Raw genomic sequence first — 288358 nt, forward strand, 5'->3', positions numbered from 1 at the left:
CACCCCTTCTTAGAGTTGGCGTGAGGTTTAAAAGAGGGGGTGAACGAGGGATTGAAGACGCCGCGAGGTGATGTGAACTGGTGGTTGGATTGGATGGAAGAGATAAGCAAGTTCGTCTGCGAAGGGCTATAATGACTTGCTTGAGGGCCGTAAAGACTTGCTTCGCTTGCTTGGTGCCATTAGAGCTTTGGCTCACAGTAGGGGGTATTTTAATTTTCTGGTTACTCTCTTGGTACGAACTATCTCTTATAGGGCAGTAAAACGCTGCTTTGTTTCCATTTGGGCATTTAACTCGCACACGTTAATTTAGTAGCAAACTGCGAGGGCAGTGCATGCCTAAGAAAAGCAGCGCTTTAAGCTCCACTAGAACATATAGTTCACTCTCCAAACACACAGAAAGGAGCAAGTGCGAGGATTTCATTACAAGAACGGAGGCTACATTATGCATTATTCCTTTAATGCAGTCCAAGCAGCCGCTCACATCACAATATTAAAAGGTTCCAGAATAGAACAATAGCAACACATGAAAGGCATGAGCCATCAACAATCTGCCTCTTTTAAATGCGGCTCCAAGCAGATAAGTTCATTTTCCTTCATTACCATTATGCATTTTTATCTCTATTTTGAAGTTCCCTTGTGTGTGGCTTAACCCCACCCCCCTTCCTACTGCCTCTATACCGATCTCCAATTTACGGAGATCTCCCTGCACCCCCTTCCCTAGTCCCATCCTTGCGTGACTGACCAGATTAACCTGCCTTTTCTTTCAGTTTATGTACTATTTCTAATGTTTGAATATATTTAAAGATTTTTAGATGTTTAATCGATCCTTAAAATTTTGGTTTTTGTGTAAACGATTATTCTTCAATTTCATCCTTGTTCTACTTCCTCATGCCATAATTAGCTTATCTAATGTCTTTGTTTAACTCCTGTTTTTCACCTCTTTCCACCGATGTAGGCCGCGCACTCCAACGAGGCTCTGCATCGCTACCTTTTATTATTTTGGATTTCATCGGCAAGTACTTATTATTTTACAAACTTATTCATAAAAAAAAAAGGGTTTTAGCTGGAAATCCTCATTTAACTGGCCTTTTCAACATTCTATAACAAAATTAATTATAATGAGAGGAATTATTCTCTTGACATTCCTTCATCTATGTCACTATTATTAAGGGAAATCCTCCCTAATTATCTTTCATTAAAGGGCTTTACCACTTTTTACAAGTTAACATTTCCTATATACCATGTCTGACTCTGACAAGGCTCCTGCCCCTACTCCTAACAGAGACAACGAAGCCCTGCAAAAAATCCTTCATAAGGAATTGAGGTCCTGCATGTTTGAGACCTTAAGTCAGATCATGTCCACTAAAAGGTCACTCCCTGATGAGGACAAAATCTCAGAAATTCCAAACCCCTACTCTGACAAGATCACTGAATTAAGGGGTAAAAGACTTAAGAAAAGTAAAAACATTGATAAGAGCAATATAGGAGGTCCAAGCACCTCATCAATTCAGGGAGGTCTTAGCACCTCAACTTCTAATGGAGGTCCTCGCACCTCGAACTCCCAAGGTGTCCCTAGCCGCACGACTTATCTGGGTGTCCTTAGCGGCACGAACCATCTGGGTGTCCCTAGCGGCACAAAATATCATAATGCTCTTTACAATATGGGAAATAACGAATCTAATGATATAGAAACCTCAGACACACCTGATGAGTATGTCCTTGATCTTGATGAAGATGATCAAGAATTTTACAATCCATAAGAGGAACTCCCATCATTCTCTAAGGACATTATCCTTGACCCCTTAGGAGAAGAAATGTTTTCCCCATTAAATATGAAACACCCAAGAAGTTCTGAGTGGTTCCCTCAGGACCACATCGCAAAATTAATTAAAAAATGGATAAGAAACCTCTTCGAAAGTGACACTCGTAACATCCTTAGAGCTGAATGCTCTAGACCTTCTACTGAGGATAAAAGCTGCCATACCCCCAATTTGGACCCTGAACTCATTACATTCCTATTAAAACTTGGAAGTGATCCAAGAAAAGGGATGGAAAAATCCCTGAAAGGGTGCCAAGACCGTCTTCTCGATGTACTGGGACCATTAGCCAGAGTCCTAGATTCCTCAGGAGATAGCCACATCAATGACACCCCTCTCAACACCAATCTCATCAGGGGATGGAGCCAGAGAGCATTAATTCTACTGGGTAATGCCAACGCTAGCATTAATGCAGAAAGACAGAGTCGTTTTGACTAAAATAAATCCAAAACTAACTGACATGGCGGATAAAGAACCCTCGCAAAACCCAAAAGGTTTACTCTTTGGAGAAGACCTCATTAAATCCTTGGGGAAATACGTCCCCACTTTCACCGCCCTGGACAAGGCACAGCAAAATATGCACAGAGTTTTCAATCCTAACCTTTTTGGGCGGGCCAGAAGACAGGGCCTCTCTTCCGCTTCAATCAAAGGCCATTTCCAAGATTCTGTGGTTTTGGAAGAGGGTATCAGCAGTCCAACGTGCCTCAATTTTACCCCCAGAGAATTAGAGGCCAACGCATCAGAGGATTTAGATCCCGTGGAACCTTCATCTCAAACAACCCTGCAAGTGAGAACTCTCTCCTCTCTCCCTTCTCCTTCTTTCCTCCAAAAAGTGGGTGGCAGACTCAAATACTTCCTTCACAATTGGAGATTGATCACTCAAGATCCTTGGTTCTTAAACACTGTCAATGGGTTTATGATAGATTTGACTCACATACCTTTACAAACTTCTTTCCTAAGAGACATGCCTCTCTCTCCAGAGCAACTAAAATAATAGAGGAGGAGATCTCCTCTATGCTTCAGAAAGGAGCCATAATAGAGGACCCATTAGAAACTTTAAGATTTATAAGCACACTCTTTCTTGTAAAAAAGAAAGACAAACGTTGGAAACCTGTCACTAACTTAAGAGAACTCAACAAATATTTGGATTACAGACACTTCAAGATGGAGGGCATCCATCTCTTGAGGGATTTACTTCTAGAGGGAGACTGGCTAGTCAAACTGGACCTAAAGGATGCTTACTTCACCATTCCTATGGCCGAATCCCACCAACCCTTTCTTCAATTTGTCTGGAAAAGTCACCTTTACCAATTTCAGGCTCTCCCCTTCGAACTCTCCTCTGCCCCTTGGTGCTTCACCAAGGTCATGAGAGCTGTTGCCTCATCTCTAAGAATAAGGGGCATTCGTTTAATCATTTACTTAGACGACATTCGTATAATGTCTCAAGATGCTTCACAACTAGCCAAAGACCTTAAGACTGTGATGGATGTCCTAGAAAGTTTAGGATTCATCATAAACAAAGAAAAATCAATTCTGTCCCCTTCCAGATCTCTGGAGTTCCTAGGTTTCACAGTAGACACATTGAAATGTCTCCTTTTACTACCTTTCAAAAAGATTACCAAAATCAGGAAGGAAATAAGACACGTCCTGAAACAGCAAGACTTATCTCTGAGAGAGCTAGCCAGACTTCTGGGTCTCCTCTCCTCCTCCATCCAAGCCATCTTTCCCGGTCCCCTCAACTATCGGGCCCTCCAAAGGGTAAAGGCGAGTGCCCTAAGATCTGGCCTATGGTACGGAGATCGGATCTCTCTGGATCAAAAAGCCAAATCAGAACTAGCCTTGTGGCTCGAGAACCTAGATGCGTGGAACGGAAAAGCAATCTTTGGTTCAAAACCAGAGTTTGTTTTAGAATCAGATGCGAGCCTTCATGGCTGGGGAGCTTGCCTTCTCAATCAGAACACTAGTGGTATCTGGTCACAAGAGGAATCATCTCACCACATAAATTATTTAGAACTAACAGCTGGGCTTTACGCCCTCATGAGCTTCAAATACTCTCTCCAGGGGAGGTCCGTCATTCTAAAGATGGACAACATGTCAGCGGTAGCCTATATAAATCGTCTGGGAGGCAACAAATCTGCGGACCTCTCGAATCTAGCAAATAAACTTTGGATGTTCTGTCTGGAACACAAGATTGCTCTCAAAGTGGAATACCTTTCGGGGAAATCGAACATCTCTGCAGACTGGAACTCAAGATTCCTGTTAGATCACAGCAATTGGAAACTGAATGTTTCCGTGTTCAGTACCCTAAACAAGATCTGGGGCCCTCTAGAGATAGACTTATTTGCGAGCAGACTAACCTTTCAACTGGAGAACAACTTCAGCTGGATGCCCGACCCGGGTGCTCTAGCAGTCAACACCTTACTACAATCTTGGATAGGAGTCAAGGAGTACGCATTCCCTCCCTTTGCCATGATTCAGAGAGTTCTTCAGATAGTGAGACAGGATCAGTGCTTCCTTGTCCTAATAACTCCCTTTTGGCCATCCCAGGCCTGGTTCCCCACTACTCTAGAACTAGCTTGCAACCCGCCCTTCTTAATTCCTACCCTAGAGAATCTTCTTGCAAACGTAGATGGAGGAGTTCACCCCCTAATTCAGAGCAGGAGTTTAACCCTTCTTGCCTAGAGAGTGTGAGGAGATCCAATGAAATCTCAGGACTTTCGGCGACGGCTGCAACTCTCCTCGGAGAGTCTTGGGCCCCAGGCACTCACTACAGATATAACCACATATGGAGAATCTGGATACGTTGGCGCCTGGAAAGGAACCTGGATTCCTTGGAAGCACCTATTGTTGACATAGTTAACTTCCTTGTTAAACAATTTGATAAAGGCCTCAGCTATAGAACTATCAATTGCTATAGATCGGCTATTTCTGCTAGTCATGTCCTTGTCAATGGTAAAATGGTAGGTAAAAATCTCATTGTTTGTAGAGTGATGAAAAGCATTAGTTTAAGAAGACCTCCTAAACCTAAATATTTAAGTCTTTGGGATGTCAAACTAATCCTTGATCTTTTCAATAAATGGCCTGTTAATACTCTCCTCAATAGAAAAAAAACAACCTTTCCATTAAGGTGGCTACTCTAGTATGCCTAATCTCACGCAGAAGGGTCTCTGATGTCAAAGCCCTGGAGATTACGAATAGATCTTATAACATGTTCGGAATCAAATTTGAGATTTATAGAACAAAGATTATGTCTGATTCAATCTTTTACCCACGTTTTGATTTATGTCCAAAACATTGCGTTGTGGACTGCATGAGAGAGTATGATCGCAGAATGTTTGCTCTTCGCCCTCAGGATGTTAACCAATTACGTATATCCTTTGTTAAACCCCACAAAGGCATAACCTCCACCTCTATTGCTAGATGGGTTAAGACTGTTATGAGTTTAGCGGGTATTGACTTAAAGAAATTTCAAACTCACTCCCTTAGAGGGGTGCTATAGCCAGTCACTCTCTGGTCTGGAGGTAAGTTGGACAACATTCTCAAAGCTGCTGACTGGTCAAATGCTAGCATCTTTGCACGTCATTATTGCAAGCCTATTGAACATATGTCTGATGTTGTTTTACAAAGCTACCAACATGCATAATGTAGCCTCCATTCTTGTAATGAAATTGCGAATCTCATATTACCATGACTAGAGAATCTGGATTTCATTAAAGACACAGAGGCTGACATTATCCCTCCCATCCCACCCGTTGGTGGTCTTACAACGATTTAATGCTGTTTTTGTTACAGTTTATTACTGTACTTTTTATTAACAGTACTTGTTTCATCTCTTTTTCCTTTTAGCTTGATAAGCTTGACACTATTTCTTACATTCAAGAGATATTTACTTCTTTCTCTTTTCAGGTAACGCTCTTTAACTGGGTGTCGTCTGGCCTTTGGTTTTAACCTCGTTCCTCCTTCTCCTTCATCCTGCTCATCAGAAGATCGTTTTGATGTTTCAAGTTTCATGAACTTATTTTCCTCCACATTTAAAAGAGGCAGATTGTTGATGGCTCATGCCTTTCATGTGTTGATATTGTTCTATTCTGGAACCTTTTAATATTGTGATGTGAGCGGCTGTTTGGACTGCATTAAAGGAATAATGCATAATGTCAGCCTCCGTGTCTTTAATGAAATCCAGATTCTCTAGTCATGGTAATATGAGAATCGCAATTCTCTCGTGCACCTCTACATTGGCCCCCTGAGCCCAAAGTCACACGTGTCAACATTCATTGTTTAACCCCGCCCTGACGATCTACCCATTTCCTTGGGCGTCCGCAGGGGGGGCAAGGAGGGGAGCTCCACATGGGGGGGGGGGCAAGCACCCCTCCTTGCCGCCCCTGTGGACGCCCATGCCTCAGCATAACTGTTAGCACCCCATAAACCTCCTGCCCTCCTCACACCTCTTGCCGTCACACCACAATGATCCCCCGCCCCCACAACAAACAAACACCCTATTTTCTTTCCGTCCAAGGCGATGTCCCGGTCAGAGTTATTTAGGGCTGGCTCTGCCATTAATGCCTTATTTGTATTAACAACTGATAAAAGAAAGGAAACTGCTCCACTCACAGGCATCTTTGGGTTCATGTGAGTAGAGATGCACAAGTCCGTGAGGCATTATGAGGGCATTTCACTAGCAGGCGCTGCCTCTAAAAAGGCCTTCAGGATGGGGCGTGGGGTCAGGCAAACTAGTGTGTGGCACAGGCAAACCCTACCAAAAAACAGACCAAGTGACTACAAGCAACAAGCATTGGCAAAGCCAATAGGTCTCACCTATGCAAGAGATATTAGCTTTGCCAATGTGTTTCATCCAGGTTGTACAGCAGCATGGCTCAAAGTTAGTGGTGTAGAGGAGAGTGGCGAGGAGTGCAGCAGAGTGGAGTGGCATGGAGTGTCACAGAGTGGAATGGCGAAGGGTGGAGTAGAGTATGTTAGAGTGGAGTGGCAGAGCGTGTCCTGTATTCGAGTGGCATAGTGTGGAGTCATGTAGAGTGGCAGATACTGGAGTGGCATAGAATAGAGTGGACTGGTGTTGAGGGCATTGGCAAGGAGTGTTGCAGAGTATAGAGACAGAGAATACAGTGGCATAGAGTGCAGTGGTATTGAATTCTGCAGCGTACAATGCAGCATCGTACAATGCAGTGGGGTAAATTACAGTAGTGCATAGTAGAGTTGAGTGGTGCAGAGGGGGGTGGCACACAATGGAGTGGAGCAGAGTAGAGAGCAGTGGTGTAGAGTGTAGTGGCATAGAGTGCTGCGGAGTGGAGTGGCATAGAGGTGAGTAATGCAATGGCGTAGAGTCAAGTTGCATAGAGTGCAGTGGCGTAGAATGCAGAGTAGAGTCAAGTAGCATAAAGTGCAGTGGCATAGAGTGGTGCCGAGTAGAGTAGCATAGAGTGGTGCAGAGTAGAGTATAGTGCTGTACAGTGCAGTGGGGTAATAATAATAATAATAATCCACATTTGTAAAGTGCGGACAATCACCCGTAAGGGTCTCTAGGCGCTGGGGGCCATCGGGAAGATTAAGCAAGCTATTGCCCAGAGTCACATGGTGCTGGGCTAATCTGCCTCCGGCGCCGGGGATCGAACCGTGATCCCCAGATTCCGGAGTCAGTCGCCCTGGCCGCGGCGCCACACCTCTTCCTAGAAGGGTAGAGTGGAGTAATGCAGAGTAGAGGTGTAGAGTTCAGCTGCAGAGAGAGCAGTGTTGCAGAGTAGACTGTCAAAGTGTAGTGGTGTAGAGTGGAGTAGAGAGCAGTGGTGTAGAGTACAGTGATGCAGAGTAGAGTGCAGTGATGTAGAGTGAAGTGACTGAGTGCAGTTGTGTAGAGTGCATTGGCGTAGAGTGCAGTGGTTAAAGGTAGAGTGCAATGGCATAGAGTGGAGTGGTGCAGAGTGGAGTGAAGTGGCGTAAAGTGCAGTAGCGTAGATTGCTTCAGAGTTAAGTGAAGTATCATAGAGTGGAGTGGTACAGGAAAGAATGCAGTTGCCTTGAGTGGCATTGAACATAATGGTGTAAAGTGGTTTAAAGTGCAGTGGCATAGATTGCAGTGGTCTAGAGGAGATTAGAGTGGCATACAGTGGATTGGCATAGAGTGTAGGGGCATAGAGTGTAGGGGCATAGAGTTGAGTGTTACAGAGTGAAGTGCATTGGTGTAGAGTGTATTGGCATAGAGTGCAGTGGCATAAAGTGCAATGTTGCAGAGTGGCATAGAATACTGTGGCGTAGAGTGGAGTTGTGCAGAGTAGATTGGTGTGGCCTAGACTGGAGTAGTGTAGAATGCAGTGGTGTAGAGTAGAGTGGCGAAGAGTGCTTTGGCATAGAGTAGAGTGGTACAAAGTAGAGTAGAGAGGCGTAGAGTGCAGTGGCATAGAGTGCAGTGGTGTGGAGTGATGTAAAGTGGAGTGGTGTGGAGTGGTGCAGAGTAGAGTGGAGTGGCGTAGAGTGGAGTATTCGTGGTGTGATGGAACACTACCATTACAGACAACACATTTTCAATTGAAATGACCATTACATTTGCACAGACGTACAGATTTACTAATAAAACTAAACAGTGCATGAATGAAAATGTGTGGAGATTGCATCACCTAGTGTAATGACTCGTATTGATCATATTTAAAGTATTTGTTTCCAACATACTTCAGAGATAACAAAAAATGTGTTTCATTTGTTTTCCTAATTATCACATATTCTGAACTACTTACACAGTTCATTTAAATGTTGTTGTGTGCTAGAAAAACCACTCTATCCTAACCCCAGTATCCAATAAGATTGTCACATAAATCCTCTCACTTGGAAGTCAGAGAAAGAAAAGTAAATAAATGCCCTCAAAAGACAGCGCCTAAGATTTGGTCTTGGTCTTTGAATGCAAAGCAAATGTAACGAGATAAGAACAAGCTTTACAGGCTCGTTTACATAAAGGAGGACTCGGAAGGACACTGTAAATATGGTTCGGGCAACGGAAGGTACGAACTCAAGCTGGACAGCCCAAATCAAATAAAGCCAGCAAATGGAGAAAAAAAAGCATGTGCTCCCAACCACAAAGCCAATGGTAAGCAAGGGGCAGACTGAATTCCAAGGTCAACTTTCTGCATGTCCCCAAGATGTCTTTAGCAAACCAGATAGCTGCACTGTCTAGTAGGCTGCGACCTAAAAAAAAGAGACTTGTCGACACAGGTCAAACCGTGAACACAGAGAGGGTAGAATTTACCAACACAATGGCTTGTGATAAGTAAAATCTGAGCGACAATTTCTCCTACATAGTTGTGTCGAAAAAGACCGTCATGGCATTTACTTCCCAATGTCTGCATTGACAAGCATCTGTCAGTAAAACTGAAGAAGAAAAACAAAACGGTATAAGATCCTGGGAGACCTTCCAATAAACCGTGGTGAGAGCAGAAAAATGCATCTATGCATGCCACCGAAAACACTGCTGACCCTCTCCTTAGAGAGCACCCGCTCTGCCCGAGGCCCTCACAGACTAGTGAGGAGGGAATTTTAGGGTCACCCTATTTATTTTTCAGGGTGAGACATCTGGATCCTACCAACAAAGCCTGCAGGACCCTTCCTTAGGGAGGCTAGACTACGCTCAAGGCCTTTATAGACGACTGCGGTGGGGATCTATCGATTCATTTATGGGTCATTCAATTGATTTGGTAGAAGTAGAGAACATTTGGGGGTGGCGGAAAGAGAGCTCCCCGTCCTTGCTGGCTTATCTTGTTCGCCGAACTGAATTCTGCTTGGACATTGATGTTGCCTGGGAAGAGACAAGCAGTAGAGCTTGGTGATTTCAAGCATACCATTCCTACTCCATTACAGCCACTATGACTCTGGCAGGAGCTGTGGCCTCCTGCTCCATGCTCAGGGACTTGCCAGGCAGATGTTTTCTACCTCAATTCTTCCCTTGTGCGCTCTGCTAGCGAGCACATTTTTAAGAAGGAAAATTGCATAATTAGGCGATCGTTAGTATCTGTTTTTGCCACATTTTTATAAAGTCTCAATGTGAGTTCCATTTTCAAGAAAATCTGATGGTTCTGCAAATGTGCCACAAGGCCTATAGAATACCTTATTTCATTTTACACCTGTTTTTCACGGAATGGCAATATGACAATAATTACAAAGCTCACCCAATCAAAATTGAAAGTAGCCTTGCATAAGCAGGTGTTTTTCAATAGATCAGCCACCCTGCTGCACAAGGCAGAATGGTAATTTGACCTGTCACTGACATATGCAAACTCCAGCAATTTCAAATGTGTAACCTGTGAAAAAATAAACAGACTGTATTTCATCGAGAAACCACCCAATTCCAGAATTCTGCACATTTGTTAAGGAAATAGTTCAATCTGTTAAAATGCCTTTTCCAGTGAGTCGGCGGATAATTCGGTGTTAAACCTTGTTCTGTGTCGCCACTGTGCTTATAAATATCAGAAACCATCCCCTTATGAGTAATGATATGCATTCAAAATGCCTTGACATGGAAGTTACCTTAATTGTCTCCAGTGGTGGACGGATCTGTACTGCTGTGATGTGCAACATGGAATGTTGTTGCTCAAAGTTACTCGAATCACTCAAACAGCTGAGGGTTCTGGAAAATGAAGGCAATCAAGGGTTCTTCAACTTGCCAGTGAGTGTGTCAGGCCCGAGACTCAATAGTTTAACAATTCAAAATGACCACTTACAGATGCATGCGCTCAATAAGGGAGCTACATAAGAACGCCTCCGAGATCATCTGCGGCGTACCCCAAGGATCCTCCGTCAGCCCGACACTGTTCAACATTTACATGGCCCGCTCGCACACGTCGCCCGACAGCACGACCTCAACATAATCTCCTACGCCGATGACACTCAACTGATCCTCTCCCTCACCAAGTACCCCATCACCGCCAAAGCCAACCTCCAAGAAGGAATGAAGGCCGTCGCTGACTGGATGAAGACCAGCCGTCTGAAGCTGAACTCGGACAAGACGGAGGTCCTCATCCTCAGCACCAACCCTTCAGCCTGGGGCGACTCCTGGTGGCCGACGGCACTGGGAGCAGCCCCAACACCCACCAACCATGCACGCAACCTGGGAATCATCCTCGACTCAACGCTCTCAATGACCAAGCGGTCAATGCCGTCTCCTCCTCCTGCTTCAACACCCTCCGCATGCTCCGCAAGATCTACAGATGGATCCCGACAGACACAAGAAAGACAGTCACCCAGGCCCTCGTCAGCAGCAGACTCGACTACGGAAACGCTCTCTACGCGGGAGCCCCGACCAAGCTCATCAAACGACTACAACACATCCAAAACACCTCGTCCAGCGCATCCGAAGAACAACCACCGGCGGGAGATCCTACTCCCACCTCGCCACCAAGACATGGAACACACTCCCACTGAGCCTACGACAGACCCAAGACCTGCTGACCTTCAGGAGGATGCTCAAGACCTGGCTGTTCGATCAGTAGCGCCCACCCCCCAGCGCCTTGAGACCCTCCCGGGTATGTAGTGCACTTTACAAATGACTGATTGATTGATTGAACGTACAAGGAGTTCATCTGGGTAAAGAGGGAACTTCTGACTGCACATTGAAAGCTGCTCAAAAGAAACATGTACATTCTCTTAAGACCGAACACCACTTGCATTCTTTCTCTCTGTTTTCTCCAAACACTTGATATTGTCTCTGCTTTCGATGTCCAAATGTCTCATTTGCTTCCAACTGTGACAGTAGCAGGACTACACGCTGTCTATTTATGAAACCATGTTCCTGCAGTTCTGTGACGAAACTGGTGATGCTAAATGTTGGGACAAAATACGCATGCGTGGATTTGTAAATCTCTGCTCTTTGTTTGGACTTGCTTTCTGTGTGTCCTGTCTGCTCCCATCCATCGGGATGGAGTCTACTCCGCACTGGTACCAGGCCATGAGATGAACAGCAGCGGTTACACCAGCTGCATTCAGAGGGGTCAGCCTTTTTACGACAGTCCTGGTGGGGAGGCTGCCTGCTAGCCCTCCATTGTAAAGAGCCAACCTGTCCCCTGGAACTGGGGTCTCTGCCTTGGATCATGTGTGGGACACTCGTGTTTTATTTTCTTCCCTTGTGTTTGACCAGAAGCCTCTATGGAACAAGGTGGGGCCATTTGGACACTGTGTTCGTGGCTGAGCAAGGTGCTTTATCTCTTCAGTCCACGCGTTGAACACGGTGCAAGTAGGGACGGTTGTTCCCTTTTGAGGGTGTTCCTCCTTGATAGTATTTACCTGGTGGATGGAGGTACTAAGGAGGTTTTGTCATCCTTTCTATCGTAGAAGGCTTTTTCCTCGCAAGCTTGGTGAAACTCTGCCCTCCCAGTTTCTTTTGCTGTGGTGGTGGCTTTCGCCCGGTAACTCAATCTTTGTGACTCAACTAGTTTGGCTCCGATAAACAACAAGCCCATGCCCAGTTCTGACTGATTTGACCTCTGGCCAGTGACAGGAAGAGCTCACGAGATTAACAAAGACGCAAGGCACACTTCCTCTTGGCTGGGGGAAGAGTTTGGACCGTGAACAAAGCACTTGCCCTCCCCCTCCCCCCCACCCTAACCCTTCCAAGCCAGAACCCTTATTTTTAGAAGAACCTGCAAACTAGTTTTGGGAAAGACATTTACCAGTGAGAGAATCTTTGCTGGTGGCGGTTCTCTTTAAGGGAGGGGAGAACGCGTTGGCTTTGGACGCCTCCTTTCTGCTGGGACCTATCAGAGGTAGTTTAGCTGAACTACCCCACAGGAAGAAACTACACCCCTTACTGGTAGGAAGACTTGAAAAGGTCTTGCTAACTAAAGGTTAGCTGAATGAACATAGCTGGAGTCCTAAAACCCCTGACTCTCCCTTGTCACTGCTACAAGAAACAAGCATCTGCAATGCAGTAGGTCTCGTATTTACGCGAGTTTGGGCTATTGGCATTGTAAACGACAATGCCTTTTATTTATGTTTTGGTTTTTAAAACATAAATAAAAGGCATTGTCACTTACAATGTCAATAGCTTAAACCCTCGCAAATGCAATTGCATTCCAAATGCTTGTTTAAAAGCGTGTGGGGGGGGGTGTTGCAAACAGAAGGTAGCAGAAGGAACACAGGAGGGTGTGGGGAAGGAAAACTGAGGGTGCGGGTGTGGGGAAGCAAAAATGATGGTGCAGAGGGGGAAGGGGCACTGGGGACATAGGTAAGCAAACAATAGAGCAATGTGATGGGCAGGGAGAGAAAAGCAAATGAGCGAGAACAGTGTTAAGCTGGGGGTGAAAGTACACCCGTTACAGGTAATCTGAGCCGAGGAGCAAAGCGCAGCGAGCTGCCACTTTGGAACTGGAGAACTGCTAGTTCATGCTGCTGGACTTATTCAAAGGGTTCTTGACCCTAGCTACATCCACAGAGTTGTAACTGCTGTATGTGTTAAGTTTACTGTACTCACGCTGAAAGCAGTCTCTGCTCCCACTCCTAAGAAGGGAGAAGAAAACACAGGGCATAGTCTGTGAGGTATTTTCATAAGGGGCAGGACAAACCTACACTGTTAAAAAAAAAAGGAACGGACTGGATCCTCCACCCATCAGCCATACAAGTTTCAGGGTGAGATTTATGAAGATTGTACCTGTAGGCCAGGATCTCCAAAATGGACATCATCAGCCCAAACATAAGCGAAACCTCCATTTGGTGAAGCACATGGCGCAAATGGACTTCACCAATATTCAGTGCACATATGAAGCACAAATGTCATTAAATGACAAACATGCATTTTTCACATGTGTCCCTGGTGTGGTGAATTCAGGCAACCCAGGTATGAGGACCTGATGGATGTTTAATCGGGACAAAAGAGTGGGTAGTTTTTTTAGGTCTCGCCTAGCAGTGCGCATGCGCTACTCTGCGAGACTTATTGTAAGGGGGCTTCAAAAAGCTCACCACACGCTTGTGCATGTGTGGCCTATTGCTTGCGGTTACCTGCACGGGCGCCATATGTTTTGAATTATTGTGCCCAGACATGGGCGCGATAATTCAAAGCATATGGCCTGGTGCTCGCTCTCGCGCGCACTGGCTCTTAACGAACAGAAATCAAACCAGCACGAGTGCAGAAGGCCCTGAACACAAACAATATTGCCGAAAATGTCCACGAGGGCGCTGTTGGTCCTTTTATGGCCGCTTTCATAATCATTTACAGCATTTAAGACTCCCGTTGTGGTTGTGAATCTTAACATTTCTCCAGAGCAAGCATCACCATCTCACCCAGTGCCCTTTGACCACCTGGGACATATGCGCAGGGGGTAACTTAAAATGCGAAAGGCAGCCTTCTTTGCAGCAAATTAGCTCAAGTTCACTTTTTGAATCAGCGGGCAAAATAGCTGGGTGAGGTCTCGGGTGTCATCTTTCGCTGCTTCCTTGTTGGCATGTAAGGCTATCTACCAACTCACATTAATTCATACAAAATGTAAATTATACCTGGCGATACACTTGGGAGTGAATAAAAAGCAACAGAACAAGAACAGAAGCACGAGAACACAGACAGCATTGTTACTTGTATTGTAGAACATGCTTTGTAATCGCTGGACCATTCACCAACAGGCACCAGCCCCCCCACTACCTTTGTTTCAGGAGAGGAGTAAGTGTGTTGGTTGACTGGAACAACCCATGCAAACAGGCCTTGTTTTGTTTGAGGAAGCGTTGGCCTGGGGACCCTAAGTTGGTAGGCAAAACGTGGCACACGTGGGTCTAACTAATTTTTTCATTGAGACCATCCAAATTGTTTCAGGGCTTGCTATTATGCATACTTTTCAAGTGACTGTTGTTTTAACCCGTTTTGATGTCAGCGGAGGCGAGGCCTTTATGTGCTGCTGAGAACAACACTTTTTCTTATTTGAATGTGCTTGGGCACATACTACTGATGGTACCGTAATGCAACACGCTTTCTTCTGGAATCTGTCCACCTGCCCGTCTTTAGAAATTAGTTACATAATTCATCTTCTGAACACAGACCCTGCAGTTTCTATCTCACTTTGACCGACACAAATCGATTCATATATGCTTTACTAGCTAGATAAATGCCACTCCTTCGTGCATCAGTTGCATTGTTATATTGTAAAAAACAAAATTGGCCTACGCTAACACGGAATAATGTTTGGACTTGCATAAATGGATGCCCTACTATGAGGCACTCTACCTACCGCATGCCATCTCAAGAAGGAAATATCTTTCCTCAGTGAGTGGAATGTATGAGTGGCCCAGAATGGTACTTTGCAAACTGATCTCCTTCATAATCTAATACAAACCCGTACCACCCTCAAAATCTGCCAAATATGGAAGGTTTACTTGGCATTCCCAGCTCCAAGGTAAATGTCTGACTTGGTGTGTCGTTTATACATGTTACAGCCAACAGGGGCTTCCTTCGTTGACCCACCTGAAGTGTGTGCTGCAGCTGAGCTGTTGCATAATATAACAAGCATTGGAATAGCCATTAAGTCTCGCTTTTGGGACCTTATAAGTATTTAGTTATGCAGCACAATATCCTTGGTGCAACAACATCAACTGTTGCATGGCTAAACACTTATAAGGTACAAAAGGCGAGACCTATTGGCTATGCCAATGCTTGTCTTTAGAGGTGAGGGTAAAAAACCACTTGGCTGTCTGTTAGAACACTGTTAACCAGCATCTGTCTGGTGCACAGAAAACAGGGTGTAAAGCCAGTAAATGTAACTTATTGGAAAACTCCTGCTGTGCCCCCTACACTCCTTTTGCCATTGCTATTTTAGCATTGTACTGCAGGGCTGGAGGAAAAAGAGGTAGGGGGGACAGCTAATGATGTGGGTGTTTGCGGTCTTGTCGGAGAAGAATGCCACCGGCACCCACTGAGCCGAGCAGTGCCTGTGGGTGCGTAGAGCTGACAAGATGTAAGGTAACATGCAGTGTGCCACAGGAAGGGTTTGTTTTTTGTCCTGGAAAAGGATGTTTCACCCAGACTGTCATTTCCAGCTGCGGTGGTACTGGAAGGCCAAAGTGTGGGGCAGGTTTGATACAATTACATAACAAACTAAGGCAAATTATATGGTAATAGATGGTAAATAATGTGGCATCAATGTTTTAAAAAAACCTGTGGCGTTATCTATTTAGATATTTTAACGCACTGATGCAAAAGGATTCTCGGTTCCATAGTAATACATTGCTATTTTCAGCCAAAAAACTGAAAACATTCAACAGCATCTATTTAAAAACATTCAAAATCGTAATCATTTAGCCTTGCATAGAAGCACAGAACAGATTTTTATTATCACTGGTTTTTTTGCGTCCAATAGTAAAGTTGACTGTGTAAAACGTTTACAATTTTGAACTTGGGCAAAAACAGGTCTACACATGGAATTTTTTTTTTAATGCACTGTAGGTCTCCCTTATTGGGCACATCCCGGTTAGGTTTTGGGTTTAAACTGTGCCCAGCAGAACAAGTATGTAGATGTGTTATGTACATGTCTCAATAGCATGCACCTTAGTATTTTAGATATGAGACTTTAAAATGAGACCCTCAAACATCTGCTTTTAGAACAGTGTCTGTAGTGTGAACAGAAATTTGAGTGATCTGTGAAACAAAACCTTTTCGAGTTAATAGGAATATGCGTTTCCCTTCTATTTATGACATTTAAACAGTTATGTGTGTTGCTTGTATATCAAACAGGAATATGTGAACTACGCGGGCAACACAGTCTCTTCTCTAAATACAGTAACAGCTGAAAGGTGACCAGTAACGGCCTGGAAAGTGCTCAGTGCAGAATTATACACCGTATGCAGCGATTTTAATAACTTCTGACCTCGCAACATCGGTTTTGATCGAAAACTTCAAGCTGTATACTGGAAAGTGAATGACGTATTGTGAACTGCAAGTTGAAATGCTGAGCCCACAGAGTGTTGTTTCTCCAGTAGGCCAGAGAGTATCTTCCTTACATGGCACGGACTGTGCAAAAGGAGGGTCCCATGAGGCTATCCGGTCACAAACTTGGCTGACTGCTCGACTGATGTTTTCAACTGTGTCCAGTATGCATTCTGTAGTTCTGGGTGCAAGAGCTGTGGCATAGAAGTCCGGCTGCTGTCGACTAATGAAGGAAGTGGGGGCAGTGCTGACGGGGGTGGGGGGATTTGCTCTGGTCTGAGGGTCTTGTTAGGTGTTCACGCTCAGCACAGCAAGGGTGGTTTTAGGAGTGAGTGATATCTTGTGTGAGTGGCTAAAGGAGTGAATGTGTCTGAGAGTTGTGAGACTACAAATTAAAGCGTGCGGCAATGCGGGAGCCTCGCCTGAACGGGTGGGCTCTGAAGTGAGATCCGCACACAGGTCGCCAGGGCCATGGATGGCTGTCTTATGGTCTTTGGGGTGGGTTTGGGAGAGTCTGGGGTAGGAGGGGGGACGCCACACTGGTACCCCTTGGAGAACGCAACCGGCACTGTGCATCCATTAACTGGCACACAGGGAGGTTACACAGCTGTTCAAACTACCTTTTGTTGGATGTCTCAGGGGGCCCAAGGGCGGGGAGGCAGTGTGAGCAGCTGTGATTGCTGACAAAGAGCCCAGACTCACTTGGAATAGGAACGGGGTTCACAACAACTAGATCCTGGGCTGTGGTCCTCGAAATCTAGTGTTGGCATAGCAAATGAGCACCTGCCTGTGGCCTGCACATGGCATCTCATGGGAAGCGACAGCAGCCCACCATGAAAGACAGCGCACACTTCAACAGCAACAAAGTATTACAAAAAAACACAAGCCCTGCCACCCAAGTACCAGCTCCTACGCGAGGACCTGCGTCCCTGATCGGACCAGGCACATTAACCCGCTGCTGCTGCTTCCTGTCTCTTTCCCACACTAGCTTCCTTCGTCTGGGGAGGAGTTAAAAGATGGAAGGGGGAGGTACACAGAGTACAGCAGAAAGCCTTTATCAAAATCACGTAACTGTAGTTGGGGAAATAGATCTAAACACCCACTGCGGTCCTGTAGTAAAACCCAACCCTATCCTATGGCCAACCAGATCATGCAAACTGCATATTTATGCGATCATCACATAGACACTGACCTTGTGTATTCCTGAGCTCTTCCTCAAACAAGGGCCGTGTGCCACGAGGGGGGAGTGCGGCCGCGATAGTGAAAGTGAAGCGTGTATGGCGCACTGAATGTTAGCAAAACACGTTGTGCCTACAGTATGAGAAACTCAATAAAGAAAATAGTGCTTACCGACTTAAGAACACATACAGTGCAACAATCGAAGTAAAAGGGCCAGTCAACATGGGAGGTTACAAATAAAGACAAGGCGGTACTAAGGAGGGACTAACAAGCCTATTTACAAATCAGAGGCCAGCATTTACAAAGGACATTGACACAGCTAATGACAAATATGGGCGGAGCTTCTATTCCATACTCCACTATAACAAGTCTTGCAGAGTATCGCATGAGCGCTGACTCTAGGCTCGACCTAAAAAACTACTAGTCCCAGAATGCAGTGTTGTCAGTAAAAAAATATGAATAGCAGGCTGTAAGGTAATCTGGAAGCTTTGCTTTTATTTGTGTCTAAATAAAGTATATTCTTTTGGCAGTAGTTTTAATGTACACAAACTCTGTTTCAAATGTAGCTGGCAGGGGTACCTAACAATTGTGCAGCAAGTATTTTTTAACTTTCCTTTCCTGCATTAGTGCCCAACAGGCCTTTGCTGTGCCACTCCTGATTCTGTGAAGAGAAGTTTTACAGACTTCACAAGTTAATCCCTGCATGTGTTCACGCTTAAGGAAATTTACTGTAATGCTAGCCACTTCTGTAAGATTTGCACGTATGGTGGAATTATCTATTTACTGTAAGGCAGCTCAGTAGTCTTGAGCCTCTGGTGCAAACAGCTGTTCGTCAGTTAAAGGTAAAGGGTGAAAATCGTAGCACCTTTTCTTCCTTCACCACACATACCTTAAGAAGAGAAATGCTTTGATAATGAATTCCAGGATTATCTCACTGAGAATAGAATGACCCACTCACCAGCAATATTTCACCACCTTGAGGAATTGTTGTACTGGCTCCCTCATTTGGGGTAAGGTACCACACTTTAATGGACTTACTGGTCATAAAATAATGTTTGCTACCTGTATATTTTGTAACTACGTTTTAAATAGGACACATTGCAAAATGTGAAATTTCTTCTGTGTTTGAGGGCATGTGGGGGCCGCAACAGGTCCATGATGTGTGTCCCCTTGTTTTGTGTGAAAGATACATTTGACCCAGTCTTAAGTGCATTCTGGACTATTTTTAAACAGTTTCATGGCAATTGTATTGCGCAATTGGGTGTCATTTGAAAGATGTATGTAATAACTTGCATATAAATGCATTGTTAATCTTTTCCAACTCCTTTGCAAACACGTTTTAATTACTAGTTGCATTAAATAACTAACACTTCGCTATCAGTCAAACGAAATGAGGTCTGGTATACTCAGGCCTTATCCTACGGATTATTCGTAAACTGCTGGGACCCGGACGTAAAGGGGATTTAGGAGACACTGAATCAAATTCCAATGTGAAAAGTTATCCAGCTACTCACACTCCATTACATTTCGGCAGGTCAACCCTACCCTAATTTAACAAGAGACAACAGTATGGCATTTACTATTGAGTGTTAGGCATGAAAACGTGCATGTTATATCCCAAGAACTGGGAGCTGTTCTATTTATCACACCTGATCCATTCTGAATACACTGTGTCGGATTTTATGGGGTGAAATAAATAGCACCTACTTCTCCGATACACTCAGAATCAGGGCAAAACGTCAATTAAATACATTAAAATGTCACCTATATACCCACTGGAAAAATAGGAATATCGCACTAAAATAACAAAACTGGGCAGCCACGAGTTGTTAAGCCCACAACATGCCTCCTAACAAAGTAGATGAGACCTAAAAAACCAGAACAGTGTGGCACGATCCGGAGAGGATCAAGTGAAGAGGAATGGGGTGACCCAAACCTGCATGACGCACTGCTGGGGACTATAAAAGTTTCAAACATAATTTAATATTCATCTAAATTGTTTGAACACAAAAGTACATAACAAGTTAACTTTTCCTGTTATTAAAAATAAATACCAATATAACAATTGGTTAAACAAAAACTTATAGAATTGAGATTTATCCAATTTTATCGCAAATACCTGGGTAGTATATTCACATTCTATTTTTCGCTTACGTAGATGCCAGATTTCATCGGAAAGCTGTTTTATCTCTTTTCGCTATTCTAAGCATTGCGATAAACTCCGTTGTGAGTATAACTTTGTTTATATGTCCATTTTTCGCTTTGCTGCTCGTGTTTACTTTCTCTTATGTCACGAGTCTCCTTGCTATTTTCCCCACTTCTCACTTGGTACCGCTGAGCACTGACTAATTAGCACGTTTCCTTTAGTATTCACACATTATCAGGGCATTTACTCCTCATCTCCTTGTATAATCACTTCACATGCATAACGCTATGTACTGCACTTGACGATCACGTTAGCGAGAGCATGTATCTCACTTTTAGCATTCACCTAGTCTGTCTTCTATTCACCTACTCACTGAATTTCATCTCAGAGTGCAAATCCTACTTAGAATCTTTCAATGTAACAAACACACGAATACAATGTGATTTTCTGTTCTGTTGTAGCTTTCATTACGGTGGACCATTTGGAAATTGACTTCCCTCTGATCATGTGTATCCCTGAAGAAGGGTTTAAAAACCCGAAATGCATTGGGACTTTTCTTTGCAATGAAGATTATATTGTTCAGTTTCACACATGTCACTTGTGCATTAACAGGACTTTAAGTAGAGAATGTTTTTGTAAAATCTCAATTCTATAAGTTTTTGTTTAACCAATTGTTATATTGGTATTTATTTTTAATACCAGGAAAAGTTAACTTGTTATGTACTTTTGTGTTCAAACAATTTAGATGAATATTAAATTACGTTTGAAACTTTTATAGTCCCGAGCAGTGCGTAATGCAGGTTTGGGTCACTCCATTCCTCTTCACTTGATCATTGTTCACAAAGGGGTTAGGGCTAAAACCCCAGTACATGACTGCACGCTTCACAGACATCTTACTACTCAATAACTTAACTATACAGCTTGATTATTTACTCTCAATTTGGTGTGCAGGTTCATCCTTTATTGCATTAATTCACGATCCGGAGAGGCTCACGTTTAACAAGCATTTGCAATGCCTTAGGTCTCGCATTAGGAAAGTGTGAGCAGTTGGCATTGCTATTAATAATGCAATACTAGCTATTGGCATTGTAAATGATAATGGCATGACTTTATAAGTTTGTCTTATAAAATAGATTAAAAAGGCATTGTCATGAACAATGGCAATATCTTAAAATTTAGCAAAAGCGAGAACTATTGCATTGCAAATGCTTGTTTCAGTACTGCAGTTTTTTTTTAAGTTGTAGTCAGTATTCACAATGAAATCCATTTTATCAGCGTTGCCAGTGCTCCTTTATGTTTAATGCCATAACTGAAACACAATCTTCTAAGCAGATTACTAAATAGCATCTCCAGCCCCGATTACAATGTCTCACTTCATGATGGACAGTGGTCATCCTGTTTTCATGCAGCGTCAAGACGGGGTGAACTAATGCACTGACAGTGTGTGAGTGCAGTGTGTGAATGCAGTGTGTGAGTGTAGTGTGTGAGTGCAGTGTGTGTAAGAAAGAGCAGTGTGTGTAAGACAAGTGTGTGTGTGTGACAGCAGTGTATGTGTGAGACAGCAGTGTGTGTGTGAGAGACAGCAGTGTGTGTGAGAGACTGCAGTGTGTGTGTCGTTCAGAGAGCATGGTGTTTGAGAGAGAGCAGAGCTAGAACAAGCATTGGCTAAGAAAGTCATCGCGATTACAATCACTGCAAAAGCAAAAGTGATCGTGATGACGCAGTGATGCTGGCTGGCCTAGTGCATGGCGGCTGCACGCGTGCAAGCTCACGTGTAAGGAGATACTTATTGATGTTGTGCTATAAAGTGGAACATACAACAACATAGTTGTTTTTTAAAAGAAAATCTTACAAACGAAAAAAAAGTATTAATGCAAAGTTTATTTATTGCAGTACAATATTTCACAATGTTTTACATATCTTAAATAGTTACATATTGAACATTCGTTGTTTATTAATTAGATTTTTTGTCCTTGGCAATTTAGGCATGGTTAAATGTAATCATTTCCTCTGTTGTAATATCTTTTATTATTTCAATAATGTTTCCATTGTAAAAAACTGCTTCACATGTTTGTGGCAAATGGTGTATAAGAGCATCTGCTAAGTCTTCTATATCTTCATTAAGCATAAACCAATTGATGAGAACTGTATTGCTTATATCCATTGATTGGAACGTGTCCGTGTTTTTAACTTGGGTAGTAATAGTACTTATTGTTCCTTCCATTTTTTCTATGCCATAGATTTGAATTCCGATGGTTTCTGGTGGTGGTTCTGTTACCTGTGAATAGAATGTAAAGAAGTATTACTAATCTTGTTAATGTTATTTCTTTTACAGAAAGTTAGTAAAAGAGTTGTATAGGGGTAGCATAGTGTTATTGGGGTAGTAGAGTGGTAGCAGGGGAGTAGTATAGCGTTATTTGAGTGATAGTGGGGTAGTAGAGGATTTGATGTGTATTAGATATGTTGAAAAGTGTTTGATGTTTATAATAGAAGTAGCATATAATTATAGGGTTGTAATGTTCAGTGTACAAGAGTGTTAGACGTGTTGAAGAACATTAAAACAGTGTACTATTGTTAATTTTGTAACTTAGAGACAGAGATGTTGTAAGTAGTAGAGGTAGTGGTGTATAATGACGGTTGATTTGTGTATGTGAGTCAGTGTAGTGGTAAAGGGATATAAGATAGTTTGAGGACTAGAGGGTTGGTAGAGTGGTAGTGGTGCAAAAGAGGGATATAAGTTTGTTAGTAGAGGGGTATTGGATTAGCTGAGGGGTAGAGTTGTAAAACTGTGTATACGGTGGTATAAGAAGTGTAGAGGCTTCTAATTTTTTTTGAGTGGTAGTAGAGGGGTCTAAAAGTGGCTAAAAGTGTAAGTGGAGTACTATAGGTGTTGAGAGGGGGGTATTGTAGTGTTATAGTGGCAGTAAAGGGGTTAGAATATTGGTTTAATATTAGAATCTATTTGATGTGTAGAGGGCTAAAAGGTTAGAAGAGGGATCTAAAAGTCTTATTGTGATAGAGGTGTAGAAGAGGTAAAAGTGGCAGTATAAATCAAAGGGTTATAGTAAAAGTTTATAACCGGGTTAGAATGCTTTTTTGCATTGTAACTGATGTGTGGAAGAGGTGTACATGTTCTGAAGAGTGGCATAAGATGTTTAGAAGAGTGTTATTGTCGGTGTAGTAGTGTCTAATGTTATTAGAGGTGTTTAGCGTTAAAAGAGTGTTATAGGGCTTGAGGGGTAGTAGAGGTGTAGAGGGGTATTAAAAGTGTAGATGGTTGTAAAAGAGTTAGAATATGTTGTGATGGGCCTTAGCAGTGCCAATGTTTATAAGGTTAGACGAGGAATTGAATCTTGTTACAAGCACCCGAAGGTATATTTATTGAAGCACTCCTGGAAGTTGTCTTGCCACTGTTTGAAATGGTTGTACTCACTTGTATTTTGCTGTGCCTTGTTGTATTTAATATTTTCTCTCCATTCAATTCATGTACAGTGACATGTGTTAATGTAACATATTCTCCGATGTTGGTTTGAAATGTTGTAGCCTCTCTCCATAATGTCACCTTTATGAAATCCGTAGAGTCTTTAATAGTGATTGATTTAATGTTAGCTCTTTGCCCGTTGATGAAGACGGTCTTAATTTGTTCCTCCTTTGAAAAAAAACAACATAATTAAAATTGCCTTTGTATTCATGTCGAGTGTTAGTGAGAGAGTTCGTGAGTTATTAACATTAATAGTTCGTTATTTATGCAATGTACAAATTTGTTAGTAGTTGTTCCTAATGATTGATTTAATGTTAGAGTCTTAGCTGTAGAGAAGTTTTTGATTGATAGAGTTAGTTCTTGCTAGTGACCGATAGTTTGTGTATTTGAGTGAAAGATATATAGCATGTAAAGAAATTGTGGTATAGAGTGAACATTAGAGAGCAAATCTTTAAATTAGATGTATTTGTATCTAGTTAGTAGAATAGTTTTACATAGTAAGTGTTATAGTCTAACTTTTGAAGGGATTGCCTTTTGGATATCTATGATGATGATGTATGGCTTGATGATTTAGGGTTAATTGTTAGTAGAGGAATATTGAGTTAGAGGCATATTAATGTAAAGTGTGTTTTATACTTACTTCTGCAATAGTTCCGCAAACAGTCATAAGGCTTTTTAAGCGTGCTTCTTTTACCGCCTTTATAGGTGACGGTGGTGGTGCTGCTGCTTGCAAGATTTGTTCTGCTTGTTTGACTATAAAGTCTGATATAGGCATTGCATTAAATTTTGTTATTTTAGTTTGTTTGGTTATGAGTATCGAATTGATTTTTATTAAGAAATTGCATATTAGGAGTCCATTGTTTTCTTTAATTTGACTGTGCATTTCTCCTTGATAACATGTAGCTTTGATCTGTCCAGTTGCATCAGCTAATGCCAAATGAAACAGGACTTTGTTTTCTTGTTTAGCATTTTTGTAATATGTTTTTTCAGAGCACTTTATAACGTTGACTCTGATTGGTTTCTGATAAGATATGTTGTCTTCTGCTGAATTATTAATAATTTCTTGAATAGTCAGCATCTGAAATGATAGAAAAGTTAGTAGCATATCAAATTGATACCCATAAAGCCTTATGATCGCTGTAATAAGATTCTAATGTCCCATAGTCTTGCAGTATATCACTTGTGTATATGTGGTCTAATAAAGTTTGGTAGTTCGTTGTGTAACTGTCTATGACTTGTATGCATCCTAATTTTTTGTTAAAGAACTGAAGAAGTTCATTAGTGGCAGTATTGTTATTTTTCAAATCGACGTTAAAATCCCCCATAATGATGTATTTGTAGTTTTGGCAAAAGTTTGTTATGTTTATAATTGTTTGCAATAGTGATTGTATTAATACATGTGGTGGTTTGTATATGATTACCAGTAGGTAATCGTTATTATTTATATGCAATGTGAAATGTATAATGTCAATCCCTTGTTGTGTTTCATAAATAGGCAGAATAAAAATATCCCGTTTGTAGTAAAGTATCATACCATGGTTTGTATTTTGTGTATGGAACTTATCAAATATCATATGCTGATAATGTTCTATTAAAAAAATCTAAGTGTGTTGCCTTTCTTGTAGTGTTTATTTCAGTCAAACAAATGATGTCTGCTCGTAACATGTTAGTATCCGATAACATAGATCTAAACATTTTCTGAAGTGACCGTATATTGTGTGTGATAATATTAATTTGTGCATTGTATTTGTGTAATTGTGGTACAGAAATTTCTAGTGGCATCTGTGTTCTTAATCTTTCCATTTCTAAATTAACTTTGGGATGCACTATAATTTCGTCCTCCTTAAAGTTCCGAATATATATGTTTTCTATTGATTTTGCTCTGCTTAAAGCTACATAATGCAGATGATGAATTTTACTGTTATTAAAGTGTATATACAGTGGTTCTATAGTTTCTCCTTGTGTCCTATGGATAGTTCTTGCCGATGCTTGTCGTAATGGAAATTGTTTGCGTATAATAGTAAAAAACTCTTTAGTATATTGGAAATTTCTTGCTATAGGATGTACTGGTGTCCATGTATCCAATATTTGTGAATGATATAAGTGTTTATTAGCTTCACGTGTCATTTTACCAACACTGTTATTATCAAATGCTACCCATACAAGGAATGGAGTATTATTAATGACTTCAACTAACTCTACTAAACCTGAAGCTCCATTTGTTAAGCTATCATTAACATCAACATTTCAAGTTAAATCATAGTGTAGCTTTAAAGCTATATGTAATGTGTGTGCAAGTCCCATTGTTTTGCTGGGATCTTTTGGTAATTGTTTAAGTATAGTTTCTTTCACTTTCTCTGCAAGATCTGAACTGACGGTATCTTTAGCTATTGTTGTGAAAACTGGATATAGCTGGCTATGTTGTTCTAAAATGTTTTTGTTGATCTCATTCACTTCTAGATTAGTTGACATTATATATGGTATTATTTTGCTAAGGCTGGGATTTGGTTGTATTTCTCGCAGCTTTATATCAGAAATATCTTTTTCAGTATGTTTCCCCTCTCTTAATCTGTTTAGTATTTCTGCAAATTGAATGTCATTCTTCTGCCGCATTATTTTTGTAAGTTCAAATAATTTAAAATGTTCTACCCATAAGTTAGTACTTAAAGGACCATATGAATGTTTCCCTTCCTCAAAAATATAGCTGTGGAAAACTGGTTTTAGTTGATAAAAGTCTCCAATAGCTAAAACTGAAATAACCCCAAACGGTTGATTTGAAGATTTTATTTCTTGTAGCCTGTTATGCACAAATTGAACATATTTCTTCAGACCATAGTAATTTCATCTATAATTAGTACTTTAACATGCATCATTTGATTTTGCAGAGCAGATCTATGTTCACGAGTTAGTGGTTTATAATTCATACTTTGTGAGACAGGTATTTTAAAAGTGCTATGTAGTGTTTTCCCATTAATATTATGGGCTGCTTTGCCTGTTGGAGCTGTAAGCAATATATAAATATTGTCTGGATTCTCACCAGCTTTTGTATTATAATAACGTACTAATGTTTGATATAATGCAGTGATTAAAAAGCTTTTCCCAACTCCTGCTCCTCCTGTGCAAAAAGTATAGCATGGAGTGTCACTAGTTTTCAACAAGTGCAAATGATGGTAAACAAAATGTAATTGTTCCTCGGGTAAATTATGCATAAGATCATAGTAATTTTCATCTGGTAAAATAGAATTTGTTAGGCTTTGTTCTTCAATAATGCTTCTAATACCTAAATCTAATGACATGTCATATATGATTGCCTGTTCGTTAATGTTAGCATCATTGTAATCTTTGGGCGAAGGTTTTGTAACTGGTGAGAGAGGAGGTGTTAATAGTATTTCATTAGCGCTTTCAGCATTAATGTTTGTAATCTCCCCATGATTACTTGTATAATTTCTTAGTTGCATATCTACAATGTGTTTAACTTGTACATATCTTTCATAGTATGTGTTGCTATTTAATATTATTTTACTTTCGTCCCTCCAGGGATAGTGAAGCATTAATATTTCTCTATAATAATTTTCAGGGTCATTGTTTTTGTTAAATCTGCAGTAACGTATAATTTTACTACGTGGGCGCTTATTCAAGGTATATTTTGTGTCTATGTGAATATTTTCATCTTCATATTTTCTGCTTTCTATTTCTATTTCTTCTTCATCTGAACTGTAAAAAATTGTCTCCATGAGCAAATTTTCACTGTCATTTTTCTCTCTTATAAATTTCCTTGTAGGAGTATAATTATAATGTGACGCATAGTCAGCTACTGTACATTTCTCTAAAATGTTAGGCCGTTTGCAGTATTTCACTATAATATTCTCACATTGGATGTCAATGGATGTATCTGGCAAAGCATTGATAGTCTCGATATCTCTCATTAAATAAGTTCTTTTCTCAGGAGGGCTAGTATTAATAAATACAAATGAGCGTGAACATTTCCTTAATGGTATTTGAAGAATGAGGTAAGCGGATTCCTGCACACTTATTTCTGTACAGTTTAGAAATTTGTTCCCTATGTGTTTATGTTGTTCCTTCACATTAGTATTGTAATTTACTTCTTTTGCAGCTTGTGCAATGAGTTTGCTTAGTCCTCTTTGTGATTTACTGATATATGAAATAATGTAGACAGCACAAGCATAAGCATCTAATATAAACTGTAAGTCAATGTTTGCTCTCCAAGACTCCAAAATAGTACAATTATAGTTATTTATAAAACATTCTCCTAGTGTTCTCTTTAAAAAAATTGTTGTCTTTTCCAGTATTGACCTTATACTATTAATATATTGCTTATTATCCATTTTTATCACGTCTAAGAAATCATTAAAAGTTAACGCATTAAAATTAGGACTAATCATAGCTTCATGGATAACTTTGATATTTTCTTCCCATTGTTGTAAAGATTCTAGTACTATTGTGTCTGACATTGGATATTTAGGATATTGATATTTGCATGTTCTATTGTTTTTCCTTCAACAGTTTTTGGTGTGCCCATGCATTTGAAGAGAAATCAAATCCTGTAATTGTGGCTCTTGTGACTTACTACATGTGACATGCTGATCAATAAAGCTAATTACTTCCTCTACGTTTGCCACACCGTATATTGGAGCATTTTCAATCCATAATAATGCATGTATATGTGGTGAACCTCTTTGTTGAAATTGTACTCTGTAGAAGTAGTCAACTACTTTCCCAATGGGATTGCTTTTATGCATTAAAACACAATTAAATACTTTCCGAACTTGATAGTCAAAATGCCTTGCACATGTAATTGGATCTTGTTGTATTAATTTACACTTTGTTTCCCAAGGCATCTTTATAAACTTTTCTTCTGTGCATTCTTGTAGTTTTTCAACTCGTAATAGTATATTTATTAAATGGTGCCATTTAGTTTCTGCTGCAGATAACGTTAGAAAAAAAGTTGGTATCCCAAGTTGCCTGACCATGGCAAACAGATCCTTTTTGCAACTTTCCCAATATGGTGGAGAACTGCGTATAGTCTTTAATATTTTGTAACCTTCATTATACTGTAGGATATCCCCCAAATTATATTTAATGTCTTTTGCAGTAATCCTTTTTCCACCAGTAAAATGTTTCCGTAATGAAATGTTAATTTTACCTTGGATTTGTTTAATATGTAATTTTTTTAGTTTAAAGAAAACATTCGTTATTGATTTAGCTACTCTTCTATCACAACTATTCCCATTGACAAATGGTACTATAATGTACAGGTACATGTCTATCTTTATTGCTAGGTCTTTGTTCACCACAAAAAACTGATGGAAAAGCTAAAAATTCTGAAACTTTGTCTTCATATAAACCTCTTGGTGTGTTATGTTCTGGTGGTGCTAAACTTAAGATATTAACATGATCAGTGGTAATTGCTTCGTTTTCTAACATAGTATCTAAATTTTCTGCTTCTCTGTTGTCTGAAGTATCTGAACAATTATCTGTTTCAGATGTTTCACTATCCGCATTTGTTTTTGGTGGTATATACTCCCAATCTGGATTAATAATGACTCCATATTAATTAAACATGGCATTATTGTTTGCTAGCCATATAGCTGCTTGTTTTACAATATTTGGTCTAATATTTTCAAAATGTGTGTATGATTTGTAAGCTAACTTCCTTTTTAATTTCACCGGAATTGTCATGGTGTCATTAATTTGCCTTGGTAAAACAGTAATGGTTGTCATAACATCGGCAGGGACATTCACAACTGCACCTGATAATGATTTTTGGAATCCCCTTGCTAAAGATCGAATTTGAAGGAAAAGAATTCTAGGAGAAACTAATCTTTCTTCTAAATTATGAAAGTGTAATTGCGTTGGTACATTTGGGAACTTCATCCCGTTTAGGAAAGAACTTGGTGGTATTTTATCTTTAAGAATGTAAGTATAGCAAGTTCTACAAATATAGTTTGTTTTGTTGCTACTAACATTACATTGTACAAATATTTCCCGTGTGCAAATAGTTTGTGTATTTAATAAAGACTGTTTATGCCATAATTGATTGCAAATTGTACAAATGTACTCTGGTCCATCGACTATAACTTTATGGAAATTAGTAATTATTCTCCTAATAGTTTGTGGTTTTTTTTTCCTTGTTTTATCGATCCTGACTACATTGTGTATGTTAGGTTCCACACACCTTCTTTTGCTTGTCCCGAAATGTTGTGCAGAATTAATAGGACCTCTTTTATTTGCTTTTTTTTACACTAATTGTACCTCTATATTTGTAACATGTTCAGTTTGGTGATTTGCTTGTACTGTGGAAACTGAAAACTGAATTAGCCGAAAGATGTGAATAATCAATGCAATTGGCATTACTTTCATTTTGCATTATTGCTATATCTGGCGAAGAAGTGATTAATGTATCTTTACTTTGGTGTCAAGTTTTTTCTGTTTTATGTACATAAAGGTTTTTTTTTTTGTCTAAATCGGTCTTTTTGCTGTTTTTCCTAACTGCCTTTTGTAGTGATCTCTTCATAATGGAACATATATCTATTGGAGTTAATTCAAATGCAACAAATTCCTCAGATGGAACTTTAATGTAGTGTGCAAGTTTTATAATGTAGTCAATTACACCTTCCAAGCTTTGTATTTCAAGTGTAATGCACGCCCCATTCGGTTGAGGCATGCTTTGGTTGTCCCTGCTATGTGAATCAAATACAAAGTATGTTTGCATATATTTAAAAATTGTAACAACATATTCACTCATACAAAGTAGTATGCCACAATGCCTATTGATTGTTAATCCTAATGCTGTTCTAAAATCAGGATATAAACTATCAAAACGTTGAAGAATGTTAGCATAATAAGGTTTCCTTAGCGTGATTGAATAGATGTTGTTATTGTGTTCTATATATTTAGGTAAATCATCAGGATGCTTAAGGGTTTCTTTGTTAATGGAATGCATTTCTCTATATAAAGCATCTCCAAGGTCCATAATATAATGTAGATCATTTGAATTCCATGTAATAACTGGTTTATAAACACTATGTAAAATTGCAAAAGTACTATTTGGTAGACATTGTTTGCCTTGTGACTTGCTATCAAATTTCTCATTACCTTGATTATAACCAGCCTGTAAACTCTTATGCATATTATATGTATTGGTGTTATGTAGTAAGTGGTATAGATCAAATCTGGTTATTACCCCTGTGATGAAATAGATGTGTTCCACGCAAATACTAAAAAAAATGTTAAGCGTTTGATAAGTATTAATGAATTTGCCTACCTTTTTGTTTGGTTGCGTATTCTCACACTAAAGACTCTGTAAAGAAATGTGAAGAAAAACATTAATAAGATGCAACTTTGTTGTTGATACCTAATAAAAAACCATTAGTTATGAATTGCATTTTTTTGGGGGGGTGTTGCTACATTTAAGTGTTTTTGTATAAAAAAAGCTTTAGTTTTTGTGTGAACTGTTCATGCTGTTGAGTGATGCTGTGTTGGTGCGGACTTATGCTGTGGCGTCGCTGGGTGATGTTGTGGTAGCCCTTAGTGATGCTGTGGTAGTGCTGAGTAATGCTGTGGTGGTGCAGAGTGAGTGTTGTGACATACTGTGTTTGCTAGTTACAGTGGCAGAAGAGGGGTAAAGGTGTAGAAGAGTGGTAGAGAGAAGTAGAGGAGTAGTAGAGGTTCATAAGAGGTTTAGAAGAGGTGTAGAATAGTAGTGGTAGAGGAGTGCTATAGTGTTAGAGTGGTAGAAGAGGGCTACTACAGGGGTTGTAGTAGTGTAGAGGGGTAGTAGAGTGGTAGAGGTGTAGAAGACGGGTAGTATAAGGATAGTCGAGGGGTCTAGTGTTATTAGAGGTGCTACTGGATAGTAGAGCGGTAGAAGGTGAGAAGAGAGTTGGTGTAGTGATAGTAGAGTTTTTGAGGGCTAAAAGAGTAGTAGTGTGTTAGAAGAGGGCTAGTAAATGTGTACAGGGGTAGTCTATTGTTTTTCATTTTTGGACCTTATAAGTAGTTGTCTATTGAGCACAATATCCTTGGTGCAACCCCATCAACATTAGCGTTAAAAAACGCTAGTAAGTTCCCCCTAACAAGGCATTTTCCCTCAGTGAATGCTTTTGATGCCCAGAATAATATGGTGCTAATTGTTGGGACCGAAATGTAGGAGAGGCATAGAGGAGAGCCAAACAGCCAACCAAAGGCAGCCACAGCACAATATTAGAAGTAATGAAGGGGCGCAAAAGAATGTTGTAAACATGCCAAGCGATGACGGTAGTGGGCTTCAGGAATTATTGTGTTTGCTTGTTGACAATATGTAGACCACATTAAGAATCCTAGGGCAATTTTGTTCCAAAGTAGAAAGTCCACAATGCACTGTGACAGTTAAGTTTGAATAGGAACAGCCCATTATTCACCTATATTACACTTGTGAATTCCATAGCTGTAAATAGCATGTTATTGAGAATTATCTTAAACATTATCCCTAGGGAGAAGCCAGCTTTCAGACCACTTGTGCTGAGATTATCAGTGGTGATATGTTGTGTACTGCAAGTGTGACAGCTTTGAACCCTTCTGAGTTACAGGACATATATATGTCCAATAAATGTAATGTTATTGTGAGGTAAGGAAATGTCTGTAATGCCAAAAATCTAAATGGTGTTTTTAAATGTGAGAGAATTCTCCCCTTTCCCCTGTTATAAAATGTGTTAATGGTGCGCGATTTCTATTCAAAGTAAGAAGTAACTTTTTGCTAACAACGAAATATCACGCGTTATTGCAATTTTCAGAGGATCGGCCCTGCTGCACGTGTTAGTTGAAAGACAATTGAACGCGAGTTGAATTCTACATTGCACTAACGGGCTTTCCCCAGTTTGGCTCTTAGCGACAGGCGTGAAAAAATGAACCACGCTTGAAGAGGCACGCACGCGCCACGTTACGGACGTTTGTAGTAGGGAATGGGGAACGCCCACTGTTGTATCTCTTGCCGGATTGTGCTGTGTTGTAAAAACGTCTAACGACGGAGGAGAATGGTGTGGACTTCGCAACGGGAGAGGTATGTGTGGAGTATATTTTACGGCACGGAGATTTTTTTATTTTCTCAGAAATTGAATTTATATTGGTAAAGGGGAGCTGTGTGCGTGTGTTTATGCGATGTGAATAGTGTTAAATTATTTCCGGCCCGAAAAGTTTTGTGCACTTTGGAGGAGTGTAAGGTCTGTTTGTTTTATTGCTGCGTAGGTGTGGTTTTTGGTTCTGTACGCAGCATTTGGAGTCTAGTGGTATGTGCAATGTGTGAGGAGCTTGGTAAGTAAATGTTGTACTGCTAACTTGCAATAAATTATTTGTAGTGGCGAATTGGATGAAGTAAGAGCCTGAAGGTTGAAAGAGCGTGTAAGCAGGGAGGGTGAGCTTTTAGCGTGTATAGGTGTGTCTAAAGCGGTTTGTGTAAGTGTTTAGGTCGCGGACCGTTGTAGGCTAAGCAGCTGTGGCCCTTGCATTGTTGCCTAAACATAACTAAAGTAATGGAGGTGCGTTGGAGTGAATGAAGTAAGTGAAGTTGTATCAAATACGCCTTGGAGCGAGTTAACTGTGTCCCTTGAACTAGCGCATTGAGAGTGGACAGTTGTGAAGAGTATATTTAAAGTGTGAAATTTGGAGAATATTTTGATATTTCAGATGAGGTAAGGGAGTGAATGTTTTAACGGAGGGTAAGCATGGAGGGTGATCAATTTCCGTATTGTAGGTATAGTAAGCGGTTTGTGAAAGTGTTTTACGACGCGTTGAAAGCGAGTTAACTGTGTCTTAAAGTAGTGCGTTGAGGGAGGACAGTTGTCTCAAGTTTATCGGGCGATTGTGGCGAAAAGTGTAAAGACTTCGAAGTGGAGTTGTGCAAGGTAGGTTGGGTAAAACGCGATGTACAACAGACGTAAAGGTGAGGATTGTTATTTGCGAGCCAGCGTCTCCGAACAGTTAATGTGTTATGTGAAATGTGTTTTTGAAATGTATAATGTGTACTTGATGAGGGTAGAAGGTAAGTGTCTAAATTTTGAATGTGATTGTAAAACATAGTTTGTGTATCGTCCTGTGCAACGTTGGGGGATTGTAAAACTTTGAGTACTGTGAGCTAAGTAAGTAAATGTTGCACCTCGATCCTCTAATGTATCATGTTTTTCGTGTTAGTGAATGAGGTAAGGTTCTTATTTTGGCAATGGGGTGTAAGCATTGAGGGTGAGCCTTTTTATTTTTTTGTTTGTGTGTAGTCTGCGAGTGAACGGCATGCATTTAAGTTGGCCATGGCGCGATGTTAGGGGCATATTATCAAGGCAGGCGATAACATTTTCGCCGATTTAGCGGCAGAAAACTGCCGCTAAAACGGCGATAATGGGCTTGATGATATGCTCAATGGAATTCCAATTGAAGCCCATGTTAGATGTCCTTTACATCTAACATGGGCACCAATTGGAATTCCATACAGCATATTATCAAGCCTATTATCGCCGTTTTAGCGGCCGTTTTCTGCCGCTAAAGTGTGTGAGAAAGTGGGTTTCTGTTGCAGTAACCCCCCCCTTTTTTGCCTAATAGCTGATGCACTTTTCCTTGTTGTGCCCTGGGCTCCTGCCAATCAGGTGCCCAAGACCTGTGTTCCTTCCCTAAAATACAAACTCCCAATTGGCAAACCCTGGCCACATGTCAGCCCCTAGTAAATGGTACCCTAGGTACCCAGGGCCTTGTGACCAAGGAAGGCCTCTAAGGGCTGCAGCACTCATTGTACCACCCTTAGAGGCCCTGTACCCTTACACACACACACTGCCTTTGCAGGCTGAGTGTCTGGGTGCAGGACAAAACAAAGAGTCGACATGGCACACATCTCTGTGTGCCATGCCCATCTCCTACACTGCCAAGGCATATGTCAGCCACCCCTCTGGCTGGGTGCCTTATGCCTATGGTGTGGGCACAGGAGCAGGAGCCCTGTGCTCCTACAGTACCCAGGTCCATTCATGGGCACTGTAAGTACAGTGCTGCCATTTACAAGTACATGGTGCTGAGAGCTCGTCAAACACGAGCTCCACAGCACCATAATGGCAACACTGAAGACTGGGAAGTTTGGTATCAAACTTCTCAGCACATTAAACCCACACTGATGCCAGTGTGGGATTTAATGTACTAAGCACCCCAGAGGGCATCTTAGAGATGCCCCCTTACAGCTAACCTACAATCCACGTCTGCTCTGAGGCTGCCCAGGCTGCCACACAGCAGACACGTTGCTGGACCCCTGGGTGGGAGAGCCCCTGCTCTCCTGGGCCTGCAACAATGCACATCCTGGGTGAGGTGAGAAATCTCCTCCCCCAGGATGAGCAAAGGGAAGCTTCAAAGGCATGCCGCCAGTTGGAGTTTCCCCAGGCCACCGCAACCCCCCACTCTGGCGGGAAGCTTGGCCGGAAACCCCATACAAGGACAGGGGATGTGCCAGCCTGCCCACCCCACCCCTCAGGTGGGGGAGGCGAGGTGAAGCACATCTCCGGGCTCTCGCCATCTTGAAGATGGGAGGCCCTACCCTATCAGGATTAGGCTACTGCCCCCCTCCCACAGGAGAGAGGCAGGATAGGGGGTGTACCCACCCCAGGACAAGGACCCATTGGTGCCTGGCCTTCACCTACCTGTAACGCCCCTAAATCTAGTATTTAGGGGCCCCCTGAACCTTCCTTCCCCAGATTCCAGATAGAAACCTACAAGAAGAGCAAGAAGAAAAAAGACCTGCCCTGCAGCTGCTAAAAAGAGGAAGACACCAACTGCTTTGGCCCCAGCCCTACCGGCCTGTCGACCCTCGAACCTGCTCCTGCTCCAGCGCGGCATCTCTTGTGCCAGCAACCTCAAAAACCCCGGAGGACCTGGCTACCTTTGAACTCTGATTCCCTGGGACTCCCATGAGTAGAGGCTCTACTCAAGAAACCTACTTTTAACCCCTGGCAGCAGCCCGGGACCGCGGACCCAACACACTCTGCACCAGCCAAGCCTGGCCAGTGCCGGAGTGGACAAAGACCCTGAGGACGACCCCACGGCGACTGTGACCTCGAGTCCGGCACCCAAGGACCCCCCTCGACATCCCGGAAGAAGCCTGCAGCCTCAGAACAGAGTGCCACCCCAACCGCGATCAACAAGAGGGTAAGATTCCCGACGTCAAAAGGCACCCCTGCACCCGGCGCCCTGCGGCCCCCTGTGCCCAATCCCGGGGTACCCACCTAACCTACAACTACCCAACTTACCTCTCGAAGTGGTGGTGGCATCTGAAGCATCCTCGTCCCCGAGCTTGCAGCCTTTTTCCAAACCGGAACATTCCCATTGATTTCCATTGAGCGCCCGACGGCTCAAAAGCACCCTGCACTTAGCCGCCCGAGTGGCCCTGGCAGTGCACTCTCTACACTAACTTACTTCCCCACTTGCCCCGAGTAAGTGACCAGGAGCCCAGCTCCCACAGCCGCGTGGCTTGCCCGACTGCAGCCACCAACCAAGGCCCCCCTATCCCTCATAGGATAACATTGGGCCTAACTCTCTCTGCACCCGGCCGTCCTGAAACCGCTGAGGGTGAACCAACTGTACCTACCTGACACTGGGGGACCCCTGAGTCTATGCCCGGAATTTCAACTCTGCCAGTCGAGTACTTACCCTTAAAACCGCTAACTTCATTTTCCTCATAGGGTAACATTGACTGGCTTTTTCTTCAAAAATCTTCTAAGTGTGAACTTTTCAAAACTGCAAAAATTCACCAAAAATCAGCCAAGTGACAAAAACGAATTTACTCACCTGCTCCTAGGTGAGCTCCCAGTGCTGGATCTTGGTGCCCAGCCCTGACTCTGAAAAGTGTCCACAACTATACTTACCTCTAACTCATTTTTCTCCCATAGGAAACCATTGTCTGCTTTTCTGTGAAATTTCTTCTAAGTGTCTACTTTTGCAAATTTGAAATATTCTTTTAAAATCGTACCATTTCTGCAAACGAAATTACTTACCTGTTTTTGATAAGGACCCCAGTCCTGGGTCTAGGTGCCCAGTCCTGGATTACTAAAGTAACGATAAAGTACTCTACCTGCAATTTGAATTTCTTGCCATAGAGATCCATTGAATGTTTTCTTTGAAATATTTTCCAAGTGCTAACTTTTGAAATAGCTAAATATTATTTAAAAATCACTACAGTTATTAAGTCGACTTTCATCACTTGATTCTGAATACTGACCCAGAGCTGGATCTAGGAGCCAGACCTGGAATTCCAAAAGTAATCTGAAAAGTAATTTATTACAAATAACCTGAATGTACCATTGAGCTCAATGCATTGTGATGTTTAGGAAATAGGATTGTTTATTGCAACCAACTGTGACTGTTTACAAAAATTCATTGCTTAAGACAAAAAGTATTTATATGCAACCTCTCATTCTGAGAAAGTATATTTTTATCCCCTTTGTGGTTCTAAAAATAAAACAAGCATATATTTTATATATATAAACCATTGGCCTAGAGTTCAATTATTGAGTGTGTGAGACCATTTGCTGACTGAGTGTGTACAATAAATGCTTTACACTGTCCTCTGGTACTGCCTTACTGCTCGACCAAGCTACCACTTTTGAGAGTAAGGTCATACCTAACTTTGACCTCTATCAGCCTCTGGGGGACTGGGGACTCTGTACACCCTGTACCTATTAGGGAACAGTATATACAGAGCCACTTTCTCACATTGGTGGATCAGCGGTGGGATACAAACTTGCATTTGTTGGACTACTTGGTTACCATCGGATCACACAACAGAACTCTTAAAAATTGCCTTTAGAATTCTGATTGGTTTTTCCAAAATTACTAAAAGTCTTGCTAGGGCCTTGCTTAAGTCCCATTAGAATTTTAGAAAAATAAAAGTCACTATAGTCAGGGTAGAGGGTTAGAACTGTCAGGTTAGAATGTCTCAAACAAACCCAGCTATTAGTGATAATAATAACATGGACCTGGTGGAGGAGCTTGACCTCACACCTTACTTACACTTGTCTTTCAAGGAATTGAGGTCCTTATGTAAACTCAAAAATTTACAAATGGGTCTGCATCCAACCAAACAAGGGCTCCAGGAGCTCCTGGCTGAGAATGCTAAAGACCACCCATCTGAACATGGTGATGGCCAGTCAGATGAGGAAAGGGAAACAGGGGAGGTGGACAACAACCTCCCCATACTATTTCCTAGGGAGGAGATGGCACCCATACCCTCCAACTCAAGAATTAGCATCTGGGCACCTAGAGACCACACAGGTGGCTCTGGTCCCAGAGACAACACTGGGGGACCCCCCAGTGAAGAGGACAGCCTTGTGAGGCTGGCCAAAAGATTAGATCTAGAGTCCAGGCTCCTGGCTCTAGAAAAGGAAAGGAGAGAGATGGGTTTAGCACCCATCAATGGTGGCAGCAATAATAAAAACAAGGATAGGGAGGAAACTTCTGACCCTAAAATCCCCAAAGGGATTGTCCCTAAATTTGAGGAAGGTGATGATATCACCAAATGGTTCACAGCCTTTGAGAGGGCTTGTGATATCAGGAAAGTAAAGAAACCTCTCTGGGGGGCACTCCTGTGGGAACTGTTCTCTGGTAACTGCAGGGACAGGCTTCTGACTCTCTCTGGGCCAGAAGCAGGATCCTATGACCTCATGAAGAACGCTCTGATTGAGGGATTTGGATTCACCACTGAGGAGTATAGAATTAGATTCAGGGGGGCTCACAAAACCCAGACCCAGTCCTGGATTGATTTTGTAGATTTCTCAGTGAAGACACTGGATGGTTGGTTAGCTGGACATGGTGTGCAGGATTTTACTGCATTGTACAATTTATTAATGAAGGAACATATTTTGAGTAACTGCACAAATGAAAAGTTGCATCAGCGTTTGGTAGACCTAGGTCTAAAATCCCCCCAAGAATTGGGAAAAAAGGCAGACCACTGGGTCAAGACTAGGGTGACTAGGACGTCCACTGGGAGGGACCAGAACCAAGGGGTCCCAAAGCCTCCCCAGAAGAAAGAGAGTGAACCCCTTGTGGATAAAAGAAAGGAGTCCCAGGTAGCCCCCCAAAAACCTGACCAGGAGGGTGGGCCCAAAGACACCTCACAAACTAAGCCAGGGTACCAAGGTAAGAATTGGGATCCCAACAGAATATGGTGCTTCAACTGTCAGAAGGCTGGACACCACACCCAGGACTCTAGCTGTCCTAAAAATAAGGTTCCTAGTACAGCTCCAGGGGTGACTAGTGTAGCCCCAGGGGTTGCCAGTGTAGCTTGGGAGGGAGGGTCCTCAGATGAGGAAGTCCTCCTAGCTTTCAACTGGGGAATGGGCCCAAGAAGCAAGCTGGAGATCCCAGAAGGAAGTAGACACTTCCACCACCTACTGGTGAATGGAATCCCAGCCACTGCCCTGAGAGATACCTGTGCCAGTCACACTGTGGTACATGACAGGTTGGTATTCCCACACCAATATGTCCCAGGGGAAACAAGAAGGGTAAGAACTGTCCCAGGGGGAGTCACTGTTAGGCCTGTGGCTATAGTGCCCCTAGCCACAGCTGGGTCCCTTAGATGGAGAAAAGTGATAGTCAGTAAAAACCTCCCCCTTGATTGTCTCTTGGGGAATGATCACTTAGATGTGGAACTGAGCCAAAGAGAGGTGCTGGCCCAGTGCCAGGCCTCGCCCAAAGAACCTGTGAGGGCTCAACCTGCAGTCAGTGCAGCTGAGTCCCAAAAGAGTGAGAAGAAACAGGGTAGGAAAGGTGGGCAACCGTTAGCCACAGTTCCAGAGAGCCAGGGAGATTCTATCCCAGTAAGGGAAAACTCCCACAATGGCACTGGTAAAGCCCCCCCTAGCCAACAACAAGACCTGACTAGTCAGGCAACTGTCCAGCCTGAATTAGTGGCTCCTCAGGTGGCAGAACAAAGGGTGGAGAAGGGGTGTTCCCTACCCAGAGTAGGGACCCCCTATCCTCAAACAGACCAACAGCCAGGACCCAAAGAGAACTATAAAATAGCTCCCTCACTTGCCAGTCAGGAGCTAAAGGTGTGGTTCTGGGCACTGACAGCTGTCAGCAGCCTCTGCTGGGTGTTAGCCTTCATGGCAGCCCTATCCTTGGCATGGTGGCCTAACCCCCTGCCAAATAGCAAGTCAGGCCCCCTGACCTTATTGGTCATGGTGGGGTTGCTCAAGCTGTGGGTAGCCTCTGTGGGTAAGCTGGGCCTAGCCCTGGCTAAGTTAGAAACTACCGACGTATACACCTCTAAACCCAAAATAGAAAGATGGGACAAGGACAGTAAAAGACAAGGAGAGGAGCCTTGGGAGTTAGGTCCTGAAACTAATAAGACAGGCCAGCTCCCCAAAGGGACTGACCTAGGCAGAAGGATGTAAGGCAGAGTAGGCCCTGCAACTTTCAAACCACTTCCCCAACTCTTCCTCGCCTGAAAGACTAGGTAGACTCTCCCTGCTTTGGCATAAGTCTCCTGGCCTTTGGGCTGGGGGGGGCTTGTGTGAGAAAGTGGGTTTCTGTTGCAGTAACCCCCCCCTTTTTTGCCTAATAGCTGATGCACTTTTCCTTGTTGTGCCCTGGGCTCCTGCCAATCAGGTGCCCAAGACCTGTGTTCCTTCCCTAAAATACAAACTCCCAATTGGCAAACCCTGGCCACATGTCAGCCCCTAGTAAATGGTACCCTATGTACCCAGGGCCTTGTGACCAAGGAAGGCCTCTAAGGGCTGCAGCACTCATTGTGCCACCCTTAGAGGCCCTGTACCCTTACACACACACACTGCCTTTGCAGGCTGAGTGTCTGGGTGCAGGACAAAACAAAGAGTCGACATGGCACACATCTCTGTGTGCCATGCCCATCTCCTACACTGCCAAGGCATATGTCAGCCACCCCTCTGGCTGGGTGCCTTATGCCTATGGTGTGGGCACAGGAGCAGGAGCCCTGTGCCCCTACAGTACCCAGGTCCATTCATGGGCACTGTAAGTACAGTGCTGCCATTTACAAGTACATGGTACTGAGAGCTCGTCAAACACGAGCTCCACAGCACCATAATGGCAACACTGAAGACTGGGAAGTTTGGTATCAAACTTCTCAGCACATTAAACCCACACTGATGCCAGTGTGGGATTTAATGTACTAAGCACCCCAGAGGGCATCTTAGAGATGCCCCCTTACAGCTAACCTACAATCCACGTCTGCTCTGAGGCTGCCCAGGCTGCCACACAGCAGACACGTTGCTGGACCCCTGGGTGGGAGAGCCCCTGCTCTCCTGGGCCTGCAACAATGCACATCCTGGGTGAGGGGAGAAATCTCCTCCCCCAGGATGAGCAAAGGGAAGCTTCAAAGGCATGCCGCCAGTTGGAGTTTCCCCAGGCCACTGCAACCCCCCACTCTGGCGGGAAGCTTGGCCGGAAACCCCATACAAGGACAGGGGATGTGCCAGCCTGCCCACCCCACCCCTCAGGTGGGGGAGGCGAGGTGAAGCACATCTCCGGGCTCTCGCCATCTTGAAGATGGGAGGCCCTACCCTATCAGGATTAGGCTACTGCCCCCCTCCCACAGGAGAGAGGCAGGATAGGGGGTGTACCCACCCCAGGACAAGGACCCATTGGTCCCTGGCCTTCACCTACCTGTAACGCCCCTAAATCTAGTATTTAGGGGCCCCCTGAACCTTCCTTCCCCAGATTCCAGATAGAAACCTACAAGAAGAGCAAGAAGAAAAAAGACCTGCCCTGCAGCTGCTAAAAAGAGGAAGACACCAACTGCTTTGGCCCCAGCCCTACCGGCCTGTCGACCCTCGAACCTGCTCCTGCGCGGCATCTCTTGTGGCCAGCAACCTCAAAAACCCCGGAGGACCTGGCTACCTTTGAACTCTGATTCCCTGGGACTCCCATGAGTAGAGGCTCTACTCAAGAAACCTACTTTTAACCCCTGGCAGCAGCCCGGGACCGCGGACCCAACACACTCTGCACCAGCCAAGCCTGGCCAGTGCCGGAGTGGACAAAGACCCTGAGGACGACCCCACGGTGACTATGACCTCGAGTCCGGCACCCAAGGACCCCCCTCGACATCCCGGAAGAAGCCTGCAGCCTCAGAACAGAGTGCCACCCCAACCGCGATCAACAAGAGGGTAAGATTCCCGACGTCAAAAGGCACCCCTGCACCCGGCGCCCTGCGGCCCCCTGTGCCCAATCCCAGGGTACCCACCTAACCTACAACTACCCAACTTACCTCTCGAAGTGGTGGTGGCATCTGAAGCATCCTCGTCCCCGAGCTTGCAGCCTTTTTCCAAACCGGAACATTCCCATTGATTTCCATTGAGCGCCCGACGGCTCAAAAGCACCCTGCACCCAGCCGCCCGAGTGGCCCTGGCAGTGCACTCTCTACACTAACTTACTTCCCCACTTGCCCTGAGTAAGTGACCAGGAGCCCAGCTCCCACAGCCGCGTGGCTTGCCCGACTGCAGCCACCAACCAAGGCCCCCCTATCCCTCATAGGATAACATTGGGCCTAACTCTCTCTGCACCCGGCCGTCCTGAAACCGCTGAGGGTGAACCAACTGTACCTACCTGACACTGGGGGACCCCTGAGTCTATGCCCGGAATTTCAACTCTGCCAGTCGAGTACTTACCCTTAAAACCGCTAACTTCATTTTCCTCATAGGGTAACATTGACTGGCTTTTTCTTCAAAAATCTTTTAAGTGTGAACTTTTCAAAACTGCAAAAATTCACCAAAAATCAGCCAAGTGACAAAAACGAATTTACACACCTGCTCCTAGGTGAGCTCCCAGTGCTGGATCTTGGTGCCCAGCCCTGACTCTGAAAAGTGTCCACAACTATACTTACCTCTAACTCATTTTTCTCCCATAGGAAACCATTGTCTGCTTTTCTGTGAAATTTCTTTTAAGTGTCTACTTTTGCAAATTTGAAATATTCTTTTAAAATCGTACCATTTCTGCAAACGAAATTACTTACCTGTTTTAGATAAGGACCCCAGTCCTGGGTCTAGGTGCCCAGTCCTGGATTACTAAAGTAACGATAAAGTACTCTACCTGCAATTTGAATTTCTTGCCATAGAGATCCATTGAATGTTTTCTTTGAAATATTTTCCAAGTGCTAACTTTTGAAATAGCTAAATATTATTTAAAAATCACTACAGTTATTAAGTCGACTTTCATCACTTGATTCTGAATACTGACCCAGAGCTGGATCTAGGAGCCAGACCTGGAATTCCAAAAGTAATCTGAAAAGTAATTTATTACAAATAACCTGAATGTACCATTGAGCTCAATGCATTGTGATGTTTAGGAAATAGGATTGTTTATTGCAACCAACTGTGACTGTTTACAAAAATTCATTGCTTAAGAAAAAAAGTATTTATATGCAACCTCTCATTCTGAGAAAGTATATTTGTATCCCCTTTGTGGTTCTAAAAATAAAACAAGCATATATTTTATATATATAAACCATTGGCCTAGAGTTCAGTTATTGAGTGTGTGAGACCATTTGCTGACTGAGTGTGTACAATAAATGCTTTACACTGTCCTCTGGTACTGCCTTACTGCTCGACCAAGCTACCACTTTTGAGAGTAAGGTCATACCTAACTTTGACCTCTATCAGCCTCTGGGGGACTGGGGACTCTGTACACCCTGTACCTATTAGGGAACAGTATATACAGAGCCACTTTCTCACAAAGTGGCGATAATTTTAACGCCTGGCTTGATAATATGCCCCTTAGTGAGGGTAAGTTTTGCGTGAGAGTGAACGGGAAAAGATAAGAAATGGACGCGCGAAAGTCAGTTGGAGTGAAGTTGTTGGTGAACCTTTATCAGAGTTCGAAATGCGAAATGGTCTTGTATGTAAAAGCACCATGTGTAGCAGAGGAAGGTACGAGTTAATTAAGTTAATGTTTCAAGAGAGTCCCAAAGTTTGTTAGTGATGATGTTTGGAATCGGTTAGTTTGATGGTGCCGTGATGTGACGAAAGGACGAGGAGTGTTGCATGCGTTTTAGAGTAAGTGAAGGGGTTAGGTAGTGAAGCTAAGAAGAAAGAGCGAGCAAGTTACGAAGAGGTTCGGTATGTACGTGTAGTTATGTTTTATTCAGCGCTGTAGTCAAATTTTTTTCTCCCAGATAAAGTAATGCATTATTTTACCGTAGCCATGCATTGTGTGTTTGAGGTGCGTGAAGCACAGTAGGACAACAGTTCTTAAAAGTCGTAAAAAATGTATACTTTCAACAGAACTTACCAGATGTGTTGTGTGTTTCTGATTTACCCCTGGTGCGAATTTGTCGTTGTAAAATCTCGCCTCGGCCAATCTGAATTTTTGAAAGTATAAATAAATCAGTGTTAATGGTTTTGTTGATTTAGTATTGTGTATGTTTCTAAGGTACGTACAGAGTTAAATAATGGCATTTTGTTGCATAATTAAGTACCTGTACATACTGTCTGAGCAAATAGTTGCCTTGTCCCTGTGAATAACTACCATGTACTACAAATATTTTGAAGCGCCCTACAAAGCATGGGGCCTATTATCAAGAGACCGCGTTAAAACTATCCCCGCTTTAGCGGCTGTAAAATGCCGCTAAAGCATCGCAAATGTGTTTGATGATAGGCCCTGAAGTACACAGTGAATGTGTCGGAAAAAATCTATGGAAGGTGTGCAATTCCTTTCCCCCAACGTAACTAGAAATTTCCCATTAAAATTGCCTGAGAAAAAGTTTGTTCTCCTTAGCAGCTAAATGTAGAAGCAAGTTAAATAGAAATGTAACAGCATTGGTTTATTTTTGTCCGCCAATGTGTACCCAAAATGCCATTTAAAGAACTGATCCAGCAGTACAGTAATAGAGATAGGTTAAATTGTAAATTAACATTAAGAACATGCAGGTTGTTTAAGTTGGAATGGCCGAGAAGTGCACTTACTTAAAATGTAGTTGTCCGCTGTATCTCCTGCGAATGTTGTCTCTCTGTGCAGCAATGAAGTAACGTTTGTAAGCATATGTGCGCAGAGTTTAAATAGATCCAAAGGTTATAAAATGGAGTCAAGGTGCTTGCCAGTGAACAAAGATCAAAGTGAAAGTGGGGTTGGATGTACAGATAAGATGGAGCCATGTATAGTGTGAAGTTTCTTGTAGTGTGAAAGCTTGCGTTGAAATGTAAATGCCCTTCCCCTTTCACATTTAAGTGCAGGCATTTGGCTTTGTTTGAATGTGTCCATGTTTTTTTTTTTCAATATGGTGCTTTATGTTGCTTCAAAAGTGTAGTCTTTCCCCCCTTTTTTTGGGTTGTATAAAGTCAGTTGCTGTTTTGTCTTTTGTGTATGTGAGTTTATAGTGTAGAATGTAACCGTCACCAAAAAGGTGCACTCAACATGTGAGTTACAGAAATTTCATGAAACGTTGAAAAGTGTTTCCTCCTTCCCTGTTGCACCACGTCTATGTGTCTTTTTGTAAGGCCATGTTTGACCTGGCGTAAGAAACAACACACTCGAGGGTATTTCTTACTGTGATTTTTGGTTTGCCTTTCTGAGTTATACGACCAATGTTGCACGCTAACACGCCTGCATTTTTGTGAAACTGTCCAAAGCGTAATCATTCCAGGGCATATGTGAGAATGTTTAGCTGGCAGTCTGTTGTTGGAGGACAGGAACATAACCCTTTTTTTTTCATTACAATTAAGTAGTAGTGGTAGCAGTGTGTGTAAGAAGAGCTATATTGAAAGTATGTGTTTTATTGAAGATTAGTGCAGATGAAGTAGTGAACAGAGGCCAATGTTCTAAAATTCCTGTTTCAGACTCCCACAAAGTGGCTAACCATTGTGCATTGTGGAAACAGTAGTGTTTGTGTTTGTAAGGCTTCCGAAGCAAAAATTTAAATAATATGTTCCCAATGCTCAAATTGTCACAGCTAAGTCTGCCCACGTTAACATTCCATCTTGTGAAACTAATTCTTCCCGAGTTGCTACTTATATTAAGGAGGATGTGTCGATATGGCTTGTGCTGTATTGTCGCTCGTGATTTGTTTCGTTGCAACATGTGCAAACGCAAATCTCTTAATAAAGGTGGATAGTTCTGTCAGGCTTCCATGCCCATTGCATATATTGGATGTCCTAGTAAATGCTCTTTATTTAATTAGTAATCGTTCTGTTTGTAAAGTGTGAAGTGACCATGGCTTGGAATGTTATTTCAAAGCAAGTACACGTTTTGAAATAGCGTGCCGCACCGTAATTACCTGCCAAACTAAAAATTTGTTTGGAAAAACGTCTAATTGGATGTTTATATAAGACGACATTAATGTGTCCTTTATGTATAATTGTCAGAGAGTGGCAAGTTTCGTACAGACAGCAGGCTTTGCTTGACTCCCATTAGAGCAGGCCCTCTAAGAAAGGTGGCGGTTTGGATGACACCATGTAACCTTATTAATTTCTAAGGAACTCAACATTTTCCTGCGCTTTCAATGCCTGCTGATGTGCATAATAATGCTCTGTGTGTGAGCGAAAATTGATTCCCTTAACTCAGCTGCCGAATTTACATCCAATGTCGAAGCACTCTGTATGAGGGTTGGACTGCCGTGGCCAGTGGCAGCAGTTTGTCCATCCTGTGATCTTCATTAACTCACTGATTCTCCTTGTCACTGACACAAAGATCCTTCTTGTGTAAAGTAAGTGTTGTTCATATAAAGCCCTCTAATAATATCCCCAGGTAGTGCTCGTGCTTGATAAAATGGCATAAAATAAATAGAGCTGGAGGATGGAGCATGTAAACGTAAAACACGAGGACTGTCTGGAGTGTCCCAAGACAAAGTTACTACAAAGTTATTAGTGCGTGTTTTAAAGTCCCTAAATTATTCTCTGCATGTATTTCGTTTTTAAAACCCTCCAATCTGCGACTCTAATGTGTGTTTAAAAGCTGAACCGGAACCGGTTTTGCAACTTGAATTCGTAAGTATGTCTGGTATTGATTCTGTCCTGGCGCTGGTGTTTACTGTATTTGTAACACTTGCGAATGGCGCCTGTTGTCTGTTCTGTCACGGAAGTCTCCCGTGCAGTAAGGGAGTTGGAGGAGCGGGTGAGAAAGGGGGAGCAAAGTCTGGCATCCGAGTGGCATGCTCAAAAATAAAAAAAATACCCTTAGAGCAGGCCACCTGAGCAAGGTGGTGGCTTGGATGACATCATGTAATTCAACAGATGTCTAAAAAGAAATACACTGCTGACGTTAAATGTATAGGTAGGCAATCGAATTCGTACAACTCCTCCTCAATAAAGGTTTGTGTTGCACTTACTAATGCTTCCCTTCCCCCATGTCCGAGAAAAGACGAACAGTGTATGAAGTGCACCAAGACAAAGAAATAGTAAATAAAGTTAATTGTGTGCCCACGAGCACTGTATGAAGTGCTGCAAGGCAAAAGAACGAAATTTATTTGTCTTTTTGAATCTCATTAATGAATCCGGATGGCTCTGTGTAGCTTCGCTGGAAGGGAGGGGGAGAAGTGGCTTCAAGCGTGTCGCACCATAATTAGCAGACAACCCACGAATTTCTTTTGTAAAAACGTCTAATTGCAGGTTTATTTTGCAAAACGTCTAATTTCAGGTTTATATAAGACAACATTACTGGCTCATTTATGTATAATTGTCATATTGCTTGTTTCTGTCCTGGCGTGAAAGGGGGAGCAAAGCCTGACATGCGAGTGGCATGCTCTAAAAAATTCCCTTAGAGCTACAGGTTTATTTTGCCAAACGACTAATTGCAGGTTTATATAAGGAAACATGAATGGCTCATTTATGTATAATTGTCAGAGTGGCAAGTTTCATACAGACAGAAGCAGGCCTTGCTTGACTCCCATTAGAGCAGGCCCTCTAAGAAAGGTGGCGGTTTGGATGATACCATGTAACCTTATTAATTTCTAAGGAACTCAACATTTTCCTGCGCTTTCAATTCCTGCTGATGTGCATAATAATGCTCTGTGTGTGAGCGAAAACCGCTTCCCTTAACCCAGCTCCCGAATTTACATCCAATGTCGAAGCACTCTGTATGAGTGTTGGACTGCCGTGGCCAGTGGCAGCAGTTTGTCCATCCTGTGATCTTCATTAACTCACTGATTCTCACTGTCACTCATAAAAAGCTCCGTCCTGTGTAAAGTAAGTGTTGTTCATCTAAAGCCCTCTAATAATATCCCCAGGCAGTGTTCATGCTTGATAAAACGGCATAAAATAAATAGAGCTGGAGGATGGAGCATTTAAACGTAAAACACGAGGACTGTCTGGAGTGTCCCAAGACAAAGTTACTACAAACTTCTTAGTGCGTGTTTTAAAGTCCCTAAATTGTTCTCTGCATGTATTTCATTAGCAAAACCTCTAATCTGCGACTCTAATGTGTGTTTAAAAGCTGAACAGGAACCGGTGTAGCAACTTGAATTCGTAAGGATGTCTGGTATTGTTTCTGTCCTGGCGCCGGTGTTTACTGTATTTGTAACACTTGCGAATGGCGCCTGTTGTCTGTTCTGTCACGGAAGTCTCCCGTGCAGTAAGGCAGTTGGAGGAGCGGGTGAGAAAGGGGGAGCAAAGCCTGACATGCGAGTGGCATGCTCTAAAATAAAAAAAATACCCTTAGAGCAGGCCATCTGAGCAAGGTGGTGGCTTGGATGACATCATGTAATTCAACAGATGTCTAAAAAGAAATACACTGCTGACGTTAAATGTATAGGTAGTGAATCGAATTCGTACAACTCCTCCTCAATAAAGGTTTGTGTTGCACTTACTAATGCTTCCCTTCCCCCATGTCCGAGAAAAGACGAACAGTGTATGAAGTGGACCAAGACAAAGAAATAGTAAATAAAGTTAATTGTGTGCCCACGAGCACTGTATGAAGTGCTGCAAGGCAAATGAACTAAATTTATTAGTCTTTTTGAATCTCATTAATGAATCCGGATGGCTCTGTGTAGTTTCGCTGGAAGGGAGGGGGAGAAGTGGCTTCGAGCGTGTCGCACCATAATTAGCAGACAACCCACGAATTTCTTCGGTAAAAATGTCTAATTGCATGTTTATTTGGCAAAACGTCTAATTGCAGGTTTATATAAGAGAACATTAATGGCTCATTTATGTATAATTGTCATATTGCTTGTTTCTGTTGTGTCGCAAAAGGAGGAACAAAGCCTGACATGCGAGTGGCATGCTCTAAAAAATTCCCTTAGAGCTGCCCATGTAAGCAAGCTGGTGGCTTGGATTACAATAAGTAATGGAACTGATTGTAAAAAAAAATCACGCCACAACATCCTGTGATCTTTAGCAACGCACGTATTGTGCCTTTTGCTCCCAAACAGAACAGTACAGTGTAAAGTAAGCGCTGCTCATGTAAAGCACTGTAATAATACTTTCAGGTAGTGTCCATGCTTTATAATCCAGCTTATAAAAAAGAATTACGGTGGAAGTCACGTTATTCCACTGTACTGAAAAGTACTTTTGCGAAGTGTTAGTTTAGAATCATGTTTGTAAATTAGAAAAGAGCACTTGCAGTCGCTATTTAATGTGCCGTTGGACTACAGCAGTTGCAGCTTCTAAAATGTGCCGTTGGACCACAGCAGTTGCAGCTTCTAAAAAAAAAAAAGTTACTTTGATCTCAGTTGTGTCGTCGGAGAGGGGGAGGAAAGCCTGCCATGTAAGGGAGGGGGAGGAGCGGTGTCTTCGAGCTCAGTTGTGTCGTGGGAGAGGGGGAGGAAAGCCTGCCATGCGAGAGCTACAGGCATGGGCGTCCGCAGGGGGGGGCAAAGGGGGCACTTGCCCCCCCCCCCCCCCCCCCTGGATCTCTGGTGCAGGCCCAGACAGGGCCGGCGCTAGGCATGGGCAGTGTGGGCAGCTGGACCTCGCGGCTGTCTAACTAGAATGGGCCCCCCACGAGTCCATCATGCTTTTGAAATGGTGCCATTGTAGTTACAGGTGGGCAACCCCCTCCCTTTGTTTCGCAGATTTGGTGAACTGTGAAAGACACAAGGCGGGGTGAGGGGGGAGCCCTCTCCTGGGCCTGGCTGCCATGGGCTGAAATGGCAACATGACACCGCATCCCTTTGAGGTGCTGCAGACTGGGCAGGGCAGGGTTTGTGGCCGTGATTAGCTTTTCCTTTATCTCTTTCTTTTAGCTTAATCGCTGCATCTGCATGATAACAGCATTAGGCAGACACTTGAACTGGGGTGAGGTGTGAAGTGAGCCCTGCCCCTGCATGAATGAAACGCAGAGCATCCTGCAGGGCTCACAACAAAAAAACAGAGTGACCTCACATAACAATGGGCTCTGCTCACTTCCAAAGAAGGGAAAGGGAGAAGAGCAGAAAACGGAGAGAGAGAGGTGGTTATAGATTTTTTTAAAAATGTATTTAATACTTGTGCTCAATCATGTCGGAGGACGGTGATGAAGTAAAAAGTTTGCCCCCCCCCCGGAAACATTTCTGCGGACGCCCATGGCTACAGGATAGCAGCTGTGCATGTGCACAACATCACGAACGCAAGCTGGAGGCCTGAAAAGCCACTAGTTTGCACTTCCAAAACCCGCTTACTAAAAGTCTCGCCAGAGCAGCACTAAAGCGCTGGCTCAGGCGAGACCTAAATACCAAGAACGTGCCACCAAAAAGAGGCGGTTCAGAGAAAAGAACTACTTCCGGGTTGCGGACGGACAGCCCCTTAGAACCACAGCCGGAGTACTCGAGCCGGTCTCCTACTTCCGCCCTTCTGAAAAATCAAAGTCGACCAGCGGCACGAAACAAGGTGAGGCGGGGGCGTGCAGACCGGGAATCACCGCTGTCAGTGTGAGAATCGCCGGCTCTGCTCGTCTCGGAGGCCTGAGGGGGAGGCAGGGTATTCAGGAGGTGACTAGGAAGCCATCGGTTAGTGATGCGAAGTTCGTCCGTGCCTGTGCACGCTGTCTGCTGAACGGCTCGCGCAGGAGGGAGGCAGCCAATGAGATGCTCGGAAAGAAGCACGCTCAGGTGCACGTCTGCTACGCGCAGCGGGATTGGGTGAAGAGGTGGTTGCCCTGGAGAAGCTTCTGCCCCCCCCTTCTTCCGCCTTATGATGACCTCTGTGTTTTGTATGATGTCCCTTCCTTCACACACTGCTGAAATGACCGATCTATAGTTGCCAGCAAGATTCCAGATGGAAAAGCGTGTTTTTTTAATGAATATGAGAGATGTGGCCTCACCAAATTTTCGAACTGGAGAACCTGGCTCCAATGGGCTCACTATTCTGTGTTGGCAAATTAAGTGTTTTAAAAGCATAGCCTAGGAAGTGCAGTTACTCACTGTTTAGAGTATCTGTTTGCTCTGGAGAAGTGCCAGAACTCTCCCATTAAATGTATTGCAGCAATGCAGAGAGTGCAGGTACTTACTCTCCATCTCAAAATAAAGAAGTGCAGGTACTCAGCACCGGATAGTGTCAGCCCAGTTAAAGCTCTGGAAATCACTACAATCTTTCCATGCTTAAAACCAATCTGAACTTTTGAAGGGTAACTTGGTGCGCATATATATATATATATGTACTGAAGATGTGGCAAATTGACGATCGACAGTGTGCAGTACCCCGTTGTATGAGGCGCCAAGAAGAAAGTATTTATGCGCTTGAGTAGGCTATTTCCTGGCTTTTGTCAGGGGTCCAGACTCAATGCGAAGCAGATCTAGCCAGAAGAGGTCACGGACCAATTGTTCCATCCATCTGCTCTTTAAAGAGATGTATTGACCCGAAGCTTGCGGCTGTCTCGCTTGTTTTAAGTGCCCCTTCCCCGAAACGATGCCCTTGACGACCCGGCCGGTGTTTAAGAATTAATAAGTCCAATCATATAATATTAAAGGAGTCTTCGCCGTGGCCTTGGGAATGGACTTCTGATATACCGCAAATGTGTTATATAAACTGGCTTAGACTGACATTAGAGGCTGGCAGGTTCTCTCCTATCAGACGTTGCCCCGACTGGCACCAACCGGATGTTAGCTACTGGCAGTGCCTGGACCAGAAATTGGCAGGCTCCCCAGTACCTGTACATTTTTAATCTCTAGTGTACTTCCTCCCGTCAGTTCTCAGGGCCTCCTGCTTACAGGGAAGAACGGCCCCCGAAGCCTATTGTAAGTTGTCCAATATAAACACCATTCACTCTCCAGATTTACTGTTTCTTGCATAGTACTGTATTGTTGTGTTTTGTTATTTACACAAGATTTTTCATACCTCTAGGAATTGCGGAAGTGTGTTTCTGAGCATCCCCAGTGTATTGTTTATATAGTAATTCATTTCGCTGCCAAGGTTATGAAGAATGGTGGTTTGTATAAGGTTCCTGGGTTCCCTTCGTAGTATGTGGATGAAAAGGGAGTTGTGTCATCTACATCAGACTTGTGGAGTGAGGTTTTAACTATGTGATTGAACCACGGTGCACTTGAGCGATTATTGTAGGAATACAGTCATACATGCAGGTACTAATCAACCTTATAGTGGATAGCGGCAAATTAGTCGGTGACAATCAGTTGGTTATGTTAGGAAATTCCAAGTCCACTCCCCATTGGAGATGCATTTAAAACACAAAGGGAGTGCAATATGGAGCTCATCCAGGATTGACAGAGGGCCCACTTAATCAGGTGCAGTTAAACCACTAGTGGAGTCCTTTATGGAGTTCACCCAGTATCGATAGAGGGCCCGCCCATTAAGGTGCAGTTAAACTACAGAAGGAGTGCTTTATTGAATCCTTCCAGGATCGACAGAGGACCTGCCAATAGCAGGCACATTTAAACAGCCAAAATAGTGATATGTGGAATCCACCCGGGATTGACAGAGGACCCACCTACTGAAGGCATTGTTAGGCCATCAAGAGTGTGCTCTATGGAATCCACACAGGATCGACAGATGTCGAATCCATTGGATGTGGCGTGAAGCCACCAAGAGAGTGCCTCCCAGACATAGTTTTTCAATAAAGGTAAAGTTTTTTTTTTTTCTCAGTTGTTTGTTCCTCTATCTTGAAGACAGTTCTGCACCATCACATTCTACAGTAATGTTGCAGTTTTTTGTCATTCAGGGTTTTCGTTTTTCCACCCACTTATTTTCCTTTTACAAATGAAATCGTACAGCATACATATTTATCAAAAAGTATTACACATGGTTTTGGGGTAGATCAGAGGGAGTGGGCAAAGTTTAATCACAATACCTCACATACATGTATTTGATTCAGAGTCTCCTGGATCCCCTTCATATCTAGGTCCCAGCTGTTTACAAATAATCTGTAGGATCAGGTCGGAGTATCCCAGAGTGCTCATTCGGTCTGACTGGTAGCATTCAAGCCTTTCTATTTTTTGAAGGGAGTCCATGCTATATGAAATTTCGGTAGATCGTCATGTACTTAAACTGTTTTTCCAATGAGCACAATTTAGCCCACCATATTTGTTTTAGCTCAGACTTATAGCTATAGTTAATCTAGCATAAAGTAACATGGTCGTGACTAAACACTTTAGATAGGACATCAGTGAATACTCGTACGTGCCATATGTAACCTAAGAGTAGTGCAAGCAGGTCTAGCAAAATTGTCTTTCCTCTCAGATAAGCCCTTGGAAGGTGTAGTATGTTATGGATTGCCTCTCCCATGTTTCCCTTTCCCTGGCTGCTCAGCCTGTGTGAGTGTTCTGAATGGAATGTTTGGTGTGTGGGCTATGAGTGGAATGCTTGGGTGACTGAATGAGGGATGACGGTTGATGGATGGGGCCGAGCAGCTAGCAGGCAGTTCCCGGTGGGGTTGCTGTGGCATTATACTTGGATTTGTTCTACCTGTTTACCTGTTTACCTGCTTAACTGCGACCTGAATAAACCTACGTTGACTTAATATCTCCAGTGTGGTCCCTGATTACTACAGAAGGTCACCCAGTCATATAATCCGGTGTGCCTCTGGCAGCATCCTGTCCAACAGACACCCACAGTGTTGCTAATGGCTCGTAGTCTTTCTTGATTAATATACGAACATATTATTAGGCTACAGTATCCCCTGTATTCCATTTTGCAGGGTCCTTTGATTCTGGAAAACAGGTGGAGGAGAACTATGTGGCCCTCTATGGACATATAAATGAAAAACTTGATCGGATTTCCCCTTTAAAAATGGTTAAAAAAGGACAAAATGGACATATAAATGAAAAACTTGATTGGATTTCCCCTTTAAAAATGGTTAAAAAAGTAGGTAAACCTTCCTCCCCATGGTAGTGAAAAACTGAGAAACTTAAAATTGGGCTGTAAACAGGCAGAACGGAAGTGGAGGAAGGGGTTTGCAGATAAGGCTAAGGCTGCCTGGAAGGAGAACATTTTAAGCTATAAGAAAGGAATTGTTTCTGCTAAAGCAGGACACTTTGCAGACATCATTCTGAAGGTACCGAACAGTACACAGAGTATTTTTAAAATTATGAATGACATTGCCAGTCCTGAATGCACAAAAAATAAGGTTCTTCCCACACAAGAGTTATGTGATAGATTGGCCGACTTTTTTGAGGACAAGATCAGCAAAATTATCGAAGGGCTGGAAGTGGATAGCTCTGTTGGTATGGATAGTAGGCCACCATCAGATATGCAGGAAGGTTGGGCTGGTGTGAACAAGCCACTGGATCAGAGGATTTTTTTAGATCATTTTGATACGCCTTCCGAGGAGGACTTTAACAAAATAGCTCTAGGTGTCTCCTCGGGTCACCCCTGGACCCTCTTCCTTAAAAGATTTGGAAAGAGCTAGGTTCAGAACTATTTCCCCTTCTAAGACAGTTGTGCAGTCAATCTCTATGCAGCGGGTTGGTACCGACCTGCTGGAAACAAGCAGTTCTATCTCCATTTCTGAAAAAACCTGCACATGATCCAGCCTGCCTTAAAAGCTATAGGCCCATCTCTCTCCTACCTTATCCAGTGAAGATCACAGAGCATTTGGTAATCAAAGCGCTCTCCCAGTTTCTGGAGGCTAACAATAAGCTGGAGGACGTACAATTCGGCTTCCTCCCAGGACATGGGATGGAGACCGCTTTGGTGACTGTTTTGGACGATCTTCGAATGTGAATGGACAGGGTACAATCAGCTATATTGATCTTGCTGGACCTGTCTGCCGCATTCGACACGGTCAACCATAAGGTCGTTCTGGTGAGGCTGGATGGAGCTGGAGTGGTGGGCGTGGCTTTGAAATGGCTTCAATCCTACCTGCCCAATAGACGACAGGCATTAGCTCTGCCCCCCTATCAATCAAAGTTTGTTGATATTCGGCATGGGGTTACTCAGGGATCTGCGATTAGCCCCACATTATTCAACGCGTACATGCGCCCTCTGATCGCCGTTATCAAGTCCCACAATATAGGCCTTGTGAACTATGCTGACGATGCACAGCTTATCCTGTCATTGGAGGGAGATCAGTCGACCACAGTAGGTAAATTCCATGCCTGTGTGCAGGACACGGTACACTGGCTGAAAAATAACTCCCTGCAATTTAATGCTGACCAAATGGTGATCCTATGCTGTACCGCTGACAAAGTGCTACTTCCTCTCCCAATTGATTTTTGGCCTGGTCCCTCGGATACACCACCGGTACCCTCCGAGACGGTTCGCAACTTGGTAATCTGTTTCAATGACAAGATGAGTTTAGAAACTCAAGTCAATAAGATCGTTGGGAGCTGTTTTTCCCTTATTAGAGTACTCCGGAAGATTCTTCGATGCTACCAACACAGGCACGTGCATTGGTGGTAAGGAGTGTCTTTATGAGCAGGCTAGATTACTGTAATGCCCTGCTGCTGGGGTCCCCCAAGTATTTGATTGGGAGATTACAGAGAATACAGACTGTGGCGGCTAAGCTTGCTCTGATGAGACCACGACGAGCCTCTGCATCTCAGGCCCTTGCGGAGCTCCACTGGCTCTCAATATTGCAGAGGATACAATTTATATCGCTCTGTATTGTGTTTAAGGCTCTGCACGGTATGGGGCCCAAACCATTGCAGAACAAGTTTGGTTGGTATGCTCCTATTCGTAATCTCGGCTCGTCCTCGGCCAATTGGGTGAAAGTACAAAGGACTAGAAGAGCAAAATTGGGGGGACGAGCTTTTAGCGTTGCCGCTGCACGGTTTTGGAATAGCCTTCCCTTGGACCTGAGACAGATGGAAGACCTGTTGCAGTTCAGAAAGAAAATAAAGACCTGGCTCTACCCCAGAGTATAATACTTGTCTTTATTCTGCCCTTCACTGCACCACGGTTTTCTATCCGGTATTCATGTTGGCAGGACACACGTCTCTTATAAGTAGCGATAACATTAACATTATTTTGTAGGAACTTTCTTTGTATCTATGTCATAAAGAGGTTTCTGGTGCCCTCATCCGGGTAATGGATCAGGTATCTTTAGAAATCATCTGGGCCTGATCTTATTCCCTTTTCTCCCTCTGAAATTCCAGTCGTTGATGCTATCCTGATTGCCTTGTATGTGGCATTGGTCTGTCCCCTCCTTCTAGTTACTCCCTTTTTGAAGAGATCTTCTATTTGAATAGGTAGAGACAGCCTTAAGTCATCACGTGGCGTCCGATAGAATATTTCTGTACATGACTCTGTCTTGGACTTCTCAGTTTTCACAAAGTCTCCCAGCACAGAGGCTGTGTCTCTCAGTACCACAGCCTAAAAGTCACATCCATCTTCACATGTTCAAAGTTGGGGTAATAAGCTATTAGTGTCAGCGTGAGAGGAAGGCTCCTGGACCTAACCCTCAGATTATTGTGTTCCAGTTATTAAGAAAGAGCCTAGTGACTTTTCTTTTTCTTTTTGTATGACTCGTAGTGGTGGTGGGGGGCATGTGTTAGCCAGAGGGCCTATGCTAGCGAGGTGTTGTAGTAGTTCTGTTAATTTCCCTAGAGGGTTTGCCACTCTAATGTTGGGCGGATCTGCATAGTGTGTATATAATGTTCAATGTGGGGGAATTCTGAGCCTCAATTTTATATTAAATTGTAAGGCGTCATCCTGTGTATTTTTGTTTTCTTGCCATGCCACAAGAAGTGTTTGAGCTTTTGTCTGATGCTTTTTAAGACCGGAATATGGATCCATAATAAGAGCAGTTAGACAACATAAAGCAGACGGGTTAAAAAGCTCATTTTAAAATTTGCCATTCTTCCAATCCAGAATTTTCACAACTTCCTTCATCCATACAAATCTTTAGATAATGTTTTTAGTAAGCTTCAAAGTCTTCAGATGACTTTTAGTCCTCTTTGGATTTTTTTGGTATATGAATTTTCAGGTAGCGAAATGGTGAATTGTGCCCTGAGTAAGACCTTCACTTTGAACAAAAGTGAGCATGTTTGTTCATTAACGCTGAAGCCCAACGCAACCAACTTATGTTGAATCTAAATCCAGATACCATCGAAAAATCTTCCAGTGTGGACAATAAATGAGGCAGGGAGTCTGTTAGAAAATACCATCATCTGCAAAGGGTATTAGATTGTGGCGACCTGTCTCTGTTTCAATTCCTTGTTTATTGACATTATGATAATGTCCTAGAGTTCTAGGTTCAGGACTTTTGATGATTCAGGCATTTTTTCAAGAGTGAAATTTAACCTTCATTTCGAACAATAGTATATAGGGAAATCCCCATTGTTAGGTATGTTTGTCTTTTCTCAAATAGATGGTGGATTCTTTCATGACCTTCCGTTTAATCAAAGTTATTGCATCTACATCTTGGAATAATATGATTTTATCATCTCTGAATTGGATATCCTCTGACTTTTTGGCATGTGCTAGGATTTCCTCTTTCAATTTGAAAAAAATGTATGTTTGTGAGTTGATCCGATGTGAGGTTTGGTTAATATATGTTCAGTCAAGATCTGTTGTTCTGTCTTCCAGGACCGTGAGTAGATACGGAACAGGGATTGGATTTGCATATTATTGCGCTGAGAGCAGCGATTTCCATGTATGTCAGTTTGGTCTACGCTATGGCAATTAGATGATGTTGTACATGCAGTGCTCTAGAAGCAAGTTTGTCATGTTCATGCGTATGTACCGGCAGGCTTGTCTTGACTTGGTCGAGTCTGTAATCCACTTTTTAGGTCAAGCCTCCCAGATAGTGCCACTGTCTGTTTGCGAAAAAGCATATTGTGTGGGCTTACCAAGAACATACAAGGGCTTGCAGCCAACCCTTTTCTTACATTTGTTTGGCTTTACTGTCACTTTGTTTGTTTGCTTCATATTCAGTAGCTTACCATGTCTCAGCCTGTCCATCTTGTTTGTCCCTCCCCGTGAGCAAAGCCACCTTACCATCTTTCTGATTGGCTTCTATCCTTCCGCTGCTCACTGGTTAGTAACTGTTTTTTCTTTTTGCTTAAGTTTTCGTGCATTTGTTTTCCAGCTCTTTTTCTCTCCCCTGTGTGCACCCTCCCATGTGCCCCACCTGTGTTCTGTGTGTCTCTTGTGTACTAATTCCCCCTTTCGCTCTCGGTTTTGTTAACTGGTCTTGCCGCAGATATCCCCTGGCTCAACAAACAAACTCATTGGCCAATGCTGAACATCTCAAGTATGGTGGTGTGGGGGGGGGGAAAAAACTCCAGAACACCTTCGAGCAACACACAGAATAAAAGGATACATTACATTTTAGGTTTGGTTAGCTTTACTGTAGCTCTAATTTATTTGCTTTTTATATGATTGTTTTTCCGTCAATCTTGTATTTGTCCCTTCCATGGAGCATTGCCTCTTTACAATATATTTGAGTGCATGGTTTCATGCTCGCTTTCAGGGAACACATTTTTATGTCTTGCCTGAGACAACGCATTCGCTGTTGCTAGCGACATCTGTTTAAAAACAAAAAAAACCGTAGAAGTGGCTTGGAGCCTGCCCGGTTCTTACCGTTGGTTGGCTTCCACAGTACTCTTATTTCCTTGCTTCTAAATGATCTGGGTCTCCTGGATTCACTTTCTCCTTCTGTGTTTGTCCATTTCCTTGGGCATAGCCCAAGTGCAGCTGCCTGTCTGCAGCCATTGTCCTTCTACTTCCAATTCTCAAATTTGAACAAGACGCAGACGGGGCACAATCTGACACAGATTCCAAATAATGGAAGTGAATGCACCTGATCGCCTGATCCACTGAGGAAAGCCAGGTGCTTAGACTATAATTCCCAATGGCCAATTGTGACATAAAGGACAACAAGATGAGACTGAACTGCATTTTGCTGCGTACAGCTCGAAATGCACCTTCAGGTTACGTAGTACTAGTTAAGTACTACTGTTCCAGCAGTATTTTGTAGCTGTATAGCTGGAACCCAGCATGTACACCTGTACCTTGGAGGTGAGGAGGAAGGAGGCAGTGCTGCCCTTTGGTAAGTCCCCAGTTTAGTGTTCTTCCCACAGTGATCGTCCCCAAATAATCTGCTTTCCTTGTCGCCAACCCAAAAAATTGCTCCTAAAGAGCCACTCCTCCAAGTGACCCCAAGTGATCTATCCTTGCGAGCACCCCGTCACATGTGCTCCACTCAAGGATGACCAGCTTCCAAGGAGCAAAGCCAGCAGCCATATTGGAAAGAAGCCCTTTCCCTATAGAAAGACCCAAGCCATGAAAAAAACAAGGCTTACTTGAAGTATGAAGTAGATATGGAGTAAATCACAGTGACCATTCCTTTCCAATATTTGTCCCTCATTCTTTGTAGGTATTCTTTTGCCTTGCATAGGTTGATCAGTGCCACAGTAATATGTCTTGGAACCCACCCAGAGGCAAAGGTGGTGAACCCTAAGGAAATCCAGGCAACACAGTAGTGGGCCTGTGTGGTCAGCAGCACTGATTAGAGATCAAATATCACAGTAACATCCTATGACCTTTGGCAGTACTCTTTCCAAAACAACTGATTGTAGAAGAAACTGATCGGGAACTTGTAATGGTAACGTCTTTCAGTAACGCTTTTGTTAAGAATACGCCTCCACACAGTTTGAAGAGAAGAAGGAAGTTTATTCAGTCTAGATCCTCACGCACCCGCTGACAAGTGAGGTCACCAACATTCTAAGGTGAGCTTCACACCAGGATTCTTCTAGAATGGAATGTACTACTGGGAGGAGGGGGGGGGGGAAGAAGGAGAGGCAGGAGGAAAGGAATGAATCTAGAGGACAGGAGAGGTACAGGGAAGGGGAAAAGCACTAGTTACAACACATCTCCCTTTGAATAAGAGAAAACTAAGGATAAAACAAGGTGAAGGTGAAAACATTCACAAAGAGAAAAACATTGCAATAAGACCTGAAAAATTAAAAGGTTACATTTTGTAATCCGCCGCTTAAACTGGAGGTTGGCAACCTCTGGATTCTTTAGAGCCTTATGAGATGGCGGATGGGTCATTTTGACTTTCTTCACTGGAGGACAATGAGGAGAGTATCTTGGAGCAGCGAGCTACATTGTCCATGCTCCAGGTGCTCCTGTCTTCCAAAACAGAGTTATTGACACGTTTTATTCTCATAGGTTTGGAAAATGATGAAACTTTGGCTCGAAGTACATTAGGCCTTTTTATGACCACCCATTGGCCTTCCTGCAAATCCTTGTTGACCGATACCCCATTTCTGGTCGTATCTAGATTTGTAGTGTTGTTGATGATGATCAGCTTTTTCAAGCACTGACTTCCTGGCTTCCCAAGCTGGACACCCCCCATTGAGCCAACTGGGTGTACGTTTGGATCCAGGATTTCTCCCTTCAAGGGAATCAAAAGGAGAAACACCTGAAACCGCATTAAGTGTGATGTGATATGACCACAGCATCTGTCTTATGGCTTCTTCCACAGGTTTATGAGATGCCGAGGGTAATTGAATATTGTCTTTTTATCATTCTGTTGGCTCTTTCTACCAATCCATTAGCTTTTGGACAGTAGAGTGGTGATTTGAGATGAGCTATAGATGATGTGGTCATAAATTGTTTCATTTTATCGTAAGTGAATTGAACACCATTGTCTGTGATCAATGTGCCTGGAATGCCCTCTTTGGAAAAGGTATCTTTAAAGAATTCAATTAATGAAGATGTGGTGATTGTGGAGACCATTTTTGTAGAAATCCAGTGGGAATGGTAATCGATAAGTACAAAGATGTATTTTTTAGAGTAGCTGAGCATGTTTAATGGACCAATAATGTCCAGGCCTAATTTGTCCCAAGGTTTAGTAGGGATGAGTGGAGCTTTGCGAATAACTTTAGCTTTGTCACTGGTTCCACATACAAGGCAGTCTCTTACTTTCTCTTCTACCATGGAATCCATATTGGGAAACCAATAGTCTTGTCTGCTTTTACTTTTTGTCATGCTTCTGCCTGGGTGACCTTCATGGGCTATTTGTATTATGCGTTCGTACATTTTTTCTGGAGGAACGATCCTATTACCTCCTGTAGATGTGGTCCTTTATGATTGACATCCTTTACTATCCAGAAGGATTTAAGGGACTCTGGCAGGTCCATGACACTTTTTGGCCATCCTTTACAGATAGTGTTTTTTAGATCAGTGAAAATAATGTCCTCATTCATGCATTTTTCCCATTCCTCCTTGTTAATGGAAGGGATAACTACTGAGAGAATGGTCTCATCAAGAGGGTACATTTGGGGGTTTTCATTAGTGATTGGAAGTCTGGAGAGACCATCGGCAACACCGTTTTCATTGCCTGGTACGTAGTTTATGGTGTAGCTGAAGCCCTGTAGACCTAAAATCCATTTGGAGATACGGGGAGTCGTTTTTCCACGCACTTGGTCAGAAAACAATGGAAGCAAGGGTTTGTGGTCTGTTTTCAGAGTGAATGGGATCCCCCATAAAAATAATTTAAAGTGATTTATAGCCCAATAACAAGCGAGTGCCTCCTTTTCAATCGTGGAGTAGTTGTGTTCTGGTTCCTTTAAAGTTCTGGATGCAAAGGCTATCACTCTTTCTTGTCCTTTTACGTGTTGTGTAAGTAAGGCTCCCAACCCTTTCATGCTGGCATCCGTTGTCAAAGTGGTTTTGGCATTGGGGTCGAACATACTTAGAATGAGTGCCTCTATTATAGCCTGCTTGATCTGTGTGAAATCATTGTGACCCTGAGAGTTCCAATCGAACGAGGTACCTTTTTTGAGTAACTCTCTGAATGAATGGACTTGTTCTGCAAAGTTCTTGACGTACTTGGACAGGTATCCGACCAGTCCAAGGAAGGATTTAGGTTCCTCTTTATTAGTAGGAGCAGGAGCGAGTTTGACTGAGTCTACCAGGCTACATTTTGGTTTGATTCCTTCACCTGATATGGCGTGACCCAGATAAACCATATATAGCAGAGGCAGGCAAGCACACACATATTTCTGCTCATACATAACACAGAAACACACATTACTGAATATCCAAGCACGCTGAAATAAACGTCCCATCACACATAATGCTATTTATACATGACCGTGCACAGCATGAATACTCAACATGCCATGCACACTAACCGAAAACACCTAAACTTTGAATACCAAACACATTGCACACGCAAACTCGTGCACCACACTGTGCACTCACAATACTTTATGGACAAACATTAGCAAAGCCAGCAGCATGGCACTTGCATTATAAAAGCAGGACCTAATGGCTTTGCCAATGTGCATTTCTTCTTGGTTAAATACTCTCCGATGTCTCACTCATGCCCGTCGTGATCCCCTTTCTCGTCTGTTTCTCCTGTCGTTGCCCCTCAGTTGCTGTTCTTGTTTCCTCCCCGCCACCAACCTTCTGTTGTCGCTCTTGCTTCCTTACCTCGCTCTGTTGTTCATGTGCTTTCCTATCCCTACCCACTTGCCATTGTCCTTTTGCTTTTCCATCCATCCCTGCCCGCCCACCCTCCGTTGTCCCCGTGCCTCCCCATCACCTGCTGTCCTTCTCTTCACCCCACCCCCCAATCTGTCCCACACTTCATTCTTCCGTGTTGCCTCGTCTTCTGTAAGCACTCCGTTCGCAACCCACCCCATTGTTTATTTTTTAAGTGCATTAACGGTATAGCAAAACTTTTTTTTTTTTTTTGCTAATCCTTCTGGGATTGGTAAATAAATATAAAAAAGAATGCTTGCCTCATTATGTAGGCGTGCAGATCCGTGTTAGCAGGCGCCTACAAAATGACACAACAGCCCAGTCATAGTATTTTATTTTTACATTATTTTCATCCACGCGTCACAGCAGCCGTGCTGCAGTACAGCATGGCTAAAAATCATTGCCAAATCCAGTGGGTCTCATGGCAATATTTGCCAGTGCTTGTTCGTGAATGTGCTGAATGACTAATTACAGGCACTGCATTTCAGTACCTGCTCATAAGCAGCTGCTCTCAAGTTTGTACCTCTTCGGGCTGGACTGTTCTTATTGAAGCAGGACCAAGGCCGATTTGTATATTGTTTTGTCTCATCTGAGGAGGTGGAGTGGACAAAAGAACGATGGATTGGAATGCTGCCTTGAGCGACTGCCACTGGTTAGACTTTTTGTAAGAATGTCCCCATCTCTTTGTGTGTGGTTGATGTAACTCTACTCAATCCACCGAGGTGAAAACTCTACCTTTTCACTACTTTATCTGTGTGCTGTTGTTTTCCATGACACCCTGGCCGAAAATAACCAGAGGGCTGAATAGCTGAACTACAGCTCCCTGCAATATTCCCGTTGATGTGTGAACAGATGATAAGCATGGAGGAATCCCTGTTTCTCTCCCTCCTAAAGACACTGCAGTGCATTACTGCAGTTAACATGTAATGACTTTGACCTCATGGCAAAAAGTCTTCAAACAGTCACTGTTCGCATCTCCAATTGCAAGTTCCAAACTGCTTCCTGGCCACATTAGCACTATGTATCTTATCACAGGACTTCACTGCTTTGCACAGACATCTTCATCCCTTGATACCACTGCCAACCTCTCAAAAGCTGAAGCTCCATGTGATCCTGGGCAGGGGGACAGATCAGTACTTGCTAATACCTTTTCCATTTTTAACTTCCATCTAATATCTTTCCAATTTCTATGTGCCACAGCAGTATGCTGCAATTATTGCTTTTGGGCTACATAACATAACGTGTATTTGTAAAGCGCACGTTCACCACTACGTGTATCTTGGCGCTGAATAACAGATGTTTGTTGTTACCCAACTCAATGGTACTTTATCGACCTCAGATGGATGAAATGCTGAGTTGACCTGCCGGGATTTGAACCTGTGACCATGAGGTCGAACACAGGCCCCTGCAGTAGACTCATTAGTCCACTGAGCCACCAGACCCAGCTGAAGGTATTGGAAAGGGGTTCATAACTCTTTCCATAAATGCTCACTGCTCTTAGTAGAAAGTGCTTGGCTCTTTCCTTGTTAAAGTGCGTTAATGTGTGCTTATGTCATTTAAACATTTACAGCCACACCTTGAGCCTCTCTCAGTCATAAAATAGCTGATGCGAAGCAAACAAGACACCATATTTGTAGGTCTGGTTTAGAGTAGAGACCAACTTTATTTTTCTGCCACCCTAATGCTTTAAAAAATGCATTAAAATATACATGAGTTTTCATATAAAGACTTTTGTTCAGCATTCTTCATCCATTGCTCTAAGTGGCATAGGCTTTCACTACGTTCTTCCGCCCTCCACAATACTCAGCAGGATGTAAGGGACCTATTCGCTTCAGCAATTGGCACAATTCGCAGTGTGTGGCGGCCTTTTGCTTGTCCACATATGCACTTTCGCTTAAAAAACGAGCCCACCGGGGATAGTAGGCCAGCTTCTCTTTCTCACCCCCCCCCCCCCCCTGCTGACCAATCATTTTTCTCTTAAATGTATTTATTTTTGGGAAGGCCCCGAAGCTGCCATTCACCACAGGGCCTCTCCATAGTATACAAAGCATGTTTGCTCTAAAACCTTTTTGATGCAAGTGGAATCTGCTATTTTGGATCAGTAAAGAAAATGCATCTGCGTTATTACTCTTGCTGAACATACCTTATTATTCATGTGTGCGCTAGTGGAATGACAGTGGCAGAGTCATCACTGTCTTCTTTCTTGATGCTCCACGGCTTCAGCAGAAAGCATTTTGGTTTTCCCGATGCTGCACACCATCGGTAAACAGCACTTGTGGTGGGCCAGGACAGGGGGAACAAATGACTGGCGGCACACCTTCAAAGTCGTAGTCACACAACTTTATTCGATCTTTTTAAAATGGATCATAAAAGCACAATTCTTAATAAGAATTAAACAGTTGCTGCGATCCAGGTAAATTAATATAAAAACGTTTATGAAAAAAGCAGTTCAGAATGTAAAATTAATTAATTGGTTGTTGCTACTAAAATGTCGTCCCACCTTTTTCCTCTTCCTAAAACAAGCCCACAGAAATGAGGCAACAGAACAGCATACAAATGGGTCCCGTAGAGTTTTTAAAAAGTACATGGTCACCCGGCACTGCCTATAATTGTGGTACCTCAGGATTGGGAGTATGAATGTTTTCCTTTTCCCCTGTATAGGTCTTGCAAAATAATACAATGTGTAGATCTGACTGTACTGCGTAGTTGTTACAGGGACAGGGTGAGAAGTCTGCTAATTTATATTTATTTTGGGGGTAACCCAGGAGTAGCGGGATCATGTTCATGCCAAAACGCAAAAGGATAAATCTGTGCTGCGCATTATTTATGCGTGATAATACTGATAACCTTCCCGCGATCTTGGTGGTACCAAATCATAAAGAATGGAGGAATGATGAATACATTTTTTTCTTTTCAAGCATGCTTTGATCTCTTAATAAATCAGTTATTCTTTCCTTTGAAACCCTTTTGCAGGACTCGGGGTCCTGAAATAATTCTCCCATCCCTAACGCTTTCAGATGGACCTCTACGTAATTTAACCATCCAATTCTTTTATAATAATCTAATTTACAACAGTCCTTGATAATGGTTTGAGTCAAATCCACCGTAGACCTCCGCCATACTGATAGCCACAACAAGACTGGAGCCAGTCTTATGGTGTCACTTAAATAAGGAAGCCCCAATTAACAGTGTAAAATAGGATTTGGGGCTGATTGCGGTAAGGACACACGGTTTTAAAAAAAGGAGTCTTCTATTTGTTGTAGCGGTGCAACGTTAGCCCTACCCCACACTCCTGCTCCATATATTGCAACGGACTTTGTTTTAGCTGAATATATATTCTTAATTGCATCCAGTGGGCTGCCTCCCAACCTCTTAGCAAATCTTTTAACAGCGTTAACACTCCTTTGCATGCCCTGGGCTCTTGCTGCCACTAAATTAGACCATGAGTGGTCTTTATCATAAAGCACTCCAAGGTATGAAAAGGAGTAGACTGTCTCGATTTTTCTTGCCTGACAACTGGAAATGGGAATGTTTCTCACCTCTTGCGGCACCAGACACCATTATAAAGGATTTCGATTCGTTAGATCAAGGGAGGCCATAAAGGTGGAGTAGGCTGGGATTAGCGTTTGTAGGGCTAAGCCCGATTTGGCCATCAATACCGCGTCGTCCGCGTACGCCGGAATCGGAAGGGGAATACGATCAAATTTAGACACATCCACCGGTAGAGCAGACAGGGAGGACTCTACCCCGTTCGTATAGATTGAAAAAAGGAACAGGGCGAGAACGCAACCCTGTCTTACTCCCTTTTCGATTTTAAAGAGGCGAGAGCACTCCCCGTTCCTGCCATACCTTACACAGGCAGTGGCATTGGCGTATAATTATTGGTGGATCGATACCCATGCCCTCCATCATGGACCACAACCTCGGGTGACACACAGTCAAAGGCCGCAGTTAGGTCCATGAAGGCCATGTACAGTTGACCGGCTTTTTCCCTAGTGTATTTCCCTATAGTTGGGGAGAGGTTTAAACACTGATCGACCATCCCCATTCCTCTACGAAATCCGTATAGCGCCTTCATAGCGCCTTCATGAAAATATTGTGCAATTTGGCCCAGTCCTCCAATCTGGCCAAGAGTACTCATCCCATAAGTTTGGCAGTAGTGTCAAGGAGGGATATGGGACGATAGTTCTTTGGGGATTCCCTGTCACCTTTTTTAAAAATGGACACAATTAGACTCTGGTTGCAAGAGAGAGACAGGCCTACTATCTGGATGCTAGTAAAAATGTTTGTAAGTAAAGGCACCCACATATTATAATTCTGCTGAAAGAGGTCAATTGGAACTCCCCCTGGCCCAGGCATCTTACTTGGGATGCAGGCTTCCAACGCCTTTCTTATCTCTTAATACAGAGAAAGTTAACCCTCCCTGTAGTAAAATCTCTGGGGAGAACAACAGTGGAGTTGGCGGGGTTGGTAAACCAAATATTTCTTCAAAGTGCCTCACCCATGTCTCTCCCTCTACATGCACGTCTAATGTAGCATCATTGATGTATTTAATATGTGGGGCATTCACGATTTTCCAGAAATCTTTACTACTGCCTGACATAGCTGCTTCCTTGAGATCTGCCCTTGCATGTGCCCTAAGATCTTTCTCCCTTGCTCTCCTTGCTCATTTATAATCTTTGCGTAACACACAGATTACAGAGCAATCGCTAGGATGCGTGTTTAGAGCTTTAACAAGGGCTTTTTTTGCTGTTGTGCAGGCAGTATCAAACCACCCCATTTTGACGGTAGCATTAGCTGACTTAACCCGTGTGAGTGCTATTTTTACTTTTTCCAAAAGAACAATACACTGGCTGACCAAGAATAGAGGTGATGGATTCTCTTCCAGACAGGCTAATATTTCCTCCTTTATTTGAGCTATAATTTCAGGGCCTAAATTTAATCTTTGTGCTTGTGACCTCTTCAGCTGATAACCGTTTTTTCTAGACAAATTCACACCTTCTACAACCTTATTGTACTCTTTAGGTTCAGATAAGATACTTTGGTAAATAGAGAACATGGCGTGATCACTATAAGAAGAGAATCGGGTACTCGTATGGACCACTTTCCCATGTAAATGTTCCGAGGCTAAAATATGATCTATAGTAGACTCTTGGTTACCCCTTCTAAAAGTAGACCCTTGCCCTCCCTCTTCTGATACCTTTATTAAGGACAAGTTCCACTTATATAACAAACAATTCAAAACCCCACCATGCTCATTGTGTGTGAAGTGTGAAAAGAGGTTATTGTAGGAGTCCTCTACTCCACATACCCTAGTGCCATTAAACTTACAAAGATGAACATTAAAATCCCCCACCTTAATACTGGTGCTACCATACGCTTAAATCCCTTTTATTATCATGCTTACGTATACCTTTGTTTTTTTTATTTTATTATGAAGGTTTTATATTGCGCGAACAAGACTCTTGCGAGTAACGGAGCGCTTTACAAGTCATTGGAGGAAAGCAAGAAATAGCATACCCAGATCCACGTGAAAAAGTTATACAAATCTCATAATCGTAAAGAATAAGCTAACAGAAGGTCGACTATGGAGCGTAAAAACAGCATACGTAAGAAATACAGTAAACAGTTATAGAGTTCACGTGAATTTGGCCATGAGGATCGCTTTCACTTCTTTTTTGAATGAGGCAGAGGAAGGGTTCATTCTTGTTTCACTGGGCAAAGCATTCCAGATCCTAGGACCATACCAGAAAAGGATCGGTTATAGGTTTTTTTCTTGGTAAATCGTTGTGGTTTTAGAAGGAGAGTCTTGGCACTCCTGGAGGCTCTGATGCCCGCAGAGAGCACCAGTTTGAGCTAGGTAGTGTGGGGCGTTGTGGTAGAGGGCCTTGTGTGTCATACAAGCGATTTTCAGATGGATTCTGGCTTCAAATGGTAGCCAGTTGAGGGCTCTCAGGTCTGGGGATATGTGACAGTTTCTCTTTGAACCCATGATGAGTCTCGCAGCTGAGTTGATCGTGGGTCTTAGCGGGGCTGTCGATGACCTTGGGAGGCTGCTTAAGGTTACCGCCCGATATTCCACGCGAAGGATTACTAGGGCTTGAACCACTAGGGCTTGAACCACTAGTTTGAAATCGTAGGCAGGCAGAAAGGGTTTCAGTTTTCGCAGGGTCTTCAGGTGGAAGTTAGCTCCTTTTGTGGAGGCGCTGATATGTTTCTGCATCTTTAGGTTACTGTCAAACGTAACCCCTAGCGATTTTGCTGAGTCCACGACGAGAGGTTTTCCATTAATGGCTGTTAGGTGCTTCCTCCAATCCAGGATAATGGGAGTTTTGTTAGGTGGAGAGATTAAGAAGAATTCCATTTCGAGGGAGTTTAGTTTCAAATGGTTTTCGGCCAGCCAAGTTTGGGTTTTTAGGTCTCGCTAGCGTAGGCTGCGCGCATGCGCAGTCTCGCTGGCGAGATTTAATGATATGGGGTATTTTCTGTAAGGGGCATTAAGCCCCGCCCCTCTTTTCCATTGGCCGGACTCCCCCGTTTATGCTAAACGGTGGCCAGCCATTGGAAAAGAGCTCGTTGTGACATTTTCGCTCTGCTTTTTGAGCCGTCCCACTTGGACGGCCTCGCCTGCTTTCCTTCTGAAGTAAAAGGTTTCTTATCTTTATGGGGCCTAACACATGGTCCCATAAAGATAAGAAACCTTTTAGCAGGCGAGGCTGTCCAAGTGGGACGGCAGAAAAAGGCGAACGAAAAACGTTATGGCGAGCGCTTGTTTCATCTAGATAACTGGCGGACCCTTCCTTGTTGGCATTTCTGCTAAGGGTCACTGCATTGAATGTCTTTGTGTTAGCCATCTGGACTCAGAAACATCATTTACCTTGACCTTCGCAGTAGGCTTTTGAAAGGCTTCAACGTGTCCGGAATCCGGCTTGCCGACTTTTTATTGAATTCGAGAAAAACTGATCACGCATCTCAAACCCTTTGCCAGTTGTGTGCGCTTCCCATTTGGAAGAGGCTAGCTTCCCCGTTCCTTTCCATTGATTGTGCTGCATGTAGGGGTCCGGGACAAGGATCGTCTTGTACCTGTCGCCCCTCCCTTGGTATTGGTTACTACTTAGGGTTCTGCTCCATCTGTGTTCCTCCTCAGGCCTTGGAAGCTTGTTGTTTGTTCAGTGGTGCTTGGGGTGATGCTACGCGCTCAGCGTTTGTATGCATGTGCGGTGACCTCGCGTGCAGGGTATAGTAGCGGAGCTCCCGCCGCACAGTCCTGGAGTTTGTGCGCAGGACTCATGTAAATTATCGCCCTTGAAATGTACGGGGCCCTGCCGGCTGACCAAAAGAAACCGAATCCCAGCTGAAGCGCCATAACTTGTGAACTGGAAGCCATACTGTTATGGAGCGGATAATGGAGAGGGGAGGGTGAGGGGTCCGCAGGGCGCTGAGATGAATTCCAAACGAGGGGCTGGTGGGTGACAGCTGTGCGCTTTACACAAGCTCGTCTCTCAGAACAAAACCATTAGTTGCTGTCAGTCACCTTCCTGGGGTATGAAATTGGCAGCCCGGCTACCCTTGAGGAATCTCTAACCTTTACCTTTCGGGGTCAAGGCCGCGTCCTCATTAATCTACCGTCCGCTGAAAGCCTCTTTTCATCCTGCCATCCGTCATGCACCAGGGACCTTATGACCAGAAGGGGCCATTCTTCATACACCCATTTCATTTTTGTCCTTTTCAGGGCGTTTTTTAAATTGTATTATAGAGGCCTGTACAGGCGCACGCTCCTACCCGCCCCATATGGACTTGTGGGGCGTTTTTTCTCATTGAGCAACACCAGCGCCACAAAGATTCTTTTGTGTGGCACAACCGTCCCAGGCAGGCGGAACGAGGTGATGCCCTATATTCCTTGCGAGTCAGTACCACAAAGTGGGCTGCGCCCCAGCGATAGTGGACCTAGCATGGCTTAATTGTGCAGATTGATTGAGTAATCTTTGCGCTGTGTCCATGCCCCAGGCTACGAGTGCGTCAAGTGAGTCCAGCAGGGGTCCACAGAGGAGCAGTAATGTGTGCAGAGAAGGCAGCCTCTCACGGCAGTGTATGGAACGAACCTTTATATACCATACCGCAGGGGTTCGTGAAGGGGTGGGAACGTTTAGTGGTTTTTACATGGGTAGACTGCCAGGGGGGTGTGGACCAGAGTAAACAAGGTTCCAAGAGGTTACATTATTGTCCTGGAGTGCTCGGCCATTCATAGTGGTATGTCTTTATATTCCTGAGAGGTCTGGGACCTCATCTCTTCTCACATGTTTAGTGCCTCCTTTTACCTTCCGGGAGGAATGCAGAGGCGTCCATGCCTTCCCGCCGAGTGTTCAATAGAGCCCCTTTCAGAGCGTACAGGGTTGTCATAAATTCGCTCGTTTTTCATCCTCTGACCCATGTCCATTTGCATGTACGGTTTTGCCTTTCTCGGTTTCCTTACTGACTAGGAACTGCAATACACGTGACATCTGTTTTTCAGTGCCACCACTGACTGCGGTATCAGGACACTTGTGTAATGGACATTATTTCCCATAAGGACAAGCATTGAAAATGCAATAGGTCTCGCCTTTAATTAAAGTTAAAGCCATTTGCTTTGCAAATGGTATTGTATAGCAAAGCAAATGGCTTAAACTTAATAAAAGGTGAGACCTATTGCATTTTTAATGCTTGTTTGTAGTGTGGAGTTGAGGGATTTGATGTCATCAAGTGAGTGGATCTTGATTTAGATTTGGGTGTCGTCTGCGTACATGTGGAAGTGTATCTTGGCGAGGCTGAGAAGATCGGTAAGTGGTTCCATAAAGAGGATGAAAAGGGCGGGTGAGAGGGAGGAGCCTTGCGGAACTCCTAAAGTGACTGGCATGGGGTTGGACAGGGATTGGTTGACCTTGAATCTTTGGGATCTGTTTTGGAGGAAAGAAGTGAACCAGTTAAATACAGTTCAATGTATTAAATGTTAAACATTAAATGTATAACCTTGTCATGACAGTGCTTGAGAGCACTCTATAAAGTGCTTGGCAACGCACTATGGTCCAGATGTACGACCAATTTTAGCATACGCATACAGGTTAGCGACCCGTTGCCGCATGCTAAAATTGGAATGGCCATGTACTTACACAATTTTGCGAGTCGCGAATGAATTGCGACTCACAAAGTGTTTAGAGACTCGCTATTTGGAAGGGGCGTTCCCTTCCAAATAGTGACTCTCTAACCCATGTACAAATGTTTTGCGACCGCAATTGCGATCGCAAAACACTCACAATTTACCACCCTCTTGAAGAGGGTGGTAATGGAGTTGCAAATGGGAAGGGGTCCCCAGGGGCCCCCTTCCCCTTTTTGACAGGCTCTGAAAATATTTTTCAAGGGCAGGCAGTGGTCCCAGGGAAATGCATCCCATTTTCCTTTAAGGAAAACGGGCTGCATGAAAAAAATAAACTGCTTTATTTAAAAGCAGTCTTAGACATGGTGGTCTGCTGAGCCCAGCAGGCCACCATCCCTGGGAGGGCCTGTAATTCCCAATGGGCTCGCAAATTGTGAGAAGCTCATTAATATTTATGAGCCACGCAATTTGCGACCCCATGGGAATCGCAAACCGTGTTAAACACGCAGTTGTACATTGGATATAGCGCCACGCATTTTGCGACTCGCAATTTGTCGCAAATTGCGAGGCGCTAAATCCAATGGTCGTACATCTGGCCCTAAATCTTTTTCAACCATACAGTGAAGACAACCAGCCAACAATGGACAAACCTAAAAGTTTTCAATAAGGTACAAAGTCTCACATCCTTTAGGTTGGCCTTGGTTTATCTCTGAGGGCATACTAGGTCTTTTAATTCTGGTAACAGGCACCCTCCATGCCTCCACGTTTCATACCCTGAGGATATACACGGCCTCTCAACCTTAATGTCCACAGCATCCCCTGTCCTTTCTGCACCCATAGTCTTGTCACTGTCCCACTGCATGCTGCTTTCATCCTCCAGTTCTACCTGATGGCTGTATATCCTCCCCACAGTTATCTTTTTAAACTATGACACGTTTCAAGTGACACTCTCAACGCCTCCCTTGACAGAGACCGTTGTTTCTCTTGTGTCAGTAACTATCCACGGTGTTGGTTCACAGGTTAATTGAAATTAGCTACCAGGGCGTCTGTCCCTGACCAACATATAGTCTCCATTGTGAATATCGGGTTTTCTGTCCTTACACGTTCGGGTTGCATTATCATTGCTGTTCTGTCACCTCTGCTGGCTACATTCATAATTGATCTCTGCCGGAAGCCATCCAGGAACCCCTGGGTACTCTCTTGAATAGTACACTGACTGGTGAGTGAAGGGCCGGTTGACATTATCTCCTTTTTCTATTGCTATGCGTAGCGCCTTGTTCAATGTACGTATGAAGTGCTTCACCTTTTCATTTGCTTAGGGCCAGTGAGGTTGTATGTGCAGTTCTTGCATATATTCCTTGATGTCCGTTAGAGGAGGGGCCTTTGTCTGTTTTGAGAGGGATGGGGACTTCACATGCCTCCAAGATCTTTCCTAACATAAGCTTTATTTTCTCAAACGCTGACAGCTCCACTGTCAAAATTTCAGGCTATGTGGAGCACATAACCATGAGGATGACGAGTTGTTGACCATCTCTGGTAAGCGGCAGCGGTCTACATTCACCCCGTCCCTTTCCCTTGTGATTGGTGCTGGACAATTGTGTGTGTTGACGAAGGAGGCAAGTTGCGATCATTGGTCCTGTGAGCTTGTCCATCTGAGGGAACCATATTTATTTCTGCAAGTGGACTTTTGTCTTGACGATTCCTTGGTGGGCTAACATGCTAGTGCTGCTCCGTAGATCCTTGGGAATTATAATTTTGACCCCCTCAATCAGTTCATTCCTGATTTTCCACATCTCCATCTGGTTTCTTGTTGTGCAGTCTTCGCCAGCTGCTGCACAAATCTGCACTTATGGTGCAGTCTATTTTCTTCCAGGGAAAAAGGTCTCCGGCAGGCTTTCTGTGAGATGAAAAGTATGAAGCCTTCTATGGACTCTGTCATCTGGTGTTCTGCAATGCTGTTTGATGGGTGTCACAAGAGGTAGTCATCAGTGTTGTCTAATCCTGACCCGTATTTGATCTTAGAGTTGCACTGTTGAAGTGGAAGAGCCTACTTCTCATTCTGGGCTGGGGAAACTCTGACGTTCCTTTGCACAGTGCGACTACTGGTTTATGGCCCATCAAGCGGTATAAGTTGAAATGTTGCATGCCCACCGGATTACCAGAACCTTGTGCTCAATTTGAGAGTATCGCGTCTGTGTCCATGAGCACATTGTTGGAGAATGCCGTGTGGTTTTAGTGTTACTTGGAAGAGGTTGGTCCACATTCAGGCTGTCTTGGCTTGAGTGTCGAAGTAGTGCCTTGTGGTGTCTTTTATATTGGCATTGTTTATGTAGTTGAGTGGTGTTTTATGTTCACATTGCCAGGACTATGTTGTTGCTGATTTGGTGAGGTCTAGTAGGAGTAGGAATCTGGTGGCCAATTTTGCAGTGAAAAAGCCTCAATAATGTAATTCCTAGGACGTTCCTGACATTTGAGGCAGTTCTGGGTGCTAGTGCCTTTTTGATGTCCTCTGCCTTTTTTGGGTCGATGCTGATCCCCCTGTCCGAGAATATGTAGCTGAATTTTTTCAGAACATCACACTTTTCTTTGAGTAGAGTCACACCCGCTTCTTTGAGGTGCTAAAATGGGACATAGAGACTTCAATTATGCTCTGCTAATGTCTGTACATAGATGAGTATGCCATTGCTCTGTTTTATGTTGCCCAGTAGTCCGTGTAAAGTCTCTCGTATTGCAGACTGGAAAACGTCTGTGGCTGAGAAAACCCCTGAAGCTCAGTCTCTTGTGCTGCCTCAATCCAATGTATGCTGAGAACGCCATGATGTACTTCATGTCTTTATCCAGGTGTAGCTAGTGGCACCCAGCGTTTAAGTACAGCTTAGAGAATCATTTGGCTTCATTTAGATTTGCCAGTATGTGACTGAGGGTGGACGTTATGATGTTCTCTTCGTATTGCGGTGTTGAGGAATCGCATGTTGATACAGATTCTGATGTCTTCGGATTAGTTATGCTTTAAGGTTACCTCCCTGGGGTACCTCACAATGTGAGACTAGATACTTTCTTGATCACCCCCATCAGTTTGAGGCACTCCAGCTTGACTTTCTTCTTTGAGGGACATAGGACTCTTCTGTGTCAGAGTGTGATGGGCTTGATGGTGTCATCAATGTGAAGTTTTGCCTTCAAACACCATTAGTCCCTTGAAGAGGTTTTGGAACTCGCTGAGAATTGCATTGACTTCTCTTGTATTGACACAACACGCAAATGAGATCAAGCCAGTGTTTATACGGTTCTTACAAATTTAGTAGGACTGTGTATCTGGCAACATAGACTTCAAAATACTGGAACTTAGTTCATGAGTATTTATCAGAGAATATTGGCCTAGTTCCTAGCTAGCTCGCAGTGCTCCTTCTGGACCCCTAACCTTACCAGGGTGACAGATAGTGTCAGCAACCTCGAAAATTACCACTTTATAATTACCCACGGAATGGTTGAAACAGATTAACCCTTTTGTTGCTCTACTTTTGTATGCCCAGTGTAACAAACGAAAGATACGAATTGGAGTTTTAAAAAATTTATCACAACTATCGCATTCTTGATTAGAAAGAGTGTGCTGCAATTATTATACAGAAGAAACGAAGCATTGTAATGGATGAATGGTGAAAAAGATGAACAGCTAAGCCATGATAATGCTCCTATGATTTTAGTATGTATACACTCTTACCTAGCGTTAAATTTTCGAGAGCATAGTGGGAGTACCCTTCTGCCAGAGCCCTTAGGATAGCCTAACCCCCATACCTGAGTGTGTTGAATCAAGAAGCCGACCTGTGTAGAACAGGCTCTAGTTCGTAGCAGGATATGGGTCAGACTCAGCAGGACTTCATCTCAATCACAGTGTGTTCCATCCAAGACAATCTCAGCAGACGTGTTCCTCTACCCATTGAGGAGCAGAACCGGTTTATATGGGGAAGAGGTGTGGTGCAACGGCCAGGGCAGCTGACTCCAGAACACGGGGGCTCGCGGTTCGATCGCCGGCGGCAGGTTAGCCCAGCCCCTTGTGACTCTGGGCAATAGCTTGCTTAATCTTACCAACCGCTCCCAGCGCCGGGACACCTCTCCGAAGTTAGCTGTGCGCTTTACAAATGCTGGTATTTCATTATTATTTATAATCAAAGCACTGTTCCAATCGCTCTGTGCCCGGGGGGCAGTGCTGATGCTATGGTTAGTCTACAGCTGAAGAGTTCTCTCCAGCCAGACAGGGGTGTCTCGTTCCATGTGCTTCTAGCCTTGAACAGAGTCTATAAATAATCATGGTAATGGTGCTTGCTAAGAAACTAACGGCGTGTATGATTTCCCAGTACATTATTATGAAAACATGTTAAAAGTCACAAACGGAAAATCATGTCAAGCTATAAATGTTAAGCAAAAATGGAGACTGGGCACAGACCGTGTCATGCCTCACAACACCAGAGTCTCTGTGGTGGTGGAGCTGATGAGTTTACTGGTGTCTTTGTGACCACGAAGAGCCTGCCTGTCATGATTCAAACATTGTGTCATACAGGGGTGCTGAAAATGCTTATGATAGGTAGCGGGTCCTGGCCTCTGTATGTGAAGATGTAGGTTTTGGTCTTTTGTAGCAAGGGCGATGGCTGCAGTTCGTTTAACTGTGCCTTGTCCTTAACATTGACCCATGCCGCAGTGTCCATGAGCGCCACCGTCTTTGTCTTGTCGATGGTGATGTTGATAGTGCTAGATGGTGGGGTGAGGGGCGGGCAGTCTTTTGCTGCTCAACCCTTGATCTATGGTGGAGATGAGAAACATATATTTCAATGCCTTTAGCCATTTCCTATGTGAATTGCTCTTAGGGCTACATGTTACCGCTATGTTGGTGTGTCTGGTGCGAAATTGAGTCACTAATTTTTATGTTGGCAGGAAACACCCCCCATCCTGTCAGCTCTCCTTTCTCTCTCTCCTATGCATACACTTGCAGAGCATGGTTTACCCTGTGCAGGTCAGTTTGGTTCCAGGAGTGTGTCTCTTCCACTATCTGCAGACATTAGGCCTTCTGGCATTGCTCCTACCTAAAGCTGAGGTTATATTGGGCATTTGATTGGTGCGAATGGGATTTGCCATTATTATTTTGATTGGGCGGTTCCCTGCTTAACTCTCTCCTAGTTGCACCTTCGCCATAGCAGCCTCCATTGTGGTAGCCTGGACATTGGCCAGTTTGTTGGATCTGCCCATGGTGAGAATTTCGTTGAGGCTCTCTTTGGGCTTGCGAAGTATCTGTTGTCACTGGCCTGGTGACCAAGAGTCATTTGATTATTTGTGTTCGCACCTCTGTATTGGCATTGTCAACTACGCAAGTACTTGCCAATTCTCTCAGGCTGGCATAGAACCGGTCGATTGATTCTCCTTCTTTTTGTTTTGCTTGCCTGAGAGCGAAACACTTGTAGTCCGGGGTGAGCTGTGGGTTGAAATGTGCTTCTAGTGCACCTACTGCTGCTTCATAGTGGTTGTTGCGTCCAGTAGGTTTGGGAACAGTTGCTATATTTCTTCTCCTGCGTAATGGAGCAGGAGAAACCTCTTTATCGTGGGCTATGTGTCTCTTGTGTTGGCAAAGTAGTTAATTAGTCTTCCCATCCATGTGGCCCATCTGGGTGTCAGCAGGTAAAGTTTCTGGTTGCTCGCTAAAAAAAGTATGTTGCAGAAGACATTGCTTACTTGAAAGGGTGTTGGTGCTGTAGCCACTACTGCCGAAGGGGTTTGCACTGGTGCTGCTGGGACAGGGGGCAGTACCTCTGCTTGTAGATTTTCATCCATGTTAGGTTGCTGGATTTCTTTGTCAGCTTTTCTCATTAGTCTCATTTAATGAGGTTTGTTTTGGCGTGCTTCCTTCTTTTCCTCTATCTTCTTTTCTTTTTTTTCTCTCCTAATGCATGTTTTGTGTTCTTTTCGTGTCTGTGACGTGCAGTGTGGCACTGCAGGTAGGCCACCAGGGAGGAGCCAGAGTCCTCCATTTTATTCTCGTTGCTTTTTGCTCTTTGCTTAGCCGGTGGCTCAGTGGACTAATGCATCCCATGCAGTGGTCTATGTTCGACCTCATGGTCACAGGTTCAAATTCCGGCGGGTCCGCTCAGCCTTTCATCCATCTGAGGTCGATTAAATGAGTACCCATTGAGTTGGGTAACAACAAACATCTGTTATTCAGATACCCCGGTTGGGGTGAACGTGCGCTTTACAAATACACATGTTATGTTTTGTTTGAAGTTGAATGATGCAATGTGGGCAGGGGCGTGCTGTCCGGCTCGGATTTTCAGCAATGTGTGTGCCTCTTGTTTCCTGTGGGGTGACTGCTGGTCTCCTTGTCTCCTCTGGGTCCGGAGCGGGTGCTGTCAATGCAGTGATCCAGTCTCTCACTGTTGTTCGCCGCACACGAAACTGTTGTGAAGCGTGAGGCAGGAGATGCAAGTTCGGTGTCTGCCTCATCGCCAGTGTGGTGGGCCATGATTGGGGCACCCCAAATGGCAAACCACACACCCCAGTTATCATGTGAGGTACTGGCATTACTGCACGCAGAGTCCTTTTTAGGTCTCGCCTAGCTTTGCAGCGCGAATGCCCTGCTCGCTCTGCAAGACATATTGGGGTAGAGGAGATTTTACAAAGGGACTTGAAGCCCCGCCCCTCATTTTCATTGGGTCACGTCAGCGTTTATGGTAAACGCTGGCTTTCCATTGAAAAGGAGGCTACTTGGTTACCACCCTTTCTCCTTTTCGTCTGACCCATCCAGACTGGAGCGCCTGCTTCACGGCTGTCGTGAAGTGCTTGGCAACGCTTATCTTTTGGAGGCATGTACTGCCAGATCATGTTTCCTGTGAGCTCATTGCAGGCATGCACAGCACGCTTTAAGTTTCCTATTTTTTTTTCACTTGCGCAATGGCGTGGCGACAGCTTGTTTTATTGTGTTCCCTGGAATGCGTGCAAGGAGGAGATGTGAAGCCAATGGTTACATCATTGCAGGCACTCATGGCGTTCTTTAAGTGACCTATTTTTCTTTTTCACTTGCTCAATGGTGTGGCGACAGCTTGTTTTATTGTGTTTCCTGGAATGCGTGCAAGGAGGATACGTGTAGCCGATGTTTATATGGAGAGCCACAATTGGTCGGAAAAGTATAAAATCAGCAATCCAGGAGGCCTGGTTCATTAGTGCGGGGGGGGAGCCGGGCAGGGAAGACACATGTGAGCAGGGAAGTGCTGTGTGCAGCCGAGCAGAGCTGAGCTCGGGACAGCCTGGAGCTGCAGCAGGCACCTGAAACAGCGCAGGGACTACCTGGAGCCAGCCAAGGAGGGCACGTGTGAGCCGAGGAGCGCAGTATGCGGCCAAGAAGGAGCCGGGACTGACACACAGGGCTGGAGATACTCGTGAGTTAAGGAGTGCGTGCAGCAGATCAGACCTATTCTTGACTCTTCTCACCTCCACGGGCTCCCTCTCTAGGCCCTCCCTGCCCTCCTTATCCCCTGCCCCCCGTACTCACCGATCCTCTGAGCCTCCTCCCTCCGCTCGGATTTCCCCCGGACCTGTGGATGCCCCCATGAGAGACCCAGCCTTCTCGGGTACTGCCATGGCCTACCACCCGTTCCACACGGCGCCCACCCCCCTCCCCGCCGACTTCCCCATGTCCGCCTTCCTAGCGGCAGCGCAGCCTTACTTCTTCACAGGGCTGGCCCTGCCGCCCTCAGCGCTGGGGAAAGCGGATGGCGGGCTGTCGGAGGCCAGCCTGCACGCCGTGTCCTCGGCCCTGGGCCACCACCAGCAGTAGCAGGTGGCCGCTGGTGCAGCCCACCTGCGCTTCCTGAAGATCCTGGAACCCAATGAGGAGGTGGCCGACGACCCCAGGGTCACCCTGGAGGCCAAGGAGCTCTGGGACCAGTTCCACAAGCTGGGCACCGAGATGGTGATCACAAAGTCGGGCAGGTGAGCCAGGGTTCCTCCCTAGTGCTGCTCCCTTCCTTTAGCCATGTTCCATTGGGTGCATCCTACCACGTACAGCTCCTTACACTGCTCCATGCCACCACTTCTTGCTGCTGCTCCTTGCCGTCACTTAACACCGCTCCATACACTGCTTATTACCGCTGCTTCTTAGTACAGTGCCTTACACTGCTCCGTTTCTTGCTGCTGCTGCTCACTGCCACTTTTTACCTCTTCTACTTACCGTGCTCTTTTTTGCCACTTCTGCCGCTGTTCCTTGCCATCGTTTTTTACTGGTACTGTGACACTGCACCTTACTAACTAATCCTATTAGTGCCCCTTCGAAACACCGCTTATTACAACTGGTTCTTACCGATGCTATTAAGGGCCGTGTGGAGAAGGGTATCTCCACCTACTCGTCTACAAGCTCAGCTCAGGCAGCACTCGTGCTCCTCAGAGCTCCTTTTTAGGTCTCGGCTGCGAAAGGCTGCGCTTGCGCAGTCTCGCTCCGAGATTTAATGAGTTTGAGTGACTTTGAGAAGAGGGGCTTGCACCCGCCCCTCTTCTCTCCTGTTCTCCATTGGCTGGCCTCTTAAATGCTGGCCAGCCACTGGAGAAGAGGTCCAGTCACTCCGTTGAAGCCCCGTCCTTTTCGGATCGGGGGGCGTGTTTTTTGCGAGAAGTCTCAGGGAGGAGACAACAGCAAAACACGCCCCCAAATCCGAAAAGGACGTGGCGTTTCTCCGAGGCATTTTCTGCTGTGCCTCGGAGAAAGGCGGTGGTGTCCCGGCGTTGCTCCCTCACCTGATCTCCTTCGTCATTGAAAGGCCCATCGTTTCTGTGTCCGTCTTCAGCGACTCGGCGCTGTGCTTCGGCTGCAAGTTCCAGTTCAAGCCGATCCGGGTATCCGAGCCAGTGGTGTTTTTGCCTGTGCGGAGGGGTAGCGTCACCATCCTCAGGTAAAATCGTCATCGCGAGAGTTCATGTAGTCGGGTGAGTCCATTCCGCTAGTGGTGTATGTGTTAAGTCTATTCGCCTTTGGATACACTTCACGCCTGTAATACTGTAAGCGGTCACTGAAGGGAGTGATGTTATGAAATAGTTACAAAAATGCATTGAGGTGACTGGCTCATACTGGCATTGGTGCTTATTGTTATTACTAATATACGGAGCTAGGACGTTAGAAAGGCCCAGCATCGTCTACGGGGCTCCTACAAGTTCGAAATTGGCGTCTATATCACGCGCATGCGCATTTCTCAGTGCAAGAGCCCTTGTATTTTAGTGGATCTCAAGCAATATCACCATAGACAAAAACCCACAGCGCCTTTTTTAACACTTTATTTATTGTCTTTATTTCATTATTTAAATATTTATTTTACTGGCAGCATCGTCTTTGTGGAGCGATTATTTTTTTGAAAGAGCACACGGTTCACAGAGCAGGAAACTATTTGGGTAGATAAAATAGATTCCAAATTAAACAAATGCAAAGAAACGTCTGATTTTAGCACGACCTTTTATTCGCAAAAATCAAACAGCTACCCATGGGCCGGAAGGAGTGCAAAACGCGTCTGTGATTGTTGAACATATCTGAGATGTGTCTGTTTTTCAAATGACTACGTCGTTACGTTTTTTTCATTTTCAAAAAATGCATTCTTGCGGTTTCGGCGTGTTTAGTTGAAGTGAAATTCCGGACATTCGCTAAAACTGATAGATTTGTTTAAGATTATGATATAATTAAAATATATCTTTGGTCATGTATAAAAAAAAAACCTTCAAACTGAAAATTCTCGCAGTGCTTTGATACTGTATGATGTCACTGTTAGGTTACACGAAGAGGCCCGCAACAAGCGCCTTACCCACTGAGCTATTGCGCCGAATGCGAACGATGTCTACCCGGGAAGAGCGATACGAGCGTTTTATCTAATTAGCATTATTTTCAGGTGAAACAGGTTAGATACACGTTCAAGAGTGCCGTAGAGCTATGCAAAGCGCAGTCTTACAAAAGCCTGATCCGTGACGTCATGCGCAATTCGTCGAGGAGTGGGTCGGCCCTTCCTGAAATTGTCTGAAACGTTTGGGGTTTCCTTGTGTGTTTATTTGAAGTTTTCCAGCCCTTTTCCACGCACGGGTGGGTGGTGTGTCTTTTTGTACCTTGTGTGTTTGTCGGTTCGGAAGGTGTCGTTGCTTACAGGAGTTTGTGCGCCTGCTTTCAGGTGTGGGAGCTGCAATGCCAGGTGAGGGCTGGGTATGTACCACGGCGGCGGCTCTCTGGGCTGGGGTGGGACCGGCGGCTTTCAAAATACCCCTGCCCACACACACACCGTTGTATAGCTCTGTATGTACCCCTCCCTCCCCCCCCCCCCCGGAGGTGCTGGGGGGGTCTCTCCTCCAAGCTGAATATACCCCCCCCCCGTTGCCAGCTATTTCCCTTCAGCAGCTCCGTGTATGTGCGTTATTACATTGCGTCTGTGTGTGCCCCCTAAAGTACACGTTGTCATAAAATAAATGCTGCGTATTAAAGATGTGCTCCTTTTATTCCACCAGTGATGGATATGATGCAAACGTGACCCGGGTACGCAAGCAGGGGGGACCAGTAATCGTTGATTGTTTTAGGGGACAATGGTGGGTGTTACTTAAATGTTGGTGTCTGGGGCTGTTGATGGGACATTAACCCCCCCCCCCCCCCGTTCCAGAACTGAAATGTCTTCTGTGATGTTCCCCAAGTGCGTGCGGCAACGGGACAGCGCACTAAGGCCGTGGGGTAGGCGCTTCTGAGTGGAACTTGTGCCTGTAGCGCTGCACTTTGGTAATTTGCAATAAACCGTAAGACTTTAAGCATTGAAACGTAAAACACATAAGAATAAGTAGTCCTTTCGTTTTTCTGCTTGAAGGCTTGGGAGTCTGCCAGGGTCTCCATGCAGACCTGGAAGTGATGGGTGATTCTAAAGGACACTGAGGGGCCTGGGCAGTATGTGGGACGCGGTGCTTCGAGGATCCTGCCAGGTGGTGAGGTGTAGGTGAATAGGGGGGGGGGCTACTGTCGGGTGGTGAGGTGTGGCGTCACTGCGGTGTATGTTACAGGCCCCTCCCCCCCAGGTTACAGCATTGTCGGCACGTTACAGGCTCTGTCCCCCCGTTAATGCACTGTCTGCAAATTACAGGCTCTGCAATCCCCCCGTTACCGTACTGTGAGCGTTACAGGCTCTCCCCCCCCCCCCCCCCGGTTAATGCACTGTCTGCAAGTTACGGGCACTGCCCCCCCCGGTTAATGCACTGTCTGCAAGTTACATGCTCTGCCCCCTGCCCCCCCCCCGGTTACTGTACTGTGCACATTACAGGCTCCCCCCGTTACAGCACTGTCTGCATGTTACAGGCTCTCCCCCCCCCCCCCCCCCCCCAGGTTACGGGCTCTGCCCCCCCGCCCCCATTACAGGCTCTGCCCCCCCCTTACAGGCTCTGCCCCCCCGCGTTAACGCACTGTCTGCGCGTTACATGCTCTGTCTAGGTTAATGCACTGTCTGCAAGTTACAGGCTCTGCACCGCCCCCCTCCCCCGGTTACTGTACTGTGCGCGTTACAGGCTCTGCCCGCCGCACCCCCCCTCCCCGCAGGTTATAGCCCTCCGGCCTGTGTTTAGGGGGAGGTGGTGACGACATCAGGGCTGCGACTCCGGACTCAAACTTTGGCTGCGGCCTGGCTTCACAGACGCGCCTCCTTGAGGCCCACTCTAGGCGCTGTGGGGTCAGCCGGTGGGTAAACCCCAGTGCAGAGGCACTTGTCAGTCGACCCTATTGCACCATTCATTTCACCATCAGCTGATGACGTCAGGGCGGTCGTTTCCGGTGACTTTACCTTTCATTGACTTCAGTGAGAGGATTTGTGCGACAGTCATGCTGGATGATGGGGTGAGCTGGAGGAAGGCGGTACAGAGGTCTAATTTTCGAGCACAAAATGTAAATGTCTGCAATCTGCTTGTTTGGGTATTTACAGGGCCTTTTCCCTTCGATAAATGTCAGCAGATTCGACATGCCAATATTTAAATGGGGTACGCAGACTTTATTAAACCCAGTAATAAGCTCTGACCCACTGGTAACTGCAGCACCAACGGCAAACAGGGGTTTGTGCAGGATTATAATTACAGAGGCATTTGTAATCCGTGCATTAGGTGTCTCTAGGGTTTCAGTACATTGAGTCCTGAATAGAAGTGCCCATTACAAACAAAAGTTTGTACAGGGATCAGAATTGAGTTGTGTGGCAATTACCTCGTTTTCGCACTCACAAAGGAGACCTCGGCAGCTGTAAACGGGCCTCGCCTGCTTAGAATCCCTCTGTGAATTCCCAGCAGGCACAACAACAAGCATTTACAATGCAACGGTCTCGGCATTGGTAAAGTTAGAGCTATTGGCATTGCTCATGACAATGCCGTTTCTTTAAATGTTTTAAAAACAAAAACATAAACAAAAATAATGTCATGAGCAATGCCAATAGCTCTAACTTTACCAATGCCGAGACCATTGCATTGTAAATGCTTGTTATTCCAGTGCACGTTAGACACCCAGACGTGAACCTGGGAAAATGTTACACTTTTCCCAGCACGTGGCTGAACCTCCAGTGGTCACACCTCTATTAACTAGCCACAGTACAGCGCACACACCTCTCTCATAGCACTCGCCAGTCCCCTGGATTCAGCAACACCTCTCTAATTCACAGCACTACAAAGCCAAGACAGTGTGCAAAGGAGCTATATTGAAACAAGTTTCTTTAAAAAAACTAAAAGGCAGTGGGACACCCCTACACACACTACAAAGGACTACCAACTCTGCACATTAGTCAAACTAATTTGACCCGCCACCAGGCTGCAAAAGGCATGGAATGTGCTCACCGTACTTTGTGTTATGTTTATGACTAGCCGACATTTTGGGAACGTTTCACGACCGCAAATCGAGTGTCATTTAACTCCCAGTAGGCGTTTGTTTTTTAGCAAATGCCGTAAGGTGTGGATCCCTGGTATTTAGATTCAGGTGCTAAAGTCTCCTGACATTCTTTAGGACAGTCAAAATACACTGGAACCGAGCCGGGGTGGTGTTCTGCCCCGTGGGAGAAGATCTTCGCATGGGTATTTTTATAGCGCCTACTACCACTGATGAGGCGCTGAGGTGTTTAGTGCAGATATTTTCAGGGTTATATCTCGGAGGAAAATAGTGGACTGGACAAAAATATTCAAAGGGGTCTGAGAAATATAAGAATAACATCTTATTTGAATGCATTCAATGTGCTAATATTATGAGAATTGTTGGACAGGCCACACGAAGGGCTTGCTCCCTCCCCGCACGACAGGGCCCGAGCTCCGGCCCACCAGGCATAACCCACGAAAAGCACCCGTACCCCGTCTCCCGACGGATCTTCTGCCCTCGGACCTCTACTCATCACGGGGCCCAGCCCCACCGGCTCCCCCGGCCGGTTCAAGCCGCCATCTTGGGCCCTGCACCACGAGGCCGCGTGGCCTCGCCCCGACCCTAACCCCGGGCCTGACCGGCCCCGACATCCCGGCACCACCATCCACCCGGGAGGTGAGCGGACCACTTGGCAGGTCAATGGGAGGACGAAGTGTCAAGAGCTCTTCCCCCGCCAGGTGCCGATCGCCTCCAACTCCCCCAGGCATTGGCTCCACCGCCTGCTGGGTGTCTGGACACCTTCATCCCGGGCCCTCCGACCTCCAAGTGCGAGGGTCCGGACATCAAAGAGCGCCTGCCCTATAACTGGGGCACCTCCGGAGCAGGAAGGCAGTTGTATCCTGGAGTCGAGAGACACCGAGAGAACTCAGCCTTGACGGACTACTGGCGCTGCCGTAGCCCGCTCTTGTGAACCATCGTCCTGCCTGCTGGCGCTGCCGCGGCCTTCTACAACATCCATCCTCGTCGGGACCTGCTGGCGCTGCCGCGGCCCGTTGTAACGACCATCCTCACCGGGACCTGCTGGCGCTGCCGCGGACCGTACATCGACCATCTTTCCGGGACCTGCTGGCGCTGCCGCGGCCCGTTGTAACGACCATCCTCACCGGGACCTGCTGGCGCTGCCGCGGACCGTCCATCGACCATCTTTCCGGGACCTGCTGGCGCTGCCGCGGCCCGCACCAACTAAGCTCGAGGATTGTGAGCTAATCATCATCTCATCCAAACTACCTGACTGGTAGACAGACTGTCCCGCTACCCCTTACCCTACTTTGAGAGACTTGAATCGAGGGGACCCCTGAGTCCAGACCTCCTTGTACCATTCAACCGTACCTTAAGAAGTGCTTATAAAGAACACTGAACCTTATCCGTGTGTGGTATCTGTCTGTGGGGGGGAAGTTACTTGTCTGTACGATCGCTGGAGACGGCTCTCCCCGGAGACCTCTCCTCCTGACCCCGGCCGACCCTCCCGGTCCGTCTATCCTTTCTAACATTGGTGGCCAGCGGCGGGATCCGAATCAACGCGTAATCGTACAGAGAGTAGCTCACCCCACGACAACAACACGATGTCAGCCAAAGATAGCAACTCCACCGAGAAATTCCAAATGGATAAATTAGAAGAATACAACCACCGCGAACTGAGACAATTCTGCATAGAACTTGGCATTGCTACCACCGGCCTGAGTACCAAAGATGATCTAAAGCACGCCCTAGAGTCGTGGACAGAAACTGGGGTCGCCGGACCCTCCGACCAAAGCAGCATCACACCAGAGGGGAACGCCACGGCTCCCGAGGAGCGGGGAACGGGCCTCTCGCAGGAGGAGATCCGAGAAAGAGAAAGAACCAGATTGCACGAGTTGGAAATGGCACGACTCAAGATGGATGGGGAACTCAAGTTAGCTGAACAGAAACTCAACCTCGAGCACATGCGGCTCCGAGATGAACGAGAAGAGAAGCAGAGACAGAGAGAGCTGGAGGAGAAAAAAATAACGCTCGAGCACGAGCGCAAACTGGCCGAAATAGAACTTCGGAAACAGAATAAAGAACTGGGGGTGCCTGAGCGACCACACACCCCGGGGCCAATCGAGAAAAAAGTCCACATCCCCAAGGATGTTGTCCGCGAGTATGTCCGAGAAGACGACATACAACAGTGGTTTAAAGCCTACGAGATCGCCATGACCTCCCACCGGATCGACCGGAGTGATTGGGGAGCCGGACTCTGGGGGAGGTTTATCAACGAGGGGCGCGATGCCCTACTGCAGCTCCCAGATCACCAAATGTCGTCCTACGACCACATGAAGGCTGCCCTCCTCACCCGCTACGGCCTCACACCCGAGATGTACCGCCAGAGGTTCAGAGATTGCACCCGGATCCCATGTAACTTGGGTAGAATACGTGAACTATTTCAGCCGTGCCTTCGAGGGTTGGATAAAGGGGAGCCAGGTCACCACCTACGAACAACTCTTTAACCTGATGGTATGGGAGCACCTGTCGAACAACTGCTTCGTCGAGCTCAGGCAGCACCTCCTCGACAGTAAGCTGACTGACCCCCGGCAGCTCGCCGCCGAAGCTGACCGATGGGAAAGCACCCGAGTGGGCCGGAGGGGGCCACACGAACAGAACAGAAACAACCAAGGCCAGCACCGTCCTCGGGGAGGAGGAGGGGGCCAGGGGCGAGGGAGAGACGCCTTGCCCGCAACACCCGTGGCCAGCACCCCGGCTCCGGCCGGTCGGGGCAACCCCCCGTGGCGTCCTGGGGTCCGAGCCAACGTCACGTGCCACCGATGCCAGCGAGTCGGCCACTACGCCAATGACCCAAGCTGCCCGCAGAACCAAACACCCAAGCCCCGCCAGGTAGCTGCCGCCGCCCTGGGGGAAGAGCGATAATTGGAGGAACCAGAGGAGTATGAGCCGGCCCAGCAAGAGTGGGAACCGGCCGCCATGGTCCTGGCGTGCTTAGGGGGAAGAGACATGGTCCCGCGGGCTCCCCTACCCGCTAACACCAGGAAATACGGTCAGTGGGTGACCATTAATGGACAGCGAGCCGAGGCCTTGCGTGACACAGGCGCCAGTGTGACGGCCGTCCGCTGTCACCTGGTGAAGCCCGAGCAGATCCTGCCGAACATTCTCTGCCCCGTCCGCTCGGCAGACAACTCTGAAAGTATGTGTCAAATGGCCTGCGTTCCATTCGAATGGGGAGGGGTCTCCGGCCTGTTGAAGGTGACGGTCCGGGACGATGCCCCCGTGGACTGCCTCCTGGGGAATGACCTCGAGAGTTCCCCGTGGGCCACCGTTGAGAGAAGAGAGCACCTGGGGATGCTGGGCCTCCCGGACTGGGCCTGCGTAACCACCCGGTCCATGGCCGCCCGTGCCGTCCCTCGAGCAGAAGAACCAGAATGGCCAGCACCTCCGCCCCCAGTCGCCCCAGTAGAAGACAACGACGAGGCCAGCCTCCCAGACCCGACGGCCGAAGGGGACGCGCAACCCCAGGACCTTCCTGACCTGGCTCAGTGGCGTCAAGAGGGGGGGCCCACCCAAGCACAGTTCCGCCAGGAACAAAAGACCTGTCCCTCCCTCGAGGGACTCCGCCAACAAGCCAGCGCCCAGAACGCAGGGGACTCCACCGGAACTCACTGGGTCTACTGGGATAACGACCTGCTATACAGCGAGCAAAGAATCGCCGAGCTGGGGGCCGGTCGAGTACTGGTGGTACCTCTCCGCTTCAGAGACTTTCTGCTCAACCTGGCCCACGATGTCCCCCTGGCTGGACACCTGGGCCAAGATAAAACGTACAGCCGCCTAGTGACCCACTTTTTCTGGCCGAAGATGAGGAACGACGTCCTGAACCACTGCCGATCTTGCCCCACATGCCAAGCCAGCGGGAAGAGTGGTCGGAAGCTGAAAGCCCCTCTGCAACCCTTCCCTGTGGTCACCACCCCGTTCGAGAGGGTGGGGATAGACATCGTGGGGCCTCTGGACCCCCGCACGGCACAAGGACACAGGTTCATCTTAGTACTGGTGGACCATGCCACCCGCTACCCCGAGGCGGTGCCCCTACGGACCGTGACAGCTCCGGTGGTTGGCCGAGCCCTAATGGGGATCTTCTCCCGGGTAGGCTTCCCCCGAGAAGTCGTCAGCGACCGAGGCACGAACTTTATATCCAAATACATGAAGTCCCTCTGGCAACAATGCGGGGTCACCTACAGATTCACGACCCCCTATCACCCCCAAGGGAACGGACTAGTGGAGCGTTTTAACCGCACCCTCAAGGGGATGATTGGGGGATTGGAAGAGCCCCTCCGTCGCCAGTGGGATGTACTACTCCCGTGCCTCCTCTTCGCCTACCGCGAAGTTCCCCAGAAGTCCCTCGGTTTTAGCCCTTTCGAACTCCTGTACGGGCACCCTGTGCGAGGGCCCCTCAGCCTAGTAAAAGAAGGTTGGGAGATGGCCCCCCTAAAGACCCCTCCAGACGTCTTCAAATACCTCCTGGCCCTACGCAATCAGACCCGGCGCTTCAGAGAGATGGCCAAGGCGAACCTCGAGGCCAGCCAGGAGGACATGAAGAAGTGGTATGATCACAATGCCTCCTCCGTTGAGTTCAAGCCTGGACAACAAGTATGGGTGATGTCCCCCACCGAACCATGTGCCTTGCAAGATAAGTGGACGGGGCCCTTCAAAGTGGTCGAGCGCAAAAGCCCCGTCACTTACCTCATCGACCTGGGGACCTCCCGGAACCCCCTTCGGGTCCTCCACACCAACCGACTCAAACCACACTTTGTGCGCTCAGAACTCAGCCTCCTGATGGCTACGGACAGTGGGGCAGAGGAAGACTCCGAACCCCTCCCGGATCTTCTGAAGACTCAGGAGAATGACGGCTCCGTGGACGGGGTCCGGCTCTCTGACGCCCTCACTTCGGAGCAACGCCAGGGCTGCCGGAACCTCCTGCTGCAGTTCGCTACCCTGTTCTCCCTCACCCCCGGGGTCACCCCTTGGTGTTTGCACGACGTGGACACCGGGGACAGTCCCCCTGTCCGACACCGGGCCTACCGCGTACCAGATCGGGTACGGGCCTGCATACAGGAGGAGGTGGCCAAGATGCTCACAATCGGGGTCATCGAGCCCTCGGACAGTCCCTGGGCCAGTCCGGTTGTATTGGTCCCCAAAGCCGCTGCCCCCGGCACCGCACCTGAACTGAGATTCTGCGTCGACTACCGGGGCTTGAACGCTGTCACCCGGACCGACGCTCATCCGATCCCCCGAGCAGACGAGCTGATCGACCGGCTGGGGGCCGCCCGCTACCTCAGTATCTTCGACCTAACAGCGGGCTACTGGCAGATCGGCCTCACACCCAGGGCTCAGGAACGGTCAGCCTTCTCTACCCCCGATGGCCACTACCAATTCAAGGTCATGCCCTTCGGCATGAAGAATGCCCCCGCCACGTTTCAACGCCTCGTGAACCAGGTCTTGGCGGGGCTCGGAGAGTTCAGCGCTGCCTACCTGGACGATATCGCTGTATACAGCCACCACTGGCCCGACCACCTCCGTCACCTCCAAGAGGTCCTACAGGCCCTCCAGCGGGCCGGCCTCACAATTAAGGCCGGCAAGTGCCAAATTGGCCAAGGGTCTGTGACCTACCTTGGGCACCAAGTGGGACGCGGGCTGGTGGCCCCGCTACAACTTAAGATTGCTGCCATCCAGTCCTGGCAGCCCCCCGTCACCCAGACCGAGGTCCGAGCCTTCTTGGGGCTCACCGGCTACTACCGGCGGTTCGTGAAGGACTACGGCAGCATCGTGGGGCCCCTCACGGGTCTCACGTCCAAGAACCAGCCGAAGCGGATTAACTGGACCCCCGATTGTCAAGCGGCCTTCGAGAAGCTGAAGGCCGCTCTATGCACCGCCCCTGTGCTCCAGGCCCCCGATTACAGTCGGGAATTCATGGTACAGACCGACGCCTCCGACCACGGCATCGGAGCCGTCCTTTCTCAGTTAAACCCCGAAGGTCATGACCAGCCGGTGGCCTTCATCAGTCGACGTCTCCTGGCCCGAGAACAGCGCTGGAGCACCATCGAGAGGGAGGCCTTCGCAGTGGTGTGGGCCCTCAAAAAGCTCCGGCCCTATCTCTTCGGTACCCACTTCCGGGTACAAACCGACCATCGACCCCTGCAGTGGCTGATGCAGATGCGGGGGGAGAACCCAAAACTCTTGCGCTGGTCCATTTCCCTGCAGGGAATGGACTTCACTGTGGAGCACCGACCAGGCCAAGACCACGCCAACGCGGATGGCCTGTCCCGCTTTTTCCGCCTCGACGAAGAGAGTCCCCAAGGAGATGGGTGACTCTCCCCGCCTTCAGCTGGGGGGGACGCATGTTGGACAGGCCACACGAAGGGCTTGCTCCCTCCCCGCACGACAGGGCCCGAGCTCCGGCCCACCAGGCATAACCCACGAAAAGCACCCGTACCCCGTCTCCCGACGGATCTTCTGCCCTCGGACCTCTACTCATCACGGGGCCCAGCCCCACCGGCTCCCCCGGCCGGTTCAAGCCGCCATCTTGGGCCCTGCACCACGAGGCCGCGTGGCCTCGCCCCGACCCTAACCCCGGGCCTGACCGGCCCCGACATCCCGGCACCACCATCCACCCGGGAGGTGAGCGGACCACTTGGCAGGTCAATGGGAGGACGAAGTGTCAAGAGCTCTTCCCCCGCCAGGTGCCGATCGCCTCCAACTCCCCCAGGCGCTGGCTCCACCCCCTGCTGGGTGTCTGGACACCTTCATCCCGGGCCCTCCGACCTCCAAGTGCGAGGGTCCGGACATCAAAGAGCGCCTGACCTATAACTGGGGCACCTCCGGAGCAGGAAGGCAGTTGTATCCTGGAGTCGAGAGACACCGAGAGAACTCAGCCTTGACGGACTACTGGCGCTGCCGTAGCCCGCTCTTGTGAACCATCGTCCTGCCTGCTGGCGCTGCCGCGGCCTTCTACAACATCCATCCTCGTCGGGACCTGCTGGCGCTGCCGCGGCCCGTTGTAACGACCATCCTCACCGGGACCTGCTGGCGCTGCCGCGGACCGTACATCGACCATCTTTCCGGGACCTGCTGGCGCTGCCGCGGCCCGTTGTAACGACCATCCTCACCGGGACCTGCTGGCGCTGCCGCGGACCGTCCATCGACCATCTTTCCGGGACCTGCTGGCGCTGCCGCGGCCCGCACCAACTAAGCTCGAGGATTGTGAGCTAATCATCATCTCATCCAAACTACCTGACTGGTAGACAGACTGTCCCGCTACCCCTTACCCTACTTTGAGAGACTTGAATCGAGGGGACCCCTGAGTCCAGACCTCCTTGTACCATTCAACCGTACCTTAAGAAGTGCTTATAAAAAACACTGAACCTTATCCGTGTGTGGTATCTGTCTGTGGGGGGGAAGTTACTTGTCTGTACGATCGCTGGAGACGGCTCTCCCCGGAGACCTCTCCTCCTGACCCCGGCCGACCCTCCCGGTCCGTCTATCCTTTCTAACAAGAATATACATTTTATTTTACAATTTAATTTAGAACCGCGGTGAAACTATAGAATTGTTGCAAAATGTTTAAGATGCGATTGTCAGATATGCCTTTTTATGATGGGCACAAGCTGATGAGCTTTGCAGGGGTCAACAGGGGGTAAAAGACATTGTCATTTACAATGCCATTACTTGATTAATGCTTCACGAAGGAAAGAAAACCCAATATTTTCAATGACAATAGCTCAAAACAATGTCATTGCGAGACCTATTGCATTGCAAATGCTTGTTATTATCTAGATAACGTATACCTTGTCATCACACCAGGTGGAACACTACTCCACTTGGTAGTTTTTTTTTTTTGCCAACCATGCCTTTATTTAGTGTTGGAAAATAAAACAATTTACTGCAGGAATTCATAAATTGTGGGTCAAAGTGTAGCAGCAGAAAGGTAGGGAAGTCACGTGGGGCGGTGTCATGGAAGTCACAGAGACGAGCAGACAACTTATATATATATATATTTTTTCTTTTTTAACTCTGCCCCAAAGTAATTGCCAACAAGAGCAAATGTGACAGAAAATCTGTTCAGGCTGAATTGGTCACCAAGAGGCGGCATGTTCAAGTATCTTATAGGATTGAGACTCCTGCTGCAGAGATCTGTGGTCCAGCATTTGTCAGGGATTCATAACCACTAGATCACTCTGGTGGTTAATGCACTTGCTGTGCAGGTCTGGGTTTTATCTAGTCAAAGCTTTGACAGTGAGAGTTCATGTTATGTAACATGCAGGTCACAGATTTGTATTTTACATGGAAAGCTCAGTGTCACCGAGACCTTTTGATGACTTGCAGTTCATAAGTTGCAATCCTTCTAATATAGCACAGTTGGCTAGAAACTGGCATAAAGGAGCTGCTTGCAAACTGTAAGACCTGGGATTAGAACCTTGTTGCTTTTTACCTTCATCTTTCTTTATTCAAAGGTTTCTAAACAGGGTTCCTTTGGGGAGTAAACATCTTATTAGTAACGACCACTCCAATCACTGCCCTACCTTTTGTGATGTCATACATGATGTCATAGAACATGTCATGAGTGATATAATATCTGAGGTCATAAGCAGTGCATAGCAGGGGCGAAAGCTATAGTTAGGTCTGCTAACTAAAACTACTGAATTTCAGTGTGTATTTTTGTTGTTGTTGAAAACGTTAATGCGGTCAGTGACATATTCACCTAACTCTATTGTTACTTTAACCTTCAGTGAATTGCTAAGGTTTTTTTAAACAAAAATAGATCTTTTTATCACACCTAACTAGTCTGACTCCCGCATGAGCGACTTGGCCCAAGGGGGGGAAAAAGCTCCGTAGGCCAATCGGAACGCTCTAGTTTTTTAAAATTGGGTTTGAGGGACTCTCGTGAGAGTTGCTTCAACTCAACCGTCAAGATATCATTTTTTTTTTTAACTTAATTTCTCAAAAACTACTGAACGGATTTACATCTAATCACAAAAAGCACAATCTACGTACTCAGATCTAGCTTCTTGCCAAGCTTGCTGTAATTTCCTGTAACGGTTTTTGCTGTAGCTCTCTGTCTAAAGCAGTCTATGGAAAATGCATGGGGATTTTTCGTTTTAGAAATCCCTACTTTTCGCGGCCCCCTAAACTTCCATGCACAAACCAGTCAAAAAGTAGCAGCTTTTTTAGGAGGTTCCTGGAGATATGTAAAATAGCGCAAAAGTTATTAGCAGCTGTTCTACAGGAAGATAGTTATTTGATTTGCTAATAGCCAATTCAGTTGTTGCATAGGAAAAATGTTTTTTTGTGTTGCTAATAACCAGGTCAGCTGACTCGCAATAGTCTCTTGCACTCATTGTTTAAAAATATAGCGTTCTGATTGGCCCAGGAAGCTTTTTTTTCCCCCTGGACTGATTAGCTTCCGTATGGGCGAGCGCTCTGATTGGCTGCCACCAACATGGAATTGTTTTTGCTGGTAGCCATTACAGGACTCGGGGACTTATTTTCCTGTCCTGAAGATACGAAAAATAAATAATATTAGTGGACAGGGTAGGGATACCCTGCCACATAGACCCCATTGGTGGGACCTCCCCTGGTCCAAAATGACCGAAAAAACTGCCATTTAGCAGGATTGCAGCAACAAAAAAAGAAAAAAAATGGCAGCCAGGATGCATTGTTCAGCTATAGGTCCTGGAGAGCCCACCCCTGGGGCCACATTAGATAAGGTTTGGTGGGTGCAAAACCCCCCTCCTGAGACATTGTAGACCCTCAGGAGCCTACCCCGGGGCCACATTTGATAAGGTGAGAGGGGTGCGTGCACCTCTCTCCCTGAGTGTTCTGAGGCATCAGGGAGCCTCCCCTGACCCCCTAAGAACACATCAATTTCTGTTCCCGCACCACCACGGGCAGGGATACCGGTTTGCTCCTCCATGGCAGGAACGTTTTTTTAATCTCCTGCCACACTGGAGAAAACACAGTCTGCTCCCAGTGGGACGAAGCTTTGAAAATGTTCTCGCCAGCTTAGAGTACACTTTTGATCTGTTTCCCTGCTTGAACTGATGCGGGCAGGGAAACGGATCAAGAGATCGCTCCCGCCCGGAGAAAGCAGCATAAATAGCTGCTCCCTGCGGGTGGGAGCAATACCGGCTGACGATGCATGAAGGGAGCAGGTTGGGGCAGCAGGAGCCCTGGGCGACCCCCAGTGAGTATATGTTGGATGTCCTGGGTGGGCACCAAGTCACTCACCTATATTAAATACAGGCCCTGGGAGATGGGGTCCCTAGGGCCAGAGTAGGTTTGGGGAGTGGGCAACGCGGCACCCTCCCCTTTAAAATATATATGGCCCTGGGGATGGTGTCCCAAGTGCCATAATAGGCTTGGGAAGGGGGGGGGGGGCGCGCTTGGCTTCCATCCCCTTTTAAAAAAAAAAAAAAAAACTCAGGGGGATAGGGTCCCTAAGGCCAAAAGAGGCTCCGGGGGTGGAGCCAGTCGCCTCCCTCCCCTTCAAAATATAAATGGCCCTGGGGATGGGGTCCCCAGGGCCATAATAGGCTTGAGAAGGGGGGCCACGTGGTCCACTCTCCCCTCTCTACAATACATATGGTCCCGGGGGATGGGATCACCAGAGCCTAATGAGGCTCGGGGAGGGGGGCTGCACTCACCCCTCCCCTTAGATTCTGACCCTGGGTGATTGGGTCCCCGTGGCCAGATAAGGGTCAGGGAAGGGGCCCTGCAGCCCCCTTCCTTTTTAAACAAGACCTCATTCCCCCAGGGCCTACTGAGGCTTGGAGAGGGGGGCTATGCAGTCCCTCTTTAAAAAAAAAGAAATATATATACAATTACGTACCTAAGCCACCCTCTACATGCCGAAATTTTTAAATGAAGGTTTTCCTTTTCTGCTGTCGAGTGCTCATCCGAATGCAGAGCCTTTGAAATAAAATATATATATATACATATATATATATATATATATATATATATATATATATATATATATAATTACCTACTGGCGGTCGCCAGTAGGTAGTTATAGTTAGGACCCTGTTTCCATAGGAAAACCGCAACATTCTATTTTGAATAACTTTGGCGCCGGTCGATGAATCCTCGCAAAATTTTCAAAACTAATGGGGCGCTCCGCTCCGCTCTTACCCTGAAAGTCTCGGGGGGATTCGTCAAGAGGGGGCTGAGAAAAAAGGGGGGTCCCAAAACGCGTTTTCCCCATGCATTTTTCCATAGGACCTTTAGACACAGCTACAGCCCGAACGGCTGAACAGAGTTATTTGAAATTTGGCAGAGAGGTAGTCTACAGGTCAAGGAAGTGCCTTTTGTAGGTCTGGTGTAAATCTGTTCAGTAGTTCCTGAGAAAATAGCCTTTAAATCAATATATATATCTGTGGCAGCTTACGGTGCGCTTACCGTGCGCTTACGGTAAGCTTACCGTACGACTACGGTGCCGTGCGCGAGCGCGATTCTGATTGGCTGTTAGATCTTAGTAAACATTCGAATCGGTCGAAACCAGGAAGTGTCGGCCGCCATTTTCTCTCTCGCACTCGGAGGGGGGGGGAGGAAAATCAAAGTCGAAAAACATTAAAAGAGGCCTGCTAGACAGCTCCCAACCACCTAGTCATGGTTATGGTGTCCCAAAAGAACCCCCAAGGCCAAAAATGTACATTTTTTTATTTACGAAAAATCGCCGATTACGCTTACCGTACGCGTACGGTAAAAAATAAATAAAAATAAAAAACAATATCCACGTTTTCCCCACCCCGTGTGCAAAAGGTCCTCGTCGTTCACCTTTTGTGCATGGGTTATTATTTAAAAGAACAATCAATAGATAACCTTCAACAACGATGCGCCTAAAACGGCCTCCGTGTGCGGACTGTGCGCGAAGCGCATCGTGCGTACATGGCCCATCTAGCGTAACGTGGGCACGCGGTGCGCGTAGCGCACCGCGTGCCCACCGTGCGTGCACGGCACTAATTGCGTAAAGTGGGCGCGCGGTGCGCGAAGCGCACCGCGTGCTCACTGTGCGCGCACGGTGCGTGCACGGAACGAACTGCGTAAAGTGGGCGCGCACGCCACGAACGGCGTAAAGTAACTTAGCATTTAAAAAAACGTACAAATTCACTGAAAAAACCATAGGTTTCACACACGTTATAGTTAGGAATTAGCATTTAAAAAACCTTGCAAATTCACTGAAAAAACCATAGGTTTCACACAAGTTATAGTTAGCGGACATTTTACTGATAAAACACCATTGAAATTCCCCCGTTATAGTTAGTGCAGGCAACTATAACTCACGCGACCGCAATCCTCTGCTGATGACATATGTGTCTTTATGAAAAAAAAATATTTGTAATATATGTATAGCTTAAAATTTATGGAAGAAGACATGGGTAAATAAGTGTCTAAATACAGTATTAGCATCAGCAGAGGATTGCGGTCGCGTGAGTTATAGTTGCCTGCATTAACTATAACGGGGGAATTTCAATGGTTTTTTTATCAGTAAAATGTCTGCTAACTATAACTTGTGTGAAACCTATGGTTTTTTCAGTGAATATATATATATATATGACCCTGGGAATGTAGCCCCCAGGGTCTAATAAGGCTCGGGGAGGGGGGGGGGGGGGGGGGGGCGCATCGCCCCTCCCCCTTTTTATTGGTATCGCCCTGGGGGATGGGATTCCCAGGGCCAAGTAAGGCTTGTGAGGGCAGTCCCCTTCCCCTGTATTTGGCCACGAATGGATTCTGTGGGGCCTAAAAGGCTAACCTGCTTGCTGGGTATTTAGCCGTGGACAGTCCTTTCGGCCAACCCCCTGCTGCGCATAGCTGAAGACTGTGTGCTGCGGGTGTTGAATTTACGTATGGTAATAAGCTATTACTTTGTGTTTTAAAACAAATAAAAATAAAAGACAAAAAATCCAAAGGTTAAAGTATAGTTAGGTGTGATAAAAAGATTTGAGATGTCATGAGTGATGTCATAAATGATGTAATATTTATACTTTTGCGTGGAAAATAATGTAAAACGATTTGTCGTAAGAGCTACCCCAAGCCTCTATCCCTACCCCTCGCTGGAACCTAAAGATAGCTTAAAATCCCTTTTTCCCCACCATCCCTGAAACCTTAAACTCTTTTACCCCTAACTATCCCTGAACTATAAATATCCTTACTACCATTTACACCTATCCATTCCTGAACCCGAAAACCTATTAACGCGACCCTCCAGCTTGTCATGAATAATTTCAAAATCAGCTAAGGAGCGCAAGGAACGCAATATATACCATTATGGCAGCAAAAAAAGGTCTCCCGGCTGATATAAAATAATGGAGTTTTTATCGGCTATATGCACACACATCACTACAGGAAATGGTGTTTACAAAGCTGTCATTACATCGCTGTACCATTCAAATGCGGCCATTACAACGACCGCGTTGTTAGTATGCGATGCATTTCCATCGCAAGTCATTACAGCGATTTGCACTAGGGGGCGCTGAGGTGTTGGAAATGAATGCCAACACCTTCCCTACTGTTGCGCCTACTGGAGTAGGAATAGTAATTAATACTATTCCTAAGTTAAGCGCGCCCCATAGTGCAAGTCGTTGTAATGACTAGTGATGTAAATGCATCACGTACTAACAACGCGGTCGTTGTAACAACCACGTTGTAAAAGCACGCGATGTAATACATTGCGTTTCAATGTACAATATTCCATCACTACGTACAGCCGTAATAGCTGCTTCCTCCTGCCACATTACAGCCAATATCAACTAAAATGTATACATAATTGCAGCATGAGTACGTCACGTATTCGGATACATTTTCACCATATAAAAAGAAGGGCCCAAATTGAAGCTGATGCGAAAGAAGGGAAAGAGCAAGCACTTATTAGGACGAACAATTAATACGAGGCCCTTTTCTCCTTTTTCCCAAAGGAGAACATTGGCTTGCACTGAGAAAGGTTATCTTCAGGCCCAAGCCATGTTGGAATGTGGTCCTTTCAGCTGTGGGAGTGACTTGGATAAAAGGCTTTGTATATCTCGATTTCTTTTCTTTTTTCTTTTTTTTTTTTTTTATAACCCCTTCGATGGTATCTCACCAGTTCCTGTATGAGTGTATGTATGGGGAGGTGGGGGGGGCTGGCGGTCTGTCAGTGGGACTCTGTGCACACATGTATGTGCATGAGGCAGGTGTTTCCCAGGCGTGTTGTCGGGTGCGGATGAGTTTGAAATCTGTACATAACAGGGCCAGTGAACAAGCGTATCCATCAGATACCCCAGGCTGTGAGAATGTGAATGGGAGGGGCCAGGAAGGAGGCCTACTATCGTCACCGACAAGCACTTACTTTTTCACATCACGTCCTACCGGCACACGTCAAGCGATGCTTCTGTTTTGGGACTTTTTTAGGCTAGTGGCTCCTGTTTTGTATTCCGCTGGCCATCTCCTCTGTCAGCTGATGTGGTCTCACGCTAACATATAACACCTAACATCTGTAAAGTGCTTCCCCTGTGTTCCTCCCTGATAAAACAGTTGACTGGCCATAAACAGGCTAGCTAAGGGGCCATATAGACAGCTTCACTGCCCGCCTTGTTAAATGTACACCCCCTTAAATATTGTCTGCTTTTTTCTCACACAAATCATATTTTAGCATCAGTTTCCACCTGATACTTTTCTTATTCTTCAGAAACTGTATAAAGCTGGGAAAGTATTACAATCACTTTCTGAAGTGCCAAGGGCGCCAATTTCACATGCTCTTAATTGTGTAATTGAAACTTAAGCCATGCAACCTATGTAAACCTCCACTGAGTTTACTAGCTCATGTAGCAAGATTATTTTCTTAGAAAGAGTACCGGTTTTGGTAAAAAAAAATATACATTGCATGACCATAAAAGTGAGTGACAGCTAATGAAAATACCTACTACTGCAGCTAGTGTGCATTCGGTATTATATAACAAGCATTGGCATAGACAATAGGTCTCGCTTTTGTGATCTTATAAGTATTTAGTTATGCAACTGTTGTGTGTGGTTGTGTGTGATTGTAGTTGTGTGTGATTGTAGTTGTGATTGTAGTTGGTTGGGTGTGGGTTTGTGTGTGTGGTTGTGTGTGTGTGGGATTGTGTGCGTGTGTGGTTGTGGTTTTGTGTGTGGTGGTTGTGTAATTGTGGTTGTGTGTGCTTGTGGGTGGGTGTGGTTCTGTGTGTGGGTGGTTGTGGGTGGTTGTGGTTGTGGTTGGGTGTGTGGTTGTGTGTGTGGCTGTGGTGTGTGTGTGCGAGTGGTTGTGGTTTTGTGTGTGTGTGTTTGTGGTTGTGTGTGGTGTGTTTGTGGTTGTGTTTGTGTGGGGGTGTGTGTGTGTGTGTGGGGATGTGTGTATGGTTGTGTGTGTGGTTGTGGGTGTGTGTGTGGTCGTGTTTGTGTGTGGTTCTGTGTGTGTGGTTCTGTGTGTGTGGTTCTGTGTGTGTGGTTCTGTGTGTGTGGTTCTGTGTGTGTGGTTCTGGTTGTGTGGGTGTGGTTGGGTGTGGTTGGGTGTGGTTGTGTGGTTGTGTGGTTGTGTGTGTGGCTGTGGTTGTGTGTGGCTGTGGTTGTGTGTGGCTGTGGTTGTGTGTGGCTGTGGTTGTGTGTGGCTGTGGTGGTTGTGTGTGTATGGTTTTGTGTGTAGTTGTGTGTGGTTCTGGTTGGGTGTGGTTGTGTGTGGTTCTGAGTGGTTGTGGGTGTGTGTGGTTGTGTGTGTGTGTGGTTCTGAGTGGTTGTGTGTGTGTTTGTGGTTGTGGGTTGTTGTAGTTGTGTGTGTGTGTGTGGTTGTGTGTGTGGTTAAAGTTTAAGTCACTACTCAAAATGAAATCCATTTTATCAGCGTTGCCAGTGCTCCTTTATGTTTAATGACCTAAATGAAACACAATGTTATAAGCATCAAAGGGCTGATCGAGAAGGGAGGGGGGAATGCGAGGAGCAGAGGGGACTGTGAGGAGCAGGGGAGCCAGAATGAAACTGACGAAAAGGGAGGAGGGAGATGCGAGCAGAGCATCAAAGGGATGGGCGAGAAGGGAGGGGTGGAATGCGAGGAGCCAGAATGAAACTGACGAAAAGGAGCCAGAATGGAAGTGACGAAAAGGGAGGAGGAAGATGCGAGCAGAGCATCAAAGGGCTGGCCGAGAAGAGAGGGGTGAATGCTAGGAGCAGAGGAGCCACAATAAAACTGACGAAAGGGAGGAAGGAGATGCGAGCAGAGTATCAAAGGGCAGGGTGAGAAGGGAGGGGAGAATGCGGGGAGCAGCTGTGCACGTGCACGCCATCGTGCACTCAAGCTTGTAGCCAGCAAAACCATGTGGGTAGCACTCTGAAAACTCACCTACTAAAGTTTCTCCGAGCATCGCATGTGCGCTTACTCAGCGAGACCTAAAAAAAAAAAGGCTAGTGCTCACGTAAGAATGATCCACACCCCGTAAACATCCATGCCACCTCTCAGCGGAAGAAAGCCTCGCTCTGGCCCTCTCCTACACCGCTTCACCAACTCTAAGTCCACTTGACCTCACTGAATCTGAAATCCTGGCCATCCTCCGTGATTACAACCCTACCACTGCCACTCCTCTTCCCTTCGACGGGAACTCTGAACATCTCATCCGCTCGGTCCCCATCAACCCCAACACGCCTGCCACCCTCCATAACAGAGCTGTGGTCATGAGCAATCTAGCACCTGTCCACCAGTCTGCCCAGACCCCCGTAACTCCACCCAAATCCTCCCTGTCTGGTCTTCTAATTAACTGCCGATCGGCAGCTAAGCACGCCACAGATATTGCTGATCTCATCCTTTGCAAAAACTTCGACTTAGTAATCCTAACAGAGTCATGGCTCAATGAATCCTCATCCTCGTCCCCATACCTGGACCTCCTAGTCCCCCCTAACTACAACATCGCAAGGCTGGACAGACAATCCAACAAGAAAGGAGGAGGCATCGCCTGCATCTACCGCTCTAACCTCCTTGTCACCGAACTTCGGGCAGACTCCACCGAATCCTGCGAATACCTCGCTCTCTATTTGTAGCAACTCCACCCTTCTATGCAACCTTCACATCTTTTACCACCCCCCAGGCAGGAATGACTCCTTCACCGACCACCTCCTGGAAATCATCACAGCTAAGATTCCCACCAACCCCAAAGATATTTTCTTAGGCGATTTTAACTTACATTGGAACGCTGGGTCAGAGACACCAAGAATTTGGACCGATGTGAACTTGTGGCCCGATGTAAATACAACCTCCCCCCCCCCTTCGCATATCGCTACAGTCAGTGACCTCAATGAGCACTGCTCTGCGACCATCTCAAACATCCTGGATGATCTAGCCCCACTAAAACTGAAAAGAACCCAAATCAAAGACAGAAACCCCTGGTTCACGGGATCCCTCAACAACGAGAGGAGAGCGCTCTGGCAAGCGGAAAGATCCTGGAGGCAGCACCCCTCTACCGCACATCTACAACTCCTCCGCCAGGCCAGAAATGCCTACAACAGGAACATACTCAACTCAAAAAAAGACTTCTTTAGAACAGAACTTGAGAAAGCCAAAAACGGACCGCACAAGCTCTTCGAATTGGTCAAACTTCAATCAAATAAACTGGCCAAATCTTCAAAAGAAACCCCCAGATCTCTTGTATCCTCAGAAGAATTCTCCTCTTTCTTCGCAGACAAAATCTTGGCCCTTGGAACTGAACTCAGCGCCATCACTCACCCTCAACCCCCTCCTGGCACGCCTCCACCCACTGCCACGCACCCACAAGCTCCGCCCAAAAATCACACCCACTGGTCTGTCTTCAAAGACTATGATGTAGACTCCATCTCTAAAATACTCTCTACCCTAAAACCGAACAACCACTTCAGTGACCCGCTCCCTGCCAACTGCCTAGCGGTCGTCGCCCCATCCATTATTCCCAGCTGGACTACAATAATCAACGCCTCACTGCAGCAGGGAACGATGCCAGACTCCTTAAAAGCCGGCCAAGTCCTACCCATCCTGAAAAAGCTGTCGCTGGATCCGGCTTCCCCCGACAACTTCAGACCCATCTCCAACATTCCCCTCTTAGCCAAAGTGCTGGAGAAATGTGTTCAACAGCAGCTAAGTCACCACATCAACAACTTCCACCTCCTCAATGACTTTCAATCCGGATTTAGACCAGGGCACAGCACCGAAACCACCTTGCTCCACATTGTGGGTGATGCCCTCCAAGCCCTCGACCAAGGCAAAACCTGTCTCCTAATCCTCCTGGACCTATTCTCGGCCTTCGACACAGTCAACCATGAAAAATTACTCGAACGCCTCAAACTCAGAATGGGATTAGATGGCACTGTTCTAGATTGGTTTAGGTCCTTCCTCCATAACCGGTCACAGAGATTCCTGATCAATGGCAACCTTTCATCACCATCCCCGGTCACAGTTGGAGTCCCTCAAGGATCAACCCTGTCCCCCACCCGTTTCAACCTCTACCTAGAACCGCTTACCGAAGTTTTGCGCGCAGCTAATATCTCCTATCATATGTACGCTGATGACACCCAGATCTACATCAAAACCTCTTTCCCTCGAAGAGATTCTCTCCCTGAATGAAGCCCTGAAACTCACTGTCCAATGGCTCGCATCCAATCAACTCAAACTCAATGCAAAGAAAACAGAATTTCTCCTGATCTCCCCTCCCAATGGCAACTCAGAGATTCAATCATGGATTAAGGCTATTACAGCCTTAAATTGCCCACCGACCATTGTGAACTCTGCTAAATCCCTGGGAATTACCCTTGACACCAACCTTAACATGCGGGACCACATAAACTCTATCGCTAAAACAGCCAGATTCCATCTGAGCTACCCTAGGAAATTGAAACACTTCCTTGATGCTCCCAACCTAAAAATGGCAGTCCAAGCACTCGTCATCTCTAGACTTGAATACGGCTGCTCTACCCTCTCGGGCTTACCCAAGATTTCCCTGGCACCTCTTAAAGCCTGCCTCAACGCGGCCGCTAGACTACTTACCGGCTCAAGGAAATACGATCATATTTCCCCACACCTGAAAGCTCTCAACTGGCTTCCCCTGGAGGCAAGAATACAGCTCAAACTAGCTTGCATCACGCACAAAGCCTTACATGCTAACTCCCCTGCATACCTGACACAGAAACTCGTGATCTCCGGAGGAACCAGAAACTCCAGATCCGCCAGAGATCTCCTGCTCCAACCTGCACGATTTCGGGGGAAAAAAACTTACAATCGGGCCTTCTCAGGGGCTGCTCCTAGAATATGGAACTCTCTCCCACCAGACATCAGAAGAATTCCCTCACTGAGTCGTTTCAAACAGGATGCAAAAACCTTCCTTATGGGCAAATTTCTTATCTAACATTGCCTTAACTACTTTTATGGCATGAACTATGGCGGCCTACCCCCCCTCCAGAACTACCGGATCTCCTCTAACATCAGAAACTTGGGACCTGTTCAGTACAACAAAAAACGTACTCTGTAAATCTGGTATCTCGCTTGTGTAATTTGATTACGTAAACTGTAAATACATGCCCCTCTTTACCCTTATACTCCGCACCATTGCTACTTGAGCTGTAATTGGTTGATAATAATCTGTCTGTATATCGTTTTGCTCTCCTGTAAAGCGCTCTGATACCCTAACGGGTCAAGTTCGCACTCTATAAAACACATAAATAAATAAATAGATGACTGTGCAAGCGGCTCGGCTCTTATGAAATGGCCTCTAGCTCGATTTACAGCAGCTTATAAACATTCCTTCCACCCAATAATATAACTTCACCTTACCATTTGGTGTCCCACAGCAGATGGCTCTGAGACCTAGAACCACTAGCCCCAAGTCAGCATAATGCCACGGAAAACAGGATGACTAGCAACCCTGTGCTATTGTGCTTGGCTTAACCTATGCTCCAGAATGTTACCACAAAGGAGAATATAGCAAACAAACACTTCAGACACTTTAAACATGCCTATGTCAAAGTAAAATATTCTGCTAAAAGAGTTTTTATTGATTTAAGGCTGAAAAGGAATTAAATAAGAGTAAAATAAAGTTCTGTATATTGCTGCAGAATTTCAATGTTCGTGCTGCAAAATTTGCAAACCTATGGCACACTATTCTGGGGGTCAGCTTAATACCCCTTACCCCTACTCATTCCTGAACCCTAAAGACCCAATAGCACCACTTACCCCTAAACCTAAAAGCTCCTAAAACCCATTCGTACCATTCTTCCATTGTCTGTGTATGCTCACACATCCAAACACTTGCTCATGTCATCTAAAAATATATATATCTTACCTGCGTGGTAAAGTTCCAAGTAGTAAGGTAACTAAAAATAGACTGCTTAGTAAAGACTGCCTGGTAAAGGAAGTGTTGTAAAGGTAACTGTTGTGATCTCTGTAGAAAGACACCTGGAGCCAGGAGGTATTCTTAAGCCATCTTTATTCAGTCTCCAGTTCAAGTTACATCTGTCTCTACTCCAGCCAGCCTAGTGTGGTACCAGCCCCACCAGGAGCAGCCTCCCTAGCTGCTCAGCCCATCTTCAACTGCCAACACTCATCCACTCAGACACCCAGGCATTCCATGCATCACAGGCACACCAACATTCTATGACCATCTCACGCTCTGGCTGAGCAGCTAGTGGCAGCAGGGCTGGACTAAAATGATAATCAATTAAGTAGGATATAACATTATCCCTTTTTCTTCAACGAAAACAAAACATGCAAGTAATAAAACATCAAGGAAGAACTATCCACAAGCAAAATGAATAATGGTACAAGTCCCACAGATGCAAACATAAAATTAAAACATCGCAGTACAAAGAACCATTATGCACAGAAAGAACGGATAAGATAAATACATTTGATAAGCAATATCTCCCATCCCTCCCTAAAAGAATAAAACATTTTGAAGCAACAATAACATTACCAGAAATACAATTGAAGCATTTTGCATTAAACACTATGACGTAATGCACTACAACGGAAAGGGTATAAAACCCCACACAACCAATGCCCCAAAGTATAACTAAAAGTAGCTTTAAAGATAGCATACCCTACAACTACAATCCCAAGAGAAAGGGAAACAAACAAGTATATGGATCGTCACCCATAACAACTCCCGTGAAGGGATGTACATTAGTACTGTGCACAACTATTTATGGACTAAACCATACCCCAACCCAATGTGAGGGTTAAGCTAGGTACAAACTATTTATTGACTAAACCATAACCCAACCCAGTGTGAGGGTTAACCTAGGTACAAACTATTTATGGACTAAACCATAACCCAACCCAGTGTGAGGGTTAACCTAGGTACTCCAAACCCCCTGTAGAGGTTACATACCCCCATGTAGGAGTAACCAAACATTAATACAAAAAGAGCTCTTGACCCCCTTGTGGAGGTTACATACCCCTATGGAAGTAAGAAACTTTTAACTAATCACAGGGCTGTTGCCCACAACCTTCCCTCATGTATGGGAACAATGTGATGACCACACACAGGACCTTAGACCCCCCATCCAAAACAAAACGAAAATCTGTGGCATCACGACAAAAGATGTGCTAATCTCACTAACTTAACCTCTAACAAATGAGAACACTGTAGCTTTAATAAACTACACACTACACATATGTCTTTAAAGAAAGAAATATGCCCACATCACACCTGCTAGTATGCATCCTCTCACCCGAGTTGTGCTTGGACAGCACTTCCCTTACGTAAGGGAACCCAAAAAAAACACAAGCTCCAACAAAAAGAATGAATAATCATTACAGCCACCATAAACCCAGAGCTATGACAAAACCAAATGTTCAATAGAAAACATGTGAGAGTTACAGGTCACCTTTGTACCTGAATCATTGTAAGTACATACATACATATACACACAGTGTGCAACAAAATTGGGTTTTCACCATTCCTCACGGTGTATTCCTCAACTTGTACTGGCGAAATCCAGGTAGTCAGTAGATCCTTCAACTTGAATATCCCTCACGAACACCGCGTTGTCCCCGACCCACTGTCGATAGGAAAAACTTTATTAAGATTGGTTGGCACTAAGGAAGACACATAGTCTGCAAGTTAGCTGCAAACAAGAACACCACAAGGGGAAAAGACAACAGCGGCCGCCAACCACAAGATGGCGGCACGCTGTCGACGTCGCTGCAGAGTGGCTCGCGGCACATCCGTGCACCAAAACATCCACAAGAGACAGAAGACGGAGTCGAGGCAGCCGTGTACGTCACACCGAAGGTGGAGGAACAAAGAGAACTTCGCCAGAGGGCTGCACGCGACCCAGTTGCGGGACAAAGGTAAGCGCGTGCATAGCTTGTCTCGTGACATGGCTAGATTCAAAAGTGAGAGCTGCGGTTGAACTGCCAAGTGTCCAAGGGGCAGCCCAAAACTTAAAAACAATAAAAATTGGCTTACCACAATGTTCACACATATACAGGGGGTGACAAGAGAACGTTGCGTTACCACACTGCTCCAAATGAAAAACGTAGAAAATGTCACCACTTCACCCTGTGCCTGGAACTCACCAAAATCGCCCTTCTCTCGCATGACACAAAAATATCTTCTGCAGTGCAAACAGGAATCCACACAATCGACACCATAACTCCAGGACACAACTCAACGAGCAGCACACCTGCACTGCTCACTGTGGTTATCGTGATATGTCACCGCTGGGCAGTGTGCACACTCCATATTCTGCCACAACTGTGCGGCAACTTCAACACGCTGGCAATACCGAACCTGCAAAGTCGTGCCCAAGACACCGATCTCGCACCTCGCCTCGAGTATACATCCAAAGATTTGCAAATTCAGGGCAAGACCGTAGTTTCTTTTTAGCAGAGAGTTGCATCGTAGCTCTTTGGTATTAAATACTTGTCAGGAATCAAACATTGTCCATCTTTGGTACTGCTGCACAGATATCGTTGTGAAATAGAACCTTTACGCCCAAGGTCCAAACGTTGCTTTAACTCTCATAAAAAACCTGCCACTGTACCAAAACACCAAAGTTTTTCATCTGTGCAACCACTGCACACTTCACGTTCTTATGTCTTTATGATGACAGATCCTAAAATGTCTTTTTCTTCTTTCTGTGGCTGGAACACCATATTCAGTTGTAGTTTGACAACTCCTCCAACTCACTATAATCCTTTTGTGGCAAACGTTGTGGCTGGAACACCAGATGCGGCTGTAGCTTAGCTACTCCTCAAACTCACTGTAATTTCTTTAGATGTTTGTAGTATTTCCCAAGCTGTAGTGTCCTTTTGATGACACTTCTCTTTGGGTTGTCCAATGGAAAGGACACTGGTGGGGCTGGCGCTGGCTTCCCTGGGAATTCTTTCTTTGTAGATGTAGTTGCTTGTTAGATCTCTTGGTCTCTCTTTAAGTTTCTTTGTAGTTCCTTTGTTTCAGTGGTTCACCAAGAGTCTCTAGGGTTCAAGTCCGCTCGTCGCCAAAATAAATGTTGTGATCTCTGTAGAAAGACACCTGGAGCCAGGAGGTATTCTTAAGCCATCTTTATTCAGTCTCCAGTTCAAGTTACATCTGTCTCTACTCCAGCCAGCCTAGTGTGGTACCAGCCCCACCAGGAGCAGCCTCCCTAGCTGCTCAGCCCATCTTCAACTGCCAACACTCATCCACTCAGACACCCAGGCATTCCATGCATCACAGGCACACCAACATTCTATGACCATCTCACGCTCTGGCTGAGCAGCTAGTGGCAGCAGGGCTGGACTAAAATGATAATCAATTAAGTAGGATATAACAGTAACATTCCCAGTCCACCCCCAAGCAGGTTGTTCTGAATCCAGGTATGGTCAATCGCATGCTCTCCCAGATCCATGGTGCTCCCAAAGACCAAGTGTTAGTGTGCGTAGTGACCGCTGCATTCCAGTTGGTTAGGCGGCCAGTTTGAAATCCTCTGAAATTGGAAGTGGTTTACTCAAGGCCACTTACAGGGGTCAGAGGCAGTGTAGTTTTTGATTTTAAAGCATTAGTCCTTACGGGATGGCTTCCTCTCCATGAGGGTGTTGACTTTGCCTGGTATTGTGATGTTACTATGGTGGGGACTAGCAACGGGAGCAGACCAGTGTCTTGAGCACAACGGAGACGCTCCTTATCTGCAAGCTTGGGTTACCTTATTGGTTGTAGTATATTGCGGTCATCTCAAGTGCACCAATTTAAAAGAAAACCCGCATGGTTTTACCTTTATGCTCCATCCCGCCTCTTAATATTTAAATCCTTTACGTATAAAACATTAATTGCGTGCATCGGGGAAAACACATCATAATCCATTAAAAAAAAAAAAAAATGATCATTTTCAATTTTATACCAGTCAGCCTTGTGCCCACCTCCCACTCACCCCCACACAATAATTTACAGAGAAAGAATCAATCAAATATAAATATGTACCAGACAAAACACATTGCTTTTCAAATCCAATTGTAACGCAAAAATTACACCAGTTCAATATTGGGACAAGATAATTAATCGTATAAGAGATCCCACATATATCTAAAGTAATAGAGAAAAATAGAATATCGCAGCAATCATTCCGGTAACGAACCTCACATACCAGAATATTGATGCGGGCTACCCCTCAAAGTGACAAGTGCATTTACAACCGAGAACCGGCCCATAACACCCCAAACAATTTTATATTTTCAATTCTTTTATATGGCAGATTGATTAACCCACTTAATCAAATGCTTCCAAATTCTCAGTCCCTTCTTCCTGTCTCGAATACCCTTTCTTGCATAAATGGCCTTTTCCAGATTATACACTGTTAAAAGTTGAGCCAGCCATTGCTGAAAAGAGGGAGGATTAGACGACACATAGCCTAAAAATAGCCATGGAAATACAGAGCACGTCCCCTCCCTCATCCAATCCCACACGGTCTTGTATTCCCAGTAATATTAAAGGGGAAGTTATGACTAAGTTCAGATACAGCTTGTCTCTGAAAAAGTTATTAATTTCATCAATCACAGTGGAGAGAGAGCCACAGATAGCAAACATATGCACTATAGCTGCCCCATGCAGAGTACATTGTGGACAATGTGTTCCTTTACCACCACTCCTTCTCCCTGTGTGGGGTATAGTATAGACAGAAGCAAGTCTTGTAAAACTGGACATGTGGACTTGCAGTCATTAACACGGCTTGAGCTAATGAAAATTCTTGATGAAAAACGGTGTCCGAAATGCCTATTTTCATTTGCCAATATTTTTCCAAGTCATCTTTCATAAAATTATTCAAAAAATTAATTATAATACCTATTCGGGTGGGATTCTCGGTTTCTCTATAAGGTCACTTTTAAAGAACTCTGTAGGCCCGCACACCTTATGCTGCAAAAAAATCCTAATTTGAGATACTTAAAGAATTCCTTATGGGTAATATCGAAATCTAATCTATGGTGATTATATGAAATAATACCTGAAGACAAACAAAAGGCTTCTAATTTATTGATTCCGGCATTAAACCATGTAGTTGTATAAGAGTCTCCAAATATCTCTGGTAAATTCATATTGCCCCGAAGGGGCGTATAAAAATGCAGTCTGCCGATACCAAACAATCGACGTGCTGAAGTCCAAACCTTGAAGGCAGTTTGAAGAGTCATAAAACGCACCCTTTTATAGTACCTGAAGTGTAACTGCCGCCATAGACCCCCCAAACGTCTTTACCAATTAGCAATTCAGAGGGAGAGGGAGGATACAACACATGTGCTCTAGGGTGTTCCTGTAAGAGAACCACGCAGTGTAATAGGGTGGCAGCCCAATAATATAGTTTTAAAATTAGGACGAGCCCAACCCCCCTGCTCTCTAGGGTGTGACAGAAACTTTACGGATCTTCTTGGCCGCAAGTAAGCCCGTACAAATTGTGAGTAGATGCCATTGAATTTCTTCAACCACTGATTAGAAAATGCTAGTGGGATAGCTCTCATGAAATACAAAATTTGGGGGAAGAAGGTCATCTTGATTATATCACTTCTACTCACCAAGGATAGATGTAAATTGTTCGGCCTACCCAATGATTTTTTAGTCTTCTCTGTCAGACGGGATGCATTTTCATTAATAACCTCATGTAAATTAGCCATTATGGTAACACCTAGATACACTGCAATTTAATGTCTGCCAGGTAAGTATGCCTTTTGACAATAATTTGAGTTTTTTGCCTTACTTAGAGAATACCCTGAAATAAGCTCAAAGGTCGAGCCTCTTCTTCAACTGCCTTAGTAGACAGTTCTGGATCAGGGGTAACCAGAGCAATGTCGTTTGCATAGACTAAAACTTTAGTATCCTGCCCTTGCAAATAAACGGGGGGGAAAATTATATTCCTTTTCAGACTCCTTTTCAAGGGGTCAGTATACAGCACGATAACCGAGGGGAGCACAGACAGCCTTGCCGTGTCCCTCTCGAGATCTTGAATTGCTTGAATTTCCCCTTTAATGTATACACTGGCAGCTGGTTCAACATACAGTGCTTTGGCTGTCCGAATAAAATCTGTCCCTATCCCCTTTCTTGCATGGAAGCCCAGAGGAAATACCAGGAGACCCTATCGAATCCTCTTTCGGATTAAGCATGATCACGGCCATAGACTCCCCTGACACTTGCCCAGCATCAAAAAGAGAAATAATACTTCTAATATTAGTACCTCTCCCAGGGATGAATCCATGTTGCCATTTGGAAACTATGGTATGGATCACTTCAGATAAGCGAGTAGCTAAACGTTTTGAATACGTTTTCGAGTCCACGTTAATTAAAGTGATCGGGCGGTAGGAACCAAGCTCTTGAATGGGTTTGTTCTTCTTAGGGAAAACAATAATTTTAGCCAGGGCCCATGACCTAGGGGGCTTTGCCCCTTTAAGAATTTGCTCAAACAGGACTGCGATAAAGTCCTTGAGTTGATCCAAGAATATGTTATAGAATTCAGAGGGTATTAAATCAGTACTGGTGGCTTTCCCATCGGGTAAGCTAGACAAAGCTAAGAGGATCTCATCCCAGGACAGAGGGCCATTGAGCTGCTCTTGCTCTTCCCTGGTCAGTTGTTTCAGCAGGGTAGAGTCTAAATATGTAAGGGTTGAATCCTGTATCTGGTGGGCCTCCCTCTCCGGTCCTTCAGAGTATAATACTTGGTAGTAATTCTGGAAGGAACCCCCAATATTATTTGTATCTGATGCCAGTCTACGTACTGGGTCCCTGATTACACCAACGTCATTATGTATAAATTCCTGTCTGGTTCTCATTGCTAGGTGGTGTCCTATTTTTTCACTACATTCCTAAGCTTTTCCCCTGTGAACCGCTAATTTGGCTGCTGATTTTTTGGCAAGAATTTACCCAATTTGGACCTTGGCAGACACCACCGCCATTTGAGCCTCCTCTACCTCAGTCCTCTCCTGCAGTGCTGTAACACTACTTTCTTCTACTCGGGCCAGGTTCAGTTGACGGTCCTGTAGAATAAGTTTCTTATCTTTCCCCTCTTCGGAGGAAACTTAATAATTGCCCCCCCCCCCCCCGGATACTTGCTCTCAGGGTATCCCAAACAACTCCTAAAGGGGACCTACCCACTTTCTTGCTCCGAAATTCAGGAATCCACTCTTTCATATGTTCCCGGTATTCATCATTGTGCAACAATGCCCTCTCAAAACTCCAGGGAGAAACCTTCTTTGTGAACCTCGCCCCCCAGAAAAAAAAGAAATTAGAGGGTTATGGTCCGATGGACATCTGGAGTAATGTTTAATCCTACCTTCCTGTACTAGAGAGGAAGATTCAAAAAAATAATCCAATCTTGCATGAGAATGATGTGGGGCAGTTTAAAAAGTAAACCCATGTTCCATCTTCTTTAGACTAGACCAAACATCCCTGAGCCCATGTGTCTGGCATAAGTTCTCTAAGTATTGGAATACTTTTGGTTTTCTCCCTGTGTATCTCTGGCTCATGACCCAATTACCTGGTAAATTAATATTCATATCCCCTCACAATATAATTGGCAGGGACCAAATTACCTGGTAAATTCAGTTCAGTTCGTAAACTTTATTTGGATAAACATTGTATCCATAAAAGTACAAAACAGTAAAAAAACAATGTAAATAACAGGAGAGGAGTAACAATCACTGTTAACAAGAATGTAGAATTGCAAGACACAATGTTACAAGCTCAAGGTTGTAGATAAGATGAGAAATTCATTATCAACAATTGTAGACTTAAGCATTTGTGACTTAAAAACTCAGGGATTGAGCATTGTCTTGCGTGCCCTAGTAGCAATTCTCAGAAATGTGCTTAGACAAAAAAACAGCTCTTCATCGTCAGGGCAAGCATACTTAGATAGGCAGAATCCAAGCTAATAGGCCTGCTCTTGTTAAAAAAAGGGTAAAGAAGCCCCTTGCTGTATTTCATGTAATATTTGCAAAAAAGCAAAAATGTATTTTAGATTGGCCACTCACCCCGTCACATGGACAGGGTACTGAATCAAGTTTCGGATAGTAGCCAAGAGGAAAGCACAATGCAAATTAAACTGTCCCTGCTGTCAAGCGGAATAAAAGGCTCCTTTCCCAGTAACTCATGGGTAAAACAAGATAATTTGAACGAGGGTGGCAGTTCCGCTCCAGAGACACATAACTAGAAACTAAGGGTTTCTTCGATTCCAGCACAGTTCTTTCGGTGCTATATAACAATTAAAGGGCGCTTCTGAGATCTTTTTTGTGCAGAGTTTCGGCTTTACCAGGATTTGAAAAGATCTAGCCTTTATTGATACTGCATAAACTCTGATATACCCCAGATAGCCAGGGATATCCATCCCCTTCTCACACTTCAAACAATCAATAATAATGTCTCTGGTAAGAGTCGCTGCCTCATTCTTCCAGACTGATAGCCAGAAAAGGGCTGGTCGAGCACGTATAGAATCAATTATATAATTTAAATTTAATTCTTTGTGGCAAACATATTGTGGAGTGGAGATTGGGATACCCAACAGCTTCCTACAGAATCTGTTTTCTTCCTGCTGAATGCAGGTATTATTCGCAATACCCCAAATCTCAGCTCCATAAGTAGCCACTAGAACGCATTATAATTTTAAAAAAATTCAAATACCTAAAGTGGAGCCTGTGTTCTTTGAACGGGAAAAACTAAATATTTAATTTATGGACTTTGAAAACTTGCTCCTGGAATGGGTGAGATGCTCAGTCCAGGAGCCGTTCGCAGCAAAGACCACCCCAAGATAGGGAAATTTACAGGTGCTTATCAATTTTTGACTACCAACAGTAATAGAACTAAGCTGGCGTCTCCGGGGGCCACAGGGCATTAAAAATGATTTACTAAAATGAACTCTTACTTCCAGACGATCCATGTATTTAACAAAAGACTGTACTAGGTTGCACAGAGAATTAGGGGTGCGGTATATACGAACCGCATTGTCAGCGTATAACAACACAGGAAGAGGTTTCCCATTAATCATAGGGACATCTTGGGTCATGGATACTAATGATGTGTTCAATCCATTAATGTAGATAATAAAGAGAAGGGGGGGCCAAGACACAGCCCTGCCTGACCCCCCCCACCCATCCGACCTTAATTGGTCCTGAAACCTCTCCGCCTCTGCCAATCCTCACTTGCGCCTGGCGGTATTTATGAAGATATGCCAGGAAATGAACCAAAGGCTCATCCAGGCCATAGGCCAACAGGATAGCCCACAGCTTTGACCTATTTACAAAGTTGAAAGCTAAGGACAAATCCATAAAGGCCAATGGTAAATTAATATTCAAATCCCCTCACAATATAATTGGCAGGGACCAATGTGCGAACTCATTGGATAACCAATCCAATACCTCAGGGTCATCAATTATACTGTTGTAGACTTAACGTAAATTAAAAGAGGTACAATATGAAGACCGACAGCCCGCAATAACCCATCGTCCATGCGAGTCCTCCCGTATTTGATTAAATTGCAACATATTATGATCGGCTAAAATTGCAACCCCTAGGGTAAGAGCCACTTGTGTTGTCCCCCCGATTACTCTGTAACCTAAATTAATTAGCAAACGCTTCTGTGCCTCATCTATGTAGGTTTCTTGTAGACAAATAATGCCTGCATATAACAGTTGAAGCCCTTGAGAAAATCAATGCCTTTTTCGGGGGTCTTTTAGCCCACAGATATTCAGTGTAGCGATCGTAATTTCCCATTTTCTGACATCCGAGCAGCCATCTTTCCTTCATCTCCATACCATTCCTATGTTTTTTTTTTACATGACTCTAAGCCTGTCGATTGGAAAGAAAAGCAACAGCAAAAAAAAAACATAATCCCCAATTGAAAACCATTTCTTGTGTGAGGTCAACCCACCCTCTACCCGGACCAAAACCCCCAACAACCGAGCAATCGGGCAAGTCTGAATGATGAACGCTTAACCAACTTCCTCACTGCACATTCAACCCATGCCAATTAAAAGACAAAAAAGTAAATAAATTCTGATTACCACAGACAAATTTCTATTTGGCTGACACCATTATATCACATGATCAAAACACGCCAGTACTAAGGAGTACTTCACTATGGGAAACTGTGACTACCTCTCCCCTGATTAAGCTCCTTTAAAAAAATGTGGGCTACCCGGGCTCACCAGGTACAGGACTGGGTCCAATAACTGGAGTGCCAACATATTTTGGTCATGATTATCTCCATCGGGATAGGCAGTCTTAGTGGCTTAATAGTCCCATTTCAGTTGCCGGCTATTCCTCTTCCTGTTCCCCTTTTTCTTTCTTTGCAGGGATTTCTTTACTTATGTCAGCAGCAGATCCGCAGTTGAAATACTGCTGTTTGTATCAGACACCTCATCATCACTTAAGAATATATTGCCTTGATTAGAAGAATCAGATCTGTCGGCTAGCGAAAAAAATGTTTCCCTGGGCATCTCAGGAAAAAAAAAGGCCCTCCTTGCAGCTGACCCTCAGAAAGGAGCCTGGAACTGACAGCAGGGGTGATCATATTTTTTGTGCATATATCCGTTTTTTGCCCCCCTCTTCTCTCTGAAAGATCACGGAGTGTAGATTCTGTAGTAATTTTATTTGCACCACACTCTGAGACCCTTGCCCCAGAGAGGCTATCCGTACCGGGGGCGGAAGAGACTCTGGATTTGCCTTTTGGACACAGCTGTTACAATTACCCCCTGGTACTTCCAGAGTCCCACTCAGAGTCTGTTATCCCACTACAAAACCCATCCTCCGGAGCATCACCTTGGGGTCCCATTATGTGGGGGGGGGGGTGAAAATAAGCTTGCAATAGAGTGCTGCAGAGAACCACCTTGCAACTGCGCCGTGAGTCGTCCGCAGGGATGATTTCTTCCCCCCGGTCTCCCATTGGCTCTTGCTAGGGCCCTCTCGAGGTTTGTTTTCATTGGGGGGGTTCTGGTGGCACCAAGGAAGAGGTTCCTGCTGTGGCCACAGCACCGGAGGCCAGAGAACCTATGGCACGTATCTTCGCATTCTTCAGCCCACGGCTCATCATGGCCTCAGAAAAACGGGCTCTCAAAGACCTTGGCAGCCAATATCTGCCATGGACAAACAGCTGAAGCAGTCATGCAGCGGCAGTGGCAAACCGATGTGTTAACTGAAAGTGCTCAGACCGCAACAGCTTCCACTTGACCAGGAGGGGATCAGACAGCTGAAACCAAGCCCCACAGCTCTGTCTGGGTAGTCGAGCGCTGCAGTACCGAAGCGCAGTGAGCGGAGCGGCAGATTGGTCAGACGCCATCTTTGATCCCACCCATAAAGATCCAATTCTGCATCATAATCCAAAAGTATCATTAACAAACAGTTTAAGATAACTGCTTGAATGGGGTGCACAAACTCTAAAACCAAAATCTGTACCAGGTCCTTATAGTTTTCTTTGGTAGCAAGCGGTTCTATTTAGCGGAACACACTGCTGCTGCACTTGCAACCAACATACCTGTCTTAAATCAGAAACAAATCTTTTTTTCAGGTCTTGCCCTTCATGGGCTATCTTGGTCTAACTTCCCCTGACTTTTTAGTTAGTCTCTAAACCTTCTTGCCTACCCTGCTGTCCTAGTGCTCTACGGCTTATCTGGAAATGTGACCCTTTACTGAGTGGCAAGCCTTAAACACGAGCCAGGAATTGATTACAAATGTTATTTATCTTCGGGTAAACTGATAAGATTGGTCAGTGGGGTGAATGCCCTTTGCAGAGAAATCAGTGGACAACTGATATTCCATGAGTACAGCCCCCGGTCGGCCGATGGCGCCTTTCATGGGGTTTTTTTGTTCACAAAAAGGAGCACCAGTGGGTAAGGCAGAATCCTTTACTTGAGTCAGCAAGAAATTATTCACTCTCTGGTATATTCTTCATGAATGAGGACTAAGACCCTCACATGACAATAAATGGTATTTAAGGAGCGCACTGATCAAATCTGATTCTTTAGAAACTCGAATGAGGGGTATGATCATAACCTAGTCGACATGAGCCCTCATTTCAAGTTGGATGGAGTGGTATCCATGGGTGGGATACCGCTATGCTCCATTGTAACTGGCCTTGTCTCCCCCACTGATATCCTGCGTGCAGGAACACCAAATACCCAATTTTACTCGCTGTAAATTCTAGCCAGTAAAATTGCTTTAGACTTGGGCCGCATGTGCAGTGCTTGCGCACCTTTTACTAAAGGACAGTAGGAGCAGGTAAATGCTATCTTCTGCCAGGCCACATCCTCTTCCGTCCCCATCCTGCACTGCTCCTACCCCCCGCCACTCATTGCATTGACTAAGTATTCAAAAGCGGGTTATGGATGGAAGCCTTAATCTCAACAGAAAAAGAATATTGTGTGGAATTTTACTCTGTAAGATACAGGTGGGCATGGCTATTTCCCATTCTGTGGTGATTAACTTAGGGATAGGTTGATTCTGGTGTTGAGATACCGGCTGGAGTGGTTAATTCTGGCTTCCTGGTTTTCCTACACCTATCTGCACATCTTGGAAAGGGTCCCATAGTGTTAATAGTCTTTCCTTGGGTGCTGCCTCCCTGTCTGCAGTCATGTGCACATTGCAGGCTTCCAATAGTAAACACTACCCCATAAAAGTAAAGTGATCAGTTGACAAGATGCCACTGTGAGCTAATGTTGTCTGAGGGTACCTCGATTGCTCTGGAATCCAGTAAGGCCATTTGAGCCTTTTATTAGGTCTCGCTTGAGATCGCACTTGCGCGGTCACTTGCGAGATATTTTGTTGGCTTACAGCGGGCTTGGAGCCAGCCTATTGCTTTCCATTGGTTGGCTTTATTGCCACTCTAATATGTTCGCTTCTCGTTTGTTTGCATATGTGGACTTCACTTCCGCTTCTGGATTGTATATGCATTTATTGGGTCCTTTCACTGCTCCCATTTTGGGCGCTACTTTTTTTGTTGTTTTGTGTGTGTGTAATTACTCAACTAGAGTGCATGTGTTTTCCAGCAGCCTCCCTCATTTACTTGTTCCCCTATGCTGCCTTCATGTTGCTGTTGCCCTACCTATGTGCTGACTCCCCACCCGCATGTTCTTATCCCCCAACCCCTGCCATTCTTTTTCACCCATCGGATTCTTTCCTCCCCCAGTTACAGTGAACACTCTATTTCTCTCAACCTTTTGCTCCCCGACCCATCCATGCTCTGCGTATTCTTTCCCCCACCCACCCACCCTCTGTGTTGCTTCCCTCACCTGTGCCGAACGTGTCGACTACCCCACCCTCCATGTTGATTTCTTTCCACCCACGTCCCTTGTGTTGCTTCGCCACCCCCCCAACCATCAGTCGCGTCCCCACCCTTCGGTATTGTTTCCCCTACCCTTGTCCTCCATATTGATTACCCCCACCCGAGTCCCCTGTGTTGCATCTCCCCCACCGCCGGTGTTGCTTCCCCCTAACCGCCCTACTTTGAAAAAAATGTAAAAAGCACCTGCATCATTTTTGTAGGCGCATGCACGCTTCTTGTGTGCGCCTGCAAAACGACGACTGGTTGCGTCCTAGACTTTTATTTCTTCGTCTTTCTTGCGTGGGCAGGACCATATACCTTTGGACAACAGGGCTCTTAGAGCCAAACATTGAAGTACACAACGTTAACACAAACAAGCTGTAGACAAAGGTACACAACCACAGCTGGCTCTCAGCTATAAAGAATAGAGAATACTTTGGCACAAACAGCTAGGTTAGACTGGCTCTGTAAGTGCTGTTCTTTACTGCAAATAGCTTTGTGCCGCTGTTTCCAGGCAGCAAATTCTAAATTTAGCAGCTCCTGATAAAAGCTACGTTCCTGAGAGTTCTGCGTCATCTCTTATTCATATGCGAAGCAGAGGGTCACGTTCAAGGGTTAATTCACAATTCAGTATCCAGCTCTTTTATCACACTTCAGGTGACGAGCTGCTCTTCTGGGGAAGAGTAAATGGCCTCGTCCCATCTTTATTAATGTCCCTATTAATAGTTAATAACGTTATTAATACTACAAATGGTTTGTATATAGCACTAGATTCCTCACTTTTGTTTCAGAGCGTTGTAATTAACAGGTGTTACTATTGCCTGATCGGGGTGTTGCTATTGCCCAATTTTGTGGTACTCCGTATACCAGCTGAATTGAAAAAAAAGCATTGACGAGGCCAATCGTGTCGCTGCTGGAAGCCCTACGTGGCAATTACAGGCCACTTGGAAAACATGGCTCTTCTTGCCTGTGTGGATGTTTCTGTGTCCAGAAATCCACATCCAGACCAATGGTGCTCGGCTGAACGAGTGACAGGCAGGTTCCTTGTGGCCATCTTGAACGGTCTGGGTAGTTGGGAGGGCGGGAAGCCCCTGGAGAGTTTACCCAGTTTATTGCGGAACTATTATAGACACGTGCGCAGAGGCAAAGAAGCTGTCAGGAGGTGCGCTGTCAGTGCGCCCCCTGAAGGCAGCTCTCTGGACCGGGATCCTATGGACTCCCTGACATCCCTGTGCAGTCACTCACTGCACCCGCCTGCAAGGGGATTGCTCACCCCTCTTATAGTGCAGGCGGGTTGCTGCCTGTACAGTGAAACATGGAGTGGCTGCTTCAAAGCTGCTCCGTTTTTCACTTGCATGCCCTGCCCCCAGGGCAGAACGACTTAGCGGCTGCCCATAGGGCAGTGCATTCAATGTAAGAGGGCGCAATTTCCCTGTTTGCGCCCGGTGCACCTGTTTTAATGTGTGCAGTAGTTCAAACAGGGAACGTGCACTCTGTTTAATAGGGCCCCATGTGTGATAAGTATGTAAAGGGAGGGGTGAGGGGCAGGTGCTCATCGTCTTCAGTTCTGAAGTTGAGGTGGATAATCTTGAATTCAGGGATGTTGATGGGGGCCCTCTTGTGTCCATGTGTGTTGGTGGCCCCACTACTTGTGTGAAGGAAGCCCACGTGGAGGTCATCACCCACGATTCCCTTGGATTAGAGGTTTGTGGGACCATTCCGTGAGACGCAGACATCACCAAGTTTGAGTGACTATTTATCTGGTTCAGGATGCGCTGGCTGAAGTTGAGAAAGTCTTTGTAGATATAAGGCATTTCCATGCAACACCACCTGCAGTCCCAGAATGCAAAATGGTGAACGGTGAACACGCGGTACAAAAGGGGGTGGTGATGGACGGAGCATCAGAACCAATCAAACACTCACACCCAGTCAACAGATCTGGGTTTGATCCATCACCGTTCTTTAGCCCACTCTGCCACCCCAGTTCAGACATGGCCATATGCAAATCAGTCTGACCCTGTGCCTCATGGGAACAGTCCAGCCCGAACTGCAAGCCATGCCTTCCCTGGACCGGAAACAAGCTTCCTAGGACCGGTTTCTGGCATTACAGCCGTCTTCAGCCAGGCTTGCTTGAATCCAGTGGCAAAGTGAGCAAGGGACTCACGTCTGAGCATACCCTGCCAACTTATGGCGAACAAAGCGGTACACTCTGCCACCCCAGTTCAGACATGGCCATATGCCAACTGGGGTGGCAGAGTGGGCTAAAGAACGGTGATGGATCAAACCCAGATCTGTTGACTGGGTGTGAGTGTTTGATTGGTTCTGATGCTCCGTCCATCACCACCCCCTTTTGTACTGCTATGTTCGCCATAAGTTGGCATGGTATGCTCAGACGTGAGTCCCTTGCTCACTTTGCCACTGGATTCAAGCAAGCCTGGCTGAAGACGGCTGTAATACCAGAAACCGGTCCTAGGAAGCTTGTTTCCGGTCCAGGGAAGGCATGGCTTGGCAGTTCGGGCTGGACTGTTCCCATGAGGCACAGGGTCAGACTGATTTGCATATGGCCATGTCTGAACTGGGGTGGCAGAGGGGGCTAAAGAACGGTGATGGATCAAACCCAGATCTCTTGACTGGGTGTGAGTGTTTGATTGGTTCTGATGCTCCGTCCATCACCACCCCCTTTTGAACGGTGAGCACGAGACGATCTGGGGGTGACCTCTCTTGCCTAGCTACTCGCACAATGCAGTGCACGTGTTGAGCCCGCCCCTTCCTGTCCGCGCGCCTTCCAGAATGCAGCGGAAGTAAATCATGACGGTCATGTCAGAGGCCACGTGCGCTTCAGGACGAGAGCCATTAGTTTGTTCAACTACCTTGAAGCCAGATTACAGGAGGCCCATTGAATTGTGTGAGTGGTGCTTGTTAAATTTGCACCCTGCGATACATTTCGACAGGTGAAAGCTGCCAGAATTTAACAAGGGGGAAAGGCCTGGTAGCTCCAAATTCTGCATATTGTTCCCCTCGAGTGTATGATATGCGATAATCATCTCACTCTATAAATACCAAACCCCTCTGTGTCGGATTTTTAACGGGTGCGATAATTATGGCATCCAACAGGGCCTACTCGTAATCGGGACCCTAGTGGAGAAACCCAAAAAACAACCTTTTGTGACAGTTTTACAAATGTAATTTTTTCTTCTGCCTGGTGGAAATTCTGCATTCGTAAATTATGAACATTCAGGTATTCTATTGCAGAATGCCTTGAGTCAGGGGCGGCCTTTAGCATGTGCGAGCTGGATCTAAGCCCAGGGCGCCCCCTCCAGAGGGGCACAGCATCTCCCTGCAGCAGCCTCCCGCCGGCCTCGGTTCATGTTTCTGAAGGCTGCTGGCACCAGTGTCCTCTTTTTGTCTGATTTCCTTCCATATTGCTCCGTACCCTTGCCCCTTCAGCTTCCTTCTTCTTCTCCCAAATTTTTGAGACAAAAACAATTCAAGAGAACGAGCGGGAGGAGGCGCCTGTTGTGCGAGTGTTGAAATAATATGCATGTGCGGTTGTCTCGCGGCCGACGTTGTTAACTCTAAGGCTGTAAGAAATGAACACCGCACAGCAGTCTAGGTTGGTGCTGTCAGTGGTGGCTTTAGCCTAGGGTTGGGGCTTTGTGCGCAGTAGGCAGCATGAGCCGAGCGTGCGCAGTTTCATTTTTTCAGATTGCGCATTTGCCACGCCCGCCCCCAGCATACACCCACGGGCCGGCCGGCCGCACCCCACCACACCGAGTCATCGACCCGTTCGCAACAACTTCAACGCCAGTCGACTAGCCGAGCCAAGCCAGAGTACTGGTAGTAGTACTGACTGCACCAGGTGAGGCAGGCAGGCTGGCAGTGGCAGGCGGCAGGCCTAATGCTGCCCTAAGCAGAGCAGCAGCCTAACTGGCAGTGCAGTGAGTGAGAGTGTGTGCACTATCTGCACTGCAGTCAGTGTGTGTGTCCCGGCCCAGCACAAACGCAAAGTCGCAAACCACTAAGTTTACTTTAAGTTAACAACTGGCAGTGGTATCCAGCAGTATAAGAAGTGAACTTAGTTAAGTAACTTAATTAGTAGCGTGGTAGCCGCCATGTGCCTACGGCCCGCCCCCCACCATGCCATGAATGATTCATGATTCATGATGCCAATAATGTGCTGCCCCGGGCCATGCCAAGCCAAACCAATGCTGCTTTTTTTGGGGGGGGGGGGGGTGGGGGGGGGGTGAAGGTCGTCAGCAGGGTCACCCCCCACGTCACTGTGTGTGGTGGTAGTACTGTCTGTCTGTCAGTGTAGTGTAGCATGCTGCATGAATGATGAGATCATCAGTGCCGGCCGTACACAGGCACACAGGTTTGTTAAGTGTGCTACCTCAGTGTGGAAGTGGAACCCCAGCTTGCAATTTATGTGCCTGCCGATGCTTACTAATGATAGCTCGGGGTCTAAATCCAGGCTGCGAATATAGATCATCATCTGATGGTCCGTGAGGATCATAGAGGTTCAGGTTCAGCATAGGACAGGTCCATTAGACGACTGCAAGACTCCCATGTTATCTACAGTAATCCAGACTGCAGTAATGTATAGCACTACGGCAGTAGCGGAGGCTATATAGACGCAATAGACAGCGCATGGTGGTGGCATGGAATGGATCATGGCACCCATGTGGATTGCTGTTGATTCTACCTAAGGGCAAGCTCAGACAGGCAGATATTACTATATGCATTGGCATGCCATCATGATTCACAACGCGGCACAGCCATTGATTGGGGCGGCAACTGCAAGAGATTCTCCACTCGGTGCTGTGTGCACCATGTTAGTGCTGATGATGAGAACCTGTGCCACTAAGATACAACCACATGTCTCCTTTGGGCTTTTTAGATCATGCCCTGCTAAACGTGGGTGCATCTCCCTCCCCATTATTAACGTGCTCCAGCCTCCCCTGCTGAAGGAGGCACATGATCTCTCTTCATAATATTGAGATGCTCTGCTAAACAAGGCTCATATATTCACATTATTCAAATGCACTATGTTAATCTGTATGTATACTGGTCAATACTGAGTGTAGATATAGGTAGGCTCGTCTGGGTGAGAATTTCCATATGAAGAGCATTTTTGTTTCTTTAGCAATTCTGATGGTGCTTCCCGAATCTCCATGATGTTAATATACACTTAAAGTCATCACCAGGCAGTAAGAAAGTAGTTGCACACACAGCACACCTAATAATGAATGAGCCCAGCATAGTCTTAAAGGCTCTTTAAGCGTGCAGTGTGCCATTGTTTGTGCTTGCAAATTTGTAATGCGTAATCGTGCTGTGCCTTAATATGTATTAGAGAGATGATGATGTGCAAAAACAACTGACAGGAGTAGGTCAGCGTCAGCCTCGCAGTGTCCTCCATTAAATTAATTCGAACTTCAAAGCAATCTATAACGCACGCCACCTGAGCATTTCATTAAACAGACGGCCCAGTGGAGGAAGTGGGTGGAGCCAGATAAAAGTAGGTGTGGCCTCCGGCAAATATTTCAGCACCTGCACTTCATATTTTACAAATTAAGCACTGGTGGCTTGTGAGATTTGAAAGTGGAGGAGCGTTAAAGTTCGGGATGCATGCCTTATGGCGACTGCCATTTGGGGAGTTTGAAAGGGGGAGGGGTGATTTTCCCCCCGTAAACTTTTGAAGAAAGAGTGTGAAAATTGTACATTTGCAAACAAAATTGAGAAAGCAAGAAGGTTAATAAAGCAATTCTTCTATAATGTCAAATAAGTGCACTCATCCTCTCAGCTATGATGATGGGCAAAAAACAGACAACATGCACCTATAGAAAGAAACATACACAGTTGCGCTAGCACACAGACAGATAACACACAAATGCAGATTCATGCACATCGAAATGCATACACATGCCCACAAAACTCAAATCCACAGACACACACAACCAAACAATCGACAACATATCCTAAAAATGGTGCACAGTGTGGTTCCAACCAAAACAGCAAACTGGCTAAAATTCCACAGTAAATGTAACTACACAGCCAAGGCCGGACTGGAAACCAAAACCAGCTCTGGCAAAGTGCTCGGTCAGCCCCCCGGGGGTTGGATGTGCGGCCGAGCTCTTTGCCAGGGCCGGTTTTCGGACCATTTTGTTACAGGGCCGATGCTGCAAAAACTGCCCTGTAACAAAAACGGCCCCCAAGGGCCCCAAAATCGGCCCCAACTGTGCGGCCCACCGGGGAATTGCCCGGTGCCCGCTAGGGCCAGTCCAGTCCTGTACACAGCCATGAAGCATGCCACAATGCTAGAAGCCTCAAAACCACATAGAATCTGCGTCAGAAATGACATCAGGTACATACAGCAACACACATTGCATGTGGATAAAAAAAAAATCAATAACTGCAAATACAAGAATGTTTACAAAGACCATTAATTGATGATTTACATGCACCAGGCAGAGGACAATGAGATTTGGGTATTCATACACACTTATAATGCAGTCTCTCGGGTAGTTATGCCGTGTGACTGACGCTTAGCCAGCATTCTTTGCATTCTGGAACATGCAGTCTATCCCGAATTATAGCAAAACTACTAGAGGTAGATATGCTCCGGCTTGGAACCCCCAGACAAAAAAACAAGGCAAGGAGCTATGTGGCTTCTGTCACCCACCGCCACAGTAACATACAGTACAGTGCAGCACAGAACACAGCAGCATCCTCCACCAGGTTGCTTGTTGGGATAATACATGTCATAATGCACAGAACATCACACAATACTGTCCTCAGCTGACTGCTTGAAAGATTCTTGGCAATCACGCATTCAAGAGTAAACGTCCAGAGGTTTTGAAACTCTAATCCACACTGTCCATCACAGTAATCCTGCATGTTGCTCTTACAGTCTTGCTCAACATGTTACCTGAGAGAAATGCTATGTACGCACAGAACCTTTCTGCAGGTCTGTGTGTGCACACCCAGATCGGCTGACTTTCCCACCCTAGTTTGAAGCATTAAAAATAAGAAAAGTCAATACTGAAAATCCTCATAAAATATGTAATATTTGTATCACATTAATTTGATGTCACCTGCAAACACAATGACGTATTTTTAACACACTGATGTTATAGTATGTTGCGTAGTTTATTAAAACAACAGGGGATACACACCCTTCTAGTACTGCAGATTGCTCTGCGTACAGGACAGTCCCCGCTGCTAAAGAGCGGATGTGGAGATGGGACTTTCAGTAGATGGAGCCGTGCACGCTGCGCACTAAACTCCCTTCCGCTTTATTATCTGTACAATATTCAATGAACGACCAGTCAGCTAAAGCTACAGTACCTGAGAAATGTTCAGCAATCCAGCCCTGGGACTCTGCAGGAGGGCTTCTGACGCACGCTTCAGTGAGAAGCCACACTGGGTGAATCACACCGACCTTTCTCTCCTGCCGTGGGGGCCGGGCCATGTGAAATACCAACTGGCAGGAGGCATGACACAGCGGAGGGCCCACAGCTCATGCCACTGCCATACTCGCAGCCATGACGGGAAGTTTGACCAACCTCTCCAAAGTTTCTTCATTGTGCCCCAAGCTAAAACCCCCAAAGTCATGATGTACCATAGAGTAAGGTACAAAGAACCCTCCCCACTCCACAAAAACGTTGTGTAAAAAGCACAGCATTGTGTCTTTACCAGTCGCGGCTCGTGCTGCAATACTCGCGGGGAGGGGGTGTGGGGAGTGTTAGGGGTCGTGCGCGGCGGGGGAGATTAAAATAAAGCATCACCATTATTAAGAAAAAACTAAACTTACCGGATCCGTGCCGCCTCTGCGAGTCCTCCTGGGCCGGGGTCCGACTCCCGCGTTGGCACCTTGGCAAGTACCGCCCAGTCCTGGTACCGCCTGCTCTAAGCCAATCCAGGCGCTGCTCCAGCAGCAGCACCAGGATTGTCTTGAGCAGTAGTGCGCATGTTCTGTTTAGGGATTAAAAATGTTTGCGACTAGCCCGAATATGCGCACTAGGCTTCTCATTAGATGAGCGGCATGGAACAACCCTCGCTCTTCTAATGAGCAGCCTAGAGTGCGTATGTTCAGGGCTGGTCGCAAAATGTTTAAGCCCAAAACATAACATGCGCACTCTTGCTGTGCGCTCCACCGACCGACGTGTGGAATCTGTCGGTGTCAATCAGACACTGTCACTTGCAGCTGAACTCTAGTGCTGCCCCACCCCCTTCTAAGCCGACTGCTTCCGGCTCTGGCGGCCTGGGAATCGGATACAGGCCAGGAATCAGGATTGCATTGTGTGAGACAGTTAGAGTGACGCCGGTCACGGCAACGCACGGTGGGGCAACACCCAAGCGCCCCAATGGACGCACCACTCCTGGGTGCTGTACTAGCAACGCCTTCAAGCCCGTTTATTAGGTCTCGCCTGAGCCAGCGCACATGTGCTGCTCTGCGAGACTTTAAATAAGGGCTTTTCAACCCTAAACACACGCTCGTGCGTGGGTTTTTTTTTTTTTCTCACACGCTATTGGCTTTTGCATGCGTCTTTCATAGAAAGACAGCACGCAATTGGCCCAAGGCGGGTGCATGTCCCGCCTTCTGTCTACTGTGGCCTAGACTGCTCGGGAGCGAGCAGTAGCGCCATCTGTTTTCCAATTATCGCAACTGGAAACATGGCGGTCAGCGCTGGTCGCGCTAGTTTTCCCTTCAAGTTGGAAGTCACATTCTTGGGTGTGAAAGGTGACCCTATGCTTTTGGGTGTATATATGCACATCATAGATAGTGCAGAGAAATACAACGTATAACCCACATTTGGCAATACTTGTATCTTTAATCATGCCAGTCGGATAGTGGTGTACCGAGCTGATTAAACTCTACATCTGATGCGAAAATCTGTACTTCTCGCTGTCTGTGGTTGATTCGAGTGTTTTTATTTCGGGTTCTTTTTATTTGGCTGTATGTCTGGATGTGCGTGTGTGATATTTAACCTCAAGGCCTTTGTCCATTGTGGCTATGTTTCTTATGTAGGTGTGTACTTGCTTAAACCCCGATCACACGGACATGACTCTGCTGGAAGAGGCTTCGGCTGATGTATCCTTGTAAGCAGTGAAAGCCTTTACTTCCGTGTAAGTGACAAAATGGCGAGGTGCCCATTCATGTGTTTGGGCCGCTTGTCCGCTTCAAGAGAGGGTGCCGAAGAAGCAGCTTTAGTGCGAATGAGGGTGGTTTGTCCACTAATTGCTATGGGGGGGGGGGGGGGGAGGGCCTCCCCAGCATCAGACAGCTCCTTAACCTTGCTCGAGCCGAACGCACCCGGCGTGGGGATTGGCCTCGCAGAGCAAAGGGCTGCTGAGCGGAACCGGGACAAAAGGCAGCTCTAGTCAAAGTCTAAAAACATTCAAGCAGCACCTTCTCAGCACCGCACTGCACTGCGCGTGTATCAATATATGCAAAGCGTCTTGTGCTGTCAATCGAGTGCCAAGCGTAACCACTCCAAACCAGACACCCTCTTGTTGTTATTGTTTTCTACTCTTGTGAATCCTGCCCCTGCGCGCACACACGGTCGGATCACTAGGACACCGCTTCACGGATGAGTTTTAATGTCTAGAGCATCGAAGTATAGCCAGCCGTACAAGAAAGGAGTTCATGGTTTGCCTTCCCGTTGGAGATTTATCTCTCTCCACCTCTACCTTTAGCATGATTCCATGGCAGGCTTTTCTGATGGAGAGAGGCAGATGGTGTTGTAAATTTTTTTGCTATGCAGTACCACATAATTACACACCAATTATTTACACTCTACTGAATGCAACATACTCCACTCAATACCACTCAGTGCCACATAATTATTTGCTACATAATTACACTGCACTCAATGCAACATACACTCCAAATAATACCACACAGTACCACATAATTACTCTCTACTCAATGCAACATAAATACACTCCACATAATACCACTCAGTGCCCCATAATTACATGCCACATAACTGCACTGTACTCAATGCAACATAAATACACTCCACATAAATGCACTCTATACCACTTACCACCAATCAACATAAATGCACTCCACACCATGACACAATTTCACTAAGCATAATTTCACTCAACACCACAGTTCCAGGCCACACAAACCAGCTCCACACATTTCCAATACACACCGCATAATTCCACACCAAATAACATATTTCAACTCCACAATCCACAACGTACCTCCCATCCACACCATATAGTGTCACCACCTGAGCACCAAACATCATTCACCACCACCTAAGCATCCTGTCAGTCTGCCCTTGGAATCTGGCTTCTGTTGATTCGCCCCTAGTGTCCATCCGCTGCTTGTGTTCTAATTAAATTACTGTTTTCCAACCTCCACTCCCCCGTTATTTATGTCCCGCTCCCCCATAACAAAAGAAATTATAACAAACCAGCATGAGAACAGGCAGGAAGAAGTTGCCAGCAGTGCAAGTACAAAAAAAGTAGAAGACATTTTTAATGTTAAAATCTAAATGGGTTTTTCAGTTGTATATAATGTCGTCTTTGTTTGTATAAAGGTAACAAAAATGCTTAACACTTTTTATTATAACTTTTCAACATAATGCACAGCATCCACAATGCTCTAAAAAAAAAAAAGTTCTGGCTAAACACATAAGGTCCCAAAGGCGAGACCTATTGGCTATGCCAATGTTTATTATATACCCCTGTCCCTACGTCGCGGATGGCGACTATCCGGACTGACAGGGGAGGGGTTACCCCCGGAACCCCTGCAGGAGAAGGGGACATGGGCTGACCCACTTCCAGAAACACATCGGCGCCAAATTTGGTTTTGCCAGGGCTCTACCTGAGCAAAGGCCAGCTCTTCCTTGGGTACTCTGAGGCTCAGTTCTGAGGCTCATGAAGGTCTGAAGTTAGTTGCAAAGATAGTAGAAAACCTACGGGATCCAACCTGTGACTGTCCACATAAGAGATGGTTTGTGAATCGCGGTTGTTCTGTCAGACACACAGGCCTACATGCCAATATATGGATAGGGCTCCCGGTTTTATGGTATGCCAGGTTTTAGCACATTAGACAGCCAAAAATAAAAAATAAACACATTAAAAGATTGGCATACTAATACAAATACATGTTGACATATGTAGTAATTTAAGCAGATCTCAATGAGCTTTGTAACTCCTCTTACTTCCAATATGTACAGCTTTTGGCCTGAAAGGCATTAGTCTCACCACGTAGAGTCACTCAAAAGAAGCCAAATTATCTGCACTTTTCCGCTTTTAAGAATAAATACAGATATGAAACACAATGTTTTCTGTCTGTATTTATCTGTAAAAATCTGTAAAAATTGAAAACGGGGAGTCCTAATTGTAGAACTGGTAAGAGTGAGGTTTTGTAAAAATAATCGTGCAAATGTATTTCCCCTATCTCCTTCTGTAGAAGCAGAGGCCATTTTGGGCATTGTAGAGCTAAAATAAAGTCATTTTTAGCTTCAGAGAATCTGTACTCTCCTGTCGGAATCGGGTCTGTTGGCATGTATGCACAGGGCTGTCGCCTCGTTGGCCCCTCAACCTGCAGTTTGCACCTTTGTGTGCTGGCACTTTGGCATTTAAACATTTTAAATATTGGATTTACTCCAGAAAAGCGGGTGAAACCCAAAGTACCAAGCATCATTTTAAGGGTGATTATAAAACTCTTTTGTGACCTATGACTCACCCCCTCCGCAACCCCCTACCACCAATCCTACTGGCTTTTCAAAGGCTGCACCTTTCCGACCTGCCTTACAAAGGAAACTCTGGTATGACCAGGCTTTCAGGAACTGAAGGTGACTGACCGTCATCCAGCCCTACCGGCCTCTGGTAGCCAGGTTGTGCATGGGACTGTCTGCTCAGCTCTATTGACTTCCAAAGACTGTCTTGGCAAATGGCTCTGTCCCAGCCTTACACAGAAGAGCATAGCATGGAGCAGGCACAATCCATAGCCTGTGATTGACTGTCCCAGCCTTACACAGAAGAGCGTAGCATGGAACAGGCACAAGCCATAGCCTGTGATTGACTGTCCCAGCCTTACAGAGAGCATAGCATGGAACAGGCACAATCCATAGCCTGTGATTGGCTGTCCCAGCCTTACACAGAAGAGCGTAGCATGGAGCAGGCAAAACCCACAGCCTGTGATTGACTGTCCCAGCCTTACACAGAAGAGCGTAGCATGGAGCAGGCACAATCCATAGTCTGTGATTGACTGTCCCAGCCTTACACAGAAGAGCGTAGCATGGAACAGGCACAATCCATAGTCTGTGATTGACTGTCCCAGCCTTACACAGAAGAGCGTAGCATGGAACAGGCACAACCCTTAGCCTGTGATTGACTGTCCTAGCCTTACACAGAAGAGCGTAGCATGGAACGGGCACAATCCATAGTCTGTGATTGACTGTCCCAGCCTTACACAGAAGAGCGTAGCATGGAACGGGCACAATCCATAGCCTGTGATTGACTGTCCCAGCCTTACACAGAAGAGCGTAGCATGGAACGGGCACAACCCATAGCCTGTGATTGACTGTCCCAGCCTTACACAGAAGAGCGTAGCATGGAACGGGCTAGCATGGAACGGGCACAACCCATGGCCTGTGATTGACTGTCCCAGCCTTACACAGAAGAGCGTAGCATGGAACGGGCACAATCCACAGCCTGTGATTGACTGTCCCAGCCTTACACAGAAGAGCGTAGCATGGAATGGGCACAACCCATAGCCTGTGATTGACTGTCCCAGCCTTACACAGAAGAGCGTAGCATGGAACGGGCACAATCCATAGCCTGTGATTGACTGTCCCAGCCTTACACAGAAGAGCGTAGCATGGAACAGGCACAATCCATAGCCTGTGATTGTCTGTCCCAGCCTTACACAGAAGACCGTAGCATGGAACAGGCACAACCCATAGCCTGTGATTGACTGTCCCAGCCGTACAGAGAGCATAGCCTAGCATGGTGCAAAAATGACCCACCGCCTGCGACCGACTCTGCCCCAACCTTTCCGGTCTTACAGAGGACAGCATGGCATGATACAGTCGTGGCTATGGCCTGTGACTCACTGCATCCTAGCCTTTCTAGCCTTACAGAGGACAGCATAGCATGCTGTAGTGTGATCCATGGTCTGTGACTGACTGGTCCCAGTTTTCCAGCCCTGCAGAGGAGCTCGGCATGGTACAGTCATGGTCCATGACCGGTGACTGACTCTGCCCCACTTCCTAGACTTTTTAAGGAGAGGATGACATATTACATTCGTGTCCTTAACCTCACTATTCTTTCAGAGCCAAGTCTGACTATGAGTGACTGTGCCCCTGCCCTTCCAGAGGCACCGGCCTCCCTGGACCCCCTTGTCCAGAATTGTCTGATACCACAGGTGATCAGTGTTGGAGTATTGGTGGTTCTGCTGTACTCTGTGTCATTCTCCTAGCTCTCTAAACTCCTCACCCCAAACTGTTCAATATGTAATCATGAGAGGTGAGGAGTGCGCATTTCACACCTCTCTAACCAATGTGTGACGCACTGGAACAATAGACACGTTAGCAGGCTCCCGGCTGTTGAGCCAATGTTCACCGCTATTAGTCTGCCTGACGTGTGATCTTCCGCACACTGCAGAAGCAGCAATGCCTGGGGTGCAGCAGATGTACCATGATAACATGATCAGAACCGGTGAGAACTGAGCCAGAGGGGCACGTGAAACTCCCTTCGAGGTGAACCAGTCAGCATGGTGCCCACAGTGCATGTGAGACTCACTGTGAGGTGAGCCTGTGAGCAGAGGGCCTACAGTGCGTGTGGGACTCACTGCGAGATGAACCGGTTAGCACGGAGCCCGTAGTGCGTGTGATACTCACTGCGAGGTGAGCACGGGGCCCCAGTGCATGCGAGACTCACTGCAAGTGACGCAGTGAGCATGGGGCCCGCAGTACGTGGGATAATCACTGCGAGGTGAGACGGTGAGCACGGAGCCCGCAGTGCATGTGATACTCACTGCGAGGTGAGCACGGGGCCCACAGTGCATGTGAGATTCAATGCGAGGTGAACCAGTGAGCACGGGGCCTACAGTGCGTGTGAGACTCGCTGCATAGTGCCAATATCGGCAACTGTAGTCACTTATCATGCAGCACAATACATCAATAAACAACACGACACCTTGTTAGTGGAGAAATTTGCTGCAGGTTTATTAGCACAACCAATATGCCAACATGGTGGGTTATCTTACGGGCGATCCCAGGGCAGGCCAACCCCTATGCCGCCTTACCGTCTGATAAGCCAATTACACCGTGGCCGTTGTCAATTGGTGCATACCACATCTTGGGAGGGGCCACCCCTCCCATCCATAGACCACCAGTCCACTCCCTTACTCACGCCCCCCCCAAAGAGGTGGGCGGAGCGTTCCTGGCAGCCCCCAGTTGCTCAGACCCACAACCGCCCGTAGGACTAACGGGGCGCCGTAGTTCTTCCAGGGGACAATGCTAAGACATCCCTGGGTATCCTGGCTTAGCACATGCTGTGCTGCTGCATGAAGTACCCCTTGGTATCTGCAGACTCTGGATCGCCCTGTAACTCCTCCACAGCTCTGGGGGTGGCCACCGTCACAACCAGGGCCCCCCACCAAGGTAGGCCTTTTTACTTACAACATGCTGAATACCGGGCTTCTCCCGGTCCAGCCAAAACAAGTCTTAGCCCATACAGGGCCGGAGGCCAGCATGCCCCTTCAGGACAGGTGCCCCCATCCTTTCTAAACTCCCCATGGATTTTTGTTTGATGTGACCTAAAACCCATAATTAGGCGTTGGTCCGATGTTACCATTGCCTGGCTGAAGAGCAATACCTTTGACAAGCCACTCCTGCCAGGAAGTGCCAATGCGGGTGAAGGTAAGAGTTGACAAGCCCGCCTTACTTCCTCTTTCACTCAGTTATCTGAGTCTAGCACTAGTCGGAGTATGTCCATTGCATTCCGTCAGTCACCACCCTATGTGAAGCCTTGCCCTCCCAAACTTCTGCTAGTATACCAGGGAGCAGACAGGACAGAGTGACCCAGAGGGGAACCAAAGTATAAATACCTCTCTATTTTGAATACTGGGAATGCCAAGTGTTCTCCTAATACTTTGTAGCCCAATCATATGGACCATATCGCTCTAGTTGGATGACAACTTCCACAACCTGCATAGCTGCCAGCCAAGGCTGGAGGGCGGGAGAAATTACCCGTTACCGTTACTCAAATCAATGGTACCTGTTTCATCGAACTCAAGGACGGGCTACTAAGAGAACTTACCAGGATCTGCACCTGTAACCAGAGGTCGGACCCAAGCCCCTCTAAGTTCTGCTGCTTCACCTGCCTGTTAACATGAATCCCAGGGCAGACCACAGGCATCTAACCCATGCTTGGCCATGCCTGAGCTAAAACACCTCGGAAAGGCATGACAACAGGCTAACCACCAACATTGCATTCTGAATGTTCCTGACAACTGCCAAGGAAAATGAGCATAACTGAAGCAACTGGTACCATGCCATCAAATTATCAATTTAACCTTCTATGACTGCAAAATGTGCTCTTGTGATTGTCCGTATTAGTGGTCCCTCCCATCAAAACAGCCCTAACCAGGCAACCCGCACCCTCTTGGCACTGGCACACTCCCGCCCCAGCAGACAGAGAGTGCCTGTTCGTGTGTCGCCCCAACCTTACGTTTATCACTGACGGTATACCAGGGTATGATGACACTCAGCTGACTCTACTGCTGAGTGCACGTTGCACCATCACAAGTATGTATTTGCCTATTCCGTGTCTGGCTGCAAAGTTTGATGACATTGCCATCCCCAGTCCCGGGCGAAAATAGAAGCTTTACAGCTGCTGGTGCTATAGATGGTACACGTAGCCTGATGAAACAGAATGTAATTCCCTTACTCCTGTTGTGCACGAACCCCCAACCATTGGCTCTCCATGATTCAATACCTTCCTGCTAATAATGGTTTCCTTGAAGAATGTTGACAAATCTATGTTCTGCAATGGCGGGACTGCAAGATCTAATGAGTGTCTTGAAGGACACCTAGTTCACACCCCCAAAATAACGACTTATCGCCGTGATGCCTGTGCAGAGGCAACCTGTCAAAGTATCCAACGCAACCAAGAAGTCTAACCTTACCCTGAACAGTAACCCCAACTGGCCCTAAGCGAGACAAACCATGCTAGGGCAACTCAGCCGCCTCCCTCCGACTTTCATGCTGGTTAAAGCTCAACAGATTGACAGCTGATAGCTCCGTTCCCCGTGTGACCCCTGCTTGCCATCTTTACCCGGGGGGGGGGGGGGGGGGGGGGGGGGGGCCCTTCAGGACTACTTAGCAGCATGCACCATTCTACCAGTGCCGAAAAGACCTTTGTCATGCTGCCCAGCCTAATGATTCTGGCCCTGCACTAGAAGCTCCCGCTTCGGCCTTGGGTCAAAACAATTCACCAGTAACAAAGCTTAGCAGAGTGTGCTGCAGGGATCTGCCTCCTCATCCATCGCATCCAGTTATGTAATCAACACTCATCCGGCACCTGCAGCAAGCAGGATTAGGACTCCAAGAGTCACAACAGGACGCACAGTCACAACCCCGGGAACGGACGTGCTCCCCCCAACCTACTGATGCACAGACCGCTTGCATACTGCTCACAGTATGGCTGAGACAAGAGAGGCTGTTAATTTAAAGCCCTTTTAGATGAACATTAGACAGACCCGACAGGGAGCATCATGTGAAATGAGGTCGGGACCACCACACCCGCCTGTGAATCAGCCCCGGTAAATTTTGTCACCAACAACCTGCAGTGGCCAGGTGGCAGGCACCCAGCGGGACCTTCAAATCCCAATTACTCTCTAACTCCTTGCCGCCTGGCGGCACCCCCTGCTGCAGGTATCTTGTTGCCACCACAACTTGCCCCTCATGACCCGTAGAAAATTACATCGCTGAACTTGTGTGGTCACCTCTCGTCGGGGGGGTCGGTGGAACGTATAACATGCGTCCCGAATGTACAATATACGTGGAGGTGTGCAGGCGAATAGGAATTAGAACCTAATAGTAACTGTGCATAGGACCTCGTATTCAAAACTGTGACCTATAGAATATGCATGGTGCTTTGCAGCCCAGCTTGGCCCATCTGATCAACTTTACAAACTTTGGAAGCAAGCCTTTGCTGGTTACTCTCAGATCCTAGCCGTGCCCGCCTTAACCCAGGGAGTTCCCTTCTTAACGGAGCATTTGTCCACACAAAACTGACATCTGCATCCCCCTTCCGGATAACGATATATGTGCTTAATGCTAGCCGGCTTACCGCTAAGTGTCCCAGGTCATGCAATGCTATATCCAACTACATTATCTACTTTCTCTGACCACAAGTGAAAGGATAATGTATTCACCAAACCCAATGTAAACTAAAATTGCAAGCAGCACTTGTCAGGAGACATTCAACATCTGTCATTGAAGCGCAGCAAACGTGGCAATCGAACTAGAGAGCTGACACGCCTCTATTTCCCTTGAACTCCAAGTATGACAATTGAGGCAATCCAGCCCCCCCCCCCTCATCCCCCCTCCAAGGCTAGAAGGATAGCTTGGGCAGGAGGAAAGCTGACTGTAACCGACAAACCAAATCCTACCACAGGGAAGCACAGTTACTGCGAAAATGGGTACCCTTACCTTCAACAGGAGCCAACGAAAGACCGTCATGATAGCCCTAGTGGTATCTGTTCAACTGCCTCACTCATAAAATTACCGGGCCCCCCCTCCTGTATACTCATGCCAGCTTTTAAGTTGGCACTGGGCAACATGCCCACGATCCGTTACAATCATTTTGGGTCGAACAAATGACTGTCCTGCCGTTACCAATGGAGTCTTGGAGCAGACGTAGACCCGGTGCTCCTGGGGTTGCATGCTGTGTTTCAATCAGATAGACATACTGCACGGTTCAAGTATGTAAAGAGTGTATCACTGTGGCTTTATGTGGCCGAGGAGAAAATGTATGGGTCCCTCCCCCTGGAGTATAGGCTACCCAATGGTGAACCCAATAAATATAAGTCTCTGTTGATCCTTCACTGTCTTGTAACTACCTGAGACTACCATACGCGGAGATACTCTGAAGCGCACATGCTGCCCAGGTATAGCGCGTTGCACATGACCGCCAGTTGGCTTGGAGCCCAAATAATATAAGATCCCCCTCGAATTCTGATTCTGGTGTTCCTGTCTTGTTCTGAGATACTGTTTAGTATGTTGCACGGAACCACACATAAAAAATGACCGTGCAGTGAAAAGCTATAACAGAAGCCCTGTAGCATGGCTCCTGAACCATTGTGTAACTGCTCTGCTGAGTTTGACCAGACCTATGCACAGCCCCTTATGCATGCTCTACCCTGGCGAGCACCGGCATGATGACAGATCCGGAAACGACCTGGCAAAGCATGCCCATAGCCTGCTTACCGAAGGAAACTATCCTACTCTGATGAGTGTAGTCTCAACCCTCAGAGTTCTGAAATCTGTGGCCTCAGAAGTGGGTGCAGGATAAAAATTCGGAGCCCATGGCAGCACGACGGTTGTGCTGTGCATAATTCTGCGGTGTTGCCTCTGGGTCACCAGATTTGAAGTGCCCTGGATATATTCTCGCAGTCAGTGAAGGGTATTAAAGAAAGTGACGCTACACTCAATATGCCCTTACAGGGTGGATAGCTACACCTAGCATGGTAGTGTCGTATGATAGGGTAAAAAGTGCCATTTGTAAATATGCAACAGCCACTGCTACATCTGTACAATCGATCTCTGAAGTACTCCATAGTACGATAAACTCGCTCCCTTTTTACTACCAGATTCTGCAACTGATGAAAACAAATAAGTGACGGAGCCTCACTTCTAAAAGTCCAGGGTTGCCTTTCGCACATTTGTGGATTTAAGCGGAATGATGCTGAAATGAATGACAGTTCAATGCAGAAAGTTTGTGCTATGTAACCGCTAATTAAACCAAATAAAAAGTGCGCAGGCAGGCCTAACTCGCCCCCTCTGACGAGAACCTCAGCAACACATGAATGGTGGTATCCACATCACTTAGGTTGGGCGCCCATGGCATCCGGTAAACCTAACCCGATTTCAACTAGTCCGCTGGCCCTGAACCTGCGTAGCCCCGGCCACAATAACCCGGGAGACATGATTCGCGCCTACATGCTCGGCTACTGAACATCGTTTCCGGCCAAAAAAGCTCTTCCAATGAGGTTGATGAACACAAATACGGCTGCAGGCTGTAGCCACCTACAACGTGTGTTGCTTGAATCTCAGGAAAAAACCAAGGCGAGGCTCTTTGCTTCAATTCATGCAAGGGGAGGGAAAAGAAATCAGCACAACCATGCGTCGAAGGTCTACGTTTCCGCAGACAAATATAATAATCTCTGCCGATCACATCTTTCGTCACCACTGTGCAACACACACACTAGCAATGTTGAGAATCGACTAACTCAATAGAACGGTATGTGCCGAAAGAACACAATGCGGCAGTGCAACCCGGTGGCCAATACACCACTAACCTCAATCCTACAAGTCAGGACTATAGACTTCGTCAATGGTTGTTCGTTGCATAAGAAAATTAAGCAGCAACTAAGGCTTGTGTATACTAAAGGAAAAGCTTACAACTTGGCCGCCGCAATCCTGATGTTCCCGGTACAGGGAACCAGACAGCCTGAGATCAGGTCAGAGTTCAGCTGTGCTCTCGCAGCCCAGGGACCCAATGGGCAGCCGGGGATGCACTCCACGCGAAACCCGACCCCCTACAGCTCATGGGGCCTGGGGACAACCACCACGGCGCACGACTGTCCCCCGCACAGCCCCATACTGCGGGTGAAATACTATGTGGGAGGGAGGTTAACAATACCCCTGCACTCACCGTATTAAAGCTGACCCAGATGTGCCCCACGCCCTTCCACGCGCAGTCTGTGTCAGCTTTAATACCAGTACTTTTATAACGTTGGTGGATACAAGGTTTAACAGCTTACAACTAAAATTTGTTTATCACGCCTGTTGCTTTTCCCTTAACTGACGCTTAAGACTACGAGCCCTAATAAAACGATCTGAAAAGCACCCTCCTTCAAGGCCTGAACATCCAACTGGTAATTGGGATACATAATATAAATGTAATTAAACTGGACTTATGCACCCTGCCAGCCCAGTCAAGCTAAACAGTGCAGGCGGCCGTGGGAATTCGCGCCGCCACTCACCTGTGAGGAAGATCTGCCCTTGCTGATCACCGCTCCGGTGCAACAACAGCAAGGCTTTCCCACTGCTGGAAGTCACGATGCTCCTCTGAGCCATCCGCTGCGCTCTCGCCCGGAATGCAGATATTCACTGCCCGCCAGTCGGTGACGCAGTCCTTTGAGGGTAAACACATTCTATAGACACTCCTGTACATTAGCCTCTATATGGCTGCATTCTAAGTGGAAGAGGGCGGAACCTGCCCCCATGTGTCTACAATAACCACAGGCACCCCCACTAGAGACAGATGAGCGCCACACACGACGGGCCAACATGCGTGCCCCCAGCACATCCAAAGACCTCACCTAATGCCAGTGGGGGGCTGAATCCCCATCATCGCTGAAAGGCGATGTGAGCTGGTCAACGACGCACAGTGTTAACCGGGTGTCCCCCCGCAAAGCAAGCCCAATTGTCCCTCTGTGCCCCCACCATGGCCATGGAGACCCAACCAATGCACAAGTGAGGTGGACACCATGGGCCAAACCCACTGTCCTCGTTTACCCTCACACCAGAAGTCGAATCTCACTAATAACCACATCGTTAAATGCCGCCATTCGGCAATTTAAAGTCTGCAGAAAAACCCCAGTATATTCACCCTCCACTCAGAAGCTTGGCTCCCAAACTGTCCTCCACGCCATGATACACACCTATATAAGTGACATAATGTGCATTCCCGCCGCACAACACTTATAGCGCACAACATCCATCACAGAAAGCCCCATTAGCGTAAGTTAATTCCACCGAGGGATGGGGCCCAATCCAGTGTTGCCTCATCCAAGTGTGCCAGATACAGGAGCACCCGCGCCCCCATCGGCACAGCCAGCCCCAACAGGCTTCAAAGCGCGTGCCCGTTCCACAACCCATAGCTCTCTAGGAAAGCTGCGTCCGCGGTGCCATGTCTCCCAATGCCAGCAACCGAGAACAAAAGCGACTCAGGCCGAACAGCAGCACTCTACAAAATAGTCGACACATCACACCGGCCCATGCACCCTGCCCGCAAGGCTCCTGGGGGGGGGGCGGGGAGGGAGGGACGATCCCCACCGCCCAGCAGCGCCCACCCCAATGAGTCGACAAGAGCCCACGCAGCTTCGGCAGAGATAGGCGCAAACTCCGGAGACGGGCCGCTGGCCACCGCATCCACCCCACTGCGATGCGGAGCCCTCCCGCCCCCCAATCAACGAACCCTTTCTAGACTGGTCCCAATGGCGGTAAGCGAATGCCCAAAGAGCAGGAAACGTGCAGCAATGCCCCGGCAAGAAACTGCATGTGCTGCAGACCGCATCCGGGCCAGGAAACAAACGCCCAGTCCCTCTGCCTTACAAAAGACAAAGGCCAGTCGGAACAAAAGGCCCGAGGGGCTCTACCATCCCCCAAAAATTCGCCGCGACGGACACCCACTGGTTTAAAACATCCTGCGCTCCATTCCTCCCACCGGACAGCACACTGGAGGCCCGACAACTCGCCCCAGAATTCCAGAAACGTGACCATCCAGCGCAAAACTCACCGCAACAACCGCAAAACGCCATCCCGACCTGGACCCGACGTGCTTGCCAACATGTCCGGTGGGGGACAAAGATATAGCAAGAGGATCCCGGCGCAACCACAAGGCGAGACGGCAGGAACCAAGAGGCTGCACGTTGGGCGGGGGACAGTATATGTACCCCTGTCCCCACCCTCCCCGGAAGTGGGGTCGGCTGGAAGTCTTCCCTGGACCCTGGCCCAGGGAAACTAGAAGGCCGACTCCAGTGCCTTCCTGTGGCACTAAGGCGACCGCCCTATTGAGGGGCCGCTGCGCAGCCCCCCGGGCAGCCTTGGCAAGTGAAGCAGTGAGCATGGGGCCTGCAGTGTGTGTGTGATACTCACTGCGAGGTGAGACGGTGAGCACGATGCCCCAGTGCATGCAAGACTCACTGCAAGTGACGCAGTGAGCATGGGGCCTACAGTGCGTGTGAGACTCGCTGCAAGTGAAGCGGTGAGCATGGGGCCTGCAGTGTGTGTGAACTCACAGGGAGGGGGGCCGGTGAGCACGGGCCCCAGTGCATGTGAGACTCGCTGCAATTGACGCAGTGAGCGTGGGGCCCGCAGTGCATGTGATACTCACTGCGAGGTGAGCCGGTGAGCACGGGGCCCACAGTGCATTTGAGACTCACTGCGAGGTGAGCCGGTGAGCACGGGACCAGCAGTGTGTGTGAGATTCACTGCGAGGTGAAACGGTGAGCAGATGACCTACAATGCGTGTAACACTCACTGCAAGGTGAGCACGGAGCCCGCGGTGCGTGTGAGACTCACTGTAACCGAGTGACGCGGTGAGCAGAGGGCCTACAATGCGTGTGACACTCACTGCAAGGTGAGCCTGTGAGCACGGGGCCCACAGTGCGTGAGACTCGCTGCAAGTGACGCTGTGAGCAAGGGGCCCACAGTACGTGGGATACTCACTGCGAGGTGAGAGGGTGAGCACGGGGCCCATAGTGCATGTGAGACTCACTGTGAGATGAGTCGGTGAGCACAGGGCCCCAGTGCATGCGAGTTTCAATGCAAGTGACGCAGGGAGCATGGGGCTCGCAGTGCCTGTGATACACACTGCGAGGTGAGCACAGGGCCCACAGTGCATGTGAGATTCACTGCGAGATCAAACGAGGAGCACAAGGCCAGCAGTGTTTGTGAGATTCACTGTGAGGTGAACCTGTGAGCAGAGGGCATACAGTGCGTGTGAGACACGCTGCATGCAAGTGAAGCGGTGACCATGGGACCTGCAGTGTGTGTGATACTCACTGCGAGGTGAGCCGGTGAGCACGGGGCCCCAGTGCATGCGAGACTCACTGCAAGTGACGCAGTGAGCATGGCGCCTGCAGTACGTGGGATACTCACTGCGAGGTGAGACGGTGAGCCCGGGGCCCATAGTGCATGTGAGACTCACTGCGAGGGGAGCCGGTGAGCACGATGCCCCAGTGCATGCAAGACTCACTGCAAGTGACGCAGTGAGCATGGGGCCTACAGTGTGTGTGAGACTCTCTGCAAGTGAAGCAGTGAGCATGGGGCCTGCAGTGTGTGTGATACTCACTGCGAGGTGAGACGGTGAGCACGGGGCCCACAGTGCGTGTGATACTCACTGCGAGGTGAGCCGGTGAGCACGAGATCCCAGTGCATGCGAGACTCACTGCAAGTGATGGAGTGAGCATGGGGCCTGCAGTGTGTGTGATACTCAATGGGAGGGGAGCCGGTGAGCACTGGCCCCAGTGCATGTGAGACTCGCTGCAATTGACGCAGTGAGCGTGGGGCCCGCAGTGCATGTGATACTCACTCCGCGGTGAGCCAGTGATTACGGGGCCCACAGTGCATGTGAGACTCACTGCGAGGTGAGCCGGTGAGCACGGGAATAGCAGTGTGTCCGAGATTCACTGCAAGGTGAAACAGTGAGCAGAGGGCCTAGAATGCGTGTAACACTCACTGCAAGGTGAGCCGGTGAGCACGGAGCCCGCAGTGCGTGTGAGACACATTGCAAGTGACGCGGTGAGCAGACAGAGGGCCTACAATGCGTGTGACACTCACTGCAAGGTGAGCCAGTGAGCACGGGGCCCACAGTGCGTGAGACTCATTCCAAGTGATGCGGTGAGCATGGGGCCCGCAGTGCGCGTGAGACTCACTGCAAGTGATGCGGTGAGCACGGAGCCCTCAGTGAACGTGTGACTCACTGCGAGGTGAGCCCAGGCCCACAGTCACGTCACGTGAGGTGAGCACAGAGCCTGGAGTGCACGTGTGACTCACTGCGAGGTGAGCTAATAAGCACGGGGCCCTCAGTGCATGTTCATTCACTGCTGTAAAGTGCCACCCAGCCTTTATAATACTTTGTATAACTTCCACACCCGAGGGCTGGGCGCGACCCGAGGGTATAAATAAAAGGTGGTGGGATCTCTGGTGGTCACTGTGCAAGACTTGCTAGCATACCTGTGTGTGTCTCCCGTTATTTCCTTTGGTGTGCCTGTCGCCTAGTTGGTACACATTCCTGCAGACTCCACACTGGCGACCAGGACATTTAGGTACATAAAGCATAAACTATGCCCAGCGTTTTCCAGTAATAATAAAAGGAGGAAAGTCACAATGTTTGCTCCCAAGAGACCCAGTCCCCTTTTTCCCTAGCTACCCAGCTGTGCCCTAGTTTCTCTCCAAGATCTCACTTCTCAATTCACGCTTTTCCTGCAAAACATTTGAAATGTCAAAAATAAGATCTTGCACTTTCCGGGTATTATCATGCATAGAAACACTGAATGTTGATTACCCCCGTAGCCAAGATCAAATCTAAGGCCATTCTGTTTTGCATAACCATACTAAGCACTGCATTTATTTCCTCAGTAACGTTAGAAAGGGCAGCAGCGGTGTCATTAGCCAACCTCTCAATAAGCAGGCATGCTTTCTTATTTTTACTACATTCTGAGCTATGCCAATTTGAGGGATCATTGCTGAAAATGTTGATAAAGTGTCCTCCTCTGCATCCCTCCTCTAACAATAAAAGTGGATATTTTTCTATTGCCTTGTATGATATATGCATGGGTACAACAAAGCTAATTAACAGGAGCCACCCTACCCAACTGGTGATGAAATGTAAGCACTCTCAACAGACATGTCACTAAACCTCTTCACTCCTTTTAGTGTATACCATTCTCGGGCATGTTAAATGAATGCACACAGTTACGCTGACCTACTCTTATAATTCCTTTGTGCTCTATGCGAAACATTCATGTCCTTTCACGCGATAAAATCATAGCGGGTGTGATAGTAGTGAAGCATTCTCCTTTAATACTGATTCGTTATGAAATAAATCTCAGCACGCCATCTTGTAGAAGTGTGTAATATTCTGGTGCAGGAGCCAACTAGGGTGGTGTGGGTGGCTGTTACATTTTCAAGTAAAGGCCTTTCTGAGATTGAGGCCATATAGTCTAAGGTAGAGCAATGAAGCGAGAAGCACTCGCTCGCCTTATACTTATAAGGCAGAGAGTTTCGAGTGATTACTGATCTTGTATCCCTTGTCAACCCTTCTGCAGGCACATCTCAGCATCCACCACCTATAGTTGAAAAATGGGTCATACAGCTTCAGAAATGTCATTTAATCACTATGAACCATACAGACCAGGGATTGCTTCATATACAAAGGACAATGTGTGAGGTGATGCAGCAGAAGCGTGTGTACGAACCATCACACAGGCTGCCTGTTCAAAAGTCATAACCGCTATGGCTCAGGAAACCACCAAAGATGAGTTTCTTCAGAGGGCCCAAAGAGGAATACGTGCAAGAAATTGGAAGAACTTCATAACTAACATTAAGACCTACGACCTGCTGGTGCACCTTGTCGGAGTTGTGGCAGTTCTGCTGAGAACAAAGCACCGCACCTGATGAGTTAGTGCTTATGGACCATCGCATTAGATTGTAGTAATTTCCACCCTACTAGATAGTGGTTGACCTGGCTCACCAAGGGCATCAAGGCATTGGCAAGAGAAAGAATAGGTTGAGAGAGAGGGTGGGGTCCCCTGGGGTGGGCAGTGGTGGAAGAGGCAGTCTTGAAATGTCAGTAATGCCACCTCATCAGCAGAGTTCAAAGGGCAGCTCCAGTAATCCTCGAGTAGCAATGCTCAGAGCCATGGATGAAAGTCCGTGCTGACTTTTTTGCATTCCCACATGGGCAACAGGCCTGTGTGGTGATGGACTCGTGCACCAAATTAGGGGCTCTAGAGCTGGTAACGTCCACAGTATCTGCACATATAAAGCTGAAAATTTGAGCAGATAATAGCCATGTATAGACTACCCCAGGAATGAAAACTAAAAATGGCCTGCCGTTCCAAGGGAATGACTTCCAAAAGTGTCTTGGACAGCCTGGAGTGCACCATTGAAAGATCACATCCCGCTGACCACGGGGGAAGGGGAACAATGTCTCTCTCCCGCTCCCTCTATGTATATGTGGATTTGTAATTATATGTAGCCTTACCCCTTTTATTTGATCTGTTTTATCCTTAAATATGCATTTAGCATTGCATAATATTCATAATGTTTGACAGTTAGTTACATAACGTACTCCAGTGAAAGTTCATATATTTCACTTTTGGAAAATGTGTTGCCAGATTACAAATTCATATTTTGAAGCTATTTTTCATTTTTTTGTGCAGTAGAATGCAATTATTATTTTGGTCCCTGATATTTTGAGCATGTTTTGTTATTGTAAAAGATGGTTTTGGAAAGATGTTATCACATGCTCCTTCCTCATTTAAGGCATCTACTAAAACCAAATCCTATCCCAGGACTGCAGAAATATGTCCTGGTTACTACTGGGCAAAGATAGTCACATCACAATCCCCTCTGCCTCTCACACAGGTGCCTAGAAGGCCCCACATCAGTATGCTCCAAACCAGACTTCTCCAATGAGTAGCTCGTGAGCTCTCCAGGTGCCTGTGAGTAGCTCTCCTGTGTGCAGTCCAGCCTACTAAATTAGAAACTTTTGCTGGTTGAATTAGTATATGTATAACAAAATTGAAAGGTGTGTATTCAAGACAAAAATGTCTGTATTTTCGGAACTCATAATATCCAAAATATATTGAAAGCATTTGAATCATAAATCATGCAGCATTGGGAAATTTGTTACAGATATTCGTGCCAGGGGCATTGTAGCTGTCGGTATTATGTAGAGGCATTCCAAGTTAACATATACTTTTTAGGTCTCGCCTAGCGACGCAGCGCATTCGCTGCTCGCCTTGGCGAGATCTATTGTTGTGGGTTTTGCTTCCGAAGAGGGACAGCCGATGTGCACGCTCACGGCGTCTCTTCGGGTGCAAGCTGAGATAGCCTGCGGACAGCAGATGTGCACGCTCACGGCAATTGCCGCAACAACCCTTGGCGCGGCAGCAGCAGAGCCCCGTCATGGAGCACCATTCTACCGAAGCAGCAACCACCGGCATCAGGTGAAGGGGGCAGTCCGAGCTTACAGCTTCAGGGCAGAGGATATATTCAAATGTCATCCATATTTTGCGCCCACACACTCACAAGCCCGCGATGCCCCGTAATGTACATGGCCAACTGACTGCTGCCGCGCAACACATGGCCACCTAACGCGCCTCTCCCCCCCACCTCCCGACTCCGGCAACAATGCGCTTCCCTGAGCACCTATTGTGTCACACCAGGCCCCAATATTCTCCCCTGTGGCACCTCTACAAATTCCACCAGTCTGCCCAGGGTTCAACCATGTTGATCCAAAACTCCCCCCCACCCTCCCCCCTCCAAGGTCTATTTATTCGACCAAAGCTCTGCACTGCATCTGTGTCCATGCCCCAAAGCTTTTATCTGCCACATAAAATGAGCCTCCCCTGCCGCACAACTCCCGTCATCCGGTTATGCTAAACGTGACTCACCAACCGCGTACACAATCCGTGAACGTCCGGGCCATGCGTAACTCGCATTGCAGGCCCTCCGCAAGCTCTGCAAGCCGCGTGTGCCCTTGGGAGTATGCGTGCCACGTCATGGTCCCACTGTTAACCTGCCGGTAGGCCAATATGGTGGTGAGGCAGTGGTGATCACACCCCTGTCCTGTCTGTGATCGAACGTGCCCAACAATAATGCGGATGCAGCCAGCTTGTATGCCACCACGTCAAGGGGACACAAGATGACCACCCCAAGCTCTCACGAACTACAGAGCCTCTAGTAGAGGGAGAGCGCCCAGAAGGAAAATGCCACCGTGTTTGGGAGGGGGGTGGCCTCCACAATCGTTGCACTGGAGCACTAGCCTTGGATGAGCACCACTACCAAACAACTCCTCTTTCCAGGACGAGGGCCCTCATGTCCCTCCCCATTCGCCGCCCACCCCCCCACTCAAGCACACGCGTCACCCCCAGGTCAAACTCCTCATTGCAAGAACGCTGGGAAACCGGAAATCAGCCCAAGATCACAGGATGTTGAACACGCCGAGTTCCAACCCCATACCTCGCTCCAAAGTCAATCAGCCCAAGATCACAGGATGTCGAGCAACGCAGATATCAAACCCCATTCCCCGCTCCAAAATCGGCAGCCCCAGCCTAGGATCCCCATGAACGCAGAGGTTCCCGTGAAGGCAAAGGTCCTCATGATGGCGAACTGCTCCCACCAACCACACGCGACCGATGACCTCTCCTTGCCACACGCACAAACCAACCGCGTCTTTGATCCCACCGCCAGCCACGCGCCCTTGACCCCTGCATTCGGGGAGACCAGCACCAGCCAGCCAACTCTAATGGTGCGGCACCAAGGCGAACAAACCAACCATCATCCCTAGCTCACCTCCTTTCCTCGCCCACGGGAGGGCCACACAACTCGTTCCTCCGCCCTGTCCCATCCTCCGTCCACGGAGCCAACTGCAAACTCCACCACATCCCGAAGGGGCCCCCCCATCCACTCGGTGGCACCGTGACCCTCGCTGCGCCCCCTCCCGTGCGCTTCCACCCTCACCGGCCCCTCGGCATACCCAACTGGCTGCCCCCATCCCTCCCACCCCTTCTTCCTGCTCAGCTGCCCCTCACTCCTCCCAAGACCCACTGCTCCCCCAACCCACCCCACCCCACTCCTCCTCCCTTACCTCACACAGTGTGGCAGCAACACATACCATAAATATATATATTTTTTAATTCATTAGGCAGGTATTATTCTCCAAAACCGATCTCCCCGTCAGAACCGGTGCACCACAACTTCCCAAGATGCAAACAACTCGGTGGCTACAAGCATGCCGCAGTGCATGAATAATCTGATTTAATAGAATATCAATTGACTTCATCCAAATATCAATCAATGTTTGAGCCTCTACCGTATATTCTCCTGTTTCATAACCTTAATGAAATTGTTAGTACTTTTAAAAGGGGGGGGCACGCAGCCCCCTGTCTACGTGCCGTGCCTTCAATACTACCGGTCCCCTCAATATACCCTGCCAGCTGCTCCACACATCTCTCCACTGCCCCCTGAGCCCCCTCCCCTTACCTCTGTAACTGCGGCACCTTCTTATCTTCTCTAGTAAAATTCCCAGGAGAAAGAGGGCTCTTGTTTTTTTATGTGTTGTCTCTATGGCACAGGGTCAAGACTGATTTGCATATGGCCAGGTCTAAACTGGGGTGGCATGGTGAGAAAAAGAATGATGGATTTAACCCAGATCTCTTGACTGGGGGTGAATGTTTTGATTTTTTCTGCATTCCGTCCATCAATTGTGTTTCTTTTGCTTTCTCGCCCTAAGTGCGCCAGGTATGCCCAGACGTGGGTCCTGGGCTCACTGTGCCACTGGAAACAAGCTATCCTGGCTGAATAGGGGTGAAACCCAGAAACCGGTCCTAGGGTGCTTGTTTCCGGTCCAGGGAGGACCTGGCTTGGCACTTCGGGCTGGAATGTTCCCATGAGGCACAGGGTCAAGACTGATTTGCATATGGCCAGGTCTAAACTGGGGTGGCATGGTGAGCAAAAGAATGATGGATTTAACCCAGATCTCTTGACTGGGGGTGAATGTTTTGATTTGTTCTGCATTCTGTCCATCAATTGTGTGTCTTTTGCTAGTTTGTAATCACATATCTTTTGTTTACCAACTACGTACTCCCATTGTGCTGTCATCTGTGTGTGCATTTTGTGTCATGGTGGCATAGTTAGGTCTTGCATTACTAAAAATTACAGCTATTGGTGTTGCATTATTATTTGCAATTTCAAAAGCTCAAACTGATGCGAGACCTATTACATTGCAAATACTTGTTTTACATTACTGCTGGCAATGCTGCACTGACTGTATCACAGTTGGTTATCTTGCATATGGTAGCCACTAATGTAAACGTGTCTGAATAATATTAGTAGCGTGGGATGTATTTTTACTGAACATAAGCAGCTATTGCTAGTGAAAAGGTTAGAGACCCCCTGCTCCAAACGCTACCACCCCAGTGACATGTACGCCCAGGTTGGTGTCAGCTTCTGTGCTCTTCCTAGTAGATGGACATCATCACCCCGCTCATCTTCAATGCCAACAGCCTCTTCACTTAAAAATAAAAATAAAAACCTGCCTCATCCAAACATGCTCACGCCTGGCTCCTCTCGACGTGCAGTCTCGCAAGCCCCCAGAAGCCATTTACTTACACGATGTGCACTGTAGAGAACTAAATGTTTGAATGAATAGACCTGATGCCTGAGTCACCGGGAAGGATGGAAAGTATTTGAATCAAAGCAGAAATATGTGTATTGATGCAGTGAGATGGGGTGCACTGGGCTGGTGTGTGTGAGTGAAAGTCAGGGCACAAGATGGTCTAATCAAAACAGGAAGTGACGTGATGATGAGCATGGTGAACATAATCACATTCCATCTGTTTCCTGTATAGTAAAAATCAATCATTTGTAAAGCGCTGCAAATCACCTGTGTGGACCTCAAGGTGCTAGAGTTTGCTAGTTGCTCAGTTCATTCGAACAACCAGGTCTTGAGAGTCCTTTCCTGAATTGCTGGAGCAACGGTGCAGTCCTGAGGTGCAGGGGGGTTGTTCCAGGCTTCGGCTGCCCGATAAGAGAAGGAGTGTCCTCCGCAGTTGGCTCGGCGGATCCTTGGTGGGGGGGCGGGGGGGACGGGGGGGCTGGTCGGTTGGTGGAAAGTCAGGTGTTTGGTGATGTATGCTGGTCCATCGTGGTGCAGTTTTGTGGGTCATCAACTTCAACTGGTGTCTCTTCTAGAGCCAGGGTAGCTTCTTGAGATGCGATGTGATGTGGGTCCGTCTGGAGAGGTCGAGGATGAGTTGCCCCTGAGTTTTTAATTATCCATATGGTCGATCTGCGATTTATTGAAGTTTCAAACAGTTTAAATAAACGGACTCTCCGTGTAGAATAATCGGCAAAACAAGAATAACGTTTTTTTTGTGTGTTTGAGCGGGTGGGCCCGGCTTCATAGACGTCCGTGGTGATCTGTACCTCTGAAGCTTCTCTCAAACTTTTTAGGTCTCGCCTAGGTAGCGCGCATGCGGTGCTCTAGGAGATGACCTTTTGAAATTGGTCTGCCCTTTTCAAGCACTTGTGCTTGTGCTGGCATCCACCTTGCGGGAGCGAGCAGCGGGGCGCAGGGGCCATCTGTTTGCAGTTAGCGTGGCCGCGCGCGCTTGTTCCTTCTTCTCCTTCTCTCTTGCATGTAACTGCTCCATCTCGCGCCTCTTTTCACTCTTGCTTTGACGTCTTTGAGCCTCTTTTTACTCTTGCCTCATCTACTCCTTTTTCTATGTTTTTCTATCCCCTCTGAGCCTCTTGTCACTTATTTCACTCTTGCCTTTTGTTCGCTTTTTTGCCCTTCTGCATCTCCACTTTCACCAGTTGTTGTGCCGTTATCTGTGCCTTCTTAGTTATCTGTGCCTCTTTCCTCCATTCAGGCCTTCTGTCGGGCTCACCACATCTCCCTGCACATTTCCCCGCCTCCTTCCTTCTTATGCTCAGAGTTGTGCTCAGTATTTTGAACTCTATTTGCGTGTTGCTCGTATTTTTTCCTCTGTAGCCCAATTTTGGGTAGACCATTTTCTCTCAGACATTCCATCGTACTTTTAAACAGCCCTGAACTGCAACTGCCTCCCATTCCCTTTCAATTTGTCCAAAGTCACAACAAAAAAAGCTGATCCTTTTCATTCGGATTAAATGCGACCTAGCTTGAAATACTGTAAATGTTTAGCAAACGAGACACGCTGCCTTTTTATGTGCCACAAAGCGCGTTCGAATAGAAAAACAGCGCCTCTTTCTCTCGTTTGCTAAACTGCAGCAGTATTTTATTCTTCATCGTGTTTGTGGTTTATTAAAAAGTATGTACTTAATTATTCAAACTTTGACATTTATCGCTGCATTTATGCGAATTAAAAGGCTGTGTCTTTTCCAATTGTTTTTAGAGGCATCAGAAAAGTTGTCTGTTCCTTCAAATTTATGTTTTGAAATTGAAAATGCTGCGTTTTTATAGGTATACTGTTCAAATAATGTGCTTGTCTATGTATCCAACGTTTGCAATTAAAAAACATAGATAAGAACTAAAACACATGCTGCCTTTTAGATGCCCTAAACGCACATTTCCCACCAAAACACAACTGTTTACTCTATAGAAACTAAAATATCCATAAAACACACCAGACGTGGTTTTGTAGCTACATCAAACTTATTTGCAGCTGGTAAACTAGGGTCATATCTGGACGGGAAGCTTCCCATCCTGTAATTTCGGACAATTCACTGAAGGGATACATTCCCAAACAAGAGCCATATGCAGCTCACGAGAGCGATAGCAATCTTTATAGCTATGCGTGTGGCCCCCCTCCCATCCTCCTTGTCGCACCCTTCTCACTTCCAATACAATAAGATCTCACTCAGCCTTTCCGAACAGCTTGCATGCTGGCAACGTCTCTCTTCCCAGATCACAAACAATTTACACAATAATGTGCCTACACACTCGCTTTCCAACCTCAAAAAAGCCTTTATATTAGAAACAAATAGGATGCAGAGTTCCATGTAGATATATTAAACCATCTCAACAGAATGCAACATTATCAATATAAATCCATAGAAATAATGTCAAAACCACGTTTCTTTAAAATGCCACACAAGCATACTACAAATAAAACAAGCATTGGCATAGCCAATAGGTCTCGCCTTTGGGGCCTTATAAGTATTTAGTTATGCAGCACAATATCCTTCCTGCAACAACATCAACTGTTGCATGGCTAAACACTTATAAGGTCCCAAAGCGAGACCTATTGGCTATGCCAATGCTTGTTAATTATGTGATAGATGAGTTCTGACATTAAGCAGTGAGGGCGCCACTGCTGGTCTAGGGGAGCAATAGTAAAACCTACTGAAGACAGTAAAAGCAAGGACCCCATAGGAGATATACTACCCTAATACTGCCATCTCACATGCCTTACAATAGGCAGACTACAAGGGACGACAGGCCAATTGATTAACGTCCACGGGTTCATGATTGTGTAGTACAATCAATCCATTTTGTGGACACAAGAAGCTTGAGCCAGCCTGCAACAAAGCTTTCCCATGGAAACGCTTAACCTGAGGGCTGAACTGCTTCCAACCCTATTGTTTTACTGCTAGAAAGCCATCTCCTCATTACAGTATCGGGTTCTCGGTGGGACAATGCTGCTTGTAATATCCCAGCACTTCCAGTGTCATTTACACCTGAAGCAAAACATTTCTGCACCACCAGGAGGGACACAGAAGTGGTTTTGTTCGAAAATGGTGCTATGTGAATGGTAAGACTAACAACAACCCCCAGCAATCCATGGCAACCACCAAGGGATGTTTGGTAGATCCAGGTACATTTAAGCAAATGTAACCTTATACTCAACTTGATCTGTTATTAAACAGCCTCCCACACAGGTCCTGGGAGCTGCTGGTCTATGCTCCCGAAAGTTCACAAAAATGAGACCTCTCCGCCAGGGAGACCGATTGTCTCGGGCTGTGATTCACTTAATGAACCAATTTCAAAGTATGTCGACCATTTTTTAAAACCTTTTATGGTCAATGTTCAGTCTTATCTCCAAGACACTACAGACTTCATAAATAAACTACAGGATGTCATCTTTGCAGCAGATAAAGACCTCATGGTCACATTAGATGTCTGCTCGTTATATACTCAGATCCCACAGGACGATGCCCTAGCTGTTCTCTCACACTTCTTGGACGAAAGACCCAGACCATTCAGGGTACCAACGGAATTCATCGTGGAGTTGGCAAGTTTTGCCCTCAAAAAGAATTTCTTTTCTTTTGGCAGTGAATTCTTTTTTCAGATCAAAGGCGTAGCTATGGGTTGTCCTTTTGCACCCGAATTGGCAGTTTTATACATGTCGATGTACGAACAAAAATTCATCTATAATGATAATCCATTTAAACATTGGATAACATCCTGGGCACGGTACATAGACGATGTCTTTATGACATGGTCTGGCAATTCGAACCAGTTGATGCAATTTTTTGAGTGGCTCAACCAGAGATCCCCGGACATCAAGTTCAGCATCAACTCTTCTAAACTGAAGATACCGTTCCTGGACGTAGAAGTGTTTCCCACTGAAGGACACCTAGTGACCTCTTTGTACACCAAGCCGACGGACAGGAATAAGGCTTTGCTATTCTCAAGCAACCACCCAAGAAGTCTTAAAGAAAATCTTCCATACGGTCAATTCCTCAGAATAAGAAGGAATTGCTTTTTTAAAGAGGATTATAATGTCCATGCCAATAATCTTTTTGAAAAACTCCGAGATCGGGGTTACCCTAAAAAACTGGTTAAGACTGCTATGAAAAGAGCATGGTGGAAGAAAGAGAAATTGCCAACGAAACGCCAAGTTTTCGTGACCACCTTCTGCCCAAATTCCAACCAACTAAAAAAAGTGATTTATCAAAATTGGCATCTTGATCAAAATCTAGATCCATCTCTAGAAACTTCTGCTTTGTTCGCTTTCAAAAGAGAAAGGAATGTGGCTAATCATATAGTTAGGGCATCTTTGAAAACTGCAATAAAACCAACACTACGAGAAATGATGGGTTTGACACCCATAAAAGGTCACCATAAATGTGGTACATGCTCATGCTGCGACCAAACGGTCGAGGGTACATTGTTTTCCCACAAAGGGATTTTTTGGAAACATGATACGTTCTCCAACTGCAAAACTAAATATGTGATTTATGGAATTATGTGCCCGTGTTTAATATTGTACATTGGAAAAACCAACCAAGAAATCAGACAAAGAATAACACAAAATAAATCCCGGATCAGAAAAAATGTAGAAACCGCACCCTTGGTCAATCATTGGCGGAAAATGTTGCATGGAGAACAAGATCTCCGTTGGACAGTGATTTCCAAAGTGGAACGTGACCCGAGAGGTGGTGACATGGAACTCAGGCTCGCTCAACGCGAAGCAATGTTAATTGTGAAGTTCGACTTTCAGGCCTTAATGAATTATCAGAGATCTTTAGGCTATGAGGGTTTTGTACCAATGTTTTCTTTCGTGAGACACCGGACCCGTTTCCAGCGCTAATGGTTCCGTGCGCTCCCTCGCATTTTCAGAAATTAAAAAAGACAGGCTAAACATATGTGACCCTTCACATTGCCCGCAAGTCATTGCCCCCAAGTCATCGCCCCAACCAGCGTACGCAATCTACATGTCCTTCTCTTTAAGCTCTTTGGGTACCGCGGCTACACGGGGACTACAACTCCCAGAATTCAAGCAGCCTGCCAGAACGCGATTTAACGCGCAACAGGAAGAGCGGTCAGTGAAGTTGTTTTCCCGGGACGATTTTGAAGATGTCGGTTCATAGCCACGAATAAGGTAACTGTCCTGTCCCCGATGTTTGACTGATACTCCACCCGCATTGTTTAGCCTTATGATTGATGCCGAGTTTTATCCACTTACAGTTTCGTCGCCTGAGGCTCGCTCCATAGATTGCTGCCTGCCCATTCCGTCTACTTTACTTGGATGATTATCCAACGCTGTAACAAGGTATGCTTAACTCAGCAACAAGGACCGCATTAGGCACCTTCAAACTTTGCTTTTCCTTCTTTTTAAATTTCATGTTACATTGAATCACTTCTTCTCCTTTCCAGTACGGATCGTCCCGCCTTTACTGGACTTGAATACGACGGATTGTATCCCCCTTGTTAGCCGGGCCCTATGGCTCTGCCTCTGGGTCTCCAGTACGTGTAAGGTAATGGCTGCCATTAATTTCTTGCGACTTTGCAGCCTCTTTCGACTAGCAGTCCATTCTTGTTCCTGCCCTCAGCATTCACGATTAATGTTCGATTCTCGATTTTGCTTTTCTTACAGTGTATTCCATTCCGAAAAACTAAAATGGCATCTTTAATCCACTTCTTGTAGGTAAGTTCAGTCTCACTGAGTCGGCGTTCAGCGTGGTTTGCACTCTCATATCCTTTAGATTCATACCCACTTTCACTTTTCTTCTCATTGCAGTGTCTCGGTCCTGAAGAGAACCTCAGCATCTAAATTCTACGGGGTTCGAAACGCGTAGACCTTCTTTCTGTTTTCTCCATTCATTCGCATTTCCAGTCCGTTCGGGTGCTTTGCTTTATGTAATTATAAAATGATGATAAATTGATTACATTTTTTTGTACACCCTTACAGCGGCACTATCTTCTAAGTGTTTTTGTTTGGAGATTCCTTTGGTGGTTTCAGATTCAGATTAATTACAACCAAAGGCATATTGATTCTAGTTGTTTGTGTGAGTGTTTGTGTGGATGAGGATTGGTGTATGATTGATTGTTAGAGTCGTTTTCTTGCCATTAGGGTAATAGCGTTTCAGTGTGTATTTTTACTGTTGCGAATATATTAACTGTTTTCTGTGAATACAATTTTTTCTTTTCTTTGTTTACTACTTTGAACTTTGATTGTTTGTCCAGACCAGTATATTTTCACAAAATGATTAATTTTGTATGATAAAAAACAGATCAAGTCTGAATAAAACACTATTAACTAGTATAGACGTAGTTGTTTCATTTTCTTCTACAGTCAATCAGGATAAATATTTGTCAGCATTGGCACTTTCTTTAGTTTCACAGGTCTATGCTGATGTGCACAACGCAACAAGGCGTACAGACAACAAACGTGTGCCTGCACTCATAATGCGCCAAGGAGAGAGGCTGCAATTTGATTTATGCACCTCTGATCTGGTTGTCCTTTTCTGACAATATAACTACATTAAACTATGTTCTTGTTAACATTTAATGTATATGATAATTGTTATTTCTTTAAGTTGAGCCCCTTATTGATTCCCGTTGAGACATTGTTATATGTTACCATATTTACCCAGGACTCCACTGGGGCTACGGGTGTCTCCTGTAGTTGTGAACACAAAGAGAGGGGGCCGGTGAGAGTGTGGTTGTGGGAACCCTGCAGCAGGGGAGCACCAAATTATGCAGCAGGTTTGACTACATTATGCCTCAAGAAAGGCAAAAGTATGCGGTCTACTGCAGCACATTTTTTGATAGTACTACTTCCTTATTTTGTCATTTTCACACATGTTAACACTGCCTGGGCAAACATTTCACCTCAACAGTACCAGTTTAACAACCCAATACAGAAATAAGCATCTGAAAGATGACCAGATAACCTTCGCGAAGAACACATGTTGCAACATTTTTAGTAATTTTGTGTCTGTTTGCGCTAGAAACGAGCATGTTTGTTATAATCTGCAGATTATACAGCAAATGATGGATTATGTGGCAATGCGGAAAATCCATAATTATGCACACAAAAAGAGCTGAAACAGTGTTTAATTACAGTGGCCCTGTGTTTTAGGAAGGTATGGACTATAAGTAAAAGTTTCTGCCCACAGACAGATTAATACCCCTTTTTGCACCCCCAAACTGTCCTTCCAATGTGGGTCAGGCATACGCTGAAGGACGGGTGGGTGAATCCATGACTTTGCCGCCAGCATCCCGCAGCAACAGTGGGTAATTGTGCCGGTGTTTAGAAGTGCACACTAGCCCACCAGATCGCTTATAAACTGTGAGTAGGGGCCAGTGAAAGTTCTGTGCAACCCTCCGATACTTGGGTGAGTCCGCCGCCTCACCGCTCAGTTAATGGAGTCTGTCATAAGAACTCCTTTCCCCTTTTGTGGAATTCAGAAGATACATGGCTTAAATCGTATACTGCCCCCAAAACTACACCCAGATTCAATGAATCCGCAGTTAGTATACTCCCACATATTAAACACACTCAAACTTCAAGATATTCCATTATAACATACCAGCTCATAACTCTCCTCTGCAGAGAATTGAAACTTCTATTGCAACTGAAATGTCATATATCAGAGAGACGATTTCCAATGAAGATAGCCACGCTCTCTTTCAGTGAAGTTTTTCCAATCGTGCTCACTGCTGGAACACTGGCAGCTTCAGCTCTCTATCCTTCCTAAAATATATTTCCAGCAGAAAAGGGAACGTGAATAATAAGTATTTCGGCAGTCGAGTTAAGTTGTCATTTTTTTTTGCTGCCTACAGCGATTAAATGAGTCTTATTTCAATAGACCCGCTTAGTGTGGAATAGGGCGCTTATTAAAGTGTGTGGGTCACGATCGTCCGTCAGACTACAAACCAACAGAGAGAAGCAACTACAGAAGAAACGGTAATAATGACCTCATGAGCGCTGGGACACTCCCGGGTAGCCATGCGCTCTACAAATGTCCTTTCATTCATTCATTCATTCATTCATTTACAATTATGGCAAAGGAACGGGGAGAGGGAGGGAAGAGACACTTGCACCATCTCTGTACAGTTTCGAGTCTCACATGAAAGAAAAGCGAATACACATAACTCTGACATGTTGTTCATTAGGAGATAAAGACGTACACAATGTAGTTACCGCTCGCTTTCATCAGTAGAAATCGTTCTCAGTAAATAGCATTCTCAGTAAAGTTAAACCGCGGTTAAAAGAAAACATTTACTTTGGTCTCAAGAAGCACACCGTGCCATAGCAGTCCCTGGCACTTAAGGGAATTACTTTGGCGTGGATGTGCTTCTTGTGAACAGGCAGAATGTGGCCACTCATAGACTAAAGTGGGCTGGCGCGCTGCCCCACGCTGTATGCTATAGTGGACACAAGACCTATGTGAATGAAACTGTATCAGATAAATGCATGACAAGGACTAACCGAAAGTCCCTAAAAGTATAATACCTAAAAACTTTAGTAAAGTCAAATGATCTTGGATAAAGCTAGCTCTAAAAAAGCCGAGCACAACCTCAAAAACAAAGGAAAACAGATCGTTCTCAGTGAACACTTAAGTGAACTCGCTTTCTCCATTCTGTCGGCAAATACGTCTTTATATTGTGACCAGACCGGTGAGACCAGCAACGACTCTTTCACTTTTACAGCATGTAGAGTCCTTAGTTAATGAGACGCCCTTATAAAATCCCTGATTCAAGCTTTTTCCAGGCTTTGTTGCACAGCATGTTTCTATGGTGGGCAGTATTTTTACGAAGGACTAGTAATGCGCTCTGAACCCAATGGCAAAAGCAATTTAACATGAAGTCTATGTTCTGCTGCTTTGTGGGTTTTAGGGGATGTAAGCTAATTTATTAGAAAAACAACAATGGAAAACACCTAGCAATATTTCGAGCACAGGAGAGGGCACAATTATTAATTTACAAGATCACAAGCTGCAAGCTCTCAGACGTGCAGCGCCAGCACATCAAACTTGCACTCAATGCTAAGCTAAGCTCAAGGAGGAATACCTATAAATGAACGAAAAGTCTGTGTAATATTTGATTTTTTTTTTTTGATTTTTTTTTACCATTTCAAGATGTCGGACGCCACTTGGAGAGGTGAAAAAAAAGTTAAATAAAATGCACACAAAATTGCGCTTCTCAAACTGAGTGGCCCTACAGCAAATGGCAGCAACTGGGCCCTCCAAAAGATGTAAATTGGGGAGAAAAAAACCCCCTTAAGAACTACCCTTGTGAGGGTAGGTCGTGGGGGGGCGGGGTCCTATGGGAGGAGCAGCAGGGGACAGTGGAGGAGCCTGAGGTGATGGGAGTAATAGCAATCATTGGCCGCGATTTCGCAAGATGCGCGGCCGTGATTTCGCAAGACGCACGGCCGCGAGATGCGCTCTGTGTAAGGGGAGGGGTGAGCAAGACAGAGAGGCAGAGCGAGGCGCGCGGGAGAGCGAGAGGAATACCATATGGTGCCTCTGCTCGTAAGCATGCCCCCGCGCACATGCACGCAAGCTGTAGGCCGGCCATGGTAGCATTTTTTGAAGCCCTTACTAAAAGTCTCGCCAGACCAGCGCATGCGCTGGGTCAGGCGAGACCTAAAAACAGGGCGTTGTTTGATTGCACATAAAAGCACATAGCAAAGACAAACTTACAACAATAAACAGATATAGATACTGTTTCCTTAAGATCACTTCACACAAGTGCAGCATCCGGTCTGTGCTGCTGACCTAGTTAACATTTTATTTTCTCTCCCTGTCCTTACTTTAAAACACACCCGCACACCTCACACCGTAATATCTTTGCTGGCATCAGCTGTTATTATATTGGTAACTGTATAGCTCCTACTGAATACAACTTCTACATAATTACCACGGTTACAGCTGGGATATTTTAAAGGATAAAATCACAATACAGTCCTAGAGTCACCCTAACATGTGGTGATTTGGGGGAATTTACACTGATTAAGGCCCATCTACTGTCCAGACTTCAGGGGACTGCCACAAGCTCTCCTCCCAGGCAGCCAGCGTGTAACACTATTTTGGTAAGGCTTCAGTTTGATTACTTTGTTTTGTAAAGCATATGCTGCAGCCTCCCTCAAAAGACCCTTCCATTGACCTTTTTCTCCTGCTCACCCTTATTATCTATGCCCCGTTACTACGTGTGTCCTTACCATTACCTGCCTCACATTATAGGGACTGCATACCATTTCTACTGTCTTTTATTAACATGCCACCCCCATCTTCCCCCAATCTCTCCGAGCTTTCTGCGCTCGCGGAGTGCACGGCCGGAGATCTTTTGGAGAGCATTGGGCGCATTGCGTTGCTCTGTTGATGTCCCTGTGGGGTGGTTGGGGTGGGGTTTGTTTAATAAGCGCGCCCCTCCACCCCTCTCATTCCAAAGGTAATGGAGCCGGCCGCCTTTTTCTGGGATGTTTGTTGCCATGTCACTGAACGCCTCGTTGAGGTATCACTGCCTTTAGTGGAGTCGTTTATAATGTATACATTTTCCTATGCACCTACTTTAAAACAATCTAGTCTGGACTACAACAATTTAGACCTCCCATCCGTACAGAGGCGAAACATTCCTTTGCAGCGGGTATTTTCCTTCTCGGTGTAAGGTCACACCGCGCGTCAGTGGCTTGTTGAGATTTGAATGCATGCGCTGCTGCCCCGCCCTTTGACTCCTCCCCTGATGTGTTGTTTTCTCTCCAGTGACCCCTAACAGGAGACCAGCCTGTGCCCCGGGCACCATGACCCCCGCTGCCGTGGCCGCCTCTCGGGTCCTGAGAGGGGCTTCCAGAAGCTTCGCCCGCCTGCCCTCGGTGATGCCCTCGGCTTTGTGCCCCTCCTCCATGAATAGGTGGGTTCCTGCCCCCTGGGCCGGGGACGTATTGTCCCTAAAGTGATGCGCCGGCAGGTTTCCTCTGCCAGGGACGGCAGACGCCAGCTGGACCAGGGCTTCGAAGCAGGCATAGTAGGGGGCCGGGTACGTTATAGGCCTCATTTGGTCTCCAGGGCATTTGGGGAGACCCGTGGGTTCTGTGGGGGCCGAGGTTCAGAGCTTTTGGGGAGACCACAGACTTCGGGGATACTGTGACATCTATTGGGACCGAAATGCTTCTGTGGGACGGACCTTCGTGGGACCAGAGGGGTTCGGGGGCAGCTGGGGCATCTGTTGGGACCGAAGGTTTCTGTGGGACGTGCCTTCTGGATTTCTTGATTGCTATAGGGTTTTTGTGGGGAGTGGGGCCTTCTGGATTACCTTAGGGGTTTGTGGGGACTGGGGCCTTCTGGATTACCTTAGGGGTTTGTGGGGACTGGGGCCTTCTGGATTACCTTAGCGATTTGGTGGGGGCTGAGGCCTTCTGGATGACCTTAGGGGTTTGTGGGGGCTGGGGCCTTCTGGTTTACCTTGGGGGTTTCGTGGGGACTGGGGCCTTCTGGATTACCTTAGCGATTTGGTGGGGGCTGGGGCCTTCTGGATGACCTTAGGGGTTTTGTGGGGGCTGGGGCCTTCGGTTCGTGGGGTCTGGGGCCTTCTGGATTACCTTGGGGGTTTTGTGGGGGGCTGGGGCCTTCTGGATTACCTTAGGGGTTTGTGGGGGCTGGGGCCTTCTGGATTACTTTAGGGGTTTGGTGGGGGCTGGGGCCTTCTGAATTACCTTAGGAGGTTGTGGGGGCTGGGGCCTTCTGGATTACTTTAGGGGTTTGGTGGGGGCTGGGGCCCTCTGAATTACCTTAGGGGTTTGTGGGGGCTGGGGCCTTCTGGATTACTTTAGGGGGTTTCTGGGGGCTGGGGCCTTATGGATTACTTTAGGGGGTTTGTGGGGGCTGGGGCCTTATGGATTACTTTAGGAGTTTGGTGGGGGCTGGGGCCTTCTGAATTACTTTAGGGGTTTGTGGGGGCAGGGGCCTTCTGGATCACCTTAGGGTTTTTGTGGGGAGTGGGGCCTTCTGGATTACCTTAGGTGTTTGTGGGGGCTGGGGCCTTCTGGATTACCTTAGGGGTTCGTGGGGGCTGGGGCCTTCTGGATTACCTTAGGGGTTTGTGGGGGCTGGGGCCTTCTGGTTTACCTTAGGGGTTTGTGGGGACTGGGGCCTTCTGGATTACCTTAGGGGTTTGTGGGGACTGGGGCCTTCTGGATTACCTTAGCGATTTGGTGGGGGCTGGGGCCTTCTGGATGACCTTAGGGGTTTGTGGGGGCTGGGGCCTTCTGGTTTACCTTGGGGGTTTCGTGGGGACTGGGGCCTTCTGGATTACCTTAGCGATTTGGTGGGGGCTGGGGCCTTCTGGATGACCTTAGGGGTTTTGTGGGGGCTGGGGCCTTCGGTTCGTGGGGTCTGGGGCCTTCTGGATTACCTTGGGGGTTTTGTGGGGGGCTGGGGCCTTCTGGATTACCTTAGGGGTTTGTGGGGGCTGGGGCCTTCAGGATTACTTTAGGGGTTTGGTGGGGGCTGGGGCCTTCTGAATGACCTTAGGAGGTTGTGGGGGCTGGGGCCTTCTGGATTACTTTAGGGGTTTGGTGGGGGCTGGGGCCCTCTGAATTACCTTAGGGGTTTGTGGGGGCTTGGGCCTTCTGGATTACTTTAGGGTGTTTGTGGGGGCTGGGGCCTTATGGATTACTTTAGGGGGTTTGTGGGGGCTGGGGCCTTATGGATTACTTTAGGAGTTTGGTGGGGGCTGGGGCCTTCTGAATTACTTTAGGGGTTTGTGGGGGCAGGGGCCTTCTGGATCACCTTAGGGTTTTTGTGGGGAGTGGGGCCTTCTGGATTACCTTAGGTGTTTGTGGGGGCTGGGGCCTTCTGGATTACCTTAGGGGTTCGTGGGGGCTGGGGCCTTCTGGATTACCTTAGGGGTTTGTGGGGGCTGGGGCCTTCTGGTTTACCTTAGGGGTTTGGTGGGGGCTGGGGCCTTCTGGATTACCTTGGGGGTTTTGTGGGGGCTGGGGCCTTCTGGATTACCTTAGGGATTTGGTGGGGGCTGGGGCCTTCTGGATTACTTTAGGGGTTTTGTGGGGGCTGGGGCCTTCGTTTCGTGGGGTCTGGGGCCTTCTGGATTACCTTGGGGGTTTTGTGGGGGGCTGGGGCCTTCTGGATTACTTTAGGGGTTTGTGGGGGCTGGGGCCTTCTGGATTACTTTAGGGGTTTGGTGGGGGCTGGGGCCTTCTGAATTACCTTAGGGGTTTGTGGGGGCTGGGGCCTTCTGGATTACTTTAGGGATTTGGTGGGGGCTGGGGCCTTCTGGATTACCTTAGAGGTTTTGTGGGGGCTGGGGCCTTCGTTTCGTGGGGTCTGGAGCCTTCTGGATTACCTTGGGGGTTTTGTGGGGGGCTGGGGCCTTCTGGATTACCTTAGGGGTTTGTGGGGGCTGGGGCCTTCTGGATTACTTTAGGGGTTTGGTGGGGGCTGGGGCCTTCTGAATTACCTTAGGGGTTTGTGGGGGCTGGGGCCTTCTGGATTACTTTAGGGGGTTTGTGGGGACTGGGGCCTTATGGATTACCTTAGGGTTTTTGTGGGGAGTGGGGCCTTCTGGATTACTTTAGGGGTTGTGTGGAGACTCTGGTCTTCTGGATTTCCATGGGGGTTGTGTGAGGACTGAGGGGGCGTCTGTATGTCAGTGATGGTTTGGTGGGGGCTGAGGCCTTCTGGATTACCTTGGGGGTTTCGTGGGGGCTAGGGCCTTCTGGAATACTTTAGGGGTTTTGTAGGGGATGGGACCTTCTGGATTACCTATGGGGTTTTGTGGGGGCTGGAGCCTTCGTTTCGTGGGGGCTGGGACCTTCTAGATTACCGTGGGGGTTTCGTAGGGGCTGGGGCCTTCTGGATTACCTTAGGGGTTTTGTGGGGGCTGGGGACTTCTGGATTACTTTAGGGGTTTTGTGGGGTTTGGGGCCTTCTGGATTACCACAGGGGTTTGTGGGGGCTGGGGCCTTCTCGATTACCTCAGGGGTTTGGTGGGGGCTGAGGCCTTCTGGATTACTTTAGGGGTTTGTGGGGGCTGGGGCCTTTGTTTCGTGGGGGCTGGGGCCTTCTGGATTACCTTGGGGGTTTCGTGGGGGCTGGGGCCTTCTGGATTACCTTGGGGGTTTCGTGGGGGCAGGGGCCTTCTGGATTACTTTAGGGGTTTGGTGGGGGCAGGGGCCTTCTGAATTACCTTAGGGGTTTATCGGGACTGGGGCCTTCTGGATTACTTTAGGGTTTTTGTGGGGAGTGGGGCCTTCTGGATTACTTTAGGGGTTGTGTGGAGACTCTGGTCTTCTGGATTTCCATGGGGGTTGTGTGAGGACTGAGGGGGCGTCTGTATACAGTGATGGTTTGGTGGGGGCTGAGGCCTTCTGGATTACCTTGGGGGTTTCGTGGGGGCTGGGGCCTTCTGGATTACTTTAGGGGTTTGTGGGGGTTGGGGCCTTCTGGATTACCATAGGGGTTTGTGGGGGCTGGGGCCTTCTGGATTACTTTAGGGGTTTGGTGAGGGCTGAGGCCTTCTGGATTACTTTAGGGTTTTTTGGGGGCTGGGGCCTTCGTTTCGTGGGGGCTGGGGCCTTCTGGATTACCTTGGGGGTTTCGTGGGGGCTGGGGCCTTCTGGATTACTTTAGGGGTTTGGTGGGGGCTGAGGCCTTCTGAATTACCTTAGGGGTTTGTGGGGGCTGGGGCCTTCTGGATTACTTTAGGGATTTTGTGGGGGCGGGGTACTTGTGGATTGTCATGGGAATGAGCTCATGGCTCTGGAAGAGGGGGTGCTGTTGAGATCATGAACTCTGTGGGCAGGTGGGGCTTCTTCATGGACTGGGGGCTCCTGGGGGACTTCTGCAGCCTCCGAGGCCCCCTTCAGTGGTCCGGGCCTTGAGTGTGGACCGCTTCAGCGGACCCCTGGGATGTCGGGGGGAGGGGGGGGGGGCTCTGCTGTTTTTCGTTACCAGGGGCTTCTAGGACCCTGTGGGGTCTGTATTGGGAACCCTGGTGCCTCTTTGGGGGCCCGGTGCTTCTTCGGGCTCCGGGGGCTTCGAAGCAGGCCAAATGAACGCTCTGGTCAGGAATGGGGCTTTGTGTGGGACTCGGGGGTCTCGGGTACCAGCTTTTTTGGAGGACTCTGGGAGTTGTGTGGGTAACGGGGACTTTCGGTCGCTGAACTAAAGGGCCCTCTGTGGGCCCCACAGCCTGGGCCCCTGTAATGCCACTGAGGGCCTGCCATGGCTGATTAGTGGAGCGGGTGCAGTCAGGGGCCAACACATTGACTCTACCAGCGGAGTGAAAGATCCGCTATAAATGACCTTTGCTCCCAGTAACCTTTGCCCTTTTCTCTTTCACACAGTAGAACCATGACGTCGCAGAGACAAACGGATCACCTGGAGAGGACGGCATCTACCTTCCGGCAGGAGGTGAGTGCGTGGGGCCCTCTGGGCCCCCGGGCCCCCTGCCCATCCATGGCGTCAAAAGTCCCGTGTCTGCGAGTGCAATCCTTTCACACCCGACCCCTCTCGGCATTAAAGTGACCCCACCTCTGCGTGCACTTGTAAAGACCCCTACCATTGGGCGGAGACTCCTTGGAGGGATATAGTTTGCTCCTAGAAGCCAGTTCTGTAGTGCCTAGATATCTAAAGGAGCTGGTGTGCTCATAGCGCCTACCTTCTCGGGCGCCTAGGGGGTGGGAGAGTCTGGCTCCATGCATTCTGACCTCGGTGAGGCAGCATCCGTTTCACTCCCTTCCTACTGCCCTTCCGCCCTAACCCGAAGGCACCCCACCCTTTGCCAGACTTCCTGGATGTGAATGGTGCAGCAGGTGCAGCTGCACCGGTGCACATGACTGCGGGGGACCCTCTGCACCCGGTCATTACTATCTTATCATTCCTTACGGGGAAGGAGCCCTGTGCCTTGCTTTGCTTGTTTGCTCGAGGGCTCACGGCACAGTGAGCCGCTGGTATACCAGTGAGGCGCCAACAAAGGGTGGATTAAAGGTGCGCGCAGAGTGAGCCGCTGGTATACCAGTGAGGCGCCAACAAAGGGTGGATTAAAGGTGCGCGCAGAGTGAGCCGCTGGTATACCAGTGAGGCGCCAACAAAGGGTGAATTAAAGGTGCGCGCACAGTGAGCCGCTGGTATACCAGTGAGGCGCCAACAAAGGGTGGATTAAAGGTGCGCGCACAGTGAGCCGCTGGTATACCAGTGAGGCGCCAACAAAGGGTGGATTAAAGGTGCGCGCACAGTGAGCCGCTGGTATACCAGTGAGGCACCAACAAAGGGTGGATTAAAGGTGCGCGCAGAGTGAGCCGCTGGTATACCAGTGAGGCACCAACAAAGGGTGGATTAAAGGTGCGCGCAGAGTGAGCCGCTGGTATACCAGTGAGGCGCCAACAAAGGGTGAATTAAAGGTGCGCGCAGAGTGAGCCGCTGGTATACCAGTGAGGCGCCAACAAAGGGTGGATTAAAGGTGCGCGCAGAGTGAGCCGCTGGTATACCAGTGAGGCGCCAACAAAGGGTGGATTAAAGGTGCGCGCAGAGTGAGCCGCTGGTATACCAGTGAGGCGCCAACAAAGGGTGGATTAAAGGTGCGCGCAGAGTGAGCCGCTGGTATACCAGTGAGGCGCCAACAAAGGGTGGATTAAAGGTGCGCGCAGAGTGAGCCGCTGGTATACCAGTGAGGCGCCAACAAAGGGTGAATTAAAGGTGCGCGCACAGTGAGCCGCTGGTATACCAGTGAGGCGCCAACAAAGGGTGGATTAAAGGTGCGCGCACAGTAAGCCGCTGGTATACCAGTGAGGCGCCAACAAAGGGTGGATTAAAGGTGCGCGCACAGTGAGCCGCTGGTATACCAGTGAGGCGCCAACAAAGGGTGGATTAAAGGTGCGCGCACAGTGAGCCGCTGGTATACCAGTGAGGCGCCAACAAAGGGTGGATTAAAGGTGCGCGCACAGTGAGCCGCTGGTATACCAGTGAGGCACGAACAAAGGGTGAATTAAAGGTGCGCGCACAGTGATACCAGTGAGGCGCCAACAAAGGGTGAATTAAAGGTGCGCGCACAGTGAGCCGCTGGTATACCAGTGAGGTGCCAACAAAGGGTGAATTAAAGGTGCGCGCACAGTGATACCAGTGAGGCGCCAACAAAGGGTGAATTAAAGGTGCGCGCACAGTGAGCCGCTGGTATACCAGTGAGGTGCCAACAAAGGGTGGATTAAAGGTGCGCGCACAGTGATACCAGTGGGGCACCAACAAAGGGTGGATTAAAGGTGCGCGCACAGTGAGCCGCTGGTATACCAGTGAGGCGCCAACAAAGGGTGGATTAAAGGTGCGCGCACAGTGAACCGCTGGTATACCAGTGAGGCGCCAACAAAGGATGAATTAAAGGTGCGCGCACAGTGAGCCGCTGGTATACCAGTGAGGCGCCAACAAAGGGTGAATTAAAGGTGAGCGCACAGTGAGCCGCTGGTATACCAGTGAGACGCCAACAAAGGGTGAATTAAAGGTGCGCGCACAGTGAGCCGCTGGTATACCAGTGAGGCGCCAACAAAGGGTGGATTAAAGGTGCGCGCACAGTGAGCCGCTGGTATACCAGTGAGGCACCAACAAAGGATGAATTAAAGGTGCGCGCACAGTGAGCTGCTGGTATAGCAGTGAGGCGCCATCAAAGGGTGAATTAAAGGTGCGCGCACAGTGATACCAGTGGGCCGCCAACAAAGGGTGAATTAAAGGTGCGCGCACAGTGAGCCGCTGGTATACCAGTGAGGCTCCAACAAAGGGTGGATTAAAGGTGCGCGCACAGTGAGCCACTGGTATACCAGTGGGGCGCCAACAAAGGGTGGATTAAAGGTGCGCGCACAGTGATACCAGTGGGGCACCAACAAAGGGTGGATTAAAGGTGCGCGCACAGTGAGCCGCTGGTATACCAGTGAGGCGCCAACAAAGGGTGGATTAAAGGTGCGCGCACAGTGAGCCGCTGGTATACCAGTGAGGGTCCAACAAAGGGTGGATTAAAGGTGCGCGTCTTTTATTCTTCATAAATCGTCGAAATGTCAGAAACTCATTAGAGACAGAACGGTTCAAAGAGCCGGGACAGAAGCACGTGTGAGAGGACAGAAGGAAGGTAGACATGAAAGAGGCATTTGGAGGGAAGCATGGCGCAAGGAGGGGGTCCCTCGAGGATGGGCGTCATGGGGGTGCTTATGGTGATGGATGGACAGGAAAGAGCAAGGAGAGACTTAGTGAAGAAGAGACTGAGGTTAAAAGAAGGCGTGGCTTCATGATGGAAGCAATCGTAGCAAAGGGCATGACGAGAGGAACCGTAGACAGAAGGGGAAAACAAGCATTGGCAAACCCAATGCATATGGCCGTGGCAAGTGTTGAGATTTTTAATTTTTTATCGTGCAAGCATTGGCCGTATGCAAAGCATGTCCCACTAAGAATCCCATTTGAGCGTAGCAGACTGTATTATATTAATGTAGTTTATTGTTTTCAATTACTTAATCTTTTTTTTTTTTTTTTTTTTTTTTTTTTTGAAACCGTTTATTGCAGTTTGTAAAAGTTACAGGTATGGGCCTACAACCACCAGGCCGGCCGCTAGAGTGACAAAAGCATATTGCATATATACAGTAGTAAGTCTCTCGGCAGTGCAGAGTAGTGAAACAGGAGTAATCAATGGTGCAGGCCACACAGCTCCATGCCCACAGTACGGTTCCCTTTTCTTAAAACAAAACAACACTAAAAAACCACACCCGCAAGGCAACCCGCGATCCAAAGTGACAGCACGTGCTCCATAAGTGGGGGATCCAAACCAGCAGCAGAACTCTGAAGAGGGGAATGGGAGTAGATCAGGGACTAGGGGACCGCGCGCCCGCGGCCGAGGGAGGGGGGCCGTCTAGGGAGACGGAGCAGGCGAGGCAGCCGAATTACTTAATCTTTACAGTAAATACAGCTCAAAGAAAAAAACAACGGAAAATCCCATAGCATTATAGGATGGAAGGTTAAAAGAAAGTTATAATTCATAAAATCAAATTGGGTTACCCTTGGAGTCCAGACTACAGGGGAAGCGAGTCTTGTGCAGTACCAAGTGATAGCCGTCCCCAATGAGCACTAGATGTATCTTACGTCCAGATGAAATGCCTGGATCCTTTTGGACTGTATGGGGCAAGAAACATGTCTACCATCCACACACCATACACAATTCATTAGACCAAAGCGGGTATAATCCCCCCCCCCCTCCTTCAGTCCACGACTCACTAATAGATTTTTTAAGACATAGCACAAGAACCCAGTGAATAAAATTACCTTTGGAGCCTCTTGTCGCTATTTTTAGATCATTTACTTCATTCCACTTACACTCACGACACATAAGCCCCCTCATAACACCTATAGCTTCACTACGGCAGCCAGAGAAGAACTCCGGCAGAGAGACCCCTCGTAGGGCCCGTTGGGCATTGCAGCGCCGGCCCACCGAGGAGCTGCCCAATGATGAAGCATGACACCCCTCGGGTGTGTGAGGGCCCTTGCTCCTTATTGGAGCTATCCCAGTGCTATTACACACTCTCTCTAGCGACTGGTTTACACACACTCCCCTTCTCTCTTCTTTCCCTCCCCCAATGGAACAGCATACTCCTTTGTTTTGCATAATTGGTTGGGGCCTGTATGCTGGACCTTCTATGGCCCCTGCCCTTCCTCGTGAGATTCATTCCTTCTAGTAATGCATATCTCTCACGTAGAGGGGTTGTAGAAGTCCATGTTTACCTCCATTGCATTGACATTGTGGTGTGAGGCTCCAGAGAGCTCCCAGCCAGGATATGTGTGTGTATTTTTGTCTGAAGGGGCCATCCAGCCTACATGAAAAGATGTGCCACTTCCTGACACTATAGGGTATGATGGGATCTTCGGCATCTTTTCTGGTTTTATGGACAAGGATCCAATTGAAGCTGAGCTTCACTGCCTAGCTCCAAATGTCAGGGACATCCGTTCCTCTTCCTTGTATGGATCAGAGCAAGCGGGCTCTTGCCAGTCACATGTTCAGGCAGAGGTAGGTTCTAACTCATGCTGCTGTCCCATCTTCGGTCTTTACAGTAGTACTTGCTTCTTTCACTGCAGATTATTTCCCCGGCCAGAGTCTGTGGGGTGAGTGCTGAGTCAGAGACCGTGAAGAGCATTCGTCTGGCTGTCGCCAACCAGGACTTCACCTTCAAGGCTGGGCAATGGTAAGATGGCTGGGTACACTATTCAGATAGATATGGATGTATACATTCCCAGCAGATGCTCGTGTTCAAGGCAGAAGAGGGAAGGGGGGTTCGTATTGTATTGTCTGAGTGAACAAAGTTATGCTTTCTGTTCTCCCCCCCCCCCCCTCCCCCATTGACCCCTGTTTTGATGCCTGTACTGGGAAAGGTGGTGTAAGATTTCAACGTACTGGCTCCAGATGGAAAGAGATTCCATCTTCCCCACACTCTATCTACAGGCTGTTGTTATCCTGAGCCTCTAAGTGTTCCCCTGGACCACATGGGAGGATGAATTCAATTTAAAATGCAACATGTCACCTTATAGACAATCCAGTGTAACCAAGCTTCTCCTCCATGGAATCCTCATCAATGGTCCAAAACAGTGGATTGTCCAGCCACTTGTGGCACCCCGGAGAAATTAAACATATATATCATTTTTTACATACGATTGTCGACTGTGTGGCTGTAGATACATATACTATTCCTACTCATTAGACTAAGATGTTTGTAGGTAGTTTTTCGACTCTCGGGTGTGCTGTGACTTCTCCCTTAGTGGACAACGTGCATGAGCAACGACTCCTAGTTAGATTGTCTTTTATCTAACATTGAGTTCGACATACTCCGAGTGGGATTAGAGTTTTCAGAGTGATTCTTACATTCCTTCGAGCCCCGTGGACATGCTTGACTCGGACTATTCAAAAAGAAGTCCGCGTATGTTGACTTCCATGGTGTTTCTTCAGTGGACAATCTCTGAAGACCGATGAGCAGTCCTCCTGCCCCTCGACCCCATGTCCCCACTTCCTTTGGAGGGACCGTGTGCCCCCCCCCCCCCATTGATTTTCGATGCGTAAGGAAGAGGCTTTGGTGGCATTGCAAAATGCACCAACAGTTGTCCTCTCAGATCCTCCAACATCTTCGGCAAGCTGGATCCCTTCGGTGTGACGTAGATGAACAGGCTGGTCCTTCCGGAATTGCCACAATCCAGGCCACATGCAGTCCAGAGTCAGTCTCCTTGAGCGCCTCCGAGCACGAAAATAAAGAGGACATCAAGCCAGCACTGAAGAACAGCAACCCACAAAGGAAGACCACGCCCAGAATTGTAAGTTTGTCACTTTACTTGAAACACTCACCCCAGAGTTCTCATGCTAAGTCAACGCACCGCTCAAGTAAGAGTCTGTATCGAGCCCCGAGCACCAACATAAGAGCCTTTTGCCTTATGGGCCTTCACTGCCCTCAGGTTCAGGTCTGCGCCAAGAGGATTCAGAACAGAAGAAAGATCCACCCTGGGCGTTGACCCTCACCAGCTGTCAAGCCCTCAAGGGTTCCAAATAGCCTCACCTGCATCTGAATCTGGTGCCAAAGGCACCACAGAAGCCTGTCCGACAGCTCTCCTCCACTCCAAAGGACCCGTCGATGTCGAAAGCATTGCTGACCACTGGATCCAAGAAATCCTACAGAGATTCCAAGAGCAGCTCACTAACAACTGGCATAAACGCCTCTTCATCCATCCCATCACCAGGAAAATCTCTGCAAAACCACCTCCACTGAAGTCAACAGACTCCACCTCACAAATGGAGACTTGCCTTCGAGGAAGAATTCATCTCTGAGGCCTCCTCAGAACCGGCCTTGAAGAGACATTGAGACAACGACACTAACCCACACCCTGTGTTCCATCTCCACCTCAAGCACCCACCTCCTCCACCTCTGCCACCACCTCCACCCCCTCAACTGCTATGCTCACATTACACCACCCTCTCTGCCTCCAGTAGTGTAACTTGAGGGATCCACATGCACCTTTTCCGATCCTGGCAGTCCCACCAACCCTACTGATCCTTATGACCAGCCCTTAGATCTGGGGCACACAAACGACCACTTTGACGACCCAGAACTGGAGCGCTAGCCTCTAAGGGCATCCCGGCCCGATGTTACCACAGCCTACCATGAGGTCATCCAGTGCCTGCCACCTTCCACAAAGAGGACATGCATGTTGCCAATGAGGAAGAAGACTTCCTTGTAGAGATGCTCTCAACTCAGAGTGGTTGGTGCCGTTCCTCCAGATGCCGAAGGGCATGCTTAAATCCACCCTGACCTTAAAGGAGCCCATAAAGGTGAGGGTAGTAACACCCATGGTGGAGAAGAAGTTCAAGCCCTCGTCCAGCGACCCTGTTTACATCAAGGGCAAGGTCCCCCAATTCCCTAGTGGTTCATACTGCCCACAAAAGGACCTCTGCTCAAGCTGCAGGTGAAGTCCTGTCACCTGAGAAGGAGAGCACAAAAGACAGATGCAGTGGGCAAGAGGGTGGCGGTAAGGGCAGTTACCCACTTGCGTATAGATAAGTCTGCCAGGCATCTCTCCCTCTACTACAGGTCCCAGTGGGGAGAGATACAAGAACTTGTTAAGTACCTTCCTGAGGAATTTAGGAAGAAGGGTGGAGGAATTGATGTCCAAGGGCAAGCCCATCTTGAACAGCAATATTTGTTGTGCCCTCAATGCCGCACACAGAGCAACTTGTGGCATTAATACTGTTTTTCTTCTTGGATGTCATGCCTGGCTCCGAAACTCTTGTTTTAAACTGGGGGTCCAGCAGCAACTCCTCAACCTCCCATTTGATGAGGAACACCTCTACGGGTCTCAGGTTGATGACCTGCTGGAGAAAATCATGAAGGGCAGCGAGGATGCAAAATCTGTGGGTGCCCTACAAACTTGAACTGCTAGGAGCTGCTTTAGGAAACAACAGTTAAGGGGATTTGTAATAACTTGGTACCAGTTTGACGATTTACAAAAGTTAAAGGCAGCCATGTTGTTTTATCGCATTGTGTTGTGGGTTAGGGCCTTAACTCTAGGTAGGTATTAGATTTTATAATTTTTCGATACCAATTCCCACTTTCGTGGAAAACCGCTGTACTTTCTTGGAAGATCCGCACTACCAAAAATAAATAAAAACAAATATGTTTCAAAATTGTAAAAACGCTGTCATACAGTAAAATTCACAAGTATAGTGTACTACAATATAGTTACAATTTTTAACATATTTAATTATTAAGAAAACTAAATTACGTAGTACCGCAGTAATACATAGGAATTCCGGCGCAACGTAAAAAAAAATGCTTAATTAAAGAAACATTTTGTGAAAAAATATCTAGTTACTAGATAGTACCACAATACTACGAAAACTTATTGAAAAATATGTTTAAAAAAATTAAAACCTTTTTTAAAGTGGTAGTAGATGGGGAAGAGGAAAAACACCTTATAGCTAAGTATTTTGAAGTCCCTAACCCACATCACAGCTACAGTGTAATAAAAACAATATGGCTGCCTTCTAATTGTCATCTTCATGTACCACACTATTCTGCAGAGTTAACTCCGTATACAGTGGCACAAGATATAACTAAGAGCTACCTATACTATTGTATTGTGTTGCCCTTGCGTTACTCATGATGTTGCATGGACAATGCAATACTTAAGACACATTTGGAAAGCAGCGCAAGGCCACCATGTGTGACCTTGCTTTGCAAGGTAAATCTAGAGAAACACAAGGCAGCACAATTAGCTGTTTTGCGTTACTCTGAACACCATAATCTTGGTCCATTTTACCTATATATTTCTGCTCGCCAATATACTCCACCCTTCACCGTTCCACTATACACAACTCCACTGTATGTCACTCAACTCTACTCTACGCCTCTACACTCTATGCTATTACACTGTACGCCACTGCACGTTACTCCACTATTCGCAAATCCACTGTACTCCACTGTAGACAATAACACTCTACACCACTCCATTCTTTGACACTCCAGTGTATGCCACTCCACTGCATGCTACTGCAATGTACGCTATTCTACTCCACTCCACGTCACTACACTGTACACCACTAAACTCAGTGATATTGCACTCTTAACCACACCACTGTATTCTACTCAACTGTATGCTATTCCACTCTTCGCCACTCCTCTCTATGCCACTGCACTCTATGCTTTTCCACTTTAAATCACTCCACAACACTGCATTCTACACCGCAGTATGCTATTATACTATACGCCACTACACTTTACCTCATTCCACGCGACTACACTCTGTGCTACTCAAGTTTACGCCACTCTACTGTATGCTGTATCACTGTACGCCACTATACTCTACGGTATTCCACTCTACGCAACTGGACAATACGCCAATCCACTGTATGCTACACCACTCTACCCATCTCCACAATACGACACTCCAGTGTATGGCACTCCACTGTACGCCAATACACTCTATGCCATGCCACTCCACTGTATGCCACTCCACTGTATGCCACTCCACTGTATGCCACTCCACTGTATGCTACTCCACTCATCTCCACAATACGACACTCCAGTGTATGGCACTCCACTGTACGCCAATACACTCTATGCCATTCCACTCCACTGTATGCCACTCCACTGTATGCTACTCCACTCTACCCATCTCCACAATACGACACTCCAGTGTATGGCACTCCACTGTACGCCAATACACTCTATGCCATTCCACTCCACTGTATGCCACTCCACTGTATGCTACTCCACTCTACCCATCTCCACAATACGACACTCCAGTGTATGGCACTCCACTGTACGCCAATACACTCTATGCCATTCCACTCCACTGTATGCCACTCCACTGTATGCTACTCCACTCTACCCATCTCCACAATACGACACTCCAGTGTATGGCACTCCACTGTACGCCAATACACTCTATGCCATTCCACTCCACTGTATGCCACTCCACTGTATGCTACTCCACTCTACCCATCTCCACAATACGACACTCCAGTGTATGGCACTCCACTGTACGCCAATACACTCTATGCCATTCCACTCCACTGTATGCCACTCCACTCTATGCCACTCCACTGTATGCTACTCCACTCATCTCCACAATACGACACTCCAGTGTATGGCACTCCACTGTACGCCAATACACTGTAAAGATTTCCACTCTGCCATTCCACTGTATGCCACTCCACTGTTCGCCCCTCTATGCCACTTGACTCCACAACACTCTATACCACTACAATGGGCCACACTCTACGGCACTGCACGCCACTCCCCAACACTACTCTGCCAGTACACTGTACGACTCTTTCCAGCAGTCTACGACCCGACACTCCACTGTACACCACTCTACTCTGTCCCTGAACTCTACGCCACTCCACTCCACGCCACTCCATTGTGCGCCACTCTAGGCTGTTACGACAGTGCACACCACTCCACTCTATCAAACTCCACTATATGCCACTCCACCCTTCTCCGTTCTACGATACTGTACTTCATAGAACGACACTCTACACCCCCTCCGCTGGACCACATAATACTCCGCTCTATAGAAATCCACTGTACACCACTGCACTCCACTCTATCCAACTCCACTATATGCCACTCCACCCTTCTCCGTTCTACGATACCATACTTCATAGAACGACACTCTACACCCCTCCGCTGGACCACATATTACTCCGCTCTATAGCAATCCACTGTACACCACTGCACTCCACTCTGACTCTCCTGTGTACAATACACTCCTCCACTGTACTGTATGACACTACACGACACGCCACTCACCGACAGTAGCCTTTATGGTTTCAAACAAATTTTTATTAAAAATGTAAAAAATAAAAACCAAAGCTTAAGGATAAGTTATAGTTAGGAAAACATTATTTACTCTTTCTATACAAACCCAACTATGCAAACACTAGAAATTCTAAAATTCTAGTTCCAACTTAAATTGTAATTTGCGCACCACCAGTTATAATTTACAGTTATGATTTAGATACCACCTTCCATTTACTCTGTCATGCACCTCCGTACGCTGTCTTGTCAGTTTACTTTTTTCCTTCTTTGTGGGGGCCTGCCATGGCTCCAGAGAGCCCCTAAAACCATGTTATACAGTTTGCAGTGCCCCTGCCATTTGCGGGATAGCACAATATAACATTTACACATTTTCTTTAAGCCCTGCGTGCTCGTGGGCCGCTCCTTCATCCAGCTGATTATTTCGCCCCCTTGATGGCGTTGCAGGCCTAGGATTTTCCTTTTCCTGTTGTTGTTGTTGGGCTCGCTGCATGCCTCATTTTTTTAAGGTCCCGCCCGACCAGGACCTCTTCTGCCGGTCTGCACTCCCCAAGCACCCTGGCCTTCAGCCACTTAAAAGGTGCCTGTGTCCAGTAGGAGTGTGTAATGCCCGCTGTGTGGGCACCCACCAACTAACGAGATCTGTCCATAGAATTAGAAATCTTGTTTCAGGGTCCCGAGCACGTCTACCCTCAGTTGGTCCTGAGAGGGAGCCTGGTAGCCTGTGCCAATGGCCCTGGAGACCGAGTCCACAAAAGTGCAGGAATACAAGTCCAGACTGAGCTCCTCCGCGCTCCGGGCAGGGGTTCATCAGCTGCGCTGGTTACCCCTCTAATCCTGATGCTCCTTTTCTTCTCAGCTGTTATTCCATGTGCATGAGTTAGAGAGTTCTAGAACAGGGGAGTTGCCAAACCAACCCAGTGATACCAGCCTTTCATCCTCCTGAGGAGGAAATTAGGAGTGTCAATGTGTTGAGTAACAGTAAACATGTGTTATTGGCTCCAAGATACCCCTAGACGTGAATGTGCGTTGTACAAACACACATTATGTTGGGTTATGTAAATATTTGGAGTGTAACAGCAGTTCAGTGTGAGCTGACAGAGCGCAGTTGCAAGTGGTTGTTGAAGTGCTTCAGGCTGGAAGATGCAGGAGCCATTGATGTCCATGTGTTGGGGGGGAGGTGTGGTACTCTGAGCTGCAGGCATCTCCCACAAACATTGTTACATTATTTTCCCTACCGAACATGAGTGGGGAGTTGATTATGGCTGGAAGGAGGAAGTGTGGGTGGGCAAAGCTGCATGTGATGGCGAGTTCTAAGTGATGTGTGTGTTGTACATGTGGCTTTCCTGGTTAGAAGGATTCTGGGCTGAGCTCTTCCTGTAGCAGTGGAGTGCACATAACACATGTTGGGATGTGTTTGTGTTGGAAGGTATGTCTACAGTCCTTGGTGCCTGAGTCACCTCGTCTTTGGTGGAGAGCTGTTGTTGTAAGCAGCAGGGACTCCTCATTGCATGTCAGGAGTAAGTATGATGAACAGGTCTGTCCTCTGTGGATAGCAGTATGTGTGCATGCTTGTAGGTTTGTGTTTACTCTTGTGTTTCCCGCGTCACATGTACCCTGGATGGAACTCTGCACACTTTTTCATGGTTTTCTGTGTGTGGCACAAAGTGCATGTTATTCAGTGAGAATGAAACCAGTGTATGCGGCGTGAAGCCCAGCTCCAGTCCTCTTTGGTTGCATCGGGTTGCTTATGTGGTGCATAGCCAGCGGGTTGTTTGTGCCACTTTGCGTCACAGTGGGTGCCCTGCATTCAGTACCTCAAGTGGAAAATCCGGTGGCGTGGTGTGCGCCTCCTTTGTCCTTGACCATTATTCGTTCACTGTGCTTCATTTGTTGCTGGGAGTTGTGTGTTTAGAGTTCTTGGGATTCTAGATTTCATACCTGAGCACCTCCTACAGTGCAGGTTAGTTTTTCGAATTCTGGTGGTTCTAATGTTGAATATTTAATGGGGTGAAGAGGACAAAAGTCCCTCTGAGTCAAAAAAAAGCCTCCCTCTCTTGTGTGGTCCATATCAGAGAGGGTCTGACATTCCCTAACTGCCCCAGTGACTCCTTGGAGGGGCCTGTCTCCCCTGTGGACCCCTTGTCACTCTTGCAAGGGTGCTCGTCCCCGTTTCTCCTGAAGGGGTCCTCTCATTCCAGCGCCTCGCCTCTCACTCACTAGTGCTGGTCCTCACTCAAATGCTTGCACTTCTCATAGAGTGAATGTTTGTTTTGTTTCCTGTAGGATAGACTTGTTCATTCCGGGTGTCCCAAAAGTGGGCGGATTTTCCATTTGCTCCAGCCCGGGGATGCTGAAGAGAGAAGGGGTGCTGGAGCTTGCAGTAAAGTATAGCGTGCACCCCCCAGCGCATTGGATACACACGCAGGTAATATCAAAAATGTCACAGGTGCTGCCCCTTAGCCACGGATGAAGCACATCTGTCCTGTCCCCTCTGCACGATCAGCAGAGCCTCTGCCTCTTTTGTCTGCTGCTTCTAGGGTGTTTTACCCCTGTTACTCTTGACTTCAGTGTGTCTGCCCCTCTATGCCTCTGACCGAACTGTCTGCTCCTCCTCACCCACCAGGCTCCTGACTGTTGTATCTGACCCCTCTGAGCCCTGCAAGGCAGTGTGCATGCCCCATCTGGGCCCTCCTAGCAGCACATCTGTCCTCTCCAACCCCTTACTGCTGTACATCTGTACCTTTAGGGGCATGGCTTAGATGCTCCTGTCTCCTCTGTCCCCTGAGTGCCTACCCCTTCTGGAACTGACTAGAGTCTATCCACCTCTGGGCCCTGCTGCAGCGCGTCATCCACATTTGGGACCTGACCACACAGTACCTGCCCTCTCATGCCCCTGACCACAGTGTGTCTGCCGCCTCTGGCTGGAGTACCGGCACCCTCTGGCCCTTGACTAGTGTCTGCCTCCTGGCCCCAGACTAGAGTATTTGCCCACCTCCAGGCTCTGCATGCAGCACGTCTGCTCCGTCCGGGGCTTGACTGCAGTGTGTCTGCTCCCTCAAACCACCTGACTGCAGTGTGTCTGGCGTCTCTGGGCCCTGGCTGGAGTATCTGCCTTTGACTAGAGAGTCTGAGCACCATGGGGCCCTGATGGCAACCTTCTCCACCCCTGACTGCAACCTGTCTGCCTAATCTGGGCTCTGACTGCAGCATGACTGCTCCCTCAAACCCAGACTGCAGTGTGTCTACTTCCCTCCCCCACCTCTCGGGCCTTGATAGAGCATCTGCTCTTCTGACACTGTCTAGGGTGTCTGCTTCCTCAAACCCCTTTCTCCAGTGCATCTCCCCCTCTGGTCCCTGACTGCAGTGCGTCTGCTCCCTCAAACCCCAGACTGCAGTGTGTCTACTTCTCTCTCCCTCCTCTTGGGCCTTGATAGATGTCAGAAGAGCAGATGCTCTGTCTAGAGTGTCTGCCTCCTCAAACCCCTGTCTCCAGTGCATCTTCCCCCTCTGGTCTCTGACTGTATTGCAACTGCTCCCTCTAGACCCTGACTGCAGCACGTCTGCTGCCTCTAACCCCTGTCTCCAGTGCCTCTCCCCCCCTCTAGTCCCTGACTTCAGAGCGTCTGCTCCCTCAAACCTCTGCCTGCAGCCCGTCTCCTGCCTCAAACCCCTGACTGCAGTGTGTCTTCCCTCTGTGGACCCTGACTGCAGTGCATCTGCCCCCTTGACTGCAGTGCATCTGCCCCCTTGACTGCAGTGCATCTGCCCCCTTGACTGCAGTGCATCTGCCCCCTTGACTGCAGTGCATCTGCCCCCTTGACTGCAGTGCATCTGCCCCCTTGACTGCAGTGCATCTGCCCCCTTGACTGCAGTGCATCTGCCCCCTTGACTGCAGTGCATCTGCCCCCTTGACTGCAGTGCATCTGCCCCCTCTAGACCCTGACTGCAGTGCATCTGCCCCCTCTAGACCTTGACTGCAGTGCGTCTGCCCCCTTGACTGTAGTGCGTCTGCCCCCTTGAATGCAGTACGTCGGCCCCCTCTAGACCCTGAATGCAGTGCATCTGCCCCCTCTGGACCCTGAATGCAGTGCATCTGCCCCCTCTGGACCCAGAATGCAGTGCATCGGCCCCCTCTGGACCCAGAATGCAGTGCATCGGCCCCCTCTAGACCCTGAATGCAGTTCTTCTCTGACCTTAGGGCGTCCTCCCTGCCTTTGTTTCCGGATCACTTCTATTCAACACAAATCTCTTTACCAAACCAGCACACTTTATGTATGAATATAAATCATTGATAGAACACATAGAAAATGTATGTCAATTTTTATGCAAATTCGTCATTATTGAACATCATAAATCTACTTTGTTATAGATTCCTGCACATATACATGTACTAAAGGTAACAAGCGGGTCCTGCCATAGCTGTGCTCAAGCTATCAAAGTGACACCGCAGTCTCACAAAGCCGTGCCCAGCTGCGCAGCAGCAAATAGTTAAAACAGTGACACATGTTTTGTTGCCCTACTAAAATTGTGAGCAGGCCACCTTCTTCAGAACGTAAAGCGATGTTCGCAGATGTTAACACAGATGTCCGACATCATCATGTATTGGGGGTCTAGCACTAGGACAGCTGGAATTGGCCATGACCAATGTTATCGACATGAATTCCTATCACATAGATGGATTACATTGGTTGAATTGGGCCATGGCCAATGGTACTCCAGTTGGATTGCTATACAAACACAACCACACAACAGAAGTCCCCATCATGCATCTGATCCAGAGGGCAGGAGACTTGGAAAGTAGGTCTGCTCACATCGGATAGGTTGTATTGTGGAATACTGCATCATAGTGGAAAAGCTCTCTGATCTTTCATCTTGGCCTCTGTGCTCTCGTACTCACATTTGCCCTTTCTGCACTGACCTCTGGCTTCTGATGTCCAGCTTCTCCTCATTTTACCCCTGGCCTTTGCTGACTTTGCCCCTGACCTTTGCTGCCTTGGCCCCTGACGTTTGCTGCCTTGGCCCCTGACCTTTGCTGCCTTGGCCCCTGACCTTTGCTGCCTTGGCCCCTGACCTTTTCTGACTTGGCCCCTGACCTTTGCTGACTTGGCCCCTGACCTTTGCTGGTGTGGCCCCTGACCTTTGCTGGTGTGGCCCCTGACCTTTGCTGGCGTGGCCCCTGATCTTTTCTGGCGTGGCCCCTGACCTTTTCTGGCGTGGCCCCTGACCTTTTCTGGCGTGGCCCCTGACCTTTGCTGGCGTGGCCCCTGACCTTTGCTGGCGTGGCGCCTGACCTTTGCTCATGTGGCCCCTGACCTTTGCTGACTTGGCCTCTCACCTTTGCTGACTTGGCCTCTCACCTTTGCTGACTTGGCCCTAAACTTTGGTCTCTTGTTTCCACAGTGCACCTTGGACTCAGAAGTCGCTCTGCGAGTGGGTGGTGATTTCTTCTTTGATCCCCAGCCGCGCGACCCTCCGGTGAACCTGCTGCTCATCGCTGGTGGGGTAGGAATTAACCCCCTGTTCTCCATGCTGCTGCACGTGGCTGATCTTCATGAGACGTGCGGAATGCAAGGCGATGGCTATCAGATGGGTGCAGTGACGCTATACTATAGTGCCAAAACCGCCAGCGAGTTATTGTTTAAGGTAATCCAGGAGGGTCGTCTCCGCACTCCCATACACTCCTAACAATGTGCACCTCCCCTCTTATGTAAACCTTATGTACGCTCTCTTCAAAGTCTATTCCTCATCCTTCTACACGGCCTCAAAGAAAGGTGCATATAGCACCCCTCCCATCTGCAGTGTGTTTTATTACCGTGTACTTGAGCCAGCTGTAGGAATGTTCTAGAACCCTCTTGGAACAGTGTGCTTTAAGAATTGATTTTGTATGTAGGACTACAGTAGTTCCTCAGTCGCTGGTTCTGCTGCTCAGTGGGCCAGTCATTGTCAATGTACGTAAAAAAAAAAATAGGAGTAATAGTTAAGGGTGGTATCTAGCTAGTCATCCTTGTCAGGGTGAACCACTAAAGTCAGTACGAAATTTTAAAGTTTTAAATAAAAATAGTGCTAAAAAGCATTAAGCACCAACCGTAGTCTACTGGTTGCGGTGGACTGGGACCTTGGCCCAGTTTGAGACCGACCACGATGGAGTGCGAGTCAGCAACTGTAACTAGGTTTGACCCATCAGAAGTTTTACCTTTGGACTAGGGATCTGATATACAAGTTGGCGGAAAGCGGGCCTTGCAAAATCATAAAATTGTTACTAGACCTGCAGGTCTAGTAACTTGAATGTTCTACTCATGAATTATCTGCAGCTTATTTTACCTCACTAACTGTGGCAAATTAAATAAGAACCTAGTCTTACTAAAATAAAACCTTTTGCGCGTTCAATTCTACGGCAGTCCAAAGATCTGGTGTCATCTAGCCAATGTGGTAACTTTTTATAACTCGAAGTAAGAGCACAAATAAATTGTGAAAAGACATTAGTCCCTTTGGGAACAGAGCTTTTAAAATTTGGTGCTCGAGTAAGAGAAAATAGCCGCAACCCAGCTCAATCCAGAAGGCACATCTTACACAGAGCTTTTAGAACCTTTTCCACCTCTTCCACCCTTTCCACAGCAGTTAAAGGTCTAGAAATTAAGATAATGTGTTGGCAATTTGAAACAGAACCAGCAACCTTAATATGCATGGTCTTTGAATATGAACACAGCTGTAAATGTTGGGATATGATTGCACCCAAAACAATAAATGTGTTCCATTCCCTGTTACTCCTTTGATTGGTTGTAATACACTTGAACCACGTCTGCCCAACGGTGGGGATCAAGGGCTAGATATTGGCAGAGTCCCTAAATACAATCGCTGATGAGTGGAGAACCCACTTTAAGTTTCTTACACTTACGGTTCATCCCTCATTTCCTTTGGAATGAAATGCAATAAAATTATCTCAAAATTCATAAGTCCCTTTTGTTTGTAAGTATTTCACACATGAAAAGGTTTGCACCAAAATTACATTGTTATAGTTGGTTACATTCCATCTGTGCCGTGTAAGAAAGTTTACTCTAACAACTTCCTTGATCATAACTCTGGTATCACACAGATTGAATGTCTGTTTAGCAAGTAGTACAGCAGGAACTACACTATTCGTTAGGCAATTGCCGATTTCTTCTTTATCTTCTCTCCTATTGCTTATAATTCATTCTACTACTTATTTTAAAGCATCCTTTCGTCACAATAATTTTTTTATCAATTTTCCTTTTTATTGTGTATTTGCGTCATGTCATTTAACTGATATTTGAATAACCTTTTATGGTGGATGCTTGTTATCAATATTTAAGATCTAAAAATGTAGTGATAAAATATGTGAACTAAAAAAGCAGCTGTAATGAGAACATTTGAATACCTGACAGTGGGATGCAGAAAAGGGGGAAGCATGCAGCCTAGTGATCTGGTCATGGCAGTCAAGAGGCACTGTCGGTGGGCACAAAACTCCCTCCTCAATAAGCACAGGTAGTCTGGAGCCATTCTCCAGGGTAACACTCTTTTGGAACCAACACCCAATCCAACAAGCATTTGCAATGCAATAGGTCTCGCATTTGCGAGAGTTTGAGCTATTGGCATTGTAAATGACAATGCATTTTATTTATGTTTTGGGTTTAAAAAACATAAATAAAAGGCATTGTCATTTACAATGTTAATAGCTTCAACTTTTGCAAATGGGGAGGCGCGGGGCCTGTTGATGGGGAGGGGGAGGACCTGTCTCGTGGCTGGAACTGCGCCATGAAGTCGATCTCAAAGCTCTTGTGTGTATGTTCGTTGTTGTTGAGCATCTTGAGGGCCCATTTTGTTTAATTCTGTAGGGTCTTTAGGAGAGCCAGATGAAAGAATGTTTTACGGTGGTGACAAAGTGGTGGTGACAAAGTGGAAGGTAGACTTCAGGGTACGCTGGTGAGGGTGAGCTATAGGTGTGGGTGAGGATGCTTGCATTTGGAGTCCAGATAGATGCTTTCTCTGTGCACCTGCAATGTGTAACCCAAGCCTTTAAAAGTAATGAGTACTTATAAAATCTCTTCATCGATAAAAGTATTGCACACTGATGAACTATTCCTGTTATTTGGTCCATGAGAATGTTGCTTTTTAAATGTATTTCAGAAGTTATGATATTAGGAATTGGTTTATGCAGGTTTCTGGCTTCGTGGTGGAACGTCTGCTCATAGTATTGTTGTTTGTAACTAGAAATGTGTGGTGGAAACGGATATATCTTGGTTGAGCGTTTCAAACTTTATTGACTTGCACCCAGTAAAATGTTCCTCCTGGAAACTGTATGAAGCAATGCGATGTTGAGGAGTGTATAGACTCATCAAAGAGTGGTTTTGTGGACATTTCAGATGACTTTGCTTGTTGGAATTTCAACACTCCTTCGTGCACAGCATTGGTTTTTGTGATGCAGAATTCCTAGGAGCTGAAGCATTTGTGAAGCTAGGGCCACATCACACATGCGGTGCACTTTCCTTCATTGAGCCGGCGCACCTTTAAACAAGTCCGAATATGGGAAGAGTTGCTGGCTAAAATCTAAGAGGAGCCGACGGTGTCACAACTGAAATGAAGGCATGGGTACATTTTCATGCAGTGCACGAAAACGCTGCTCCAGATTGCACCTCAACATATTTTTTTTTTTCAAGGGCTGTGCACTTCGGTCAATAGAAAAGGAACACTTTTTAACCATTTTGTTAAATACTTGGGGATTTTTAAACTTAAACCAAAATATTTGCAAACAGAAGCTAGAATAGTAAATAAGTCTCCTAGACTATTTGGGGGAAGGTTGCATGGACTGGAGGTGGAATAGTGAACGTGACTTTCCCTACCACAAGTACGTGCATTACTCCATTTTGCCTCGTGACCGTGCTGCAGCAGAAGTAGGAAGTGTCTTCAGTCTAAGGAGAATTGCTGCTACTCAAGCACGACTCTGATTCGCTGTGGAGTACCACAGCCCAGGCATGTTTGCGCCCACTGAATGGGGAGGCGCGGGCCTGTTGATGGGGAGGGGGAGGACCTGTCTCGTGGCTGGCCCTGCGCCATGAAGTCGATCTCAAAGCGAACCGAGCTATAGTGGAAAGAGCATCTGCAGTAAAGCCAGACACTATGCGAAGATGGACAATATCGGGGGAAATTAAAGGCTTTGAGAGAGAGGAGACTAAGGCCCAGGGAATGAGATGTGGAGCAATAATCCTCCCTTGTAAATAGACAACAATGCACACGTTCACGTGAGGAGATTATTATTGTACTTCATCACGGTCAAGACAGAAAATGCTACAAATACGACGTTTTAAGGTCCAGATCATCTCGCTAGGTAGGCATGTTATTATTTTGAAGCTCAAAGCAAAAGAATACACTGACAATGACCGATCGCGGGAGCTAAGAGGAGTGATCTGTCTGTGTCGAGCATACGTGGTGGCACTAAGAAGAATACACACCAGGCAAGAAAATCACGTCGATGGCTGTATGCGTCAGTAATATGCTTTGCTGTAGACTGCCAAACCCAGTGCGCAAAGCGGCTCGTCAGAAAGGTAAACTTCCGTCTTCAAGCTTTTTCAGAAAGCTTTTAAGTTGCACATACATGAATTTACATGCCATTCTTCTCCGGGTACCCCAACACTACACCAGGCACGGTGCCCCCCCCCGCGCCGTGACAGCTGCTGGTTCTCAGTACTAGGAACAAGGTGCACAGATCTTTGCGAGGGTTGAGGAGACGTGTCACTAGCAAAGTTCAGCTTCCTGGAAGAGAAAGTCTGGAAAAGCTGGCACAGAGTAGGCACTCGGTGGCAGAGCTTTCACCGAAGCCACGAGGGGTCAGGTCTGGAAACGTGGAAAGCACTGTCAAAGTCCACAGTCAGGAAGCAGAAAACTATCTCTGCAAGGGGGTGTCAGAGGGGAAGGACAGAGTCTGAAACACAGACCAGTGGGAGTAGGGTGTGTGAAACCTTAGGCATAAACAAAGGCAGCAGAGGCCAGGGAACGGGACAGTACGAATGGATCCTCAGAGTAAAGAGAACCGGGCTGATGCAGAAAGGCTGGCAGCAAAGCACATCGGCATGAAGGAGATTGCTTAGTGTGGAATCCGGTTTACTGACCCCAAAAGCGAAAGTGATCACGGGGTGGGGGAGGGGCGGAGCGAGGTGTGCCGTAAGGGTGCAGAGCGCGAAGGCAAAAGTGAAAGCAGGAGTTCGCGCGCGACAGCAAGCATGGCAGCTGTGCACATCGCGCGCGCTTGTGCGCGCAACAGCAAGCTGGTGGCTGGCAGCCTCTGGGTAGCACTTTCAAAACCCGCTTACTAAATGTCTCGCTTGAGACAGCGTATGCGCTGGCTCAGGCGAGACCTAAAAATAGACCTTAAGACAGTGGTGAGTGTCCTCAGACATACTTGCTGCATTGCTGGATGGCACAAATGTTGCTGTTTATTTTGCCCTCTAATGTAGTGTCAGTTTTATTAAACACCATATTTATGGCCGTTTTCCATGAACTGCTGATTGTTACTGCTACAGAAAGCTGCATGGCATGCAGTAATAATTTGTTATAAGTATTTACTATAAGTAGCCTCTTTGTGAAAATGCAATGTCTTCTTCGACTTTGGAACAAACAGGGGAGGTGGAGGAGGTATTCATTCCTTACCAGTTTTAACAAAGAATATCATTCATTTAATTTAATTTTCCTGATGTCTGTTTTCTGTTAGTACCTAGTCATGGCAAGCCAGTAAAGCGAGGGGTGTGCAAAATTGTAATATTTTTCCTCTCAAAAAGGGTTACAGTGCTTTCAAAGTTTCATTTCAGCAAATGTTTAAAGTTCTAACGAAATTGTGAGAACTACATTCCCAAAAAAGGGTTTATCAGGAAGCTTATGAAAAATAGCAAAATTGTGGGTAACTATAACCTCAAATAAAACCTTGTGGGCAAAAATTAAATGTCACTTAAAACATGGCAGAATGACAAACACCAGCTGTTGTTATTTCCACTTAAAGCATAGCAGTGCATCACGCTTATAAATGTACCCTTATAGGGGACGCTAGGTGGCGCGCTGGCGTATGGTTGCCTCTGAGTAAGGCTCCCCGCAGTCCGGCGACATTATCCGTTTAAATTATCCTTTTGCGGCGGCTGGGGGAGCTGAAATTGCACACAGCGGTGGTGCGGGAGGTCTACTGCTGCCGAGCGAAGTTTGGACGCAATCGGTGCCGCGCTCGAGTCGGTAGCGGCTCTGGCAGATCAGCCGGGTCGCGCGACTGGGGCCTGTGGAGCACATTGCCAGCGAAGACGGCTGGGACAGAGCGTGGCCACGATAACGGCTGAAGGCCAAGAGAGCGCGTAAGGAGGCGGCTGTCCCCGGAGACGAGTGAGTGGCGGCCGCTGCGGGCCCACTTACGGTACTGTGGGATACGGGAGACGGAGGAGCCCTCTTTCCCCCCTCCCCCCCCCCCCCCCCCCCCAAATCAGGGGACCTGCGGTGCTCCCGGAGACTGACGCCGGGACGGTGAGGGTCTGGACTGCTCTGCTGCTGGGAGATAGTGCGAGGAGCCACCGGGCTGACGTGGTGTGGTGTGCGGGACCGTCTCCTTGCTGTCACTCGATCACGGCCTTGGAGTGAGGTGTTGGGGCCCGGGGGTGCTGGAGCCGCGTGGCTGATACCTGAGCTCGGCGAGGGAGCCGGAATTCGACGGGACTCTGGTGGCGCTTGTGAATGGCGGTTGGGAGCCCGCGGTGGCGCACAGGGGACAGGTGTGACTCATTAGGGCTCCTGGAACACGGCTGCCGTTGAGTGTGGAGCTGGGTCGAACGGAGCGACTGTGACCTGGGCATGCAGATGGGAGCTGCGGACCCACGGCCGGGATGATTGCGGCCTGGTGAGAATCGTCCAGGGATCCTCCCTCTTGGTGGAGCTTGTTGGTTACCGGGCGCTGTGCAGGTGTGCTGAGTGGCTGCCACTGGTGCATTCGGGCGGCCTCCCCCCCCGGCTGGGCGTCAGACGAGCCGCCGTTGAAGTGTTGGAAGTTGGGGGCCACATACGCTGGCCCTGGCGACGACGCTGCTGGCCGTAAAGTAGACCTACGGATTGTCGGCGGGATTGATCTGGCGGGCGCTGTTGAGGGGACGGTGCTTGCTGTGCGGCTGACCCGGCTGGCTTGAGAAGATTTGCGGCGTGGACCTGCACACGGTGAGAGCTACTGCATTGCCTACAGACAGCCATGGGCAAAACGGATGCGCGACAAGCTAAGCTCACCTTCGACTCCGGAAAGAAGGCCGCTAAGACTGGGGAAGTAGGGCCCGCCCCGGCTGCCACAGATGGAGGAGCGGGGAACCCTGCGACTACCGAGGCCAGTCTACACGAGGTGCTGCAAGAGATGCGCCAAGGGTTTGCAACGATTGCGGACAAGGTGGACCGCATATCGTCCCGTATGGATGCGGTGGTGCATAAATTGGATGCGCATGAGGAACGCCTTAATGGGGCTGAACAACGTATATCAGATGCAGAGGACACGGCCACGCGGCATACTTCGCAGCTTTCCAGAATGGACAACCTGCTACGAGTGATAGCCTCTAAGAACGAGGACTTGGAGGCGAGAAGCCGGCGCAATAATGTCCGCATCGTAGGCATTCCTGAGACGACCAATACAGGCAAGATGGAGGACTATGTGGAAAGGATGCTCCTGGCAGCGATTGGGTCGGAGGCTTTTTCTCCCCACTTTATTGTGGAACGGGCGCATCGCGCTCTGGGCCCTAGGCCAAAACCGGGTGCGACCCCCAGGCCCATTATTGCCCGATTGCTCAACTATCGGGATCGATATGCGGCTCTCAGGGCGGCGCGCGGAACGCGCTCCTTATCCTATGAAGGCAACTCCTTCACGATGTTCCCGGATTTCACGCCAATGGTCCAGGAGGAGCGCAGGAAATTTCTGGCCGTGAAGGCCAAACTCCGGCATTTGCAATTGGATTATGCATTGCTCTATCCAGCCCGGCTGCGAGTTACGTACCAGGGCAACCAACAGTTTTTCACGAACCCTCAACAGGTGGAGGATTTCCTCAAACATTACAAACGAACTGCCAGGTCCGGGGCTGTGGCAGAGGCGGAGAGGCCGCCGCAGCACGAGGAGGAGATGGACGGTCAACAGTGAGTGGGGTTGATAATGGCTGCGCGCTGCTAACCAGGGGTTGCAGGAACACTCGATGGGGGAGCGCTACTAGGGGAATTTGACGGCCACAAGAGGCAAATTGGTTTGAATGGCTGCATAAGACTTCCATGCTGAAATGGGAAGGGCCCATGGGGAAGATTGACGAGCAGACTGGGGGGTTGGCTCTGGCTCAGTGAGTACGAAAGCTGCTTCGCTTCTATGGGTCATATAAGACGTTGTGTGGGAGTGCACTCTCTCAGCTGCTGCTGGACATAACGCCGGACACCCCCTCTGGGTCATCGAGTCAGGCTGCAAGTCTCTTGTTAGTCTGGGACGGATGAGGGGGGAACTGCGGTGTCACCTAGACGCAATCCCTGACGGGAAATACCCTAGCTTATATGGGGTGGTTTGGTAGTGCTACTAATTTTTGTTTTTGGGGTGTTTGTGGGAGGGGCGGGGGGGATTTTTGGCTGGCAAGTTGGGGCGTGCTTCAGTGGGTGGGGGGCGGCTGGGGGGATGCTATGGCATGGTTGGGGGGGCGGAGGGCGGGGGGTGGGAGAGGGGGTGTTGGGTTGGAGTTGAGAGTTGGTCTCAAGCACAAAGCGTGGATGCTGGGGGAGGGGGAGTTTGTACTGCTTCTTCGGGGAGGCCCGAGGCTATGGTTGCTAAGGCATGTATTGATCACTGTGCTGCTGCTGATGCGAAGACTATCACCAGGTGACAAATGGAGGCTAGGGTGGGGGGGACTCGCTGTGAAATGGCTGACGTGAGGAGGGAGGCACGGCTCACAGTTCTCTCATGGAATGTCCGTGGATTGAATGATGCTAGAAAATGTAGACAGGTGATGGCCTATTTAGAGCAACATCAGGTGCATATTGCATTACTGCAGGAAACACATCTTAGTCCCAGGCCACATTACACACTGGCGGGTCGGTGGGCGGCAATACGTAGCTTTTCGTCGTACTCAGGGTATGCCAGGGGAGTTGCGATTTTAATCAAAAAGACGATACCCTTTGTGAAGATGGGGGAGCATGTGGATGCTGAGGGGAGATTTGTGGTGTTATGGGGTAGGTTGGGCACCGACACAGTCACGATAGTCAACTGCTATGGTCCTAATGTGGATACGCCATCCTTCTTCACACATTTATGGGGAAAGATACTAGACACTGGCTCTATGCATATCATATGGGGTGGAGATTTCAATGTGGCTTTAGTCCCCGGAGTGGACAGGTCAGACAATAGTCCTCAATATCACCCGAAGGCACGAGATGCTCTGGCGGGAATAGTGGAGGAAGGGGGATTGATAGACAGCTGGAGGTTTGTACACGGTGGACTACGTGAGGGCACGCACTATACAGCATATGCTAACACGTGGGCTCGACTGGACTATTGTTTTTTGTCTCGGAGTATAGCGTCGGATTTGGGAAGGGTAGCGCACTTGCCGCGTTCGTATTCGGATCATTTCCCGGTTCTGGTTCAGATAACGGTCCCGGGATACGGGAGAGCTAGAGCCCGATGGCGAATGTACCCTACGGCACTGTTAGATGCGTTGTTTAAGACAGAGTTGGGAGAGGAGATCGCGGAGTTCTTTCCCCGCAATAAGGGGTCAGTAGAGAGTGTGGACACCATCTGGGAGGCATTTAAGGTGACGATTAGGGGATATTACATATCCAAAAGCTGCGGGATCCTACGAAGCATAAGAGGGACACTGGCTAGGTTAGAGGGAGAGCTTCAGGACCTAGAGTCTCGGATGACCAGAGAACCGATGGGCCCCGTTCAGACAGAATTCAGAGAACGGCTAACGCAGTTTGAAAAGGAAGCGGACAGGGAGGCTAAGTTCCGGGGTAAATACTGGCAGGCCCGTAGATATTGCGAGGGTGAGCGGCCGGGACGTGCTTTGGCAGAGGTTACGCGGCCGCCGCGGGGTATGACGCATGTATTGGAACTGCGCGCGCGAGACGGGACCACGCGGCGGGATACGAAAGGTATTTTGGAACTTTTCACTCCGCACTATAACGAGCTCTATACTGCCCACGAGGTGGGGGAGGTTGCATGGGGGGATTTTCTGGATGATGTGGCGCTGTGCTGGTTGAGTGACGAACATAGGGAGTTCCTTGGTGCGCCGTTTGAATTAGATGAAATCCGTGAAGCAATTATGTCCCTCGCCAATGGCAAAGCGACTGGCTTGGATGGGTTGCCAGTGGAATTTTATAAATGTTACATCGATATAATGGCCCCAGTCCTCAAGGAGGTGTATGAGGAGTCTTTGGAGGTGGGCGTGTTGCCGGGATCGATGAGGGAGGTGTTGATTACCTCGCTGTTGAAGCCGGGCAAGGATCCTGCTGATTGTGACGCATATAGGCCGCTATCTTTGATTAATTGTGACGCTAAGATATTGGCGAAAGTGCTGGCCAATCGGCTGTCGTTATTGATGACTAAGATAGCCCTTCCGGACCATTCCGGTTTTGTGCCTGGGAGATCCACTGCTAACAATCTCCGTACCCTCTTTTCGCTGATGCATACCATAGCGCCGGACAAGCCGGTGGCTGCCATATTTCTTGATGCCACTAAAGCGTTCGACTCTGTGGAGTGGAACTATCTATTTGCGATCTTGTATAGGATGGGGTTTCCCAAAATATTTGTAGCATGGGTACGGTTGCTGTATACTGATCCGAAGGCAAGGGTCCTTATCAATGGTGAGATGTCGAACCTGATTTCATTAACCAGAGGTACTAGACAGGGTTGTCCATTATCCCCGCTGTTATTCGCTATCGCAATTGAGCCGTTGGCGTGTCGTATCCGGCAGCTGCACAAGCGCAGCGCCTTTCAATGTGAGCAGCGTCAGATAGATGTGTCACTCTATGCAGATGACCTGACGTTATACGTGGTGGATCCACAGACCAATCTTAATTCGTTGCTGAGGGAATTTTTGGTGTTTGGCCGGTTGTCTGGTATACAGATTAATTGGAAGAAGTCGCAGTTCTTCCCTCTGACTCCTGCGGTGCCCCGGTTTGCACTGGACTATCCGATCGAGTGGTGCGATGCGGACTTACGTTATTTAGGGATTCAGGTATCAAGGCTTCAGGAGGAGACGGTGCGCTTAAATTACGGAACTGCCATTGCTAAGTTAACTGACGATGTGACTAGATGGATTTCTTTGCCATTTACTATGGCGGGAAGGGCCTCACTCATTAAGATGGTGGTGCTGCCCCGTTTTCTATATTTGTTCCAAAACGTCCCGCATTATCCGGGTGCTTATTTTTTCCGAAGGCTCCGCTCAGAGTTAATACGACTGTTCTGGGCCGGGAGACAGCCTAGACTGGCGTGGTCGATTGTAACTCAACCATATGATAGAGGTGGCTTCGATGTCCCTGATTTTTTAACATACTACCTGAGTGCTCAAGCTCAGTTTGCATATCACTGGTTTGTGCCCACTCCATTCATGCCGCAGGTGGCTGTGGAGGACTGGATAGCTAGGCCGCTGCCACTGCGCGGCATTATTCACAGCCCGGTTAGAGCGATTGAGACGCCGGCTACTACGGTGACTTGCACGATAGATGCGTGGCAGCGGATTCTTCGTAAGGTGGCGCTTCAGCTCTTATATGCACCGACCCTGCCACTGGTTTACCACCCGGAGTTGTCATTATTGCAAGAAAGAGGGTTCCAGGGGATGTGCGCTAGGCGGTGGGTCTGTAGCTGGGGCTATTTATTCCTGAATGGGCGGTTCAAAACGAGAGAACAGTGATTTCAGGGGGGTCAGCCCACTCCGCTGGAAGTGTTTTATTATCTTCGATTGAGGCAGGGGCTCCAGGTTATTTTGCCAAAGTTCCCAGAGGAACCCGATGTGGTGCAGCCTCTGAGAGTCTTAATTACGTCCGCGGATGGCAGACACCTAGTATCGAACCTGTATCGTAGTATTAGGGAGCACAGTAGTAGCGGAGCATGCAGAGCGCTTGGACAGTGGAGTGAGGATCTGGGGAGAGACATTACGGCGGCGCAGTGGAAGTATTGTTGTGCACAGACCGCGCAGATATCGGCTAGTTGTAGACTACGTATTATTCACTATAAGTTTTTGCAGCGTTTATACTGCACGCCGGTGCGGAAGCTGCGGTTTCGTCTTGCGGATAACGACAGATGTGAGCGGTGCCGCTCGGAAGGAGCTGGGTTTTTACATCTGGCATGGTTGTGTCCGGCGGTGTCTGAATATTGGGCGCAGGTGCACACTGCGCTGGTGACGATGCTGGGTGCCACGATCGACTGTGATCCCCTAGTGATGCTCCTGGGGTATACTATGGGAATAGCCAAGGTACATCGGAAATTTGGGAATATTGCTCTGCTGATGGCGAAACGAAGGGTGGCATGTAGATGGGGAAGAGGCCGTGCGCCGAAATTTAAGGAGTGGATAGCGGACTTATTATATTGTCAGGAACAGAATACAATATACGCAGACACGCAGCCATTGAGTAGTAGAGCCATGGATATATGGGACCCGCTCAGAGCATACTTGGCAGCGCAGGCAGCGACTGAGAGTACCGGATCTCCTGAGTCGAGTGGCGCTGGATCCGCTGCGGCTCCGGAGAGTTAGTACCCGTGGGCGGGGGTTGTACCGTAAGGATCGATAAAGCTGGTTTGATACTAGAGGACAAGGTGAGAGTTGATGTTGTCACAAAAGGGTGTTATAAGCGTGCAGGAGCGACTACCTGGGCGAGAGGGGTGCACTTATTCCAAACATCTGACTATGTAGTGGTAGCAATTTGTAGTGGGGTGGCCAATATTGCAACATAGCCATGAGGACCTTGGATGGACAGAGCATATGTACGGGCGCTTTGTGAACTTGATTGCAATACATCGCCTCCGAACCTCCGGGATGTCGGACAAATGGCTGTGGCTATACATGATGACAGCGAGTATATGTGGTTGATTGTAGCCGGCCCGAGAGGTTGTAGGCGCGATGATGTACAATTGCTTTGAGATGATAATAAAGGTTTTTGAAACTTAAAAAAAAAAAAAAAATGTACCCTTATAGAGCTCAAAGAAAGACACCGCGGCCAAGTCAAGGCACATTCCATGCAGCAGCGCGCACGTGGATGGCTCTGCCCTGCCCTCCAGGTGGTCGAATTTCGAGATTTTATTGTCGGACAAACAATTCTGTAAATTTCCATTCACAGTCTCAGACGTTTTTAAAGTATTATTGATTAAGGCATAGCAGCGTAGTACCGGACACAAACTACCTGTGTCTCACTAGTGCCACGTGACCCAGCTATTGAAAAGCACTCTATTCTTCAGACCCATTTTGAAGAAGACCTTGTGTCTCCACATAGATTGGCATGGTTGGTGCAGATTTGTGTTTGACACAATGTTGTGTTTCCCGGCCATTGATGTGGTGCTTTTTCTGTTACCAAAGAAGCCCCTTGCTTCAGATCTTCTGCAGCTGCACGCTAGTGGGAGGAAGGCGATGCAAATGGCGTTGACCATGTGCCGAGCATGTGGTTTTAGCATCTGCAGCGACATCCGCCAGTGCTGCCTGTGGTTTACCAGCTTTGCCTGCAAGTACTTGCAAGCGATAACGCTTCTCTGTAGCTGGATGTGGGTTTTTACTTCTGTGGTCCTGTGCACCATTCAGTGACAGAACTTATCGCAGCTCTTCGGGCAACAATGGCTTTTGTTCCAGTGGATTTCTGTAGTAGGCGTATCCGATCTCCGTGTGTGGGACAGAGCCGGAGGCTGAGTAGAGTCTGCAGTGTTGTAGGGGTCGAGCAAAATAGGCTCACTGGCCCATGGGATGTTTTTATTCTGTGCCTAATAATGCACTTTACTCCATAATACATACACATGCATCATGAGTAGGCTAATAGTGGTTGTTAATCCATGACACACTGATACACATGGCATTAACAAGAGACCGTAGCTCACTGAGCTAACAATGGGATTGCTTGTGCAGTACACATACACAGGGTTTTAATAAATCATTTAAGCTCCCTCAGCTGACATTGAGTTTTCCTCCTATCTGCAGTGCTCACACTTTCCTAAAAAGTATCTGAGATTGTTTGAACCGAGTAAAGTTGGTAAATTTCCCCCAGAAATTGTACACCCTCTTTTATTACCATCGTAAAAATAAGCATCTTCATTGTAGTGAATTGCTTGTTAGTGAATCATTCCTACGCAAGAAACACTCTCATTGTAAACTGTAGGGCATCTTCTTATGATAAACAGTCACTGTGAAGACCCTTGTGTAACCCGAAGAGAAGAGGTTAGAAACTCATTGGGACTACATGGAGACTTTTGTCCTCTTGAGGTCAATAAACCTTGCTGAAGGCCTCTTTTGGTATTGATGTTAAACTGTCCCTACCAGAGAGATTGACTACCCTTAGATAAACTGCCCCTTTAGACCAGCGGACAAATGGATGTAGTTCCTAAGCCTGAATTCAATCCCAGGAATTTCACCTCGTCCTCCTTTGAATCTTTCAAAGTAGTTGCCAGTGAAATTCAAGTCAATCAATCGATTTGATTAATATCTGGAGTCTTCCTGGCGAGGTCTGTTGGAGAGGTCTGTAGGTGAGGTGACGGACCTGGTTCTTTAAGTATGTGCAACATAAAGCAGCCAAGCCTTGATAAAGGTTAATTTAAACATATGGACCAATAGAGCCCAAATACCTGAACGGTCTCTTTTTTTAAAGTCAGTCAGCGCTAGGCTTAAGACAATGGGTGAACTCCCCGTCTCGTGCAATTGGGCATTCTTTGGCTAGGGTGATAACCTCTAAAATCTTTACCAACATTACTCTTCCAAAACAAATCTAGATTGATAGCCAGCTGATGTCCTGTCTGTTCATCTGCTCACTTATTGTGAAAACATCAAGGGGGTTTTATTATCTTTAATCAAGCTAGGAACATAGAGGAGGCAGGTAAAGGGCTTCTAAAGGCAGATTCATGTAACCAATCAAAGGCCGGCTACTTTTCCGCTTTGATTACATTTCTTAATTATTTGGCATCTCTGAAAACTTGTAAAATAACAATTATAGCGAAGCTCTGGTAGCCTGCTCTGTAGTAATAAATGCAGGGTCCAGTGTAGACCAGTTCAGGCCAACCAAATGACGAATCACTATAAAAATGAAAGCGTGACAGCTAAATGGCGACGTACCCATGACCCCCACGACAGAGAACAATTAAAATCTGCCCAGACTAAATACCGTAGCAGCCTAAAAATCGCCCGCAAAACGTATATTACAAACCAACTTGATCAGGCAGATAACACTCCCAAAGCTTTATTCAAGGTACTTAAAACATACATCAATCCCAAAGCATGCAACACGGAACAGCCGCCTCCTCAGATCTTATGTGACAATATTGCAGGATATCTCACAATAAATTGATAACATCTATAACAAAATAACAGCAACCAATGGCTCCAGTTTAAACCCCACACTTGAACCCCCCTTCGCCTCCTCTAGCACAAATATACTTAAGGAATTCCCTATGCTCTCCCCTGCGGATACTGAATCCCTGCTAAAAATGACCAAATCTGGTTCCCCTTTAGAGCTGATCCCAGCCAAAATCACCAGCTCGCTTGCCAATCAGCTCGCTGCCCCCATCTGTTCAATTTTAAATTGCTCCTTAAAAGAAGGCAAGCTTCCCAAGGAATGGAAAGCAGCTCATATCCTGCCAATCAGGAAAAATGCCAAACTTCCTCCAGACGTTATCACTAACTATCGACCCATCTCTCTACTCCCTTTGCAAAGCAAGCTACTTGAGAAGCACATCAACACACTCCTGTCTAAATTCATAGAATCCTCCAACTGCCTCGACCACTCACAGTCAGGATTCCGACCCAGACACAGCACGGAATCGGCACTGGTGACAGTCACAGACAACATCCGAATGCTCGCAGACCATGGCCAGGCAGTGCTTCTTATATTGCTTGACCTGTCTGCAGCATTCAACACCATCTCCCACCAGATCTTGCTGGAGAGACTTAGAGCTATAGGCATCCAGAATAACGCACTAAAATGGTTGACTGATTTCCTGGCTGGGAGAACTCAAACCATCAACCTCGGTCCTTTCAAATCACAGACCACCACTGTCTCTAAGGGTGTACCCCAGGGCTCATGTTTGAGTTTTACCTTATTTAACATTTATGTTACACCACTCGTTTCACTACTGAGAAACTTAGTGTTCACACCGATTTCGTACACTGACGACACAACTGCTCCTTTCTTTTGACAAGAACAACACGGACATTCAGGCCACTTTCTCGGAGGGCAAGAAAGCCATCACTGAATGGATGGGTAACAACTTCCTACAGCTGAATGCAGAAAAAACTGAAATTGTTATTCAAAGATGCAGTAACGAGATGGTCACCCAAATGGTGGCCAGGTGAGCTGGGCCCGTCCCCAAAACAAGTGGTTTAAGAACCTAGGGGTCCAAATTGACCAGAAGCTAAGGTTGGAGGAGCATGCTACCTCAAACACTAGGGTCTGCTTCCATATATTAAGCCACCTTCGCAGAGTGCTCCCCCTACTCCCATCATCCACACGAAAAACCCTGATACAAGCATTGGTCCTAAGCCGTCTGGACTACTGCAACGCTCTGCTCATTTCAGCTAAGGAAACCTCCTTAAACAGACTGCAGGTAGTCCAGAATACGGCAGCCCGCTTAGTGACCAATGCTCCCCCCAGAACAGCTTCACTTCCCCTACTCCGTAAACTGCATTGGCTGCCATACGCAAAATAATCAAATTCAAGATTTACTGCATGGTGTTTAAAGCCCTAAACAATATGGGGCCAAGATATATGTCGGACAAGTTTGTCAGATACATTCCCTCTAGAACCCTCCGTTCGGGGTCCAAAGATCTCCTCCTCGTACCCCGCATAAAACCAGCTCGATTGGGGGGCAACTCTTTTACCTATTTAGCTCCTCAACTTTGGAACCAACTGCCCAGCCACTTACGTCTTTGTACAAACTACCAATCCTTCAGAAAAGTGTTAAAAACCTCACTGTTCTGATCTTCCCATTTTGCTGGTCTAAGGCTGTTACAGCGCGGAGATCTCCCGACTGGGGTGATTCATGCGCTATATAAATAAAATAAAAAAACATTGGTTACGCACAGAATTTACAAGAAAGCCAGTAATCAAGTCTAGAATTTTGGGCGGATTTTACAATGCCTGTAGAGTTACATCCAGCTTTAAAAGCTAGGAAAAGCTCTCTTGCCACTCTTGTTAATATTAGCTACAAATCGCTCTTTAGCCAGCTACAGCTTATGTAAAAGTAAGCAGTCCATACCAATTCCTGTTCAATAGAACTACCCCAGTCACTCATTGCAGAAAAGCAACTGCAGCTTAAATCCATTGCTCTGAGGGCTGTAAAAAAAAAAAATTGGTCTGCAAAACTGTTATAACTGAATGTTACCCCCTGCAAGGAGACTCCTGTACTTCCATCTTTCATAAAGAATATGCAGATGAGCTGGCACCAGCAATCGTGTGTTATTAATTCGTCCTTTTAAGACTGCTGTGTTTTCTGCTGCATGAAACTATCTTGGGTAATACCTCTCCTAAAAATAACTACTTTAGATCCAACAAATCCAGCAAGTTATAGCCCTCACACTGGAGCCCTCTTTACTGCCCAAAATTCTAGAGGATTTGGTATCTGTCCTGTGTTGTTATCTGGTGATGCATTGCTTGCAGTCGTTACAAAAACCTGCATCCCAGCACGTTCACACAATTAGCACCTGCTGCGCCTGGCACTACACACAGTCACCATTTAGGTCAAGAGTGAGTTAAGTGCAAGGCAATGGAACAGTACATAGGTGGGCTTGTAGGCACCACTTCTGTGACACAGGTAAAAAGGCCTGTCTACTCTACTGATCGTTACTAGACACAAAACGGGTATATGCTGCCACCACCACACTGGTGGCTCTTAACTACTGGTAACGGCAGTAGCCCTCTACCATTATGACGGTAGCGCTTGGTGAGCCCCTCTTGGTCTAACAATACACCATTACCATGAGCCAGGCCTAGGTTATGGCTCGCATACATGATCCATATCTGTCTATGACCAAAACTCAGTACCAGGGACCCAGATATTCATGCAGCCTAGGCACTCAGGGCAGCGGTGTTCGTCTGTCACCATGCAACGAACTTTACCCACCCACCATGCTTCATTCAGAGATTCTAGAAAACACAACTTTGCTAGGTGCTTAAGATGGGAATTAATAAAGATGTGGAGATCTTTGGGTCACAGTATTGTACAAATGTTGTGGTATGGAGATAAAATAAGGTGGACGAGTTTGGATAGTAACCCCTGATGCTAATGCAACTCCAACAAACTCAATTTGTATTGTGCATTGCTTATACCATTAGGAATAATGCTATTATCCCACAGCAGTCACTGCACCAAGACCAAATAACATTCCATGCACCGACCACCATGAATGATTTAATTTTGTGGATTTGTACCAGTATCAGCATTTTTCTGTACAGACTGTGCTCTAACCAAACACATATCCTGTTTCAGAAAAAGATCCTCGATTTGATTAGCCGGTTTCCTGGAAAAATCACCTGCAACTTCCATGTCACGTCCCAGAGCTCGCAAGTGTGCCATGAGCTTAAGCCCTACATGACTGGTAAGCTGTCTGATCCTTTCTGGCAAGGTTGCGTGAATGGTGGCGAGTTGTGGGCCAGGTTATCTTTTCTAGCAAGGTTGGGTGAACGGAGGTGAATCCTTAGCCAGGTGATCCTTTCTGGTTGGTTGAGTGAATGGAGGTTGGTTCTGGGCCAGGTGATCTTTTCTAGCAAGGGTGCGTGAATGGAGGTGAGTTGTGGGCCAGGTGATCCTTTCTGGTTGGTTGAGTGAATGGAGGTTGGTTCTTGGCCAGGTGATCCTTTCTAGCAAGGGTGCCTGAATGGAGGTGAGTTGTGGGCCAGGTGATTCTTTCTGGTTGGTTGAGTGAATGGAGGTTGGTTCTGGGCCAGGTGATCCTTTCTAGTAAGGGTGCCTGAATGGAGGTGAGTTGTGGGCCAGGTGATTCTTTCTGGTTGATTGAGTGAATGGAGGTTGGTTCTGGGCCAGGTGATCTTTTCTAGCAAGGTTCAGTGAATGGAGGTGAGTCCTTAGCCAAGTGATCCTTTCTGGTCAGTGGATGACTGGAGGTTGGTCCTGGGGCAGGTGATCCTTTCTGGTTGGTCGAGTAAATGGAGGGGAGTCCTGGGCCAGGTGATCCTTTCCAGTTGGTTGAGTGGATGGATGGATGGAGGTTGGTTCTGGGCCAGGTGATCCTTTCTAGCAAGGTTGAGTGAATGGGGGTGAGTCGTTGGCCTGGTCATCCTTTCCAGTTAGTTGAGTAAATGGAGGTTGGTTCTGGGCCAGGTAATCATTTCTAGCAAGGTTGAGTCAATGGAGTTGAGTCCTTCGCCTGGTGATCCTTTCTGGCATGGTTGAGTAAATGGAGGTTGGTTATGGGCTAGGTGATCCTTTCTGGCATGGTTGCGTGAATGGAGGTCTTCATAAAATTAGACCAAACTTCAGCGTGGTACTCCTGACACAAGGTACGGGGTGAGGTCTGAGCCACTGTCTGATGGCTCCTCTCTGAGGAAGTGTGCAGTGACCTAACACACAATGATGGGTACCCCTGTAGATGTGATGAGGGGCCTTTGAGTCCCCCACATCTCACAGATATTTGATAGTCTTGGACTCAAAGGGTTGTTGGCACCCCTAAAGGGTTGGGGTCCACCCTCCACTGCATGGGTGTGTGTTACGTCCCTGGGAGTTTGTATGAAGGTTCACCTTGAAGGTTTCACCTGAGCCTGCTCTTTTTGTGGCATTAACGTACTATAGATGCACACACATCTAAGTTAACGGTAACTTTTAGGGGTTGTATTGGACATAACATCTTGTTTTTCTATAAAATGTGAAGCGTCAACATTAGGCATTGCTTGAGTGTCTTCCTGTGGTGTTAGACTGAAGGGCACAATTCCTCACATCACTGAACCCCTCTGCAGATAGTCTTTCAACAGTCTGGCCCAGTGGTGAGAATGGTCCTTCAAGAGGGCTGGAGGAGGCTGGGCACACTGCAGATTGCACACTCTCCTGTGGGCACAAGCGGTTTGCAACACTAGATCATTGTGCTCGTTTTTTATTTTTTGCTACAGCCGATTATTCTTTTGTAGATTTTGTATCTTTTCTGTAGTTGTACAATTTTCAACAGGTTATTCATTGACTGGCTGTGTGTGGGACTGGTATTTGCACACTGGGCGTTTTCCCACGCTTTGCTCTCACCATAGCTGCGTCACGCTTAATTACTGTTGTTTCGCCTGTGAGAGCCTGACGCCTGCATACTGCTGCCAGGCCACTGGTTTCTCAACTGCCACCACTTTGTTTTTTAGGTCTCGCCTGACCAGCGCTTTAGCGCTGGCTCTGGCGAGACTTATAGTAAGCGCGTTTTGGAAGTGCAAACAGTGGCTTTGCAGGCCTCCAACTACAGTGCATGTGACCCGTCCGGGCGCGCGCACCATTTGGAGTCCTGCAACCACTTGTTTGCTTTCACTTTAGCCGTGATTCATCGCACCATTTGGCAGCCTGCGTGCCCGCCCCCACTCCCCCTCCCACTCCGTCAGCTTCAGTGCGCGCTTGTTTACTTTAAACTTGTTATTTTGAGAGGGCGAGTACCGGTGTTCCGTCGTTTCCATCTCAGTTTCATGTTTCCATCTCAAGCACTGGAGTAGCCTTGATGGTGAAGCGGAAGAAGTTCAGCAATTTCTTGGTAATATACCTTTCCCCAGTGGGAAAATACACAATACCGCCGTTAAACCACCCCCGAACTGATATATTCAATAGCTGATTGGCCTTATTTAATGCAAAAAGCCGATAGTACTAAAATCGTTTTCTGAACTCGGGATGCTGCGCGTCTTCACTCTCCATATAATACCTATTAGGGAGCGAGCATGCACGTGTCAATCACACTCATGCACAGACAGATCTGTGGGGTAATTAAAATGAGATGTGGGGAGATAGGGAGCACTTCCCTTGATTACTTCTGTTCGTGTAAACACCTCCTGAGCGATTTCCCCCCCCCCCCCCCCCCCCCCCATTAAAAAGGCGTGTGTAATCTGGAGCCCGCACGCGCAGGGTTCGAGGGCATTTGGTCGTAAATGAAAATGTAATTTGTTGTCATTCATCTGATCGTCCCGTGGAGCGGCAGCGATGGCATGCCCGAGTCAGTCATGCCACTGCACTGCAGATGACCCTTTCGAGTGTAATATATGGTATGCCGGCGCATTGAACATTGAAGGAGCTCTGTAACACGGTGCGCACTTACAATGCCTGGGGTCATTGACGAGTCCCCCTAGTTGAGCCTTAAGGTCCCCCATAGCAGGCAACTCTCTAGGCTTAAGCATGAGACCACTGACTTATAGCCACGTGCAGCCACTGAACCTTATACAACAAGCATTGGCATAGCCAATAGGTCTCGCTTTTGGGACCTTATAAGTGTTTAGCCATGCAACAGTTGCATAACTAAATACTTATAAGGTCCCAAAAGCGAGACCTATTGTTTAGATTGTTTCCGGCGTGCTTTGGTGTGAACACAACTTTACCAGCTTGTTTTGCATCCTACAGATGCTGCCTGCGAGTAGATTTTAATCTGCCATTCTCTGCTTGTTAGCGCTTCATTAGCCTGCCCTTGTTTCCTTTCTAAAGTGTCGATTTTCACTCGAAAACATCACACTATCGCAGACTTTCGGTCTGCTTTTGGCCCCCCAAAACCACGTTTTCAGACGGAACACTATAAGCTTTTCTACGCCTAGGAAATAATTTGTAAGTTAACTTGAGGTACACTACACATTGTTTTAGTTTGGTATTTTGTTTGTCTTTTGCCCAGCGACATTTAGCATATACACAAAGCACTGTAACTATTAATTTACTTTTAGGCCAATGTATTTTTACCACATATATGTGTGCTCATAAACGTTTATAAAGGCAATAGTTATGGCTTTTTGTAGATGTAATTTTAGTTTAGTTAGATGTTCGGTACTAACAGTAGCAGCAAAATGTCACTTGTGCGGTACGATATGCTAAACACTGATTTTGAGCTTACATGTAGCGCTGTGACTAGAACCAGCTTTCTGCAAACTTCAAAGGCGGAAACGTTTGTCTTATGCTAGAAATTTGCCCGTAATGACTAGCCCGTTTTTATTATTAATACAGTAACGCTTTATTTGGCAGTTAATTATTTATGTGGAAACAGCTACTCTAATTTGCGTTTGCTTTCTATATGTTTAATTGTTGTTAGCATTACACTTTACTTACTGCTTTAAGTGGGCCGGGTCCAAGCAGGTACTGCAACGGGGTCTAATGGGGCTGTGCATTTTTTTTACTATTATAATAGGTGACTATTTTACTTGACTCGGCTGTCATATGAGCTGCAGCGATGCAGAGCCACTGAGAGGCCTTCTGTATTTTGTAATTTGCCTGGCATTGGATTAATAATTTGTGTAAGTATCAGTGCCGTCCACATTATGTACAAGTGTCTTATTAGATAGACGAGAGGGAGATGCATGTTAACAAGAGGTCCGGTAATTTGGAACATGAGTGTTCTAAAAACAGGTTTGCTTGTTTTACTAAGTGGCTGTTGGAGACTGAATCTGCTCCAAGCGGGCGAGTAAGCTTTTGAAAATAAAAATGATACAGAAGGGCAAACTTTAAGCAGTGGTTACTTTAGGGAGAAAAATATTTGCCTATGCTTTATATATGCTAAACTGCTATTATTACTACACTTTAGTTTGGACCTTAAGTTGGCCGGGTCCAGGCAGGTTCTTGGAAGAGGTGCCGATAGGGCTCACAGTTTGTACCGTAGTTGTAGGGGGGAAATTTATGTTACCTTTGTAGCATTTTATGGTTTAAAAATGTATTTGCTTTTTGGGCCATTTTCTATAGCGCTAAATTAGTCCTAAAGTATAGCATTGTTGTATATAGCCACTAGTCATAGTACAGAAACATAAAGTTTACGTCGTTTTGGTAGGTCGGCTATTACTGTAACCTGTTTGGGTGCAGTAGCAGGATTCGTAAAATGCCACTTAGGCGTTATACTATGCTGAGCATTAATGTTTAGCTTAAGCGCTTTAATGTATGACGCTTATTAATTGCGTATGCCTGACACGTTTAAACCTTAGTCCGTTATTTCCTAAAACAATGTCTATGTTTATTTCTGTAGCCATAGTGATTACATACATAGATATATTAAAACGCATTGCCATTTACAATGCCAATTGCTCAAACTCTAGTAAATGCGAGACCTATTGCATTGTCAAATGCTTGTTACTTTTATTGTCTCTGAGATTGTGGCAGGTGGAAACTGCAGCCCTTCTGTGACCTTCTGAAAAACTCTTGTGGCGTTTGATTCCTAGCTCGAGCTTAATCCTATAACTAAAGCAGGAATTTTGGCTGAAATGTTCAGTGAACTCTCATGCCCTTTACTCTTGCTCCAAAGACAGCAGAAGGAAGATCAAACATTCACTCTAAATGTAGGAAATCAGCGGCTTCAGTGGCGCCGCGTCTCCACAAGAGAGGGGGCTGCTGCTTTGCACGACCAGAGACCGTGGTAGACCATGCACCATTAAGGGATCCATCTGCTACATCTGCATGGATGCTGAACACGGATTTATACTTGATACATAGCACATAAATCTGTGACAACTTCATGCCAGAAAGTGACATGTTACTTTCCTTGAACAGTAGTGTTACAGCTCGAGCGATAACCATCCACGTGTGAGTCGCCCCGCCTCCCTGGTCTGTTGATAGAGTAGTGACCAGCCAAGATAAATACAGTTTCACAAAATGAATGTTGTATACATTCACGTGCTGTCTGTTCTCTTGTTGTCTGGTGATTAGGATAGAAGTGTTTCTTTGGTGTTTTATTTATTGCCAAGGTAGGTGTCTGTTGGGGAGTGTCTGTAATGAGACTCCTGTATGGCACTGGGGTGTACATGCACTTTTCCATGCACTCAGTGCCATCTTCTGAGATGTTTTTCACCCTGTCATTTGATCGCAGTTGAAATATTGTGAAGGATTTGTCTCAAAAAAAGGTGGAGAAAAACCAAAATTGACGCAATGCACCGACGGTCATATCTAGAAAACCGCATTATTTTCACTTTCCATGAAAATTGATCATCGCTGGTTGTATGAGAAAATATTTTCTAGAGATTCCTGAAGAAGTTCCTGGGACCAATGTCTTTCAAAGCCATAAAAATGTTCCCTTTAATATTTGCACGTGCAATCAAAAATGACATTGACAGACTACGAAACGTCATAATTGCTGTCTTCTCATTGATGATGTAGAAGAGAGTGTTATGTTGTTATTATAACTGTTGGTGGCATGCACCAAACAGTCATATGTTTACCTTTAAGATGTGTGTGTGAGCGTGCTTGGAATGCCACTTGGTAAGTGGCATTCGAGTTCTCCAGTCAGTTGCTGGTTTACCTGGAGACTGACGGATGTATATCCTGGCGCTCACCTGTTTCTTGTACAATTATTTATCTTCAATAAATAATATAACCATCCTCCTGGCGATCTTCCTTCACTTCAATTGGCGACGTTTTGGGATCCGGAACCACAGTTTACTTGGAGGAATTTTTAATAATTTTTATTTTTTGCCATTTGTTTTTTAACATCTACGAGACGACAAGCAAGGTGCAAAAAAAAGACATTGCAAGAAGTTTACGTCGGGAAGATAGACGGTACAAAGGTGGAGGGGGGATGTGTTATGTTGTTATTATAACTGTTGGTGGCATGCACCAAACAGTCATATGTTTACCTTTAAGATGTGTGTGTGAGCGTGCATGGAATGCCACTTGGTAAGTGGCATTCGAGTTCTCCAGTCAGTTGCTGTTGTACCTGGAGACTGACGGATGTATATCCTGGCGCTCACCTGTTTCTTGTACAAATATTTATCTTCAATAAATAATATAACCATCCTCCCGGCGATCTTCCTTCACTTCAGAGAGTTATAGGGTTTGGAGCAAATGCAGACTTGGGATACTTCAGACATTGGACCTGGTACACCAAGTCTGCGTACAGGAGAGATGCTTTGGAATGACTTCAGGTTGGGAAGCTAGAATACTTTGAGGAGGAAGTGCAGGAAGAAACCACTGCGAAGCCAGAGTCACATTGGAATCTTAAAACGGGAATAGGCTTTCTGCCAAGCCTATGAGAAAGACATAGCTTAATGTCCCTCCTGAAGATAACAGTTCCTAAGACCTTAGTCTCACCTGACCCCCCTCTCACTGGGCACCTGTCCCACCAGGCCCTAGGTTTGGCTAGGCTCTCACCTGCTCAGCACCAGGATACAGTACTGGGTGATGGTTCACTCAACAAATCTTCATAAAATAACATGTCACATGACACATAAAAGGTGTCCACTTCAGGAGGAGCGACGTCCCTGCCAAAAAACACTCACATCACATGTGAGCAGCATTCGTGCTGAAAGGACTCGGGACCCAAATTGCACGGATTCGTGCTGCAAATAAAAAAGGATGATTTGGCAGTCTTTGTACTGTAAAATGAATCTGGGTATTGTGACAAAGAAGCTCAATACATTACTGCATGAACGTGCTTCGCTCTGTGTTTTTGGGTTGAGATGACATTCAGAGCCGCCTTATCTCGGAAACAGATTGACAACGTTCTGTTGCAGCTATAGAATGAGACCCAGACCGCAGTGTCCTTGGGTTCTTCCACAGTCCGAACTCAAGACATCCCAGGTGCTCTCGCCCCAATTCTGCAAGCGACACCAAGCTTGCCCTTACTTGAACTGACCCAAATAAGACACCAGCAATATCCTACACAATGCTTACATCTACAGAGCATCCAACAAAGAAAATGGCCGTGTCACGCTTTCTCCCATTCAAATACGCTGGTAGGTGGACGACTTATTTCCAAGCTGACCAGTGGGAACTGATCAACTCAAACTAATGGATGATGAGCGCAGTCAGCAAGCGTATATTGTCTTTGATTTATGCATAATTAGAACTTGCACAGAAGTAAGCATCTGAAACTCCTCGCAGGACAAGAGTGCGATCAGCTTTGCCGCCCTGCAGGGCGTCATCCCTCTGATGATGAAATGAAAATTCCACAGCAGAGTCAACCTGCAGGATCCTTACTTTCACATCTTGGCTCAACATAAATACAAGAGGTACCTGAGATTCACTGCAAGTGTAAAGTAATATTAGGTCATGGTTTACACTTTAGTATACGGTGGGCCTTAGAATGTTTGAAAATGTATGTCCGTGATCGCAGCACATTTGAAGGGAGGAGGGGAATGATCGCTTCACATTTGTAGGGAAGGTATACACGCGTTTCCCTGACTAGATGAGGGCCTTATAAAGGGGACGGCCTACAATTCTTGCCTCATAAATTCCTAGAAGGCAATGCATCCTCTAAACCATGCGGGGTCACGATTAACCAGAACAATCAAAATTACTTCTCAGCCAAGAAAGACCCTCGCAGGGAAATCGGAGACACGCAAAGAGCAGTTGCATGTTTAACAGAGGAGAGAATCTTATCTTCCCTTCTGCCGGATGTCACAGGCTCTGGCAGTGAAGTAGGTGATGCAGAAGTCGGATGATGGCTTCTTGCATCTATTTCCATGCAGGTCTGTACATGAAGCCCCTGTAGACGTGACTTAGCAGCTAGTGGTCAGAACAGATGATATAGTGAGACTAATGAAGGAAATACAGAGGTCTTTTGAAGAATTGTAATGCGGATAAGACGAGGAGGGGAAGAGCCTTCCTGGATCCAGCCTCCAGGTAACAAATACTTCAGAAGGAAGCCTGGGGGTTGGGGCGCACACATGGAGCAGTTCATTGCACAGCGTAAGCGGTCACCTCTTTAAGCAGTTCTGTCCTTAAGTGGAGGGTAGGCCCAGTATTTTCAAAGAGAAAGGAATTTTGCTCTGAGCCTACTATGTGTGAAGAGTAGACAACACGTTAGACACATTAAGGACTTGACAGATAGTCACCGTTGTGACGGACTAACCTGATATCCCGTCTGCCAAAATCTAAATCCCATTATATTCTATGGGATTTATATTTCGGCGGACGGGATATCCATCACCGTTGCGATGAAGTGACCCGTCACTCAAGATATAAATCAGACCTCAACTCACCAATATGTTGACTCTTGTGAAACCGAAATAGTCCATTCAGCCATTCATAACATTTTAGGGAATGAAACCAACCAGCCATAGGCTGGTTTGCTACAGTAGAATACAAGGATCACAGTAATAATGCATTTAGGCTCACAGAGTGAAGTTTGGAGAGAAGGCTGTGTGTATAAGCGGGTCTGCTTATACTGCTACATCAGTTCTCCTGACCTAGAACCTGATCGGCCATCTACAGTGACTCTGATCCACATCGTCTTGGCAGGAGTGGTACTCCGATCGTCACGGCGCCGCAAAAGAACCGCTTATGAAGTTTATAGTCCATCCCAGACTCCTCGCGATGGAGTCGGATCAATCGCTTTTTTCTTCTGTTGCTTACTTAATGAACTTGCCGCATGCATTCTGAAGTCAGCATTTGGATACTGAAAATTCTTACAGGAATGAATGAGATACTCGTGGAAGACACAAGCCCTCATACTAGAGAAAGTATTAATATCAGAAAGGTAAGAGGTTCTAATATGGTGGAACACTTCCGCTGGACGGTGCAGCTGCAACACATTAGCAAGAAATGGCAGACGTACACTTCCATCAAAGTAGGTCTGATAACCCGGACCACTTAGCTAGAGAGTGAACTGACCATATCCTGGTTTAGTGTAATGAAATGAAGGCCTTTGTGGAAAGTCCGAAACTTGCTTTTCTCCCCGTGAGACTACCAGTGGGGAACTGTGATATTAACTTGGCACTCAACAGACTTGAAAGATCACCATAGAATCCCATGCAGAAGGCAAACATTAAGTGCACTATGCTTAAAACCCTTCCTCAGCGCAATCCCTGTCCATGCACAGTAAGTGAAATTCAAACACTCCCCATTGAGATCCTTTCAGTGTTTCACTGGCTGCGGCCGCACTGTACGCACAGCAGAGGGTCATGCTAAAGCGAGATTGAAGAGTGTGAGGCTCTGCTGCCTTGACTAGGTTTGCACAAAACACAGGGAGGCGTGTGGGTGTCGCTGCACCTACCTTCCCCACGTGACCCGCACCCTGACAGTAGTTTCCTCCGCATGCGATCAATGCTGTCTTCGCCCTCTGAACTACTCTTACTGCTTTGCAAGTAGCTTCTTATGTATAGATCATGCTACTTGGCTACTTTGCCTGATCTAAAATAAAATACTGTTTTAAGATGGTGTCTCTGGTGTGGGGATTGTAGACTTTTATGTTGATGTGCTGGTGAGTCGTTCAAGAAATGTCCATAGTTGGAGCTGAAATTTTTACTTTTGCTGAAAAAATGGGAAGAGTTCTGATCCCAGCTGCTGGATGTGAGAATTATGAACAGTTTGTGACTGTCACAGAGCTGTTGAGCTATGGATTACAGGTAAGTAACTTGTTTCTCCTGGTTTCCCTGTAATCAGACCCGCCTGCCGCCCAAAAGGGCTGGGAAGGACCATTGAGTGCTCATCCTGGTTGGAAAGGGTCGTGATGTATGGGTGCAGGGGGAGGTCTTTCGCCATCCTGGGTTGTCCTTCGTCCATAGTCTTCCCCAGGTGTGCATTGGAGGCAGTAGAGACCGCACTGATGCTGCTCTCCAACACTGCTGGTCCATTGTAAGTTCTGCCTGCTGCACCACTGGTGTTTCAAGCTGTCATATCTCTCCAAGCAGCAGCGCCGTATCCATTCTCAGAGCTGAGGCCACTTTTTATCTGATAGAAGGTGCTGGCATTCTGTTCCCTCCATGGTACATGACTGAAAGGCTTGAAGGGATGAGAGCTTCTGTCCCCAAATTCCTTAGCCGTGCATAGCGTAGCAAAATACCTAGGAAGGGAATTGTTTAGTGACATGAAATAATGTTTGCAACTTCTGCCCCCCACTTGGTATTTAATGTAACTCTCTGAATCTCTTGCTGTAAGCCATTGCATGGACTTTAGTGTCCTTACGTTTTATGTCTTAACTAAGTAACCTTCACTCAACGATCCGTGAGCATGTTGAACAAGCCCATTCCCCTCGAGTAGGTCCTACATCATAACAAAGCTCTTGTCTTTACAGAGGGAAGGATCTCAGAGAAGGATCTGGTGAAGTCTCTACAAGATGCGAACAACCTCTGCTACATCTGCGGCCCCCCACCCATGATCGAGGCTGTCTGCCAGCAGCTCGAAAACCTGCATGTGCCCAAAGACCAAATCCGCTTTGAAAAATGGTGGTAGATGGTCCCACAAATGGAACTGGAAAATGGAAGACCATCTCTGAAGCGGGAATGGCACCCGCTTTTGTTTCCTGCTGCACCATGCGCCGTGTCGCTCAGTGCTCGGCAAGCCAGGAAGCAAGCCGTGGATATCTAGGAACACCCAGACTCAGGGAATACTTCTTGTCTCTCCTAAGGAACTCAGAGACCCACAACACACTCCTCTCTGCGCACATCGTCTCCTGAGGCGTCTCCCTTGGCGGCGCCCACGCTTTAAATCTGTGGTGTCAGCTGGTAAATGACAGTGCAGCTTGATGGGGGTTTTTTCACCTAAAAGACTGGTATTTAACGATGAATGGCTGTGCATTTTATTTGTTTTAATATTTGATGTATTTAATTGTTCCTAAGGACCTCTATACATCGCTCGATGAAGTAAATGAATGCTTGAAAGATCTCTACGTTGTCGCTGGCATTTCTTTCTGGAAAATATATGCCGTTTCTTGTGATGGGACATACTAAAGCACCTTTAAGCAGCAACTTTCAATGGCATCATATGAATATGCATAAGTTTACTTGGGACAATTGCCATATAATTACTTAAGTAAGTAGGGGTGATCATAAATCGCTTGCTTTAGAGCACTGGATGCAGCTCCTGATCTCAGTGAGACCTGTATCTCATGTGTAGTACCCAGAGAAAGAGTGACAAAGAGTTGTTTAAGGGACACAACTGAGCAGGGGCCCATATATATTTTGGAAGCCGGGCTAAGCATCTCGTCACTGTTCACGGTTTTGAAGAATGCAGATAAATGTGGAGCTAGGCTTGGTGTGCAGGAGATGGACACATGGAGTTTGTAGATTGTGGATTCAAGGAACCCAGTGAAGTTTTTTTTTTTTTTTTTTTGCGTTGCTATAGAGACAGTGGTGGCTCCTTCTCTAAGGCGGAGGAGCATTGCCCCATTGCTTTTCGCAGTGGAAAAAAGGAAAACTAAAATGATAACTCTACGTTATTATCATTTTATTTTTCCTGCTGCAGTGTCTCGGCGGGCGGGACAGGGCAGATCTACTCTGCTCTCAGAGCAGGGGGAGAAGTGGTGGGAACTTTGTAAGTGTGCAATAATGTTTGGCCTGTCCTTTTGGGGCAGCCAAGCATTCATGTGCACTTTGCATATTCTCCATGCAGGCTGCATTCCAGCCTGCATGAAGAACATGCCCAGCCTCCCATTCTCTGGCTGAGCTCTGATCCTGCTGATATGCAAGTGGTTGCCCATCCTGAAATACGAACTACAGAACATAGCAATGCTAATGTAGCAGATCCAAGTAACTCCATTATTAATCTTTCTAACCATCAATTAACACCAACAGAAATGTCTGTACTTGCCAAGTGTCTCAGTCATGTACCCACTGCTCCCACTAACAGCTTTGCTACTAAAATGTAATTGCATTGCTTTTTTAGAAAAGTACGTCTGCGGCATTACTTTTACAAAAATCCCAAACCAACATATGAGAAGAGATGCCCGGCTATACCTCTCCGGACAACTTCTGCATTTATTCCTCCCACACACCAGATGTCCAATAAAATCTTGGCCTTCAAACAGGTAGGCCTGAGCGATGTGCTTCGACTGTTTGATAGCACGAAATACATCAAGCACAATATTACGAAAGAAGCGAGGATGAGCCTAGAATCACTCAGGCAGAATGAAGAGTTAGTTATCAAGCCAGCTGACAAAGGGGGTTCCATCGTGGTCCAAAATAGAGAGGACTATGTGACCGAGATTGTGACACATTTACAGGTGGTTGATAATTACAAGCAAATCCCAGGGGATCCGACCAAGGACGTATCTAAACTCATACACCAGCTCACAACACGGGTGCGAGAAGAGGGGTATTTGAGCGAATTGGAATTCGGATATCTCAATCAAAAAGAACCACGCATTCCCATCACTTATACACTTTCCAAGGTACACAAAAACATGGACAAACCGCCGGGCAGGCTCATTGTGTCTGGCCGTAGCTCCGTTCTTGAGCCACTGTGCCGTTATGTAGACATCTTTTAAACCTTGGTTGCCCATGACTAGATCATATATACGGAATCCAATGGAGGTGATTAACTGGGTGGAGAATTTTCCCTTTGACAAGAACAAACAACTGTTGGTAACTCTAGATGTGGCCTCGTTATATACGAGTATTCCACAGAGAAATGCATTGGAAATTGCAAGTGAAGTTTTGGATCGGAGGGACCGACCACTTGCTGTGCCTACAGATTTTGTTATCGATCATTTAGAGGTGGCCATGACTAAAAACTTCTTTGTGTTTCAAAAAGACTTTTATTATTAAACCAAGGGAGTAGCTATGGGGGCAGGATTTGCCACAGATATAGCCAATTTGTATATGGGTAACTATGAGGCCAAACACATCTATGGCGCCGATAACTCTTTCATAGTAAATATTACACTATGGAAGAAGTATATCAACCATGTGCTCATGGTGTGGACTGGCAACTCTGACACAGTCGATGACTTTTGTACTTGGCTTAATGATAGATCAAGAGACGTAAAAGTCACTATGAAATCTAGTCCTGAAGAGATTGATTTTCTGGATTTAACCATTAGAAATTATGAGAATGTGATATATACCACACTCTTCCGAAAACCTTTGGAGCGTAATACGTTACTGGGTTACGCGGGCCACCACCCCCCAAATCTGAGAGACAATCTCCCCAATGGACAGTTCTTAAGACTTCGGGGGAACTGTTCCCGTAGGGTGGACTTCTTCCGTGAATCAGACTCACTTATTGGGAGACTCCGTGAACGAGGGTATCCTCGCAGCCTTCTGAAAAAATCAAGAAATCGCGCATGGTATTGCCATAGAGAGATACTTTTGGAAGTCAATCTAAACAAAAACAAAGCGAGCGACAGAGTTGTTTGTCTTTCTACTTTTAGCAATAGGAGTAACGATATAAAGAAAATCATCAACCAAAAGTGGTTAATTATATCGGATGAAATAGGGTCCACCGACTCACACCTTTTTGCCTTCAAGAGGGGTAGGAACATTAGGGATCAGGTGGTTAGCTCATATCTGAGGGACAAACCACCATCAAATTTACAGACACAACTTGGGCTACCACTTCTATAGGGACATTTTAAATGTGGGCGATGTAAAGCATGTGACTTGACAGTAGAACAAAAGGAATTCACACATGGAGACAGGAGTTTCCAACTTAAACATCACACCAATTGTAACTCCAAAGATGTAATTTATATCATCTGATGTCCTTGTAATATGGTATACGTAGGCCAGACCAGACAGAACATCAAGGCCCGAATCCTACAACACTGCTCACGCATTTGATGCAAAGTCCAAGGTGCCCCACTAGTAGAACATTTTGGGGAACTGAGTCACCCCTATGACTGTCTGAGATGGTGGGTGTTAGAAAAAATTGTGCCTAACCCAAGAGGAGGTGCCCTTACAGCTACTTTAAATCTTCGAGAATGTAAGTGGATACACTTCTTAGATTCTGTACATTGGGAACTGAACGAACCAGAGGAAATCTCTAGACAAAATTCACTTCTCTGCACAGGTTGAATCACAGTACTGCATAGGGCTGCTGTGGTCCTGGGTGATTATAAACTGTGTGATCACTGTTTATTCTCTGTCTAATTGACCACAGGCTCGTAGAAAAAGGATTTTCACTTAATTATAAATGCATTAAACATCCTGCAAAGATTTACTGCATCCCAAATGTTTCATTGTATATAGCCTGACCGCAGCTATACTATGTACTACCTTAAAATGACTTCACACTGTGCTAAAAATTGATTTTAAACCATATGTCCAACATTATAATTGATTATAAGATATGTAATCTGTGTTTTCTCAAGTGTGCACCTTCAGTTAATAGCCTATGCATTTCAATATTGTACATGGAATGTCAGTATTGCGTTATAAATATTGAACAGAATAGAATAGTCATAGTCTAATGTACCTGCAATGGACACCATATTCACCATGTGGACACTATTGAATTCTAAGTATTGAGATCGTATACGTCAGGGATGGACAATTGTAATTGCAATGGACACCATATTTACAATGTTGACAATTTTGAATTCTAAACAATGTGATAGTTTACTGAAGGGAGGGAGAAATCGATTCATCTCCTTATATATTTAAGCACAATCTCTTGCATACATTCGATCTTATTTATTGCGAGGACATTTACATGAGTTCACCTGTACACATAGATGTGGTCACACCATGGAGTGTACGTTTGAGTGCGTGTGCTTATTTCTTTCGAATTGGAGGTCATTTTCTCATTGTAATCTCATTCGATTTGCAGACTGCACGCTGAACGAGCTCGTTCTGTAATGTGGCTCCTTACTATTAAAAGAAGGTGTGTTGATGAATACTGAGACTATACACTCTAGACACGTCACTCAACTTCAATCTGACTTTCAAGCACAGCCCGCGCTCCCCTCGGTTTCCATGGTTAGGGAACGTAACGTGGAGCCACTTGATTGTGTGCTGGTTTCCATGGTTACACGTAGGAACTTCATTCCTAGTGTGCTTGACGTGTACGCAGGCGCCGGCAGCCCCGTTGCGTTGACTTTATTTTAGTACAAACGTTCCTCCACGCAGGCGTGAGACGCCGGAGGTAAGCCCCGGCATCGGTCTGATTTCTTGTTTTGACTTTGTGCTCTTTTTAAGACCTGATGCACTGATATATATTTTTGTATCGTTGTATCCCTTACAAGGTAGCGAGTTTGCTCCTGACCTTTTGAAATTTTGGTACTCAAAAGCAATCGACTCCGTTTATATTTAAATACATTCTGTCTACAAATCAACCAGAGATTCCTTCTCTGTCATACTCCGAGCACACCAGCCGGAGATAAGTGAGGTCATTGTTTGATATACTCCTATTTTTGATTAATTAATTTATTTAAGGGACACCTAATTAATAATGTCAATTCATATTTGGCCTCAGCGTGTAGGTATTTGGAACCTACAGATTTGTGGTAACGGAGGCGCCAGGCCAGTTTTATACATGAGTCAACATAATTCATTTTCTCTTTCATTGACACCTCTACGCCTGACTGCTTAGGTGAGTCATTGTACCGCCTTTCGCTTCTTGAAGTATGGCAACTAACCTGCACCATACTAATCGCCGGGGCGCTCTCTTGTATAATTTTCAAACCTCCAGGGAGCACGCTGTGCCCCTCCACCTCAGAATATTCACAGAGAAGACTAAAGATTACCTCTCATTTAAGGCAAGGTCTGCATAATTTGACCCATATACTGTGAGCTACAAGCCGGGCTCCCTCTCCAGTTCCAGTGTAATTAACGCACATTAATTCTCCAACATTGCTCTCTAAAGAAGAATTTGCTCTCTTTTCATGCAGGCGTCACACAAATGTGTCCTTCGTCCTGATGAAGACCCCGTGGTTATGAAATTCACACTGATTTAAGGGGTCAAAACGTCGACCGACACGGAAATCGAGCGCTCTAGCCCAACAAAACTTCACATCTATTGAACAAGTTTCATGTCTAAGTTAGGGCTATTCCATGATTGATTGTGTTATATATGTTCATTTTTGGGATTGTTAGACCCGGCCCTCGTAACATAGCTAGACCTGGCCCCTGCACCTCACACCAGCCCCCAAACCCACGGCCTAGCCGATCCTTCCCACCAGAACTCACACGCACCCCACCCAGACTTCCCCGTCCGTGGCCTTCCTCCCTTCGGCCACACCGGGCCCGCGTGCCCACTTCCTGCATCAAGATGGCCGCCCGGCCCCAGCGCGACCCGGGCCTAGAGGCGCCACTCCGGCTGGAGGACACCGCGCTCCCCTTGGGATGAGAGAGGGAGGAGCAGTTTCTATCACACCTCTGCGCTTCCCTGGGACGGTGGGTTTTGATCGTCCTGCCGGCCTCCCCGAGGGTTGGCTCCACGCCTGCTGGGCGTCTGGGACTCCTCCCGCCCCAGCCCTGAAAGGATCAAAAGACAATGGCAGGAAACCCCAACAAGTGACCCCCAGGTGACAAGACCCCTGCTTGCACAGACTCCGGACATCAAAGAGGAGTCGGCCTATAACAAGGGGTGCTCTGGGACTGTCCGGCAGATTCGTCTTGGAACACCTGAGCCCTGCTGAGTGACTCGCGGCTCCCTGAAGATCGTAAGACCTCCGAACTTGCGCTTGAGCCCTGCTGAGTGACTCGCGGCTCCCTGAAGATCGTAAGACCTCCGAACTTGTGCTTGAGCCCTGCTGAGTGACTCGTGGCTCCCTGAAGATCGTAAGACCTCCGAACTTGTGCTTGAGCCCTGCTGAGTGACTCGCGGCTCCTCGAAGATCGTAAGACCACCGAACTTGTAACCGAGCCCTGCTGAGTGACTCGCGGCTCCCACAGACTCTCTTGGTCCCGCCGGACCCCACGACGACAAGCGTATCCCCCAGCTCGAGGATTGTGAGCTGTGTGCCGGGTACGCTCCTGCATTTGATTCTTATCTCCAAAGACTGTCCCGCTACCTCCTAACCCCCCTCCAAGACTCTGTGAGCCCACGCTCTGCTTGTATATATTTGTCTGGCTGATCATAAAGATCTTACCACTTCGATCTGATAAAGATTTGCTCGTAAGAACTCTTCGTGTGGTGTCTCTCTGTCGTGTGGTGCCGAGTGTGCGATCCTAGATACGAGGTTCCTCCCCTGAGGAGTCTCCCGCCAGTGCCCGGCTACGATACCTCGAGGGTGGGTCTCAGGGCAGTCAGGGCCCCCTCCGGGCCCCTCTGAGGCGGCCTTCTAACATTGGTGGTAAGCGACGGGATTCGGGCCCATAATCTAGAGATCGTACCGTGAACGGCTGACGCACTACCGACAAAGATGGCAGAAGGAAACGCGTGGTTCTCGTAGAAGACGACGCCAGTACCTTGTTCCAGGTGGAACAGCTGGAAGAGTACACTCATAAAGAACTGAAGCAATTCTGTAAGGAACTCAGAATCGCTACCACTGGCCTCAACACCAAAGAAGATATGCAAAAGGCACTGAAAGCTTGGGTGGATTCTGGAGCCTCCCGCCCAGAAGGAGCGGGGAGCACCACGACGAAGCGGAACCCTCCCAAGGAGAACGCAGCAGCAACCAGGTGCGAGGCTTCGTACCAGACGGGGGCCTATCCCCGGAGGAACTCGCAGACAGAGAAAAAAGTCGCCATCACGAACTCGAATTAGCCAAACTCAAAATTGAGGGCGAGTTGAAATTAGCTGAGAAAAAGCTAGCAGTAGGACAGTTGCGAGTACAAGGAGAACTAGAAGAGAAGAAACTCCAACGAGAACACGAGGGAAGGAGACTTCAACTGGAACATGAACGCAGCCTGAAAGAAATAGAATTGAAAGCGAGAAGCGAAGAAACGCGGCCCTCGGGGAACCGGGAGGCGGCCGCACCGACGGAGCAGAAGGTTCACATTCCCAAGGATGTGGTCAAAGAATATTACAAAAATGATGACATTCAGCAGTGGTTCCGGGCCTACGAGGTCGCCATGACCTCCCATCGGGTCCCGCAGAAGGATTGGGGGGCTGGGTTATGGGGACGATTCCTGAGCGAAGGAAGAGACACCCTGCTCGACCTACCCACCTCCATGCAAACCTCCTATGAACACATGAAAGCGGCCCTCCTCACAAGGTACGGCCTCACCCCGGAGATGTACCGCCAGCGGTTCCGGGACTGCAGGAAGATCCCGGGTACCACCTGGGTGGAATATGTGAATTTCTTCAGCCGCGCCTTCGATGGGTGGATCAAGGGCAGCAAGGTATCCACCATGGAAGAACTAACCGACCTTATGTTGTGGGAACAACTGGCGGCCAACTGCTTTGTGGAACTACGCCAGCATCTGCTCGACAGCAAGCTCACGGACCCAAGAAAGCTGGCTGTCGAGGCAGATCGCTGGACCAACACCCGGGTCTCCCGGGGCCCTGTAGGAGAGTACCCCCGAGCCAGTCAGGGACCACCCCGCCAGAGAGGGGGGGGGACCAGGGAGGGCCGAGAGAGTCCCAAGCTAGTCCACCGAAGTCCCAACCTCCGCCTTTCCCGGCACCCCCACCAGCTGTATCCGGCCCCCCCCTTAGACGGGGGCACCGGGTAACCATCACTTGTTTCCGTTGCCAGAAGCCCGGGCATTACGCCAACGACCCTGAATGCCCCATGGCCCCACGCACCACTCCGGCAGCACCCCCTGCTAGACAGATAGCCAATGTAGCCCTGGGGGAGGAGGTTGAGGAGGACGAGGAGTGGGAACCCGCAGCTATGGCCCTAGTATCCTTAGGAGATAGGGAGATGGTCCCTGGGAGCCTCCTGCCCTCTAACACCAAGAAATATGGGCAGCTCGTAAAGATCAATGGCCACCAAGTAGAAGCCCTCCGTGACACCGGGGCCAGCATCACCGGTGTCCTCAGCCATTTAGTACACGAAGACCAGGTCCTCCCCAATGTCTTTTGCCCTGTCATCTCAGCCGACAACACAGAAAGCCTATGTAAGGTAGCCCTGGTGCCCTTTGAGTAGGGAGGGGTGGTCGGTAAACTAAAAGTTGCAGTGAGAACCTCCCAGCCCGTCGACTGTCTCCTGGGGAACGACCTGGAAAGTTCCCCCTGGGGACAAGTTGAGCGCAAGACCCACCTAGGGATGATGGGCCTCCCTGAGTGGGTGTGCGCCACCACTCGATCCATGGCGGCTCGACTGACCCCCCCCTGAGGGAAGTCGACGACGCCCCGATCTCTGAAGATAGAATGGTCCCAGCCGAGGGTCCCCCATTCCCCCACCAGAAGAGCCGATCGCCAATGACGAACACCCGCCTTCCGACTCCACCCCAGTCACCGAGGTAGGCGACCTGCCCGAATTAGCCCATTGGCGCCACGAGGGGGGCCCATCCCGAGAAGAATTCTGCCGAGAACAGGCTACCTGTCCCTCTCTGGTCGGGCCCCGGCAACAGGCAGAGGCCCAGGCCGCAGGCGACCAGACGGGGACGCACCGGGTGTATTGGGAGAATGACCTTCTGTACAGCGAACAGAAGTCGGTGGAGCTAGGGTCCGGCCGGGTGCTGGTGGTACCCCTACGCTTCCGAAACCTCCTCCTGGGCTTGGCCCACGATGTTCCCCTCGCAGGCCACTTGGGCCAGGACAAAACGTACAGTCGCCTCGTGACCCACTTCTACTGGCCCAGAATGAAAGCAGATGTAGGAGCCCACTGCAAGTCCTGTCCCACGTGCCAGGCCAGTGGGAAGAGCGGAGGGAAGAGCAAGGCTCCCCTCCAACCCTTCCCTGTCGTCAGTACTCCTTTTGAGCGGGTCGGGATCGACATTGTAGGGCCCCTGGACCCCCCAACTTCCCAAGGGCACCGGTTCATCCTCGTCCTGGTGGACCATGCCACCCGTTACCCTGAGGCCATCCCCCTGCGCACCGTCACGGCCCCCGTGGTGGGCCGGGCGTTGATGGGAATCTTCTCCCGCATGGGTTTCCCCCGCGAGGTCGTGAGCGATCGCGGTACCAACTTTATCTCCCGATACATGAAGTCCTTATGGCAACAATGCGGGGTGTCCTATAAGTTCACCACCCCGTACCACCCCCAAGGAAACGGCCTGGTAGAGCGGTTTAACCGGACTCTGAAGGGGATGATCGCGGGCCTGGAAGAGCCCCTCCGGCGTAAGTGGGACATCCTGCTCCCCTGCCTCCTATTCGCATACCGCGAAGTTCCCCAGAAATCCTTGGGGTTCAGCTCCTTTGAGTTACTCTACGGGCACCCCGTCAGGGGGCCCCTCAGCCTGGTCAAGGAAGGTTGGGAGGCGGCGCCCCGAGGCCCCCCCCCCCCCCCGAGATGTGTTCCGTTACGTCCTGGCCCTCCGGAACCAGACGAGAAGGTTCCGAGAGATGGCCGAGGCCAACCTGGAGGCGAGTCAGGAGGAGATGAAGCGCTGGTACGACCAGAACGCCACTCTGGTCGAGTTTCAGCCGGGCCAGCAGGTATGGGTCATGGCCCCCATGAAACCCGGCGCCCTCCAGGATAAATGGACCGGGCCCTTCAAGGTGGTTGAGCGGAAGAGCCAGGTCACGTACTTGGTGGACGTCCAGTCCCCCCGGGACCCCCTCCGGGTCCTCCACGTGAACCGCCTCAAGCCCCACTTTGTGCGAACGGAGCTGAGCCTCCTACTGGCCACGGATGATGGGTCCGAGGAGGAGTCAGATCCTCTCCCGGATCTCCTGTGCACCAAAGAGAAGGACGGCTCCGTAGAAGGAGTGAACCTCGCCCCGTCTCTCACTCCCCAGCAACGTGAAGATTGCCGCCAGCTCCTAGGGCAGTTTTCGGACCTCTTCTCCCTGGTCCCTAGGGTCACCGACTGGTGTGTCCATGACGTGGATACTGGGGACAGTCCGCCAGTGAGACACCGGGCCTACCGAGTCCCTGATCGGGTCCGGTCCTGCATCCAAGCCGAAGTCTCGAAAATGTTGACCCTAGGCGTGATCGAACCCTCCGACAGCCCCTGGGCCAGCCCCGTGGTCCTGGTCCCGAAAGCAGCTGCCCCCGGGGTCGCACCAGAACTCCGCTTCTGCGTGGACTACCGGGGACTCAATGAAGTCACCCGAGCCGATGCCCACCCCATTCCCCGAGCCGACGAGCTCATTGACCGGCTCGGGGCTGCTCGGTTCCTCAGCATCTTCGATCTCACCTGCGGCTACTGGCAAATTGCGCTCACAGAAGGAGCCAAGGAGCGGTCCGCCTTCTCCACCCCGGATGGGCACTATCGCTTTCGTGTAATGCCCTTCGGGATGAAAAATGCCCCGGCCACCTTCCAGCGACTGGTAAACAGAGTCCTGGCCGGGCTGGAAAAATTCAGTGCCGCGTATCTCGACGATATCGCAGTTTTTAGCTCCGAGTGGAGTGAGCACCTCCAGCACCTTCGGAGGGTGCTGACCGCCCTGCGCCAGGCAGGCCTCACCGTGAAAGCCAGTAAGTGCCAGATTGGGCAAGGCTCGGTAACCTACATGGGGCACCAGGTCGGAAGCGGGCAGGTCGCCCCTCTACAGCCCAAAATCGACGCCATCCTAGCCTGGGAACCCCCCACTACCCAAACGGAGGTCCGAGCCTTCCTGGGCCTCACGGGCTACTACCGGAGATTCATCCGGAATTACGGCAGCTTGGTCGGTCCCCTCACGGGACTCACGTCCAAAAAGCAGCCCAAGAAGGTGCAATGGTCCCCTGCCTGCCAAGAGGCGTTCGAGGCCCTGAAAGCGGCCATGTGTACTGCCCCCGTCCTCCAGGCCCCCGACTACTCCAAAGAGTTTGTGGTACAGACGGATGCTTCCGAGCATGGCATTGGGGCAGTCCTCTCCCAGGTGAATGACCAAGGCCTAGACCAGCCCGTAGCCTTCCTCAGCCGAAGACTGTTGCCCAGGGAACAGAGATGGAGCACCATCGAGCGAGAGGCATTCGCCGTAGTCTGGGCCCTCAAGAAACTACGCCCGTACCTGTTCGGCACCCATTTCAAGGTCCAAACCGACCATCGCCCCTTGCGGTGGCTCATGCAGATGCGAGGGGAAAACCCCAAGCTGCTGCGGTGGTCAATCTCCCTCCAGGGGATGGATTTCACCGTGGAGCATCGCCCTGGGGCTGACCACGCCAACGCCGATGGCCTCTCCCGGTTCTTCCGCCTCAGCGAAGAGAACCCCCAAGAAGATGGGTAGTTCTCTCCGGCTTTCAGCTGGGGGGGGGACGCGTGTTAGACCCGGCCCTCGTAACATGGCTAGACGTGGCCCCTGCACCTCACACCAGCCCCCAAACCCACGGCCTAGCCGATCCTTCCCACCAGAACTCACACGCACCCCACCCAGACTTCCCCGTCCGTGGCCTTCCTCCCTTCAGCCACACCGGGCCCGCGTGCCCACTTCCTGCATCAAGATGGCCGCCCGGCCCCAGCGCGACCCGGGCCTAGAGGCGCCACTCCGGCTGGAGGACACCGCGCTCCCCTTGGGATGAGAGAGGGAGGAGCAGTTTCTATCACACCTCTGCGCTTCCCTGGGACGGTGGGTTTCGATCGTCCTGCCGGCCTCCCCGAGGGCTGGCTCCACGCCTGCTGGGCGTCTGGGACTCCTCCCGACCCAGCCCTGAAAGGATCAAAAGACAATGGCAGGAAACCCCAACAAGTGACCTCCAGGTGACAAGACCCCTGCTTGCACAGACTCCGGACATCAAAGAGGAGTCGGCCTATAACAAGGGGTGCTCTGGGACTGTCCGGCAGATTCGCCTTGGAACACCTGAGCCCTGCTGAGTGACTCGCGGCTCCCTGAAGATCGTAAGACCTCCGAACTTGCGCTTGAGCCCTGCTGAGTGACTCGCGGCTCCCTGAAGATCGCAAGACCTCCGAACTTGTGCTTGAGCCCTGCTGAGTGACTCGCGGCTCCCTGAAGATCGTAAGACCTCCGAACTTGTGCTTGAGCCCTGCTGAGTGACTCGCGGCTCCTCGAAGATCGTAAGACCACCGAACTTGTAACCGAGCCCTGCTGAGTGACTCGCGGCTCCCACAGACTCTCTTGGTCCCGCCGGACCCCACGACGACAAGCGTATCCCCCAGCTCGAGGATTGTGAGCTGTGTGCCGGGTACGCTCCTGCATTTGATTCTTATCCCCAAAGACTGTCCCGCTACCTCCTAACCCCCCTACAAGACTCTGTGAGCCCACGCTCTGCTTGTATATATTTGTCTGGCTGATCATAAAGATCTTACCACTTAGATCTGATAAAGATTTGCTCGTAAGAACTCTTCGTGTTGTGTCTCTCTGTCGTGTGGTGCCGAGTGTGCGATCCTAGATACGAGGTTCCTCCCCTGAGGAGTCTCCCGCCAGTGCCCGGCTACGATACCTCGAGGGTGGGTCTCAGGGCAGTCAGGGCCCCCTCCGGGCCCCTCTGAGGCGGCCTTCTAACATTGGTGGTAAGCGACGGGATTCGGGCCCATAATCTAGAGATCGTACCGTGAACGGCTGACGCACTACCGACAAAGATGGCAGAAGGAAACGCCGTGGTTCTCGTAGAAGAAGACGCCACTACCGTGTTCCAGGTGGAACAGCTGAAAGAGTACACTCCTAAAGAACTGAAGCAATTCTGTAAGGAACTCAGAATCGCTACCACTGGCCTCAACACCAAAGAAGATATGCAAAAGGCACTGAAAGCTTGGGTGGATTCTGGAGCCTCCCGCCCAGAAGGAGCGGGGGAGCACCACGACGAAGCGGAACCCTCCCAAGGAGAACGCAGCAGCAACCAGGTGCGAGGCTTCGTACCAGACGGGGGCCTATCCCCGGAGGAACTCGCAGACAGAGAAAAAAGTCGCCATCACGAACTCGAATTAGCCAAACTCAAAATTGAGGGCGAGTTGAAATTAGCTGAGAAAAAGCTAGCAGTAGAACAGTTGCGAGTACAAGGAGAACTAGAAGAGAAGAAACTCCAACGAGAACACGAGGGAAGGAGACTTCAACTGGAACATGAACGCAGCCTGAAGGAAATAGAATTGAAAGCGAGAAGCGAAGAAACGCGGCCCTCGGGGAACCGGGAGGCGGCCGCACCGACGGAGCAGAAGGTTCCTCGAAGATCGTAAGACCACCGAACTTGTAACCGAGCCCTGCTGAGTGACTCGTGGCTCCCACAGACTCTCTTGGTCCCGCCGGACCCCACGACGACAAGCGTATCCCCCAGCTCGAGGATTGTGAGCTGTGTGCCGGGTACGCTCCTGCATTTGATTCTTATCCCCAAAGACTGTCCCGCTACCTCCTAACCCCCCTCCAAGACTCTGTGAGCCCACGCTCTGCTTGTATATATTTGTCTGGCTGATCATAAAGATCTTACCACTTAGATCTGATAAAGATTTGCTCGTAAGAACTCTTCGTGTGGTGTCTCTCTGTCGTGTGGTGCCGAGTGTGCGATCCTAGATACGAGGTTCCTCCCCTGAGGAGTCTCCCGCCAGTGCCCGGCTACGATACCTCGAGGGTGGGTCTCAGGGCAGTCAGGGCCCCCTCCGGGCCCCTCTGAGGCGGCCTTCTAACAGGGATTTAATTGTATTGTGATTTATGTGTGTAAATTGTGTGTATTCACTCACTGTGATTCCATTGTGATCTTTTTGTAATAACCCTGATTGTTCTTTTGTGTGTATATGTCCTGGGTTACTTTATTTAATGTAACAAAATAAGTCTTTATAATATATCAATTTACCAACATCTCATTAATTGGTAGTGGTTTGTTTCACTTTTACTTTAGCGGTTTGGAGAATTATTTTGGTGACATTTGCACACCATTCATTGCAGATCTCACATTTGTGGGTACAAAATAAGAAAGGTTCTGAACAAACTGTCTAGCAGAATCACTGTTCACTTAATGAAACTATCCCCAGGTTCTGTGCATAACCGGGTTACCCCATTGATATTAAGAGCTCGGATCCACGGCGATCAGACCAATCAACGCTGCATTGCAGTGTTGTGATTAGCTATCGGGATGCTGGGAGTGCTTCCTGCTTTCTTTGCAGAGAAGAAGCCAGCAAGAGGATGCAGGTGAGGCGATGGCGGCCTGCCAGCAGGCCAGCCGGGAAGTAAGTAAGTGTTTTTGGTTTTACACCCCTCGTGCTTTGCCTCTGCCCACCTCCCCGCCTCACTGCAGCTTCCCGGGAGCAGCTGCTACTGTATAGAGGTGTACATTGGTTGCTATTTGCAGAATTCGGTTGGCCAGATTGTAGTAGATCTTAAATATCTCTTTTGATTTTTTGATGCCTCTGATATATTTCATGAGGTAGTCCTTTTTGGCTGTTCTGAATGCTATTTAGTAGCCTTTTCTTTATATCTTGCAATGCAATCTGTTCTCTTTCTTTTGGGTGGGGTACTCTGAATACTTTCCTACTCGCCTACAAAGAAGGCACAATGACAAATGTAATGCAAACAAACATGGAAATGGTTTCTTGGTAATTAATGTCTTGATACAGGGATCCCTGACCGCTTCCCTTGGGCACCAAAGAAATGTTTAATTCTGCCACCATTTCCTAACCTGGGGATAAATTATGGAGAATGTTTAACCCTTTGTCCGTATTCCCATTTTTTCCTCCATTTTTCCCTGGTGTTTCTGGAGCTCCTCTTCGTAGATTGAAATGCACCTGCATTTGGAAGCAAAAAAGCCAGTTCCCTAGACCACCCCCTCTGTGTTGGTTTCTTCCCCAGTGGATCCTATAAGATGGCTGCTGTAGATCACATAGTGTTGGCCTTTCCAAAGGGACATTGGCTCTTATGCCATCGATCTGAGGCATGCATTCTGTGACATCTGGGATCTGCAGCAGGATTTTCTGACGTTTATTCTGTGGTACTTCTTGATCATTACAAAGACATCCTATTTCCTCTTTTGACTTCATCGGTGTAATAACCTTGTAATAACATCAGCAGTGAATAGCCTTGAGCACCAATCGGTACATAACTACCCCTAATTGGAGGTCCCCAGGTCCTTAGAAGGCCTCAGACTCTCTTCATCTCATCCAGCAGCTCTTCTTCAATCTGTGCCCATTGGTCAGCAACTTGCTGACCGCCTTGGTTTTTTTGCAGCACCTCAATATTGTTCTGGCCATCCTGAGCTAAACTTAGGGGCAAAGATTTGAAACTCGCTCCCGCACATGCTCACACCCACCTGGGATCTCGTCTGTCCACCACAGCGTGGCTGCTCCAGAGAGCCCTGATCTAGTCTTAGTGTGGGTCAGGTGGAGCTCACCTCTCACTGACACCCAGTTGGAGCCATAGTCCTGACTCCCAGTGAACATTGTGTATATTTTGATGTAGTCCAGCCAGTAAGCATATCTTGCAGCAGAGGTTCTGTCCTTCCTTCCTCCAGAGGCCCAAATGTGTTCACTTTGAAACCTGTGGTAAATATTTCATTACCGGTACTATTTTTTATGCGGTAAAGTCTAGTAAGAATAACTCAGTAAATATAAGAGGCAGAATCCGTGGTATTAGAGGTTCTAAAAGGCTTTATTCCTCTACAAAGGAAATACAGTTCGAACTGCAGGCTTCAAATTCCATCACCACGAGAGTTCAGGAAGGAAGGCAATACATTATTGACAGGTAATGGTATTTATATGGAAAGCATTACATTAAGACAGATGCAAGAGGCGTAACAGCTGATAATACAGATAAAATATGCATACGTAACTAAAAAAGGCGGACATATAGGCGTAACTTATAAAACGTCATTATACATGATGTCACAAGTGGGTGGATCCATAAGAGAATCCTACAATGTCAGCAGAAATATTTGGCAGAGATGCGCGCGCAGCCGCATGACGTGTGATTGACGTGCAACTAGAGGGTGAAGGGGACTTGACATTTAGCTCTACATGTGGAGACAGAAGTCTGGGGGGTCATGTCAACCTAATCCCAAATCATATCTAATATCCTATGTTTAAAGAACTGTGTTATCCAAAAGGAAAGGTCTCTAGGATAGAATCTATTCTATACTGACTGTTAGTGCGTGTACAAGCGTCTAAGTGTCTACATGAGATGCGAGGGGGCAGGAATCTTCCATGGTAACAGGGGCTATGAATTACTTGCACGAGGACAGCGAGGCCTGGCCCTTAGCACGGTAGCTGGAAGAATGTTTACCTAAACTACTAGACAGGAATGCATCGATGAGGAGCGGAGCAGATAATCTTGAAGGTGAAATACAGTTTTTGGCAGGCAACAGGCTGGATCAGGCACCGTTAGCCGCGCAGGGAGTAGGACAAAGTTCATGAATACAGATGCAGGCTCGGACTGGAGCTTTCAGAGGCAGAAGGCAGGAAAAGGCTTGATGGCAGAATTCAGGGCCTACTCGCCTGAATCTGTAAAATGTGGAAAGTGAACCACATAAAGTCGGTGGCCTTTCATACTTAGGAATGGAATATCTGACCCATTCATGGCGGATCTGAAAGAGGACATGTTGACGGTGGACGTACATGTATTTGCGTCTTCATAACTGGAACTGGAGGGAACATACATGTACTTATAGCATGCACATGGAGCCGTTGGGGTCTACGATAGGGGACATAACTGATCACAAAATTCATATTTCCTCATTCCCTCCTTGTTCCCTACGGACCCTCAGGAGATATCGATCTTCATCAATCCATCGATCTGTTCATATAGCATCATTTGTTCTTCTTTCTTCTTCCGGGATCTTGAACGAAAACTTGGATGTGGGATACACGATGTGGCACACAGACCACAAATCGCTGGCCCACATTGTAGACATAAGCAGCAACTGAATAGTATGAGAAAGCCAATACCTAGGAAGGATAGGATTCTCCATCCCCAGGCTGACAACACGCTCCAAAACCAACCGGACCAAGTCCAGGTGCCTGGACTCTGGTGTATCTGGCTCACAATTTTATGAAGGCGAGTTATGGCTTTATATACTGACGGCGAATTTTCTGGTATGAAAACACAGCAACTTGATCCGATGACCCTACAAGCTCCGCCCCTATCGGCCAGGATGACGTCAAGGACAAGACGATTTTGAAGCACAACAATCCGCATAGCAGACTGCTCTTCTGTTAAATTGCCTAAGGCGAAAGTAGTCTCGTTCACTACTGCTTCAAGGGTTCTAGTTAATCTACGTATCAGCTTACTATTAGTGACTGTACCTATATAGGGAAAGAAACCTTTATTGAAATCTGTATATTGCTCCCATGCCGTTTCAGTGTAATCGACAATTGGGAGATCTCTCTGCTGTCTATTGTGTACTAAATGGGTATTTCTGTGATAATCAGGAGGAGCTAGGAAAACAGGTGGCAGAAGGAATGCTATGTAACAGGTACCATCCCAATCTAGAGGTAGACGTATATATGCGGTCTGGCCACATATGAAGTAGGAATGACGGGAAGCTCTAAATGTAGACTTGCCTTGATCACTGAATTTTATTACAGTGGTGCATTTACTATGGCCCATGTGTATGGAACTATTCTTTCTTACACATAATTCCCCTTTAACTGGGAATACTGACATGGCGGGCAAGATTGGTGTAGCTTCAGATTCAACGTTCAGGATCATGAGGTTAAGTGTAAAATTACCTAATCCATATACTTCATTTTCTAGATCAGTTCCTGTTCTTTTGGGAAGTCCCTCCTTGTTAGGGTAGCAGACTTTAAGCAAAACTAGGTTCAGGTTTCCCCATACCCAGTTGTCTTGATAAACTACGGAATTTGAATCTAGGGAATTGATCAAACTAAACCATGCTCCACAGGAGCCATTGTGTGTGAACGGATATGGAAAGAGGGGCAAAACTCCCTTATAGTTCTGATAGGGAGGGAGTCGGCCACATATCCAACAATTGGTAGCATTGCTGGTCTGATGGGAATGATGTAACATACTAATGAATGTGTTGTTGCGCAGCGCAAATCTATAGGACAACTCATGCGGAGGTAATTCACTAAAAGAATGTTCAGCAGTAACATTGTAAGCACGTTTAGAAATAGGGTAATACATACGAAGTAATATACTAGTTATAATGATCAGAAAACTTAGAAAAAACAAAATTAATAATGTTACTGTGCAGTGACTACGAAGTGATTTACAATATGCATGCTTTTTAAGCTGCATCTGTTGATTTCTTTCTCTATTCCGGTCTAGAGGATACATGTCAGAGACAAATTCAACCGATTCACCTTGGAGAGGACTTAAACAATCAAATTGTCTGACTTGCTAGACCTTAATTTCAGTTTATAAAGTTCCGTTTTCGTGGGTTCAACCAAGGGGAGCTTTGAGTCTGTCTGTGAGGGAATGCAGGGCTGAGTGTTCACACTGGACGGTAGTCCATAAAATTTCTTGATATGACTCGAGTGCAACCACCCTTTACGTCCCTCGATCTTCACGGCTGTCCTTGTTGTTAGTAGAACGAGCTTAGGCCATTTCCACCTAGGCTCCAGTTGGGTCTTCCGGTCGAAATTCCGTACCAGAACCAGGTCGCCTGGAACCACGTCATGGGGCTTCACCTCAGTGTTATCGGGAAAAACTGCAGCTACCTGTGAACGACAAGATTGTAGTGCAGACATCAAGGAAGCCAGGTAATCTGTCAGCATATTACAGTCAACATCAGTGATTTTGCGAGGTATAGGCGTCCCCCACATATTTGGTGGTCTACCGAAGATCACCTCGTACGGGGATAGCCCTGTTCGAGAATGTGCTACCATTCTCATGTAAAAGAGTGCAACTGGTAAGGCTACTATCCAATCGACACCTTTTTCTCTACATATTTTGGACAATCTAATTTTCAGAGTTTGATTATGGCGTTCCACGAGACCTGCTGCCTCGGGATGTCGGACACAGTGGAATTTCCATTGGTAGCCTAACAAAAGGGAAACGTGTTTCATCAGTTCGGATGAGAACGGCTGACCGTTATCTGAGTAGACAACACGTGGTAAACCGTACCGTGGGAAGAATTCTCGAACTAACTGTTTGGCAGTAGTCGGGGCAGTGTAATCTGAAACCGGGTAGGCTTCTGTCCAACGGGAAAGAGCACAGACAACTACGAGAACATATTTGAATCCTCGACATCGTTCCATCTGGATATAATCCATCTGGAGGACTTCAAAAGCATGATCGGGAGATTGAAATCCACCCTGTTCTACGGGGATGCTTTTACCTGGATTAAACTGACAACATATCATACAGGTACGTACTTTCTGTTTGGCTGCTGCTCGCAAGTGTTTGTTGAACCAAATGTGTTGAATACTGTCTAGCATAGCTTTTTCTCCTAGGTGCGCTGGACTATGTATTGTGTTAATGATGACTTGAACCATGGAGTCGGGAAGAAACCATATAGATTTTTCCTTCGTCATCCATCCTTGATCCGTTTGGATCCCTCCTAATTCAGTCCATTTCTTTATTTCTTCTGGTGTAGCATGTCTGTATGTCAATTACATCAAGGGTGGGATCCTTAACTGTCATGCAATGTGTTGGTGTCGGAACTATTGTCTTTGTCGTGTCAGTTGTGTGAGTCTGATTCTGAGCAGTCTGTTTAGCTGTTCTGTCAGCTAGGTCATTACCCTGAGAAATGATATCGGTAACTTTTGTATGGGCTTTGCATTTCATAATCGATATTGCAGTAGGTAGATGAATCGCGTCTAATAGGGCTTGAATGAGGGGTCCGTGTTGGATGTGGGCACCGTGAGAAGTTAAATAACCTCTCTCTCGCCACAGTACGCCGAAGTCATGGACGACTCCGAATGCATAACGTGAATCTGTGTATATGTTGACTTTCTTATCTTTGGCTTGAATACAGGCTTGTGTCAGAGCGATGAGCTCTGCTGCTTGAGCTGACAAAGTGTTAATACAATTTGTTTCAATGACTTCAGTGTCTGTTGTAACTGCGTAAGCGGCCACTAACTCTCCTGTACTTGTTCTCATACATGAACCATCTACATACAATGTCAGGACTGGATCTGATAAAGGGATATCTGTCAAGTCTTGTCTGGGTTTCGTCGTGATAGTAATGACTTCGACACAATCATGTGCCAATGGATCTGTTCCGCCTACTGGTAACAGTGTGGCAGGATTTAACGTATTACAACGTCTGATTTCTATGTGTGGCTGAAACAATGTCAATTCGTAACCGGTGAGTCTCGCTATAGTCAAGTGTTGTGTTTGTGTGCGGTTCAAGAGAACCTCTACTGCGTGTGGTACTTGTACTGTCAATTGATGTCCTAACACTATGGCATCGCTTTGTCTGATTGCTAAAGCTGTTGCTGCCACTGATTTCAGGCACGCAGGAAGAGCCTGAGCTACTGGATCTAATGTACTAGAGAAATAAGCACATAGTTTGTGTGATCCTGCTTGTTCCTGAGTGAGTACTGACAAGGCAGTACCGTCGCGTTCTGTAACAAAGAGTGTAAACTGTTTACTGTAACATGGTGTTGCTAAAACAGGTGCTTGACATAAAGCTTTCTTTAAGCTTTCAAAGGCATATGTATGTTCTTGAGTCCAAGGGAGGACAGTCGATGTGGCTGCCTCCTGTGTTGTCAACTGGATGAGTGGTTTTGCTAGAAATGCATATTGAGGGATCCACTGCCTACAGTATGAAGTGAGACCTATAAAAGCCCGCACCTCCTTTTGTGTCTTGGGTGGTGGCATGTTAGCGATTAACTGGATGCGATCAGGTGTAAGCTGTCTTCCCTCCTTGGACAGAGAGTGCCCAAGGTAAACAACTCGCTGGACACAGAATTGCAGCTTAGAAGGGGACACCTTGTGCCCCTTGTCAGCCAAAAATGTTAAAACCGTCAGTGACGCTGTTTCACATTCAGGTTCGCTTCGGGCGGTGATCAGCAGATCATCGACATATTGAAGCAAGGCAGTGTTGACTGGCATGTGGATACTGTCAAGTTCTCGTTTCAGTGCTTGGCTATAGATGCTGGGGCTTTCTGTAAATCCTTGAGGTGCGCGTGTGAATTTAAAACTTCGTCCATTTAAACTGAATCCGAACAGATATTGACTTTTCGGATCTATTGGGACGCTAAAGAAAGCATTCTTGAGATCAATTACAGTGAAGAACGTTGCTTCTGAGTCAATAGCTGTTAGTAATGAAGAGATATCTGGGACCACAGGGTATTGTGGTACAATACATTTATTTAATTCGCGCAGATCAATAACTAATCGATATACTGGTGGTGCATTTGGATCCGTTCTTTTAAGAATCGGAATTATCGGGGAATTGCACACATTGGAGTCGGTTTCGACAACCACTCCTTGTGCAATGAGCTCGTCAATGATTTGCAGCAAAGCCACAACAGCATCTGGTGGTAACTTGTATTGTCGCATTCGTGGTAGTACTACTCCTGTTTTCAGTGTGACTCGATATGGTGTAATGTTCATGCAACCAACATCAGTGGGGCCTTGTGCCCATAAATGTGTAGGTAAATTCTGCAGCCGGTGATCCATGTCTCTGGACACGTAGTGACCTTTAAAGTCACGTAGGAATAGTCGCACTCCTTCCGGAGAACAACATATTATAGCTCCCAGAGCTTTCAATGTTTTTATACCTAACAAGTTTTCTGGACATGATTTAGTAAGCAATAAATCTGTAGTACGTGTCAATGGACCAACCGTGAGTGGAAGAGGTTGTGTTACGTCATTAATTATAGGTTTTCCTGAGAATCCAAGGGAAATATTTTGTGAGCCTGAGAGGGGTGCCCCTGGAACTTCACTGCGTCGTATAGTTGTTCTGCTTGCCCCTGTATCAAGTAAAAACTTTCTGTCTTCCCCTAATAGTTCACTATGTACATAAGGTCCCTCTTGATCTACAGGAACCTCAATAAGGGGTAAGCCAACTTCCCTCTCTAGGCTATTTCATGTGTATCGCTGATAATCGGGATAATCTGCTTGTGCATACTGATACATCTGTTGCGTTGTTGCTTGTGTGGCAGCAATAGGCTGCGCTTGTGGTGGTGCTACGATCTGTTGTGGAGCTGCCTGTTGCGGAGCTAGTTGTTGCGGAGCTGACCTGGGTTGTACATGCTGAGGGATTTGTTGTTGATTCTGATCCTGTCTAGGTGGACGTGGTCTTTCCTGTGTTCTACCTGTGGCAATATTATGTTTCAGGACTGGACAATCGTGTATATAATGACCTTGTTGTTTACAATAGTTGCATGTCCCTTTCGTTGGACCTGCGGAATCACCCTTTTGATGACCATCAGCTGGAACTGACTGAGCAACAAGCATTTTCATTTTTGTATCTTTCATACGTCTTTGTTCATGTTCTTGTTCTTCTCTAATTCTATTGTGGTGATATTGTAACATCTGTAACATCTGTGACGGGGTATTACCGTGCCAGGTACTCTCAAATTTCAATACTCTATTCTTAACTTGCGGCAGGGAATTTTCAACTAATTTTGTCACAAACAGATGCGGATATGACTCGCTACTTGCTTTTATGCCACTGTTAATACCAAAACATTTTTCAAATCGGGAATAGAAATCACTAGTGTCTTCATCTTGCTTTTGTTTACAGGCTGAGATTGCACCCCAGTCCTCCTTTTTCGTAGTTAATAAACGTGGTAGTACCTGCACTAATAATCCTGGTAATGCTGTAGTCTTTTCCCCAAGCCCTGCTCCTGCAGCTCGGGCCTTTTCTTCGTTTTCTAATGCTGTCCAATCTATCTTTTGGTCTCCCACCTCCCATTCCTTTTCTTTGAGTTTCTCATAAATACCGGCAGGCATTAACACTTTCAATATTTTCATAATGTCGGGGTAGGTATACTCTCCCATGAGTAACATGTCTTTTATCTCACGGTGGAAACCTGCTGGGTCCTTGTCATGGCTGGGTACTACTTTCTTCATTTCTAATAATTCAATTTTAGTTATAGGCGTGTACACAAACACGCGTGTAAAGTTATTACCTTCACCTCTGATTGGGTGCACTTCGCGTAACGGATTCTGTCTATCTATGTGATACATTTTTCTTCCCATAATGGGAACCGGAACGTGTTCTGGGCATACGAAAGTTATATACTGGTTTCGAAATTCTAGAATTTCTTTAATCAAATCAGTACCTGACCCTCTCCATGTATTCGTGAGTAGTTCTGTCAATATGTCAGGTAAGGGTCCAGGATCGGAGTGTTGGCTTTTATATAATATAAGGAGGTGTTGAATCATGTATATACTAGCTAAACGCTGGTCGTATGGGGCAAGATTCAGAAATGTGTGTGCTAGTGCATCATCACTGTATTTACTGGGACTGTCAGCCCATTGTACTGCTGACCTGGCTAATTCTTGTTCGTCCATGGAATCGAGCATATGGTACCCCCTTCGATCTCGGAGTAATTTATCAGCGGCTTGGAATAGGTGTTCAGGGGATCTTGTATTTAACATAGGGGTTTGAAAGTGTCTGCTACATTCTGGACGTATCGGATCATTAAAGCCTCTAGCATTATTATGGGGTCTTCCTCTACCTACGTAAGCTATCGTTTCTAATTGTTCTGATTCTTGCTCCTCCTCTTCCTCTGATTCAATTCTGTCTGCTTCTCGTCTTTCTTTATGTATTCGTTCTACTTCCTTGCGGATCTTTCGATACATGGCGATTATACACGCCTGTTTATCATGTTTCTCGTCTGATATGTTCTGACCCCATTTGGCAAGTTTTTGCATGGTATCATGATCTGCCCCAGGCCTGTCTTGGTTCCTAATCACGCAGTTTATGAAAAAACGTAGTAGTTGTCTTTGGACATCCACTTTCTGGTATTCCATAGCTTCGTTAATACTTTCTGGACCTCGCCCTGTTTGGACAAAGCGATATATATTGTCTAGGTGTTCAACCATTCCTGGTATCGTCATTAAATACAATGTAGCTCGTCGTATACGTAGTGATGATATGAGCGATCTGTCCTGTTTACCTGGCACTGGGTCGTATCTACAATCCACAAGCTGTTCTTTAAACATGTCGGATGTCGCTAGTTGGGGTGTACGTTGGAGTGCTAAATCTCTAAGGGTCTGTTTATTTCGCGGCGGTGTGGCAAACATGTCTGTCGTACCTCCTGTAGCACCATCTGAGGTGCTGGGCAAGAAAGGATTCGTTGGACGTAAGATAGAAATTGTAGATGCGGGAAAAACAGTAGAACCGGATGGACCTGTGGGGATGGGCGTAGGAGTTTGTTGTTGCGGGGATACAGACGGATGCTCTTGGTGTTGAACACCATCGGCAAGCGGTGTGTGTGGGGTGGAATTAGCATACTCGGGAGCTAAGTCATCTAAATAGGAGGAAAGGAAAACGTCCTTTGCTGTTTTAGGATGTGTTTTGGGATGCGCTTTTATCGGGAGCAATGGAGGAGTCAAGTCTTTTGGTATTTCCGGGGTAGCCTTAGGTAACCCTTCGGCCAGAAGAGGATACATACCATTCATAAGAGTGTTTCTTTGTCTATCTACTTGTTCTGATTTTACTCGGGTACCTTCCTCAATTAATAGATTTTCTCGGGCTTTATTTGAATTCTCTCTACCTTTCTCTTCCTGTCTGAGCGCTTTTTCTGTACGTCTATATGATTCTTTACGCCATAATTCAATGGCATCTTTCTGTGACTGTCTGGCTTTCTTTTTCCATAATTCTTCTTCTACTCTCATGATGCAATCTGCATCCCAGGTCCCCGCTGCGGGCCATCTCTGATTTTCTGGCAAATCCTTGGTGTAGTCCACCCATAAATCAAGAAATAATACGGCATCTAGGCCATGCTTATGATACATAAAGTACCCTGGAGTGTCCCTAGGTGGGATGGGAACAGCTTCTTCGAGTACCCCTTTTCTAGTTTTGATCTGTCTTAATTTCGAAAAGAGCGGCATTTTTAGGTCTGGTTACCTAATCTTGAACACACTTAATACAATAAACACAATAATGAACAACCATTCACACCACAATATGTAGGACGTATTAAAACATTTAACACTTAACAGTTTAACGAACGATGATAACTAATAGAAAACTAGTTATTGACATAATACTGACACTAGATAATACTTATTTATATGCAAGACATACTAGATATACTGCTAAACAGTACAGATACACTGCTGAAACAGTGCAGACCGGATTTGTGTACCCAAACCCGTCTTGACCGGCACAGACTATGTGCACGTTAAATGCCTCCCCCGGCAATGGTACTCACCGGGTAGCTCGGAACGGAACTGAAACTGGACCGGACTGGACTCGACTCGACTGGACTCGGAACTTCGGAACCTGGTGGGCCTCTGTATACCTCGGATCTTGCTCTCTCAGCTAGGCTCTGGTCGGGATACTTCGCACTTCTCACCGCCTCGTCTGGGTGTTGATCGCAGCCTCAGTCGCCCCCGCTTGGCCGGAGGGAGATACAGGAAATCCTGCAGGTACGCGTTTTTGTCCGTTCAGCTGTGGCAGGAGACCGGGCCTGCAACGCACCTCCGGCGCGTGAGATGAGAAAGTGTCCCTGTTCGGGCGCCAATTTATGTGGTAAATATTTTATTACCGGTACTATTTTTTATGCGGTAAAGTCTAGTAAGAATAACTCAGTAAATATAAGAGGCAGAATCCGTGGTATTAGAGGTTCTAAAAGGCTTTATTCCTCTACAAAGGAAATACAATTCGAACTGCAGGCTTCAAATTCCATCACCACGAGAGTTCAGGAAGGAAGGCAATACATTATTGACAGGTAATGGTATTTATATGGAAAGCATTACATTAAGACAGATGCAAGAGGCGTAACAGCTGATAATACAGATAAAATATGCATACGTAACTAAAAAAGGCGGACATATAGGCGTAACTTATAAAACGTCATTATACATGATGTCACAAGTGGGTGGATCCATAAGAGAATCCTACAATGTCAGCAGAAATATTTGGCAGAGATGCGCGCACAGCCGCATGACGTGTGATTGACGTGCAACTAGAGGGTGAAGGGGACTTGACATTTAGCTCTACATGTGGAGACAGAAGTCTGGGGGGTCATGTCAACCTAATCCCAAATCATATCTAATATCCCATGTTTAAAGAACTGTGTTATCCAAAAGGAAAGGTCTCTAGGATAGAATCTATTCTATACTGACTGTTAGTGCGTGTACAAGCGTCTAAGTGTCTACATGAGATGCGAGGGGGCAGGAATCTTCCATGGTAACAGGGGCTATGAATTACTTGCACGAGGACAGCGAGGCCTGGCCCTTAGCACGGTAGCTGGAAGAATGTTTACCTAAACTACTAGACAGGAATGCATCGGATGAGGAGCGGAGCAGATAATCTTGAAGGTGAAATACAGTTTTTGGCAGGCAACAGGCTGGATCAGGCACCGTTAGCCGCGCAGGGAGTAGGACAAAGTTCATGAATACAGATGCAGGCTCGGACTGGAGCTTTCAGAGGCAGAAGGCAGGAAAAGGCTTGATGGCAGAATTCAGGGCCTACTCGCCTGAATCTGTAAAATGTGGAAAGTGAACCACATAAAGTCGGTGGCCTTTCATACTTAGGAATGGAATATCTGACCCATTCATGGCGGATCTGAAAGAGGACATGTTGACGGTGGACGTACATGTATTTGCGTCTTCATAACTGGAACTTGAGGGAACATACATGTACTTATAGCATGCACACGGAGCCGTTGGGGTCTACGATAGGGGACATAACTGATCACAAAATTCATATTTCCTCAAACCTCAGAGTGTGTGTTGGGAGAGAGGGTGGACATCATCTGGTCCCTTTGGTGCCTGGAGACGATTTCTTGCCATGAAAACCTCTTTCCTTTTTTCTCCCACAAATAGAAGAGTTCTTATTAAAATGGACAGAAACATGTTCTCTACGTCTACGAGCAGTAAATCTCTCAATATGAAAGAGACAGTAAGTTATTGATTCCTTACCTTAGAATTACCCCCAGGCGTCCGACTGGATCGGGAGAATCTTTTCTTAGCAGTACTCCTCCCCCAGGCAGGGAATCCAAGAATCAGGATCATCTTAGGAAGCTCGTGTTTTCTTCCTCCAGCTTGGCACTCCGGTCCGTGAATACTGTGTGCCCCTTTGGGCCGATACTCCCATACCATCTGGGATACAGTTGCGCAGGTGCTACCTCAGTGCCCATAGGAGGCCCAGGCCGTTCTCTCCCAGGCAATGGCGGATAGGAGAGATGCAGCCAAATTCACGATAAGATGTGGACTGGATACTACTGACTCACTAGGCAGAAGTATTCCTATGTCAGGGGCCCTTCGGCACTACTCCTGGTTAAAGACATCTGGCTTTTCAGGGGATGTCCAGTAAACTTTGCTGGACATGCCCTTTGCTGGCCGTCGCCTTTTTGGTGACAAAGTAGTCTCGGCGCTGGAGTGCTTTAAGGACTCTCAAGGTATGGCCAGATCCTTGGGCCTCGCAGCGTCGTCCCGTCCACCTCAGTCTGCTTTTCGCCCCTTTTGTGGCCACGGTAGGGGCACCTCACGACGTCCGGTCCATTTCAGCCACCTGTTTACGCAAGCTGCCCAGCCTCTGTGTGGCCGCGGATATGAGACCCAGCAACGCAGGTCTGGGAGCCAGAGGGCGTGCCAGTCCACCTTTCCCCCTCCACGTCCCCCTCCAGTAGCCTCCAAACATTCCTAGTCCAACCTTTCAGGGCTACCAAAGGCCAGTGGGCGGCAGGATTGGCCATCACCTCCCCCACTGGCAAAACATCACGTCAGACAGGTGGGTTTTGCAGATTGTCCAAAGGGGCTACTCCCTCCCCTTTGAAACTACCCCACCCTCCATGCCACCGTCTTTCGATCGCATGTCGGAGGATCATTTGACACTTCTCCACCAGGAAGTCTCAGCTCTCTTGGTCAAGGGAGCTATCGAGAGGGTTCCTAAGGCAGAAGTAGGTCCCGCTACTTTCTGGTGCCCAAGAACGACAAAGTCCTGCATGCTATTCTAGACCTCTGGGTCCTCAACCGTTTCCTCCCGAAGGAGAAGTTCAAAATGCTAACCTTGGTTCAGGTCCTGTCTGCCCTCGACCACAGAGACTAGATGGTGGCGATAAACTTGCAGGACGCCTATTTTCACATCCCCGTCCTGCCAGCCCACAGATGCTACCTGCGGTTCATGGTTGGCCATGAGCATTTTCAGTTCACCGTGCTTCCCTTTGGTCTTACCAGTGCCCCTCGGGTGTTCACAAAAGTGATAGCGGTGGTCGCAGCTCATGTGCGCAGATCACAGGCTCTAGTCTTCCCCTATCTCGAAGACTTGCTGTTGAAGGCGGGCTCGCCCCAGGCTGTCGTCTCCCACCTTCAGACTAGGGCAGACCTCCTGCATTCGCTGGGGTTGACTATCAACGTGTACGAATTCACACCTGACTCCCTCTCAGACGCTCCCTTTCATCTGAGCTGTTCTGGACAGAGTGCAGTTTTGGGCATATTCTCCAGAGCAGGGAGTCTGGGATATGCTGTCTACGATACCGATGTTTCAGCCTCTATCCTGGATTTCGGTGAGACTGACCCTGAGGCTGCTGGGCCTCATGGCCTCCTGCATCCTGCTGGTGGACCATGTCAGATGGCATATGCGGGCTCTGCAGTGGGACCTGAAGTTCCAGTGGGCGCAGCATCAGGGGAATCTTTCCGACTATGTCCAGATCTCAGAGGGAACTGCACAACAACTGCAGTGGTGGCAAACAAACCAAGCTTGGTCAGAGGCAGATCCCTCACCCTTCCCCAACCAGATGTCACAGTGGTGACAAATACATCGCTCCTGGGATGGGGCGGCCATCTGGGAAAGGCCGAGATCAGAGGCGTATGGTCTCCGGCGGAGTCTGGGCTCCATATCCACCTTCTGGAGCTCCAGGCAACCCGCCTGGCACTGAAGGCATTCCTTCCCCCTCTAAAGGAGAAGGTGGTGGAGGTGTTCATGGACAACACCACCGCCATGTGGTACTGCAACAAACAGGGTGGGGTTGTTGACCCTATGTCAAGAGACTCTTCGTCTCTGGACAAGGCTGGAACATCAGGGCATGACCCTGGTGGTTCAGCACCTTGCAGGTTCTCCGAACGCCAGGGGGACTAACTCAGCCGCTGGTGCCTGGTAGATCACATAAGGCGTCTTCACGCGGTGGTGGTGCAGGGTCTCTTTTAGCGGTGGGGACCGCCTTGGTTAGATCTGGTCACCACAGAAGAGTACGCGCAATGTCAGCAATTCTACGCATTGGAGTTTGCAAGGCGGCACTCGGTTGTGAGTGGAACTGCGGCCTCCTGTACGCCTTTCCACCTGTACCACTTCTGCCCAGAGAGCTGAAGAAGATCAATCGCAACTGGGCCCTAGTTATTCTTGTGGCTCCAGACTGGGCACGAAGAGTCTGGCACCCAGAGCTCCTGAGTATGGCCATCGATCCTCCACTCAGACTGCCTCTTCGGCAGGATCTTCTGTCGCAGCAGCAGGGGAGGGTTCTTCATCCGAACCTGTCCAGCCTCCACCTCCTTTTCATGGAGATTGAGCGGCGGCAGTTGACGTCTGTTGACCTGCCTCCTGAAGTCTGCGATGTTATCTTGGCAGCCAGGCGTTCCTCCACTAAGACGATATACGCCTGCAGATGGAACAAGTTTGTAGCATGGTGCACAGCAAAGGCTGTGGATCCCCTTTCTGCCCCTCTTTCTGAGGTGCTCTTGTATATACTTTCTTTGGCCCTGCAGGGCTCTGCCCTGGGCACTCTTAAAGGCTACCTCGTGGCCATCTCTGCTTTCCTTCGGCTACCAGATCAGCCATCTTTGTTCAAGTCCCCTATTGTAAATAAATTCTTTAAGGGCATTACTCATCTCTTTCCTTCATCTCCTTTCGTAATGCCTCAGTGGGACTTGAACCTTATCTTAACTTATCATATGTGCGCTCCCTTCGAGCCTCTTCACAACTGTCTCTCAGGCTCCTCACTCTGAAGACAGCTTTCCTTGTTTCCATTACCTCTGCTTGCAGGGTGAGTGAGCTTCAAGCTCTTTCTTCTAAGCCTCCTTTCTTCTCTGCGCAGCCGGACAAAGTGGTGCTTAGGACGAGACCCTTGTTCTTTCCAAAAGTAGTTACACCTTTTGACATTGGACAAACCATTACTTTTCTAACCTTTTTCCCACCTCCGCACCCTTCCAAGGAAGAGGAGAGACTCCATCGTCTGGAACCTAAACATGCACTGTCCTGCTACCCTGACTGCGCGAAAGATTTCCGGGTGGATGATCAACTCTTCGTTGGCTACGTAGGTGCCAAGAAAGGTTGGGCCGTTCAAAAGTGTACCATCTCTAGTTTGGTTGTCCTTTGTATTAAAATCTGTTACGTTTTGGCGAAGAAGGAACGTCAAGTGGAGCTCCGAGCTCATTCCACCAGAGCTATGGCTACCACCACTGCTCTTGCGCGTGGAGTTCCACTCTTTGACATCTGTCAGGCAGCCACGTGGGCATCTTTGCACATGCTCACCAGACATTACTGCCTGGACAGCCAAGTCCAGAGGGATGGCTATTTTGCCCGTTCTGTCCTCCCGGACTTTCAGGCGTGAACTTGGTTCAAAGACCCTCCTCCGGTGTTGGTATTGCTAGGGTACCTATTCTAAGGTGAGGAATCTATAACCAACTGTCTCTTTCAGATGAACAAGTTACTTACCTTCGGTAACGATGTCTCTCTAAGAGACATAGGTTAGTTATAGATTCCTTACCCCCCCCACCCTTCCTCCCCTCTCTGCAAACTGACTTCTAGGGACAGGGACTCCCTTGCAGGGCCCTAGTTTTAGTGCACCAGTGGTCAGTGTCTTGCTTGGCTCTACGCTTCTGGCGTGGAAAGTCATGTCAGCACTGACGTCAGTGTGCAGGGACGGAGTATAAATAGGTACTGCGACATCATCCCGGCGAACATGACGACGGACGCGGAGTCAACTGATGCCACCTACCGACACGCAGGGGTACTGCTAAGATAAAATTTTCTGGATCCAGTCTGACGCCTGGGGTAATTCGAAGGTAAGGATTCTATAACTAACCTATGTCTCTTACAGATACATCGTTACCTAAGGTAAGTAACTTGTTCTTCGTGTCTTCAGTGCTACCTGGCAGAAGAGAGATCTGGGTGTCCCATCCACATGTGACTCGGTCGGCCATGATCTTGTATATTCCTAGAGCACCAATATGAATTGCTTCTGCAAGCTTTCTTATGCCTTTCTGTTGGCTGGATCAGGGATGCATCCATCTAGGTACAGATTTGATAGTAACCAGTCTCAACTTCAAGTACAGCTTCATTGCTTCTTTGGGCGCCAATCCTCTCTACATCAAGCATGCGGTTTGCTAGACTGTAATGGGCAGTTTCCTTACACCTTCGCTCCTTTCCTTTTCTCCCCAAGATAGCGGTGAAGATCCGGAGGTCTCATTCTTGTGTTATTCTGGTTGACTCTTTCATTGTCCAAATAAGTCCTGGATTTCGAACTTGTGATTCTCCTCCCCTGCGTACTCCCACTTCAGGTGGAATCTTCCGTTGCAACAGCAGTGACTGCTTTGCCACCACTGCTCGCCTATGCTGAGGCTGCCCATCTGGGCTGTCTGTTGCTGTCTGAGAATTTCCAGAGGAAATTGGGACCTCCTCCAAGCCGCTAGGGTGTGTTCTATGGATCAAGTATAAGAGCGTAGGCTTATGGACATATTCTTTCTTTCATACCTGGCATCCTCTGATATCCAGGTGGAATGGGAAAATATTTTTCAGATGCAATTGCCGCATTTATGAGCTGCAAAGAGTATTCTTTTTTGCAGTGTCTTTTGCAGTTGTTTCTCTCTGCCAAGAAGTTCCATCTAATTAAGGGCTGGTTTTCTCTCCGTGTTGCTAACTTTTTCCCCTTGTGGCTAGCGGGGATTGCAAACTTTTGACGTGGAAGACTGTGATCTCTGCTTGTAGGATTCGCAAACTGCAGCCAGACTCCTCGGAGTCTTACACTGTTTTCTTAACAAGCTAGGTGCAACCATCTCATCACGCCTACTTCTCCTTCAGATCCAATATCTACACCGTGTGTATCTCACGCGACGCAGGCTTTGGCGAATTGGCACCATGGCAACATACGGTTGGCCAGAGATGGATATGTAGTTTGCAAAATGATGACAGCGTGTTTGAAAGATCGAGGAATGGCTCTGCTGGTGTGGGAGAAGCTGATTAAATATGTGTTTAATGGCAGTAGAGCCGGGAGCCCCAGATTACCAACTTTGGCATTGCAGGTGTCCCAGTTAGAGAATGATTTTTAATGGGTTGTCTTATCTATCTCCGCTTCTGAGGCAAGAATAAAGTTAGTGAGGCATGGTGGCCTGTTGAGGGGTGTTGCTGTGGTGGGAGACTGCTGCCGGGGTGCTCAAAAAAAGATGCTATTGGTGAAAAAAGGATAACGGATTGTCACAGTTTTGTGTGAAGGTTTTGGGAGAGGGGACAGAAAGCTTGTGGAAGGATCCCTTTATCTTTTCGGAATAGTTCTTGGTTTGAGTTTTCGGCTTGAATGATGCAGCATTGTAAGTATTCTCTTTTGGCCTAAGTACTGGCTAGCTTGTACCCCTTTGGCTTAAATGAATTTCACGACCTGGCCAATCAGCAGTGAGTTTAGTTCTGACTCCATGCCTTTCCAGTGTCCTGCCTCTGTTTTTTTAGAGGCAGTTGGGTTTTATTGATACCCTCTTATGTGTAGAAGTGGTAGAGACCCTATCCATCGCAGTGGTGAATTTATTCTTACGGTGGCTGAAGATGTCATCTGCCCTCACATGGGGATAGTGAACACCATTTGTCAGTTGGTTGAAAACATCCGGTATAAGGTTGCTCAGGTTCCTAGTTGGGGGTGGGGACTTGAGAGGCTTTAGTGTAGGTCAGGTTGTTCCTGAGCCTCTTGACTATGAAGACGCTGATGAGGTAGAGATCAGACCAAGGTAGTTAAGAACCGGGAAGTTGTGGATGGTGGCAAAGAGCTGGAATTGGTAAAGGCCTCTGGTGTGGGTGGAGCCAACCTCCCTTGGTGAAGCACCAATCATTAGGATGGAGGTGGGACTGGTGACCACTTCTTTGAAGCCGATGCTCACAGGAGGTGAATGACGGACCGCTTATCTCCGTAATGGAGACTGGACTTTTGTGGATCATGCCCACACTGCCTCCTATAACCACACTTTGAATTTTAATTAGAAGAGAGTATGGCCTGAATGTCGGGCAGAGAGGAGACATTGAACCAGGGCTGTGTGATGCTAATAAGTGGGTGGAAGGTTGGGAACGAGCTTCATATGCCATAGACATGGATAGCTGATCTTGTGTTAAAGAGGGCTCCTCAGAGGGCATATTTGGGGAGTGGGGGGTGTAGGAACCATAGTCTCAATAGAGGAGGGTGCCACTGGAGGACTAGAGAGATGAAAAGGTGTAGTCACTAGGAGGGTGTGAGAGGAGGCATGGGGCAATATGAGTGAACGAGGGTAAACGGAGTCATGACCTCACCATTGTCAATGCCGACGTCAAGTATATTTGGTGTTAGTTGGGTGAGACAATGTATGTCTTACCAACAGTGAGTGATGATACTAAAGAGGAGGGGTAAACTTGGAGAACGTATCTAGTTACAAGTATCTGGGAAATTATATGGATAACAAACTATTCCATTGTGAGCAGAAAAAGCACATGGCACGGCGTGCAGGCGCACTAACTTTTGCTTATAGGTCGCTGGCAAAAAAAATTGGAGGGTCCGTTGTGTAGTTCATTGCTCTCGGTAATAGGTTCTAAAACTCTTCCAAGTTTAACTTATGCTAGTGCTGCCTTAAACAGGAATGATTCTGTCCACCTTAACAACTAGCATATTTAAAAGGGTTTTTCAACTTCCCCGGCCTGCTTCGCCAGCAGGCTTTATACCTCTATAAAGGTTTGGTATCGTCTAAAACAAAACACGGAGAACTCTAGCCTTAATGCGGCACTATGGTCGGAACTTGACAAAGGTAAAAAATCGCCATTTAATCAATTCCTGTACAATGCACTTAAATCGACTTCATTTTTGATCTTTGAAACATTTACAACATTTAAGCTAGCAATAAACAAAGCTGCAAAATTTCACTCATGATTATTGGATAAAAGCATTTTCAGCCAAAGATCCCATTCATGGACGGTGATCAACAACTATAAAGTTCTTAAACCGGCAGTTTACCTAGATCACACATTTTCTGTCCATTTAAACAACAATTAATGGCACTGCGGTCGGAAGGTATCTCACTTGCAGACGCTCCACATTGGAAAAATATTGACTCAAAAGTGTGCTGCCTTTGCGGCAGTCACAAAGAAGATCTCATTCATCTGATATCTAATTGACAGAAACTACAACCAGCACGAGTCACTTTATTAAGGAGAGCCTTCCTGGACAGAGGAATACGAACCTGCTGGTCTGCCGTTATGAAAGGGTTGGATCCATCTGACCCCCAAATGTATTGTAAATTGATAACGTTCCTCCGAATACATGATCAAGATGTGAAAGCGAAGGCCATTTAATGAGGTTATCTCATTGGGGGAGAAACGCCAATACTACCTCTACCTGTAAGATCCTCACCGTAAGAAAAAGAAGACTGGATAGCTCACTAATATGTATATCCGGCAGCAAACACTTATGACTCACTTTAGGCAGACCCTCCAGGATTTTGCGATGTCGCGATTTGCAAAAAAATTGCGAAATCGGCAGTTTTGTAAAAATGCCACGATTTTTACAAAACTGCCCGCGAAATCCGACCCCTTCTATTGGCCCGTTGGCTCTTGCCATGGAGCCAATAGAAGGAGGGGTCCTCACAGCAGGCAGGAGCTTTTGGGGCCAGCTGGTCATGTGGGCCCAGGGGGCAGATGGGGGTGCTGTGGTTTTTAAAGCGGCGTAGTGGGGGAGGTGGCAGTGATGTGGGACAGGTGCCATGGGAAGGGCTAGCCAAGCCTGCTGTAACTTTTTTCTTCTTTTTGTAGAGTCCCGGAGGAAAGAATCTGCTGGTTGAAGAGCCATTGGGCCGTCTGGCAACTAATATATGCTTTCTGCTGCACAGAACGGGTAAGTTTTGGTTTCTGTGCACTTCCGGGGAGATGAATACCACATATGCTAAAGCGCAGAAGCTTGAGGTCGCCACCCATATTTGTGAAGTCCTACTTGCGATGGGTGGGAGCGCTGTGCATGGTTTGGTGATGGGATTCTGCGTGATCATGTGGGTTTCATAATTGTAATTTTGTTTTTTGTATTTCTTGGGGCTGGCTTTGGATTTTCCCTAGACACCCGTTAAGCACTGTTGGCCCCCGAGTGTAAACGCCGGCTTATCTGCCCCTACAAAGTACACTTGTACAAATTTGTTTCGCGTGGTTAGGTTTCACTTTCTTTGCAGGTGGCTCATCCTTCCCCTTCTTCCCGTTTTTGCCCAAATGTGATTTTTTATTTGTAGGCACTTTGGGGCACGGTTGTTTTTTTGGGGGAAACACTTTTGCCTTATATTTTTTATGTTTACCTCGCACCCCCACTGCCCTCCACAAATGACTCAAAGTTGCCTAGCGGGACCACACAAGTGTGCCATTTCACTTCGAATGACCTCCGCCTACCTGTATGTTAACGCGCCATGTATGCAACTTTGCTTCAGAGTTACATGCATTTTTAATCATGTTTAACCTACGTTTTTTTAACTTTCCATCCAACAATTGCAATGTCCTTTTCTCCTTTGGAACTCATCTAGTAACACCAAATATATTTGTAGGTGAGTTACGTGAGTGTGCCACAAGCCTGAGATCTTTTGGATTCCAAGGGAGCAACAAGCCATCGCAACAAAAGCACGATAGAGAAGTTTCTGCAGCCTGTGAAGACTGTGAAGCACCGATCACATCTACCTACCCATATAACCGCAGCAGATTGGGCCAAAGAGTACAGCGCCGTGATGCATGCTAATGGTGGCGTGCTGGTTTGCAGTGTATGCAATGTGGCGGTGGTCCACATCCGGAAACACACAGTTGATATTTATGTGCGGTCCCAAAAACACTTGAAGCGCTGTTCAGATGATCCAGACCCTCACTCTTTGCCAAAACGTGCCCGTCAGATGACTGTCAACTCACTTTTTACAAAGCGTACAGCTGCCGGTGCCTCAAACCAGGAAATTATAAGTGAGTGGGTCAATGTCTGCACAGTTTCTCCATGAGCGAGTACAAAATGGTGGAGCAATACCTGGAAGTCATCAGCTTCAAGAATGTTATCTCCCAGAGAGATATATAGTAGCAAAGAACGAGCTGAAAGAACACTTGCGAGATCAGAAGATCAGTGTTATATTTGATGAAACACCTGATGTCGAAGGGCGGTGTGTATTGAATGTGTTATTTGCAGTGGTCTCTGCTCAGGGTGGCCATAAGATCCACACCCACCTAGCAGACACAGTGTGCCTCTCACAGTGCAACCATGGGACTGTAGCGCAAGCAGTTGTGAAGGTGCTCACAGAGTACATCATAGCCTTTCAGGACGTTATTTCCTTTAACCGGAGCAGAAAGAGAAGGTACCTGCACCATCTTGCTGAGAACCATGGGATGAAACCACGGATGGCGCCTGACCCTTGCAGTACCTGTTGGAATTCTTGGTTTGCTGCTGTCCAGTACCATTGCAAGCATTTTGAGGCCTATGCTGGGTTTGTTGAGTCTGAGATGCAACTCAGCAAGTCTCCCCCAGATTTCCTTGAAAATCTGCAAAGGATTTTGAAGAGCGACCAAAGAAACTGCATTAAAGTGCAATTGGACATTGTGGCCGAAAAATGCCAAAACATTTTACATCTGATGGACTTATTCCAGAGTCAGACACCAGTGACAATGAAGGTGTACGATTATCGAGAGGACCTTCACATGGACCTAACAAACAATTCAGTCCTCACTCTGGAGTCACTACAACCATTTCTACAGACCACTGCAGGGGCTAAATTAACTCTGACACAGAAAAAAAAGATAACAGCCCAGCTTAATGAAGCTTTTGAAAATTCTCTGGAAAAGGCGGGCAAATACATGGGGCAGGCCCGATCGGGCATTGGGTTCTTGAAGCAAGTGCGCCTTTTCAATCCTGTACGACTCAGCATCCTGCCTAAGGACAAGAGTGCATATTCTGCCATCCCTGGTTTCAGCGAAGTTCCCGATCAGGAGCTTCGCCTCTACTTTAAACATGTGGGCCCAGAAGCAGTACAGGCATCTGTTTCTGGGGTGATTTACACCGACCTCTTTTGGCGTGGGATAACTGACCGCATTCCAGTCCTTTCACAGCTTGCAGCTGTGTACAAGGACTGTGTGACCAGTTCTGCAGATTCTGAAAGGAGCAACAGCATCTACAAAATTATTTTGTCAGCCAGACGACGGTCCTCTCAGATCAATCCATCCGGGCATTATTGTTTTTGCATAATAATCAGCAGCACAATATTGGGCTAGATTTGGACTGCTCAGAAGAACTGCAAGATTAACACGACAAGCATACAGGTTCCGTGGGCATTTATTCATTAACATGTTTATGTCCTATATGCAGCCTTGAAGCCAAACAAAGTGTCTCCATTGTAAATAAACCAAATATACATTGCTTCATGTTGTTAAATAACTCAAAAATGAAGATATCTGTGTTTGTTGTAGGAAAAACTACCAAATAAAATGCAGCAAAATTGCCGCTAAATTTCCATATTTGTGCCGCTAAATTTGCTAATCCATGCCGCTATATCCTGGGGAGTCTGTTTAGGGTCACCACCTGAACAATCCAGTAGACAAGGGATACAGAGACTTATACATTTTAAAATCATACCTGGTCAGAAATGTAAATATCAAGTTTGACATCTGACAATTGGCGCTTTAAATAAATGCATTTTAATTGTATTTTTAATATACAGGACTCACTAAACCGAGGACGTCAGAGTAACGTCTTATGCAAACTAGACGTGCACTATAGAATGTTTTTACCACATGAATTATTTACATCTGTTGTTTTTAAAATACTGCGTGCTCATTTTACACTGACGTTGAAATGATTTTAAATCTTTGTTTTAATCACAATTGATCTATGTAAAATTGTTATGGGTTTAACTAACTAAACAATAAAATGGACTTACTTCTCATCTCCCTTTCCACAGTTGTATGTTTACACCACGTATGCATTTACCATGCATGCCTTTACAACACCAGTGCTTTAAATGGGCCGGTACTCACCGGTACTGAGTACCGGCACTTCCGAATTTTTTTGCAGTCAGTACCGGCACGTCTCTGTAGCCAGGGAGAGTACCGGTACCCTGATCCACGCAGGCTCAGGTTAGGTTTCTCCTCCAGGGCAGAGGAGGCTCTGCTTTAGAGGAGCTTGTAATTAACTCGGCTGAAGCAGCCTTTTGCAGAGGTGCTGGTGAAGATTCCAGCAGCACCCATTTCAATGCAGGGGGTTGAGAGGGCTTGTGTCACGCTGTGAGTAACAGGACAGGGTCTCTAGACAGACCCTGCACTGTCCATCAAATGCGCAGCGACCATTGGGTGAAAATGCCACCATGACTTTCATTTTGTGTAATGATTTCATCTGTTGTTTTACATAAACGCATTTCTTATGTGTTTTAATATGTGCTGCAACTGGTACAGAAGTCATTATGTATGATCATATTTTGCCCATAGCCCCACCCCTAGCCCCGCCCACTTCCACACCTCTATTTTAATGAGTACCTGCACTTATTTTTCCCTATTTGAAGCACTGTACAACACGGTCCAAACCCAAATGCATCTTTACAACGCATTCCTTTACCATGCAAGTCGTAACCCACGACTAGCCTTGGGGAAACTGCTGGACTTCGGAATAGTATAATTTACTATTCCAACATCAGTCCAGCAACTCTTTTCCCTAAGGCAAGTAGTTGTAACGACGCGCATGGTAAAGGAAGGCGATGGAAAGATGCATTTGTGGTATAGCCCACGTTGTAAAGGCACAGTGTGGTTCGAGCTGCGTTGTAAAGGCAGTCCCCCCCCCCCCCCCCCCCCCCCCCCCCTATCCACAGAAGAAATGTCCCAAAGATCTAAAACATTACAAAATAATGACATTTAGCAGGAAATGGGACCTTTTTCTTACGTCACAGCCACCAAAACTGACGCCTTCTGCAACACAGACTTCAGGAAGTTCACTTGGAACTAGTTTCGAACATCCAAATTCTGTGCGCTACCAGGATCAGCATCTCACACATTCCCACCTTCAGCAGCAACGCTGTCACCAGTGAGCTGTGATCAATCGAAACGTACATTGTCACCATCACCATCACCTTCACACGTGATGACCAAGGCCTGTTTGGGTTCCTCGAGTACAGAATGATGCTTATTCTCCCATCCCTTACCTTAAAGAGCGTCATGCGAGACTTTGACCACAATAGAGGTGAATTGAGACTGTCCTCACAACCTTCCATGGTTTTTTGATGAGAACTAAACCCCTTCTTTGAAAAAACACCCTTAACCTTGCCATAGACTCTTTGGTCTTAACTTTCTTCGCCCCCGCCCTCCTCCTGATCTTCCAGATCTCAGTAGATGAAATAGGACAATCCTGGTCCTTAAAATGTGAAGGTGTCTGTTTACTTCTAGTTTGCGGCCCCTCAGTAGCACAAGCAATGCATCACCAGTGGAGAGATGTGGTGTATTAGGATAAGCCACAACTCTTTCCCCTCAGATGTTCACATCCAGTCCATTAGCGATAGCCGTCTGGACAACTTCTGTCAAGCATCAAGTTGTCCTCTCAAGTAACTTATTTGAGTCTGAGCTACAGTTTTCTACGACTCAATAACATGATGTCTCATAAACTTCTGCATCTTCTCTGATACAAAATGCACTATTATAGGACACAGCCTCTGCGTCAAAGTGGAACCAAAGAGCTCGACAACAGTATCCCGAGTAACTATAGGCACACATTCGTAGCAGACCCCCCTTGAGCAGTAATCGCCGCGCACTATTACATGATTCACACCAAAAGGCAGCACAGGGAAGGGGCCCGTCACGTCCCCCAAAACCTTTTCCCAAGGATTGCCAGGCAGCTTCACATTACACAAAGGTTTCTCTACACACTTCCAATGTTTATCCGATGACAGACATAGCTTTCACATCCCAACATGCCTGTCCACTTGGCCATCCATTCCAGGCCACCAATAAACGTTTCGTAAGATTTTCTGCATCAACGTGATTGTGAAATGTCCAGCATGAGGCGTGTCGGTAATGTTACCAGTCAGTGATTCAGGCGGGTCAAACACATCCTGCCGCAGCAGAACATGCCCTTCCACGGGCAGTTCTGCAGCCCCCTGAGCAGAACTGCAAACAACTGCTCCGTCTGCAGCCACCCTATCACGAGAAACCTTTCAAACTCTGTTAGCATCTGATCCGTTCCACTCATTGAACAACAAGGATTTATATAAATAGCAATTTGCTATCGGGAACTTCAAAATCTAAATGAGCTGGTGGGTGTGCGGCCTTCTCATTCTGGAAAACACGGTGTGAAGCAAGGCCAGGCAAGGTCAGGCATCACGTCTGCATATTTAGAGTATCTGGACCTGGGCTGGAGTTCATGGTCAGAATGGCCAATAGGGCAATCGCGCAGTGCCAGACGGGCTGGTCTCACAGATCAGTGTGTGGGCCTACTGTTAGGAGCTCGTGGGCCTGTTTTATGGCCGGGTGGGCAGGTTTTTATCTTCGCCTGCAGCAAACGCAATTGCGACCTCTGTGTGGGTATTTTACAAGGTACGGGAGACAGCATGTCTCCGTACCTTGTAGAATACCCACACAGAGTGTCTTTACGAACTCCGCATAGTGACCACACCGTCATCCGCTTCATTCAACACGCATGCACAGACGTCACCCAAGGATTACACTGACACTTTCATTGTGGGTGAAGAACTGCTGCAGGTTTATTTCATACAACATAAGTATGACGATAAATGGGTTATCTTACGGGCGATCCAGGGCAAGCAGCCCCTCGCTGCTCCGCCCGCCTGGTGAGCCAGCACGCACGGTGGGTCGATGCCCGGCAGTGCGGCACATATTTATTTTCAGATCATCCACTGGGTCACGTGATCTGTCTCCTACTCCCGCCCCTTCTGACAGGGGCGGAGCGTGTTGTGGCACACCCCCGGTTGGTCAGGCCCCCCCAACCGCCCGAAGGACTAACGGGGCGCCGTCGCGGTCTTCCCAGAACCCCCTTCGGCTCCTGGACCTTGGCTCGGGCACCCTTACTGTGCCGGACAGGGGTACCCTTACTGTACCGCCTGTCGCAGAGGTACCCTTACTGTACCCGTCTGCCTCCAGATCGCCCTGTAACTCCGACTGCAACGCAAAAGAAAAACATTAAAACATTCCAATAACGCGCTGTCTCTGCCACGCAGGGTAAGCGGAATGGGTGGGAATACGCGTGTCCGGGCAGGAGCGGCGCGCAGGAAGCAGAGGAGGAACTGGGCGAGAGGGACGCCTAAGTAGGGTGGGGCTAGCCTCGCCCCCCTATCGGCCCGCCTCCTACCTGCACCTCATTGGGAGATCTCCTCCCGGGGCGCGGCCTCGCTCGCGAGGCAGAAGAAGGGGGAGGGGAAGGCTGCGACGGGCGGCCACTAGAGAGCTGCCCTGCTGATGTCCCACTGCGTGGGACGCGGGCAGCGGCATAGTGACCACACCGTCATCCGCTTCATTCAACACGCATGCACAGACGTCACCCAAGGATTACACTGACACTTTCATTGTGGGTGAAGAACTGCTGCAGGTTTATTTCATACAACATAAGTATGACGATAAATGGGTTATCTTACGGGCGATCCAGGGCAAGCAGCCCCTCGCTGCTCCGCCCGCCTGGTGAGCCAGCACGCACGGTGGGTCGATGCCCGGCAGTGCGGCACATATTTATTTTCAGATCATCCACTGGGTCACGTGATCTGTCTCCTACTCCCGCCCCTTCTGACAGGGGCAGAGTGTGTTGTGGCACACCCCCGGTTGGTCAGGCCCCCCAACCGCCCGAAGGACTAACGGGGCGCCGTCGCGGTCTTCCCAGAACCCCCTTCGGCTCCTGGACCTTGGCTCGGGCACCCTTCCTGTGCCGGACAGGGGTACCCTTACTGTGCCGGACAGGGGTACCCTTACTGTACCGCCTGTCGCAGAGGTACCCTTACTGTACCCGTCTGCCTCCAGATCGCCCTGTAACTCCGCCACAGCTCTGGGGAGGCTACCGTCGCTGCCAGAGCCCCCCTTCCTCCCTTCGCTGTTATAGGTGCCCTGCCCCTGCGAGCCAGCTTTTTGTGGGCTAAATTATGGGTCCTGTTCTGTAACCCGTAAATGACGGCATTACTTTGCAACATTACTCAGAAGCCCAGGGCAGACTAACAAAGGATGTCTTTTGGCCCTACCACCGTTCAGCTTAGACGTGACTGCTGTTCCTAGCTTTCTTAGCGATGCCACTGCAGATTTTCCTAACGTAATTATGGGAAGATCTAGCACCTACATATGGAACCAGAACTGAACCATAGCTGAATTCGTCAATCCATCGATTCCCTTCATATCCTAGCACGAAGGTTTTAATTTCACTTTGTCTACAAAGGTGATGTATAGATAGCGTCATGGTTCCTGAATTGCTGCTGCGGGGGATTGCATGATTTCTCAGCAGGACAAAACATTTTAACGTAACTGCTAAATGGACGCATTCTTTATCATGACTCCGGATAAAGCCAATATGACTGACTGAGCTGTGAAAGAATACATCTCTCAGCTCGAGGACCCAAATTTGTGAACGTTTCCCACCTCCCTGGCTCCAAGGAAAGGCTGAGCGAGAAGAGCAACACCTAAATCTGCTTCTCAGGCTGGAAAATATGGCATGGGTAACAAGGCATTGGTGAAATAGGCGCTTATGGACCTGCAATCCTATTAAGATTTTCCAATTGGCCAAATTGGGTGCCTTCCTGGCTTGGAATTGTGTTCCCAACAGCTACAGCACAATAAGCCGGGTGAAGGTAACCTGTGGGTTAACCACTTTACCTACGTATATAGACACAGGCTGACATCACAGGTACCTAAATTTGCTTCCTTTCGCATCGTATCATCCTATTGTTTACTACAAACTGACCCATATCTTAGCAACATCTCCTCGTCTAAGCCTTTCTACTTGCAAATTAAGTTACATTAAATTGGACGATAGAGTCTTATACTAGTCCCGCTGTTTATCCCAATCTTTTCTTACTCTCCACTGGGACAGCGTATCCAATTTCCTTGCTTGTTGAATAGAAGCTAGCTTTTGGACTTTATTGCTGCTGAAAGGAGTTAATAGGGTTGCCTACAGTCCTTGTTATACCGGTGTTGCTGTGCTATAGGTATGTCGTGGCACCGACATCGTGGCTTGAAAGGGAAACTTCTTATTTTATCAAATAATTTGTTGTGAGCCCCAGTTATGATTTCGTTCATATCCTCATAGTTGGCAGTGTCTCTCTCTTGCCATTACCTGGGTCACGTCCGCCTTAAATAATGACAATACATCTGGCTTTTCCGCTAGCCTTGCTCATTAACCTGTCAAATGTCAGTGGAGAGCAGCACATCTCTGGTCATGCTTATTTCAGACGGTGTTAAGCCCTTTCCATTACTAGAAAGTTTAAGTGCAAAATTCACGAGGTATGGTCGCTCTCTGCTCTCTCAATTATTACCATGTAGATGAGGGCATGCCATTCACGGGTGTCTGGTTGAAGTATGCACAGGTAATTGACACTCGTTCTGGGGTGTCTGGTTGAAGTATGCACAGGTCATTGACACTCCCCCATGTGCAGTGCTGTGAAACGTTTGAAGTAGTTCATCAAATTCAGCCAGCCACCCCCTAGGTGGAGGCTTGCACTCCCAAACTTCTGCTAGTGTAAAACCCGGCCACACCTCCAGTTCAGTGAAATTTAGTAATTCACGACACTGACAACCCCAGGGCCAAATACTGGGCTGTGTAAATGCGGCCCAATATCACCATGAACAATTAGCTTGGAGTGGAGGGGTGTTAACCCAGGCTGGCTGGAGGCAAAAAACTTTGACAATCACTCCTGGCAAGATGTGCCAACGTAGGTAGAATAAAGAGTTATCCAGCCCGCCTTACTTCCTTTCCCAGTTCGACACAGGTCGAAGAAGAATGCCCCTTCCAGAAAGGTCATGGCCTTATCCCTGAAGCCTATCCATACAGCATTCTACCGTAACTCTACAGCATTGCTTTGTAAAGCTTTTTCTGGTTCCACAATTAATTGTGGTCGATATGCTCTCCCTCAGTTTGAACAAAATCTTAGCTAATCGTACGCCTGCCTAATTCCCAGGGCTGTCTGGCTTAATGCTTTACGCCTGGAATTGCCCCACCAAATGTAGCCTAGCACTGAAACTTAACTGGGTTGTCTCAACTTTCCATTTAGAGCTAGAAACGCCCCCCGTGCTCCTTGTGCTTACTAAATGGACCCGCTCCTTAGTTTTCAGCGCACAATGCACTTAAATGTCATCTGGCCCTGGTGCCTATCAAACAACAGTGACAGCCTCTGCCACCTTCATGCAATACATAAACAAACCTCACAAGGTCGCAGAAGCGGCAAGCCAGGCTAAGTCTCGGTAAACCGTGTCACTCTGTGCTTTCCCTGGCCTCCCTGTGGAACAGGGAGAATAACCTCAAAGATGTTAAGCATGATAGACAAACCCAGGGCTTCCGCATGTCTCAAAAACAGCTCAGGCTGCTCCCTTTCCTGTATAGACTAAGCTGCCACTATGACTGAGTTGCAGAAAATATCACACCAGCTCTTTCCGAATAGCAAGGCTAAAGATGAAAGGCAGCCGCATCTCTTGATTTAAGCGTGGAACTCACAAAATACCCTAAGATGTTATGTATGACACACAAACCCAGGCCTACAACTTGCCTCAACACAGCTCAGGCTGCTGACTTTTCTATATACACCAAGCTGCCACTATGACTGATTTGAGAGAAACCTTACCCCAGCTGTTCTCAGGCTGCTGGCTTTCCTGTATAGACTAAGCTGCCACTATGACTGAGTTGAAGAAAACATTACACCAGCTGTTTCCGAATAGCAAGGCTAAAAATTAAGGCAGCCGCATCTCTTGGCCTAAGCGTGGAACTCACAATAATAAATCAGTATTCCGAATCCAAATATTTAACCAATATTCGATCTCATGTGACAATCTTAATCACCATCAGCCAGGCCTACTTCCTTATTAAAATCGCGAGTGGCTGGCAAAGGGTACGTTAGCAATATCAAAGCCATGCATGTTCGACATGAAGCCAGGAATCGCAGGAACGCTTGGGGGGGGGGGGCGATAGTGTGAATAGTGATGGTGGCATCTGGTTCACGGCTTTCAGGAATGAAACAGCCTTCAAGTTAAATTTTCAGTTTATGGTAGTGCTGCACGACCCGAAAGGTATCGAGTGGTTGCGCGCTTTACCTGCGCACCAAATAACGCTACTCCAGGGACACACTCATTTCTTATTAGGCACGGGGAGATTAAGTGATTTTCCCAGAATCACTGCATATTGATAAGGCGCTGAGACTTCGGGCCTGGTTCTCTCCAACATATAGTAATGGGCCATGCACTAGCTAGTTGTGCATGGAAAGCATAAGTTTCAGTATGTAAAGTTTGAAGTCTGTTATTTTCTGCCCGATAAACAAGTTTCATTGGGTATCCCTAGAAAATTATTCCTAGTTGCCGGAAATAATTTGGTTTGTATCCTGCGCTATGCTGGTTATGATTAATGTAATTCAGCACGCCCCTAAAAGTGTTGTAGAACTCTTGCGGAAACTGCGATGCTGGCCTAGGTGATGGTGGTGCCCTGTGCAAGAATGTTGTTGGCACCCCCCCAATGCCGCCTCCACCACAGATTCACTCACTAGCCCCCTTTAACAGTTGACCAAGTTTCCATAACCACACTCTCAGATGCATTTAATCAGTTAGATAGCGCCACTCCTACCCGTGTAGGGTGTCCGAGAACGTTGCATCGCTTTACCTGAGCACCGTATTTACATCACACCTGCAGACACGGGGAGCGTGAGAGATTCGTACCATATAACGCGAACCCCGTGCCAAATCACGCGAGTACCGCACCAGATTAACCATTGAGGTGCGGGGGGTTTAGTAATGCCCGTAAGCGCGTGATGTGAATAATGCTTGTACTTGCATCATGTATCTGGCTTATAGGAAGCCAGCAATTACATGTTGCATCTTTATATAGCGCGAACTCGACCGGAAGGTATTGGAGGATTTTACATGAACACCGTATTTACAATTACGCATTCAGGCACGGGGAGATTAAGTGATTTGGCCAGAATCACCGGATGTGGGCGCGACCCCCACTGATCGAACTCTGGTTACCAGCACCCAAATCAGCAGTCCAGCCGAGGCCCATCCCTTCGCATCTAGCGCGTGTTGGAGCGCTTCGCACCGCACCGCGTTTCCATCACAGATTCAAGCGCGCGGTACAGATAATGTTGCTTCGTTGCTAGAGCGCTTACCCAGACCACGTTCAAATTACAGCGTCAGGTCCAGGTAAAGAAGGGCTCTGCGCAAGGATATTCTTGAGCACGAGGGCGCCCTGACGGTAATTGGAGCGCTGCAACTATTACGCGTTCACAATACCGCCACTGCACCAGGTATAGCAAGCCTCTTAAATTTTTGGCCCCACCATAACGCGAACGTGACTCCGAGGCACGAGGCTTGGTGTCCTACCCTACCGGTGTCGCAGCCTACGAGCGAAAATCGAGCCCTGCAAGTTAACACCCTATCTGCGTTACCGCCGACCGAACGTTTCGGGCCGGACGCCAACACAATTATTATGCGGTAGCGCCTTGCGGAGGAGTACGCGTGTCCGGGCAGGAGCGGCGCGCAGGAAGCAGAGGAGGAACTGGGCGAGAGGGACGCCTAAGTAGGGGGGGGGCTAGCCTCGCCCCCCTATCAGCCCGCCTCCTACCTGCACCTCATTGGGAGATCTCCTCCCGGGGCGCGGCCTCGCTCGCGAGGCAGAAGAAGGGGAAGGCTGCGACGGGGGGCCACTAGAGAGCTGCCCTGCTGATGTTCCACTGCGTGGGACGCGGGCAGCGGCATTGGTTGGGTTTGCAAATGGGGCCACTTGCTTAGCTGCCTGGGTCGCTAATCGGGGCCACTTTTACTGTGGGTCCCGGGCCTATCTCTGTCCCAGTCAGACCCTGATGGAGTCTGTTCGTGCATGAAAAGGTACCAACACAAGACGTCAACCAGGGAGGGGGACACTTCGGGGGAGGGGGGGTAGGGGGGTCTGTCTGTAACGAAAGCTTCCGAAGGAGGCTTCTCTTGCCGCCTCGCGCTCCGTTTTAGGTTTGTGAAACCACCAAAAGCACCGGAGCTTGTCAAACGGCCACCTGTCTGGTGGAACTAAAGGAGGGCCCCTGGGGGCCCCTGTGATGATGGCTGCCACTCCGGGGCTCCCCGGGGCCTGATGGTAGTGATGCGCGTTTCTCACGAGTTTTGTGACGGTCACAGTGAAGAGGCGTGCAAGGCACGGTCAGCAGTGATGGAGGGGCCGTGAAAAGGGATGTGCACGGCGACTTATCTGATGCTGGACCGGGGCCGAGCCTAATTCACCCTCATCCATGCCATGTCTGTGACGGAGCCGTGTCGTCACACCTCGGTCTAGGGCATTAGGCATTCTTTTTCAGCACATGCACGTGCACCTGTGAGCAGGCTGGGCATGGGCCCCTGGGAAGCTTTTTCTGCCTCTGAATGAGTTTTGGCCAAAGGAGCTGTACCTTCTCTCACCACAAGGTGGCGTATCACCACCAGCCGCGAATAGCAGTGAAACGAGCGAACGAGAGCATCTCTGCAGAGACGTTTTAATGCATGGGCAAAGTGGGCTCTGGCCCAGGGCCCCAGCCTTTCAGGGGGCCCCCTGACAGAGTCCTCTCCGTTCTCCAGAGTTTTGCTCCAATGACCTTGAATATTTTTTAAACTGATTGTTTTAAATACTGTTTTCCTTTAATTTATTTTTTATGTACCTGATGTGTGAGAGTCTAGTGCAGCCATTTTGCAGAAAATGATGTGTTTATGTTTCATACAATATACAAAAAAAAAGTTTATTTTAGATCAAAATAAGGCCTAACATATAAGAAATGGGAGGGCGTCACAGAGATTATTTGCAGTAATATTGGTGAGCTTCTGCTGAGTTACAATATTGAAAACACACATAACTATCTCTGAATATTAGATGTAAACACATTTAGGGCCTTATTTAACACAGGGATGCGTCACTTCTTAGTGCCCCCTCCTTGTGACATGATGGATGCATCATATTTACTGAATGACGCATCTTGTCGCAAGAAGTTACAGATACGTCAGTATTTCTGACGTATCTGTAGGGTTAAAAGTGATGCATTGCTGGGGTGTGTCTGAAAATAGACGCAACTCCAGCAATGTATCCTTTCACATGGGGCAAGCCACATGTGAAAGGGCCAGCATTAGTCTTACGCCTGCTGTGAGGCAGGTGTAAGATATTGACGCAACGGCGTCCTAGAAGTGGCGCACTGAGTTCTCATAGATTTCAATGCGCCACTTCTACGGGGCTTTTTGTGGGAGAACACCCACCATGCATACATTATACCTGGCACAGGTATAATGTGGTGCAGGGGTTTACAAAGTGACCCATCTGCCTAGATGTGTCACTTTGTAATTAGGGCGCAACATGGCACATTATTTACGCTGTTGGTATGTCACAAAAAGTGACGCACTGGCGACATAAAAGTGAAGCAAGGTCTCATAAATAAGGCCCTTAGAATTTGGACGGGTGTTCCTTTGCACTGTCAGGGACCTAGTGAAATGAATGAAATAGTGTATTTGATAAAGCACGCAGCTACTCAGACTAGAGTGTCCCGGCGCATGACAGCGGAAGGAAAACGTGTGCAAAAGACCCATCATTTATTAAAAAGCCAGGATTTTATGTTCTTCCTGAAAGAGAGTAGGCCTGTGGTTCGTCTCAGAGACTCAGGAAGTCTATTCCACAATTTTGCGCCTAGAAAGCCGAGGGATCTGGCTCCAGATTTAGGCATGATGGCCAGGTTTGCATTAGGAGATCTTAGGGGTCTAGATGTTGTGTAGCGATTAACACACTTATTTAGGTAGCTGGCTCCTCAGCTGTGGACAGCTTTAAAGAAGATGGTCATCGCTTTGAAGTCGATCCGTTCTTTTATGTGGAGCCAGTGTAGAGACTTAAGAATAGGGGTCATACTAGAGCTGGGTTTAGGTCTCAGGATGGCTCTGGCCGCCGCGTTTTGTACCACTTGTAGGCGCTGGATAAGGGATTTGGGAAGACTGAGGTACTACCTGTTAACATAGTCAAGCTTTGATATCACCAGAGAATGCACCACGATCTTCCTGCTCTCAAGCGGTAACAGTGGCATGAATTTTTTTAGCATCCAGAGTATGCCAAAGCAAGCGCCAGTTAGATTTTGGATTTGAAAGCACATTAAGAGTGTCTTGTCTATGACAATTCCTACATTTTTGACTTTCTCCTTTTCCGCGGGCGGGGGCGGCAGATCTTTTGGCCACCAAGAGCTCCAGTCATGCGTTTCTGGATTACCAAAGAAAGCAAGTTCAGTTTAGTCAGGATTGCACTTAGCTGATTGATCTTAAGCAAGTTAAAAACCTTTGTGAGGCAAGACCTAATCATTGCCCTGTCATAGTGGTTCATTTTTCACATTTAAAAAACAGCTGTGTCATCAGCATAGGAAACAATTTTGGCGCCCTCTTCCTCTACCAGAAATGCAAGGAGGATAAATATATATTAAAAAGGGTAGGACTGAGAATGGAGGCCTGAGGGACACCTACATTCATGGCCAGAACCGGGGATGAGAAAGTGGGGAGCCAGATATCCTGAGATCTATTTGCCAGGAAGGATGACTTCCATGTTAAGGCAGTCCCCCCCAGGCCGATATTAGCAAGTGTCTCCAGGAGCCTCTTATGTGGGACTGTATTGAAGGCCGCTGACAGATCGAGCAGTATCAGAACAGCCTTGCCTCCCTGGTCCAGCTTACCCTTGAGAAATTCAGTCACTTCCAGCATAGCGGACTCCGTACTGTAATTAGCCCTAAATCCGGATTGGGACTCATGAAGGAGCTTCCCATCTTCAATGTGTTTTTGGAGGGCCTTGTTTACATGCTTCCCTAACACTATGGAGAGGGCCGGAAGAAGGGAAATTGGCCTGTAGTTGGCAGGGTCCGTCGGATTTGCGTTAGCCTTTTTTATCTGTGGAAGAATCTTAGCATTCTTCCATAAGTTCGGCATGTTGCCTTAGGAAAGGGAAGCATTAAAGAGCTGGTTTACCATGGGGTTTATAGTGGGAGCTAATAGGTTTAGGATATTCGCTGGACATGGGTCGGTAGGAGAGCCAGACCTAATTCTTCGGAGGAGGGTCAGTGACTCTTCCAGCTGAAACTAAGGGAAAGCTAGTAAAGATGGAGGATCCAAGAGGTGAAATTTGCTATTAGAACTAAGGTAGAAGGTCAGTTCTTCCTCTGAGATGTTACTGAAGGCTTTTTGGATCACGGAGATATTTTTGTGGAAGAATTGAGCTATTTTCTTAGACCATTATTCCATGCATGGCCCTTCCTTTGTGGCGACTTTGGGGGCAGTAAAGGATTTAACTATGCTAAAGATTTCCTTACTCTTATTTTGGGTATTTTCTATGTTGATTTAAAAGAAGTTTTTCTTGGCTGCCTTCACGAGAATGTAATGAGATTTGAAGGCGTCTTTATACACCTTCCGGTCCTCATGTAGATAGGATTTACGCTATTTCCGTTCCATTTCTCTACAATTTGTTTTGCTATATCTGAGGGAATCGTTAAACCATGGAGCTGGTGGCGCCGACCTCTTTGAGGAGCGGGAAACAACCGGTACCGCTACACTAATGTTGGTTCGGAGCCATGAATCTATTGAGAGGGCGTTCGAGCCGGGGCAGCCAGATAGCTCCGGTGAGGAACGACCGAGGGCGTCTGCTAATATCAGGATGGATATTTTATGGAACATCCTGTAATTAGGGACCCTTTGCCCTGCATTAGCCCGATGGGCTGTGGCAGAGTTGGGAATGACACATTTTAATAGGAGGTGGTCAGACCAGGTAATGAGAAGGGGTAGGCTTACTGATATGTCAAAGTTGTGAAAGATTTGGTCTAGGGTATGGCCCATCTCATGGGTGGCCGAAGAAATAGATGGAAACATGTTGCAGGCCTGCAGCATCTCCAACAAGGAAATTGTTTGAGGGTCTTTCCATTGTCCATATGTATACTGAAATCTCCCAGAATAAGGCAGTTGTTGTATTTTAAGGCTAGGGAGGTAGTGGCTGTATTAAGCGTAGTAATAAAATTTCCAATTGCATCGGGAGGTCTGTAAATCAGAAAACTAGCTATGCTATGATGGGGGGATAAGGTACAGCGGAAGCCTAAGGACTCTGCGCCATCGATGTTTTCCATCAGGATGGGACAGCAGTCTAGTTTTTAATTGTAAATTATGGTGACGCCGCCCCTCTTCCCACTTGGTTGGTCCCTCCTTAGGATTTTATAACCCGTAGGGATAGCCGAGGTGATAGTAGCAGTAGCGGTCCGTGGAGGGAGTTCTGTGGGGCGGTGAGGCGGGGCGGGGGAGGGGCAGGGTGGGGGAATGTAAACACCGGAATATGGATGAACGGAGGTAAGTACACATTTAAATAAATAAAACTAATTTCGTTGCGCGCGCTGCATCGCATTTTGCGATGCAGCGCGCGCAAAGGAATTCGTTTTATTTATTTAAATGTGTACTTACCTCTGTTCATCCATATTCCTGTGTTTACATTCCCCCACCCTGCCCCTCCCCTGCCCTGCCTCACCGCCCCACGGAACTCCCTCCATGGACCGATACTGGATAGTAGGGTTGGAGGATTCAGACAGCCAGGTCTCAGTGAAAAATAAAATATCAGGCTGTTCGTCTAAAAGTAGGTCACAAATGTGTGGTTCATGCTTTTGCATTGAGCGACAATTTAAAAGGTTGGCCTGTAAGTCCTCTGTTTTATTATTGTTTTTACACTTATTGTTGTGTGGGAGGATCTTGGGTGTGAGTTTCCTGGGCTGGAGGAGAGACCAGTTGCACTTATTGCATTGAAAGTCTACCTCCAAGCTCGGATCAGCCGCTGTACACTGACAATATCGTAGCTGCCTAAGGCTAAGCAGTTTTTCCCTATTGTAATATAGTGGAAGAAACTCACCGGAGGGGAACTGGGCAGCATGGCAGGCTCCGGATGCCTACGGGACGCCTCCGGGCGCAGACGGGCTTGCCTTTGGTGAACCTTATGCGCTCCAGTGGCGTGCGTCCACTGCGCACGTCCGTTTGCATAGGGAATATAAAGGCTAATGCCTATGATACAAACTGGATCGCTAACGCAGCTGAGGAAGCAGAAACTGTGTGGGTGGAAGTGAGGAGCCCGATAGTAGCCCCAGCCCTCCGCACAATCGGCGTATCAGCCGCGGTGGACCAGGACTGGAGGAAAAGCGAGATGTGAATCGTAGCAGCTAAGGAGGTGTAGGCAAGAAGAATCAAGGAAAGTGCAAGTGCCCGTAGGTAGGAGAAATTGTTAAAAAGCAGAGTAATTCAGCCACACATATACAATTTTAAAAGTGTTAAAAACCTAGTAGCAGTGCAGGAAACACTAAATCTTACCGCTGTCAGCTGTGTGCGTCCATTTACATCGGGAATATATAGGCTAATGCCTATGATGCAAACTGGATCGCTAACGCAGCTGAGGAAGCGGAAACTGCATGGGAAACAGGGGCTCGAATTGGATCATAAATTCAAAGCTGTTCTGAACAGGGGCCCCCAAAATATGTTTGGCCCAGGGCCCCCAAAATCCTTAAGATGTCCCTGCATCTCTGGCTGGACCCTGGAGAGGAAACGATCTTATGAACCCCACAGGGTGAGAGGGCACCCCGGGTACCGCCTTGGAAGATGGACTCACTGGAGCTGGGCGCCCCGACCCACTGAACAGTGACAAGCAGTCAGGCGTTCAGGGTCGCCATAATGGATATGCATGACGCACATATATAAATCATTCCATACAGGGGAATATTTGCATATATCTTGCGCATTCTGAGTGTATAATTAATTGCATTGTGTGTGGCTCGTGGTTCCCACAAGTGTGCCCCCGCCCCCTCCCTAGTCAAGGGCTTAACCCCCAATCTCCCCCACCTCAGAGTTTGATCACTCTTCGCTTGTGATCTGGTTGACCCATTCACCTAACAGGAGCAGTCTAGGGGTGCACTATACTTTAGTGCTTAATGTGTCGGCTGTGGGGATACATTTTGCACAACACAAGCGCTACAAACCGCATCCTCTCAGGTTCTATGCGCTCGTGCTAAATGTTTATCGTGGACCTGTGTAATTATCCGACTTGGCGTAATATTGGGAATTTCACCTAACATGCCGAATACAAAATTACTTCAATTACGCGGGATTACGCCGGTGTGACTGGAATGTTGCCCATGCCTAATCCCATTCACGCTGCTGCCAGCACACCTTCACAGCTGAATCAGAAGCATTTGGAGAACCATCTCCTGTGCTACCCAAAGCGCCGCGATGCCACATTAATGGCAGAGTGTGCGCTATGCAGTACCAATAACAGAACTGAAGAACAGGTGTCACCAGCCGGTGGCCTGGCACGCCACGGAGGCGGTGCAGCTGCAGCGTCACCCACACATAACTGATTTTTGTTGGGTGAGAGGGGCAGGGGCACAGATGAGGAGTATTTCTGTTTCAAGTCACATGTGTAGCTCTAGGCAGCAGGTGCAGCTGCACAGGGGCCCAGACACCTGAGGGGCCACAACACTCTGAATATTGCTGTATGTTTCTACTCATGCAGGAGTCTGCTGCCCCATTGGTTCTTGCTTGCACTAGGTCCTGCGGCATCCTTACTACGTCATTGAGTCTGGTGAGCACATTTTATTTTGGAGCGCTTTCTTCTGCAGATTTACAGGTCGTGGCACATCTGACACCTAAAGCTCCAGTCGTCTCCCACGAGCCAGGGTCCCATTTTTGTACACCGGCATATCCCTGGTGGACTGTAGGCTTGCGGGTCGCTGTCTACGTAGGGTTGGGTTGGCATCACCCACCCATTGCTCCGTCCTAGTCTAGCACCCTGCATTGTTGCGCAGATGGCGCGGTGCGTCCATTGGGGCGTGGGGGCGTTGCCCCCCCCGCGCACCCGCCCGCGCCCGCAGCTCCCTCGGTGTCTCTGAACTTAGTTTACTTAAGTTCAGAGACGCCGAGGGTGGGGAGAACTGACAATGCATGTCAGTCAGCATGACGTCGGACCGTGGGCGGTCCGGCGTCATGTTGACTGACCTGCATTGTCAGACTAGGCAGCACTGCAGCCCAAGTGCGCATGAGTGGGCATGGTGAGCTAGTTTTTAGCCCGTGCCCAGTCATGCGCACTTGTGTTTTCACGGATTTGCGCATGCCCATTAGGAGCCCCTCGGTCTCCTAATGGGCAGGCGGCTGTGCCCTCAGCCAGTCCTGGTGCTGCTGCAGCGCCAGAATTGGCTAGGGGTTGCCACTGTAGTGCTGACGTGACGTGCTGTTCCATCCAGTTTGAAGAGGGCGGAGGCGCCAACGTGGACCAGGAGCAGAGGCGGTCAGGTAAGTTTTCCTTTTAATTTTCATTGTATTCTCCCGTGCGACCCCCCCGCGCGTGACCCCCCCCTCGCAACTGCTCACACGTTCGTTTGCTTATTCTCCTGTGCGACCCCCCCGCGTGTAACCTTCCCCCCCCCCCCCCGCGACTGCTCACACCTTCGTTTGCTTCCTTTGCAATCATTTTACGCCTCACCACTTTCAAATGTCACCAGCTGCCCCTGGTTGCGCTGGTTTGGACCTTTAAGCCAAGGCTGGTTTGGGTTTCCAACTGGCACCGCTCATGAGTAAATCCTAACTACTGAGGCCTGATATAAGCACAGCCCTCGGATGTCCTCGGTGTAGTATCCCCTCTCCCCTGTCTTAGCTCTTCTGTGCTGTTACAAGAGGGAACTTACCAAAGGCAGACCAGTCCCGGTACTGCCTCAAAAGGGGCAATCCAGCCCGATCTGCCAGGTCTCGTCCCAAAGAAACAGAATTACAAGCCACACTCAAGACATTCTGAGCTCTACCATTGGTGTTTATCGATCAGTCTGCAAACTCGTCCAAAGACTCCCCGCCAGCGCTTCCCCCAAGATGCCTCTGGTCTCCTCTGGGCATAGGGCCCGAATACGAACTTGGCAGACAGGGTTACTCCGTCCCAAACCTGACGTCCACCAAATGACACTTCCATTGTATCCTATGGAACTTGTAATACAGCGGACTGGATATCTGTCCGTCACGTTTGTAATGGAGTAACCCCGCTGCCAATATCGGAATCCGGTCCATACTGTCCAAAGGTGGACGCAGCACTGAGAAAAATCCCGGATATTCAAGAGCAGGTTTCCCAAGCGACTGTAGACACGAAGACGCTGACCTGACCCGCTTACCTCCCTCCCGCCACAGTGTACGACAGAGGTCCCCAACCTCGGGTACCTGCACCCCAAGGGGGTGTGAGATGGCATTTGAGGGGGTGCGACAACGAGGGAAAGTATGCACTGTATGCATAATAGGAATCCATCAATAGGCGCAGGGGTTGCGAACATTATTCAAATGTATCCCAGGAGTGCGGGCCTTATAAAAGGTTGAGAATCACTGGTCTGGTAGCAGAGCGTCTCTGCGGGTGAGAGCGTCGCTGCGACTGGGAGCGTCTCTGCGGGTGGGAGCGTCGCTGCGACTGGGAGCGTCTCTGCGGGTGGGAGCATCGCTGCGGGTGAGAGCGTCTCTGCGGGTGGGAGCGTCTCTGCGGGTGAGAGCGTCGCTGCGGGTGGGAGCGTCGCTGCGGGTGGGAGCGTCGCTGCGGGTGGGAGCGTCGCTGCGGGTGGGAGCGTCGCTGCGGGTGAGAGCGTCTCTGCGGGTGGGAGCGTCTCTGCGGGTGGGAGCGTCTCTGCGGGTGAGAGCGTCGCTGCGGGTGGGAGCGTCGCTGCGGGTGGGAGCGTCGCTGCGGGTGAGAGCGTCTCTGCGGGTGGGAGCGTCTCTGCGGGTGGGAGCGTCTCTGCGGGTGAGAGCGTCTCTGCGGGTGAGAGCGTCGCTGCGGGTGGGAGCGTCGCTGCGGGTGGGAGCGTCGCTGCGGGTGGGAGCGTCGCTGCGGGTGGGAGCGTCACTGCGGGTGGGAGCGTCGCTGCGACTGGGAGCGTCTCTGCGGGTGGGAGCGTCGCTGCGGGTGGGAGCGTCACTGCGGGTGGGAGCGTCGCTGCGACTCGGAGCGTCTCTGCGGGTGGGAGCGTCGCTGCGACTGGGAGCGTCTCTGCGGGTGGGAGCGTCGCTGCGGGTGGGAGCGTCTCTGCGGGTGGGAGCGTCGCTGCCCCTCAGCATTGACCATGTGTTGGTAGGAGCTCGACCCATCTGTGGGACTCCGCAGTGGACACAGGGTTCCTTCCTCAGGGGAGGGCATTCAAGGAAGCGCTCTGCTGTTTTAAGGTGCATGGAAACGCGGATTGTAAAAGCGGAGCGTGAACCCCACACCTTTCCGCCGTGCCCCCGTCGGGCCGGCTCTTCAAACACAAACCTTGCCCGGTCTCTATGTAGCTTCACCTTCCCTTATTGTGTCTCACACCTTATTGAATCCTTTCAGTGACTGCTTCATTCACTTGTCCGTGAAAGGTTAGGGGGGGGTCTGAAATTCACGTCACTCTCCTCAGGAAGCTTTAAGGACCACATGGAAAGCACAGAAGGTGATGACATCGAGGATCCCAAGGAAAGCACACTGAAGGAAAGCACACCCAAGGAAAGCACACTCCAGGAAAGCACACCCAAGGAAAGCACACCCACCCAAGGAAAGCACACCCACCCAAGGAAAGCACACCCACCCAAGGAAAGCACACCCACCCAAGGAAAGCACACTCCAGGAAAGAACACCTAAGAAAAGCACACCCAAGGAAAGCACACCCACCCAAGGAAAGCACACTCCAGGAAAGCACACCCACCCAAGGAAAGCACACCCACCCAAGGAAAGCACACCCACCCAAGGAAAGCACACTCCAGGAAAGAACACCTAAGAAAAGCACACCCAAGGAAAGCACACCCACCCAAGGAAAGCACACTCCAGGAAAGCACACCCACCCAAGGAAAGCACACTCCAGGAAAGAACACCTAAGAAAAGCACACCCAAGGAAAGCACACCCACCCAAGGAAAGCACACTCCAGGAAAGCACACCCACCCAAGGAAAGCACACCCACCCAAGGAAAGCACACTCCAGGAAAGAACACCTAAGAAAAGCACACCCAAGGAAAGCACACCCACCCAAGGAAAGCACACTCCAGGAAAGCACACCCACCCAAGGAAAGCACACCCACCCAAGGAAAGCACACCCACCCAAGGAAAGCACACCCACCCAAGGAAAGTACACTCCAGGAAAGAACACCTAAGAAAAGCACACCCAAGGAAAGCACACCCACCCAAGGAAAGCACACCCACCCAAGGAAAGCACACCCACCCAAGGAAAGCACACTCCAGGAAAGAACACCTAAGAAAAGCACACCCAAGGAAAGCACACCCACCCAAGGAAAGCACACTCCAGGAAAGCACACCCACCCAAGGAAAGCACACCCACCCAAGGAAAGCACACCCACCCAAGGAAAGCACACCCACCCAAGGAAAGCACACTCACCCAAGGAAAGCACACCCACCCAAGGAAAGCACACCCACCCAAGGAAAGCACACTCCAGGAAAGAACACCTAAGAAAAGCACACCCAAGGAAAGCACACCCACCCAAGGAAAGCACACTCCAGGAAAGCACACCCACCCAAGGAAAGCACACCCACCCAAGGAAAGCACACCCACCCAAGGAAAGCACACCCACCCAAGGAAAGCACACCCACCCAAGGAAAGCAGACCCACCCAAGGAAAGCACACTCACCCAAGGAAAACACACCCACCCAAGGAAAGCACACCCACCCAAGGAAAGCACACCCACCCAAGGAAAGCACACTCCAGGAAAGAACACCTAAGAAAAGCACACCCAAGGAAAGCACACCCACCCAAGGAAAGCACACCCACCCAAGGAAAGCACACTCCAGGAAAGCACACTCAAGGAAAGCACACCCAGCAATATTAAACAAAAAATATTATGTAAAGATAAAGAGTGCAGCAGCAAGAGCAACATCAATTATGACATTGGAAATCTGGCAAGTTCAGGGAGGGTTGATATCGGCCCATCCAGACTAGAAGACCGAATCAGCCCATCACCATTCAAGAGACAACAAAAAATCTCAACTGGTATCATTTAGAAAAGACAGTTAAAGATGCATGTACGAGACATTACAATTAAGAAAAGGGAAGACTCTCAAACAATAAATTTAGGAAAAGTTTTCAAAAAGCATCTTGTATTGGATACAATTAATACAAAAGTGCACAAAACAACATAAATGAGCAGGATAATGTTACAGTTGTAGCAGCACTGCAAGCAAAATCAATTAGCATAAGAACAACCCGAATCTGTACTTGGTGCTTAAAAGTGTACGTGACACGAAGAATAGCGACGCAAGTGAGAAAGTGAGATCAGCAAAGGACGGCGCAAAGTGAAGTGAAGGTGAGTAATTAAACAATGAAAACAAAGGTTCTGGTCTCAATTTTAAGCAATAAAGAATGATTTTTCAATTATTCAAAGAACCATAGGACAAAGCTGTGCCATCAATTAAGCTGACAGGTCGACGGCGTTTCGATCCGGTTTTTTAATTAGGATCATCATCAGGACCGGGTTGCAATATTCAAGCGGTGCTTAGTTGTATAGTCGACAAAATTGAAGGATCAATACATCGGTTATTCAAATTGTACGGTCAAAATCTTGAGGTAAGTGAAGTAAAACTCATAATCCAGGATGCGGGCAATGCGCGATGATTCAGGGCAATCTAATGAATAGAGGGTCAGCGGGAGGCGTCTCAGTCAGCCAGGGTCTGGTGTAATCATTAGATTGTCCGATTCATCACGCATTGCCCGCATCCTGGAATATGTGCTTAAATTTATTACCTCAAGATTCCCTGAATCATCGCGCATTGCCCGCATCCCGGATTATGAGTTTTACTTCACTTACCTCAAGATTTTGACCGTACAATTTGAATAACCGATATATTGAGCCTTCAATTTTGTCGACTATACAACTAAGCACCGCTTGAATATTGCAACCCGGTCCTGATGATGATCCTAATTAAACCGGATTGAAACGCCGTCGACCTGTCAGCTTAATTGATGGCACAGGTTCATCCTATGGTTCTTTGAATAATTGAAAAATCATTCTTTATTGCTTAAAATTGAGACCAGAACCTTTGTTTTCATTGTTTAATTACTCACCTTCACTTCACTTTGCGCCGTCCTTTGCTGATCTCACTTTCTCACTTGCGTCGCTATTCTTCGTGTCACGTACACTTTTAAGCACCAAGTACAGATTCGGGTTGTTCTTATGCTAATTGATTTTGCTTGCAGTGCTGCTACAACTGTAACATTATCCTGCTCATTTATGTTGTTTTGTGCCCTTTTGTATTAATTGTATCCAATAAAAGGTGCTTTTTGAAAACTTTTCCTAAATTTATTGTTTGAGAGTCTTCCCTTTTCCTAATTGTAATGTCTCGTACATGCATCTTTAACTGTCTTTTCTAAATTATACCAGTTGAGATTTTTTGTTGTCTCTTGCATATTTACCCTAGTCTCAACAAGGTTTATGGGTTTTTGCTCCTGTTGTTCATTATAACATCACCATTCAAAGCGTCAGATCCTCCTTTGCAACTATCCCTTCCTCAAGCTGAACAAGTTCCTCACCATCAGCCAGCACTCGTTCTAGTCCATAGGGAGCCTGGCGTAAGCTGGGACTCCCTTCTTAAACAACAACCTTATTCGCAATCACAGCAATATGCAAACACAGGATCGGAAGGTGGCTCTTTGAACAATGACAATTTAAATCAAGATCAACAGGACCATGCCTCAGGCCTCTTCGCAATGGTCCATTTTCCTTCGTTAATGACAGAACAGCATCCACCGGAACAAGAGGGTTGGGCGGAAAAATATAATAATCTTTTCTTGCCATCGGGCCCAATAACTCCTACAGCCCGCCTCTCAAGAGATCACAAAGAACCCGAACATTTCATATGAAGCAGGCGCCAGCCCCAAGATACCGTTGAGCGAAGTACTCTAAAGGCGAGGGCTATGCCACTCAAGATCTCACAAAGAAACAGACAGCAGAGCGATCACAGAGATCATATGGAGCATCTCGAGTACTCGCCTCAATTAAGTCAAACGCTCCAGGAAGTACCGATGAACCAGCCTACGGTTTCCGCATAGCCCCAACTATTAAACGCAATGGACACGATCGGGAAAGCAATGACACATCATGCAGATAAACTTGACATTCAAATCGAACTGTTAAATCTCCTAGCTATCCATTTGCAAGGGATAGAAGCAAACCTGCATGACCTGAACTCAACGATTAAGACGGTACAACAAGACCGGGATACTACTTCCCATACGTGCCACTGCCCTCTGATAATTGACAAATTGGCAACAGTACCCATCTTGATGTCGCAGATACTGACGGCCGTTAAACAATTCCCTCGAGTCCAACAAAACCCCTAAGCAGGCATGGGACGAACAACATGGCCAGCAGGGGAATGGCAGTACTGACGGAGTCCTGAGTGCAGAAGAGGGACCACCAACCACAATGCCCTCAAGTGTCACCATTATAAATGACTTAAGGAGGCCAGAAGATCGGATCAAACAAGCGCACCCTGGAGTACAAGAGGCTGCGTCATCTAATCAAGCATTACAAATGCCTAAAAACGCAAGCCCAAAACAATCCATCCTGTCTGAAAAAGCTAGCCGCAAACAATCCATTGCATCAATTCCCCTCACTAAGAGGGAAAGAAAACACCTGAGACAAGCGAAGAAGAGTAAAACAAAAAATGGAGGGTCGATCGATTTATTCCATCAAGAAATCAAGCCAGAGACAAAAGACAAGGGTCCGCCAGAGAGAGAAAACCCTGAAAGTAACATTAGGCCCATGACCGGGTCAAAGATCCCCTACAACCCCACCACAAAGGAGGACAAAACTACAGTAAGCACAATTCAATGCATCGGCAAGAATCAACAATCGATGAAAATGTACAGTATATTCTACCCTCAGGCAGGGAAAGAAAAGGTCAAACCACCCAGCCTGGATTCTCCGAAAATCCCTCCAATACCAACGGGTGGACACGCCAACACAGAAGAGACAGCAATTAGTAGACAAGCGGATATAGTTGAGAGCAGCACGTGCAAAGGAGGGGGGAAACTGAAGGAGTCGATGGCTGGAATCAAGGCTGTTCCAGCCTCGATCCCTAGGGGCACCGCAGGTTACAGCTCCCACTACCAACAAAGTCCTGCCCCCCAGATCACGATCTAATCCGCACTGCAACTGTCAAATCAAGCAACGAGGCAAAAAATCATCACACAGACTCACTACGCTTAACCACAAGCAATAAAATAGGGCTTATTCCGCAATACAGTTCAAGGGGACCACATGACATCTTGAACAGGGGATCAATACTAAAACTACTAGAAGAATTACCTTCTGTGAGTCATATAAAATCCAGTGACTTGGAAAGTATAGAATTGAAACCAAACCCTCTCCTAACGGGCCCAGACTCCACAATCTTAACATGTATCGATTATAGCCTCACAGACTTGATCCTGCAGCATAGGGAAGACTTCTCAAATTGGGGCATAGAACTAAAAAAGGTGGAGCCCCACGGTACCCTAGCCCATTACAACAACAACAAACACAGAAACAGAGCCTATTAAAAGGCGCAAAAGGCCCGGATCTGACCCGCATCAAGGAAGAAGAGGGTCATCCAATTAGACAAATAACAATTACAATTGCACAAAGAGAAGCAGCGGATCTCGAGGCACTTCCCCCAAAAACATCGGGACCTAAGCAGCGGGGACAAGTATGAACCAGTTCAAGCCAATCACCTAGGAAATTAAGGGCCATTAGGATTTGCTCCTGGAATGTTAATGGCATAAGTGCAAAGTTAGAAGAAGATTTTGTGGAATTTATCCAACATTTATTTATTTATTACGAATTTGTAATGCGCATGGCTGCCACAGCAACGAGGCGTCCCAGCGCAGACCGAGGACCAGAGACCAGAGCCTAGAAGAGAGACAGAGCAATTAGACAATAGAAGTAGGGAAAAGCCATGTCTTCAACGCCTTACGAAATGCCAAATGGTTAGGGATAGTTCTGATGGGGGTCGGGAGCATGTTCCAAAGTTTCGCCGCCAGCTAGCGGAAGGAGCGCCACCCTAGCTCTCCAAACTCGGGGAGTACAGACCAGAGCTAGGTCGGCGGATCGCAACGAGCGATTAGGCACATAGGCCTCCAACAGATGGAATAGCCCCGATGGAGCCTGTCGTGCCAGGATCTTATGTGAGATACACAGCGCCTTGAATTGTATCCGCTTGTCAACCGGCAGCCAATGGAGTTTGGGGAGAACATGCGCTACTGAGCAAGATCTAGGCAATGCGACTAGAATCCGTGCTGCCGCATTCTGAACCCTCTGGAGGCGCTTAATGCTAGTTTTATTAGCACCCAGGTAAAGGGAATTACCGTAGTCCAATCTTGACAGAAGAGACGCCTGGACAATAGTCTGGCGCACCTTGGGAGGGAAGAACCCGAGCAAAGGTTTTAGGCCACAGAGGAGCCCGAAATAGACCCCGCAACGACCTTCGTTTGTTTATCGAAAGTCAGCCCATTATCAAACGACACACCCAGATTTTTTACAGTTTCCTTAGGGAGTGGTGCGGGTTTGAGGCGGTCCGGCCAGCATTGCTCGGACCACAGCTCCAGGTCCTTCCCAACATCATGACATACTCCTTTTTCAAGAAACTTGGCAGACAAAAAACTCTCTAATAGTGGGCTACAAAGAAAATATTATTCCAGCAAAAAAGGAGGCACAGCATGGATGGGCCAAAGGGGGCTTGTCGACTTATAGATCTACGGACCTCTCCTGGGGAGACAGAAGCATCGATCTCGACTCCTCAAGGATGCAATGTACCAAAGTAGATCTTTCACCTTCAATGGACCTACTAATATTGAATCTCTACATCCATCCAGTAAGAAAGGAGAAGGACCAAAGAATCAAACAATTAATAGCGGCAATTAAAACACTGAAAAGCACTTACCCAAGTGCCAACATAATAATAACCTGGGATTTTAATATGAACTTAATCCAAGGCCAAGAGCATAACCTACCGAGTTTCATACAGCCAAGGCAGGGTAACCGAAGTAGACAAGACCTTATGGGCAAGAAATGTTCTGCAGAATTAGAATAACTTTTCTTACACACATTAAATGGTAGAGGCCCCTTGGACAGTCCAGGCGCATTCACGAGGTTTACATCTAAAACAGGATCAACAATCGATTTTACGCTAGCCGACCCTGATCTATTTCCATACATAACAGATTTTCAAATTCAGGATCGAGTTGAAAGCGACCATTACCCACAAACTTTTACATTAACCATCACTCCAACTGGGTCAGAGCAGGCAAATCCTCTTACATTAACGACACAACTTTACAACCTAAAACGGCTAATTTGGGATTAAAAGAACATCGACAAAATAATGGAAACATGCTGGTCATTGTTAACACTTACAGACACAGACCACGCTGGAGATATTACGGGGCTCTGGGAGTCATTTATAAACAACATCAATAAAAAATGTCAACCTACCCATAGAGATCATAAAACACCCAGAACCAGAGGAGGGCCATGGTACACGCCAAACATACGGGCAATAAAAATGCGACTGAACAAACAACTAAGGTTAATTTGAACTGATGGTCCCCAACCCTCACAACAGAATCATAGAAAAGACGAAAAGGGAACTAAAACACGAAATAAAGGTGGCCAAACGAACATACAAGGAAAACTTTGAGGCCAACTTGCTCCACGCAAGTAAGCAGAGAAACTCAAAACAGTTTTGGGCAGAAATCAATTTCCTGCTAAATGGCAAACATCGCCAATTTACCTTCGACATAACAGAACAATCCTGGAGCATTCATATTGAAGAGACATACAATTTCAGAATTGAACAAACAACAGACAGCACTGGGGATAATACAAACGAGACTAAAAGGTGTTTCAGTCTGGAGAAAATATCAGAGGCTCGGAGTCCGAGCAAGGAATATTGGACATCGGCGGACGCATCAGTCAACGATTTTAAGACTTTATCCAACGCCAAACTCCATACCGAAATCAGAGAAGTACAGAAAGACAGCAGCGTTTTTATCAGGCATGCGCAAAGAGTAGAACCCGTACATATAACACAAAAGCAGATTCTGCATACAATAAACCACTTGAGATCGGATGGGGCACCCGACCCCAACGGTCTACCGAATGCACTGTTCAGGTACGACCCCGAGTTTTGGTCCTGCTATCTAACCCCTCTGTTCTCCAAGAGCTTAGAGACTGGAAATATTCCTGACTCTTGGAGGGGCAGTATCCTTCAACCCATTTATAAGTTAGGAACACGCTCAGACCCCAACAATTACAGACTGATAGCCCTTATAGATGTAGAGGCCAAGATCTACGCAACAAATCTACTGGCATACTTGGAGATTTGGGTAAGCTGTAAAAGTCTAATCCCGAAAACACAGACTGGATTCAGAGCCGGCATGGGGACTTTAACAAATATTTCAGCACTCACCCCCTTAGCAAAGAAAGCGATTGCCAATTCAAACATCCTCTACACATGTTTCGTAGATCTCAAAGCAGCCTTTGATGAAGTGCCAAGAGCCAAGCTATGGGCTAAAATGAAAGCTTGTGGAATCCCTCCAAATTACTAGAAGCAATCATCAACCTATATTCACAAACCTGGGTTCAGATAAAAAAAGGGGATGGCCGGAGTTTAACCAAGAAATTTCCAACAAAAAATGGGCTAAAGCAAGGATGCGTCCTGGCGCCGTGTCTTTTCAACCTCTACACGGCTGATTTAGAAAGCAACCTTAGTCTCATTCATGGAGACCCACCCAAATTGGGAAAGACACCAATAGCAAGCCTGCAGTATGCAGACGACATCGTGTTACTCTCTCAAACTCCGCTTGGTCTGCAGCGTCTGATCTCTCAACTAGCAATATACATTTCAAAAGAACATCTGATAATCAATCTAAAAAAATCTAATGTTTTATGTTTTTCCAGCACTCATAAAAAACGCCCCAAATTCATCTGGAGGATAAACTCAAGTATTTTATCGCAGGTAGAAGTATATAAATATCTGGGGGTTCTTTTAGATTGCCATTTAAGTTTCAAATCACACCTAGAAGATGCCAACACAAAAACCAAACAACTATGCTTTGCTTTCAAAACTTTACAGAAAAGCTTAAGTGGCAGCTCAACAAACCATCTCCTAAAGGTAGCGGCTGCAAAAATTTTGCCAGCGATAACATATGGCTCGGAAATGCTAAATACTACGGACTCCCAAATGCTAAATCTAGCCCAGTCCAGACTGTCTAAAAAACTGTTTTTAATCCCACGACACATCTCTCAGGCGCAGATATGCCTGGAATATGGATTAACGAACCAGACACAGGCCAGACAAGGTGTCCTGGCCAAATATTACTGGCGTATGAGGGCTGCGGAAGACAACACGCTTGCCCACCACTGCTGGGAGGAGGTAGAAATACAATCAAGGAACAAAAATTCGATATGTCAAATTTTAAAACAAGCGCTTGTAACGCTAAATCTGGAGGAAGCCTGGCAAACACCCATGTCATACCCTGTTTTTTAAAAAATCACAAACAAATCAATAAAAAAATTATCGTTTCAAACCGATAAAACCATATCTGCCGGTAAAAGTCAATCATGGTTGGTGATCCCATCCTATAAGCATGTGAAACCACAACCCTATCTGCAAGAATACTTCAGAGACTACTACAAGCGGAAATTGACCTTACTGAGATTGGGTTCTTTTTCAAATAAAGATCTCACCCCAAAATGGCTACAGACCTGGCCATCCCTGGACTGCCGCCTCTGTGGTAACGGCGCAGAGTCACTACTACATCTATTGTGCGTCTGTCCGGCACTACATAATCTAAGGACGTCACTTCTAAGGCCAATCCTAAGAGAAACTCAAATCCGGACTTGCAGAGTGTCTGTCATAAAATGCCTCAGCGGTTCTCAATTCAACTGTCTTACAACACCGTCAAATTTTTGTCACTAGCAGCACAAGAACTAGAAAAGAAACAAACAGCACAAAACCTTGGAAAGAATGAAACACCAAAATAGGAACTTGGCAGAAGGGTATAAAACAGCCGGCCTAAGTCTTTTTCAGACCTGTTTCTGTGCTCCCCTTTCTTCCAAAGCCCCTTTCTATGACAAGCCCTAGGCACAAACATGATCATACCAGTAAATGTTCCAGGATATGAAACCACAGCGACTTAATAAACTGGATAGAAAATTATGCATAGCAGTTTTGAACTTTGCTCCCTCCCCTTTTTCCGTTGGCATTAGCACTTTAATTGCAACAAAAAGCATGGACATGTTTTCATTGGTGTTATAATAATCCGCTGCTCTTTGGGTCCATCCCACACGAGGGTTACGACAACTAAAAATGTTTTAATGTCATTTTTATTCTGTATCTGAATTATGACGCTTTCATCATGGTGGTATGTTTCACTCTTTTTATGATTTTAACAGATCAAATAAAAGTATTTTTTTACACACGTCATTTCCTTTTGCGTAATTATGTGAAATTTTGGGAAAATGAAACAAAATCGTGCAACCCTTAAGCCCAGCATCTATTTTTAAGTGTGATCTGCTTCCTCATTTCGATTTTGCTCTTGTGGGTGCATTTTGTGCTAAAAAAAAAGAGCTAAATCGGGGACTTAAAACAGGTCCCTGCAGCTCCTGCGGCGCAGGGAGGCGCCCAGAGGGGCCCCGTCATTATGTGTTACACCGCTGCTCTAAATGGCACAGGACATGAACAACAGCTGTTCGCTTTCTATCACTTCATGTCGTTCCTGCGCTACACCAAAAGGATTTCCCGCTGTAAAGTTGAAAAATTACGCAACTTGGCGTAATGGCGTAATATTGGACATTTTACATAACAATCGGATACAAAATGCAGGAAATGAAGCTAAATTACACCGGTGTAATGAGAACCAGGCGAATATACAGTATATACTATGTTTTCCAGACCTCCCTGTATGTTTGTCTCTTAAATTGACCTTCATGACCTGGAAGTGTTCTTCACCATGTCTCTCTGTGTTTCTACCATTTGGCCTATTTGGGTGCCCCTATCACAGCACATCATCTGCTACACTTGTGGATTCTAAAGAGTTCATGTGTTTACCTGTGGGTGAAACCACGCCCCCTAAGAAGGTGTGTCCGTCCAGGGAGCCTCAGGTTTGGAAGCCTTGGGTATCCGGAGTCCAGGCTGAGACAGGTACAGGTGCCGCGTTCTCTCCAGAACAAACCCTGGTTCTAGGCTCTGGACCAGTTCTCTGTAAACTCTGGCATGGGGTGAGGGTTGACCGGAGGGGGGTGTAGTGCCTTAGTTTCAGGGACCCTGCTCCAACTGCAAGTAAGCACATATGCGTGTGCATAAGTGGGTAATCCCTCAAACCCACCCCAAGAGCCACGCCAGGGGTCTGTATTGGCCCCCAAGAGCCAAAGTACAAGTTGCATCATTTCAGGTGTTCAACAGATAGCGACTAGAAATACTGCAAGGGTCTGAAAAATAAAAACAGTCTTTTGACGTTTCCGCTGCATTTTATCACATACGATTCTTACTTTATTGGGTGTCAATTAATAATGTCTAAAGATGAAGTTAGGACATTTGAATGTAGAATTCTCTGATGTTTTCCTGAATGGCCCAGGAGACAGTTGCATATTTGGTGTGTAGTCTGTAAACTGTCAATACCATTAAATATGCAGAAACCTATGGGGTCTTAAACCACCTAAAAGTGATTCCGTTTAGTGTGCTGCGCAATGTGGTTTCACCCTGAACTGAGCCGCCTCTTTGTGGTCCCAAATCTTATAATAATTCACAATGAAATCAAATGTTTTGCCCAGGGTCACACACTCTCGTGCAGTAGTGGAGTTTGGATCTGAGCCGGGCTTCCCCAGAAGGCTCTTCTCACATCCCTCCTGGATGTCCTCAGCCTCATCTATCACTTGTTTGTGCACAGTTATTTTCCTAGCGCTAATATTGCTTTGTTAAATATTGATGACTTGCAAAACGGAGCAAGTGCGTGATCCATCATCCTGACCCCAAATAAGAAATATTTCTAGAAACAAACAAGCGAGGCAAACCGAGCATAATTCAACCACAAAGTCGCCAGGAGCACACTGCAGAGTGATTATTTTCAAAATTATTATGAAACTGCTGACTAAATGCATCGAAAGAAATTAATGTTTTTCTTCATAGTGCAAAGTAAATTTTACATCAGCTGAGAACTCAATTTCCATGTAAATGTAGCATGTATTTTAGAGCACATACTGTCCACTTTTTTTACACCTACTGCTGACCTAGGAATTTTACAAGTTGTTTTTCTTTGAAGTCTGAGTTCCTGTTTCAAGCATTTGCAGTGCTTGAAATGGAAAAATAGAAGTGTCGGTTCTCAGCAATTAAAAGTATTACATTTCTCTTGAGAAGTGCCTGTACTCTCCCTTCAAAATAAAAAAGTGGCAGTACACAGTAACGGGCAGAACCGGCCCATTTAAAGCACTGAGCATAAGACATCAACTGAACCCCATGGTGCCCAGCCGCGCAGACTGATAATCAGATTTTTTTTCCGCCGTTGGGTTCGGACCTGTTTTCTGATGATGCGTAACGATGAACGTGGATCAACAGGGAGGCCTGGGATTGTGTAGTAGCTCGAAGGACAGAGCTGAACACCTTGTACAAAGGCGATAAAACAAAGGAGGGACAGAAGGTGGTCCTATATTAAACCCAATTGCAATTCAAGATCTCGCTTGAGACTCCTCAGGGGTTTTTGAAGAGGAATTTGAAGAAGGTATCGCAATAGAGGGTGTGAAGGCAGATGGTGCACACCCTGCTCCATAGTTGATCTGGGCGGGGAGGAGTAGAGTCCACCTACTATGTAGGCGGCTCTAATTCCAGAGACCAGAAGACTCTTAGTAATCCTGCAGTGCCTCTGCTCGACCTAACTTTCAGGTTGCTGAAATCGTGACAACATTCCATCAGTCATCAGTGGGGTTTGAACATCCTTTTTTAGGTCTTGCGCCTAGCGTTGCAGTGCGCAGCCCTGCTTGCGCAGCGCGAGACTTATTGTACGGGATTCTGACAGCTGACCACAGGCTTGTGCGTGTGGGTTTTGCTTTCCCCGTTTGCCATTGGCTTTCGCGTGTTTAAAAAAAAAAAAAAATGCAGCATGCAATTGGGCAAAGGCAGGCGCATGTCCCGCCTTTGCTCCGCCCATTCCTGTCCATATCTAGCATGCGCAGCAGCGTGCGTTCACATCGCTGCCACGCTCCCTTGCCCCCGCTCCTCTGTGGTGCGCGTGCATTCGGGCATTACTGGTTTTGTTTTTGCTTAGTTGTTGTTTCCATTTATGCGCAAATGAAAGAAACGCCTTCTTAAACAATAATGCTGTCAATATTACACCGCTCTTGTCTACTCAATTTAGTATGAAAACTTAGTTTTAGGGTGGAGGAAGGTTTCGTCAGAATGTAGAGTGTGCACAGTTCCGCTGCGGCCGACACATTGTTTCTTTACAGCGACCGTTTGTGTCAGCCCGCTCGAGCGCCGCAGCGCCTGCTTTGTGTCCGGATTTCACAAACAGCCGGTCAATGTACTCCCCCCCCCCCCCCCCCCCCCCCCTTCAGCTGCTTTACATGTTAAAACTGACCCGGTTTGGGCCACTTTTCTGGCCACCTGACCCATGAGCAGGTTGGTGCCCGGGTCTATTTTCTGTTCCACCCATTTTCTGTTTGTTCACAGATACCAGCCGCCCAACAGCCTCCGACTGACCCGGCCCCAGCTCAGCTGGCCTCGGCGGGCACTTATGCCAGGGATCCTGATCTCACACTTAAGTCACGGGCCCTGAACTCGCACTTATGCCACATGTCCTCAGCTCGTACTTATGCCACGGGTATTGAGCTCGCACTTACGTCACAGGTCCTGAGCTCGCACTTATGCCACGAATCCTGAGCTCACACTTACGCAATGGGTTCTAAGCTCACACTTATGCCACGGGTCCCGAGCTCGCACTTGCGTTACGGGTTCTAAGCTTGCACTTATACCACGGGTTCGTAGCTCACATTTATACCACGGGTCCTGAGCTCACACTTATGCTACGGGTTCTAATCTTGCACTTATGCCACAGGTTCTGAGCTCGCATTTATGCCACGGGTCCTTAGCTCACACTTACGCTACAGGTTCTAAGCTTGCACTTATGCTACGGGTTCTGAGCTTGCACTTACGCTACGGGTTCTGAGCTTGAACTTACGCTATGGGTTCTAAGCTTGCACGTATGCCACGGGTCCTGAGCTCGCACTTACGCTACGGGTTCTAAGCACTTATGCCACGGGTTCTGAGCTCGCTTTTATGCCACGGGTCCAGAGCTCACACTTACGCTACGGGTTCTAAGCTTGCACTTGTCACACAGGTTCTGAGCTTGCACTTATAGCAGGAGTCCCTAGCTTGCACTCATGCAATTTGTTGTGAGCTTGCACTTATGCGATGGGCCCTGCCATGAACTAATAGCACTGATATAAACAAACCTAACATGCGACTGCTCCTGCCCCAGCCCCGCTAGCCTCTCATAGATGCCAGCTCCATCCCGTACGGCCTTTCAGAGACACTCCTCTGTTCAGGTCCTTTCAGAGACTCTCCTCTGTTCAGGTCCTTTCAGAGACGCTCTCTCTGCACCAACCCTCTCGGCCTTTCAGAATTGCATAAGTGACGAAAACTTCCGTAGTTCGCCACATGCCGGTCCTGGAAACACCCGGCTGGGAGAACCCCCCACGGGTGGACCATGGACTGGCAGGGACATCACGCGACACCACCCGGGGAAATTCAGGATCTCCCGGGGAGTTTAATCTGTAAACCGAGAGGTGGGCGGGGCAGCGCGGCCTTCGCTTTCACTCTGCAGCAGGGCGGGTTCAGTACCTGCTGCTGCCAAGTCTGGGCGCCGCGGGAACCGAGGCACAGAGACCTCACACACGCCAGCCAGGGTACGGTGCAGGATAGAACACCCCCGGCAGTGGGCGCTCCCGACCACTGGAGTATAGCTAACGCTGGCCCCCACTCTTGTGGCTTCAACGCGCTCCAATTATCATTGCCTTAACGGTCGATGAAAAGGCGTAGTTGCTACTGGAACCTGTGACCCGTATGCAGCAGGCGCATGAACCCGTTCGGCTACACCTGCTGCTGTGTAGGTTACACTAGGCTCTCTGCAGCAGAAGGATTAACACACGCAGTCACCCCTCGAACTAGGATCTGAACCCCGACTTTCAAGTTATGCAGAGATGGCCACAGTGGGTGCATTTCCCCTCCCACCTATCTGGAAGAGGTGCGTTTTTGGTATGTATATGATCTTTTTTAAGTTTAAACGCTTTTTAAGGGAAAGTATTGAGCAGCTTAGAGCCAGAGATCTGTAACCAGTAATAGTATTACCTTTAAAAATAGGAATAATGACCCATATGGTGAGTACGAAATGCCATAAGAGAGAACTAGCCAATAATAAGGTGACCATCACGAAACCGAATACATAATACATGCTTATTTTTGGAAGAATTTGAGTAAATAAAAAAGAAGGGTAAAGTTATATAGAAGTGGAAAAGTATCACAGATACCAGAGTATTGATTAACCAAAGGCGGCCAGCAAGAGCTACAATACAACTTATGTATAAATACCGAGATATCAATACATAAACATAAATATTATAGCAATGTATAAGTATAGCAGATAATTCAGATATGTCACGGGGGCTTAAAAGTGTTGAATCTTAAAGTCCCTCAGTAGTATAGGGTGCATTGGTGGCTTTGGCAGGGCTTTAATTGGGATGAAAAAACTGGGGGGTCTCTCAAAAGGGCGTGGTCAATGTAATTAAGGGCGTGGCATAAAAACACGTAAGCTAAAAATCAGTGTTTAGCACATTGTGCCGCCCGACTTGTATTTTGCTGTTCCTGTTATTGTGTCCAGGTATATGATACAACAAGTCACTTCATACCTACAAGTCAGAACTAATGGCTTTGTCAATGGTTGTTAGTTGCATAAGAAAAATAAGCAGCAACTATGGCTTGTATATAATATTGAAAAAACTTCCACTTAAATCCCTGGTGACACCACGACAATGTTGCTGCTCCTGAGTTTCAAAAAGAGAAGCGAAATCTAGAGAGAAAATGACTCTTTTTAAAGGACTTCCCTTCCCCTACAACGCTCACCACGCACACATCAATGTGCTTGCAGTCACTGAATTCTGGAAAAAACAAGCATTGGCATAGCCAATAGGTCTCGCTTTTGGGCCTTATAAGTATTTAGTTATGCAGCACAATATCCTTGTTTATAGTTTATCCTCGACCCTGTGCTTGGATTGGAGGTGTGGGTCTTGATGTCAATGTGGTTGAAATCTGCATTTCTACGAATGTGTGTGTAGTAATTAATGCTGTGTGTGTACGCACTTGGTAGTAAATATGATGGGCCCAGACTATTTTTACCATCTCATTTCCATATGCAGTAGCCCTCTAATTTGATTTCTTTTGATAGCCTAATTCAGAAGACATTAGCATAACTTCATTTTGAAGCATTAATGCTCATTACTGCTAGGGCAGGATTCTTGTCTTCATAATAGGGTTACACTACTCAACAAAGCCGATAAACAAGTGGCTATTTTTAGCCACTTCACTATTATGCAGTTCCTTTGAACCAAACACAGAAACAGCACTTCACAGTAGTAAGTGGATAAAATTGACCACAAATTAGTTCTACTCTGGAAATATATTCATGTGAGAAAGTAGAATCAGGGCACAGTGCAGACTGCCCTATTCTGAACTGCGCCATTCACAGATGGCTGGCTCACGAACAACAAGCATTAAAAATGCAATAGCTCTCGCATTTACGTGAGTTTAAGCTATTGGCATTGTAAATGACTATGCCTTTTATTTATGTTTTAAATACGAAAACATAAATAAAAGACATTGTCATTTACAATACCAATAGCTCAAAGTCTCGCAAATGCGAGACCTATTGCATTGCAAATGCTTGTCTTGCTTGAGCTCGAAGAGAAAATAGACTCCTGGAAACAACTTCGAAAAGAAGACCTCAACCAAGGACTGAGCTTCACATGTCCAACCCCAACAGGAGGATCAAAGTTGAACTTAGGACAAGACAAGCATCCTGGGACCAGTTTTGGGACATCATCCCTCATCAGCCAGGCTAGCATGAATCCAGTGGCACAGTGAGCCCGTGACCCACGTCTGGGCATACCCGGCGCACTAAGGATAAGAAAGCAAAAGACCCACGGATGATGGACAGAATGCAGAGCATGTTCCACTTTCCAAACCTAGGTTGCTAGGTTTGGAAAGTGGAACATGCTCCTTTCATTTCAAAGTCAAAACCCCAGGTTACCGAACAGAATGAATGCCTCGGTCCTGAAACCACCTGTACCATTTCTCGAAGTCAAAATTCGAAAGAGTCAATTTCCAGCCCGCTAGACTCTGTTGAGAACAGCACAAAGGGCAACGTCTTCAGAAGCAGATCACATCGTTGCCCAACCACCCCCGATGGTCTGTTCCAACACTGGGTCCTCCACTTAATTGAGGAAACTCACATTTAGGCATGCTGGTTTGGAGGCAATGCGTACGTTTCCCACCAAAGAGCGTTAAGCCCCCTAAGCCTCGGCCACCACCACCACCACTAGACACCGACTCTGGGGGAGCTGTAATGGGTGGAGATCCATCTCAAGGGAAGGACAAGGACGATGCTTGGAATTGCTACGAGGCTGATTCAGTGATTACACAGTGGGGTTGTACCACCTACGTCTTCCCCATCTGATGAAACCTCCTCTTATCGCACTGTCATTCAGAGAGCTGCCGTTCAGCCTGAAGTCAGAATGCAAATCCATTGCTGAGATCTTCAAGGAACCATTAAAGACCAGGGCCAGCAGCTCTAGGGTGGAAGGAGATACACAGGAATTGCCAAAGACCACTTGTACCTTAGAGGCAAGGTAGCCTCTGACTCAGTGGGGTCTATACAGCATGCTAACTTCGCCGTCCGATGCCACTGGAGGGGGTTCTCCTACGGATAGAAAAAGCAAATGTCCAGAGACTGCAGGTAAAAGACCAACAGCTAGTCGAGCGGTGATATGGCTCATACTCAACACTGAGGTTCTGCTTAGTCAGTTCGCTCTCTGTCAATGTAGTACATAGTGGAAAGATCAAAAGAGGGCTAAAAAAACTATGCAATAAGGGAAGGTTATATCTTATTCATGTATAAGGTCCACCCCAGATAGTGTAGACTTGTCCTGACAACAGAATGTCTCTCTCTAGGCTAAAGCCACCCTGCATGGTGAAGAATCTCAGGTTTGTACCCTAAAGTACATCTTTTAGTGTCTCTGTAGAACATCTTTGTGGCACACGAGGATGACATATTATAGAAGATTAAGAAGGACAGACAAACTGTCAATTCTACCGGAGATTTGCAATATGATGCCTTTTTAACAACAAATTCCCAGTCGGAAAACAAATACCTGTCCACAGGTAGCATTTCCAGTAGTCCAGCCAGAGCCATCCACCAGATCTACACCAGTTCTGCCAAAGTCCACAACACACAGTCTCTGCAGACACAGAGGCTAAAGTTTCCAATGCAGGGAGCTTCTGCCAGCAACCAGTGCCAACTGGTAATAAAACCCTGGTCACACATCAGCTGTTGGGAGAGTTTTAGGTTATATTTCAACAGCTTCAGTTAAGAACCTCAGATCAGTGGTGGATGCCACAGTGTGAAATGGATTCTGCATCAAATGCAAGATGATGCTCCACAGTTATCCTCCACGGTGCAACACACCTGAAAAAGATCCCCTTCTAGAGGAGGTGCTGGGGCAATAGATGAATAGTCAATGTCAGCAAGAGGCAAATATACCTCCTCATACCATAGAAAGACTTGACTGTATCCTGGATTTATACCTCCTAAACAAATACATAGGGACCATACACTTTAAGATCACAACATTACAAGAAGTAATTGCCCTAGTACAGACAGGAGAATTTATCCTAACACTGCACCTCAAAGATACCTGCTTTTACATACAGATGCCTTCAGCTCAGTGTAACGACCTCAGTTGATGAGCAAGCGTTATCATACAGACGCTTCCGGCTCATTGTGGGTACCACAGGTGAGTAGCTGCATTATTATACAGACGCTTCCGGCTCATTGTGGGTACCACAGGTGAGTGGCCGCATTATCATACAGACGCTTCCGGCTCATTGTGGGTACCACAAGTAAGTGGCCGCATTATCATACAGACGCTTCCAGCTCATTGTTGGTACCACAGGTAAGTGGCCGCATTATAATACAGACACATCCGGCTCATTGTGGGTACCACAGGTGAGTGGCCGCATTATCATACAGGCACTTCCGGCTCATTGTGGATACCACAGGTGAGTGACAGCATTATCATACAGACACATCAGGCTCATTGTGGGTACCACAGGTTAGTGGCCGCATTATCATACAGACACTTCCGGCTCATTGTGGGTACCACAGGTAAGTGGCCGCATTATCATACAGACGCTTCCGGCTCATTATGGATACCACAGGTGAGTGGCCGCATTATCATACAGGTGCTTCCGGCTCATTGTGCATACCACAGGTGAGTGGCCGCATTATCATACAAAAGCTTCCGGCTCATTGTGGGTACCACAGGTGAGTGGCCACATTATCATACAGACACATCCGGCTCATTGTGGGTACCACAGGTGAGGGGCCTCATTATCATACAGACGCTTCCGGCTCATTGTGGGTACCACTGGTGAGTGGCCGCATTATCATACAGACGCTTCCGGCTCATTGTGGATACCAGAGGTGAGTGGCCGCATTATCATACAGCTGCTTCCGGCTCATTGTGGATACCAGAGGTGAGTGGCCGCATTATCATACAGACGCTTCCGGCTCATTGTGGGTACCACAGGTAAGTGGCCGCATTATCATACCGATACATCCGGCTCATTGTGGGTACCACAGGTGAGTGGCCGCATCATCATACAGACGCTTCCGGCTCATTGTTGGTACCACAGGTGAGTGGCCGCATTATCATACACACGCTTCCGGCTCATTGTGGATGCCAGAGGTGAGTGGCCGCATTATCATACAGATGCTTCCGGCTCATTGTGGGTACCACAGGTGAGTAGCCGCATTATTATACAGACGCTTCCGGCTCATTGTGGGTACCACAGGTGAGTGGCCGCATTATCATACAGACGCTTCCGGCTCATTGTGGGTACCACAAGTAAGTGGCCGCATTATCATACAGACGCTTCCAGCTCATTGTTGGTAGCACAGGTAAGTGGCCGCATTATCATACAGACACATCCGGCTCATTGTGGGTACCACAGGTGAGTGGCCGCTTTATCATACAGATGCTTCCGGCTCATTGTTGGTACCACAGGTGAGTGGCCGCATTATCATACACACGCTTCCGGCTCATTGTGGATGCCAGAGGTGAGTGGCCACATTATCACACAGACGCTTCCGGCTCATTGTGGGTACCACAGGTAAGTGGCCGCATTATCATACCGATACATCCGGCTCATTGTGGGTACCACAGGTGACAAGCAAGCATCAGCAGTTTAGAGTTATGTGAATCACTTTAAAATCAGAACCCAGAGTCTTCATCAAACATCTGGCTGTGGTTCCCGCACACCTTCCTCTCCAGGGAATTAATATTTATCTGTACTAGACTCAAAAAGGTGATTTTAATGCAGAAATGCCAATCCCACAGGCAGATGACAACACTGTTGCATAATCCGGATTTTGCCATCACTGTCATAGATCCACTTTCTTCTCACTCAAGAAGCAAGATTTCTAGGGTTCTTGCTCAATTCAATACCAGTGAAAGCTTCTCTGACAGAAGAGACATTTTGGCATTTCACAATGTGACTCCTCTTCACCAAAGATTCAAAATATCCGACAGAAAGAAAGTAATGAAGTTTCCAAGACTGTGCTGTCTTCCATCACCTTTGCTTGCGTTCAGTCCCAGCTTACATGCGTCCGCTTCTCCAATCCCAAGCGAATCAATGGTCTCAAGCGACGGGCCCATGGAAGGATCTAGTGTTGATCCAGTCCGGGGTAAAACAAGCACTCCATTGGTCGAACAGGCTCTATTACTGGGAACACGGTTTCTGGATCCGATGCCTCAGGTGATCCTCTTTACCGATGGTTGGGGGGTGCATAGGACAGGGTTCACAATCCAAGGCCAGTGGTGAGGAGGCCACAAGTACGGCACCGCATCAGCCTTCTGGGAATACCAGCCATGGCTTTCTAAAGACCTCTCAAATGGACAGTTCTCATAAGTTTGTACCAACAGCACCACAATGGACATCTACATACATAGGAATGTTGCTGTAGCCAGTCTCTCCATTTTAATTTCCAGAGTAACACCACACATTTGGAAATGTGCAGAGGTTTCACATGCTCCTCCTGGCCGCACACTTGCCAGAGATGCACAAGGACAGAACACAGCAGGAAGCACGAGTGGGAATTAAACTCAAGAGGGGATGGTCGCACATAAACATATTTGCCATTTACAAATACAGAAAATGCCACATTCGCACACCCAGGTGTCCACACTTAGGGTCCTTCGGGAATGCTCTGTGGATAGATTGGTCAGGGACATTTGCATACGCTTTACTGATAATACTATGTGTGAATTGCAAGATGGGTTCGGCCTCGATGACATCGATGACCTCTTAACACAGGACTGGGCAGGATACGACACTTACATCTGTAATCTATGAATCTTGTGACCTGGCACCTGAGGTCTTAGAGTTCCAGTAGGGACAGCTGCCTGCGGGGTGCACAGCACTGCTATCAGAGGCATGGTGCCCAACTACTAGCGCGTGCCACGAAGCATAGCGGAAAAGATTTGTCTCCTACAGGACTGTATCTAAGGTTCAGGTTCTTAAAGCTGGAGTGTAACACATGATTCGGTATGTACAGTCCACACAACAGGCAGGCCTTGCGTGCACTTCAGTACAGGGGCTTCATCCGTTCCTACAGATAACTTTGAGAACAGGCTGCGTACATACCATTTTAGGATTCCAGCTATTAAAGCGTTTATGGAAGTATTAAAAAGACCAATCCTCAGTCTGCTTTCACAAAAAGCATTCATGCTTAAAGTGCACAAGACCCGACCCACCCAGGCATAAGGGCTCATCTCTGTTTACATTATCGTGGGCGGCATAGAACAACCCTCAACGAAGCCCATGGGCCCAGCAGGAAGCAGCCCCCCTGCATTGCTTCCTGCTCACACCCGCGCCCCTTCTGCACAGCACAACTGCAAAATAACGATTGACGAAATCAATTAATCAAACATATGAATGTTCTGTTGAAGCTCAACCTTATTGGCCACTTCATTGGTATCTCATGGATTCTTACTTAATCCATCCTCAGTTCCTAACAAGGAAGTTTGTGATACAAACTGATCATAAGCCTCGAATATTTATATGGAGTGTTAGGAATGTGTGAGATTGCACTCAAGAATAGCTAGTTTGTCCACCAAACCCCTACATTTTAATTTTGACATTGTGTATATATCTTGAGAAAAGAATGTTCAGGCAAACTCTTGCGCTTGGAACCAGTGATTAATTTATCGGAAGGGAAGATGATTATTTAGAAAGAAGTGTGACAACTGCGGTGCAGCGGAGGTTCATGATGTATTGGCCAGATCTACTATCAATGGATTCGGTAAAAGGGGTCGCAAAGTGCACACCGACTTTTACCAAATCCATTGCGTTTTTGCAAACCAACCT

The 288358-nt window shown here is 47.2% G+C and overlaps 2 protein-coding genes across 7 annotated transcripts; both read left to right on the plus strand.

Moving 5' to 3' along the window:
- Nucleotides 1–50161: 50161 nt before the first annotated feature.
- OXNAD1 (oxidoreductase NAD binding domain containing 1) lies at nt 50162–209261 on the plus strand. 6 transcript variants are annotated; one of them, XM_085630434.1, is made up of 8 exons: nt 50162–50299; nt 159267–159414; nt 163868–163934; nt 168621–168727; nt 176627–176768; nt 179744–179986; nt 198000–198108; nt 208672–209261. In XM_085630434.1, exons 2-8 carry the CDS (start codon nt 159305–159307, stop codon nt 208827–208829), a joined length of 936 nt encoding a protein of 311 aa, XP_085486560.1. In that variant the 5' UTR covers nt 50162–50299; nt 159267–159304; the 3' UTR covers nt 208830–209261. The 6 variants fall into 6 exon arrangements, with proteins under 6 accessions (XP_085486560.1, XP_085486563.1, XP_085486565.1 ...); XM_085630437.1 differs by having other exon boundaries at nt 163871–163934; XM_085630436.1 differs by lacking the exon at nt 50162–50299 and adding an exon at nt 50307–50520.
- Nucleotides 209262–244232: 34971 nt separating this feature from the next.
- LOC146788846 (uncharacterized) lies at nt 244233–247150 on the plus strand. The gene is made up of 2 exons (XM_085629943.1): nt 244233–244315; nt 245004–247150. Exon 2 carries the CDS (start codon nt 245416–245418, stop codon nt 246694–246696), a length of 1281 nt encoding a protein of 426 aa, XP_085486069.1. The 5' UTR covers nt 244233–244315; nt 245004–245415; the 3' UTR covers nt 246697–247150.
- Nucleotides 247151–288358: the final 41208 nt, after the last annotated feature.

Source organism: Triturus cristatus, chromosome 10 (genome assembly GCF_964204655.1).
Source record: "Triturus cristatus chromosome 10, aTriCri1.1, whole genome shotgun sequence".
NCBI classification, from domain to species: Eukaryota; Metazoa; Chordata; class Amphibia; order Caudata; family Salamandridae; genus Triturus; species Triturus cristatus.

Excerpts from the sequence above, each read along its gene's own strand:
- LOC146788846 (XM_085629943.1), top strand. The coding sequence starts at position 245,416 with ATGTCTGCACAGTTTCTCCATGAGCGAGTACAAAATGGTGGAGCAATA.
- OXNAD1 (XM_085630434.1), top strand. The coding sequence starts at position 159,305 with ATGACCCCCGCTGCCGTGGCCGCCTCTCGGGTCCTGAGAGGGGCTTCC. Across the intron at positions 163,935-168,620 it reads CATCTACCTTCCGGCAGGAG|ATTATTTCCCCGGCCAGAGT; the intron begins GTGAGTGCGTGG and ends CTTTCACTGCAG. Across the intron at positions 179,987-197,999 it reads CCAGCGAGTTATTGTTTAAG|AAAAAGATCCTCGATTTGAT; the intron begins GTAATCCAGGAG and ends ATCCTGTTTCAG.